At 45.6% G+C, this 250,685-nt stretch overlaps 5 protein-coding genes and 4 long non-coding RNA genes across 17 annotated transcripts; 7 read left to right on the top strand and 2 right to left on the bottom strand.

Annotated features, from left to right (window-relative positions):
- Nucleotides 1-25,067: 25,067 nt before the first annotated feature.
- On the top strand, nucleotides 25,068-29,350 carry LOC142929656 (uncharacterized). Its single transcript, XR_012945847.1, has 2 exons — nucleotides 25,068-25,851; nucleotides 28,744-29,350. It is a non-coding gene; the product is annotated as an uncharacterized LOC142929656 (long non-coding RNA).
- Nucleotides 29,351-34,968: 5,618 nt separating this feature from the next.
- On the bottom strand, nucleotides 34,969-52,286 carry LOC116948379 (uncharacterized). The gene is made up of 5 exons (XM_032964997.2): nucleotides 51,063-52,286; nucleotides 47,940-48,009; nucleotides 44,328-44,401; nucleotides 38,278-38,449; nucleotides 34,969-36,524 (listed from the first exon to the last, which is right to left on the bottom strand). Exons 1-5 carry the CDS (start codon nucleotides 51,157-51,159, stop codon nucleotides 35,807-35,809), a joined length of 1,131 nt encoding a protein of 376 aa, XP_032820888.2. The 5' UTR covers nucleotides 51,160-52,286; the 3' UTR covers nucleotides 34,969-35,806.
- Nucleotides 52,287-52,367: 81 nt separating this feature from the next.
- On the top strand, nucleotides 52,368-84,345 carry DIO3 (iodothyronine deiodinase 3). 3 transcript variants are annotated; one of them, XR_012945845.1, is made up of 3 exons: nucleotides 52,368-56,057; nucleotides 75,477-75,588; nucleotides 83,545-84,345. XR_012945845.1 is itself a non-coding variant. In XM_076071359.1 (3 exons), exon 3 carries the CDS (start codon nucleotides 76,740-76,742, stop codon nucleotides 77,586-77,588), a length of 849 nt encoding a protein of 282 aa, XP_075927474.1. In that variant the 5' UTR covers nucleotides 52,368-56,057; nucleotides 75,477-75,588; nucleotides 76,450-76,739; the 3' UTR covers nucleotides 77,589-81,859. The 3 variants fall into 3 exon arrangements, 2 of the variants coding, with proteins under 2 accessions (XP_075927474.1, XP_075927473.1); XM_076071359.1 differs by lacking the exon at nucleotides 83,545-84,345 and adding an exon at nucleotides 76,450-81,859; XM_076071358.1 differs by lacking the exon at nucleotides 83,545-84,345 and having other exon boundaries at nucleotides 75,477-81,859.
- Nucleotides 84,346-89,168: 4,823 nt separating this feature from the next.
- Nucleotides 89,169-105,558, top strand: LOC142929655 (uncharacterized). Its single transcript, XR_012945846.1, has 4 exons — nucleotides 89,169-96,136; nucleotides 98,765-98,847; nucleotides 98,961-99,115; nucleotides 100,719-105,558. It is a non-coding gene; the product is annotated as an uncharacterized LOC142929655 (long non-coding RNA).
- Nucleotides 105,559-115,092: 9,534 nt separating this feature from the next.
- LOC116948376 (serine/threonine-protein phosphatase 2A 56 kDa regulatory subunit gamma isoform) lies at nucleotides 115,093-149,178 on the top strand. 7 transcript variants are annotated; one of them, XM_032964991.2, is made up of 17 exons: nucleotides 115,094-115,308; nucleotides 116,170-116,223; nucleotides 118,358-118,423; nucleotides 122,261-122,465; nucleotides 132,579-132,778; nucleotides 133,670-133,780; nucleotides 136,343-136,435; nucleotides 137,283-137,413; nucleotides 138,149-138,208; nucleotides 138,324-138,432; nucleotides 138,544-138,597; nucleotides 139,575-139,745; nucleotides 140,257-140,384; nucleotides 142,254-142,355; nucleotides 142,940-143,012; nucleotides 145,877-145,972; nucleotides 146,425-149,178. In XM_032964991.2, exons 1-17 carry the CDS (start codon nucleotides 115,282-115,284, stop codon nucleotides 146,557-146,559), a joined length of 1,815 nt encoding a protein of 604 aa, XP_032820882.1. In that variant the 5' UTR covers nucleotides 115,094-115,281; the 3' UTR covers nucleotides 146,560-149,178. The 7 variants fall into 7 exon arrangements, with proteins under 7 accessions (XP_032820885.1, XP_032820882.1, XP_032820883.1 ...); XM_032964990.2 differs by having other exon boundaries at nucleotides 115,095-115,308; nucleotides 145,877-145,978; XM_032964994.2 differs by lacking the exon at nucleotides 116,170-116,223 and having other exon boundaries at nucleotides 115,093-115,308.
- Nucleotides 149,179-159,760: 10,582 nt separating this feature from the next.
- LOC142929689 (uncharacterized) lies at nucleotides 159,761-163,422 on the top strand. The gene is made up of 5 exons (XM_076071393.1): nucleotides 159,761-160,100; nucleotides 160,513-160,596; nucleotides 161,279-161,362; nucleotides 162,048-162,128; nucleotides 163,204-163,422. The coding sequence occupies exons 1-5, from the start codon at nucleotides 159,834-159,836 to the stop codon at nucleotides 163,420-163,422; spliced, it is 735 nt and encodes a 244-aa protein (XP_075927508.1). The 5' UTR covers nucleotides 159,761-159,833.
- A 29,719-nt stretch (nucleotides 163,423-193,141) lies between these two features.
- LOC142929657 (uncharacterized) lies at nucleotides 193,142-195,345 on the top strand. The gene is made up of 3 exons (XR_012945848.1): nucleotides 193,142-193,382; nucleotides 194,068-194,148; nucleotides 195,218-195,345. It is a non-coding gene; the product is annotated as an uncharacterized LOC142929657 (long non-coding RNA).
- A 33,111-nt stretch (nucleotides 195,346-228,456) lies between these two features.
- LOC116938450 (uncharacterized) lies at nucleotides 228,457-235,128 on the bottom strand. Its single transcript, XM_032945567.2, has 2 exons — nucleotides 233,677-235,128; nucleotides 228,457-229,997 (listed from the first exon to the last, which is right to left on the bottom strand). Exons 1-2 carry the CDS (start codon nucleotides 234,268-234,270, stop codon nucleotides 229,881-229,883), a joined length of 711 nt encoding a protein of 236 aa, XP_032801458.2. The 5' UTR covers nucleotides 234,271-235,128; the 3' UTR covers nucleotides 228,457-229,880.
- Nucleotides 235,129-236,066: 938 nt separating this feature from the next.
- LOC142929659 (uncharacterized) lies at nucleotides 236,067-237,037 on the top strand. The gene is made up of 2 exons (XR_012945850.1): nucleotides 236,067-236,406; nucleotides 236,820-237,037. It is a non-coding gene; the product is annotated as an uncharacterized LOC142929659 (long non-coding RNA).
- The last annotated feature ends 13,648 nt before the right edge of the window (nucleotides 237,038-250,685 follow it).

The following is a 250,685-nucleotide window of genomic DNA, read 5'->3' as shown; positions in this document are numbered from 1 at the left end:
AAATGCCTGTGAACATGAATGCCAACCCCATCATTGCCTCTTGTTGACATCTGTCTCATTCCATCACATCGCTGTTTCATTTGCATCTCCCTTCTGTCATCTTGCTACATCTCTTATTTCTTGTTCAAAGCCTACGTGTTAAATCTATCACTTATGCGTCTAGATAAATATCTTCTGTCATCTCTGCCCAGGACCCCCCCCCCCACCACCAAAGGGCCAGCACCACCAATGCAGGACTCAATGGACCTTAAGTATTTAAATCGTGGCACAAATGCTGTGCACGGGCGGGCGGGCAGCCTAGTGTATGGGGCGTTGAGAATGCCGCTTGATTCCATTCAGCAAATGACGAGAAAAAACATGGGTGGAGTTTGCGTGGAGGGGGCAAATAAGGGGGAAACCCCCCCCCCAAACTGGACACCTTTATTATTTTAGTTTCAGTAAATATGGCTGTCGCCTGATGATGCTAGTTGTAATTACTGATGAAACGTCGTACTCGAATTGTAAATGTGGATTTACCCTCCAAACACCGGTTAGTGCTGTACCAATAACCAATTGCCATGGTTTGTTTACGTGACAAACCTTACTAATTGGCTGTGTCGGGTAGTGGCGGGTTAACGACACATTTACGTGTACTAACCAAAAAAACCTATTAAGGTTAGTTTCAGTAGTTTACAATGGATATCAAAAAAATTGTATGCACCCGCATACCCCTGCCCCCTCCCCCCCCAAACTCAAACTCCGCCTATGGGGGAAAAAACAATCGCAGCAGAATAAAAATACAAACAGCATGGGCTGGAAAACCATGCATTTAAAATAACAAAAACAACAACAGATGGGTACACAAAGCACACAGCCTTTGTGCAAACATATAATAATCGTCAGCAGTTCCTGAAGAAGTACACGGTGGTCGTCCTGTCTCTTGATCGTGATCTGAGAAGAGCAAGCCCAGGACAAGGGGACCGCAGTGCACTCGTTCAAGAAATGCTGACGGTTTTCGCACGCGCACAATGGCTGTGTGCTTAATACGCGTGTTGGAGTTGCGTTTAAAACTTGATGTGTGATTCCCCATCCCCCCCCACTCTTTCCAGTCCTCCTTCCCTTTTATGTTAATTATCTTCCCCCTTACCTCCCCCCCCCCATATAATCTTTCACTTGTCTGCTGGAGACTACCCAAACCAAACCCTGCAATGCCAATCTCGGGGCTTTTGCTTGCGGGATTTATCCCCCCCCCCCCCCCCCACCGCATACTTCTTATTCCGTGATCGGTGCAATGTACCGGCCTTGCGTTGACTTGAAATGAAAACAATTGAAAACTTGCCATGTAGTGATTTTGACAATGCCATCAACTCATTAGCCAGCCGCAAGTCCCCAGGACAGGACAGCATCACACCTAAGATACCGAAATGTGCGAAACCCGCCATCCTCACAAAACTCCATAAACTTCTCTGCCAGTACTGGGAAGAAGGAGCAATGCCTCAAGACATGAGAGACTCCAACATCATCACCCTATATAAAAACAAGGGTGACCGTGGGGACTGCAATAAGTACCCTGGCATCTCCCTGCTGAGAATCGTGGGGAAAACCTTTGCCCGTGTGTCCCTCAGCAGGTTACAGATACTAGTTGAGAGGACGTATCCTGAGGCTCAGTGTGGCTTCAGAGCAGGAAGGTCTACAATTGACATGCTCTTCTCCTTGCGTCAGCTACAGGAGAAATGTCGAGAACAGAGAATGCCCCTGTACTTGGCATTTATTGATCTTACAAAGGCCTTTGACCTCATCAGTGCGGGCGGCCTCTTCAAACTCCTCAAAGTGATCGGCTGCCGACCGAATCTGCTGGCAGTCATCTCTTCTTTCCATGACAACATGAAAGGAACAATACAGCACAGCGGCACCACCTCAGAGGAATTTCCCATACTAAGCGGTGTAAAGCAGGGGTGCGTGCTTGCCCCAACACTGTTTGGCATCTTTTTCTCACTTATGCTCATATGCCTTTGGGACAGCAGAAGAGGGAGCCTTGCTCCATACAATATCTGATGGCAAATTCTTCAACCTTGGCTGTCTCAGATCCAAAACCAAAGTCCGCAAAGTCCTCATCAGAGAACTATTCGCTGATGATGCCGCGCTGACAGCTCACACAGAACAAGGTCTGCAGATACTCAATGCCTGCAACAACTTTGGCCTGACAATTAATTTGAAAAAGACCAATGTCATGGGCCAGGATGTCAGAGACACCCCTTCCATAAACATTGGCAGCTACACCCGGGAAGCCGTTCAGGACTTCACCTACTTGGGTTCCACCATGACCTGCAATTTGTCCCTTGTCACAGAGATTGACACGCGCACTGGGAAGGCGTCTACAGCTATGTTCAGGTTGACCAAAAGAGTGTGGGAGAACAAATCTCTAACGCTCAACACCAAAGTACAGGTGTACCGGGCCTGTGTCCTTAGTCCTGGACAACATACGCCCATCAAGAACATCGACTAAACACATTCCACCTCCGATGTCTCAGGCGCATCCTCGGTATCAGATGGCAAGATCGCATTCCCAACACCTCAGTCCTCAACTTGGCCAACATTCCCAGCATCTACTCTCTACTCAGTCATAGGCGCCTGAGATGGCTTGGACACGTGCGCCGCATGCAGGATGGCAGAATGCCAAAGGATGTATTGTACAGTGAGGTGGCATCAGGCACACGGGCCACTGGTCGCCCAGTCCTGCGCTTCAAAGATGTCTGTAAACGGGACATGAAGAGCTGCGACATCACCTAGGTGACTGGGAGAAAACTGCCAGAGACCGAGTCAGCTGGCAGCAGGCTGTGAAAACAAGCCTCAGGAGACGCGAGAAGAAAATACACACTGCTTGGCAGACCAAGAGGGAGCGATCTAAAGAAAAAACAATAAATACATCTGGAGCTGCCACCGCATTCAATTGCTGTGGCAAGGCTTTCCACTCAAGGATTGGCCTACTAAGTCGTTCTAGGCGCTGCAAAACCTACAGCTGACCTCGTAAGGCGCAAAAGAATTGCCTCTCAAGACACAGGCCTATTGATTGATTGAGTGATTTCACTCTGTGCCTGCGTTTCGTGTCGTGGTGGGGGTGGTTGGTGGCGGTTGGTGGTTTTCGGTTGTGGTTTTCGGTTGGTGGTTTTCGGTTGGTGGGTGGCGGTTGGTGGTGGCGGTTGGTGGTGGCGGTTGGCGGTAGGCGGTGGCGGTTGGCGGTGGCGGTAGGTGGTGGCGGTAGGCGGTGGCGTTGGCGGTAGGCGGTGGCGGTAGTCGGCGGTAGGCGGTGGCAGTAGGCGGTGGCGGTAAGACTGGAGTGGCCGGTTCAAGTCCCATTGCATGCCGCCTTTTCATTTTTTAATGCTCGCCGACGCAACTCGAAAGCGTCCGTTGTTTATATGGTAATTCATGTAAATTTTTATGATGTGTTTCCAGCGCCCGTGTGTGTTATTGGAGAGAAAAAAAGGAGATGGCCATTTTGCCGAGCAATGGCGTTTCGTCGAATTTCTTTGACCGTGTCAGCCAGCGGAATGGTAATTGCACCGAGTGTTTGTACACACACTCTCCATCAGTCCCTAAGGTAGACGTTTATCAATGCTGCCAGACAACGGGGAACTCGGTTCGCTTTAAGTAGCACGCCAGCATCATGATGTCCGATGAACATTGCTTCTCCGGTGGATAAGAAAGCGAAATAAATCAAACGAATCAAGGCTATGCATTTCTTGCAAACAGGTGACATTGTATCGGCTGAGAGTGTTTTTTTTTAACAGTGTGTGCTTCTGGGTCTGGAGATACGGTTGCATGAGATGCTGCAAATATTTAAATTGCTGTTGTGTGTGTGTACGTGTGCGTATGTACGTGTACGTGTGTGTGTGTTCATGTAGTGTAGCAGTTCGCGCACTGCCCTACGAACCCAACGACCCGACTTCGATTCCCACTCTTGGCCAACACCAGTGACGATTATTTGAACCGGTCCTGGGACTCCCCTAGGTCGACTCAGCCTCAAATGAGTACCTGGTGCAATGTGTAACCATCGCCACTGGAGAGACGAAGGCGACCGGGCGTGGTGGTGGCCACTTACCCCCTCGTGTACCGTGCCGGCCTTCATAGGTGCTCCCTCACGGCACATGGCCCCATCTATCTATGAATGGCTAACCGTGGCGGGAGGGGGGGGTCTTATCCCCTGTATGCTTCAGAGAACAAACCCGTGAGCGTGTGAAGCTTGTGCCTCACTTGTTATTTCCACACTGGTCATACCGCTGCTGCTCTGCTGCGTCCATGTGTTTTTTAAACTCTTGAATTTGTTTTTTCACTCCTAGGGCATAAATTGTTGTTATTAAATCCGTCCCCAGCATCGCCGCCACCTTCTCATCTCACCTCTCCCCCCCCCAAGTCATGTGATTAATATGCATGAGAGCGCAGTGAAAACATTCCCAAGGCTTTCTGGTGTACATGGCGCTACAGCGGTTTGTGCAACTCGCGCCGTTAATTCGAACCCGGCGCCCCCCCCCCCCCCCCCCAGATTCCAATTCCCGCTCACGAACAATAACATTGGCAATTATTTTGAAACTGTTCTGGGTCTCCCTTAGATTGACTCAGCTTTAACAAATTTGTGCGGTGTTGTTAACATCACCACCCGCGGAGGCAAAGGCGGCCGGGTGTGGTGATGTCCACCCACTTGTTTTCCGTGCCGGCCTTTATAGGTGCCCGATAACAGCTGTTTCCACAACAGTCAGATGAAGGCTACGCGGGGATCTTCATCTTTGTGGGCACGACGTGAGCACGTCAGCTCCCCCGGCTGCATCAATTGGCGAGTGAATTGTGTGCGGCGCAGGTGGGGAGGATGGAGCCGTGGCCAGCGCGCTGCGCTATGAGCCCAGCGGCCAGAGTTTGATTCCCGTTCACAGCGGACACCAGGGACGATTATCTGAACCGGTCCTGAGCCTCCCCGCATTGACCAGCAATGGTTGAAGTATGGCCAAGCAATCCACGTAACAGGGACGGCATCGGGAGGCCTTCATCCAGCAGTGGATTGACAAAGGGGCTGTGCATGGTAATGAGCTGGAGGCAGGAGAGACGGGAGGAGGTGGCGTGTACTCGTCATGACTTCATGGTGCCAACTGTAATTTAATTAAAGTGGCACACACTTAACAGATTCACATAATTAACAGCAATAGCCCTTCTTTATCGCAGGTAGATAAGAAGACGGGTCATGGCCTAAAACGTCGACAATGTTTTATTTATTTATATTGGTCTGATTTATGGCTACGGCGTTCCTGACGAGTGCGTCGAAGTTTTATTTATTTATTTTGCCAACGCTGATTTGACCGTACAAAACACGATGTGTTTAATCAACCTGAGTGGTTCTGACAGCAGCCATCGTGCAAACGGACAGCACAATCGGCTGAGCACACGTGGAGGGGAGCGGTGGTGGGGGGGGGGTGACACACACGGACGGAATCTCATCGGCGCTGCGAAATACATTTCAAAATTTCATAACGAAAACGCTTTATTAAACGCATTCCTTCAAAGGTTTCAAGGCACTTCGTTAAAACGCTCCGTGGGCGAGCGGGGGAAGCGTGATTGTTCGGATCCGACTCCCAATTTCTCAGCGATCATCGCAGGGAACATATTTTATTCCTTGTGTCGCCACGGTCACTGCCGTTAGGATTTGAACCGTGGAGCTCATGACCGCATGGTTCGAATCCTAACCTCGTCGTTAGGATTTGAACCGTGGAGCTCATGACCCCACGGTTGAGCTATCATTTGGCCACAAATGATAGCTCAACGAATTGGCTTATCACGTGGGAATTTATAGCAGCCAAATACTCTAAACGCATGTTGATTCTAAATGTGGAGGGGAAAAACCGAAGGGTCCGGAGACAAATCCACGTGACCACGGGAAGAATATGCACACTCCACATATACAGGCGTCAGGGTTGGGATCTAACCCAAAATCTCCTGTATACCAGGCGAGGTATTTAATATCTCGCCACCGTGGCGGAGGAAACCCATGCAGAACAGGGGGCTAGAGAGGACATACAAACTCCACACGGAAGGGGCCGGAGGAGGGAATCAAACCCGACAACTCCTTGCTGTGAGGCTCCAGTCTCACCACTGCGCCACCGTATTATTCAAGATACAGTACATTTCGTGACAACTGAAGCCATTCGCTGTGGGCTGCTGCTTCTGCTGCTGTTGTGAACACGGCCTATGCACAATCCGATAACCCCGAGCGCGGTGCCCTGTGCTCCTCGTTCCCAGCCGTAACTGAGATCCTGTGATGCGGGCGCGCACGTTCGCTCGGGTGCCCAATTCCGTGCTCACCCCCCCTGCCTGGGGGGACGGCAGGCTGTCCTCACCCCCACACTCAAGCAGCATCAGCAGCAGAAGCCACCAGGCCGTGGCTCATGTCAAAATGTTCACGCGTGTGTTCGTCGGTGTACAAGGATGTGACCTCTTTCAGATACACAAACTTGCGTGTGTAGGTGCTCGCTAGCAGCACATGTCTCAACAGTGTTGTTGTCTTTGTCTCAGCCCGTACGTGTAGCGGGAGCGTAGCAGTCAGCACGCAGCACTACGAACCCGGCGACCCGAGTTCGATTCCCGCTCACGGGTAACAGCGGTGACGATTATCAGAAACGGTCTTGGGCCTCCACGAGGTAGACTCAGTCTCAAATGAGTACCTGGTGCGGTGTGTGAACATCGCCACTGCGGAATCCAAATCGGTCGGGGGTGGTGCTGGCCATCCGCTTACTCGTGTGCTATGCCGGGCTTCATAGGTGCTCGCCAACAGCACTGTTCCCATAATTATATTGGCCACGTCACGTAAAATCTGGATTGAAAACTCATTTCTTTTTAACTGCTTTTTTGTGTTTGGTTTGTTGGCATTCCCCCGCTCAGCACTTATAAACCTACTCTTTGGTTCTTTCGGTAAAGTCACGTAGAAAGAAAATAAATAAAATAATAGAGTACGACGTTTCTGTGTGTCTATGTTGTGTGTCTCTATCTGTGTGTCTCTGTGTTGTCTCTCTCTGCTTGTGTGTCTGTCTGTGTATCTATGTTGTGTGTCTCTATCTGTGTGTCTTTGTGTTGTCTCTCTCTGCTTGTGTGTCTGTCTGTGTGTCTATGTTGTGTGTCTCTATCTGTGTGTCTCTGTGTTGTCTCTCTCTGCTTGTGTGTCTGTCTGTGTGTCTATGTTGTGTGTCTCTCTCTGTGTCTCTGTGTTGTCTCTCTCTGCTTATGTGTCTGTCTCTGTGTGTCTCCGTGTCTGTGTTTTGTCTCTCTCTCAAATTTAGTTCTACCGGATGACGGTTGCTTGTGTTGCAATCGAAACGTCGTGTCCTATTATTTAATTAATTTTATTTCTATGTGACTTTACCGAAAGAACCAAAGAGTAATTCCTGCAGTCACGAAAGCTTCAAATAAACTTATAAACCTGTTTAGAGGTATATAATACTAATACATGGTTATTGTAGATAGGTGAAACTTTATACTCTGGTGGTATTGCCTTCTGCCGATAATATAATCCTTACTACAAGCCAGCCTAAGGTCACATTTCGGAATATATCAAGTGAGGATTTAAGGCCTTGCTAGAGCCACATGAAATGTTGCCTCATGGCAGTTTGGCCCAGCGCCGTGTTGTTAATCGAATTAAAAGATCGGGGTTTTTTGTGTTGACAGCGTTGTGCGAGCACAATAAACAACATGACCAAAAACAACAACTCGTGTGCTCGCGTTTGTGTCAGCTGTGGCAGGGAATTGAACTCAGGGTAGTCTAGCCCAGCGGTCCCCAACCTTTTTGGCACCAGGGACCGATTTCGTGGAAGACAATTTTTTTCACGGACCGGGGGGGGGGTTCATCCTTGGGTCTTTCTCTCTTTTCAGAGAAGCTCTCCAGCGACGTTTGTTTTTTGACTCATTTTGGCTACTGGGGGTTAGAGCTTGTGGGTTTACCAAAACTGTGACTGAGACAAGTGCGCAGTGTGGGAAAGAGGCGCGGACGGAAGTGGTAAATAATAAAATAATGGGCGGGCCACGCGCGGACTCACCGCTTACCTCCTACTGCTGTGCGGCCCGGTTCCTAACAGGCCGCGGACCGGTACCAGGGGTTGCGGACCCCTGGTCGAGCCCCTGCGTCACCGCCCCGCCCACGAATGTGTAGGGCATCTATAAATATCCAAAACATTTTTGGGTTAGAGCGCATCAATATAAATGTGTCGTTAAACCCGCCACCACCCGACACAGCCAATGAGTAAGGTTTGTCACGTAAACAGAACGTGGCCAATTCGTCACTAGTACAGCAACACCGGTGTGTTGGAGAGCAAATCCACAACATTTACAATCTGAGTACGACGTTTCGCCAGTAATTACAACTGGCATCATCAGGCGACAGCCAGATTGGTGGAGGAGTCCACCTGTTTCGTTCCTTGAATAGAGGCGTAGATGTGATGACGTCACTTGTGAGCCCTATGTCGGTTGGGTTATTCACATGGTAGTCTACGCACATCATGCATGCACATTGTTCGTGTACCTCCTGTCTTTTGCGTGCAATAAAATATCAGTGCCTGTTATTGTTTGCGTATACGTCATCCCCATCGATGTATGATCTGTACAGGCATCCATTTAAACAAGCAGGACTAAGCCTATAGCTATCCGAATGGTTAAAGTCATTTTTATAATAATATGTACTGCTATTTATTTCGCACTAACGACACGAGGTACAACAACAATGTGCATGCATCATGCACGTAGGTTACCATATGAATAACCTAACCTGCAATGGTTACCCATTGTAATTTAAATGCTTTCACTAATCACCCCCCCTCCCCTTCGCACGTGAAGGGCTCACAAGTGACGTCATCACGTCTACGCCTCTATTCAAACAGGATAATTTCTATCTTGATTTGAAGCTTTCGTGACTGCAGGAATCCATACTCTTTGGGTTTTTTCGGTCAAGTCACGTAGGTAGAAATAAAATAAAATAAATCGCGACGTTTCTGGCGCAACACAAGCGTCCGTCATCAGGTGGGACAACCACAGCAAAAAGCAATTGTCACCTGATGATGCCAGTTGTAATTACTGGCGAAACGTCGTACTCAGATTATAAATGTTGTGGATTTGCTCACCAACACACCGGTGTGCTGTACTAGTAACGAATTGGCATGTTCTGTTTACGTGACAGCCCTTACTAGCTGGCTGTGTCGGGTGGTGGCAGGTTTAACGACACATTTATATTTATGCGATCTAACCCAAAAAACCTATGTTATGGATGATATTGCTCGTGAAAGTCTACGTGTTAAATCATCTATCAACATGCCTACGCGTTCAGACGTCATAGATTTTTGTTTTACCTATAGGGCAAATTACACAGCATAATTGGATTGCGACAATAACAAAAAAACTTCAATGGCTTATTTCAACGATGGCAATGATTTGTATTATTCCATCAGTTGGATCGTAATTGCCTGACCTTTGGTGATTTTTTTTCGCTATAAACCCTAACCTCGGTCACGAAAAATTGCAAGCAATTAATAGGGAAGCCACGGGGACAGTTGCATGGGGGAGGGGGATGCGGGGTATTTAAGATTGCGGCGTCCTAATTAGTGCGGCAGCTCCTCTGCAGATTATTGTCCGGCTGCTCCAGTGCGGTTAAGAGCGAGGGTAGCAGCGTTTCACTGACATCTGTTTAATTGCTCCGTTATATCGACTCGTCGCTTCCACATTTTTTTTACACCAAGAAATCGTACGGGGGTGGTCTACGTATCGGCACTGGTTTGTCTTTTTTTTTCTGTTTCGATGGGATTTGCACACCGATTTATACACGAGATAAATCCAGTGCTCGGGACAGGATATCTATCAAAACAGGATCAGTTTCATGGGGATAGGATTAATGGTGGACACGCACGATGAGTGTTCGCGATAGGGAGCAATGATCGAAATTGGATTTCGTGTTAGGGATAGGATTTGTTGTTAGAGATACAGCTCAGTGGATGAGATGCCGGGCCTGGGGAAATCCTCATCCAGCAGTGGAATTTCAAAGTGACGATGTACATCTTAGAGATATGCGCAGTGTTATGAACATTATTCGTTTCAGACAACTTTACAATTTATCCAATAGCCTAAACCATATGTGCTGCTAAGTCCACCGCTTTTTTTACGGATGGCAATACGTTCAGGAGCTGAATCTCATTATCTGTTTGTGTCTCGAATGAGGTATTCATTCTGGACATCCCTGTTGTTCCAATGTCCTCCAGCGTTCTTCTTCCACATCTTTGAAATCTCGCAAGAGCTGCAGCTCAGCTGCAGCTGCCGCTCTTGCGACTAAAACCTCGCCTCTCCGATGGATCGTGGCAGCTGATCTGAGAGACAGCCGCCCGGTTTACCTCGCGCTCACACGGCCGCAAAATGCGACGTAACAATCGGCCTTTGCGGGATGAAGGGGCTAAATCCCGAAACCACACGATCTCTCATTTAAATGTTAATAACGCAGCCCCCCCCAAATCCCCCCCCCCCCCGTCCCACTTTCGCAAAGTCCCAATATCCAGGTGTAATTGAAGCCAGAGAGACAACGCAGTTGTGGTGCCACAGCAGCGAGGCCGTCCGGCAGACTCCGTGGCCGCGACGCCGCCACCTCCGAGCGACGGGGCCCCCACATGAACACACACACATAGAGCCCCCACATGAACACACACACATAGAGCCCCCACATGAACACACACACACATATAGAGCCCCCACATGAACACACACACACATAGAGCCCCCACATGAACACACACACACACATAGAGCCCCCACATGAACACACACACACATAGAGCCCCCACATGAACACACACACATAGAGCCCCCACATGAACACACACACACATAGAGCCCCCACATGAACACACACACACACAGAGCCCACACATGAACACACACACATAGAGCCCCCACATGAACACACACACCCCCACATAGAGCCCCCACATGAACACACACACACACCCCCACATAGAGCCCCCACATGAACACACACACCCCCACATAGAGCCCCCACATGAACACACACACCCCCACATAGAGCCCTAACATGAACACACACACACCCCTACATAGAGCCCCCACATGAACACACACACACATAGAGCCCCCACATGAACCCACACACCCCTACAGAGAGCCCCGAGGGGCGGTCACCTGGCCGACAGGTTTTCACCCAGAAGCCCTCTCATGGGACCAAACTTCACGGTTTCCTGCGAACAGGGAATTGGGCGATCTCCCCCCAGGCTAACTCGCACCACGGCCCCCGTGACTTGGGGTGTACACGTGGTCACGACGGGGCTGCTGAGCCACCGCGGGTAGAAAACACCCACGACACGCACAACACTGGCTGGGAAATCCGAGCCACCTGATTGGCCGGGAAGGCCAGCGGATCAGCGCCGAATTATCTTTGATGTAGGGAACAATAAGAGGCGAGAGAAGGTAGGGATAGGGGAGTCACGTGTTCTTCTCGAGTCAGGGATCGGGGTAGTCACCTTGCCGGCCACTGGATCGTCCGTGAGACGGGTCACAGCGCAGCTCGGCACCGCTCCCAACGAGAACGTCCAGCAGCCTCGCCTCTCCACGGTTTCCCGCACATCCGAGCCGTGAGTACGCAGGGGAGAGCTGGGATTTAGGATAAGATCCTAGGGAGTTTAATTATAAGGGGACGAGGCAGATCGGGTTAGACCATCAGGAGATAGGTTAGACCTGCCCTGCTGACTCCGACTGATTTGGGTGAGTAACTCTGTTGACCGGGGTTCCTGCGTCGTTATACCAAACACAGGGTATACCGTTATATGTGTATTCACCCATGTGTTTGCGCTCGCCCCTGGGTGTTACTCGTGGTTAGCGAGCGGCGGCGGTCTCGTACAGAGGCTCGTGAGGTTACTCATGCGCCCTTGTGTTTAACGTGTGCGTGGGGTAGACGGGCGGCGTGCACGCGAGGTTATCCCCACACGGCCTTTGTTTAGCGTGTGCCCGCGGTGAGCGACGGTGGACTCGCCTGGGTACACGTGGGATTATTCATACAGCTCTTTAAATAATCTCCGAGACAACCCCCCAAGCGGCTACGCGTGTGCGAGTGACGTCCCTGCCCTCTGACCCCCAACCCCCCCAGTCCCGCGCGTGCGATTGGTGTGTCGCCCTACTCCGAATCCCCGCCCCGCAGCCCTTTAAACATTGCCCGCCCTCGTCATTGCCCTCTGACCCCTGACCCCCGGTTCAGCACGTGCGAGTGGTGCGCGGGGTTGTGTGAACGTCGCGTTTGGCTGAGGCAGCCGTGCCTGCGCCAGCCCCGGGCTATGCCCCCGAAACAGGACCCGCGAGGAGGGGAGCCAGGGAGCAGCAGCAGCCCTCCCCACACAGGCGTACGAGATCTACCCTGGTAACACAACAACACCACTAAGTGGCAGTGAACGTCACCACGGAGCTTTGTGCCATGCCAGGTGCATTTTGAGGCCGCGTGAAGTGAGTTGACAAAAATCCCCCCTTATAGCCTGAACTGCTCTGCTCTCAGCTGCTCTGTCAGTCAACTGCTGTGTCAACTGCAGTTAGCGAGCACCTATGAAGACCAGGACGGCACACGAGGGGGTTGTCTCCCTAGTAGGGATGTTTACACACAGCACCAGTTACTCATTTGAGGCTGAGTCGACCTAGGGGAGGCCCAAGACCGATTCAAATACACACATTCAATCCTTCTGTCATCATCCATCCACAATTGTTATCCTAAAGCATGAGCGGGAATCGAACCCGGGTCGCCGGGTTTATAGCGCAGTGCGCTAACCGCTACACTACCGCTCCCCAGGTGACAAGCGCCCACACACACATAACAAAGACACACACATGAAGAAGTGCTATGAAGAAGGGCCATTGCCCGAAACGTCGCTTTGCAAGTATTTATGTTAAGGGAATGTGTATTTTATTAAAGTTTTGCTTGTGCATCGCTGCCATCGCAACAGAATAACCAAATAATTTGTCATAAATACACACACGCACACGTGTTTTGCAAATATATATACACACACACCCACATGCCCACACGTTCACCTAGGACTCTCGTTTAACTGTCAGTTTTCTTGCCACAGCCGGATTCTCCAACACCGCGTTAAGGATCGCGACAGCTCCTGGGTTAATAATTCATGGCGTGAATTGGATGGAAGCAGCCAGTCGATTCAAGCGAGTGCTGAAACGTGCACTCGCCCACATACACACGCGTGTACACCCACATACACACGCGTGCACATACACACAGGCGTGCACACACCCACATACACAGGCGCGCACACCCACATACACAGGCGCGCACACCCACATACACACAGGCGTGTACACACGCACATACACAGGCGTGCACATACACACACATACACAGGCGTGCACACACCCACATACACAGGCGTGTACACACCCACATACACAGGCGTGCACACACCCACATACACAGGCGCGCACACCCACATACACAGGCGTGCACACACCCACATACACAGGCGTGTACACACCCACATACACAGGCGTGCACACATACACAGGCGTGTACACACCCACATACACAGGCGTGTACACACGCACTTACACAGGCGTGCACACACCCACATACACAGGCGTGTACACACCCACATACACAGGCGTGCACACCCACATACACAGGCGTGTACACACGCACATACACAGGCGTGCACACACACACATACACAGGCGTGTACACACATACACAGGCGTGCACACACCCACATACACAGGCGTGCACACCCACATACACAGGCGTGCACACACCCACATACACAGGCGTGCACACACACATACACAGGCGTGCACACCCACATACACAGGCGTGCACACACCCACATACACAGGCGCGCACACCCACATACACAGGCGTGCACACGCACATACACAGGCGTGCACACACCCACATACACAGGCGTACACACCCACATACACAGGCGTGTACACGCACATACACAGGCGTGCACACACCCACATACACAGGCGTGCACACCCACATACACAGGCGTGCACACACACACATACACAGGCGTGTACACACACATACACAGGCGTGCACACACCCATATACACAGGCGTGTACACACACATACACAGGCGTGCACACTCACGTACCAAAGGCAAAGAAGAGAGATGCTCCGAATAGCCATGGAGTGGGGAGGGCAAGTGGCTGTTAGCGAGCACCTATTAAAGCTGCCAAGGTGCACACGTGGGTGCGTTGTGTGGACAGCACCACGCACGGTCGCCTTTGAAATCACGGGACCGGTTCAGATATCACTCGCCACTGACGTGAGCCGTGGCCGGCAATCGGACCTGAAGTGGCTGGGTTCGTAGTAGCGCAGCGCGCAATCCACTGCGCCACCGCTCCCCCACAGCGCCGCGCATGCACACGCGCGCTCACCTGACAGGGGGAGAAAGATAACGATCCCCCAGTAGGGTTTAACACACGGCACACGATGGGGGTGATGTATTTATGTTGAACTTCTTTCACACCGTACGTAGCCAACCGTCCTAATCACATCGCTAGCACCACGCCGGACCGACTTTTTTCTCCCCCAGTGATGACGTTTGGGATCTCTGCACCTTGTACACATTAAAGGCTGAGTTATGGAGGCCAAGGAATGGTTCTGATATTCGTCACCGATGTTAGCCGTGAGCAGGAATCTAACTCGGGTTGCCAGCTTCGTAGCACAGCGCACTACCACTCCACATACATTTGCCCAAGCGACACACATGCAACTACCAACATATGCATGAGCCACTCCCAGGTAGCACTCATACAAACACAAAGATTCCCCCTATAGCCTCAACAGACCTTTGTGGCAAGTACTGTGAGCGAGCACTTATGAAGGCCGGCACGGCGCACGAGGGAGGTTGGTGACCATCACCACGCACAGCCGCCTTTGTCTCCTTCATCTCGATGTGTACACACCGGACCGGGTACTCATTTGAGGCTGAATTCGATCTAGGGGAGGCCCAGGACCGATTCAGATACACACACACACATACAGATACACCACCTGCTTCTACAGGCAGAATACAGACAGATGTCCACACAGACGACTTGCGCCGCTGAAGTGGAGCAATGGACAGCATCGAGAGGGGCAGTGCTCCTCATTGCAAGGCCCTTGGGCCATTGGCAGTCCCTGGTGGCCTTTAGTAAGGCCCCCCCCCCATGACGTTCAGCCCCCCGACAGTACACAAGTGGTGAAAACACTCCCCATCATCATCATCGTGCTGCTGTCAAACCCCCAATGGTTTTAAAAGCTCGGCGGCCGTCACACTGATGATGTCTTATCGGCGAAAGTGCCCCCCCCCCACTCTGAAAATGTAGCGAAGAACACTGCTGTCTACACGGTGTGCAGATGCCGGGTGAATTCGTGGATTGTTGAATTGCACGACTGTCAAAGGTGGTTGCGGCTTGGGGAGGCTTTCATCGAGCAGTGGATTAATCATGGCTGGTGATGACAGAAGTATCCACAGACACATACCTGTCAGAGCCTAATTAGAACGCACACACACAAGCATTATACGTATATTTACATACCGTGTACACACACACACTAACTTCTCAGACCCGTGCTCGCTCGAGGTCACTGCGGGTAATTATGCGATGAGATTTGCATTGGGGCGTTTGAAGATATCACGAAACCAACGGTTTGGAAGATGCGGAGAGGAGGAGGCGATGGCGGATGTGTGTGTGTGTGTGAGTTGCTGCAAGGATGGGTGGGTGAATGAATGAATGAGTGATGGGGTGGGGTGAGTGAGTGAGTGGGTGCGTGTGTGTTGGTGGGTGAGTTGCAGCCCCTCCAGCCACTCATTGATGTGCTCCCAAGGTTCAATTGCCCCCTGCGACCCCAGTACGACTCCACTCCGCACGGCGCCACTCACAGCCTTGACGTAGTGCGCGGCCAAGTGACTGCAGCTCCGAGCGAGTGAGCGTCACTGGCAGTGGTGGTGGTGCTGGCCAATTTGTGGGCCCTAAAGCAGGGACCTTCCCCCCACCCCCCTCTTAAATCCTAACATCCTAGTGAGATGATAGAAGAGATATAGACACGAGATTTTGTGAGATGAGAGACATGAACATAAACAAATATGGATGGATGTATCTTTTACTTTTTTTCGCACCGCGCATCGCCAACCGTGCTAATCGGAGGCGCTGCGAAGGGAACAACAACGGTATGTCGTTCGATGTGACGATAGAGATACAGACCAGACAAAGTTGAGATAGGTTAGTTGAGCACGTGTATATGTAGACATAAATAGAGATGTAGTGAGGTGAGAGATGAATAGGTGTTTTACGTTAATTATCTCAAGTTTATTAATCTAAGCTAATTTTACGTTTTTGTGGCGCCTTCGCTCAATGCGCTTGAAAGAGTAAGAAACGGTGCCAAAATAGAATTAATTAAATTGGCAGGGAGGTGAATTCTGAGCCGATATTTGATGAACCAATATTTTGTTCTCATGAGACCCCCCCCCCCTCCCCTTGTATCCTATGGGGTGCCCTCAGCTTGTGCCTCGCGCCGCAACTGAACACGGGAGCTGGCTACGTTGTTACATTGAAGTCCTTCATCTATTTCAATACATCGTTATAGTATTTCACTCATTGTTTAGACAGCCAGCCTCAGGCCCTGAGCACAACAGAATGTAAACAGAGTGCAGGTGGTGCAATACAACATTATTTTTGGAATTGTTTCCTATCGTCTCCGTTCCAAGATTCTCATTAGCCGTGGCTCAATCCGTAAACATGTTCCAACTCGTAACGATTACAACCATCAATCCTGAATATTGTTACTGGGCCCTTTTGGGTATACGCTCAACAACAACAACAAAAGCCCAACAAAGGCCTGCAACTTTAAATCACGCATTATGTGCCAGACCAGGAGCAACAGAAGCACAAATGGGTTAAGCTGCACTTGAGAAGTCTGTGTGTTTGCAAACACCCACCCAGAGGGGAAAAAACGAATAATAGGGAGTAAAAAAAACCCTCCCTGAGTGAAAGATTCAAATATCGGGCGACTGGTGTGCAAGAAAGCTGTGGCGATGTCTCGTGAAATGTGATGCTGGCCACCCGCGTCACGGAGTCTTGTACTCGGGGTCGCTTCCCGTCTCCCGAGGCTTCGTGTCGCTGTGGAGCACTGGACGTGACGGACTTTTTCAGAATCAGAATATTTATTTATACTGGAGGAATCCGATGAGCTGTAAAGCTCTTTTTTAACACAGATGTCCAGAAGGGGCACGGGGTCAGAGCGTTGCAACAACAAGGAAAGATAAACGAATCAATAAAAAATGTATACAAATAAAACTAAACCATTTGTTTTAATATTACCACGTAAGGCTCACTGAGCTATAAGATAATTTTTCGGAACCGACCTGGCCACAAATGATAGCTCAACGAAGTGACTTATCACGTGGACATTTAGAGCAGAAAAATACTCTCAGATAATTTGTCTGTCATTCCTCACCTCGCACATCCTTGGTGCAATGTGAATTGGCGTGGTTTGGCCGTCCACAAGATAGGCTCAGCCTAAAATGACGAGTCCAGCCCTGGTGTGCTGTAGTCAGTCGCCTGGGGTGACAAATGAGACCGTGTGTGTGTGTACTAGTATTGACCTCCACGAACTGAGTCCGATTCCAGCTCAAAGCCAACACCAGTGACGATTATTTGAACCGGTCCTGAGCCTTCCCTAGGTCGACTCAGCATCAAATGAGTACCTGGTGCGGTGTGTAAACATCGCCACTCGGGAGACAAAGGCGGCCGGGTGTGGTGCTCTCTCTCTCTCCACCCACCCCCCTCGTGTACCGTACCGGCCTTGATAGGTGCTCGCTAACAGCACTTTCCCCCAACAGTCTGTTAAGGTTACACACGGGGGATCTTTGACCTTGTTTTTGCATTCACCTAATAACCTTCTTGCGTACTCCCGTGCCGGTCTTAATAGGTGCTCGCTAATGGTGCTCACCCTGGGCTGCCTGTGAAGCAAAGCACGTAGCATGTGTCTGTGTGTGCTGTCAGCCGACCCGTCTCGTGTGACATCGCGAATGCACGGCACGCTTGTGATTATGGGTTGAGCGTTCAAGAGAGAGAGAGGTGGGGGAGGTGGGAGCGAGAGCGTGATCGTGACAAGGGGTGTAATTTCGCTGCCACCAGGGTCGCTCCTGTACAATCTTAAGTGTGAGAGAAAACTTGGGGAGCAATTATACTCATAGAATGGTTCAATTAAATTCAACTTCCTTCATTTTAAACCAGGTAAGGAGCGGGTGGGTGGCGTCGGTTTGAGCTCTGTGCTCAGGAGCACCCGGTAACCTGAGTTCGATTCCCAGCCATGGCTATAGCTGACATCAGTGGCGATTGGTGTTTTTATTCCAGCTGCAACAGTCCAGGAACAAAAGTTCCCAGGGAATTATTTTCAGAATCAGAATACTTATTCATGCTGGAGGAATCCGATGAGCTATAAAGCTGTCCAGATTTTGGCCACGTGCGCATCCATCGCAACCCATTTTGTCCTTGCGACACAACATGGGAAGACATTCATCGCGTATAAATATTCAATTATTGTCTGAAAACATTAAATAATAGAGTACGACGTTTCGATTGCAACACAAGCAACCGTTATCAGGTAGAACTAATTTTGAGAGAGAGACGAAATACAGACACGGAGACACACAGACAGACACACAAACAGAGAGAGAGACAACACAGACACACAGATAGAGACACACAACATAGACACACAGAGACCCAATGCCTCTGTGTCGAGGCCTTAAATAGAGAGGGGGGAGGGGGTTGAGTAATTCCTGCAGTCACGAAAGCTTAAAATCAAGTCTGAAAAAAATGTTAATGCATGTAGGACTGCAAAGCTTGGGCAATTGTTGGTAACGCCGACTCACCACCTGGCTGGCTGCCTTCCAGCTTTGTCTGCGGGTCCTCGGTGATTGTGAGATGCTATGTGCTATGTAAAAATAAACATTATTACTATCCAGCAGTGGAGTGACAAAGAACCGTCAATTGCAAAATTTCTGTGACTGATATCAAGCAGTTTGACACGTAGGCTTTAAAATGTGTCGTTAAACCCGCCACCACCCGACACAGCCAATTAGTTAGGGTAGTCACGTCGACAAAACATGGCAATTCGTTACTAGTACAGCAGACCGGTGTGTTGGAGAGTAACGAATTGCCATGTTTTGTTTACGTGAGAAACGTTATTAATTTTCAGGTGGTGGCGGGGTTAATGGCACATTTATATTTATGCGATCTAACCCAGAAACAAAAACCCTTTACGATGTCAAGCATCTGACAGAAAGTGTCACAAGGGGCAACATAATTGAGGCCGAGGCGTTTTCAAGCTCAGAATTCAACAGCAGACGCGTTCGAAAGCACGCCACAGCGAGGGACGAGGAAAGAGCTGAACAGAGTGAACGTGGATGGACGTGGGTAGTGGGGGGGGTCAGCTGCCACCCTCTATGCAGAATCAGAATATTTATTTATACTGGAGGAATCCGATGAGCTATGAAGCTCTCTTTTTTCACAGATGTCCAGTAATTAATTACCGTCGAAACGTCGTGCTCGAATTGTAAATGTTGTGGGTTTACTCTCCAACACACCGGCGTGCTGAACTAATAACGAATTGGCACGTTTTGTTTACGTGACAACCCGTACTAATTGGCTGTGTCGGGTGGTGGTGGATTTAACGACACATTTATATTTACGCAATCTAACACCTAAAAAAACCCTCTGTTTCGGATAATATAGGTCGCGAAAGCCTACTACGTGTTAAACAGATGTCCTGTAGTTCACTGCAGACACATTTCGCAACTGTGAAACAAACACGAACGGAGATAATTCCGGGGATGGGGGTGGAACAAATCGCGGTCGCACCATCTGTCACCAGACACCACACACCGCACACAACACACCGCACACCGTATACAGCACACCGCACACCACACACCGCACTCCACACGCTGCACACCGCACTCCGCACTCCACACACCACACTCCGCACACCACACACCACACACCACACTCCACACTCCACACTCCACACACCACACTCCACACTCCGCACTCCACACACCACACACCACACACCACACTCCACACACCGCACTCCGCACACCGCACACTGCGTCCTCTTCGAGCGTGCGGGGTATGCGGCCGCGGCGTAGCGGTGGTTTAGCGCACTGCACAACGAACCCCACCGCCCCAGGAGCTAAATTTCACGGCTAACATCAGTGGCGATTATTTGAACCAGTCCTGTGCCTTACCATAAATGAGGTCGACCCTGCCTTATATGACTCGACTCAGCACTGCTACGACTTATAGAGTGCTGTCTGTTGCTGTCTGTTTGACGTTTCGGGCCTGTGACTCAGCAACCGTACTATATATACTGTGTGTGAATACCTGGTGCGGTGTGTAAAACATCACCGCTTGGGGAGCAATATGGAGCCAGGCGTGGTGCTGACCACAGCACGTGGCAGCCGGCCTTCATAGGTGATCCCCTGATTTAAAGCTTTCGTGACTGCAGGGATTCATATTCTTGGTTATTTCGGTAAAGTCACCACGTAGAAGGGAAACAATAAAATAATACAAAATATATAAAACAATTGTTTTATATTTTTATTATTTTATTTAAAAAACAATTGCTTTATATTTTTATTATTTTATTGTTAAGATATAAAACAATTGTTTTATATTTTTTTATTATTTTATTGTTTCCCTTCTACGTGGTGACTTTACCGAAAGAACCAAGAATATAGGTGATCCCCTATAACAACACTTGTCCCGACGGTCTATGCGAGACTGCACGGGGGATCTTTGGCTGTTGCGTGTGTGTATAATGTAAAGCATGAATCCGACGTGATGCGCCGTGTAATTGCGAGGACACGAGCGCCGCTCTCTCAAGCTCTTCGGTAAAGTGGGGGGTGGGTGGGGGGCGGGTTGCGGAGGAGGGAGGGGGACCTCGATGTGATTAGAATTCAGGGCAAAAGCTCGAGTCTCGGGTACAAGGGCTGAGTTAGTGATGTTTGCCAATTAATCATCGAGCTCTGGGCTGTATAATCTGAGCAGCTGCTACTGTTGCTGCGATTGCCGCTGCTGTTGTTGCTGCTGCTGCTGCTCTTGTTGTTATTCTAATAAAGTTGCCTTTAGTTGGGACCATACATCATAGCGTTCGTTTGTGTACGGATGCGAGCCCAAAAGCAGAACATGGCATTAAGCGCTGTAGTGGCGGAGTATAATGCAATGCAATATCGGTTCCAATCTCTGGGCCGATGGGACGTGTAGATTACCCTTCGATCGAGACGCGGAGCAAGGCCAATTTGTTGCGTTATTGTATTACCCTGGTGCTTCACATGTGGCATGTGTGTGTGTTGTATTTACGTATGTATGTTGAACTTCTTTTGCACCGTACGTAGCCAACCGTACTAATAATGTGGTGTGACTGGCATGTGGCCTGACTCAAGCCTGCTGAGCTTCCGAGATCTCAAGCGACTCGGTTTGCATTGCGGGTGATTAGGTAACAGGCAAAACAATATAATTTCTAGATGAAGATTTAAACATTATTTGGTGATGCTGCTGGTACTGCTGCGTTGGCAGTGGTGCACACGCACAATGGACTACAACAACACTCAACTGATTCGTCCACAGCACTTGAGCCTTGAAAAGAAAACGTATATAATCGGTGACGTTTCGGAATGGCCCTTATTTACATCGCACAGAGATAGGTCAGAGAGGCAAAGGGAAGAGTAGAAAATGGGCTTTTGAAGCAGATGATTTAATCAGAGGTGATGGTGGTGCATACCTGTCAAGAGAAGCTTTGGAGGCAGAAAGGGGGTTGGTGGATCACGAAAGGGATTACCTTGCGTGTGCTGAGAGAGTTCCAAATCTACCGATGAGTTGTGCGGCCGGCGCCGCCAGGGAACGACAGCAGAGCGAGTGTGTTTTATGAGCCTGTCTGTGCGGACCGTTGACTTCGATGGTTTCATATTATAATAATTATTTTCTGAAAGAAAAAAAAACGGGGAAGATGAAAAGTGAAAATTGCGAGGGGGTCTGGAGGTGGGGCATTCTCGGGATGGCACTGAAAGGGAACTGGGGACACAGGGTCAGCGAGCAAATGCGAATTGAAGGAGGCAACATTCGAACATTGCGCCAAGAGGACAAGTTGGAACAGCGTTGATTCGAGAAGACACACAGCTTAGAGATGTCACAGTGACTGCTAAGAGGAGTAAGCGGGCCTCGGGGCGGGACGCGTCACTCGAAGGGATGATGACGACGATGACGATGGTCGAGACTAACGGCGGACAGGCAAGCTAAGTCGAGAACGCGTCCTGCCCCAGAGGACGTTCACCGCAGAGGGAAACGGAGCAGCGAGATCAACCCGTGCGCCGGCAGCTCGACAGATCCTTGCGGTAGGCCATCATCCAGCAGTGGATAGGTCATGGCCGATAATCATTATGAATTTAACAACAACAGTTGTTAAAATAGTCATAGTGAAACAAAGCGATGTTTCACGAGATGTGGCCTCTAAGGTGCTACGACATCGGTTACCACCCCTCTCCGACGTGAATCGTGGCCGGGTTCGTATCGCAGTGCCGCTAACCACTGTCCCACCGCTCCAAAAGCAAACATGCCCTCCCACCCACCGCCCTAGTGTGCCGTGCCGGCCTTCAAACGTGCTCGCGAACAACACTTGCCCTAACAGTCTATTGAGGCTATATGGGGGGAGCAGTGTCTTCGTGTGCATACTTGAAATGTGTGTGTTGTAAGCGCACGGGCAATACACAAAGACAGAGATCACCCGTATAGCCTTCAACAGAATCTTGGGGCGAGTGCTGTCAGCGTGCACCGATTTGAATGAAGCCCAACACGCCACACCACGCCCTGCGGCAAGATACCACACCAGCAACTCATTCGAGGCTGAGTCAACCTAGGGGATGGCCACGACCGCGTAAATCACCAGGAATCGATATCGTTAGCCTAAACACAGTTGGACACTCACGCTGTTAGAAAATCGAAGCTGTCTGGCTCTGCGTAATGGCCCGCGAATGATGCAAGTGGGACCTCGCCTCTCGTTACTGGGAGCTGTTGACTTCATTGCAGCTTATACAGACCGTTAGGCTAGGCTGTAAATAAATATATATATACAGTATGTGAGTGCGTGTGCTGTGGGGAGCGGTAGTGTAGCGGTTAGCGCGCTGCGCTACGAACCTGGCCACCCGAGTTCGATTCCTGTTCACGGCCAACATCAGTGACAATTATTTGAACTGGTCCTGAGCATCCCCTAGGTCGATTCAGCCTCAAATGTGCACCTGGTGTGGTGTGTAAACATCACCATTGGGGAGACAAAGACGGTCGGGCGTGGTGCTGGCCACCCACCCCCTCGTGTACCCTTCCGGTCTTCATAGGTGCTTGCTAACAGCACTTGCCCCCAATAGTCTGTTCAGGCTATATGGGGGATCTTTGTCTTTTTTTGTGCGCCTAATATTTATCTCAAGCCAAATCGGCAGATTTCCGAAAAATAGTCTTGGGACTCAGTGAGGCCATCCTTATTAAGCGAGCGTTATAATAATCATTATGATGTGAATACGTAACGTTGTGCTCATTTTGCCCGTCTCCCACCGCATTGCGTCGGTCCGATAAGTTCACGTTTTAGCATATCAAACGCATATTATTTACACGTCATTTGCATTAAAAACACACACACAGTCACGTGCCATCGTTTCATTGCACACATCTATCGTTTGGGCCAACCCTCTAGCATATATGTGTGTGACAGAGTGAGAGATTGTAACAGGAGGGTGTGGAGCTGTTTGGACTTGCCGATGACCGGTACCAGCGGTGTCAGGGTCGGCCTCTATGGAGGAGGCTCGTGAAGGACGCTGCCGCTGCTGCGGGGCAGTCGGAGGCAGTGGGCCCCATCCAACAACAACGGAGGGCAGAGGAGCGATACTCACAACAACGTGCAGAGCGCCGGGCGGGGAAATAGAGCAAGTTGGCACAGTATGGGGTACATCTGGTGTGCATCTACCAGTCGTCTCAGTCAGCCAGCCCATGGCACCCGAGTCTGTCCCGAGACCTCCTGTCGGCAGTGAGTCTTCGGCACTCCACGTGGCCTCAAAGTGCACCTGGCCTGGCACAGGCGCCGTGGTGACGTCACCGTCACTGAGTGGCGAATGGCCGGGTGTATTGGTATTGATTGTAACATGTGTGTACAATTGTATGCACTGTGAACCCGACGACTTGAGTTTGATTCCCGCTCACGGCCAACACCGGTGACGATTATCTGAATCAGTTCTTGGGTCTCCACTATTAGGTCGACGCAGCCTCTGATGAAGTACCTGGAGCGGTGTGTAAACGTCAGCACTGGGGAAACAAAGGCGGTCGGACGGGGTGCCGGTCACTAACCTACTCGTGTGCTGTGCCGGCCTTCATGAGCACTCGCGAACAGCACTTGCCTCAACAATTAAAGGCTATGGGGGGGTGATCTTTGTGTACGCGTGTGTAATTTAAACTATGCTGTGCGTGTTTGTGCCTGCGAGAGTATGTGTGTCAAGGCCGTAGCCATGGAGTCAACATTGGGAGGGACCAAATCTTCCAGGGGGTCTAGGGGTCCTCCCCCAGAAAAAAAATCTAAATTTGAAAACTCATCTCCTGCCTAAAATATAAAAAAAATTCACGAACACATGGGATGGACTTTTTTTTTTTACAATAATGTCTAAGAGTATTATATTACATTGCTCTGTTTTTTTTTCCTTTTTGACCTTTTCTTGCTTCATTGTATGTAATGGCATAGATTAGGGATTAATAAAGTACAACCATAACCACAACCATATAAACATAAATCTATCTTATAACAATATATCCCGCCCAATATTTGAATATTGGGGGGGGGATGTTTCGTAATTATAATATATTAATTATAATATATATTGGGGGGGGGGATGTGTCCCCCCCCCCAATATATATTATATATATTATATATTGGGGGGGGGGATGTGTCCCCCCCCCATATATATTATAATTACGGCCTTGATGTGTGTGTGTGTATGTTTCTGTCTATGTCCGTGTAAAGTGTTCAAGCTGGCCATTGTGCGTTCCGAATAGAAACACCCCGTTCTGCTTGGCCCGGTGAAAGAGTCAGGTCGACGAACGGTGAACTCTCTCGCACTCACGCACCCCACATCTCTCACCTTCGCACTCTCGCGCTGTCTCACTGGATCTCATTAGGAGCAGTTCGTGGTACAACGTCTGGAGAGAGAGAACATTGAGATTCACCAGCCCCACCGAATGTTCCAAGCAAAATTACTTTTTATATATATAAAAAAACACAAGTCATCCACGAGTCGGTGTATTTCGGCATGCGATGATTTGCAATACATTGATAATAATACTCTTTGGTTCTTTCGGTAAAGTCACGTAGGTATAAAATAAAATAAATCACGACGTTTCGGGCGCAACACAAGCGTCCATCATCAGGTGGGAAAGCATGATCTGCTGCTGAGACAGACTATTTTAAAAGGTTTGAAATGGGTGTAGCTCTCTACAAGAGCGAGCGATTCAGGTGCGGCAGCGGCAGCGCAATGTTACGAGTTGACATTATTATCAATGTCAACATTATTATCAATGTCAACATTATTATCAATGTCAACATTATTATCAATGTCAACATTATTATCAATGTCAACTCGTAACACTGCCGCTGCCGCTGCGCCACGGGAATCGCTCGCTCTCGTAGAGAGAGGACAACTCAGAGGCGCCACGAGGAGGACGTACATACGAGCTGGAAGGCAGCAAGCAGCAGCAGCAGCTACGCGGTGAGCTACCGACAACAATTGCCCACGCTCTGCGGTCCTCTATTTATAAAGGTGTTATCAGCAGGAGGAAACCCACACGTGCTGGGGGCCCACACTCTATCCCATACAGACTTTATCCAGCAGTGGATTGATCTAGGTGTATAAATTGTACTATTGTTGTTTCATAGTTATCATTATCACCAATAATTTCATTATTTGTTTTTATATAGATACTGTATGTAAATATGACACTAATCTTGAGTGAGGTAACTGTGTCTGAAACCATGCATCATATACAGTGAAGGAAAAAAGTATTTTATCCCCTGCTGATTTTGTACGTTTGCCCACTGACAAAGAATGATCAGTCTATAATTTTAAGGGTAGGTTTATTTGAACAGTGAGAGACAGAATAACAACAACAAAAATCCAGAAAAACGCATGTCAAAAATGTTATAAATTCATTTGCATTTTAATGAGGGAAATAAGTTTTTGACCCCCTCTCAATCAGAAAGATTTCTGGCTCCCAGGTGTATTTTATACAGGTAACGAGCTGAGATTAGAAGCACACTCTTAAAGGGAGTGCTCCTAATCTCAGCTTGTTACCTGTATAAAATACACCTGTCCACAGAAGCAATCAATCAATCAATCAGATTCCAAACTTTCCACCATGGCCAAGACCAAAGAACTCTCCAAGGATGTCAGGGACAAGATTGTAGACCTACACAAGGCTGGAATGGGCTACAAGACCATTGCCAAGCAGCTTGGTGAGAAGGTGACAACAGTTGGTGCGATTATTCGCAAATGCAAGAAACACAAAAGAACTGCCAATCTCCCTCGGCCTGGGGCTCTATGCAAGATCTCACCTCGTGGAATTGCAATGATCATGAGAACGGTGACGAATCAGCCCAGAACTACACGGGAGGATCTTGTCAATGATCTCAAGGCAGCTGGGACCATAGTCACGAAGAAAACAATTGGTAACACACTACGCCGTGAAGGACTGAAATCCTGCAGCGCCCGCAAGGTTCTCCTGCTCAAGAAAGCACATATACATGCACGTCTGAAGTTTGCCAATGAACATCTGAATGATTCAGAGGACAACTGGGTGAAAGTGTTATGGTCAGGTGAGACCAAAATGTAGCTCTTTGGCATCAACTCAACTCGCCGTGTTTGGAGGAGGAAGAATGCTGCCTATGACCCCAAGAACACCATCCCCACCGTCAAACATGGAGGTGGAAACATTATGCTTTGGGGGTGTTTTTCTGCTAAGGGACAGGACAACTTCATCGCATCAAAGGAACGATGGACGGGGCCATGTACCGTCAAATCTTGGGTGAGAACCTCCTTCCCTCAGCCAGTTAATTGAAAATGGGTCGTGGATGGGTATTCCAGCATGACAATGGCCCAAAACACACGGCCAAGGCAACAAAGGAGTGGGTCAAGAAGAAGCACATAAAGGTCCTGGAGTAGCCTAGCCAGTCTCCAGACCTTAATCCCATTGAAAATCTGTGGAGGGAGCTGAAGGTTCGAGTTGCCAAACGTCAGCCTCGAAACCTTAATGACTTGGAGAAGATCTGCAAAGAGGAGTGGGACAAAATCCCTCCTGAGATGTGTGCAAACCTGGTGGCCAACTACAAGAAACGTCTGACCTCTGTGATTGCCAACCAGGGGTTTGCCACCAAGTACTAAGTCACGTTTTGCAGAGGGGTCAAATACTTATTTCCCTCATTAAAATGCAAATCAATTTATAACATTTTTGACATGCGTTTTTCTGGATTTTGTTGTTGTTATTCTGTCTCTCACTGTTCAAATAAACCTACCATTAAAATTATAGACTGGTCATTTCTTTGTCAGTGGGCAAACGTACAAAATCAGCAGGGGATCAACTACTTTTTTTCCCTCACTGTTCTATTAATTTTCCCAACTCATGACGAGAATATACAGCACGCATTTTAACAAGCAGGCAAGCCAACTGCAAACCCGGGGAATTCTGATATTAGACAGAAACCCTGAGCTGTGAGACTGTGTGCAGGGGAAATTGATTTTGTCATAAACGTTGGCATTTTACGGAACAAAATGTTATTTACCAGCATCCTTCAATTATATTACACTGGCACGTTGAGTCGAATAATCCGCTCGTGGACGTCCTGATGATATTGCAGAGAAAGAAATCACGATTTATACGTACCGTGAGCGCCAGTGTATTAGTGTTAATATGCACATTTAGTCCTGGATGTGTGCAATCATTCTATTCTTGAGTGTGATGGCAATTTGCTCGGGATCTACAATGAATGCCAATGTCGAGCTCTGCTAGCCACGAGAGGGCTTCATTAGAGAGAGTTGGTGTCGTGTTGCTATTCCTCCGTTGAAGGAGCACAAACCGCAGTGGTTTAGTGGGATAATAACACCGGGCTGCAAAAAAGTTTAATTCCAAGCACGTTGCTGTATCCGCAGAGGCAAGTGATAATCACCATTTACCCATGATCAAATTCACTGCTGGATGGAGGCCTTCCCAAATACGTCGCTATCTCTCACGGTGTTTATTTTTGTTTGTTCGTATCGTGATGTAACGATCCGTCCAGCACCAAAGCGCGAGCCGATTTCATCGCTCCATCTCTCCCCGATTGAGCGTCCACTCGAACGCGTTCCGTTCCTTGGCTGCCAGGCCTCCTCTGGCCATGACGTGTCCCCGCCTGCAGGCCGCTCGACTTTGGTTCGCAGTTTTAACGATGTGTTCAACTCGCGTGCGCATTGAAAATTACGCACGTGCAGAGGTGTCTTCAACAGCAAACCAAATGGAATTTCCCAGCATTCCTGCGCGTGTCAATGTGACACCGACGTTCTGGCGCACGTGCTACCACACAGACACGTGACCGATCGCCTGCTTTATGTTTTTTTGCTTCCTTTAATCAGATTTATTGACGAAAGAAAAAACGGAACAAAAGATGAAAAGTGGGCAAAGAAGCGTGGAGAGGCGCGCCCTTGGGACTTGCACTTCGAGACAGGAAGAGGAGCACGTGGATTTTATGCATGCATGTTGAACAAAACAAAAACTCACAATGCATATTATCCTCGCATTTTATTGCAAAAAATAGCAGATTACTTCGAGTGCTCCGAGTACGGAGATGATTATGAGAAGTGCAGGAAAATGACAGCTCTCTTATTTTCAATTGCAGAGCAATAAGTCATCGGACTCGCGATGATGATTATTAGTGAACACTGTATTTATGTATGTTGAACTTCTTTCGCACCGTACGTATCCAACCGTGCTAATCGGATGACGTTCGCCCTGGAGACGGAGCGTCGAAATCAATCACTTCGTGTTCTACCGTCGTGGGGGAGGAAAAAAAATGAAACTTGCTTGCATGTTCGTGAGGTGCGAATCTAAAGCAGTGGGACGGCGAGGTAGGTTATTGACCTGCCTGTGGGAGGCTTTGAGTGCTGACTGTCCACGAGCGTTTTCCGTGGGTTTACCACCAGGCCCAAATAAATAAATTGAGAGCAACAACAACAAAAAAAATCGATATTTGCCGTGATATGTTGTGAGTGTGTGTCTGCGTGCGTGCGTGTTCGCGCGCTTGTCTTTGTGCGAGGGAATGCGCGGGTGTGTTTGCTAACAGCACTTGTCCCAATAGTCGGTGTGGGCTATACGGGGGATTTTTACGTCTTTGTGTGCGCAGCCGGTAGGGTTGCGGTTGGCGCGCTGCGCTTCGAAACCCGGCGACCCGAGTTCGAGTCCCCCTCACGGCCAATAGCAGTGGCGATTATCTGAACCGGTTCTGGGCCTCCCCTCGGTCGACTCAGCCTCAATTGAGTAGCTGGTGCGGGATGTAAACGTCCCCCCTCGTGTGCCGCGCCGGCCTTCATAGGTGCTCGCTAACAGCACTTGGCCCAACAGTCTGCTAAAGGCTATACGGGGGTTCTTTGTTTGTTGTTGTTGGTAGACGTTGCGTGAGCTTGTGAAGGAATGGGCGCATCCCGCGCCAAAGCAAAAAAAATGAAAACACTCCATTCTCCCACTAGTACCCTCGGGACCTCCGCTCGATCGATGTTTCCCCTCCAAAGAAGAAGATGAAGGAGATCGCACAGGTGCAGACCAGCGGATTAGCAACGGTTGGCTACGTACGGTGCGATAGACTTTCGACATACATAACATCCCCGCTTCCTTTCCTTTGAACTGCTTCTTGCGATTGTTTTTTTCGTCCTTCGCCCGCACCTCCCACACGTCCGATCGGCACGGTTGGTTACGTACGGTGCGAAAGAAGTTCAACAACATATGAACATTCACTTCGCGTGTGCGTGCATGGACGTGGGACCGATTTGGTTTTGCGTTCAGCGCTAGATACTTTGAAAAAAAAAACGCCCCACTCCTGCTCTTAATAACACCGCTTGCCACCAAATAATTAATCAGACAGTTTGCGTTGAGGGGGTAAAAAATTCCCCCCCTCTCTCTCCCCAACAACAGCAACAGTTTACATCGATAATGCGCCCATAACCTCACAGCGACAGGGGACGCGGCCGCCGAGGGTGGCGCGTTCGCCCCCTTGCTGCAGAGGTTCACGGTTCGGGTCGCGGTGGCCGCCCCGATTAATTCTGCGGGCGTTATAACCGCCTGCTTGCACATTGGGCGTTAAAGAACCCGTGGCGTCAATCGTTGTCACATTTCAAATATTACCCGCAAATGATTCGGCAGTGATTTAGGAGTATTGCTAACCACCGCACCCTCCATACTGCCAATAAACGCGCGAGACATTGTGAGACCCAAAGGAGGGAATGGAAGCTACCGAGCAAGGAATGTTCAAGTTTCACGTTCGTGTCCTTTTCACCACGCAGGCAAGACCTCCACGAGACTCGCATGATAGTCCCATTTGCAAGAGTCACTTGGACTACACAAACTGACAAAAGCGAAACAAAATGTTTAAATGACAACTGTGTCTATCACACGGGGACTACAAATGTTGCCAAAGCATGATTCCGCGTAGCAGCAAATCGACTCGCGCTACCATAACCGAGCAACAGAAACATTAAACGCGAAATAGATGTCTAGTGCGATAATAGGGTTATCCCCTTTTTTCTGGCAACAAAACAGGTGTTTAGATGTTAAAACACCAAACTGAAACCTTTTACAAGGAATCATGCCTGCATTAAGCACAATGCTTGTGGTCAAAATGCAAACAAAAAACACACTCTGATACTATATGCATTGTCTTTGAAACTGATTGGTCCACTCCAGAGACAGCTTTCTTTTGAGCCTCGTCTCAAACGGTGTTAGACCAGAGGATGCCAAAAGGCGAACAGCCCAAAGACAACGCACGATCAGAGTAATGAGAGCTGGGGGTGAGCAGCTCCATCATGGGACCTCCTTTGCCAGTACCAAAATATGATAATAGGGTTTTCCCCTTTTTTTCTGGCAACAAAACAGGTGTTAAAAAAAGGTTTCAATTTGGTGTTTTAACATCTTAACACCTGTTTAAGACGGATGTGATAAACCATTTCGGGTCTTAATTGATTGTTCACGCTTACGGTGGCTTTCAGACCGCATCCATTATTTTCGTCTCCCTTCTCTTTTCCGAACATAGATGGACTCGTCCATCTGAACAAACTGCCGAATCGCTCTCCGTGGTGCTAACGTTTAAAAAAAAACGCTACTTTTTCAAATGTTCTTGCTGTGGTTTTCACACCTGATGATGATTGCTTGTGTTGCAGTCGAAACGTCGTGAGAATTTTATTGTTTTATATATTTTTTATTTATTATGTTATTGTTTCCCTTCTACGTGGTGACTTTACCGAAAGAACCAAGAATATAGACGGGGGTCTGTGACCGATGCGAATGCGAGAAGGCAAGGTGCTAAAACAGGGTGCCCAAAGCATGGGGTTGAAAACAAAGGAAAGGAACGGAGTAGAGGCCTGAAATCAGAGGCAGATTTGACCACAGATGGATTTGCCTGGGGAGGGAATTCTTAAAATTCGTTTGACGTCAGACACAAGGATCTGGTTAGGGATCAGCAGGATAAGGTCACGAGAGATAAATCGCAGGAGAGAGAACATTTGTATCATCTTTCGAGGTATTTTGCTTGAGTAATCCATGGCTGTACATGACCAACATGACGATGAGCATGTCCAATCTCGGCAGAGAAGGATCTCGGAAGCCAGGCTGACTTGAACCTGGCTATCTGGATTGGTGAGCATCATGCATGGCAGGTTGGTATAGGAAGGATACTTGGTCGGCATCAGTGCAGTTTAACTCTACTTCTATGGCTCCCGTGTGTTGTATATGCTGGGTTTTGAAAATTCGATGAAAATAATAAAATATAAATTAAAATTTGAAAAAATACGTAATCATCCAAAATTATGTTAATTGCTGCAGTTGTGCATATAAATTATGCTAATTCGAGAGATAATCATATTAATTTCTGTGAGTGTATGCGATTATGCTAATGTTCACAGTTATTATAATTAGGCTAAACCTCGTTGTCGAGGGGAGTATTATCAATCGGAATAAGACAATTGTTTGTATGAAGTTATGCAGGTGTACTGTAAGTATGCCAGATTAAACTCAGCTTCGTTGTCTAGGTTTGTATTATCGATCCGTATAATATAATTATTCTCGCTTTAACATTTACTGATTATGTATTAGTGTTCATGTCAGGTCTCCAAATTCAAATCTCAACGCAGGATACAGTTCTTATAAGCAAGATTATTATGCATGAACTCAGGAAAGAAACACTCAACACAGTACTCCAGGAGATGTTCCCCTCATTGATTAATAAATTTAACCCTCAATGGTCGTTTGTTAACTGGGTAGCAGTACAATCGATTATTCCTCAGAGTACGCGAGCATACACGACGAGAGGAAAAGTCCATAAAAATGCATGCAACCATATTCATACGAAGGGCAATAAAGAAACATGTCCCGAAGGCAAGAGTAGTTATCAATTAATTCGTTTGTAAGATTATGCAATTGAAAAGAAAAAAACGAACGACTAAAATACTTCTAAATGACCGTATCTACATAACTCAATGGGCAGCAATGTTCTTCACGATCAGTTGATATTTAATGCACCACCTTGGAATGGCAACCCTTCTTGAAACACAAAGATACTTTTTTGGAACAATATTATTTGTCCCGGTATGCGTGTTGTGTGTCTTCTTTGCCACTTGTTCAATTATCGCCGGGCGATGCGTCGTGAGGGTGTGGGTGTGGGGGAGGGTCATACAAACGACTTAATTGCTTTTTCTTGTTCGGGGCGTCGGCTTAGCTGCCCGTCCGCTGGCAGATACAGGCTCTTTCCACTGCTGGAGTAGCTGCATCGGCACGTTGCTTGTCCTTGAAGATGCTCGATCGCGCTCGCCGCTGGTCCGCTGACACTCTTGCTCACGGGCGGCTGTTCAGGCTCTTTCCCCTGCTGGATGAGCCGAGTCGGCACAACGCTTGTCCGCTGGCAGCTGGCACCCTTGCTTGGTTGCGCTGGTTGCGCTGGTTGCGCGCTCTCTCCTGCTGCGTGCTCTCCCGCGGTGGACGATTGCTTTCGTCGCTCGTCACTCTTTCTCTCGGGCTGCGGCTGCTGCTGGGAGCTGGCACTCGATGTAGAATAAAACTCTTTAGCGATACTTCGTCTTTCAGCTCTGAACTCACACTCGGTGACACATCGCTACTCTGCAGGCCTCGCCATCCTCGGTTGATTGCGGGGCCCACCCCGGAGCCTGCCGCTTGCGGTACTCTTCTGTCGCTCGCCGAGCTGTCCCTTGTCGAGATGAATTGACGAGATGAATTGTCGAGCTGAATTGTCGAGCCGAATTGTGGATGTCGTGCAGCTGTTTATATCCGAAATATCTCCCCTCTGCGCGTCTCTTGCGAGAGGATAAAAAACAGATGCTCACTCCGTCATGTTCTTTCACAAAGGACCGGCACTTTCTTTGATCTCGCTCTGCGTTGTGGAGGGGGGTACGTGTGTCCGTGTGTGTGTCATTCATCAAGTCATCTTTTCATCCGTGGATGCACAGATGCCCCCTGCAATAAATAGTAATTTCCCTCGCTCTGGCATCATTCTTTGCTATCCCGTGCTGCGGGAAGACAAAGACGGCCGGGAGGCTCCTTTCCTATGGAACACAGTCTATCTTTGCTGTGTAAGCTCGACCCATTTCGCCTAATTTCCTCTGGGCAACCCTCGGTTTAATACGGCACAAATATTATTTGGTTTATGTTTCCTAAGATTTGTGATTCATTGTCATCACGACGCATTTCCTAGGGTTTATTAATTTTCGTCCCCCCCGTCTGTATCCGGGGATCGGTGCTGTTATGCTTGAGTTATTATTTACTTTAATTTTTTTGTCTTGAGTTTTAGAGCTAAGTTTCTTGACTGTTGGAATTCATGTTCCTTGGTTTTTGTAAGGTCATGTAACGGCAAGATGTAATATAATTTAAGGTGAATAACGTTAGCATTAATATTATGTGTGACCCGCTATGTGGATTGTAGTCTGGTTTTTTCGTTCTTCTGTTGATTAAAACTTGCCTGCCCGGTTTTCGTCTGATGTGTGTTTGTTCTATTGTTTGTGGTGATGAGATGTCTCGATTGGCCCCTTCCTTCGCGGGAGGGGGGGGAGGGTGTGTGTCTTTTTTAATTTGACTTTATGACTGACCCTTTACGTTGGTGGGAGGGGAGGGTGTCATTATCCTTGCGAGAGTGACAAGACAGCTGCTGGAAAAGGGGGGGGGGGGGTTCGTTTGTTTGTGCTCCCAGCGACCCCGCGAGTGATACAAAAAAAATCGGCAAAATCATTATTAATATCAAAAACAAAAATGGAAAAAGGCCTATATACAACACGTGGCTACACTTCCTCCCTTCACAAATCCGCACCGACCACGAACCGCCATCGTGCAGGGGAGACCGTCCAGCAGTGGATTAACAGGGCTGTCAACTATTAACTGATTTTAATTTAGGAGGCCTTCATTCAGCAGTGGATAGATGATGGCTACTGCTGCTGCTGATGATGATGATGATTAAAGTGGGGTAACACGACGCTAACAAGATGATAATACATCTCAGTGGGACACGTCCTGGCTGCGGGACAAAGTTCCGCGAGGCAACACGTGGCCCTGTGCACACACGGCGGCGGCATGGACAAGACACGTGCATCATGAGTTCCGCTGTTTATTTCCGTACACGAGTCATATATCAAACACAGTCTCTAGTGGGGCTGTGGAACTCACTCACGCACGTATACAATTGATGTCTATTTATACACCGCCGTGTAATAAATAGCGAATCGTACAACGTTCTCGCTATACCCAGATATGTGGTTCTCACGGAGTGCTTCCCCGGGTCGCTGGTAGACTGTGGCAGGCGCAGTCACGGCGATAGGTGGACTAGATGTGGTGTGCCGGGCGGACGACCTGCACGGACTCGATGGAAGTGAATCTCTGGTTGGACCACGGGTTCCAAAATATCAATTTACCACGCTTCGTTTTGTATCGAGTTTCCCCCCCCAGTTTGTCTACTTACAAATAGAAATGTAAGGCGTTACAGTGTTACACGCTAAACGCGCCTAATGATTGGTAAACACGTCACGCGTTACTCTGTGCGTTCTCTGTATCACGTTTGACATAAAGACAAAGATCCCCCGTATAGCCTTATCAAACTGTTGGGGAAAGTGTTGTCATCGAGCACCTATGATGGCCGACACCGCACACGAAGGGGTGGGTGGCCAACATCATGCCCGGCCGCCTCTGTCTCCCCAGTATCAATGTTCACACATCGCACCAGGTACTAATTTTAGTCAGAGTCGACGTAGGCGAGGCCCAGGAGCGTTTCAGATAATCGTCACTGGCGTTGGCCCTGAATCGAACTCGGGTCCACCGAGTTCATAGCACAGTGCGCTAACCACTGCGCCACCGCTCCCCGGCACGCGCACGCACGCACGCCGACACACCACGCAGAAACAACCCCCAACCTCGTCCCTCTCGCTCCATAGACGGTCACGCGCACGACCCCAGAAGCCGAGCGCTCTCCCCTTCGTCCGCACGCTTGCCTCCTCTCGGTGTCGCCGCCGCCTCCTCCTCCTCGATGTGCCACGTGGAGCCGTCCCTAGCGGCCCGGCCCCTGTGCCTCTCGATGAGGCGGCGGTGGCGAACGTTGGCCGCCCACGTCTCCCATCGCGGCTTGAACACCAGGGCGATGCTGCCGAGCAGCACGAGCGATGTGAACGACGCGAGGGCTCCCACACACGCCCAGCGGCGCTGCCAATCCGACATTGAGCCGGAGCCGGAGTCGAACTCAGCGCCGGCGGGAACGCGGGCGGTGGATCGGCGTTGAGCCATCGTCACCTCGCGGCGGCGGAGGAGCGCGGTCGGAGGTCCGAGAGATATGAGCGGCAGCGGTGGCGTGAGATGCTGCTGGGCTGCTCGATGTTCGACTCTCGGATGTTGGAGTTGCCGTTCGTTCTGTTGGCGCTGGTGCTGTTGTGAGTGTTGCGGATGAGGATGCGGTTGTGACTGCTGCTGCTGGTGTCGCTGCTGCTGTTGTAGCAGTAACAGTTGGTGCTGTTGTTGTGGTTGTTGTTGTTGTTTTGGCGGTGGTTGTTGCTGTTGTTTTTGTGGTGGTTGGTGGCTGGGTGTTTGAGATGTGAATGTTGTCAGCGGAGAGACGCGTGGTTGCTGGCAGCCACGCGTGGAAGTCGTGACCTCGCGCGGGGAACTGGGGTTAGAATGACACAAACAACGAATGCTCGTCATCACAAGGCCATCACAACACAATCGCAACACAAAATGCCATCATTGCGACATAGCAACGTGAAATGCCGTCAAGGTCAGTCTACTCCGGTTTACTCCCACATTCTGCTCTTTGTGATTAGTTTGCTGTCCTTCCCACGCACCTCAGATTCTGCACGGTTGGCTACGTACGGTGCAAAAGACGTTCAGCATACACACACACACTTACATTTAGCAAACGCTCATTAATGACATGGGACATGCAACCGAATGGAGTAGGACTCTCTTTTAAATAAAAAAAACAGCCGTAAGGCTTCGGGAAAGGGAATTATCACTGTTATTATTATGATGATGATGAAGAAAATTGATGGATTCGAGCGGGATAGATCCGCTGAACGAGATCATGACCAGCTTGACGAGACTCGTGGCGTAATGGTATAGCCAAAGGAGAGAGCGCATCTAAGGGGCCGTGGGAGATGGAGCGATGATCATGGTTGACGTGCAAGCAGCAGTGAGGTGGATGATTGAAGCAGCACTGGAGAACGAGCGGATGGCAACTGCGTCGGTGGGACTTCAGCCGGCAGTGAATAGACAATGACTGATGATTGTGATGATCTAATCAAATGTGAGACGGATTTAGAAGAAAAAAAAAACTCTGACCGGTTACAGATGATATATAATGGGTAAACAGTCAACGTGTCTCCTGCACATACAATCCATCTTTCAGCATACAAAAAAAACTAAAGCATTTCTCACATGACTCATCAGCCGCACGCCCTTTCTGGGAGTACATATCAGCAGCATTGATTCAGGATAAGCAATCAATGCTGCTGGATTTCTGTACTACCAGACGGCCGTTGTGTAAGAAATACTTTTTTTTATCGTTGTGTAAGAAGATACTTGTATTTGTTTACGCGGAGAGACCGATTATATGTGAATGAGACATTGAGCTAATATCTAAACTCCTTTCCGTCTCGTTTTCCCTGTCTTCCTCACGTCTGCCTCAATTAAAATCCTCTCGTTCGCCCATTTTGCGCTCCACTAAATTGGGTTAATTTATGTCACGCGTGCGCGCGGGCAGTGATTGTGAGGAATCATCCCAAAGCCATCATCATCGTCATCATCACTCGCTCGGTTAAACCGCGGCTCTGTCTCCAATTCTCTCGCTTGTTGCCGAATGGGGCGCGCGCCGTGTTCATTAATTTGGGGTGGAACGGGCGGGGACCCGGGGGGTGGCGAGGATGAGGATTGGGGAGGGGCTGGCAGGGGCTATAACAATGCGCAATATATCGTTGTGTCAAATGTGTTGGGATACGTGCAGTCAGTGTGATGTGTGTAATAAGAACAAATACAATCAACGCATTTTTCAATGACGATCAAGCCTTTTATATATATATAAACAATAGGCGACGTTTGGGGCAATGGCCGTTCTTTAGCGCACAGACAAAAAGGCCGGATGGGGGTGTTGGCCACCCACTGCCCTCGTGTGCCGAGCCGGCCTTCAAAGGCGCACGCGAACAGCACTTGCCATAAGAGTCTGTAAAGGGGCAGCAGTGTTTTTGTTTGCATAATTGAAATGTGCATGTTGTAAGCGCACGGCCATACACGAAGACAAAGATCCCCCGTATAGCCTGCGACAGCTCACTGGGGCAAGTGCTGTTCGCGAGCACTTATGAATGTCGGCATGGCATACGAGGTTGTGGGTGGCCAGCCACACACAAACCCACACACGTGCATACCCGGGCGTGGAGCAGGGATCTTCGCGGGGAGGACACCCCGACTCGCCGGGGCCCCCCACGACACACGGAGAGCCGTGTCCGGGGCAGAGAGGTTGATCCCCCGTGCTGGTGGTCGTAGTAGTGGTGGTGGTGGTGGTCGTGGTGGTGGTGTCCGTGTTACAGCGGTGGGCACCTGTACACACGCGTTTGTGGCAGGTAGAACACGCTGTGAGTGTCGGGACGGGCGAGTGGATGGACGAGCGAGTGGGTTCATGAGTGAGTAATTGGGTAGGCGAGTGAGCTCGTGGGCGGATGAGTGGGTGGGTAAGTGGGTAGGTGGGTCAGCGGGCGGATAGATGATGAATAAGTGTGCAAATGGGTGCGTGAGCGTGGGTAGGTTCGAAGTGGAGCGGTTAGCTCCAAAACCAGTGACAATTATCTGAACCGGTCCTCGGCCTCCCCTAGGTCGACTCAGCCTCAAATGAGTACCTGTTGCAGTGTGTAAATGTCGCCACTGGGGAGACAAAGGCGCCTGGGTGTGGTGCTAGCTAACAGCACTTGCCCCAACAGTCTGTGAAGGTAATATGGGAGGATCTTTGTCTTCGTAGGTTCGTCAGCTTGTGGGTGAATGAGCGGATAAGCGAATGCGTGAGTGTGTAGGTTAATGGGTGGGTGACTGAGTCGGTGATTGGATAGGTGGGTGAGTGAGTGAGAGAAAGAGTCGAGTAGTAAGAGCGTGAGTCGTTATCTCCGTCCAGTCAGTGGATGGGCTATTGAGGGAGGCAGTGAGCGAGTGATTGGGTGGAGGTGAGTGAGCGTGTGGGTGAGTCGGGTACGAGAACAGCGCGCGCGTGCGTGCGAGCAAGCGAGCGCGTATGAATTAGTGAATGGATGTACATATCGTGTGGATGGGTTCATGAATTGGTTACAATGCACAAGTCGGTGGGTGACTCAGAGAACGAGAGTTGAAGCATATATATTTTTGTAACCATCTCAATGAGATGGATATTCGTTCCAAATAGAAGTGAGGTTTTTGTTTGTTATGTTAATGTCAGTCGCTGTGCCGTACAGCGGAAAACAAAGCCTCGTCTTCGTGTTTCATCTGTTCACGTCCGGCTATACACCACACATGAATCAGCATCAGAGTATTTAATTATCCTGGAGGAATCCGATGAGCTATGAAGCTCTTTTTTTCACAGATGTCCAGTAGGGAGGAGCACGCGGTTAGAACGTTGTAACAACAATCAATACAAAAACACGATAGCGTGCAAAGTACGGGAAAGGTAAACATATCGCTTAACAAATAAACAAATAAAACGAAACATTTTTTTCATCTTACCAGGTAGAGCCCACTGAGCTTTTAGCTTCTATTTTCAGAAACGACCTGGCCATAAATTATATCTCAACTAAGTGGCATATCAAGTGGAAATTTATAGCACGGGAACTCGTCACCACAATCATTATCACAATCTTCATCACAATCAGCATCATCACAATCATCATCATCATCATAACCGTCATCACCATAAGCATCACAATCATTATCATCACAATCTTCATCACAATCATCATCATCACAATCATCACAATCATCATCATATGCATTATCACCACAATCATCCCAATCATCACATCCACGCGTGGGTGTTGCGCGACTGTTGGTGGATCACGTAATGGCCCTTTCTTCATACCACAACAAATCATGTATGTGCTATGAAGGGCCATTGCCCGAAACGTTGCTCAAAATATATTTCATATTATTTGTGCCTTTTCGGTAAAGTCACGTAGATAGGTTCAAAGAAAATAACAAAAAACTATGACGTTTCGATCGCAAGAAAAGCGTTCGTCATCTTTGAACCCCATCTACGTGACTTTACCGAAAAGACACAAATAACATTCATTAATGCAGTCACGAAAGCTGTAAGGCAAGATAAAAATATATTTATTTATTTACTTTAAAGCCCACACTGCTGTAAGCGAATATGCTGAGCGTTTCGTTTAAACATTCAGATTAGTCGCTTATCATGTTTCGTTGCTGCTGTTGTAAGGGCAGTGCTGCTAAGTGTGTTATTGTTATTGTTTCGTTGTCGTGTTATCTCTCTCCCGCGCTTTGTGGTTCACACCGTCGGTGGTGAGAGGCAAAGATAGTAACAAAGAGAGTAACAAAGAGAGTAACAGTGCCCAGCGCGTTATCGCGCGAAGCACGAATTCAATTAACACAGCCCCCCCCCCAACAGCCCCTCCCCCCAACAGCCCCCGCAGCCCCCGCAGCTCCCCCCCAAGTCCCCCCGCAGCCCCTCCCCCCAACAGCCCCCGCTGCCCCCCAACAGCCCCCGCTGCCCCTCCCCCCAACAGCCCCCACACCCCCACCCCCACGCGTGTATCAATTAAAGCAAAGCGAGAGTGGGGAGGGTGGGGAACCACGAGTGAGAGCACCGCGCAGAGGGCACCGCGCAGAGAGCACCGCGCAGAGGGCACCGCGCAGAGGGCAGAGGGCACCGCGCAGAGGGCACCGCGCAGAGGGCACCGCGCAGAGGGCACCGCGCAGAGGGCACCGCGCAGAGGGCACCGCGCAGAGGGCACCGCGCAGAGGGCACGCACGCCGGCGTCTCTGCACGTTGTCCGCGTGTGTGTGCTTGGGGGCAGCCTGGTGGGGAGCCCGTGGGGAGCGGTAGTGTAGCGGTTAGCGCGCCGCGCTACGGACCCGGCAGGCTCCCGAGTTCGATTTCCCGCCCAAGGCCAACAACACCCAGTGACGATTAATTTAACCGGTCCTGGGATTCTCGTAGGTCGACTCAGCCTCAAATGAGTACCTGACGGGGTGTGTAAAAACATCGCCACTGGGGAGACAAAGGCGGCCGGGCGTAGTGCTGGCCACCCACCCTCTCGTGTACCACAGTGCCGATCCTGGTCATTGCTACTCGCTTACAGCACTTGCCCCAACAGTTTGTAATGGCTCTATACGTGAATCCACGGTTCTCATTGTGAGAGATAGAGAGGATGACACACAGAGGTAGAGAGGGTGACAGAGGTTGTAGGAAAGAGAAACAGAAATAATTCATGAGTGGGAGAGGAGAGGCAGAGCGAGAGAGCGTGAGTCACTGAGAGAGACATTCAGCGAGAAAGAGATGGAGAGAGTTGGCGAGAGAATGGTGATAGAGAGAGACCGAGTGGATGAGATAGCGACAGTAAGAGAGAGTGTGACAGAGAGACAGAGTCGGCGAGAGAGACAGATATATATAGATAGTGGGCGAGAGAATGGTGATAGAGAGAGAGACCGAGTGGATGAGATAGCGACAGAAAGAGAGAGTGTGACAGAGAGACAGAGTCGGCGAGAGAGACAGAGATATATAGATAGTGGGCGAGAGAATGGTGATAGAGAGAGACCGAGTGTATGAGATAGCGACAGAGAGACAGAGTAGGCGAGGGAGACAGAGAGATATAGATAGTGGGCGAGAGAATGGTGATAGAGACCGAGTGGATGAGATAGCGACAGTAAGAGAGAGTGTGACAGAGAGACAGAGTAGGCGAGAGAAACAGAGAGATATAGATAGTGGGCGAGAGAATGGTGATAGAGAGAGAGACCGAGTGGATGAGATAGCGACAGAGAGACAGAGTAGGCGAGAGAGACAGAGAGATATAGATAGTGGGCGAGAGAATGGTGATAGAGAGAGAGACCGAGTGGATGAGATAGCGACAGAAAGACACAGTGTGAAAGAGAGACAGAGTAGGCGAGAGAGACAGAGAGATATAGATAGTGGGCGAGAGAATGGTGATATAGAGAGAGACCGAGTGGATGAGATAGCGACAGAGAGACAGAGTAGGCGAGAGAGACAGAGAGATATAGATAGTGGGCGAGAGAATGGTGATAGAGAGAGAGACCGAGTGGATGAGATAGCGACAGAAAGACAGAGTGTGAAAGAGAGACAGAGTAGGCGAGAGAGACAGAGATATATAGATAGTGGGCGAGAGAATGGTGATAGAGAGACCGAGTGGATGAGATAGCGACAGAAAGAGAGAGTGTGACAGAGAGACAGAGTAGGCGAGAGAGACAGAGAGATATAGATAGTGGGCGAGAGAATGGTGATAGAGAGAGAGACCGAGTGGATGAGATAGCGACAGAAAGACAGAGTGTGACAGAGAGACAGAGTAGGCGAGAGAGACAGAGAGATATAGATAGTGGGCGAGGGAATGGTGATAGAGAGAGAGACCGAGTGGATGAGATAGCGACAGAAAGACAGAGTGTGACAGAGAGACAGAGTAGGCGAGAGAGACAGAGAGATATAGATAGTGGGCGAGAGAATGGTGATAGAGAGAGAGACCGAGTGGATGAGATAGCGACAGAAAGACAGAGTGTGACAGAGAGACAGATTAGGCGAGAGAGACAGAGAGATATAGATAGTGGGCGAGAGAATGGTGATAGAGAGAGAGAGACCGAGTGGATGAGATAGCGACAGAGAGACAGAGTAGGCGAGAGAGACAGAGAGATATAGATAGTGGGCGAGAGAATGGTGATAGAGAGAGAGACCGAGTGGATGAGATAGCGACAGAAAGACAGAGTGTGACAGAGAGACAGAGTAGGCGAGAGAGACAGAGAGATATAGATAGTGGGCGAGGGAATGGTGATAGAGAGAGAGACCGAGTGGATGAGATAGCGACAGAAAGACAGAGTGTGACAGAGAGACAGAGTAGGCGAGAGAGACAGAGAGATATAGATAGTGGGCGAGAGAATGGTGATAGAGAGAGAGACCGAGTGGATGAGATAGCGACAGAAAGACAGAGTGTGACAGAGAGACAGATTAGGCGAGAGAGACAGAGAGATATAGATAGTGGGCGAGAGAATGGTGATAGAGAGAGAGAGACCGAGTGGATGAGATAGCGACAGAGAGACAGAGTAGGCGAGAGAGACAGAGAGATATAGATAGTGGGCGAGAGAATGGTGATAGAGAGAGACCGAGTGGATGAGATAGCGACAGAAAGACAGAGTGTGACAGAGAGACAGAGTAGGCGAGAGAGACAGAGAGATATAGATAGTGGGCGAGAGAATGGTGATAGAGAGAGAGAGACCGAGTGGATAAGATAGCGACAGAAAGACAGAGTGTTACAGAGAGACAGAGTAGGCGAGAGAGACAGAGAGATATAGATAGTGGGCGAGAGAATGGTGATAGAGAGAGAGAGACCGAGTGGATGAGATAGCGACAGAAAGAGAGAGTGTGACAGAGAGACAGAGTAGGCGAGAGAGACAGAGAGATATAGATAGTGGGCGAGAGAATGGTGATAGAGAACCACATGGTGGGTGCGTGAGACGCGTAGAGAGAGCGAGAAAGAGTGGGCGAGAGAGAGGGTGAAATACATCAGACGGAGAGAGAGAATGAGCGGGCGAGAGAGAGAGAGTGACATAGAGAGACATGGAGGGGTCAATTCTCGCTGCGCTGCCCCCTACCCACATCCCAAGACGCCCATCAATTACAGAAGCACAATCGAGTGTGACGTAGTCTGCGCTCGCGTAATTAACTCCCTCGATGGCGTCACGGTGCAGCGCGGGCAGGCGGAGTCGCCAGAATCGCCGCTCCATCCCTTCGCGTTCATCCCCGTCAGGGTTGCAACGAGGTTGGTTGGCATGGGCCTCGGTGCAGGGAATAAAAAAAAAATAAGCAGCAGGATGGGCAACCAAGACGGAAATTAAAAGTGTGTTACTCTTTGTTTTTTTCGGTAATTCCTGCAGTCACGAAAGCACCAAATCAAGTTAAAGGTGTGTTGTTATTTTTGTTGGTGTTGTTCGGGAAAATGGAAGGAAACGGAAAGACCTCGCAGAAAATGTCTTGACGACGATGACGACGACGTAAGAGAGTGGTGCCAGCAGGTCGTGGCACTAAATGAGCATATTGGCACAATACAGAGTAAAGTGGAAACAAATGACAAAATGTGCAGTGGACACCTACGGGCTATTTGCCCATGATGATGATGATGTTTATCAGGTGGTGCTCAGAGAACTCAAGGGAATGTCGCCCCATCAGAGGCGTGCCACCGCCAAACCAACACCAGCAGCCGCTCCTCATCCTGCTCCTCACCTGGAGTGGGACTCGAACTCAGAGGCCGTGGCCTCCGTGTGTCGCACAGCGCTCCCGTCCAGCCTGGCCGGCACCTGTGTACAAATAGAAACGAGCTCACGAGTCGCTCACAGCTCCGGTGTGGGGAGGCTACAATACTCCACTGCGGGGTTTCCACTCTCAGGTGCATGACGCGTGCAGGTGGATTCAACGATGTCTTGGATTGCGCTGGCAGTGGCTGCATCATCAGTGCTGCTTACTCACACAGAGACCATTACACTCACATCTAGGCGCATAGACTCACAAAGAGACCGAATATATCAAATTGAGACCCACAGACTCATAGCAACCCATCGACTCACGGAGAACGCCATAGATTCACACAGAGACCCAGAGGCTCATAGAGACTCATAGACTCACAAAGAGTCCCACAGCCTTACATAGAGGCCCATAAACTCACATCGAGGTCCTATAGACTTTCATGGGGATCCACAGACTCACACGGAGACCCATATTCTCACACGAAGAAGCACACACACAAAGACATACATACCTGAGTGCTTATTCTTTGGGTCTTTCGGTAAAGTCACGTAAATAAGTTCAAAGAAAAAATAACAAAAATAACAAAAAACTACGACGTTTCGATCACAACACGATCGCTTGTGTTGTGATCGAAACGTCGTAGCCTTTTGTTATTTTTGTAATGTTTTCTTTGATCCTATCTACGTGACTTTACCGAAAGACCCAAAGAATGTGAATTCCTGCTGTCACGAAAGCTTTAAGTCAAGACCTGAGTGCTTCTCAGACGGGAACTAGGAGATGAGTGTACAGCAAGTGGGTTCATGAACCCGTCTGTATGGACGTCTGAGTGTTAAACTCCTTTGCATGCTTTGGGTTCTCCGGGTACTCTGATCTCCTCGCACACAAAGCGAAACTCTCATTAATGGATTTGGCCAAATGTCCCAATGTATCAGCCTGCTGAAAATAAAACACACACACACACTCTTGAGATTCAGCAAGACTCCCAGAATAATAGAAAGTGTACAATTAAGCATTTTTTCTCTGTTGAAAAAAATAACTGTTCCATAAAAATAATAACCGTTTGAAGGGAAAGGGTTCGAAGTTTCCTCAATAATGGACAGAATGGAGGTACCTTGAGCCAAGGACTGGGCAGATGACTAATGAGGAATATCGCTCTTTGATCAATTAAGCATTGGGAAACCCTGTATATTTGTGTATGAATTTTATTCGAGGTGACTGGGTACAACTGAATTATTCACCCGGCGGCCCACCGAGTCAGTTACGCGGCATTCAATAGTAAAAACATTTTTTTTAGCAAAGTACATTGTCTGCTTTGTCCAGCACAGGCGTTAAACATCACGCGACGTCATCCTCGTGATGGGGCCATTGTGTGCCTCTGCAATGATCAGCCTGGATTTCCGGAAAAAAAAAACACCGATCGCGATTTTAAAAATAAAAATCATAGCGGGCCCATCGGTCCCTAAGCAACACGGGTCACGGAGTCGTGCGGGCAAAAAAAGGGGGACACTGGATTTTTCAAGGGTTGTCACCAAATCAACGGTGGTCTTTGAAGTCGAGAGAGGAGGGTGGTACCTGTTCACACAATTCCGGGCAGCGTGAGACTTAAAGAGAGTCACGAATCTAAGACCATGTTGCAGCGGTGAAGTGGTACAAAGGCGAAACAACCCCAAAACTAAATACTCAATACAATTATAACATTGTTCTTAAAGAGAGTGGGGGGGGGGGGGAGCGGGAGTGTATGTAATAAGTGACGTTTCGGGAAATGGCCCTTCTTCATATCGTACAAATAAGAGGCTCGCGTACGCTGCTACTGTTTCCGAAATCCTGCGCCGAAACTGTTGAGTTGGAATATTGGGTTAGAACGTTGGGTTTAGTTGGAGTTGGGTTAGAACTGGGTTGCAATGTTGGGTTTAGTTGGAGCTGGGTTGGAACTGGGTTGCAATGGATGAAAGGCTGGAGAAGAGGCTTCAGAAGGCGTCCTGTGATTACATTGTCTGCGCGACTCTTCTACTGAGTCAAGATGCTTACTCGCAGTGGGAGTTGAGAATTTGTGGAGCGATTTTAATTGGAGTGAACATGTAAAAAAAAGGAAATTGAGAGGATCATTGGCGCGAGAATGATTTGATCACCCTCCAATTACCTCTGTTGACAACGTATTCTGTCAGCAAATCTTGACTCTCTGTAGCTACACGGTCATGAAAGCCTTATGGGGGTCCTGGGGAGATGGGAGCTGATTGAAGCTCGGAGGGAGAGGAGAAGCACAGCTGGGAGAGAGAAGGGGGAGTTGGGGGAAATAGGAGAGAGAAGGAGGAAATGGAATGTAGGGGGAGAGGGGAGCTGGGAAAGAGGCAACAGCAGGAAAAGAGAGAGAGAGAGAGGGGAGAGGTGAGAGAGAGGGGAGGGAGCTGGGATAGAGAAGGGAGCGACGAGAGAGAGAGTGAAAAATATCCGGCAGGGTGCTTGATGTGGGAGCATTCGAATGGGCTGTCGAGGCGCTTCGTTATTGAAGGGGATTTAAGGGCTGGCTCCCTGCTAATGGACTTCGATTGAAGTCGGCAGTGAAAGAGACAGATCGAGTTCATGTGTTCGTACATCTCGACAGTGCGATGCATTTCAAGTGTACGGGAAAATGCACCTCCTGCATAAAAAAAAATACATTACCGATGTAGAGTCCCAGTGTCAAACAATCGCGCGATGAGGGCCTCCTTTCCACGCTGTGTTGACCATACTTCACCACGCTTTGTCGGTGCGGGCTTGTGGTTCATATGTTATGGGCCACCGACGTTAGCCGTCGCCGGGAATAGAGTTAAGGGTTTCAGAACGCGTTGCGCTAACTGCTGCATCACCGTCCCCCCCCCCAAACAAAATCCGTAATCTGTGTATGAGTACACAATACTATATAACATACATGGGACGCGGTAGTGCAGTTGTTATTGCACTGCGCTACGAACCCAGAGACCCGACTATTATTCCGAGTTTACGCTCAATCTAAACCGGTTCTGGTCCTCCCCTAGGTGCCTGGTGCGATGTGGTTATCATCACCACTGAGGGAACAAAAACTGCCGGGGGGTGGTGTTGGTCACCCACCCTTTCGTGTGCCGCTGAGGCCTTCACACGTGCTCGCTAACAGCACTTGGCCTAACAACCCGTTAAAGGCTATAAGAGGCGAGCTTTATCTTTGTATCTATATAACACGAGCACACTGTGTGCGCACCAAACTGCGCGTGTATAACTAGTTTAAATGCTCGTCTCACACAGACAATAGCCCTGCACGTGGCGAGCCATTGACCCACCACGCGCGTTCATCTCGTGACAGCCACGCTCTTTGCACTTTGTGCTGATAGATATCATCATCATCATCATCATCATGAGGCATGATCAATCCCCTGCTGCAGCAAAGAGCCCCCGTGTTGGCTTTAACAGGGCTGTTGGGGAAAGTGCTGTCATTGCAAATTAAAGCGTTCCAGACCTTGTGAGCAGCAGAAGATAGGGAGCGACTTCCTAAATCAAACAGGGCTTCTAGATCACCCAGAGCGTGAGGTCACTGATATTTTGAAAGTGAAATTTGCGTACGGATTCGGGGTCTCTTACCTGCAGCCTCCGCTGGGTCCACAGTAGCCGCCTAAGATATTACATCCTGGATGGCACGGGACGGAGGCAGCTGGCGAGGAGACACGGGGAGACACGGAGGGGGGGCAGAGGGAAAGGGGGCACATGGAAGACACGGAGAGACGCCGTGAGACACGGACAGAGGGAAGGAGACACAGGGGAGCCACGAAGAGACACAGTTAGACGCAGACGGTCAGAGGAAATGTTGTGGATTCACTCTTCAAACACACCGGTTGGCTGAAGAAGTAACTAATTGGCGTTTTGTTAACGTGACACATTTTTTTATTGATTAGCCGTGTCGGGTGGTGGAGGGTTGCGACACATCTATAACAACGCGATCTCATCCAAAACCCTTTATTATGAATGAGGAAAGGAGACATGGGGACATACGAAGAGGCACTGGAAGACGCAGGAGGACAGAGAGGAGACGTTGGGGGACGTGAGAAGGCACCGGGAGACACCGGGAGACACGTTGGGGAGAAACGTTGGGACGCACAGCCAAAGAGACACGAGGAGGCGAGTGGGCGAGATACGGGTAAGGAGACGCGTTCGGGGAAATGTTGAGAGGACATTAAGAGAACCGAGCCGCAGGAGAGGGAGACACTTGGAGCCGCGGAAAGATTGGGAAGTCACGTACAGATGACACGTGGCAGCGGGAGACGCGACATATCTGTAATGGTGAATTGAACCCCATCATTCACTCTGGGTCCACAATTAGCGAGCAAGGGAAATCTCCAGAGTCTCCCGAATTGCGCGGCTAAACACACAGGCACGTGCCCTACTTATCTCTGCATTCAAAATTGTACAGCGGAAGCTGGTATATAAGCACACCTGATATAATAAACAACCAACACAACTCAACACACCCGTCGATAACACTTCCCCAGAAGGAAGCAAATGTATAATCGGTGACGTTTCGAACAATGTGCTTTGAAGAAGGGGGGCATTTCCCGAAACGTCGCCCATGATATGTTTTGTCGTTTTAGGCCACTGCTGTTGACGTATGTGTTCCGTTTAAGACGCCTGACACTACTGATGAGACCCAGAATGTCAAAACCGGACCAGAGTTCACATACAGTTCTTACATCTTGCTTTATATTATCGGTCTGTAAAGCCAAAGGGCCGATTGATTAAAACACGTTTCTATTTATGTGTAGGTACAGAATGGAGTTTTGCTTACGTTTGATAATATAAGCACTGGTTGGTTATATAGAAAAAACACATCCCTACATTGTACTGGTGGGGGGGGATACAAAGGGAGCCCGTTTAATACGAGCACACTTCAGTTATACGCACACGTGGACATGCTCGCAATGGGTGTGCTTATGCCCAGCTTTTGATTAATAATATTGCAAGTGCTAAGGTCGTGCGTTTAATAATGCATTTACTCAGCGAAAATGTGGCATGCAACACTTTGCAGGTCCGTGTTTGTATATACAGTACAGTGTAATCGTGTGCGTGTGTATGTATGTGGAACTTCTTTCGGACCGTTCGGAGCCAACCGTGCTAATCGGAGGTGCTGAAACGCACATTCACGTGTCTGTGATTATCCCACTGCACTGCGGTCCCGGAGAGAGTTCGGTTCTACTCGCGGATATCATCAGCACTGAGCTTGCCTTGGACATATTCTAGGTTTACTCTGCCTCAAATTTGAGTGGACACGTACCCGTTGCGTTAACATCAACACGGCAGAGAGAGAGACAAAGGCGGCCGATTGTGGTGCTTTCATGCCACTCCTCCACCACTCCCCACCCCCCCCCCCCCCCCGTGTACGCCGTGGTGACCTTAATCGGTGCTCGCTAACACCACGTGCGCTCCAGTCTACAAGGCTATACAGATGCTCTTAATCATCTTTCGTCTGTGTATTGTCTTTGTGTCTCACGTGACGTAGTGGTTACCCACACTGCACTTGCGAACCCGGCGATCTGGATTCGATTTCCAGCCACGGCTAACATCAGTGGCGATTGATATGAGAACCGATCCTCTGGCCAAACCACCTCCTCGTGCGTCACGCGGGTCTTAATAGGCGCTCGCTTACCAGCACATGCCTCAACAGTTTCTTTAGAGGCTCTACAGAATATGGGTTGGTGATCTTCTATCATGCCTTCAAAACTTGCCCTTACGGTCTATAATCCAGCACGAGGGATATTTGTCTGTGCATGTAGCAGCTGCTTGTGCAGAATCCATTGAATTGCGGGGGTAGAGAAAACTCGCGCTACTCCGCGTGTGCAATGTGCATACAGCGTAAGCGCACAGCATCGAGTGCACGCACGCACGCACGCTGGAGCGTAGCGCTTCCTCTGTACACAGTCGCGCAGCATGTACGAAACTCATCCACTGACAACTATTCCTTGCATCATCAGCAGCAGCAGCAGCAGCGGCCATGCTCAATTCACTGCTGGATGAAGGCCTCGCCCGCCCCTCTCCCACAAGCTGTCGTCATCACGGTCATGCGTTGTTAATTAATTATCCACCTAGCAGCTGCACGCGAGCTGATTGCATCGCTCCATCTCCTCGGCGGGTGGGCGTCCTCTCTCGGACGCGTTCCGCTCCTTGTTTGCTGCCACTCTGTCATTATTCTTGACCATCGGCGATCATCATCACCGTCGTTATCATTATCATCATAATCATCATCCTCATTATCGTTGCCATTATCATCCCTTCTAGACGTAACGTGCCCTGCTAAAACATTCCCCAATTTACTTTTCTTTTCACGGCTTCGAACAATCGTTACGAGTCCGCCGCGCCCGTAATCTATGTGTTGAACTTAGTTCGCGCCGTACGTAGCCAACCGTGCTAATCGGAGGTGTGGGGGTGAAGCGTGCATCCACAATGCATCGCATCGCGGTGAAGCGACCGCATTAACTTAACGCACCCTTCCATATGAGCACAGCACAAGCGGAAGAACCTCGACGACAGAACATACCACAGCGCCTGCTCTCTCTCTCTCTCTTTGCTTTGCGTACAACCATGTCCACGCAATGTGTCACACCGCCAATAATACACATTCATCCCGAGCAATGCAGTACAATGCAGCGAAACAATGCACGCTCGAACTCCTAGCTAGGTGAACGCAACGACGGACGAAGCAGAGCCGGCGGGTACCTGATGATGTTGATGTTGTTGTTGTGAGCCCCACGCTCACGCAAATCGCCACGAGCCACAACGCACGGACACCCCGCCGGGTGCGCGACTCCAGCATTGCCAAGCCTTCCCGTGACTCGGCCGATGGACAGACGGGGAGAAGAGCCCTGACTCAGGGTGGGCTAAAGCTGGGCGAGAGCCTGCGACTTTAAGAGGGAGAGAGAGGAGTGGGTAGGGGACGAACTAGGAGATGAATCTGTGGTGGATACTATGATGACTCGAGGCTGAATTGACCCCTAGACCCAGAATCAAAATATTGATTTAGACTGGAGGAGAAATCCGATGAGCTGTGAAGCTCTTTTTCACAGATGTCCAGCACGGCGGCTGCTCAGTGCGACGGAGCGTGCGATAGAGGTTGCTAAATTAATGTCCCCTGCTCTAAGCGGCCGATTACATTTATATACGTATGGCTGTGAATATATGTACATGATTGGAGCGCCAAGTAATAATAATTCTAATAATGTAATTGTTATTGCGTATTATTGTTCAACTAATACCGTTGTGTTACGTAACATTGATTGCATTTGTGCAAATTGTACGTAGCCAAGACAGATGATATATATATAGGGTTGTAAGAAAAACAAATCACAGGGACAAATTTAACTCTAGCGTCGAGCTCGCAGGAGATAAGCGATTTGGATTAGCTGTTCCCCGTCCGCCGTTGTGCCCTAGCCCAGCCGAGAACTCCGCTGGCTCCACACACTCACTCGCGCTGCCGTGCAGTAGATATCACAAGACAGAGGTGAACGTAACTACAAGGTGGGGTTTAATTTGCAAATGCATTGCCCCTCCTGCCCTGCAGGAAAACTCGGTAGGTAACCGCCATGCACGCGATGACTATTGTGGCATCGTGGGCCCAGAGCTGTGACAAGAACACAGGGTCCACTAGTTTATATTGTTCATTATTAGTAGGATTTGTTCTTCCTCGATATTTAAATTCAAGCCAATATAAGGGAATCCTTTTTTAAACTTAACTAATAAAATAACCCCTACAGCGGAGTGGAGTCGAAGGGTTAATTACATCTTCACTCACTCATCATATGAGCTAGCGATCTCCCACTGGTCATGCCGATGATGCTGATGTTGCTACTGATGATGATGTTGACGATGATGCTGTTGATGATGATGATGCTGTGAAGGTAGCCAGCAAGCGTGTCCTCGGTTCGCCGCGTCTCGCTCTGTGCGAGCCGCGGCGGCGGTCGCTGTCCGTGGTGCTGGCGTGACGTCACGCACTCGCCCTCTCGCTCGTGCCGAGCACTGCCCCGCCTGAAACATTCTCCGTTATGTTCCCAGAGAGTTTAGCGTTCATACAGGGATCGATATCTTAAAGAGAGAGCCCTTGCCGATAACGTCTGGCAGTTCACCAGCATTGATTTAAACGCGAGCCTGAGTGCTGCTGATGAGACGCTGTATGTGGAGACCGGCCCAGCCTGAAAAAAAAATCTGCTGTGTGATTGTATGTTTCACTTCTTTCATAGCCAAGCGTGCTAATCGGAGGTCTCTGCTGACGAGACACTCGTGTGCGGAAACTGGTCCAGAGTGTTGCTTGTCTTGCATCAAAGCTGCTGAGATTATGCACGACCAAAAAAGCCGTGGGGCGGATAGGTTGTGTCCAGAATGTTTTTTTGTTGTATGTTGAGAAGATAAAAGATTTCGATTTAAAGCTTTCGTGACTGCAATGATTCATCTTCTTTGGTTCTTTCGGTAAAGTCACGTAGAATGAGAATAAAATAATAAATTGATAAAATAAAATAACACAATAATATTCTCACGACGTTTCGGCCACAACACAAGCGGCCTTCATCAGGTGAAGGGGGCGAGACTGTCTGGTAGAACCAAAGAAGAAGATCAAAGATGTGTAAAGGTGACACATTGTCAACTTATATATTTCCTTCTTATAATTATTTTTTTGAATAGCATGTCACGCTTAAATATCACTAAATGATAATGAATTACTATTTTAATTATTATGATCTGTCTAATTACTACTGCAGTATTAGTACTCCATCAACATTTGTCAAATATCTCTTAATTCATTAGTTAGGTGTCCATGTATACGTTTGTATGGGTGTGATGTTCGGTGTATACTGTATAAGCTATAGATTTAAAATGATTGTGCATGTGCCCTTACGTGTTTGGTTTGTGTGTGCGTGTGCACCCAGCGAGCCGAGTTCAATTTCCGCTTATGGCCAACACCACTGACGATTATATGAACCAGTCCTGAGCCGCCCCTAGTTTGACTCAGCCTCAAATCAGTACTTGGCGCTTCGGGATTCTAACAAAACGTGGGCACTTGCAGAGCGCATAAATATTATGGTACTGTATCGCTTGAACCTCACGATATATTGTGATCTCTGCGTGATCCACCAACCCCATGAGACAAGGGCGCGAAACACGCCGCTTAATTACAAATGTCCCCAAACGCAGCCATGCTGCCGTCTCACCGCATTCGTCCACGCGTCCGCACGTGGAATTTTGAACCGTTTGGCGTGGGGGAGACCTCGGTGAGTTCGCGACCCGAAGTGAAACCGCACAACACCCATCGCATTTACATCGCCCTCCTCTTCCTTCTCTTTCCACAGGAGACCCTCACTGGCATTCCCCAAACCCTTCCACGACCATACCCCCCCGCCGCCACCACAATCACCAAAACCTTCACGAAGACACCACTTTTACCACCGTAACCACCACACCCTCCCAGCCCGCCACTCGTCAGAATCATCATCACCATCATCATCCATACACTCGCCAAATACACCCACACACGCACACATCACCATCGCCACCACCGCACTCGCCAAAACCACTCCCCCACTCCATAGGGCCACTCACCCCACCGTGCCCTTCCGTCTCTTTGTCAACAGATGCTTAATTTGCATCAGAATCCCATTTCGCATCCTTGGATGTTTGTACTGGGTTTTTTTATCCTCCTAAACCATTGGCCGCATTGACAAACAGATTACGTGTGGCTGCTCTGGGTCACAAGAACAGATGCTGGACATTCCGTTCACAAGACATTGTATTTTTTGTTGAGTCAAATTTTATTAAATAATGGCCTTTTACTCTGTCATCTTGTCTTCATCATTTACCGATCTTTCATTAAGACTGAAAATGCCATGTGTTTATTAGCGGAAAAAGTAACAACAATCATAACTATAATTTACTAAACAGATACATGCGCATCATTATGATCACGCATGGCTAACAGAACACCGTTGCTACCCGTGTGACCTCTTGCGACAGCATTGACACGAACTGCTCTTGCTCCCATTGCAGTGTCGCGAGCAATGTGTCCGCTCCACGGGGGACGTTCCGTGCACCACGGGGAGCATAGAAGGGGGAGCAGAGTGGAGTACAACAATGGATTTCTGCTCAGCTGCCCTCTGCTGTTGCTGCTGCTGTTCCGTGGTTGCTTCGTCCCCGGGCTGTGGCACAGGAGCGCTGCTCTCCCCTCTCTCTCTCCCCCCTCTCTCCTCTCTCTCCCCTCTCTCTCTCCCCCCTCTCTCTCCAGTGTTTCCCTGCCATGGCTCACCTCCCTCCCCCTCCATGTCCCTTTGTACCCTAATTTGGGTCTTTTTTTGTTTAAAGCATCTGGAGATCACATTGGATTTCATTGAGATGCGTCAGAAATTATAATTATTCTTGTTGGAGGTGGTGGTATGTCGAGTTTGACATCTTGCAGCGGCGTGGGGCTAACACGTCACCATCATTATCGTCATAATCATCAGAAGCGAGTAGATCACGAAGGTGCACGTTGCATCAACACGAGTGGTGCCATGATGTCGACGGTCAAGATCCGACTCCTTTGCCTGGATGGATGCCGCCGAGTATGGTAACGGAGCGCAGCAACACACTTAGGGATGTGATCGCAGCCCAGGTTCCCCGCGCTTTGAGCGCGAGGCATCGACGTTGGGTTGACTTGATCCTCTCCCGGCGCCAGTGACCCCTTGAGTGGGGAAGTCAATCGAGGAGCGAAGATGTTGCCACACAAAGGGAGATGGAAGCATTTGGGTTACACTGATAAATTGGAGACCCTTAAATCATGTTGTCATCATCATCATCATGAGTTAGCCATCACTCATGAAATCTGGATAAAGGCCTCTCTCAATTCATCGTGTAGCTGCACATGAGCTAATTTTCATCGCTCCCTCTCCTACTTTCTCTGATACTCCGTTGCTCGTCTCGACCATCGATCACCGTCCCATCCAAGCCCCCCCCCCGCCACGTACTGTTCGTTACACGTGCATGCCTCCTAATCCATGGAACTTGCTGATATTGTCAAGGAGCACAAACCATTATGCGAACTCCGGTCATCCTCGCAGCAACGGCTGTTGGCTGGCCATCGAAAAAAAGCCGTCACCGAATCGCGCGCTTTCAGACGCATTTCCGATTTTAGGAAGCCACTGGAGCTCAATCTAGATTGGAAACTAGTTTCTTTAGAACTGTTTCTTGTGTTTATTTTGTGGTCCTTCTCCCGCACTTCCAATAAGCACGGTTGGCTACGTAGGGTGCGAAAGAAGTTCAACATACATATAGTACATACATGTACATGCAAATCACTACTGGCCCATGATTAAGTAAAATTGACATATGCAGAGTTACATTTAATATTTTCCATATCGCTGGGAACTGGAGTTGGACTTGTAGATTCATACTGAATGTAGTGTACCGGGTACGAATTTTTTCCGGGTCGCCGACCCGTAAACTTGTTAAACATTAAGCCCCTGGCTCTATGCATAGACATAATAATAAGTGTTTGACGCAGGGAATTTAAGTTACATGTAATCCACGAACTACATACAGTTTGCACACACTCCAACGTCTGAATGTTTGAGCAAGCACTGCCATTGGCTAAGCAATTGGCCCGCCACAGCCAATCAGATCGCAGTGGCTCCAAAATAGAAAGATGGCGGCTCTGAACGTGTGAAGCACGTGGTTCGGCCTTCGAAGACAAAGGTAAGGATCCCCCGTGCAGCCGGCACTACGCACGAGGAGTTGATGTGGGCCAACGCCATGCCTGGCCGTCTTTGTCTCCCCAGTGCTTAGTGTGTGCACCCCGGACCAGGCCCAGTACTTCAGGCCGAGTCAATGTAGGAGAGGCCCAGGGCCGTGATGATTGAGACTGTATAGTCTGCACGTGGTACAGTACGTGTGTATTTCTCCGCCACGGATAGATGGGCTAGAATGTTTAGAGCCGCTTAATAGATTGTTGGGGGAGGGGGGGGGTGAGAATTCTCAAAGTTGTAATGCATTGGACAGTTTGGTACTTACGACACTTTACTTGATCCACTGCTGGATGATGGCCTCCCCATACCGTGTCGTGCAAGGTCGGTTTATTTGTACGCACTGAAGTTGTAGGGGTTAGGAACGCTTGAGATGTCACTCGCCACTGATGTTCGCCGTGGCCGAGAATCAACACTCGGGCCCGCCCAGGGTTTGCAGTGCGGTGAGCCAACCACTGCGCCACCACTCCTCTTACCACTTGCACAAGAAGTGGTCAGCAACCCGCGGCTCCTGAACCCGCACGCGGCTCTATGGTTGCCCCCCCCCCCATCCATTGCGGGCAGCAGTTTAAAAACAAATCTTGAACGTAATTAAAGAAATAATTGATTAATTATGGTAGGGAATGGGTCACTATGGAATGTACTCTTGACAACAAAAAATCATAGGCGGAGTTTGCCGGGGGGGCAACGCCCCTACCAAGTTGGACACTTTTTATTTACCTTCTTTGGTTCTTTCGGTAAAGTCACGTAGAATGAGAATAAAATAATAAATTGATTAATAATAAATTGTAAAAAAACGTATTGTTGAATAATAACAAAGGGGGTGGGGGGGGATCAACTAAAGAGACGCAGTTTAATAATCCATCACCTATTTTATTTCAGTCTGAATGTGTGGCGTCATCTGCCGCATATCTGCTGCTGCTGCGTTTGTGTACAAGTAGCTCTGCGTGCGGTGTCGCTCTCGAACTATTACGGTCAAGGACAAAAAAAAACAACCAAAAACGGCCCTTCTTCTTTGTAAAGGTTGGACTTGCCCAACACTAATCACCCCGCTACGATTCGGACGCATTCCGCTGTGACCCCCCCCCCTCCGTATCTTGCGTGGTGATTTCCAATCGGCGCTTCCTTCTCCACTTCACACAAGCACACAAACAAAAACGTCGGGCTGTAATCGCGTATTTTTGTTCTCTCTCAAATGTCTCCAGCCACTCGGCACTTAATTAACTTACGTGGCCTTTACACGGGGATCAATGAGCAACCAAGGGAGAATGCGGCGCGTACTTAATGAACACAGTCGGGTTTATACTGGATACAGTTTTTTTATATATAAACTGAAGATATTTTAAATCGAGGCATAAGAGTCCACTGTGCGATCGGGACTCAAACACGGGTCACCAGGTTCATAATGGTAACACAGTAAAACCTTGGATTGCGAGTAACTTGGTCTGCGAGTGTTTTGCAAGACGAGCAAAATTTTGAAATAAATATTAATTTGATAAACGAGCGATGTCTTGCAATACGAGTAGTAGTACGTATACGCTTTGTACTGCCGAGCGTCACGTAATCACAACTGATATACGAGTGCTTTGGGTTACAAACACGTTTCCGGAACGAATTATGCTCGCAATCCAAGGTTTTACTGTAATCTTTTAGATATAGCGTCATTCATGCATTCGCATGCTTTCATAGAACAGCGTGCTAACCACTACGCCACCACACCGCTATATATATGAAATAATCATCAGTGACACATTTTGTTATTGTCACTACTGCCAGGAATTATTTGTTATCATTGGCAGTGTGTAATGGCGTACGGATTCACTGATTAATGTACATTCGTAATATCACGACAGTGCATACAAATGCATTTGTAAAACACAATCTGAAAACAATTTTATATATGTTGTATGTAATGGGTTCACGTCATCCCTGGCACCACTGTGGGCCGTTACAACCACTACGATTTACTTTTCGAATCAAATCGTGATGACGAATTCCCCTACAATTTGAGGGCCCTGTTAGGGGAGCGGAAGGAGGGGGTTGGGGGCAGTTTGCCCCAGGCCTAAGATCTTTGGGGGGAGGGGGGGTCCCACAAAAAATGGGCAGAATGCACCCTAGAAAGGGCAGTGGGGGGGGGGCTCTGAGGGGGCTCGATCTTGCATTTTGCCCCGGGCCTCCCAAAATCTTTCTGGGTGGCCCTGGGCCAATTCATGGAATCGCTTGGGTGGGAAGGGGAGGTGATAATAGTGGCTGAACTCTCTCACCCCTTGTTCAATATGCAAGTGTACCTACAGGGTGGGCCAGATGACGTGTGACCCCAAATTAAATGACCCCTAACACATTTTTTTCCTCCTGTGCATATTTTCTGTTTTAAATAAGCCTGACTTAATATTTTTTGGAAGTTTTAGATAATTATATGGAGGTCACAAGACATCTGGACCACCCTGTTGACAGGAACGTGTCCACCTTTATGAGTGCAGTCTTATTCAGGGACAAATACACAAATACACAGCTGTTAGGGCAGCTGTTGATTGCCACTTCACGTCTTTCAAATGAAACCACCACAAGCGCGTGGCAAAGCGAGCTAAATTCTGTATTCTCTTCCCACAAGTGTCAGCAATTTCTCTAAGAATGAATTTTAATATATTTCTTTACAGCCCTTTCGTCATTCCACTGCTGAACGAGGGCCTCCCTACGCCGTGCCGGTTATTGGCCGTACTTGACCGCGCCGGGCAGTGCAGGTTTGCGAAATGGGGACGGCCCAGCGATTGATTTGAATAGCGCTCCCCGCCGATGTTTTCCGTGGCTGGGTAACCAAACTCAGGTCGACAGCTTTGCAGCGCAGCAGTGCGTTAACCACTGCGCCTCCGCACCTCCTATTTTGCTGTTGTTGGAAATGATGATTGTTACGTAAAAACCCTGTTTTATCACGAACCAAAGCGGTTGTCCCACAATTTTGACGCCGGTTTTTTTCCCCTCAATTCTGTTTCTCCTCCTTGCTTGGAGGGGTTTTATTTTTGTTTTCCTCTTCTGCTCGCCTATGGCCAACGCTCAACAATCGCGAGTTATTTTCTGTGTTGAGAGCAACGATGTTTACTCCGGATTCTGTCAGCCCCCCCCCCCCCCCCCCGGTCGGGCGAGTGGGCGGGCATGGCAAACAGCTCGTTACGTCAACGGCTGTTGTCCCCGTCACAAGAAGAGGGACGCGTTGAGAAGAGATGGCCACTTAAGAAGCAAAAAAACAACTGGAGTTTTTATTTAGGCGGGACGCCGGATGGAGGACGGTGTCAAATTATCAATTTATTTTGGAAGCCGATGAGACAGCGGGATAAGAAGAGAAGATCTGGAGGAGCCCAAAGGATGGAAGCGGCTTTTATTTGTGCACATGATGGCAGCAGAAATACATTCAGGAGCCAAATGCCAATGTCGAGGCCTGCTGCGGGCCACGAGGGGAGGGCTTCAGGAGATAATTTGTGGAGTTTTGCTGTTCCTCCTCCTCCTCTGTTGAAGGAGCACAGACTACATTGGGTTTATTGTGCGGTCCGTAGCAGTTGGTGGTAAGAAATCACGAAGGCTGGGAGACATTGCCCAGCAGTGGGATGTGAATGGTGAAGAGAGAAGAGAATGTCTGGACCCACTGGGGCCTGTTACGGTGCGACCGCCTGGAGCACAGCATGCACAGCATAATTTGCATGTCAAGAGGACACATCAATTATCCTAGGTTTTAAACATTGCAGTGGATATGGTGGCCTCTAGTGCTTGCAGGGATCGCAGGAACCCATTGTCTGCGAGTCTAACACGGCGTCTCTTACACATGTAATTTGACATTTGCGTCGCGATCTTTAAAAACAAATCCATATATGCCCGTGAAGCGGTGTATCGTCATCAATAATGCCTCTCCCCCCCCCCCCGCCTAGGGAACTGCCCCACAGCTAGAGATGAGGCAGCTAACGGCTCAGGAAGTGGGTGCTCACTGGGAGCTGTTGCTCGCTGCCCGGGGTTGTCAAGCTCAAACACGCGGCCTGACCTTGTGGAGCCAGGGCAAGTTCCTGAGGCTCTTGTGCCACGTGGGGTTTTAGTTTTTACGTGACAGTTGAGTGGTTGAGACTCAACGGCGTTGCTTTAATTGGTTAACAAACCAATGAATAGCAAGCACGGCTAATTCACCATCATCTCGGTTATCGTGGAAACGAATGACGAAACGTGCAGCGGACACCTACGGCCTACCTGCCCACGGATTGTGACGATAGTGATGATGATAGTCACCGTCAGCCACGATCAATCAACCGCTGAACGAGGGCTCTCTGCCAAAAAGCCATCACCATCGAGCACAGTCCTGCCACGGGCTCGTTGTACGCGAGTCCTTGCCGAAGGCTGACTGGCTGAGCCAGAGTGGAGGGACTTGCCTTCCGCATCTTTCTCATGTATTTATTTATTTTCGCGGCGCTGCGACGTGTAATCTGCCTCGGGCCCGCCTTCAATAATTTCTCAGGGCGCTGCGAGCTCCTGTTCGTCTGGGCTCGGCACAGCGGGTGGGCGGGATCGCTCTCTGAACTATGGTCTGCCACGTGGAATGATATTCCGTTACTCTTTTTGCTTTCATCAGCTCTGCGGGGAAGAGCACTCGCTAAGAAGGTCGCGGTAAATGCGGGGAAGGCGACAGATGCATCATCCTCTTGATTGCATCGCCGCTCTGCCCCGCGTGCTGGCATTTTTGTTGCTGTTGCTGACGTCATTTGTTAATGCTAGCGGGGAGCGGTGGCGCAGCGATTGGTGCACTGTGCTACACACCCGACTCAGCCTCAAATGAGCACCTGGTGCAATATGTGGAAACTTCGCCACTCGGGAGACAAAGGCGGCCGGGCGTGGTGCTGGTTCCCCAACCCTGCTCGCAAACAGCACTTTCTCCAGCGGTCCGTTAAGGCGACACGGGGGATCTTTGTCTTTGATCCTGTTGAATGCTTTATAAAGGATGCAAGATTTCCTGAAGCCCCCCCCAACTTCCCTCCCCGCAACATGCGACTGATTGGCCGTCACGGCGTTTCTCTTAAATTGCTCTCAGTCGTTCACGCCCGCTCACCGGTGCACGCTCTGGCATCGTAAGCGAATTCACCGATCACGTCGCCGCACCTGTGCCGCCGGAGCGACGAGGAACCTCGACCTCCTTCGAAATTCCTCCGGTCGGCTGAATGTCGCGGCCAGTCGGCGTGTACGTGTCATCTTTCTGTGCATTTGTGGCTTTGGTAACCTGGGTGGGTGGGTGGGGGGGGGCGGGGGGGCGGGGTGGGGGGCAGGCAGTGGGTGGGGGGGGGGTCCCCGCTGGGGAGGTGGGGAGGCACGGGAGCCCAGTGGTCTTAAATGAGTTCGGGGCTGCCATTACCTAACGGATTGAGAACCGCTGCCTTAGCGCCTTGCGCACGGAGATGTCCCCGCGGGGGTGCCGTGAGCGGCGCTGTCAAGAGGCACGGTGTCGCTCCGTGTTGGTGAAGCGTTGCACCGGGTCCCTCGAGCGGAGAACGGTGGCCGGGAGAGAGGACGGTTATTTATTTATTTAGCTTATCGAGGCAGCTGCCTGACGATGGGAGCACAGCTACCTCACTCCAGCTCCATCCCTACCGACCGTCTGTGCACGACCCTCGGGACCACAGACACCTGTGCAGGCGGTGAAAGCTGTCCGGAGATGAGAGGCAATGGAACGCACCGTGCATGTGTGAGTGCGTGTGTGAGTGTGTGCGTGTATGTATGTTCATAGGTGCTTGCTAACAGCACTTGCCCCTACAAAGTGGGGAGCGGTAGTGTAGTGGTTAGAACACTGCAATACGAATCAGGCTACCTGAGTTAAATCCCCAGCCGTGGCCAACACCAGTGGTTCGTTCGTTTCTCAATCTGCTTGTCATGGTGAGGGTCGCGGCGGCAGCATGTTGAGTAGGGTGGTGCAGACATCCCTTTCCCTGACGGCAGACTCTAGCTCTTCCTGGGGAATTCCCAGGTGTTCCCGGGCCAGCTGAGCGACATCGTTCCACCAGCATGTCCTGGGCTGACCCCGTGGTGTTCGCCCAGTGGGATATGCCCGGTAGAGTTCCAGGGGCAGTCTATTGGGGGGTATCCTTACCAGGTGCCCGAACCACCTTAACTGGCTCCTCTCGATCTGGAGGATCAGCGGCTCGACTCTGAGGCTTACTCTCCCGATCACGGAGAGTGAGCTTGGCAACCCTGCGGAGAAACCTCATTGCGGCCCCTTGTACCCATGATCTCATCCTTACAGGCCATTACCCGATTCTCATGACCATCGGTGACGGTGGGAATGTAGATCGACCTGTAAACCGAGAGCTTTGTTTGAGAACTCAGCTCCCGCTTCACTACCATGGAACGGTGCAGCATCTGCAATACTGCGGACGCCGCACCGATCCGCCGGCCAATCTCCCGCTCCCACTTACCATCACTTGCGAAAGAGACCCCGAGGTACTTTAATTCCTCCACTAAGGGCAGCTGTTCCCCCCTCACCTGGACAGCACAATCCACCGTCTCCTGGGAGTGAACCATGACGTCAGATTTGGAGGTGCTGATCCTCATCCCAGATGCTTCGCACTCGGCATCAAACCGTTCAAGTGCATGCTGGAGATCACGGACTGACGAGGCGAAGAGGACAACGTCATCTCCAATAAAGCAGCGACGCCACCTCCATGCACCATTTTGGATACTCTCCATACCTCGGCTGCGCCTTGATATCCTGTCGATGAAAATCACAAACAGGAGTGCAGACAATAAGCACCCTTGGTGGAGTCCAACACCCACAGTGAACGACTTTAAGTTAACACCAAGAATACAGACACAGCTCACACTCCGGAGGTAGCTGTGGGCTCATCAGCTCGAACCACTGGAGGGACAAAAGCATGGTGCTTCTGACACCTCCCCCTTGATAGTATCGCGGTTAGCGCACTGCACTACGAACCCGGTAACCCAAGTTCCATTCCCGCTCACGGCCAACACCAGTGACGCTTATCTGAACCGGTCCTGGGCCTCCCCTAGGTCCACTCAGCCTCGAATGAGTACCTGGTGAGATGTGTAAACATCGCCACTGGGGAGACAAAGGCGGCCGGGCGTAGTGTTGGCCACCCACCCCCTTGTGTTCCGTGCCGGCCTTTATAGGTGCTCGCAAACAGCACTTGCCCCTACAGCCTGTTAAGGCTATACGGGGGATCTTTGTGTATGTATGTTCATAGGTGCTTGCTAACAGCACTTGCCCCTACAGTCTGTTAAGGCTGTACAGGGGATCTTTGTGTTTGTATGTATGTTGAACTTTCTTCGCACCGTACAGAGCCCAACGTGCTTATCGAGTTCGATTCCCGCTCATGGCCACCACCGGTGACAATTATCTGAACCAGTCCCGGGCCTTTCCTAGGTCGACTCAAGCTCAAATGAGTACCTGGTGCGGTGTGTAAACATCGGCACCAGGGAGACAAAGGCTGCCGGGCGTGGTGCTTGCCTCCCACCTTCACAGTACCCCCTCGTGTGCAGTGCCGGCCTTCATAGGTGCTCGCTGACAGAACTTTCCCCGCCAGTCTGTTAAGGCTATACAGGTGATCTTTGTCTTTGCGTGTGAGAGTGGCGATGTGAGATTGATGATGTTTAAACATAGGGAGGCAAAGGCGGCCCGGCGTGGTACTGGTCACCCACCGCCTCGGGTGGCGTGCCAGCTTTCCTAGGTGCTGCTTTATAACAGCACTTGCCCCAGCAGTCCATGAAGGCTATACAGGGGATCTTTATCTTTGTTGCGATGAGGAATTGTTTCCTAAACGATTGCAGAAGAGAACAAAATTGACAAGCATTGATGAACTGCTACCAAATAAGATTTAAAAATAGACTATGTCAATATAAATGTTTACCTTTAAAAAAATATTATTTAATTACAGTTCGTGAATGTGTTTACTGTTGGTATGTGCACTAATGATGCTGGCGGCATAAATGATTATCACCGCGTGACCGCTGTACATATTAATCATGCAGTGAAGGTGATACAATTGATCATCATGCTCTGCATCGTTCTGTATTCAAGGTGAAATATAAGGTTTAATTTCATGCGCGTATTCTGAATTCTTGTGACCTTTGAAAAAAATATGAGCATCGTATTACATTGTCTTCTTTTGCTCAAATCTCTGCAGGCAGGCAGGCGGGCAGCTTATGGAAAGAGGTGTCTGCGAAGGGGTTAAACCAGCTCTCCGATGTGTGTTCGTGTCGTTCTGAATGAATTCTGACGTTTCTAAACGACCCACGCACTGGGAGCTTCTTCAGGTCAACGTGCTGGCACCTTCACGACGTGGAGCCGTTGGAACTCGCGGCACTTGGTGCGAAACGTCGGGACGTCGTTCCCAACAACACGGCGCAACCCGTAAATACGTCGGCCCGATCTGCCACACGGCACAGCGGCAAAAAACCCACGCGGTGAAGAGTTAACCGTATCGCAGCTCCCTGCCGTCGCGCTGGAAGCCGCTCTTATTTTAATCTCGGTGGCCCGAAGCCAAAACACAAGTATCATGATGCATGGCCTGTGTGTGCGTGTGTGTTGAAGCTGCTTTACAGGGCCATTACATCCACAGAGTTAGAGACACCTCCAGAGCCGTTGTGAGAGCGTAGGAACACAACGAACCTAGTTTCGGGGAGTGGGAGTGAAATTGTTCCCCAGAAATTTTTAATGCCATTTCAAGTCCTCGTGGGGCATTAGTAATTTCACAAAGACAAGGATCCTCCGAATAGCCTTCAGACTGTTGGGGCAAGTGCTGTGAGCGAGCACCTATGAAGGCCAGTACGGTACACGAGGCGGTGGGTGGCCAGCACCACGCCCGACCGCCTTTGTTTCGCCAAGTGGCGATGTTTACACACCACACCAGGTACTCACTTTCGGCTGAGTTGACCTAGGGGAGGCCCAAGACCGGTTCAGATAATCGTCACTGGTGGTAGCCGTGAGTAGGAATCGAACTCGGTTCGCTGGGTTTTGTAGCGCAGCGCGCTAACCTCTGCACGTACACATATGTAGACACGTGTGTACACACACACACACGTGTGTGTGTGTGTGTGTACACAAAATGTCAATACGGGGCCACAAGCGATGGAAGGAACACGAGTTGTGGACGTGCCCATGGACAGAGAACTCGAGGCACCAAGATGAGTGTGTGCTAAGCATGTGATTCCTGTATTTTATTATTACTATGATGCCTGTTTATCTTTTTTTATATATTTTGTGCCTTAACTACGGCGCTGGACAAAGAATTAACTATTTGTCCAGCGCGATAGTGTGACGGGATGAGATGGGTTGACGAGAAGGATGGTAGTGCACGATGAATATGACGATGCGTGAAATAAACGATGAAAGTGACAGCGAGTGGTTGATGATGAGTTAATGCGATGGATGAGTCGGGAAATTGGGAAGAGTGATGGAGTTAGTGATGGAGGAGGGAGTGGGAAGGGGAGTTTGGGTAAGCGAGGGAATATCGGTGAGTATTAAGGAAAGAACGAAAAATGGACAGCGAAGTGGATTTTTTCTTTTGACGTATTTACCAAGGAAGGCCTCACTGCTGACAGTTTTCCAAGTTTTTACAGTAGGGGGCGATAATTGCTATGCTTTTTCCCCCAATTAAGTAATCTCCAAGCAATTTTTTTATATTTGAAAATAAAAATGATTGACCTGTCCCGAAATTATGGATTAACATGAAATATTTGAAAATCGGGGGTTCCAAGCCCAAAATTTTGGGTGATCTGAAATAAAAATAGGTTTTGCTTTGGAACTGTCTGAAATCTCAGGAAATCTGCTTTTATCCCCCCCCCACCAAAAGTGGTGTCGCGAGGCAATCGGGTGACATAACCCTTGCAACGAAGGTGCATAAAATAATGACACGATGTAAATTATCAAAAAAATATTAAAGATACGTGAAATAAAAGAAAATACAGCAGAGAATCCGAAAATCCTTCAAATGATAAAAAAAAATTCCGAGCGCGTACAGACACACGACAGGTTCCGGCTCATGATGTCCCACACCAAGACCCTCCGCTGCCTCGTTCGCTACCCGTCAATTTAACATAACGATTTATTTACGTGAAGCACGGGCAGTGGCATTTTGTTAGGAGAGGCCTCAACCTTTCGGGGAGAGCCGTTATTTCCCTGGGAGAGGTTGCACGGGAGGTGCAACGTCTGCGGATATCTCATTTAGGGGGGGGGGGGGGCCTTAGCCAAAGCCCGTTAAGACACCATCGGTATTGCAGCGAGCGTAACCTCGCACGCCGCTAGCGCAAAGTGGGGATTTGCACGCGAAAGGGTGCAACGTTAATTATTGTTTTTTAGCGGCAACACCAGTATCTAGATCTGTCTGCCGCGTGGTATGAAATGTCTCGATTTGCAGCGGCAAGTTACGTGAGATCTATTGGCAGTAAAATGAGTAACACTTTGTGTGAAGTGAGTGAGCAAGGGTCATCCGATTAATCGTAGGAATTGGGGATGTGTTCCAGATTTTCAAATTTGAAAAAAGTCACAGTGATATTTTGCTCAAGTGAGCATTGAGGTGGTGCTTCTCTTATATTTACAGCTCTGAACCAGTGGAGGAAACTCCACATTCCCATGGCAGGGGTGAGACAACCACTGTTGACTTCCCCACAAAGTGGTACTCATTGTATCAACCCCGGTGGGATTCTGAGCCGAGTGAACTCCAAACCAGGATGTGAACTTGCAACCTTTCAACTTCCGAGCCACTCGTTTTGCCTGGCAGGATGACTTCGGATTAATCCCAAACAAAAAAAATCTGAAAATATTTAGTGGGAAATCACGCCCTGGCTGTGCTCATTTATTTGTGTCACTGCCCTTTGATTGTGATCAGGAGGGCAGAGGTGAAGAGGGAGCAGCTGGGTTGAGTAAGACGGGGGTGAGCAAGGGAGTGCCTGATTCTTCCTGCTTGCACTGATAGAAGAATAACCGGGCCCTCTGTGTCTGCACTTGGCTCGCCACGACCACGCAGCTCACACGAGTCAAGAGTTTAAAAAACATTTCGAAACTGCGGCACTAACTGCTTTATGGGATTCCTTCGACGAAACGTTAACTTTTCCTCAATTGCATATCTTTTCGTGTAACGAGAGGGCCCTTTTGCGGCAGTGGCTGCATCAGCAGTTGTAGCTGCGATGGGACGTTGGCCTTGCCAGTGTGCCATTGTTCCCTAGATCGTACGAACATTATTTCGCAATCCCTCAAACTGTGGCCCCGGTCGCATGGGATGAATAGCCCCGGCACGAGCAGCGACCGCCCGCTAAAATCAATTGTTTTTGACAACCTCCTCCCACCACCCACCGGCAGGCTCAACCGCCACCCCCGAACCCACCGTGAACCCCATCCCCCCAATCCCGTGACCTTTGCCTCGCTCATCATGAGCGCACGCGCACACACGCGCGCGTGCCCGTGCGCATCCGCCGATAAAGATCCCGAAACACCAGGGCGCAACCTCTGCTCCCCCACGTTTGCGTGGAAGAAAAAAAAAATGTGTTGTTCGACAACCTTGAATTACCCATCAAAGAGAGTCCTGCAGGGATGGCTGTTTTTCGTTGTTGTTATTTTCGTCACGTGTGGTGCTTGTGTTTCTGTGCCGCGTGGCCGGCGCGCTTGGTTGGCCCCTGGCAAGGCTCGCCGCGCTTTGTTCGGAGCCGCATCCGTTGTGGGGGGGGGGGTGGGTGGGGGAGGGGTTTGCGCGGTCGAATCTCTGCCCGCTCGCCGCCCCGTCGCACGTACACGCGTGCGTGCGTGCGTTGGACCTCTTTCGTGCCGTACGTAGTACCAAACCGTGCTTAATCGGAGGTGCGCGCGTGACGTTTGAGAACACGCGTCGGCCGCTGCGAACGGGATCTCGAAACGCGACCGTGGCTTTTTGTCTTTTTTTGTTTACGTGAAATCGGCCAATTTTGTGACGATGTCTTGGCCAAAGTTTGCCCCGCTTGAAAATAAATAGATGCGTAAATAAACAGTGACGCTTAGATGAATTCTGGGAAACGCAGGGCTAGAAATGTCCACCTTTAAGGCCATAATTAAGTATGTTTGACATGCAAGGGGAAAACGGAGGGTGGAATAATTATGCATAGGTGGAGATTGGACTTGAGCGGCGGCGCAAGTAGTTAGTGCACTTCGCTGTGAACCTGGCAATCTAAGTTTGATTTGCGGCCGTGGCTGACAGCAGTGGTGAGCGATCTCTGAAGCGGCCCTTGGCTACCCGCCCCTCATCAACCCTCACAGGACCAGCGTAGGCGGGCAACAGTCAAACAGCCGTCGAAAACTGACTCGATGTGGTGAAGCCTTCATCCAGTAGCCGATTTACAAACAGATGCGCATCATTATTATACAGATGGCGTCTAAGTACCTCGAACGTCTGAAGGATACAATGCAGCACGAGTGTGAGATGTTAACTACCTCGCCTGGTGTACAGGAGGTCGTGGGTTCGATCCCAACCCTGATGCCTGTACGCTATATTTGGAGTTTGCATGTTTTCTCTCCCTCGCCGTGGTCGCGTGGATTTTCCTCCGCGTTCTGTTTTTCCCTCTACATTGAGAATCAACATGCTTTTAGAGTATTGGCTGCTTTCAATTTCCACGTGATAAGCCACTTCGTTGAGCTATCATTTGTGGCCAGGTCGCTTCAGTGGGCCTTACCTGGTAAAATAAAAAAAAGTTAATAGTAACACAGACATTCAGGTCAAAATCGATCAAATTAAAACAAAACGTTGGTGGAGCCGCTCGTGCGTTGACAGGGGAGACACAAGCCTCTGTCAACCACTGTGAATTGGTGGGGATCGTGTACTGTGATGGGTAATGAGAGAAGCTGCGACATCTCTTATTAATGCAGCCAGAGCGGGAACAAGGTGGGGATTAGGGTGGAGGTGGAAGGGTTAGGGAGAGTGGGCAGTATGCATGCATGTTGAACTTCTTTCGCACCGTACGTAGCCAACCGTGCCAATCAGATGGAGAGTGTGATTGAGATGTTGCTAGTCAACAGTGGAGGAGAGAAAGGCGGGGGTCTTTACATCTGAACCTTGAGGATGGCGAGCAAAATCCATACGTGTCGATCGGCAAACCCACTTGCTATACTGCTGTATGCAAGTCATGCTGTAGCCAATGCAGCTTATGTACGATCCACCAACCCCCCCCCCCCCCACCCCTTCTGCTGTGCCAGAGGCATCTGGTGAGAATCAATGTTTGTGGAGGCTGAAAGACGCCTTTGATATAAAAATATATAATAAGTGAAACGTGTATTTTTAAACGTTCCACAGCTCCGATGAGCACGGTTTGGCTACATACGGTGCGAAAGGCATTCAACGTGCGCACATATTTTTAGACGATGAAACATACGAGAATGAGACGAGAGAGAGAGAGGGAGCATGAAAAGGTCTCTCCGCTGCCGGAGCCGCGTGGTGGAACCTGCGGGGCCAAGGGCCGCCGGCCCTCTCCGACAGCGACGGGCCGGCCACGTGCGCTCTGCCAGCGGCGCGATCCTTGCAGCTGCAGCAATAGCAGCCCTCTCGGTTTGAACGTCGACAAATCAAGCAAAGCCGACTCCGCCGGTGAGACTCTTCGAGTGTCAAAACCGGTCCACAGTTGGGCTCGCGTTGGACCAAAGCTGCTGAAATTAACGCACTCCCGGAAGGCCCTCGACGTTGGCCGACGGCTCGTGTAGTGCAATGCAGGGACAGATGTAGGAAAGGGGGGGAGTACTGCCCGCCCGTTTGTTTATGTCACACGGACGGACTCGTCGATTGCGTCGGTTTACCGCATGCTCGACCTTGCAACAAAGCCTCGCACTCTTCCGCACGGTCCGGCTTTGCGAGCTGTCGCTGCGTTTGAACGAAAGCCGGAGGTCTCGGACAACGGTGTGCGAGGGCGGCTAAAGCCTCGTCGTCTTCGCGGCCAGCGCTAAATTATAGATTTGCGACGCCACCGCCACTACGTACAGGGCCAAGGGGGGGGGGGGGGCGGTGAGGGGGGGCCATGAGGAATGGTGCCACATAGAGATGGAGGGAAATGAAAATTGGATTCTAGCGGCTTGCAGGCGGCGGTTTAATTTCGAAAAGTTCAGTCTCAGTCGACATTTCCAGCCCGATTGCCATGCATAATACATGAATTACGCCCGGCTACGTACTGAATTGGGTTAGCGATTTTCTTTTCTTAGCCTTTTGTACGTGTAAATGTCGTTTGTTAATAGTCGGGCCACAATGGGTTTGGTGATCGCAACTTCTGCACACTTTAATTGAACGTGTAATTCTGCGAGAAATAGGAAGGCCATCTCGAGAAATGTCAGAATTTGTTTTACATTCCGGCCGTTGCAAGTTGGGAGTCGAGGCTTAATGATGTGGGAGCGGTCGCACAGCGGTTAGCGTGACAAGCTACGAACCACCCGATGATCCGAGTTTGATTCCTCTCCGCAGCTAACACGAGCGGCGAGTCATTTCCGAACCAGTTGTCGCACTCTTAACCAACCCGCACTGACCTGACCAGCGTGGTGAAGTATGGTCAAACAGCCCTTCAGAACTGGTAGTGCCGTCAGACGGGTCTTCATTCAGCAATGGATTCACGAGGCCCAAAATTGTTATCATTTTACTTTACAATATCATCCACGCCTCGGAGTTTCCTGGCTGGCTGCTGACTGGGCTCCTCTCCAACCCAACAATACATCTATCGTTAGTGGCTGCTGTGGGCCTTTGCTATCAACATCGCGGGAGAAGTTCGGAAGACTCTTTATAATATAAATAATAGACGGTGACGTCGAAGAGGTGGGAGTAACGAATACTCATCTAAACTATAAAAAAAACTTTTTTTATTTTATCAGGTAAGGCTCACTGAGCGTTATACCTATTTTTTAGAAGTGACCTGGCCATCACAAATGATAGCCAAAAGAAGTGGCTTATCATGTGGAAATTTCATAGCAGCCAACTACTTAAAACGCACGTGGATTCTTAATGTGGCGGGAAAAACAAGAGGACCTCAGAAAAAAATCCACTGGACCCCGGGGAGAGAGACACGCAAACCCCAAATATACAGCAGCAAGCGTCAGTGTCGGAATCGAACCCACGGCCTCCTGCATACCAGGCGAGGTAGTTAGCATCTTGCTACAGTTAGTTTAAAATCGCTCTAACTTTTAAATTTGTACTTCTATAGATGTCATCCTTTGCCAGATTATCCTTTAAATCCTGCAGAATATAGCAACAACAAGAAAACAACTCACAATACATATTATTGTTGCATATCATGAAAAATAATAGCAGATCACTTGGAGTGTTCCGAGTACAGGAGGATTATGAGAAGAGCAGGAAAATGACAGCTCTCTTATTTTTAATTGCAGAGCAATGAGTCATCTACTCGCGATGATGATACTTATTATTAATAAACACAATATGTTGAACTTCTTTCGCACCGCATGTAGCCAACCGTGCTAATTGGATGTACGGGGGGGGGGGGAAAGACAACAAACTGAACACAAAAAGTAAAAAAATGCGTTTTCAATTTAGAGTGGCTACCGATTATTACCGGTAAAGGTCTGTTCACGATGGGGCTCCTCTGCCAAACTAGGTAGCACTTGAACACGTGGGAGGAAACGGGAGGGAGGGGGGAGAGACGCAGTGCGCAGGCTCATCTTTGGACAAAAGCTCTTGACGAGGACTCGTTGAAAATTAAGAGAGGCATTGAAACTCGGTGATAAAGGGCATTTTAAAGCAATAATATTACAATTATGGAAAGCCGAGTGGCCTACATAAAGCTAATGCACACTGAAAGGCGACCACGTCAAATTCACTCGTGCATGTATCTCACGTGTAAAAAATAGCCGTAAGCTGTCGGACGACACAGGATGGCAATGGCGATTTACGAACACAAACTTTCGCACTCGAACAGCATGCACGGACAGCATGCACACGCAACATGCACACACAGCATACACACGCATCGTGCACAAACTGCATGCACACGCAACATACACACGCAGCATACACACGCATCGTGCACAAACTGCATGCACAGGCAGCATGCACACACAGCGTACACACAGCATACACACACATACACAATGTGCAAACACACTCACATTGTACACATGGACAGCGAACACGCACACACGCACGCACGTGCAGGAGACACATCGTCGCATCACCGCCGGCCTGCGCGCTGCTCGAGGAAGCAGCTCGAGGGGTCCGCGGGCGGTGCCGGCGTGACTCAGACGCGACTAAGAGGGGGTCAAGTCTCTCTCGTTGGGGATAATGGCGCGCCGCTGTGTTGCGTTAATGAGTTCGCGCGATCGAGCCGAGCGATGCGACGGTGCACGGGTTGCGCGACCGCCGCCATTCCGCGAGAGCGGAGGGCACAGAGAGCCCAGTTGAGATTCCGTCTCTCCCGCCGCTCCGATCGCCATCGGCACCGATGCTCAGCTGCCGCCCGGCAGCGTTAGAGCAACGTCTAGACGGGGCAGGTGGCCCGGTTGCTCGGCGGTCAGGGCGGTGGCGTGGTTGTTGAGTGAGCAGGCGGTGCAACTGCATCGGGGCCCCATAGGTCGGAGAGGGGGGGGGTGGAATTGGACAGGGGTGGGCCCAATTTCACTCCTTGCTCCAGGGCCCATCTGTTTGCTGGTTTGAGCATTCAGCTTTTACCACTGAGTGAGAGCATAGGTGCAGCTCCCGGTCAGGTGAGGTTCTCAAATCGAAGAAATAAAGTGTCTCTGCCTGGATGCCAGTGACCGCACGGAAAATCCCAATTGCTAAAAATGTGTTTTTTCATTTCATTTGGCTAAATTCCAGCTCCAAGTATTAATTAAAAAATTAAACCTCGTGGTGTGGGAGAAGTGCATCACTCCTGGGGTGGACTAAAGGTTCCAGGAAGAATGATCAGATGTGCTTCTGTGATATCACCTTCCACATTTCATTCCGTGGAACACAGGGCTACGTACAGCTCTATGAGAATTTGCGATCAGCATGTTGCCGGAGAAACATAAATAAATAACTACAAGTTCGCAAACAGCACTGATCGGCAGTGACAAATGAAGCTTGGACGAGAACCACAGTGGCGCATTGCCCTGGATTCAATTAACTGGCAGGATGTATTAATACATAAATCCCGGAAAGTACATCTTGTTCTTTCGCACAGTAGTTGTTTTCTCATCGTATGGGGAACATTCACGCTGAGAGTGACAGCTGACGCCTGCCATCATTGAACCGTTTCCTGGTTTAACAATTACTAGCTCTGGCTCGCTTGTCACCACGCGCTGATGTCCGTTCATTATCTCTTTTGGCTGGGCGATTTTTTTTATGGGGCCGAATGTTTTTTGCTTCTTTTCTCTGCACGCTATCCAGTGCCATCCTGGCCGATGGTTGAGACTAATGATGGGATGGCAGCCAAAGGAGGGAACGCGCCTAAGGATCTGACCACCGCCTCAATGGAGCAGGGAAATCAGCTCACGTGCCGTGGCACGAGATGGATTTTTAGTACATGCCAGGACCGTGAGAGATGGTATTTTATTATTTCGCACTGTACATAGCCAACCGTGCTAATTGGAGGTGCGGGGGAAGGACAACAAACTAAACACAACAACAAGCAGTCCTTAAGAATCAATATGGGGCATTGTGCTGAATCAATATGGGGCATTACGCTGAATCAATATGGGGCATTATGTTGAATCAATATGGGGCATTGCGCTGAATCAATATGGGGCATGGCGCTGAACCAATATGGGGCATTATGCTGAATCAATATGGGGCATTGCGCTGAATCAATATGGGGCATGGCGCAGAATGAATATGGGGCATGGTGCTGAATCAATATGGGGCATTGTGCTGAATCAATATGGGGCATTGCGCTGAATCAATATGGGGCATTGCGCTGAATTAATATGGGGCATTGCGCTGAATCAATATGGGGAATTACGCTGAATCAATATAGGGCATTACGTTGTATCAATATGGGGCATTGCGCTGGCGCGGACGTTAACTCCCTCGCCTAGTATGAAGGATGGTTGTGGGTTCGATACCGACCCCGGCACCTGTATATTTGGATTGTGCATGTTCTCCCCACAGTCGCGTGGATTTTTCTCAGGGGTCCTCCACATTAAGAAACATGCGTTTAGAGTATTTGGATGCTACAAATTTGCGCATGATAAGCCACTTCGTTGACTTTCATTTGGGGCCAGGTCGCTTCTGAAAAAGAGCTGTACAGTTCAGTGGGCCTTACCTGGTAAAATTAAAATAGACGCGAACAACCGCCCCGTTGTTGTACGCGTGAATGTCCTGGTGGGCTGGCGCTCTCTCGTTTCTGGGGGTGTATCGTCCAAAATGTGTTCCCTCAATATTCACCAGACTTGTGCAATGGCACCACCTGGTGGCCTGCGCTTTCAAGCCGTGCCCCTCCGCCACCCCGTGGCGGTACGCGAGCCTCTCCTTAAAACAAAACTTTATTTTTTACAGGTAAGGCTCACTGAGCCATGTAGCTCTTTTTCACGAGCGACTTGGCGAAAATTGATAGCTCAACGAAGTGGCTTGTCGCGTAGAAATTTATAGCAGACAAATACTCTGAACGCACATTGATTACAAGCATGGAGTGAACAATCTGAATGGACTTTATCCGTGTGAATCGAGCCAATTCAAATTAAGATGGAGGTCTCTTTGTGTGTACACGTCACGTGTGTGTACGCGTGTTCCACATGACACAGACAGCGTTAATTGCTTAGTGCGTCACGTGGGACGCATTTAACAATCATTGGGCATGTGCAGGGTGGAACGAGTCAATTTTCTATTAGAATGGGGAGGAGTAAATTGGTAACCGCAGAGATAATTAGCGTGGTGGTGACGGGTCGCAAGGACTGGAGTTTGGCAAACCCTGTCGTAGTTTACACCGCAGTGGTTTCGGTGACCCCCTCCCTCCTACTGAGCGAACATGAACCTCCTCCTCCTCTGCTGAGATTTACGAGCGCCCCTCTCTTGCGTTAGAACCGCGACACTCTCTGTCGGCGACGCGGGGTCACTGCAGCGATTTGAGCCGAGCTGACCTCTCGGTGGGCGGTTCGTCCCGTGCGCGAAAATGAACGTTGTGAGATTTACGGCCACTCTCCGCCGGCACTGGATGGAACATCCCCACCCCTGGGACACCGCCCGCTCAGGGATTCATTTCAGGCGGGTCTGTCTGTGCCTTGTGACCCGGGAAATATTTACACAGTCGGTACACCACGTCGGGTAATTTCTCTCACTACGGCCGCGGCCACCTCTCGTCGTGTGCCACTTAGGCCAGCCTACCAGCGACATGGGAAATATTGTCGGTGGTAAATCGCGCCCTGGGGTGCGCTCGTTCGTAAATTTCCGCCGTCTCTGATTGTGATCAGGAGGGCGGAGGTGGAGAGAGAGCGGCTGCGTTGAGTGAGACGGAGCTCGCGATGATGGAGTGCCCGGGCCCTCTTGTGACTTCACTCGGCTCAGCACAACCACGTAGCTCACGTAAGTCAGGGTTTCCAAACCATAATGAACTGGTGGCCACCTGTCAGAGGCATGAACTGGTATGGTAAGCCACCTAAAATATTATTTTCCTTTAATTGCGATGCTTTAGTGTAGATGCCCTTGTGTGATGCCACCAAGTGTCCCAGGAGCATCACGACCCATTCATTGAAAGTACGCGCGTCTCACGAGGCACCGCTGAATTGCGCATTTCTCAAGTTAATTGCACCGTATTCATTTCCTGGCCCAAGGAAACACAAGGTGGGTTAAAGTATTGTGCCCACAGAATTAGCACGGCAGTTTTACTTTGAAGAAGCCACGCCACAAAAATATCATAATATTAGTCGTGAAAGCCGACAAATACATTTTTATATGTCAACTAATGCACTGCCAGATAAAGGCCTCTGACACCATGTCAGTCGTGGGGGTTGTATGACCATACTTCACCACGCTGATTGGGGCCCTGGACCGGTTCATACATCACTCATCACTGATGTTAGCCGTGGCTGGGAATCTTAACACGGACTCCTGGGTTCATGAAGCAGTGCACGAACCTCCACGCCAACGCTCCCCCCCACCAAAGTGACCACGAAATAAAAATTATCTCCAATCCTGATCGCAACTGCAGACCCTCTAGTATTTAACCATACCCCCCCCCCTCCCCCGTGCATGGTATCTCATCACAGAAACAAGGCATTGGGAATTTGCACCGTGTGGAATTTGGGGAGAGTGTCATTTGCCCCTAGTCACAGGGTACATTTAAATTAGACCATACTCAAATAATTCTGTCTCCCTTTGCAGTAAATCCTCTCCACCCCCCTCAGTAAAAAATAAAAATATATTTTCTATTTCTCATTCTCACAGTTCAGGAATTCGCGGGCAAAGTCACGCCACCGCAGCGGCACGTTATGTAACGATCGTGCATCGGCATGCGCACCCCGCCAAAAATGAAATCAAAGAAACGACTCCCGATCACAACAAGGATGAGAATTTTTTTTTTGCGACCGTAGAGCGGGGGGCGGGGGGGGAGCGATTTCAGATGGGGATGCAGGAGTGGCTGGCCGGGTGCCAGAGCCGACTGCCACTGCCGTATAAAACCTGGGGCGCGATGGTGGGTGCGAGAAAGCGCGGCACACGCGCGTGGCACTGTCGCGATGGAACCTCCGCTGCTCAAGCGGCTGGCGCGCTGGCTCTTGGTGGTGCCGCGCTTCCTCGCGTCGGCCCTGGCGCTCTGCCTGCTCGACCTGCCGTGCGTGCGGCGGCGAGCGATGCGCTCGCTGGCCGACGAGGCGCGCCGTTCCGGCACGGCCGACACCGACCCGCCGTGGCGTATCTCCGACTCGGAACGCACGTTCACGCGGGCCTCGCTCGCCGCCGTGTGGCGCGGCCACGTCCTCGACGCGTTCAAGGAGGCGCGGGCAGGCGGGCTCGCGCCCAACACGCCCGTTGAGCGATTGGACGGCGGCGGCGGCCCGAGCGGCGGCGGCGGCGGCGGCGGCGGCGGCGACGCCAGCAGCACCAGCGCGCGCGTTCTGGACTTCGCGCACGGCTCCCGGCCGCTCGTGCTGAGCTTCGGCAGCGGCAGCTGACCGCCGTTCATGGCGCGGCTGGGCGCATTCGGGCGGCTGGCGCGGGAGTTCAGGCCCGCCGCCGACTTCCTGCTGGTGTACGTGGAGGAGGCCCACCCGCTCGACGGGTGGAGCACCGGCGACGCCCCGTTCCAGCTGCCGCGCCACCGCAGCCTGCCCGAGCGTCTGGAGGCCGCGCACCGCCTGGCGGGCCTGCTGGGCCCCGCGTGCCCCGTGGTGGCCGACACGATGCGTAACGAGACGACGGCGGCGTACGGCACCGCCTTCCTGCGCCTCTACATCCTGCAGGCCGGCGTCGTCGTTTACAAGGGCCCCAGCGGGCCCGAGGGGTACCGGCTGAGCGAGGTGCAAGCTTGGCTCAGAGACTTTACGGCGCGGCAGCAGCAGAAGCTGTGCTCGTTACTCAGCGTTTAAGAGTCGGAGTGCAGGCACCTGCCATGGGGGTCGGTGTCGAGGTCACAGTTTTTGTAAATCTTGCTCAGCGGTGAATATTTTTCTTCTTGTTTTTTTTACTAAGAGAATAAGTGCAGTAAATACTGTTGTTGCCTTAAGGGGATCTGTAACAGTTTACATCGACCACCACTGTTCTTGGAAAGAGGAAAAACGAAATCGGCAATTGGAATATCGGAGATAACGCATAGGCAATGGTACAAAGAGATGAGCCAGAATATCTGTATAGTGTTAAAGTTAGTTATTTTTACTATTAACACTGCCTTAGAACAGAATATACAAAATATGCAGCCACACGCTATACATTGTTTCTGTTATAAGACATTGTTAATGATAAGCTGGTCCGCACCTCCGATTAGCACGGTTGGCTACGCACGGTGCAAAATAAGTTCAACATACACATTATTATTGTTATTGTTTGCGCACAAATTAACGTTCCCAGTTAGTGGAACACGAGACAAATTATATCTCGCGTTTCCTCAGTTTTACCGTGATCAATTAGCGTAAATGATGGACTGGGAGATTTGCGAGCATACTTATATATTTACACAGTGGCGGGTAACCTAAGGAACACGTGGAATAATCCCCGTTCATTTACCTATTTTGTATCTCTGCACATTAACGGTGCCTTACTGCAGAAATTCACATCAAATGACTTAAACGCCTTCACTGTGATGGTTTTTTATGAAGACGCAAAGCCCCAGTTTACGTGCGATTAAAGTAAACACGATGTTTTCTCTCAACCGTGTAACATAAAAACAGTTGGGTAAAAAAAAATTGTATTTGTCTCCCAATGCATTCAGTTTATTTCTCAGAAACGATTATTTATTGGCAACAATTTATTTGCAGTGCAAATACGATAGTTTGTTTGTGCCAAACTTTTTTTTTACTTTTTGTTTTGCGCACATTCAACACTGCCTTATAAATGGAACACGACGAGGAATTTTCATGATTTAAAGCTTTCGTGACTGCAGGGATTCATATTCTTGGTTCTTTCGGTAAAGTCACGTAGAAGGGAAACAATAATATTGTTTTATATTTTTATTATATAAAAACAATATTATTGTTTTATATTTTTATTATATATTATATAAAACAATAATATTGTTTTATATTTTTATTATTTTATTGTTTCCCTTCTACGTGACTTTACCGAAAGAACCAAGAATATGAACGCTATCATTTTTATTTAGTCCTTGCTGTTTTATTTATTCTGCACACATTTTTTTAGATGACGCGCATTTACGATGGAGAGTCGAGGCAAAAACCTTTGCGCATAAAACAAAAACTGAAGACAATCGTCAGTAACATTGCCCTAAAGAGGAACAAAAATTGAACGTGATAATTCGTACAATGGGCCTACTTTCATACCCATCGCTACGTTTGGTATCCGCGTCATTCTTAGCGGGCAAGGTTGTCGTGAAGACGCCGTGTTTCACAGGCCATTGTGATGGAAGACGGGCCGTTGCCTGAAACGTCAACCTGTTAATCACGATTCAAATTTATACGGCGCCCTTGAACGATCGGATCTCGGAGTGCTGTGCGTGTAAAGGATGAAAATCGGTAACCAGGGAGAGAAAGACTGAAAATAGAGTGCGAGAGAGATAGGAGGCAGTTTTAAACAGGTTGGTGGGGGTCTTCGCCTGGAACTTTAAACATCTTCAGCGACTGGGCCCTGTACAGACAAATAGCCCGGCGGTCATCCCAGGTTCCAATCCCGGAGAGCGCGGTCATCACTCCGAGTCGGGGCACGATGTTAGCTTCCTTAGAGGGGCAGCAGTGTTGTTCACGAAGGTGTTGAGTTTACGTTTTTTGTGCTTGTGCACGACTCCCCGCGTAGTATGTACACGTGTATGCATGTACGTTGAACTTCTTTTCCGCGCCGTACGTTTGCCGACCGCGCTAATTGCGTCTCTTCGACAACATAACAATTGCGAGCTGCCACCATGTTCTGCGGCCACGGGGCTTTGCGCGTGTTGGGTATTTTTTCATGAGGAAGCGTCTGTAAAGGGACCCCGCTCCACAGAGACGCGTTCTGAACGCTGCGCACAAATACAGGCACAGCCCTTTCCCTCAGCGCCGGCAGAACGTGTGTGCCCCAGTAGGGCGAGCGAGCGAGCGTCGTTGACCCCGTGTGCGACTCTCGCTCCCAACGCTTCTTGTACAAGTAATTGTTTTCGTGTATGTCGGTGTGTGTGTGTGTGTGCAGGGGTTAGCGGTAGTGTAGCAGTTAGCGCACTGCGCTCCGAAGCCAACGACCCAAGTTCGATTCCCGCTCACGGCCAACACCAGTGACGGTTATCTGAACCGGTCTCGGGCCTGCCCTGAGGTCGACTCAGCCTCAAATGAGTACCTGTTGCTGTGTGTAGTAAACATCGCCACTGGAGAGACAAAGGCGGTCGGGCGTGGTGCTGGCCACCCACGCCCTTGTGTGCCGTGCCGGCCTTCATAGGTGCTCGCTAACAGCACTTGCCTCATCAGTCTGTTCAGGCTATACAGGATATCTTTGTCTTGTGCGCAATGTTAAATTCAGCTATGAAAGTCTAAAGCCTCCTGTGCAGAGCTTTACTCGTCAGAAATTGAACAATACATTGATAGCGTTTTAACTACAGGTTTCCCTCGCTCCGTGTGGGTTCGGCTCGTGTGATTTCACGCATACTCGCCTAACTTATTTCGACCCAAAATTCACGACGTTACGCGGTTTGAATTCACTCTACATGCAGCTCTGCGGTCGGACGTGGGACAACATTGTGTGTGTGTACTATGCTCGCTACTCGACAGGCGGCTGTCTCGCGCGGGGGCATTGTGAGTTGGGTGACTGTGGGCTCCATTCTGTGCGAATTTGTTTTGTGCGCCCGATTTTTGGAACGCACCTACTCACGCGTTAAGGGAGGGAAACCTGTAATGTGTTTGTAAGCTTGGCGTTGTTGGATGGTGCATGGGATAATGGCAAGAATTTTGGTATAAGCCTAGCGCATGGCCTAACCCAACAGCAAATATGGGTTGGTGTGTGTATGTGTATACAGGTAGTCCCCGACTTACGATGGAGATGCGTTACGACGACCCCATCGTAAGTCGAAAATATCGTAAGTCGACAATGGCCTAGCCTACCCAGGAGTCTTACAGAATGGTGATAATTTAGCAAAACAGAGCAATTTACAGTACCGTACTGTATAACTATATACTGTATGTATTTATTAATGACAATACTGTATTGCACAGTAAAATTGAAAGTAAAAAAAAACAAAGTAAATTCTTAGCCTACCAATATGTACTGCAATTTCACAGAAAGTTTTTTCAGGAAAAAATCCTATCCTGCCTATAAAAACTTTTAACATGCATTGAACGTATCGTAACGTATCATATTCTACTGTACTCACCAAGATTCTGTCCGTCGTCTGCATACTTGAACGATGTTAGGTTGTTGATGGCTACATTAACTTAGTTGTCGGAATAGGAGGATGGCGATGATAAAGTACGATATCGTACCTCGTACGCTGCTGCGTTTGCCTGCCGCGCGAAATTTAAAATATTTTACAATATTGTCATATCGCTATCGCCATCATAAGATCGAAATATCGTAAGTCGGGGACTACCTGTATATGTTTGTGTGTATGTGCGAACTGGAGAGGTAATGCAGCGGTTAGCGCACAGTGCTTCAAACCAGGCGACACCAGTTCGAATTCCAGCCACGGATGAAATCCGTGTTGAGTGATATCTGAAACATCCTGGACCTCCTCTAGGTTGACTCAGCCTTAAATGAGTACCTGCTGCTGTGTGTAAAGATCAACACTGGGGAGACAACGGCAGCTGAGCATGGTGCTGGCCACACCACCCCCTCGTCTGTTAAGGCCTGATGGGGGATCTTTGTCTTTGTATTATAGTTTGCTGGAATTCCTTTAGTTTAAGTGTAATCTATAATTATGCACGCATACTTGTGTTCACGCGATGTTTCCAAAATAATGTGTTTGTAACCTTGAACAAAAGCAATGAAATCCAAAAATAGTTTTCCTGCTTGAACGAAAAAGCCAAGAAATGGACGTTGTAGGAGGAGGGCCGATTTCAGGAAGGTCGCGTTTCACGGCGCGTCACTCGTCTAACAACGTCGGACTCCTTCCTTTTCCGTCCGGACGAAGACAAAAACAGGGTCTTAAAATTATTGATCGTCGTTATTTTTCTCATTGTAAGCACTTAAAATGCGACAATTTCAGTTTTCAATAAAATATTGTAAATTACCCTGACTTAAATGTTCACTCAATTGCACGGTGGCAGTCGGCGAGTGGTGCCGCATGCACGCACAGACGGACGGACGCACGCACGCATGACCCGGGTCACTCTCGTGAACGAGACTCTGTCCTGGTATCTCGAGTTCTCACCTGGTTAAACACCTGGTTAAACACCTGGTCAAACACTTGGTTAAAGACCTGGTTAAATAGCTGGTCAAACACCTGGCCAAACACTTGGTTAAATTCCTGGTCAAACACTTGGTTAAAGTCCTGGTCAAACACTTGGTTTAAGAGCTGGTCAAGCACCTGGTTAAACACTTGGTTAAAGACCTGGTCAAACACCTGGCCAAACACTTGGTTAAAGACCTGGTCAAACACTTGGTTAAAGTCCTGGTCAAACACTTGGTTTAAGACCTGGTCAAACACTTGGTTAAAGTCCTGGATAAACACTTGGTTAAAGACCTGGTTAAAGACCTGGTCAAACACCTGGTTAAAGTCCTGGTCAAACACTTGGTTAAAGTCCTGGTTAAACACTTGATTAAAGTCCTGGTTAAACACTTGGTTTAAGACCTGGTCAAACACCTGGTTAAACACCTGGTCTCAATTACACCCAGGCACGTTTTCAGAAATTTAAACAGTTATACCGGTTATACCGAAGCACAATTATATAAATTATACCTAAGCACAGTTAACACCAATTATACCAAAGCACAAGTATACCAGTTATACCAAAGCACAGTTATACCGAAACCACGGTTAGAATGGTTGGCAGGCTGGACTAGAATTAAGAGGTTCACCGGTTCAATCTCCCAGCGCCGAAGGCGGTAGGATGGACAAGTATCTTAAATCCTTCCCACTGTCCACCCAGCATAGTAACTGGGTACAGCCACAGTTATTCAATCGGGAGTTCCGTTTGCAGGGGGGTAAAGTGTGGACGCTTTCCCCTCTTCTAAGACTTCTGGTTAGCGTGGAAGAGTGAGTTAAATACCCTTCAATGGGGTCCTCTAGAGTTGCCTCTACCATCGGCCATCCCGCCTGCAGCGCGTCACTGGCGAAAGGGCGCCACGGAGGTGAGATGTTTTCTCCCTCGCCTGGTATGCATGGAGGTTGTGGGTTCGATCCTGACCCTGATGCCTGGGTCTCTCCCCGTGGTCGCATGCATTTTACTCCGGGTCCTCCGGTTTTTCCCTCCACATTTAGAAACATACGTTACCGAGTATTTTGCTGCTATCAATTTCCACGCGATAAGCCACTTTGTTAAGCTTTAGTTTCTGGCCAGGTCGCATGTGGAAAAAAAGTCAGTGACGTTTTGGGCAATGGCCCGTCTTCATATCTCGCAGAGATAGAGTGAATAATAATTGCAGACTAAACAACACCGTGGGGCCTGCTGAAACTTCTACTTAAAACAAAAAAAAATCAGATGACCAACAACGTAAAAGGTAATTTCAGCAAATCCCATCCACCAGATGGATGAACGCCTGTTGAGATTATTTGGCGGCTATAAAATGTCCACACGATAAGCCACTTTGTTGAGCAATCATTTGTGGCCAGGTCGCTTCTGAAAAAGAGCTGTATAGCTGAGTGGGCCTTACCTGGTAAAATAAAAATAGCTTTTAGTTTCAGTTTAGTGAGACGAGCAAGCGACTGCAGTGCTGCGCCTTTACATTTGTATCTTTGCGGTTACACCTCCGCAGAACGATGCCTGCGCATGAATGGAGGTGACGGCTTTTTGTACGGCGCGGATGGCGACCAGACACCAGGACGAGTTGTTCTGCTTGTGAGGTGTCAACGCGGCAGAGAAGAACTCCTGTGGAACGGCCCGCACGGGGAGCTTTGCGCCCAGTCATAAAAAAAACGGGCGAGCAGGGCCGCTGACGGGAGTCGGCTTCCATTGACCGCTCCGGTGCAATAGGTATGTCTCTCCACACGTCCTGCACCCTGAATTCGGCAATATTTTTCCTTTTTTTTACTTTACCCTGCAGCACCAGCGGCAGCAGCCAGCGGCACCGGCAGCAGTGGCCGCTGTGTTGGTCGTGAGGTTTTGTGTAAATCCATTCATGTATTCACGATGTTTATTTTCATGCTTTGGCGACTGTTTAATGGCAATTGAATTTTTCTCGGTTGATCTGTCTCAGCTCTGCACATGGGGGCCGTGATCCCCTCTTGGGTTGCTGTCGCCCTTGCAACAGACACTTGTCACGTTCTTAGCTGGTGAAATGAAGGGTATTGTTCTAAATGTATTGTAAGATGGTTCGTTAAATTGTAATCAAATTGAACGACAATTGGGCGAGAGTGCCCCTTGAGGCTACGAGCCTCTTTGGTCAACGGAGAATCAAGGCCACGAACAAAACTCAAATGTCATCTGGTCAGAGGCTACATTTCAACACCAAGCTACATCCCTAATAAAAACATTTTTTTTTATATAACTGCGTTGGCAGTGATTCACAAGCATGAATAATAAAAACTCAACACATTCGTCAACGACACCACACTAAAGGGGGAAAACTATATGTACTAGCCTTTTGCCTGTCCAAGGACGGGTGTATTGCCGTAAATATGAAATTTGCAAGCAAAAAGCAGAACACGACGTGATATTCACTGCATCAATGCGTGTGCAATTTGTAAGGGCGCGGTGACACAGACCTATTTCATTTTAAGGTTATAATCCCTTGTTCATCACGACGTCCTTTTTACTTTGATGTCTCAACAACAGCGTTACGAAGATCACGTGACGTGAGGGTTCTGCCTTTGTAGTGAGGGTTGTGAGTTGACGCCGAGGAGGGGGGAGGAGGCGCCTTGGCCCCCCATGTGGAGTGACGTCAGCCGCTAATTATTATTGTGGGGGGGGGGGGGGGTGTCCATTTGGAGGACGTCACCTGCTCATGAATATGAATGAGGGGGGCTTTTCGATGTGGAGTGACGTCACCTGCTCATGATTATTAATGGAGGGGGATGTCCATTTGGAGGACGTCACCTGCTCATGAATATTAATGAGGGGGGGGGGGCTGTTCGATGTGGAGTGACGTCACGAGCGTTAAGGACAGACATTCCTGGGTGATTATGGTAGGTATAATGGGGGACGATTCAGGACAATGGCGCATCATCTCTCATGATCGCCTGCGATAGCCTTGCGCTACAAGATGAGCACAGATGTCGAATGTGCCAAAGATTTGCCTTCCAGATTTGATCCGAAGAAACCCCCAGAAAACGTCGTCCTCTTACATTTGCGCTTCGATTGCGCGCCATCGACAAACGTCATGAGTCAGTTTAACACGTGGGAGGCTTTCGCGACCAATATTATTCATAATAAAGGTTTTTGGGTTAGATCGCGTTTATTTATAAATGTGTCATAACCCTCCACCACCCGACACGGCCAATCAGCAAAAAAAGTGTCACGTTGACAAAAGACAAATAATTCACTACTTCAGCCCACCGGTGTGTTGAAGAGTTAATCCACATTTACAGTTTGAGCACGACGTTTCGCTGGTAAATACATCCAGCATCATCAAGCAATTCGCCAGAATGGTAAAGCCCTCGCTTGCTCCCGGTTTTTATATAGAGCAGCAGGGTGACGTCATCACTTAACTCATATCAGGTGCAGTGATTAGAGGCGGAGGGGGGGGTATTGTAATTATATAATCGATTAGTAATCAGTCATTGGTTATGATTAGTAATGAGTTGTAGATTAGTAATTCTTTAAATGTAATGTGTATTATTTAATAATACGCTTCCAGGCCGCACTAAGCCGGTAGCTGTCAGAGCGATTAAAGTTATTCTTGTTCCTCTCAATTTCAATGGATTCTCTAATTAGTCTTTGCCAGTAATAATTAGTTTTACACACCACTGCAACATTGTCAAAATCAATTGAGTGTCCTTGTTGACAAGCATGTTCTGCCACTGCCGACAGTTGTGTTTGAGATAATTTAATATTTCTCTGAGTGTTTTGTTACATCTCTGTGCGATGACTTGGTAAAAGATGAGCATAGGAAAAAAGGGGGTGATGGGGCCGGGGGTGGGGGGGGGCGTGGTCAGGAGGAAGTGGGCGGCGGACCGCAGAGAACGACCAGAATTGGGAGGAATCACGGCCGCGAGAAAGAGGGCATTGCTAGGCCACGGCACAGACACTGGCAGACGAGCCTGGAAGTTCCTTCTGCTTTTCCCTTCTGTAAGTGCACGAGCGATGATAGGGCTGAATTAATGCCCACAAAGTGGAATGTGTAATTGTTCGTAAGCAAATTACTCGAAAGAGACTCTGGGACCGTTGGGGTTCCACAGCGCTTGAAAAATTTTTATGAAACGTCGGCTTAGGACCCCAAGCAAATCATGGGGTTCCAAAATAATGAAAAAAAAAACAGGGGTTGCACCAAATATCAGCCCAAATGGAAATCTTAATTCAGTAAACAAAAAGAGAATAATTAACCTGTCCCAAACTCTTATTTTGTCTGAATCTGTCTACTTTCAAGACCTATTTTCATCCACATTTCTCTCACCTCACTACATCTTCTGCTTCAGTCGATATTTGTCTCACCTCACGACAGCTCTACCTCTTTCCTCTGTCTCGTCGGCCATCAGGATGTTTGTAAATATTTTGGGGTCAGCCCCCAAAATGTTTTTTTCTGATTGGCACCCCCACCCCACGCCCCCCCCCCCCCCCCCCCCACCCACTCCCCATGAACCACCGGCATTGCCGCTGGGACGACGCTTGCTCGTACCCCCGCTCGCGGTCTCCCGGAGCGCTCGTGGAAGACGTCGGGCCGCTGTTTACCTGGTGCCGATGGCGCCGTGATGGATGTGCCGCGCTGGACCGCAGAGTTTCGTGGAATCGGCCGCGTTTACTTTGGCTGCGGCCCGCTAGAAAACTTCCCTTTCCGTACGCTGAGGGCATGCCACGTGCCGCCGTCGTGCCATCGAAAATCCATGCCGCCAATGTTCGGGCGGGCGGGCGGGCGGTGTGCGGGGGGTGGGGGTATTGGTGTTGCGACGCATCTGCCGTGGGCTTGAAATCGCCTGATGATTTTGTTTGGCGAGGAAGCGTCTCAAATGACGTTTCTTTAAATCTGCTGTTAGTGGTTACACACAATTTCATGGTGCGTGCTTTCACTTGTCGGTGGGAGCGGGCCCGTATGCGTTGCCTTTTGCTGCGTCCACTCGTGGCGACGTACGGCACGACGATGGCCGTTGACGCACGTCTCGGGGGGCGTCTGCGCGTTCCTGTGGCTCTCCACCTTGCGCTCATTTTTTGTGTCGAATTTTGTTTTTGCCTCCGTGTCAACCGCCGTGATTTGATTTCATTGTGATGGTTTATTCCTGGTATCTTAAAATCTTAAATTGTCTTGCTGTGCAATTACGTTTTATCCTTGCAGTTTGCTCTCATGTCCCAGGTCTCTCTGTGTGCAAGAGAGATTTGTAGTCTTAATGGGCTCCCACCTGGTTGTCAGGAAATAGTTACCAGTCAACCAACCAAAGCATATGTGTGGATTAAACATTAATGTTATCCTTATGTGAAGTGTAAGGCTTTTTAAATCTATAAAAATTATCTCACTTTAAGGTTGAACGCTCCACTCCCAATGTAGCAGGACCTCGCCCCCCCACCCCGAGCCCAATACAACTCGCCGAAAAGGTTCCAATGGGGGGGGGGGTTAACCGAAAATCCGCGACAATCTGTGCCGGCGCAAGGAGACCACACGGAAGGGGGGGGGGAGAAGGGGAATGGGGCCTGCTGCCTCCAACCAAGTGGGGACCTCGCGTGAGGGGGGAAGATGAAGATTTAAACTACTACAGTTGTTGTTGTTGTAGTATCCTTTATTTAGCCAGGCGATTAAATTAAATCCACGCAATGACCTGGAATTGCCTCCATCGGCAGGGGGGGAGACCTGGTGTGCTGGCTACTTGGCGCGGTGCTCCTCGCCCACGGGCGGCACGGAAACTCCCTCCTTCCGTCATCGCCTCTCGTGGAGCGGCTGTCACGTCGAATGACAGAAACACTCAAGGCAGAGAAATAATTAAGAGAATGAAAGACCGGAAATCAATTAATAAAACGATTGCGCTGGACAACAAAAATACTAAAGGAGCCGACGGCATCACTTGGAGTTCTCCGACCGCCGCGTGACGATTCCCGTGAGGTCACGGTGACACGGAACGCATGTGCGGCGCTCGAAGGTCACTACCGGGGCCTGGCAGCCGCTGGCGCGACGGCGTTTAGCTACATATGGTGCAAAGTAAGTTCAACAGACGTGCATATGCCAAAACACCGAGGGCTCCTCTCTCTTAGGTGTCTCAACTCCCGACGGTGAAGTTGGTGATGCCGGTGGACGATCGCCGTTGTCGCTCGATTATTTCCTCGCAGAATCTTTTTTTTTTCCGCTGGTAGGCTGAAATAGGCGGCTATGATGGACGTGGTGTGCTGGATGTGTAAATATTGTCAGGGTTGGCGGCACAGACAGATCCAGCTGAAATTCAGCCCAGTTCTTCATCATCTTTGTCATTTCATTAAGTTATTGATTCGTGACGGATCCGTCCGGATCATTTTGACACTCTGCCTTCCTGCCGCGTAGGATTAAGTGTTCCCATGAAGGAATAGGCGAAACATAACCAATATAGCAGAGCCCTCCTGAAAGAGGATTCTTAAGACTCGTTGAGGTAGTCCTGGGTAAACAAGCGTAACAATGATAACAATAACATTGCCATCAGTCGTTTTCAGGTTTGTCCGCGTGAGGGTAAGATTTCCGATGGATCGACTGCAATATGTTATGTTGCACTTCTTTTGCACCATACGTAGCCAACTGTGATAATCGCAGGTGGAGATGAAGCAGCCAGATGCAGGGGGAAAGTGTCTTTCAGTGGCGTAACGTGGCGTGGTTGGGATGAGCCATGGCGCAAGTCCTGAAACGGGGTCCCAATTCATATTTCCCCCCTCTTTATATTTTACGTTTTTTTTGCAGGTAAGGCCCACTGAGTGATGTAAGCTCTTTTTCAGAAGCGACCTGGCCATCACAAATGATTGCCCAATGAAGTGGCTTATTACGTGGAAATAAATAGCAGCCAAATACTTTAAGCGCATGTTTCTAAGTGTGGCGGGAAAAAAACTGGAGGACCCAGGGAAAAATCCCTGCAACCACGAGGAGAGAGACACGCAAACTCCAAATATACAGCAGGCGTCAGGGTGGGGATCGAACCTCCGACCTCCTGTGTACCAGGCGAGGTAGTTCACATCGAGCCACCGTGATGATGATGAGAGACACGCAAACTCCAAATATACAGCAGGCGTCAGGGTCGGAATCGAACTCACGACCTCCTGTGTACCAGGCGAGGTAGTTCACATCGAGCCACCGTGATGATGATGATGATGAGAGACACGCAAACTACAAATATACAGCAGGCGTCAGGGTCGGGATCGAACTCACGACCTCCTGTGTACCAGGCAAGGTAGTTAACATCTCGCCACTGTGGCACTCTTTTATAGCACGGTGCCTGGGCCCCTCCGGCCTGTGGACCTCAGCGTAGTTTAACCTACTGCACACCCAAGAACTACGCCGCTGGTGACTTTCCAATGTCACGCTGATAACTTTTGGCACGGCTTGGAAGAGCGATGTGGCAGGGGCGGCTGCCAGGTTTGCCAGACGTTTGTCCTCACTGGCTGGGTGAAGGTGCGAGAGATTGCAGCGCTGCGTTCTGGTCAGCAGCCAACGCCGAGTTGTTATCGCCCCGTGTTCACATCAGTGTTGTGGTCGTTGTAGGTACACAGAAATATGTGTAATAAGCAAGGTTTTTTTTCCTTCTGGGAACGGTCCTTCTTCATTCGGGGGAGAAAATCGTTTTCAACTGTTTAACGTTGGCAGGTGTCCTTCGTTTTGTCTTGTTTGTGTCTGTGCGTTTTTTGTCTTTGTGTACGCGTGCCAATTGTTTGAACCGTAAGTGTAAATACACTTCGTTTACATTTTTTTCGATAGACAGACACCAGGATATTAGCACGGCTGATATCCTGGTGTCTGTCAGGACACCAGTGGTGGCGCAGCGGTGAATGCATTGCGTTATGATCCCAGCGACCTGAGTTCGATTCTCGGCCATGGCTATCATCTGGAGGAAGTGGGGTAGTGAACCTGTCCTGCGCCACCCTTGGTGTGTAAACATCAGCACTGGGAGACAAAGGTGTCCAGGCTTAGTACATCTAATGGCCACAACAAATGCTTGTACGATGTACCAGCTATAATAGGTGCTCGCTAACAGCAGTAACTTCATACTCTTTGGTTTTTTAGGTAAAGTCAATAAAATTAAATGAATGAAAACAACTAAATTAAATCACGACGTTTCGGAGGCAACACAAGCTTCCGTCTTCAGGTGGAAACCGTCACAGCAAAATAGCTGTATCAAGTGAAGAGAGCTCTAAGAGACCCGAGATTATATACAGGTTAAGGGGGGGGGGAGCCAGGAAGGGCCGTGGGGGGGGGCTAAGTTAAGCCACCTTTTGTTATGCTGCAGGGGATTAGGGGGACGGAGAGGTCACCGTGCGCAGGCGATGGCACGTGGTTGAAGAAAGTTAGACACATGAACAGGATGCAGTATTTAAGCTGACAAACTGGTTGCCTTGCAGTATACTGCGGTAAACTATCATTGTTTCAACATAGCGGGTTGTGTTTAAATGAACAGGATATTTTTTTACAGAGGTATTCATCTCGACAGTCGAAGGGTGTTCATTTACTAATCATTAAAAAGTGGATACAAATGTTCAAATCTGAATTGGACAGTGGCGTACAGTTGCAAATGATGCCACATGCTCTGTAATGTAAGTTTCGCCTGAGATCGTGAATTAAGCAACAGTGATACCCAAGCGCTTAATGCCTCGCGAGTTGGCTCAGTAGCACGTGTGTCCAAAGCTGTGCCAATTGGCATCAACACAGCACAGGCCGACATTAACAGCATGTCATCAATGGTCATTTAATTTACTTAAACTTAGCCGGGCCAGCCGAGTATTGGAACCACAGCAAGGAGGGGCTGGGTCCGACTCCTCCCTTTGGATTTTTTTTATTTGTTTCTATCAGTACGTTCTCCCCTGTTCTGCATGAGTTTCCTCTGAGTGCTCTGATTTGCTGCCATAGCTAATAAAAAATACAATGTAACCGGTATTGCCCAAACATCCCAATGCTGACAAATGACCTGCAAATTACTCAGTTGGGATCAAAGACAAAGATCCTCCGTACAGCCTTAACAGACTGTTAGAGCAAGTTCTGTTAGCGAGCACCTATCAAGGCCAGCATGGCACACGAAGGGGTTGGGTGGCCAGTATATTTACACACTGTACCAGGTACTCATTTGATGCTGAATCGGCCTAGGGGAGGCCCAGGACCGGTTTAGATAATCGTCACTGGTGTTGGCCGTGAGCGGGAATCTAACTCGGGGCGTCGGGTTCATAGTGCAACACACTACCTGCTACACTACGGCTCCCCATAGTTGTGATCACACAGCACACAGCAACGTCGCCGCGTCTACTGCAAAACACTTTGTAGGACTCTCTTCAGAAAAAAAACGAGTCTTGAGACTCGCGGAGGCTCTCCTAGGTATCCAGACGTCGTAAGAAATAGAATCCAGTGCGCAGACAGAATATACATTTGCGTGGGGCTCTGTGGTCTGTGTCACTGCAAATGCACCTCTTGTCACCATTTCCTGCAACCGCCCCCATCCCGTTCCCCCAGAGCGACCGCAGCCGAAACGCCTGGACCTCTGCTGTAAGCGGACACGAGTTGCCGTTGCCCCACCCTCCGCGAGGAGTGACTCTTAGCGGCGGTCACCTCGGGTCAGGACTCTGGCTCGCTCGCGCGCTTGGGTGTGCGTGGACACGTTTTTTTTCTTTCCGAAAACGATTTTTCGCTCATACTCAAAACATCCGCTCGATCGGTGCTGTGGGGACACGGGGAGAAACAAATAAAAAAATATATATTCCACTGGGGGGGGGGGGGTCACACCCGCCGCTTTCATTGAATAGTGTCGTGGTTTCCAGAGAAAGGGGGACATTTTTCGGAATTGGTAATGCCAGGACACGCAGCGTTTCCGTCACGTGACGTCTGGCGTAGTAATAATAATCATATTGTGCGGCCCCTTTGGCAGTCCGCTGCTGGATGGATGAAGACCACCCCATGTGTTTCGTGCGTGCGCGTTGTTTGGCCATACTTCACCACGATGGCGGGGGGTTTGGGTTGGTGAAGGAAAAGAGCACAGGACCGGTTCACATATCGATCGCCACCGATGATTTCTCGGGTTGCCGTGTGAATGGCGCAGTGTGCTAACCGTTGTGCCACCGCTGCACCCCCAGGTGTACTAAAGTGTTTAGTTCGGCGGTGATAAATGTATTTACAGTATTGTGCAAATAATTGCTTAAATGCACGTATTTGCACATATCTATATAATACAGCCACTTAGATGTGCACAGAATGACTCAATGAATAAAAATTTGAATTATTTCCCCATGCTGGCAAATAATAATCAATGACTCATTATGTTGGTTGGTTGATCTTGAATCCCAAAGAAGGGCATTCTAACTCAAACGCCACGGTCAAGCCTCTCAAGAAAAGTCGATCCTGATTTACATTCTATTTAATCGGATTGTGTAGAGATGCTGAATCATCAGGCATTCATATATATGTGCGTACGTGCGTACGTGTATGTGTGTGTGCAAGTATTGGGAGCGTTGTGGCACAGTGATGAGTGCACTGCCATGGGAACCTGACCACCTGAGTTCGATTACCGGCCACGGCAACGGACATCGGTGGCTAAGAGTGATGTCTGCAGCGGTCCTGGGATTCTTCCCCCTTCACTGATCCGCACTGGCCAAAGTGGTGAAGTATCGTAAAACCCCCACATTCGATAAGCCTGGGAATGCCTTCACCCAGCATTGGATTGACAAAGGGGATAGCACTCAAAAATCCACACGGATGGATTTAGAGCTTATTTTGGTAACCGAATATTGTCTTGGTCACTGGTAGATTGGAGTTGTGAGCACGGGACTAGTCGGCACAGCCAAAGAGAGACATATACTGGATGTGGTTTACCAAGAAATATTTTCTGGTCACTGACCCAGAAATGAGGCTCCGAACATCACCGTTGTCGTTGTCATCATCGTCCTCATCATAATTCCACGACACGCTTGCTGGAGGATGTAGCCATCTGAATGCTTCTGTGGGGACCCTTGCTCTCCGTGGATACGAGTCCTTCACGAAGGAACTCGCCAAACATCGCAATGCTGCGGGCACCCTCGCCAATGCTTTCCTCACAGATTCTCCATCGGTGCTCGGTGCGGAAATATTTTTTTGGGTCGCTGACCTGGACAGACCCCCGGCTGATAAACTGCCCCTAGACAGGCCATCTAACCCCCGCCACCCCCCCCCAACCACTCCAACCCCACCCCAAAAATGGGTGAAATTCCAAATTAAGCAAAGCGCGTGTGAGAAATGCGATGAAGTCACGGCCAGTGTTGCCGACCCCAGCGATTTTGTCGCTCAAATTTTAGTGACGTTTTGGGTCTCGCTCGTGAAGAAAAATTAAGGCACGTTGGTACGTTGTCAAGTAAAAATTTTAATGAAAAAAACTAGTAAAATGTGCAGGCCTTTATCCGGCCACTGATCAGATCACAGTGTGCTAACTACTGCTCCACCCCGACATTTGAAATACAATGAAAAATATATCCCTTTTTTTTACTTGTTAGGTACGTTAGAAGATAAAAGTGTACAAATGAGACAAAAAAACTATGAAGATGGTTTGAGGATGCAGCAATATCTACTTCACTCAGATTCAGTTGTCCAAGGTCTCTTATTTAGCCACAGAAAAAGCATTTCTCATTGATAGTTTTTCACAAAAAGGAGTGATGGATCTTCATTATACTGTAGTTTTCTTTACATATCAGTTTGGAGTCATTGGTTCATGTGAACTTTTAACTGAGGCGCAAATGTGCAGGGATCCTGCTGTTATGATTGTTGTCACTAGATCCCAAACATACGAATTAATAGGTGGCTGGGTGGCCCAGGGATCAGAGTACTGAGCTGGCATAGCTGGAACCCAGACCTCATCCGGCTGCGATTCAACCGGTTCATTAAGAGTAGCGGTTTGTTGGTCTCGGCCTAGTTCTGAAGGATTGCGCAAAATAAATGATTGATGTAACAATTTGGTTATTCACTTAATTTCGCCAAATTGGTTGATATGCGATGAACAGTTTTTTTTCAGGGCATGTAAAAAGGGTGGCCTCAAATGTGGACAACTCGCCGGGACGGTGAGTTTCAAGGCAGCCGCTAACTCTTTTCTATTCCCGGAAATATGTCTGCGTGTCCATCTGTTTGTATCCGATTAAATTTCACATGTTTTCACGAGAAAACTGAAAATGCCCCTTAGCCGATAGCTACAAAGGTTACCGCAGAGCTCACCAATGGCAATGCCCATTTTTTTAAAAATAGTTTTTGGACATTGATACGATAACAAAAACACTTTCATAACAGCATTTTTATTTTAAACATCACATAATATGGTGTGGCGGTGCGATTAGGGTGCGAGCATTAAAGCACGGATGGGTGCACACGCACGACTAACGTATGTATTTCGAACTTCTTTCACACCGTACATAGCCAACCATGCTAATCGGAGGTGCGGGGGAAGGACAACAAAGTAAACACAAAAATATGTACATTCGGGTCTTCGTGTCTCTACGCGCACCCACCGCCTTCTGTGAAGTCAAATCCCTAAACACGATGAAGGCTCCCTTATTAATAGTTCTAGCTTGCCAGCTTGTGAATACGATATATATTTTTTAAGTGAGCGCGAAGGCACACGTGTGTATGCCGTCTCGATTGCTCGATTACTCACGACGCCGCTGCTACCTTGAATTAAATGTATGGGCGTGCGGTGGGCGACGATGAGAAACGTGAGAAACGCGTGACACAACGTTTCCCAAACCCGCACCTCTGATTAGCACGGTGGTTCTACGTACGGTATGAAAGAAATTCAGCATGCATACGTACGTACGTACAACCGAAGTTTCACTCGTAAAACGTTTGCGGAGCAGATAAATTAAGCGGAGGTCTGGCAGGCCAATTCGGCTCACCCAAGTTAACCCTGGCCAGCGGAACACACGCAGCAATGCCGCTATGGTGGCTCTTGTGCAACGTGGCCCCCCCATAAAGCTGCCCCGTGTCGACAGAAGATTGTAAAACCCCATTTCATATTTGATTGCATCGTGACAGAACTTGTGGTTCAGAGGAGATGGTCGTGGTCAATTATTAGCCATATATCGCAATCAAATTCCTGTTTGGAAGCTCTCCAAGAATGTTTTGTTACATTTTATGGCATCGATTCCTAGATTTACTGTGCCGTGATGATTCCAAGAACATTTGACACAAACTGCGGTGTGTTTATTCAAGGTAACGCGTAATAACTGACGAAATACGACTGATGATCAATACGTGCATGGGGCAATAATCATAAAAGTTACCTATTTTGAAATCCAATATCACAAGTCCATTGGCTAACACGTTCCCGGGCCCTTTGCTGGTGGCCCATGTGAACATGCACAACTGACACGGTGAATTAGCACGTCTCAAATACAATGCGGGTGTGTAATCGGTGCGTATGTAACACTCATGCAATGATTAATGGGTTTGTTAAAATGACAAAAACAGGGTGCTTTTTTAACTGTCGCTGTGTGATCATGTTGCCATCCACACTGACCAGGCCAGCACACCTCTCATCAACAACAACAACCGCTGTTCACCACTAAGTTGCGGTGACGTCACCACAGCACCTGTGCCATGCTCGGTGCACTTTGAGGCCAAGTGCAATGTTGAAGGCTTGCTGGCAGGAAGTCACGGAACAGACCCAGGTCTGTTCAGTCCATCTCTTCCCGCATCCCATGCCGCACCCGTTAAGCCCCATCCATCCAGCCGAACAAGAGCTGTTTGGGCATGCGGTGACTACATGACCCAGCCAGCACAGTTTTAGTTGCCAGAGGAGCCTCCCATTCACATTGAGACACACATACACATTTTAACACGCTAACTGTTCTCCCAAACCCACCGCGCATTTGCAAAGCCTGGTGCGTATGGTGCTGCGTTTTGGGTGTTTCGTATTGTTCCGCTTGGGTCACGTTTTGAAATTTTTGTGTTACGTCGTGATGAGATCGCCGCGACGGTTTCTTTTGTTGGCGTGTCCACTTTTCTGAAAGGGCAAAGATTGAATACTTGCCGTTACTCAAGCCAACGCAACGGCGCAGAGAGATCCAAAAGAAGAGGAAGAAAAATAAGTCATAAAAACGTAAGCGGCCCTCCCCCGCTCGTGCCGTCGCCCGTCTGTGACAAAGGCCAGGGGCAATGCTCTCCGGGTCGTGTGTTTAGATATGATGAGTTTCTTTGTGTAAAGGGTTCGATTGAGGCGCACACTCAACTTGGGGGCAACACTGTTTATTAACAACGTAACAAACAACTTGAACACTATATAAGGTGGTGACCACCGTTCCTAATTTAACTAACGCTAGGGGGAATACTAGATAACGTGACCAGGGCAGGTTAACAGGCCGCCTGGTCACGGACGAAGATCGGAGACTCGAGGACCGCTGATGGCATATTCTTTCCCGGGGTCGAACAGCCAAGCTCTCTCTTCACACCCCGCTTATAACTGCTGCGGCGGCGTGGCTGGCCCAGCCCTCGGCCACGCCCCCCTTCCCGATCCTTCGGGAAGGTCTGGGCCCCTTACCACGTGACCACCAAACTCCCCTCTGGGGCCCCTAGCCCCCCTTCGTCCGGTCACGTGTCCTCTCGGGTTCACCCAGAGTGTCACGGCCTGACGCGACCTCAGTGACACCCCGCCTACAGTACCCGTACAGGCCCAACACAGTAGTGACGTCATATGTCACTACATTTGAAGCAATTGGCGGGACCCCGGGGTCCCATCACTGCCCCGGGGTGGGAAAAACCGCGTAGCGACACGAGTCTTGCCTTACCGACAACAAAACTAGTGGTCAATCGATTGGCCTCGTCGAGAGCTACTCGGGGCACTAAGTTTCGTAAAAAGTTGAAACATTACATAAACACGTTAAATTCACTGCCTGGGGGGCGGCGGGCTCGCCTTGGCAAAGAAGCTGAGGATCGACGGCTGACCGGAGGGTGTTGTCGCCGCGCGCGACTGCGGCGGACGCCCCCCCGGGGCTTGCGTTTGGCCGGTGGGGTGGCGCCCATCGTGTCGATCGCCGCCTGTTGCTGCTGGCGCTTGTTGGCGCGAGTCTGGGCGGGCGGCGCGTTGCTGTCGTCGTCCAGTAATAATTATTGACCTGATTTTTGCGGGACCCCGGGGTCCCTCCAAATGATTCATTTGTAAAGCGCAGCTTCGTCTTTTGGCCTATCGTTTGCCCAGGATTTAGGAATATTTGCCCCCATCACCAGGACACCAGAACAGAGAGGACCCCCACGTACCACCCCACTGCACCTGGCTCCCCCCTGCTTCCACTTCCTCCCCCATCCTTTCTTTACATGTACATACAGACACACAAATACAGACAGACACACAAAAAATCCTCAACCCTCACTGCCAGGATGCACTCCAGTAATAATATAAATAACCCTTTATTTAATAAATGTTGTTGATTTTCCCGGGCCCCTCTGAAATGTATTGCCCAAGACTAAAGTTTTGGCCTGAATGGGTAAAGCCGCAGCCCTGCAAGTGCTTGCTCAGGCCACTGGTGGCAGATGGGCCTCTACTAAAGGGAGCTCTAGAGAGCTCCTCTAGAACGTATTCGGCCTATTCTTACATCTTGAAAGAGGTGAGGGTACCTACACTTTACCCCACCACACAACCTAGCAATCAACTGTTATGGGCCCTGGACAAATGTTTGATTTGCCTCCCCTTAACCTAGCCGTGCCGACTGTCTGTGGACTCCACAGACATTCGATCAGCTGATCGTTGGGGATCACAGAGTGCGGTTCACCTTCGTAATGGTAAAATTAGCCGTGGTTTGTGGCCTGAGTTGGATTCCTGGTCACGGTTCCCGACAATCGTGAGCGATACCTACATCTGTTCTTCCCCCCGCCCCCCACCAAACCACCACCCTTTCACCAATTAACCCACGCAGAGCAGCGTAGTGAAGTATGGCCAAACAACCCCCACCAAAATGCGCTCGGCGTGAGGGTCGAGGCCCTCATCCAACAGTGGATCGACAAAAGGGGACTGGCTGCACTTGTATATAACGGGGAGCGCGGATGGTCTAATCGACGAATTTTTTTTCAATACGCTGAGGTCATTTTTCAAGTACGCACAGAGGAGCAATCAGTTGTGGGAACAGTTGGTGGTTGGCAGTCGCTTATGGGGATGGTGGGGGGGCAGTACTTTTTTTCACTGCTAGAATAAAAGATGTTCATCGCAAGCTCGCTCTTTATTTAATTATCTTTTTTTTTACTTCATGAGATCTGACTTTGCCGCTTTGTCCTTATCCAACCTCAAAATGCAGCCGCAGCACTTTGCGCTTTTTACCATAGCGGTAAAGATTAAGATAGCAGCGGCCGCTCACTGCCACATTTCATAACCGCGCGCGACAGCCGCACGCGGTAACCTCCCAATCTCTTCACCCATTTAACGACCCTCATTCTGCGAAATTTTGAGTGTGCTTAAAAAACACACTTTATGACCGATAAAATGCACCTAGCGTGGCACATTCAGCATCTCTCTGATGTTTTTGTTGTGTTTTTTTTGTAACGATTCACTCTGCCTTTGCGATGGATTTTTTGCATCATTTACAGAAATGAATGATTTCACAATGCCTTATGCAAAGAGAAGGAGGGGAAGTAGCTATCCTCTTGGCGCTTGGAAAACTTACCGAACACCTGATCGTCTACTTCTTCTTTCGTACGGCTGATGTGGACGCAGAGCAACAACTACATTTTCACATTTCAGGCGGTCAAGCCAGACAAGTGCGTCAGGAGCAGCGGAGTGTACCGCTGTCATGTCTCCTTCGTATTTGTGACAAAAATGAACTGGTAAGTCGTACAATCACTCAACTTGTGTGCTTATGTTCCAAGATTAAAAACTCATTTCTTTAAAACTGATTTTTGTGTTTAGTTTGTTGTCCTTCCCCCACACCTCCGATTAGAACACGGTTGGCTGTGGCGCGAACGAAGTTCAACATACATCTGTTTGGCTTCTGGGATTTGTGAAGTGACACAGTCGGTGGATGAAAACAAAGGCACTTCCAACGTACGCCACCATCCGCATCCCTCACGGATGCACAGACGGGTCGAGTCCCAGGTAAGAAACTACTCGCGTTGTGTAGAAATACAAGCGCGACCTTTTTGAATGTCACGGTTGCTGAGCACATTACGCCCAAAGTCCCAAAACGCCAAGCGGCCAGCATAAAGCCACGACGTTAAAGTTACGGTAAATAAGAGTTGCATACATTTTCTTGAACGGAGCAAAGTTATAAGACTTGGGGAAAAGAGATGATGCTGATGGGAGAGGGAATTCCAAGTGGAGCAGTGCGAGTGATGAAGCAGGGATAGAAATGTTGTGACCTGCAGTGTGGTGAGTGAGTGGGTAAGCGAATGAGTGAGTTGGTTAGTGAGTGAGTGGGCAAGTTATTGAGTACGTGTGTTGTGACCTGCTGTGTGGTAGTGGTTGAACAGTATGGAACAGTAGATTCAGTCCTCAACATGGGAATCGGAATTGGTGAAGTTCAATGAAACGGTAACCATGATAGTAGTGATGAAAGAGTGACGGGGAGACGACTGATCACCATTGAGTGAATGGAGTGAAAAATTGAGTGATGGGTCATTGTTCAATCCAACGTGACTTTATCTTTGCATGAGAGCAAAACAGAGATAGAGACACACGGACAAGATCCAACATCCAACCATTTGCCTCCTGCACAGACTTAAATAGTGCGGTGTTTACTTTAAGGCCAACACAAATTTATAACAGTGGATACGGCACACCAGACACACTGGGGATTGCGCGCTTGATAAATACAGTAAAATGAGGGGATGGGCTGAAATGATTAATAATATGGGCCTGGCTATGAGCAGAGCTGTCGAGCGCTGTAGCCCAAATTGACCCTTGCTAGCTGCGTAGCGTGGGTAGCAGCTCTTTATGAATGGGCAAGCAGCCAAAATATTGGAACGATTGTCTAAATCCACGCAGCGTTGAGCTGGGCACAAAACACCACAAGGCACGAGGCCAGCACAATTATCCCCTCCCTAACACACACAAGGCAAGGACAAGGATCCCCCCCTGTAGCCTTAATATTCTTTTGGGACAAGTGCTGTGAGTAATCACCTCTGAAGGTCGGCGCGGCACCCCACAACAGGTACTCGGTTGAGGCTGAGTTGACCGAAGGGGAAGCCCAGGACCAGTTCAGATAATCGTCACTGGATCGTAGCACAGCCCATCAACCGCTGTACTATCATTCCCCACCACCACACACAAAGGCAAAGCACCTATGAAGGCCGGCATGGTACACGAGGGGGTGGATGGCCAGCACCACGCTCGACCGCCCTTGTCTCCCCAGTGGCGACGTTTACACACCACCCAAGGTACTCATTTGGGGCTGAGTCGACCTAGGGGAGGCCCAGGACCGGTTCAGATAAGCGTCACTGGTGTTGGCCGTGAGCGGGAATGGAACTTGGGTTACCGGGTTCGTAGTGCAGTGCGCTAACCGCGATACTATCAAGGGGGAGGTGTCACAAGCACCATGCTTTTGTCCCTCCAGTGGTTCGAGCTGATGAGCCCACAGCTACCTCCGGAGTGTGAGCTGTGTCTGCATTCTTGGTGTTAACTTAAAGTCGTTCACTGTGGGTGTTGGACTCCACCAAGGGCGCTTATTGTCTCCACTCCTGTTTGTGATTTTCATGGACAGGATATCAAGGCGCAGCAGAGGTATGGAGAGTATCCAAAATGGTGCATGGAGGTGGCGTCGCTGCTTTATTGGAGATGACGTTGTCCTCTTCGCCTCGTCAGTCCGTGATCTCCAGCATGCACTTGAACGGTTTGATGCCGAGTGCGAAGCATCTGGGATGAGGATCAGCACCTCCAAATCTGAGGTCATGGTTCACTCCCAGGAGACGGTGGATTGTGCTGTCCAGGTGAGGGGGGAACAGCTGCCCTTAGTGGAGGAATTAAAGTACCTCGGGGTCTCTTTCGCAAGTGATGGTAAGTGGGAGCGGGAGATTGGCCGGCGGATCGGTGAAGTGTCCACAGTATTGCAGACGCTGCACCGTTCCATGGTAGTGAAGCGGGAGCAGAGTTCTCAAACAAAGCTCTCGGTTTACAGGTCGATCTACATTCCCACCGTCACCAATGGTCATGAGCATTGGGTAATGACCGAAAGGATGAAATCATGGGTACAAGGGGCCGCAATGAGGTTTCTCCGCAGGGTTGCCAAGCTCACTCTCCGTGATCGGGAGAGTAAGCCTCAGAGTCGAGCCGCTGATCCTCCAGATCGAGAGGAGCCAGTTAAGGTGGTTCGGGCACCTGGTAAGGATGCCCCCCAATAGACTGCCCCTGGAACTCTACCGGGCATATCCCACTGGGCGAACACCACGGGGTCAGCCCAGGACATGCTGGTGGAACGATGTCGCTCAGCTGGCCCGGGAACGCCTGGGAATTCCCCAGGAAGAGCTAGAGTCTGCCGTCAGGGAAAGGGATGTCTGGACCACCCTACTCAACATGCTGCCGCCGCGACCCTCACCATGACAAGCAGATTGAGAAACGAACGAACCACTGGTGTTGGCCACGGCTGGGGATTTAACTCAGGTAGCCTGATTCGTATTGTAGTGTTCTAACCTACACTGCCTCTCCCTCTCTGGAAGCACAAACGGGGCACATACAAGAACACATGGCCACACACAAACAGAATTCAACTGCAATTCCCCAGTGCTTTCGTTTTGTAAATGTGTACCAGCAGCAGGCTCGTGGTGTCCTCGGCTCGAGTGAATGTGGCTATTTATTTATAATTGTACCTTTTTTCAGTCCCAGTTACTCATCGACTCGTATAAACATTCATGCCACCCCAGAATAAACAGCAAGACAAAAAAATACTGGGCCTCGAGCAAGGTAGATAAAATCCATACGGAACAACGCGTGCATTTTAAATACACCGCATACACTGTGTGTGTGTTCATTATTTTTTTCTTCACCCAGGAGAGGGCTCTGGTTGTTGCCCTATCTCCTGATCGGGTGGGATATTACTCCGCGAAAGCAGCAGCCGGAGCGAAGAGTAATGTGCGCACACGTTTAAGCATACGCGTGGACACACGCGCACGCGCGCAACGACAATGGGCAGAATTCCTGAAGCTGCGGCTCTGTTAGTTATTGGGGGAGCCACGTCTGGAAGGTCGCCAACTGTGAAACTTAAACGTGCGGTTTTCTAGGAAAAAGCCCGAGGCGTGTGTGTGTTTTTTTTTCCAGAGAAAGGGCTCATCAGCTGGGCTAAGCTGACCCAGTGGAGCTGTCCCCAATCCAACCCACGGACGGGCCGACCGCGATTGCGGGAGGGTAATTCCCGCAAGGACTAACCTGGCCTGTGTGTACACTCGCCGGTAAACAACAAGACTGTTGGACGGACAGCCAAATGAACCGACAGGCAGATGTATTGGTGGATGGACAATCGGACAAAACGGATGGACGAACGAATGGATGTCAAGATGGACGGATGGACAGACGAAATGATGGACGGACGGACTGACGGACGGATGAATAGGCTGACCGATGGAAAGAGAGGGAAAGGAGGTAAGCCCCCTCAAACGTCCAGAGGAGTGTGGATCAGACGGTGGCCCACGTACGCTGTGGATTTCACTCGGGTGAGGCAGCCTCTGAGAGGGGTCTTGAGGCCCCCAGCTGGAACCACTGATGCTCAGGCCGTTCTCTTCACATCAGCAAATCCTACATCAGCCACACGGGACCCGTGTGGCTATGGGAGGATTCCAAGTCTTGTGGAGGAGGCATGGGATAGCTTAGGGGCAATTTATTTACTAATATTTAATTTATGGGAGATGCTGAAGCAGCGAAATGTATGGCTATATACACAAACACAATGTCTGTATATGTATATATATTTATAAGCTGTGGTCAAAATGTTATAGAGAATGGGATATTTATGTTGGAAAAAAACTGAAATTTATGGCAAAACATTTTTTCATAACCATCCCTATAGATAAAGACTTGGCGGTCTAAATTGTGTGTATTGTCGTGTTGTCCACATACAAAACGACTCGCCAACATTCATCGTAAACACTGTGGCAGAACAGAGAAATATGTAATGGGAAAACATTTCAGGCAATGGCCTATTTTTGGAGTTGGATACCATTTCAGACAATGGTGAGTCAGATTTCACCAATAACTGAAACAGTCACCTTTCTACAAGGTTCGCTAAAGTTCCATCCAATGACCCTTGTTCAGAATTAACAAAACACTCGACACACTATTCGACACCAATGTAGGCTTAAACGAAATGTGTAGGGTACTTGTCAACATTTTGGGCTACGACTTTTCTTAATAGCACATGAACATAGTGGCCAGAGAGATGAGAGTTAACGGATGGTGAATGCACTTAACACCATGAGAATGGATGGGAATTAAATGATGGTATTGTTTTCAGATGAACAGTTTTAAAATGGGAATATGAATAGTTACCTAATGCTTTTTGTTTCTTTTGGTAAAGTCACATAGGTAGATTTTTTTTTAATATATCACGACGTTTTGATCGCAACACAAGCGGTCGTCCTCAGGCGAAAAAAATAATCCAACAGTGGAACTACTGAACCAGGAAGAACACAGTGAGAGGTTAAATATGTACACGTATAGGTTATATATGTACAAAAAAAAAACCTCTGGTTGTAACAGCTCTCTTGTTGTGTTCTTCCTGGTTCAGCAGTTCCACTGCTGGATTATTTTTTCTGCCTGAGGACGACCGCTTGTGTTGCGATCGAAACGTCGTGATATACAGTATATATATTTTTTCTACCTACGTGACTTTACCAAAATAACCAAAAAGTATGGATTCCTGCAGTCACGAAAGCTTCAAATCAAGTTACCTAATAGTTGCTATCGAGTACCAGACATTCTTCAATAATCAAAAGTATTACCAAATACATCTTCAGAGTTCGCTTGAAGCAATGTAGGACTCCGATTTCTATGTAGGTTGAACTTCTTTCCCACCGTACAGAGCCAACCGTGCTAATCGAAGGTCCGGGGGAAGGACAATAAACTAAACACAAACAGCAGTTCTAAAGCAATGAGTTTTCAATCAACATTGCATAGCTCCAGTGGTTTCCTAATGTCGAACAATATCGAACATTATATTATAGAGAACAGAGAATATAAGCAGTTCATAGGCATTATTTTGACAGGTGAGAAAAGTATGTAGGCTTGGGTAGGACGCATCACTAGAAGGGGATGATGGTCAGTGGGCCACAATAGCAACGGAGTGGCATCCAAGGGAGAGAATCGCGTCCGAGAGGGGCGCCCACTTCGAAAATGGAGCGATGAAATTATCTCGTGGATCGTTAGATTGCAGGACTCTTGAGAATTGCTGATGGAGTGGGGAGGCCTTCATCCGGTAGTCGATTAATTTGATCTTCATCACGCCTGATGTTTATGATAAGGGTCCATTGCGAGAAATATTCGCCAACAATGTATTGTATTTTTGTATTAGGCATCGTTAATAAAGAATGTTATGAACGATTACTTGTGCTGCATTGCCCATCCAGCCTCTGTATTTATTGTATTGTTCTTAATAGGTTCTGACTGCCCATCACATAGCAATTAAATGGCCAGGGACCCACTAGTAGTACTTTGGCCAATACAATTTTAAAAAATTAAACGTTAGTAATTTGTGTACAGCAATTGTTTACCAGAAAACGGAGCAGTGGCGGTGTAGTGGTTTGTGCACTGCACTGTGAACCTCGTCCAATTTCAGTTTGATTCCTAGCCACGGCTAACATCAGTGGCAAGTGATATCAGAACTGACTCTGACTCCCCCCCACCCCCCACTTCACCAACATGGTCTGACGAGCATGGTGAGGTATGGTCAAACAATCTCTATGACTAAAAGTAATCGGGAGGATTTAGTTTATAAATCACACAATTCTTTGCGAAAGTATATCATTGTAAAGTGTACATAATCAATACATTGCTGCAGAACAGCAGTATATAGGATACAATTATACATATGATTGATAATGAATAAGTTCAATACAATCTGCACAATATTATATTAGTGTGTCACGAGAAAATCTTATTTTTGGATCAAATTGGTCAACTTCATTGTGTACAGTGAGGGAAAAAAGTATTTGATCCCCTGCTGATTTTGTACGTTTGCCCACTGATAAAGAAATGATCAGTCTATAATTTTAATGGTAGGTTTATTTGAACAGTGAGAGACAGAATAACAAAAAATAAGTATTTGACCCCCTCAGAAAGATTTCTGGCTCCCAGGTGTCTTTTATACAGGTAACGAGCTGAGATTAGGAGCACACTCTTAAAGGTAGTGCTCCTAATCTCAGCTTGTTACCTGTATAAAAGACACCTGTCCACAGAAGCAATCAATCAATCAGATTCCAAACTCTCCACCATGGCCAAGACCAAAGAGCTCTCCAAGTATGTCAGGGACAAGATTGTAGACCTACACAAGGCTGGAATGGGCTACAAGACCATTGCCAAGCAGCTTGGTGAGAAGGTGACAACAGTTGGTGCGATTATTCGCAAATGGAAGAAACACAAAGAACTGTCAATCTCCCTCGGCCTGGGGCTCTATGCAAGATCTCACCTCGTGGAGTTGCAATGATAATGAGAACGGTGAGGAATCAGCCCAGAACTACACGGGAGGATCTTGTCAATGATCTCAAGGCAGTTGGGACCATAGTCACCAAGAAAACAATTGGTAACACTACGCCGTGAAGGACTGAAATCCTGCAGCGCCAGCAAGGTCTCCCTGCTCAAAAAAGCACATATACATGCCCGTCTGAAGTTTGCCAATGAACATCTGAATGATTCAGAGGACAACTGGGTGAAAGTGTTGTGGTCAGATGAGACCAAAATGGAGCTCTTTGGCATCAACTCAACTCGCCGTGTTTGGAGGAAGAGGAATGTTGCCTATGACCCCAAGAACACCATCTCCACCGTCAAACATGGAGGTGGAAACATTATGCTTTGGGGGTGTTTTTCTGCTAAGGGGACAGGACAACTTCACCGCATCAAAGGGACGATGGACGGGGCCATGTACGATCAAATCTTGGGTGAGAACCTCCTTCCCTCAGCCAGGGCATTGAAAATGGGTCGTGGATGGGTATTCCAGCTTGACATTGACCCAAAACACACGGCCAAGGCAACAAAGGAGTGGCTCAAGAAGAGGCACATTAAGGTCCTGGAGTGGCCTAGCCAGTCTCCAGACCTTAATCCCATAGAAGATCTGTGGAGGGAGCTGAAGGTTCGAATAGTTGCCAAACGTCAGCCTCGAAACCTTAATGACTTGGAGAAGATCAGCAAAGAGGAGTGGGACAAAATCCCTCCTGAGATGTGTGCAAACCTGGTGGCCAACTACAAGAAACGTCTGATCTCTGTGATTGCCAAGAAGGGTTTTGCTACCAAGTACTAAGTCATGTTTTGCAGAGGGGTCAAATACTTATTTCCCTCATTAAAATGCAAATCAATTTATAACATTTTTGACGTGCGTTTTTCTGGATTTTGTTGTTATTCTGTCTCTCACTGTTCAAATAAACCTACCATTAAAATTAAAGACTGATAATTTCTTTGTCAGTGGGCAAACGTACAAAATCAGCAGGGGATCAAATACTTTTTTTCCCTCACTGTATTAATCAGATGCCGCCCCATGACGCACCGGCTTGGTGAGGCTCCCATCCAGCAGTGGGTTGTCCTTCCCCCGCACCTCCGATTAGCATGGTTGGCTACATACGGTGCGAAAGAAGTTCAACATACGTGTACTAATCAGCGTCCAATCAAATACCGAGTATGCTGCGTGTGTGCTGTGTTGTTTGGGTTTAGCTTGAAGCACATTTGAGGGCACGGTGCTCTTCAGCACTATGGGACTTCACAAATGCAACAGCGCACCCACTGCGTGTTTGCGTGCGTGGCAATAACAATAACAATAGTTACACTCGAAACGCACCACCGCCACACAGTATTCCCTCACTCTGGAAGAAGGAGTGAGGAGGACCCGATGGCAAGCAGGAAGGCAGCAGCCAGGCGGTGAGCCCGTGCCAACAATTGCCCAAGCTCTGCGGTCTCTATATTAAGGAGTTATCGGCCAATTAACCAGTACTTACACGTAGGGAGGACACCGGAGCACCAAGATAAAATCTACGCGTGCGAGGGGGAAACACTCTATTCTAAGGTGGCAACGTGCGTGGTCAGCATTGTCAAGAGATGTGGCGGATGACTTTCTCCCGGCCTGTCCATCCTAGCACGCCAGCCCCGTGACTTTATACACACGTGCACAGGCTGTCCATATTCTTGATTACGTAACACTAGCGTGGCACATTGGTATCAAGAAAAAGCTTAGCTTTCAAAAAAATATATATATGGTGGAAGTTCAAAAGCGCACACACATTGCCACGGATATGAATGACTTGCAACACTGGGTGCACTCATCAGGCTGCTGAAGTTGTATCAATAACCGCTCCCCGCCTCCCATGCCCAGAACATTATGATTCACGACTTCCACATTTAATGCCAGATTAGTGCTTCTATGCTGCATTGGTTTTGTTTTTGCTGACATGTTGCTGCATTTTACATTCATGGGATGGGAAGTGATTGTACATTGCAACCTGATGCAAATTACAATTAAACAAATAACTGAATTCTCTGCTAAAGATGGCATGGGGGATTGGTCGGGAAGTGAGTGGTCCACGCACCGTGATTTCAAGTTGGGGTACAGGAGTTTGATTCCACAAGCCACGGCGAACATCAGTGGCGAGTGATATGGTCTTGCCCCACCTTATCTTGCTTCTATCATATGTTTATACCCTACTCTTTGGTTCTATTGTGTAAAGTCACGTAGGTGAAAATAAAATAACAAAAAATCACGACGTTTCGGCCACAACACAAGCGGCCTTCATCAGGTGAAGGGACGAGACTGTCTGGAGGACAGCGCTGGAGTGAGAGAAGCCACGCTTAGATCACGACCTTTAAGCTGTGTGAGAAGAAAAACACCAAGCGCCTTGACAAAGGAATTAGCATATAATTTAGCATTGAAATGGCTCATTGAAATAGCTAAGTTAAAGTATACACATCCGCAGAGGTACCCCTTGACAAAGGAATTAGCATAGAATTTAGCATTGAAATAGCTGAGTGATTAGCTTGTAACTGGTCACAGAAATAGCTATGTTAAAGTCAGAGCATATACATTCACCGAGGCACATCTAGAATTATTTATACCCTGTCTCATCCCCTCTCTGCCCGTCCTAGGAACTGCACAAGAGGTGATTTCATCACTCTATCTTCTCGGTGGCCATGCTCTCTCGGCCCTGTTTGTCTCATTTGCCTTCCACTTCGTCGTTAGCCTCGAATCAGGGGTCAGCAACCAAAGGTGAGTTCTGTCAGCTTGCACTTCCATGGTGAACTGGATGGATACGTTTGACGAGTTGAGATTATTTAGAAATGGGTTCAGTGTATCTCTGCCGTGTGGCCAGACCACCAATGTGTCATCCACATATCTAAACCAAGCAGATGGTTTTAGTGTGCTTGAAGCTATTGCTTTTGTTTCAAAATCTTCCATGTACAAATTCGCTATCACAGGAGACAAAGGAGAGACCATTGTTGCTCCTTTTGTTTTATATAAGTCACCTTTCCACAAGAAATAGGTGTTCTTTAGACAGTGTTCAGCTCGTCTTGGGATATCTTTGGCTAAACCTTTGTTCGTTACCAGAGTGTCGAGTAATTTAATTGACTCGTTGACCGGAACCTTTGTGAACAGAGAAGTAACATCAAAACTTACGAGAATATAATTCGGGTTAAGCTTAATATATTTAATTATAATTACGAGATGTTCAGAGTTTTTGATGAACGAAGCGGTCCTACCGATATAGGGCTGTATTTGGTTCGTTACGTATTGTGCTAATTTGTACGTGGCAGAGCCTATTGTACAAACTATGGGTCTTAATGGGACATCAGGTTTGTTAATTTTTGGTAGCCTATAAAGTCTTGGTGGTTTTGATGCCCTTGCTTTGATCAGGTATTGCTCTTCCTTGGGAATTGATGACTTGGCAATGATTGCCGTTGTTTTACGTTCCAAGGTGCTGGTTGGGTCTCGTTTTAATTTTATAGTAGGTACCTTCATCGAGTAAATCTTTGATTTTATTATCATAGTCCTCACGGGGCATCACAACAGTTGATTTGCCCTTATCAGCAGCAAGAATTTGGATATCTTTATATGCTCTCAATTATCTTAAGGCTTTTGCTTCACTGAAGTTAATATGTTTTTCGCAATTTGCTGTTCTCAATAATTTTGGCTTCCTCATGCCTAGCCATCTCATCCTTGATTATGGGGGAGATGTCTAACTGCTGATTCCACTTCAGCAATGATCTCATCGACAGGGATTGCACGTGGGCCAACAGCAAGGTTAAGACCTTTAGACAGGACTGAAACCATATCGCTGGATAATTCAACGCGACTTTACCGAAAGAACCAAAGAGTATGGATTCCTGCAGTCACGAAAGCTTCAAATCAAGGTTAGTCATGTTATTCATAATGTTGATTACCGTTTTGTTTCTAAAATGTTCATTTTAGTTGATAGTTGTTAGTCTAGCAAATTTGTTAATTTGGGTAGTGTTAGTTTTGTTAAATACATTATCAGCTGATTGCTGTGTAATTATGTCGATTATATTCCAGTGATCTGTAGAGACACTTACTCATTTTACGTGTTTTAACGACACTTTTATATTTACGAGATTAACCCAAAAAAACCTCTATTACGGATATTGGTGGCGAAAGCCTACGTGTTGTTAAACTGAGTTCACATTTCAGTATTTGCCAATACGGTAATGTACCGTGGCCTGTGTTTTTCCAAAGCGCTAAAAAATAGACTGTACAGGCACAATAATTCTCCTTTATTACAGTATTACCGTATTGCTCCGACTATAAGAGGCTCCCGGAAAGTAAGACGCACCAAAAAACGTGTGCCCGGTGTCAATCCAATTATGCAAATCTGGTCAGACACACACACCTGCCGGATTCTACCACGCACTCCCAGGGGATGCGTGCGTCTTACAATCCAGAGCACACGGCATCAACCAGCTCGCTGCTGCCCTCTGGTGGACGCGTGCGGCAATGCCACGTGTTTGTGTGTAGACCTTCCCACATTTTTCGATTTAAAGCTTTCGTGACTGCAATGATTCATCTTCTTTGGTTCTTTCGGTAAAGTCACGTAGAATGAGAATAAAATAATAAATTGATAAAATAAAATAACACAATTATATTATAATAAAATATATAATAATATAATTATAAAATATTATTGTGTTTTTTTTATTTTATCAATTTATTATTTTATTCTCATTCTACGTGACTTTACCGAAAGAACCAAAGAAGACCTTCCCACATGTTTGTTAGCCCCTTGTTGGTCGTTGAGCTTGGGTTGACCATACCGGTGAGTGCTAGTTAGTGACGTGGTTATGGCCTGGACCGGTTCGGATATCACTCGCCGCTGATGGAACCCGTGTCCCGGAATAGGAATTAAAAGACCCGCCAGTTCTACGGTCGAGCCTGCTTCTGTGTGGTTACTACGGCTCGTGGTCGCCCTCTCGTGGTAACAGCATGGATTTCTGAAGAAGACAACCTTGTTTCCTTCCCAATATCGGTCTCTCCACATCTAAAAATTAGATATAATTTTGTTTCGCATCCCAGCGGCCACACGGCCTTCTTTGGAGTCAAATTCCTAAGCAGCATTAGTTTAACACAAATGCTTTTTTTTTATTTGGAAATAAATACGCGAATTGGGCGTATTGTCTGCTTATTTATATTGTTACTATTCTTTGAATAGTCATTTCCAACTTGTAACGCGCCGCCGCACAGTGTGCGGCGAGAAACACTCAGAGGCGCCAGGAACCACAGCCACGCGATAATTGCCTCATGCTCTGTGGTCCTTTATTAAGGTGTCGTCGGCCAATTAATGAGTGAATACATGTGGGAGGAAACCGGAGCACCCGGAGAAAATCCACGCGTGCGAGGGGGAAACACTCTATCCCGTACAGACAGAACAGATGGAGTGCATATTTGCTGTTGCGCCTTCTGGTGGATTAGGATACGGCACCTCCTCGACGCCTACGGGAAGGTAGTTCTGTAACTTTCATCCAATCCACCAACCCTCGCTGCCTCAACAGTGCTGGATTACAGGCTCTGTGCATATCCACCACTGAAGAAGTAGACTGCCCGGTTAATCGCCACAACGACACTCGTATTTATGTTGCATTATGTGCATGTCTTTGCATCGATCTACAATGGAGGCGAGATGTTAACTTCCTCGCCTGGTACGCAGGAGGTCGTGAGTTCGATCCCGACCTTGACGCCTGTATAGCGAGAGTTTGCATGTTCTCCTCGTGGATGTGTGACTTTTTATCCGGGTCCTCCGGTTTTTCCTTACACATTTAGAAACATGCGTTTAAGAGTATTTGGCTATAAATTTCCACGTGATAAGCCACTTTATTGAGCTATCATTTGTGACCAGGTCGATTTTGAAAAAGAGATAAACTGTATAGCTCAGTGGACCCTACCTGGAAATGTTTAAATAAATAAAATGTTATGACCTCCATTTTATCCTCTAAAACTTTATATTTTTAAAGCAAGGTTTATTTAAAAATAAATTAATATGCAAAGAAACAAATGTTAGGGGTCAATTAATTTCGGGTCACATGCCATCTGGACCACCCTGTACATTACAGAACAGACAGGGTAATTGTAAATAGTGGAAACCAGGCGAGGGAGCTGAAACTTCAGTATAAATGGGTACACCGTGTCAGCCTTAGAATTAAACTCATGTGGCCAAGTTCACAGCACAGTGCACGAGCCAGAACCCCATTTATCAACCCTAACTACAGTTACGTAATCTGTATTTAATGACTCCAGCGATTGTTTTGGTCACCCTCCGTGCATCACTTATAACTTCAGGCGGTTAGTTTTAAGTACGCCCTCAATAAGGCGTAAGCCGAATGGAGCGGAGGTGCAGTGGTTAGTGCAATTCATCACCTCCGATTATCACGGTTGGCTACGTACGGTGCGAAAGAAGTTCAACACACGTACATGACCGCTATGACCGGAATTCATTTCTCCACCACGGATAACGTCAGCGGCAAGTGATATCTGAACCCCCGTCACCCAACACACCCTAAGACCAGTGTGGTGAAGTATGGTCAAAAACCCCCAGAATTACATTAACAAAGATCTGGACATTATTCTTATTATTTGAAGGCGTAAGAGTGCATACCAACAGTCACAGACCTTCGACAACCACGACAGCATGGATGGGAATTACAGACTATAAAAAAACATTGCATAAGAATTAGTCAGCGCTTAGAGGCTTAGGATTTAGAACAGTTGTATTTGGTTATTTAGGCACGGAGTATGCACCAATGCAAGCCATGCCTTTCATTTACACAACTGTTCTTAATTTTGAATGATTTCACTGGCTCCAGAGATCTTCAGTGCAGCATAGTCTTACTAATAGATGCATAATGGGTCACTTTAACAACCTGAACTGACCAGCGTGAAGTATGGTCAAATAACCCCCAAGACCCGCAGATTGAGATGTTAGTCGCCTAACGCCAGCTGACTGCTGCAGAGGCGAAGCAGCGTGGAGGAGTGATGCTCACAACAATGAGCAGAGCACCAGACAGCTAAAGTACAGCGAGGTGGCACAGTTGGGGGGACCACAGGTGGTGCACCTCACAGTCATCTGAGTCAACCCACAACGCCTTGGTCTGTCCCATGAACCTGCCAGCTAGCCTTCCACACTTCATGTTATGGGCTCAAGGTGCACCAAGCCTGGCACACCCGCCATGGTGATGTCACTGCTAATTAGTTACACCACTCCAGGGGTGGGTCTGGTCGTTACAGACGTAAATAGCAGCATTACTAAGGAGACATGTTCCCGTCATAGATTCGTTTCTCCACACAAATAAAACAAAATTTTGCACACAAACTCAGCGTTTGCTTGCCCTTAATCGATGCTGCTGAAATGATGCTCTCCGTGAAGGCCGTTGGGGCGAAGGGCTGTGTGAGCAATGCCTTTTGTTTTTGTGCGGAGAGGCAGATATATGAAGGAGACGTCTGCTTATCTATTTGGTCCTGGATCGTGACCTGGATTATGTGATAAGAGGAAGAGCCATTGCCCACGCTTCGCCTGTTATATTTATTCCCTGTTGAGGCCACAATGTATTCGACTAATGTGTTCAGTTTATTTGTGCTTGTGCACCACTGCCAAGGCAGCATCTCCCACAACATTTTGAAATTCTGAAGGTGGAAATATTACTTGGTGATGCTGAGCTGGCAGTGGTTCAAAAGCACAAATAACAAAAACATCGTTAATAACACTGTGTGGGCCTTAAAAGGCTACAAATAAGTAATATAAACAATTAAAACACGTTTTGATTTAAAGCTTTCGTGACTGCAGTAATTCATATTCTTAGTTCTTTCGGTAAAGTCACGTTGAAGGGAAACAACAAAATAATAGGTTTAGGGTTAGGGTTATATATTTTATTATTTTGTTGTTTCCCTTCAACGTGACTTTACCGAAAGAACTAAGAATATGAATTAAAACACGCTTTAATGAAATGTACCGTACTAGTAATGGAAGAACTCCACGACTCCAGTAAGTGGCCCCGAAGCTTGCCACAACGTAAGGGGACCGTGGTCATTTACAGCCAACGTCAGTTGAGCGTGGACAATTAGAGCCAAGCCGAAACATAACATATACAAATAATGTTTAAAAATATGTGTTTTTTTATGATAGAATATAGTATTGTCATCATTATGACGTAAGTATACCAAGTTTGTAGTCGATACCACATTGGGCAGTGGGTAAAAACTGAGTTACAAGATTTGAGGATACAACAACGACAACAACAACAGACAGAATGAGTTAATAAAAAGCGCGTAAAAAAATACAGCAGGCGACGTGGCGAGATGTTAGCTACCTCGCCTGGTATACAGGAAGTCTTGGATTCGATCCCGACCCTGATGCCCGTATATTTGGATTTTGCGGTGGCTCTCTCCCCGCGGCCGCGTGGATTTTTTCCTCCGGGTCCAGCGATTGTTGCCTTCCACATTTAGAGTCACTATCACGCGTTTGGAGTATTAGGCTGCTATAAATTTCCACATGACGATCATTCAAATTCGTTGAACTATCATTTGTGATATCTAAGTCGCTTCTGGAAAAAAAAACAGCTACATAGCTCAGTGGGCCATACCTGGTAAAAAATATATAGTACATAAATAGTCATCTAGAATTGAAGCTTTCGTGACTGCAGAAATTACAATACTCATTGGTTAGAAATAAAATGTAAAAATATTTATTTTATTTCTACATAAATAGTTGTTTCACTGAGCACTTGAGTTTTAAAAGCCAAGGTGGGCGTGGTCTGTATTGTAGGAGGCGGGGCAATGCCTGAAGAGGGGTGTGGACGAGGGTTGGATGATGAGGGGTGGGGGGGTGTGGAGAGGGGTGGGGGGGTGTGGAGAGGGGTGGGGGGGTGTGGAGAGGGGTGGGGGGTGCCGAGAGGGGGTGGAGGGGGGTGTGGAGAGGGGTGGGGGGTGTCGAGAGGGGGTGGGGGGGTGTGGAGAGGGGGTGGGGGGGTGTGGAGAGGGGGTGGGGGGTGTGGAGAGGGGTGGGGGGTGTGGAGAGGGGTGGGGGGGTGTGGAGAGGGGTGGGGGGTGTGGAGAGGGGTGGGGGGTGTGGAGAGGGGTGGGGGTGTGGAGAGGGGTGGGGGGTGTGGAGAGGGGTGGGGGGTGTGGAGAGGGGTGGGGGGTGTCGAGAGGGGTGGGGGTGTGGAGAGGGGGTGGGGGGATGTGGAGAGGGGGTGGGGGGTGTGGAGAGGGGGTGGGGGGATGTGGAGAGGGGGTGGGGGGTGTGGAGAGGGGGTGGGGGGGTGTGGAGAGGGGGTGGGGGGGTGCCGAGAGGAGGTGGGGGGGTGCCGAGAGGGGGTGGGGGGTGCCGAGAGGGGGTGGGGGGTGCCGAGAGGGGGTGGGGGGTGTGGCGGGTGGTGGGGGGTATGGTGAGGGGAGAGGGGGGGAGGAAAGAAGCGGACTCAGTCTCAGTTTCGCCTGCGCGACTTTCGTCTCCCGCGGTTATCGTCATCATCGGCAGCAGAGGCAGCAGCGGGCCACCCCCCCTGCCCCCCCCCAAGTCACACTCCGCCGTCATTTGACATCGTCTTTCTCATCGTCGTCGCACGTCGGAATCAAAGCGGCGGAGATGCCAAACAAGAACAAGAAAGACAAGGTGAGCCGCCTGGCGCCGTCATGGCCGACTCTCCCGTTTCTTTTGGCGCCTAAAACGCGCCCAGGCCTCGCCTGGGAGGCCTCAGCCCCGCCGCTAATTAAGCAGTAATTGCCCTAATTGTGCTGCCCCCCCCGTAATTGAGGATGGTCGTGTGTGTGTGTCAAGGTGGCTCGCTGGTCACCTGTGCTCTGCGACGGGCGGACGTTTCGGGTTTCGAGTGTCCATCCCAGGCAGCGTCGCTGCGTTTGTTGTTACAAGGAGACGTTCATAATGGACGTGTCGGCGGTGCTTAAGTTGTGTCGTGTTGCACGCAACTTTCGTTTTGCCGCATATTTGCCACTGCGTTCGATTAACCCGTTGTTTTAATTGGATACGTCACTTCAGCTGTTGCGTGGGTGGCGGGAGCGGTGGCGCAGTGGTTAGCGCGCTGTGCTATTTAATCCGGTGGCCGGAGTTCCGATTCTCAACCACGACCAACGATGTCAGTGGCGAGTTCATATCTAAACTGGTGTCTGGGCCTCCCCATCACTAATCCGAACTGACCAGAGTGGTGAAGTATGGTCAAACAAACCCCCCCCCCCGTTGGCCCAACCCGGCGCGGGAAAGCTATCCAGCAGCGGTTTAACAAGAGGGCTGTAAATGCAAACATGTAAGTGGGCTGTATGAGAGTTACACTGCTGTCAATCTGCACGTTCATAATGGGTCGTGTCGAGGGCACAGACTTCTATCCTGTTGCGTTTAACTTCTTAAGCCAATGGTGCGCTTCTGTTGTGCGTGCGCTTTGCAATGTAATTGACAAGTGTGCCCTTACTGTTTGCTGCATGTGGCCGCTGCGTTCGAACCTTTGGCACTGGGCGTGAGGCGGGGTTCGCAATCGGCCTTGTTCGGGACTCTTTGAGCCGTGTCCAGTGCAAGGTAAATTATTAGTCTCCTTAGACCCTAAAGCCGCTATAGATTACAAACTGAAAAAAGTGGTTAAAGTAATTCACGGGTATGTGTTGTTATTCGCCACCGGTTTCCAGGTCTGGAGTTGAACCTTTCTGTGTCGTATATCCGGGTGCTTTATAATGGCCGTGGTAAACAAGTTGCAGTTCTTATGTTGTTCCTGTTGCATGCGTCGCTTTGATATGCCATCCCTCTTGGTTAGCACTTGTTTTCAGGTTACAAAGTCTTGTTAGATTGTAAGTTGTGCATTTAATTGGCGATAGGGTGAGAGTCCTGTGGCCGGTTACGTAAAATTACTGAAAAGTGCTCTTGATTCACTCCGATTTCATTGCAAAACTTAAGCGAAAACGTCACTCAATGTAACCGACCACTGGAGCTGGTTGTTTAGGTGGGTTCAGGATGGCCATGTCGGAGACTGACCAATCCTGCCTAGGTCCTTTGTCCTGTTAGCATCAATTACATCTTTGGTGGTTATTCTTAATAGCCAGTAACCATTTTATAAGACAGTATAACTTTATTTTAGAGTATTTGCACGCAATTAGCCGCTGGAGTCGAGCCGTGGTGATATGTCACTGCTGTGTATTCTACAGCTCTTTGTCAATCCACTGCTGACTGAAAGCTTCCCCATGCTGTGCTGGTCATGAAGGTTGTTTGCGCATACGGTTACCACTCTGGTCTTAGCTCTTTCGGTAAAGTCACGTTGAAGGGAAACAATAAAATAATAAAATATATATAAAACAATAAAAATTCTCACGACGTTTCGACCATAACACAAACGGTCGTCATCAGGTGTGAAAAACGTTTGTGTTATGGTCGAAACGTCGTGAGAATTTTTATTGTTTTATATATTTATTATTTTATTGTTTCCCTTCAACGTGACTTTACCGAAAGAGCTAAGAATATGAATTACTGCAGTCACGAAAGCTTTAAATCAAATTTTATATTGTTTCCTTTAATTTGCACTGCTTTCATTGAAACTTAAGACACCTCATTTAAGGTGTTCTATGCAACTGGCCACTGATTGCTTTTACTCAGAAGGCCAAAATGGCCATGACATTATGCATTTGATTGTTGCAAACAGGAAGGGTGAAGTAATATCGCATTCATATATTAGTGTAAGGGAGGAGAGATGGTGTAGCGGTTTGCACATTGAACTTAGGGACATGTGTTTGATTACAGTATATGGCTAACGTTAATGGTGAAAGATAATTGGAATGGTCCTGGACACCCCCTCCCTGCACCATCTGCACTGACCAGTGTGAATATGAATGGTCAAACAATATTCATGACCGACAAGCAATATGCGATTTGATAAAGGACTGTACATTGTAATATTTTCATGTATAATGCTGTCATCCAGTTATTTACTTTTAAAGCTTTACTGTTGTAATTTTGGACATTTTACAGACGATATGCATTTTGGATTGCAGACACTCGAAACGTCCTTTGATATGGGAATCTTAAGGGAGAAAAAACAGCTGTGAATAGCCTGGCATGATGGCACTTGCCTGTAATCCAGCACTTTGGAGTCAAGGATTTTGGATCATGTAGTTTTGTGCAACTCCCAAACCTGTTTGGCTTTGAGGTGTACAGGGGATGGCAAAAAGGCAAGTTTATTTGTGAACATCTTTGTCTGACTTATGAGTGTTGCCCTCTCGTACACGTGGGTTTTCTTCAGACACTCTGTTTGCATCCTAAATGTAAAATGCTCATTAAAAGGATTTTGGTCAAAAATCACAATGCAGAACCCTCCTGAAAAAATCAATAGACTCGGTGAGGCTTTGATAGATAAATTACATGATTAACAATGTATGTTTTTGAGTACGCCCTTCCAGTGCCATGTTTTTCATGCGGGTTATTTCACTATATTGTACAACTTGGGGCAATGCAGGTTGGTGAAGGAGGTAGCGAGAGATCCCTTGAGATATCACTCGGCACTGATGCAGGCCATGTTTGGGAATCAAATTCAAGTTGTCGGGTTCATAGTGTGGTGCAGCAACCATTGCGCCACCGCTTAACCTCAAATGAATTGCATTATAATGCTGTAAATCAGTTTTTGGAAAACATTGCTTTTTGTATTTCCATGTTGAAATGCCTGTTGCAGGAACCTGCCAAAGCCGCAAAGAGCGCAAAAAACTCCCCAAAGGATGCTGCCGACACGGACGAAAGTGTGAGTGAAAGGGGTGGAAACAAGTCAGTCACTCAAAGTAGAACTCAACTCATCAAACCGCTCTAATCATGTAGGTACACGCCTCGTCGTTACGTCCCAGGCTGGCTTGACAGAAGTTTGAAGCGTCATTCACGAGAAAAAGGACTTAAAATCATGGCGCAGAAGTTAATTGTCTTGCTCTGGTGATGCCACTGCATTGGCATATTAAAATTAACGTTGCTGGTATCAAAGTGATTCTGTAAGAAAAGTGCTATAATGAATCACATAACCACAATTTGAAAGTCGTTTAAAAAAAAGTCTTATTTACAAAGGGTCACACTCATGTCAGAGCAAGGACGTGTTGTTGACAGGTTGGCAGTAACTTTCACCTTGGGTTTTCTGGCTGAGAAATAATTGCAGCCTCCCGGGGAGAACAGGTCTGGCACAGCCCGGCAGCACCAACTGGAGCATTAAGCATTAGCGTCATTTTACATATATATTTTTTATGAATTAGCTGCCTAATTCAAATGAAATTACAAATACCCAAGGTGGTGCTTGCTGTGTCCCTGAACTACAGCCACCACTATAATGTGTGTAGGACAGCCTGGGACATAGGCCAGGTTTTGTATCTTTTGGTTGTGTCTATAATTAATCACAGCTTATGTTTTGGAGTCTAATTATAAGAAAGATCCTCGTATATATTTTAAAATCGCATAGTTAAGTAGCAAAATTAGAGGAGCAGGATCCTCATCGATAGCCGTTGTCCATCAGTCTACTGCTGTATGAATGGCCTGCCCCCATTTTTGCCATCCCTCATGGTCTCACGATGCCTTAATCCATCTAGCTGCTGCACACGAACTAATCTCATTGTGCCATCTCTCGAGTGGTAGGTATCCTTTCAAACATAACATATTTTGGCTGCCATTCCTACACCAATCTCATCTATAACCCATCATCCCTTTCAAGTGAATAGTTCTGCCCAAGTTCACTTTTCCCATGTGCCTTTCCATGCTTTTTGTTCCCTTTTCAGTTATTTCATTTTCTTTATCAGTGTTAATGTAACCAAAAGGATGTTGAAATGGGGCTGAGTGAATCCTTGTTGGGATTCAAACTTACAGTACTTCGTTTGCAAAGACCTTCAGCTCTATCATTTAAGCCATATACTTTACATAATTTGGCAGAGGCTGTTACGCAATACACAACATCATAACCTTGAATTCCACATGCCATTGCATGTACCATTACATAATTATAGACTTTTTTCGTCGAAAAACAAAGTTAATATGTGAATATGCACATTCTGGTGCTGGTGATAAATATCTGTAGTTAGTGTCACTTGAGTTTTTCATTATATGTTTCTGGCAAAATAGGTCAAAGCGGTTTTAAAATTCTACTTGCTTCAGATCGGTGCCAAATGAAGGCTGAACTGGATTAGGGGTGGCCTGCGAGTTGTCATTGCTGGTGGAAATGTCTAGGGTTGTCTTTGGACCCTTGTTTACATGGAGATACGAATTCAATCTCCCCCTTAATCGACAGCCATGGTCGTAAGAAACCAGCTGGAGCTGCTTGCTTTGTTCCTGCCAAGCACACGGCCAATGCGCAATGTAAACGCTGGCACAGCGGAGCAGTGTCTATCTGCTGGGAGATGTGTGAACCTCCAGCCGCTGTGGACAACTTGTGCTACATTCTAGCACAAGCGTGCCAGCGTGTTTGTCACACATTGCTCTCAGGGAATTGCATAAACCGCGCTCCTGAAGAGTTGGTCTGTGCGCAACAAATTGTAACAGATGTCGTCACGTGAGGCTCCAATCGGCGTTTTACTCGATGAGAAGAGAGTTCCAAGACGTAAACCCGAAAGACAAATACCTGTTTTGTAGATACGTTACGTAGGTTGTGTGTTCTAGGTTGTTTGACATGAGTCGGAATGATGGTTACTGAGACACAATACAATTTAGATTTATGTAGTGTCTAAATGCAACTGCATCTCCAGACGCTGTACAGAACTGGGTACATTTTATTATATAGAGAATAGGCAGTCAGTCATAGGCAGCAAAATAAAGGAAGGTCTTGTGCCTGGCCTTAAATAGGGCAGGTAGTTAAATTCCCATTAAAGAACATGCTTTAGTAATTGCATTGCTATGACGTACTTATTAAAAAAAACACAAACAAAGTCACTAAAACAACTTTGAAATATATATTTTCTCTATAACACAGCTTCAAATTTGTCGCTGGACTGCACAGGAGACAGGAGGTAACTTATTGTTTAGGTTTTGTGGTAAATTATTAATTGTACAAGTTATTTTTTTGGGTCGCATATATTGTGAATCACTATGTTGGCGCATACCTTTAAAATAAGAGATTTGTCTGTGGTTCCCTTATTGCTTTAAGCTGCTTAATTTTGCCAGTAAAGTTGAGTATTCAAAATGGTTGTATACATGCAATGTTGACACCTTGCAAATGAGATGTTCTAGGTGGATATCTTTTCATAAATAAGTCAAATCAGGTGATGGTTACACCTGTAATACAACTTTGTGTTCGCTCTGACCTAACGACAATCCAGTGCAACCACAGTGAATTTCGCAGTTTGGTATTTGCACCTAGGAATCTGAGGGTGAATACCAAGCCCCCTACCCCTCACTTGAGGTAATTGTGTATATTTATTTTAAATCAATTAAATTAACTGTATTGCTCTCACCTTAGAAACTTAGCTTTGGAAGGGTTTTCTTTGAATGACTGATTTGTCTGTTGCAGTGTATAGTTTAGTTTATTCTAGAATTGCAGACGCATCCGAGTAATGTTTACATGCAATTTAACACGTATGCTTTCGCGACCAATGTCCATAAGAGTTTTTTTGGGTTAGATCGCGTAAACCCGCCACTACCCGACAGCTATTTTAGTAAGGTTTGTCACAATCAGAACACAGCGCACCGTGTTTTTGGAGAGCAAATCCACCACATTTACAATCTTGAGTTTAACGTTTCGCCACGAATTTCAACTAGCAGGCTCGTGATAATACATTGCCTTAGGCCAGGTGTCGGCAACCTCTAGTTCAGGAGCCGCATGCGACTCTTTAAGGACTGCTTCATGACGTTATTTATGAAGGACTGTCTCGTATTCACATGCAATTATGGCTCTTCAAAAGTTGATTTTTTTTTCCCGAATTCTAAAAAAATTGCTCTTATTTTGGTTGCCAACCCCTGCCTTTAGGCCCTCAAGGTGCATGCCATTTGACTGGAACTCAATGTGGAAAGAGGTCGAACCTATTTATAGACACATCAAAATACACGTCACCCTGCAGTCCTTAACAGCTGTTAGAAATTAATGCTGCCTTGCTGGCAAATGCACTCTTAACTAGAACCCGTTGGACATCATTGGAAAAATAATGCTCAAACTGAGAAAATGACTTTCTTTTCAATTTAGTTAGATATTTTTAAAAAGTTTAATACAATTAAATAAAATTGTGATTCATATAGTGTCTAAATGTGACCGCATCTCAACACACTGTACGGAAACAGTGGGCATATTTATTTTCTATAGAGAGGCGGTCAGTAGTAATCGGCAGAGGTAATAAAGGAAGGTATTACATTTGAACTTGGAACAGGGGCAGAGTAGACAGCACTCATGGCTCAGCATAGAGGAGTTCCTGACTACAGGGACAGCAGAGGAGAATGAACGACCTCACACTGGGGGAAGGTTGAATGGGAGCTTTGGTTGTTGGGAGTGGAGAGTGCATGGAGGGGAGTAGAGTGAGGTAAGAGGTAGGCAGGGCAAGTCCATGGAGGCTGCTTGTCGCAAATGACGTTCAGAAGCTAAGGGCGTCGTTCACAGATGTCGTGATTCTCCTCTGTGTGACCGCAGGCTGCCGCCAGCATGACCGCGGCCACCGGAGCCAAGAAGCAGAACAGCGCCGTGACGCCACCGCCTCCACCACCGCCGCAGACGCAGCTCAACAAGGTGAAATATGGATCTCCTGCCAACATCGTGAAGAAGGAGAAGAGGCAGAGCTCGTCACGCTTCAACGTTACCAAGAACCGCGAGCTCCAGAAACTACCCGCGCTGAAAGGTACTCAGTCGTGATCTATGTACGTTGAACTTATTTCGCTCCGTACATAGCCAACCATGCTAATCAGAAGGTGTGGGATGCTAGGTCCTTGAGGCACGTTGTCTGTGTACTCGTTTGCAACTCTGTTGAAGTTGCAATCCGAATAGCAAATAGCTTTTGTTGATGAGAGATAATACACACAACAGGTGTTATCTACATAAATGTGCAATTGTGATCATTGGATTGCATGTCACGTGATATCACCATACTGCATGTAAATTGTCACATTACAGTGAGGGAAAAAAGTGATCCCCTGCTGATTTTGTACGTTTGCCCACTGACAAAGAAATGATCAGTTTATAATTTTAATGGTAGGTTTATTTGAACAGTGAGAGACAATATCAACAACAAAATCCAGAAAAACGCATGTCAAAAATGTAATAAATTGATTTGCATTTTAATGAGGGAAATAAGTATTTGACCCCCTCTCAATCAGAAAGATTTCTGGCTCCCAGGTGTCTTTTATACAGGTAACGAGCTGAGATTAGGAGAACACTCATAAAGGGAGTGCTCCTAATCTCAGCTTGTTACCTGTATAAAAGACACCTGTCCACAGAATCAATCAGATTCCAAACTCTCCACCATGGCCAAGACCAAAGAGCTCTCCAAGGATGTCAGGGACAAGATTGTAGACCTACACAAGGCTGGAATGGGCTACAAGACCATTGCCAAGCAGCTTGGTGAGAAGGTGACAACAGTTGGTGCGATTATTCGCAAATGGAAGAAACACAAAGAACTGTCAATCTCCCTCGGCCTGGGGCTCCATGCAAGATCTCACCTCGTGGAGTTGCAATAATCATAAGAACGGTGAGGAATCAGCCCAGAACTACACGGGAGGATCTTGTCATTGATCTCAAGGCAGCTGGGACCATAGTCACCAAGAAAACAATTGGTAACATACTACGCCGTGAAGGACTGAAATCCTGCAGCGCCCGCAAGGTCCCCCTGCTCAAGAAAGCACATATACATGCACGTCTGAAGTTTGCCAATGAACATTTGAATGATTCAGAGGACAACTGGGTGAAAGTGTTGTGGTCAGATGAGACCAAAATGGAGCTCTTTGGCATCAACTCAACTCTCCGTATTTGGAGGAGGAGGAGGAATGCTGCCTATGACCCCAAGAACACCATCCCCACCGTCAAACATGGAGGTGGAAACATTATGCTTGGGGGGGTGTTTTTCTGCTAAGGGACAGGACAACTTCATCGCGTCAAAGGGACGATGGACGGGGCCATGTACCGTCAAATCTTGGGTGAGAACCTCCTTCCCTCAGCCACGGCATTGAAATTGGGTCGTGGATGGGTATTCCAGCATGACAGTGACCCAAAAGACATGGCCAAGGCAACAAAGGAGTGACTCAAGAAGAAGCACATTAAGGTCCTGGAGTGGCCTAGCCATTCTCCAGACCTTAATCCCATAGAACATCTGTGGAGGGAGCTGAAGGTTCGAGTTGCCAAACGTCAGCCTCGAAACCTTAATGACTTGGAGAAGATCTGCAAAGAGGAGTGGGACAGAATCCCTCCTGAGATGTGTGCAAACCTGGTGGCCAACTACAAGAAACGTCTGACCTCTGTGATTGCCAAGAAGTGTTTTTCCACCAAGTACTAAGTAATGTTTTGCAGAGGGGTCAAATACTTATTTCCCTCATTAAAATGCAAATCAATTTATAACATTTTTGACATGCGTTTTTCTGGATTTTTTGTTGTTATTCTGTCTCTCACTGTTCAAATAAACCTATCATTAAAATTATAGACTGGTAATTTCTTTGTCAGTGAGCAAACGTACAAAATCAGTAGGGGATCAAATACTTTTTTCCCTCACTGTACCAAGGCTCTTCAATTCAGAGCTGTTCATATGAGCTTGAAGCTTCTTTCATGAGAATTTTCCAGAGCACTCTCTAGGAACGTCATTGGTGTGCTTTCTATGTCACGTGTGCTTTCTATGTCACGAGAAATCCTAACTTTCAATTATTTTGTTTACTTTCAAAGGCATGATGGGCAGTATGGGTCACATGACCTATGTACGTATCAACAACTTTATTGTGGTTGAATTCGCCGTTATGATGTTTTATAAAATAATGGAAGTTGAATCTATATTGTTATAATTAATATATTTCCTTTAGCACCGAATGTGGCTTATGTGAGGTGAGCAGCTGTTGCAATTTTGAAGACAATAATACTTCCACACACTGAAGGTTTTTTTTACAATTTGTTTAAATAAAAAAGTATGAACCAAGAGTGTATTTTAGTAAATCAAGATCAGGCACATTTCCTTAACCACCCCAGCCCCCTAACAACCTCACTCCGGTTCACGCTGCTTATCACTGCAATCGGACTCTGCATTTCCTTATGAAACATTTTGGGAAGGAAAAACAACTGCCCCTTCCCCCAGGATGCAACATTTTTTGATGGTGAATGAAAATAGTACTTGGCACGGCTCCTGTCGTACACACGTCACCGGCTCTTCATGCTGATCTGTGCATGATGCCAACTTCGGCGGTTGTAGTAGGCGTGGGTGTAAAAGCGGTTAAAAAAAATTCAAGGTGGCAGCAAACACTCGTTAATCAGAAAATTATTATAACTTTTGTTTATTCGCCCAGTTTTGACATTTAAGATGCGACTCATCTTAAAGCTTCAGGCTTTATTTATCTAATTTTACTCCTGTCAGTCATGCTGCCGCCCACCAACCCAGTCTCGTCACGAGCATGAGGTTTTTTTGTAGATACCCTGCTGGCTCGGCCGCCCCGCCCCTCCCCGCACACCCCCCTGATCGCTGTTTTGAGCGCAAGCACCACTTCCTCATGCGTTTGTTGCCAGTGAGCCATTCCGGCCAAATTCATGAGACGGAGAAACGGCCATTCCACTTTGCAACTCGCATATTTAGAACTGGCAATGCATTGCCTTGTGAAGCCACAAGCAACATGATACCACCAGCAACCCCCTCCATGCCTCCTAACTCACTGCGCCATGCTGGCGAGATGTTATCTCCCTCGACTGGTATGCAGGAGGCCGTGGGTTTGATCCAAATAGTGACACCTGGTATATTTGGAGTTGGCATGAACTCTGACCGTGGTGGCGTGGATTCTTCTCCGGGTACTCCGGGTTTGCCCTCCAAAATGCTTTGAGCTTATTTGGCTGCTTATATTCCCACATGATAAGCTACTTTGATCTATCATGTGTGGCCAGGTCACCTCTGAAAAATAATTAATAGTTCAGCAGGCTTACTTGATAAATAAAACAGTTTCAACTGCTTTTATAAAGTATATATTCCAACCTGTTGACTATCCATTTAAGAAAACTTTATACATATTATTGGTTCTTTCGGTAAAGTCACGTAGAAGGTAAACAATAAAATAATAAAAATATAAAACAAAATTCTCACGACGTTTCGACTGCAACACAAGCAATCATCATCAGGTGTGAAAACCACAGTAAGAAGATTTGAAAAAAGTGGCGTTTTTTTAACGTTAGCACCACGGAGAGCGATTTGACAGTTTGTTCAGATTGACAAGTCCATCTATGTTCGAAAAAGAGGAGGGGGGAGACGAAAAATAATGGATGCGGTCCAAAAGCCACCTTAAGCGTGATCAATCAATTAAGACCTGAAATGGTTTATCAATTCCTTCCAATGTTTGCTAAGCCAGAATTCAAAAGAAAGCCCTCCCTTGGTGTGGACCAATCAGTTTCAAGGACAATGCATATATTATCATAGTATGTTTTTTGTTTGCATTTTGACTGCAAGTATTGTGGTTAATGCAGACATGAATCCTTGTAATAAGGTTTCAGTTTTGTTGCCAGAAAAAAAGGGGGAAAACCCTATTATATCCCTGAAGTTAATTTAGCCTCGTGAATCGTTCCTATAGTAATTGGCTTGCAGAAAGTGTGTATGTGCTTAACAATGGTGATTTCTTGGTAGATGCTGGTCATTTTTTTAAGATATACAGTGCTGGTACACTGACGCGAGACCTTAGAAGTGAACGCATGAAGTGCTTTCTATAATGCTGCAAATGTTCCCTGGATGTTGCAGCACCACAGGCCATCTGGCGCGCACCACAGCCAGGCAGCTGAGTGCCTCCCGGTGTCAGGTTTAATGTGAGTGGGTTGTTATTGTGTGCTTAATGATGAGTGCTCTTTAAAAAAAACCATGTTGCCTTTTGTAATGAATGCCTGTCCTCGTACACGTACACAGTAGGGTCACATGGAGCATTGATTACGTAGGTATTCCACAGCGATGGGAAAAGTGAATTTATATGTACCCATCGTATTTTAAATGCCCGTTGTTTTGCCCAGGCCTCTGGGTTCAAGCAGCTGCATTAGACACAGATGTCTTAAAGGAAAGTGCTGTATTGGTTACTGTAGCATTTAGGATATTCTTAATCAATATGCGGGGTCATCTTGTAGCCAAGTTTCAGCAACGTGATCCGGTGCGGGGAGCACAAGGCTTCGGCTTAGATTTTGTGACGCTTGTAATCATAATTTCTTTTTTCACTGACGTTTCTGCAAGCGTGAAGTATTGCCGAGTCCATCCTGTGGTGTTAAACAAAGTGCTTTATTGTCAATTTTCAATCCATATGCCGTGCATTTATGCCTGGAACAGTTTCATTCAAGTTGTGCTGTCATGATAAAAGTCGCTTTAATGGTTTTTTTGTTTAGCATGGTTTCTTGAAGCTTTGCTCGCTACTTGTCCTGGATTTGACCGGCACAGCATGTCTGGTAGGATATACATCTATAGCCCTTTTGTTAATCCGCAGCTGGATGAGGGCCTCCTCCTTGCCGCACGGATTGCAGAGGTTGTTTGACCATATAATCAATGCGCTGGTCAGCTTGGATTCATGAAGGTGGGAAGCATAGATGTAAGGGCATAGACATGTATATTACAACAATAGATGTTGCTGCATTGCCTTCTGCTGTCTTTGGACAATAGACATGAAAGTTAAAAAAATAAAGAACCCAACAAAAAACAAATCTCTTCTCCAGTAGCTACAACACCTAGATTGTGCATCCCGGGCTGTCCAACACGAGTTTGAATCTCCGTTAACGATGAAAGATGTTAATGATGAAACATGTACATGAGGCACATGTGTCTCGGGTGGTTAGAACGTGGCTGGAACTCCAGTCTTCCACCTTAGAAATATTGCCCGGTTGTGTTGATTCCTGTCACCTAGTGACTTGAAGAGACTGGTCCATGCTTTTGAGTTCTCCCGACTTTATTACTGCAACGCATTCTGCTTCGGGATTCTGAGTAAGGTGCTTGGTAGACTCCAGCTTGGTCAGAATGCAGCTGCTACGTGCACACAGTTTCGCGAGCACATTACACCTGTTGTCTTGTCTCTGCATTGGCTTTCAGTAAAGTATTGAGTGGATAATAAGATCCTGCTGCTGACCTACAAGGCTCTCAATAGCTTAGCTCCACAATATTTGCAGGAACTGATCCATTTTTATGTCCCTGAGATTTTCGGATCACCTTGTAAGTACTCCTCCGTGATCAAGGCTCTTCCTTGGGTGACGGGGCTTTTGCCAGTGCAGCTTCCAGACGACGAAACACTTCGTCATTTGTAATAAGGCAATCAGAGTCCTTCGAGCTATTTAAGTTTATTCTGAAAACTCACCTCTTTAAACTGGCCTTTACCCCTCTAGTTATTGCCATTTACACTGGTTGTTTTATTTCCTGCTTTCCATACACGGCGCATTGGGATCATCGGATGAAATGCACCTCACACATGTTTATAATTATGAAAGTACTCTTCAAGCTGTCATGCATTATAATACGTCACGACACTGCTGCACTTGTATTTTCTTAAAGTCTTGTTTTTTGTTTTATAAAGCTGCAGACTAGTGTAGGACAACCCAGAGCACATCTTTGTTGTGCGTCTCCAAGATGAGGAGCTGTTTTGTATGTTTAGTGTACGTCTCTAAGGTCCTTAACATTCCCGCATCTGGTATGTAAGCGTAACGTATCCCTGGAAAAATTTGATAAGAGGGGACTGAATTTATAAGGCACTAATTGTCATCTTCCACTTCAGATGGCCTTTAGTATTTTGGCAAAGTCTGCATGTCAGTTCCTCGTCAAGATGAGAGTCTTTTTGAGCCATGTCGCCTCTCGGTAGGTGTCAGCTCTTGTTCTTTCAATTGCCCTTGCAGTATTGTGTTGGCTAGACCTGCTGTTTCTAGCCACACCGTCAAACCATGTTGACTTCCGTCTCGTTTCCACTGATAAAAAGCGGCTCGTGGAATCCAATTTAAGCAGTGAGAGAGAGAGTCATCAGTCTTGTTCGCTAAATTCAACGGCTTTAATTCTCCATCCTGATGCTCCCCTTAAAACCTAGGTTTCACGTACAGATGGTGCGGTAGTTTTTACACTCTTGAAGTTCCTTGAGGGGTACTGGGATTACAGTCGACTGAGTTCATAACATTGGCTGGCATCCTGACTTCAAAATAATGTTACGCTTTTTGTGAAGGAGGTTTTTGATGCCGATGTTTTCGTTATTTTGTTCAGCAGTTCGGCATGCACAATGTAGATTAATGCTCATTTGCCAATTAAGACTCTAGACTGCTTCTGTTTCTCTCTCACGTACACTTGCCCCTCTGATAATATCTTGTGAACCAATGGCTTTCGCGATATCTTTTTAAACCACAGGAGCATTTTATTGCATTTCAGCGATTAAAAATGATGCATAAACTGCTCACAGGTAAGCAAGATTTTATCTTGCAAAAATTAGGTGTTTGTGAGATCATCTACTTTTATGTTTGTAATATTGCAAGAGGCCCACAATTAACTCTGTTGTCAAATGTCAGACAAAACGAAAAATATAGAAATGGTTTAACGTGAAAGCTGCACGACGTGTGGATGTTGTCATTGGTATTGGCAGAGCAAGTCCCGCACGGTTATCAATACTAATTAGTAACTTGTCGAAACGATTGTCATGTAATCAAGGAGCTTTTTCACACAATGGGGACATGTATTGACAGCCCTGCACCGTGTGTCACCCCGGCTGATGGATGGCTATGTGGATGACTGTCGCCTTGGCAGGCAGGGGATCATAAGTAGTAATCCCGCCACAAGTCCAAGGTGTCGCGGACAAGGGTGATGTAGTTTTCCCAATTGGACCAGGCCCCCATTGTCAACAATTACTTTTTCGATGCAGCAATAAATGTGTTTTTTTTTCCCTGTGGCGTGGGTTGTACGTCTATATTCATTTCAACATGGCATTCTAGTAGTTATCGAAGTAACCTTTTAAGTGACGACATATTTTACTTGCGATGTTTTTGCAATCTGCCATGGCTGAAAGTGCGCAAAGAGGTCGTCACACTCTACGGTCTCCATTTTGCTTTGAAAGCCTGTCGTCACAGTTTGGGTTTGTGTGTTTTGCCTGTAGACTGGATATTCTCCTCGGTCTACCTTGCACCACAGGTTTTCTGAATACCTTTGTAAAAAGGAATTTGTATGTTGATGCCTTGAACACTCATGTGTGGTCCAGGTTCTCAGTTGTTGGGACATGAGCAAGTCCAGTGAAACTTTCTGCTGGAGTTCGGCAGTAACGTGAGATCGAGAAGAAGTTTGGTAAAGCGATATATTTCCCATGAAAGTGTAGCACAAGGTAGCCAGAAGCTGGAAACACCTTGTTAATTAATCATGGCCATTTTATAGGTAGGTGTCTTTTCAGTTTTTTTTAAATACACATTAACAGGAACCCATTAGTGGCATTACTTGTAATGAACACATTGCCCCTGACAGTGGTAGTCCTAGCCTGGTAGTCCTACTAGAGACTTGTAATTAATATACATAGCTGTTGGCTTATGGGCCACGTGTAATAAACTTTGTACCTTTTGTGATTTGTAGGACAGAACAAAAATTTGAGTTAATTGATGCAAGAAGTCTGCTCATTTAAAAAAAATGTATTATGCATCATGCTCCATTTCTTACCAGTTGAGCCTCCCTGCGAAGCGGGCAAGTTCTTCAGGGTTGGTCGATTTCTCCACCGAGAGCGAATAGGCTCGCTCGCTTGGCATGTGGGAACCGCACTGCCGTCATGAAATATCCCATTGACACTGCGTTGGGGATCATGCGGCGGCTTCTGAATGAGCGACTGAAGGACACGAACGAGCCCCTTTGTAAATTCGCCCCTCGGCCTGTGTGTTAAACTGCATGCCTTTGTTTGCCCAGGGCCCTGTTTCCACAGAGAAGGGGGGGTGGAGAGATGAAAAAGGACATACAGTGCAACGCAACTATAGCAGAGCATTTGTTTTTTTTCTTCATCCATCCCATATTTCTGCAGCCGAATTGATTTTGCAAGGAGGCTAAATTTGGAGCGTGACGTCAGCAGCCGCTGCTGCGTAGCAACCAGAGCAGTTCAACGGCACATCACTGTTGCCACGGTGACCGGCCCGATGATTACCATCTCTCGCGGAAGGGGAGGGGGGGAAAAAACGCGAGGAAGCAGGAAAGAAGCGGAAAATATCCGGCTAAGCGACTGTGAACTTGGGATTTACGCTGTGGAGGTGGCTTGCTTATTGATTGCAAACAAAAGGCATTTCTTACGGAAACCGCGGCCTACCTCCTGATTCGTTATTGTTATGCCTTTTCTTATTTATTTTATTAGTCGTGGCAGCAGCGTTATTCCGTCGTCACGTTCGCCGCAAACTGCTCGTTTCCTCAGCGGCCACTGGGGCGAGGGGCGGCGCGCTCTTGCGCTGGTCCCGCCCCCGCTTCCCCCCCCCCCCACTACCCGCGTCAGAAAGGTCGATGTTCTCGGGTGACGTCATGATGTTTCTGCTTCGATCCCGCGGCGCGATAGCCTGTGCACAGTGCACGCTGGCGCTGCTCTAACGGTCCTCTGCCCCCGTGGAACCGTCCGTGGTGTTATTTCGCTGCAGGAGCGCGAGGGCCTCCTCTTTTTTTTTTGTGATTATTCGTGAACGGCCGCTGACGGCGACCGGCATTTCAGGATGGTGTTCGAATTGAGCAACAGCGGCAGCGATCCGTATCAACATTACGTTTGCCTGCAAATCAGAGGTAGGATGGTGACGGCAACTTGGGTTTGTTTCTGCGTGGACTCGTCGAGTGGTAGGGGGAGAGCATGGACGCGTTACGTGCTGCTGCTGTAGTTTGTGCTGTGTGCCTGTGTTTTGGCTTTTTCACAAGCGTTTTACATAAAGGCAGCTTTTTGTTTGTGCACAGGAAATTGCGGGAGATGTGTCCTGCGTAATCGAATACTGTGCGGCGGATGTTAACCGACAGTAAAATGTGCCCCTTTTTTCTTCAATGGAATTCGGTGTTGAAACACAACTGTGACGTATGTTACACAGGGCAGTGAATGGAAAATACAGTGCTTGAATACCTGCAAAAATAGACTTCACGCGGATTATTGTAACCCGGGCTATGTGTACATTTATAGGTATGTGTGTGCGTGTATACAGCCAGCAATGGATGGACAAGTGCTGATGAAAGTCATGCATTTACAGTCCACTCTACTCTTACACATGCGCACGTGTAGTGTTCTCAAGTGACAAAACCATATTTACGTGTTTAATGTATTGACATTGTTGAGTGCAAGTACAAGAGTAAGTTCATTTGTCCATGAACCTGGCAACCTACGGAGTTTTGATTCCCAGCTACAGCCATCATCAGTGATGAGTGTTATCCGAACCAGTTCAGGGCCACTACAGTTATCACCCCTTAATGGTCGGCATAGTGAAGTGTGGTCAAACAACCCACTTGACAGACAAGACGTTGGGAGGCCTTCAGTCAACAGTGAATTGACAAATGGCCGTATACTTCACGATTAAGTATAAAAATGTACTTCGTTATGACAATTGCACGTTGCTCATAAAAAGTAAACGGCAGAGGCACATTAAAGATACCGTAGTTCTGAAACATAACCTGCGTTGTGCCTTATCAGCGCCGCTTGGCGTAGGCATCGCTACAACATGGAGCCAAAGTTAAAAGGGTGCTCATGTGCGTGTGTGTTGACCAACTCGAGAAAGACGCGACTGCGGCTCGTGGTGGAGGGCCGTGCGGCGTAACCGATCACGCGCTGCCCCCCCCCCCACCTCCTCCCACCGTCTCGTGTTTCAGATGCGCCACCCGGCGAGCGAGAGGAGCTGTTTGTGCAGAAGCTGCGGCAGTGCTGCGTGCTGTTCGACTTTGTGTCGGACCCGCTCAGTGACCTCAAGTGGAAGGAGGTGAAGAGGGCGGCGCTGAACGAGATGGTGGAGTACATCACGCACAGCCGTGGTGTCATCACCGAGCCCATCTACCCGGAGGTGGTGCACGTGGTACGTGTGCCGTGCCATTGGCGGTGCCGGTTTGCGACACCACCGGTTATCAGTCGGCGACGGAATGACGGCGTTTGCAAATTAATCGGCAGGTGCGATTATTTGCAAACGCTTTGTGTCCTTGTGAAGCACTCACCTGGGATTGTCTTTTGTTGTTTGTGGTGGTTTGAATAGTCAGGTGGTCACTCAGTCTAACTAACATGCATATATACGTAAACTTGATTTACAACCAAGTGAGAGCCAATTGTCATTGACCAAATCACCCACAATGTGCTTGATTTCGTCCATTCTTTGAGCCTGGATTGTGTTTGAATAGGTGACCATGCACAAACTGGTTGTCATAACATCTGAACATTTTTTTTATTATAGTTGTGAAAAATTATTAATCTGTTTTTGCCAGCTTTGTTATCAATTAAATGTCTTCTTTGTAAATGTAACTCATTTGTAATTTCCTCAACTGGAAATATCTCAAACTTTATTGTTTTTGAATTCATGGGTTTTCAGAACATTTCTGCTTATGTATTAAAGTTTAGGTGGTGCGCTATGAACTCGGTGACCTGAATTTAAAGCCCGGCCATGGCTCGCACCATTGGCAAGTAACATCTGAACCAGTCCTAGGCGCACCCCCTCACCAATCTGCACTGACCAGTTTGCGGTGAAGTATGTCCAAAGAATTCCCACGATTGAAATGCATAGGCAGGCCTTCATCCAGCAGTAAGCTTTGCTGTACACAAAGGTATATATTTATTTGCACATCATGTGAATGTCCTATACGTAAACAAAAAGACTCCAATCGGACGCACAGGAAGACATGGTACATTTGTTAATTGTCTCAAATTATTGTGCAATCGTTTAAGAAAAAGACTGGTTTAATTTGTCATCTGTTTTCAGTTTGCAGTCAACATGTTTCGGACATTGCCTCCGTCTTCAAATCCGACGGGAGCGGAGTTTGACCCCGAGGAGGATGAACCCACTCTGGAGGCAGCCTGGCCACATTTGCAGGTACACAACTCACCGTCTTTTTTTTTTAACATCGCACTGCTATTAACACCCCACTTTAATTCACATCCCACTTTCGTTTACATCCCACTGTCGGTAACATCCCTGCCATTAACATCTGGCTGCAGGACAAAGGCCTCCCTACAAAGTCGGACACTCTTCACAATCTCTTGCAGCATTTGTTCTTTGTTCTTCAAATACTCTATTCTCATCCCACCATTATGTTTTCTGCATACCTCTCTTTCTCCTTCTCTCCATTGGCATTCATTCCATTTTTAAATGTGCCCATCTGTCACCTGATGTCTTAGCTGTTGTCCTGCCCAAATCCATTTCAGTGTTGTTCACTTTGTAAATTACACATCTGTTATCACAGTTTCTAATTTTCATCCGTTTTCTTTTACATGCAAAATTCTCCTTTGGCATACCGTAAACGTATATCTTTCTATGTAAATTATGTAAACTACTTGTTCCTTAGTTATGGACCGGCTTTGTACCCTGTGTATTGTGACTGATAAATACAACAATTGCTGTCATGGCTGTTTAAATGGAACATCGTTTTAATTGTTGGTCCCCCTCTTGCAACAGTCTTGAGATTCACCGATGCTTTCGTGGATAAAATGAGTGACAACATATCTCCATATATATAAAAGGCAAAGTTGTGAATATGTGTCTGTTCAAAATGTTTAGCGTACTTCCCGACATGCAACAAACTTGAAAGTTGCCATGTGGGTACTTTCCAGACTACACCATGCAAAAAGTATAAAAATAGACTTTTGTATTTTTTTTGGGGGGGGGGAGCTCAAGAATGCATTTTTATTTTGCACGGCAAGTGAGCTGTGACGACAAATCTGTCATGTGATCCGCGCATGTGGAAGCGTAACGCATTGTAGTGTAGTGGTTAGCGCGCCGCGCTACGAACCCGGCGAACCGAGTTCGATTCCCGCTCACGGCCACCACCGGTGACGATTATTTGAACCGGTCCTGGGCCTCCCCTAGGTCGACTCAGCCTCAAACGAGTAACTGGTGTGGTGTGTGAACATCGCCACTGGGGAGACAAAGGCGGCCGGGCGTGATGGATCCAAGTCCCGGGCGAAGCCGGGTAGTGAAGCTAGTCTTCTATGAATGCTCTGATACGTGCATTCTTTGTACTGAGACTAGGCCATCAAGAAGGCTCTCTCCGGTGTAGGCCAATCAGTTTGAAAGACAGTACATATATTATCACAGCATGTTTGCATTTTCACCACAAGTACGTGTGGCTAATGCAGACTTGATACCTTGCAAAAGGTACCTATTTGGTGTTTGAACATCTTAACACCTGTTTTATTTTCAGAAAAGGTAAAACCTATTCTTCATGGGACCTCCTTTGCCAGTACCAAATTATGAGAATAGATTTTCCCCTTTTCTTTTGCAACAAAACAGGTGTTAAGATGTTAGAACACCAAACTGAAACCTTTTACAAGGAATCATGTCTGCATTAACCACAAACAAAACACATGCTCTGATAATATATGCATTGTCTTTGAAACTGATTGGTCCACGCCAGAGACAGCTTTTTTTTTGCCTAGTCTCAAAACGGTGTGAGACCAGAGGACGCCAAAAGGCGTACACAGCACAAAGACAATGCCACTATCAGAGTAATGAGAGCTCGGGGGTGAGTAGCTACATCATGGGACCTCCTTTGCCAGTACCAAAATATGAGAATAGGTTGCCAGATAAAAGGGGAAAACCTTTTCTCATTTTGGTACTGGCAAAGGAGGTCCCATGATGTAGCTGCTCATCCCAAGCTCTCATTACTCTGATAGTGGCATTGTCTTTGTGCTGTACGCCTTTTGGCGTCCTCTCGTCTAACACCGTTTTGAGACGAGGCTCAAAAGAAAGCTGTCTCTGGTGTGGACCAATCAATTTCAAGGACAATGTATATATTATCGGAGTGTTTTTTGTTTGCATTCTGACCACAAGTATTGTGATTAATGCAGACATGATTCCTTGTAAAAGGTTTCAGTTTGGTGTTCTAACATCTTAACACCTATATTCTTGGTTCTTTCGGTAAAGTCACGTAGAAGGGAAACAATAAAACACCTATTTTGTTGCCAGAAAAAAGGGGAAAACCTATTTTTATTTTTCATATTTTCATACTGGCAAAAATTTCCCATGAAACATCATCTTCAGTCATATTCACTTATAATTAGTGCCAGTTTTCAAGTGATGTTCCAGTGTTTGAGTTTTCCAGTTGTTGGTACTTAGATGTTTTCTGTTTTCACTGTTTCACATTTTTCAGTTTCCATTACTGGCCTCGGTCGTTTTATATTAATAATTTCAGTTTGAGTTACAGGATGCTGTTGATATCCGCAGGGTCACGGTTAAATGTGTGCTCCCCACCCATTGCACAATGATCCTTGCGATCCTTGCTCTACAAGCGTGGTACAGATAATACAACCCATACTTATGAAATATGCGATACAGTGCTCATGCCTATTTTGACTGTTTGCGTGGAAAGCGTGACCAGCAAGCAGATATTGCAGTTAATATATACCAACTCTGATTGGGTTCCTTTCTTGTTTGCAGCTGGTGTATGAATTCTTCTTACGGTTTCTGGAGTCCCCTGACTTCCAGCCAAACGTCGCAAAAAAGTACATCGATCAGAAGTTTGTGTTGCAGGTGAGATCGTGAGGCTTTCTCTGCTTTGTTAGACAGTACGACTCCTGTAGGCCAGGTGAATCGAAGCCAAAATGATAATAACTTGAAGGTGATAGAATTGTGTACATACATTTTATACGTATATATACGCAGTGCTTATATCTCATCTACTTTTAGATAATATCAAGTCATTCGTCAATAATTTTGCTTTACAATGGAACATATATAAAATAGGCGATATTTTGGGCAATTGGCTTTATTGCATATCAAGTCGTGGCAGCCAAATGTTCTGGAATGCACCCGATCTTGTGAAATCTCAGAAGTTAACCTGGGTTGAGCTTGGATGGGGAATTGCCAGGTGTGGTAGGCTGCTGCAGGGCTATGCTGTCGGCAGAGGGCAGTTAAGAAAAATGTATCGTACTGAAACTAGAACTAAAAATGTATCGTACTGAAACTAGAATCGCAACATTTCATGCTGCTCGCCATCACAAACCCGCAGTTTAATGACTGCCGTGGTGAATTATGGTTAAATAAGCTCCATTACCTGGACAGCAGGGAGAGGCTCACATCTGACAGTGGATTGACAAAGGGGGGCTGTACATGTACAATATCTCATCTGCTGTTGGCAAAATAATTTCAAGTGACTAATAGTAACAAAAAACATGATGGTTTTCCGTTGGGCATTGTAAGAGAATGGATCTTTAAATTTCACAAACGCCGTGCGCGATTTTTCCATTTGCGCTGGATGGTCTGCGGGCACTTTTGATCCCCGAAGCCTGTACGACATTTTCCGGCCACTCACAACGGCGAAGGTTCACAGCAGGGCCCTTCGTGCTTCACACCCGACTTGCGCATTTTCTGCATGCAGCTGCTGGAGTTGTTTGACAGTGAAGACCCACGTGAGAGAGATTTTCTGAAAACCACGCTGCACCGCATCTACGGGAAGTTCCTGGGACTCCGAGCGTACATCCGAAAGCAGATCAACAACATATTCTACAGGTCAGCAGTGAGAACGATTTACATGGGATTCATTTTAAGGTTTACTTTCACGCTTTGTTTTGGATGCAGATGACATTTATGTTAACCTGGTCAGAGCCCATTGGAAGCCTATCACCAAATCACCCGGCAATGCACCCAAGTCATGTCAGATCTTGGAAGCTAAGCAGGTTTGAGGCTGGAGAGTGCTTGGATGCATGATCGTCGTGCATTAAACTGGTGTCGTAGGATGCTTTCGGGGCTACATTATAATGTCAGCAGTTGAAGGCGCACACAAAATGTCTTGTTTTACTTTGCTCCAATGTGTGTGCTCGCTGCTTTCACCAACCTGCGCTCACCAGCATGGTCAAACAACCCTCATGATGACCCACATGGCATGGGGGGAGGCCCTCATTCAAAAATTATTAGACAAAAAGTCTGTACATGTACATAAAATATCCCATAGAGACCAGTTCTCTGGTTTAAATAAGTGCACCTTAACGACATAAAAAACACTGAAAAGAATTACAACACAAATTAAGAATGATAAATAGCAAATCATTTATTGAAACTATTCAATATTAAGGAATATAATGTCCTGCATGCCAACATTGTTTTCTAAAAATTGCAAAAATTGTTGCTGTTTTTTATAAACCATTTATAAATAATTGTTCATTTATATTATATGTATATTTTTTTTACACATGAGTGGTTTGACGTTTGTGCTGTATTGGTGTTGTCTGCTTTTTGCCCTTACAGGTTTATTTATGAAACCGAGCATCACAACGGCATTGCAGAACTCCTCGAAATATTAGGAAGGTAAGGTCCCTCGATTCACTCTTGGCCGTCTGAAGCTTTTCCTTTGTGAAAGCTTGAAAGGGACTGCAGCCTTCCTGTAAAATCCCTAACGGAGGCTATCATTGTGTCTTTGCAGTATAATCAATGGCTTTGCACTGCCGCTTAAAGAGGAGCACAAGGTGTTTCTGCTGAAGGTGCTGCTGCCTCTGCATAAAGTCAAGTCCCTGAGTGTCTACCACCCACAGGTATGGACAGTGATAATTGTCTTGCACCACGACTTGACACTGCGTCTTTTGCAGAAAATACGAAAAGTTTAACAATTTTACCTGACGTTTGAAATGTGTTGTTGTTCCCAGCTTGCTTACTGTGTCGTCCAGTTTTTAGAGAAGGACAGCACGCTCACAGAACCGGTAAGTGTGCTCAGCAAAGTCAACAACAATACTGAACCGTTGCGTCTGGTGGTCTGGAAAATAAGTACCCAAACACAAGGAGCGGTGTTGTTTTTATAACATTTAAAAGGGTAGATAAAAACTTTCAAGACTGGCCGTTACCGCTCTTATTTTATGCATACCCATGCACGAACGGTGACTCAGTTGAATCTCATTGGGGGAGTTTATACAGAGGCCACGTTTACACCTCGAGAGTGGGGAATTTTACGGCAAATAATCCCTGAAAAATGTACCCACTACACCAACATATGCTGGACTCGCTGACTTGTCAGTGCTGGATGGGAACAACTGTGTGTACAGTGGAACCTCCATAGATTAACTGTGATATGAAAAGACACGGTTGCTCTAAACCAGGGGTGGCCAACTTGTAATAGACCAAGAGCCAAAATGTACCCATAAGTTCTGCAAAGACCCAAGTGTATGTATAATATATCATACAGTTTGTTCTCCTATAACGCGGTAGTTGCGTTCCTGAAGAACACCACGTTATGGAAAAATCGCGTTATAATCAACAATTTAGGGTAAAGCACAGTCTGCGATAACACGTGAAATGCGTATGCAGGCTGGGTAGCATCTGCAAGCATCCAGCAGCGTCCCGCCTTGTGTGATGCTACGCTGAGGCAGCCGTACAACCGCTTATTCTTACTCGCGCTACGTAGTTATGTTCACACAAACACGTTATATCCAGTTCGCATCCACTTTATACAAAAATGTGTTTCCCAATACTTTCATCGCATTATATCCAATTTGCTTCATGAAACACGCGGCGTTATAGGAGAACAGACTGTACAACTTTCATTCATTATTCTTTGCTACTGTGATAGTATGTTCTATGTTATGCACCTTTGATAGTCGCATGTGGTGGATTTAAGAGTTGCGTGCGGCTCGGGAGAGATGCCAATTGACCAACGCTGCTCTAAACCCTGTTCTCCTGGTAGGTTGTAATGGGCCTGCTGAAGTACTGGCCCAAGACCCACAGTCCCAAGGAGGTGATGTTTCTCAATGAGCTGGAGGAGATTTTGGATGTCATTGAGCCATCAGAGTTTGTAAAGGTCATGGAGCCTCTGTTCCGCCAGCTGGCCAAGTGCGTGTCCAGCCCACACTTCCAGGTGAGCCAGTGGATATTGGATGCAATGGGCATGAGGAGCATGTTCAAAGGTTACAATTTCTCTCTCTATTGCGAAATGGAACATTGAATGCAATTTAGCCATTGATATATTCGCATCGCGTTTACTTTGCGTTTAATGTGTCGTTGTTGAGTCTCGTGAGCATCATTTGTTGAGCCGAGCTTCTTTTGCAATTAAAAAAACGTAAGGGGTTCAACACGCTCCTGAGTGCATACAAACATGATGCGATGCTCAAATGAAGTATTGTTTGCACGCACATTGAAATTCAAGCGCAGATATGCATTAAAAAAAACTGGTGTCGGGCTAAAGGAAATGTTCTATTTTGATGGACTGATACCTTTTGCGCTTGTTAGACAGTTGATGTCTTGCGTTAATAACGGAGCGGCAAACGGGTTTCAACAAAAAGGAGAAGCGATTTGTGGAAGAAGTCATGCCTGTTCCCTCGAAAGAGACGCGCAAACTCTTCCGCACCACTTGTGCGTTTGATGTTGAGGTGGCGGAACGCGCCCTCTACTACTGGAACAACGAGTACATCATGAGCCTCGTGAGCGACAACGCCGCCAAGATCCTGCCCATCATGTTCCCCGCCCTCTACCGCAACTCAAAGTCCCATTGGAACAAGTAAGATCTGCCTTCACGGCCCGATGTCTTCGCAGTCGGCGACCGACTGCTCACGTTATCGTTGTACCAGTGTCATTTGGACTTTCGACCCAGAGGTGGCTGTTTCGACCTCCTCGCGTGGCATTTAAAATAATGGACCAACTTTCTTAAACTACCACCACTCTTTATAAATTGGTACTTCACATTCGATGAGTGGGTCACGTGTGGTGGGGTATAAAGTCTGGGTGCTCCTACCTCTCCCAAGATATTTCTAGTCACTGTGGAAGAGTTGACCAAATACCCTCTTGATGAGGGATGCTATCTCCAGCACAGGCCCTTCTGCCAGCAGTGCAATGAGCAATACATTGCAGGGCTGCACCTTTGCCCTATTGCTTTAACCAGTGTCACATTTATGACCGATGAAGATTGTCTCGGCTCTCGGTATAATTTCTGACCGCAAACTAAAAAAAGGTCATATCAGAACGGTGTGTCCCTGAAAGAAGGTGGTCCCATATACTGCAATGGGGTGTTTTTGTGCGACCCACAAAATTAATTTTAAATCGCACTCTCAAAAGTCAAAAATGTAACCTCGTGCAAAGCAATGCTGGCTTGTTGTTAGGCTTCGTCTCCATGCTGCACAGGAATGTCACGTGCCAGGCATTTCAAGTTTCGTACCCTACAGTCCAGTAACTACTGTACCATTGGGTTGTGTTTTGAAATGGGCTTGCTATTTTTCCTGTTTTAACTCTTGTTTTTCTAGCCTTTTTTACATATAATGTAAAAAGGCAACATACAGAACATTATAAGCTCTAAATGATGTAAATTTGGTCTTCATACAAATAGTTTTTTCAAAGAAATGTTATATACTGGAGTCAACAAATTGGCCATCATTTGTATGACTAACTAATTTTAAGAGACCGGCAAACCCCCAGAATTCATAAATTGCGCTCTCCATTTTATAGTTTGGGAAATCATACACACTTCTTGTGCTTGGAAGTGGCTCTTGAAACACTTTATACGCCTTTAAGGGTTCGCTGTTGTGCATACAACCAACCGTTCAAATAGTTGTAAGAATTTTTTAAAGCTTTTCTTTAACAACGCGTTTCGTAGCCAATGACTTACATTTGTATATTCACGTAATAAGTGCACAAGGTGAGCTCGTGAGGCTAAAGCAGTAATGAGCCGTTCACTCTCCGATTAACTTTTTTTACAGCCTTTTGGTTGCACAGTTTGGAAAAATGAATTTAAGCAAATGAGCCACTTTGCTGTGCCTTTGGGTGCCATGAAACCCCAAAATAGGGTAAGTTGAGAATATGGTCAATGTCCATGGGGGTCAGTGTTTAGTGCAGAGTGCACAGCGATGAGGTAGTGCAGGTATTTCAGTAAAATCCCCACTGGGTGTGGCCAGGGCCGTTAATTCAATCGCTGCCGATTGTTTGTGTAGTGGACATTGTCTCATAACCAGTTTATCTGGCTGGTATGATAGGTCACCACTGATGCCTGTTTAGGGAAGCGGCTTAATTTTGTTGTCTTTTTTTCCCCTGTGAAAATCGTGTTTTTATGTTATATTTTTTAGTAGGGTGCTTTGAGGGAATGTGGCATTTTAGGCACCTTAAGTCCTTATTCTTAAATTAAACCCTTGCATTTTTAGGCTTGGATCTCTTTCTTGCAGTTGGGCAAAGCAGACAACTCAATATTTACATTTTTCTTAGGGCATTGTAAACTTGTGTTCATTCATTCCTATTCATGCTGTTTCTATTGTACAAGATGCACATTATGTTTTACCTTCTAGTAGTTGAACAAACAATACTAAAATGTCAGGTTTCGTCAGTGGTGTTGCTCGGTTTGTTTGTTTTGACGAAGTGCTCTGTGCAATACACTGATTTTCAGGACCATCCACGGGTTGATTTATAATGCGCTGAAGCTTTTCATGGAGATGAACCAAAAGCTGTTTGATGACTGCACTCAGCAGTACAAAGCGGAAAGGCAAAAGTAAGTGTGCCGTGAGTGATTACTCGGAGTTTATTTACACTGCTATATGACACTACCCGCCCCTTGCAGAATTTTATCGGTTGGCACACACCACTATTGGCTTTTGGGAACAACTGATAACGCATCCAGTAAATATAACAACAGGTCACGGTGATATGTAGTCATGTTTTTTTTGCATCTCTGTGATGGGGTGATTTCAAAATATTTTTACGGTATTATGTTTGATTGTTAGTGTTGGCTCTTTCCAGGCTGCTATTGTGGGCAGCAGAGGGCAGTGCAGCAATATCAATTGTACTTTTCTCTGCACTCATCTATGCAACGCCACCTTGACTAGCGTGGTGAAGTATGGTCAATAACCTCACGGCCCGCAGTGTGGAGAGACCCTCATCCAGCAGTGGATTGACACGTGACTTTAAATACAGTACTACCTTATATTTTCGTAATAACCATTGTCTAAAACTATAAACTCGACAGGCCAAGCAGGACCATGCGTCTCTTGTAAAACATAAAAAATGTAAAGGCTTAGTAGCAAGGACTGTGCATTTTCCTGTTACTGTTAACACTTAACATTTGTGGTTTTGCAGAGAGAAAATGAAGTTTAAAGAGAGGGAAGAAGCCTGGTACAAGATAGAAATTCTCGCCAAATCGAATCCTCAGGTATAATTTGTTGCAAGAGTTAAAGTTTTGATTTAAAGCTTTCGTGACTGCAGTAATTCATATTCTTAGCTCTTTCGGTAAAGTCACGTTGAAGGGAAACAATAAAATATATATAAACCAATAAAATTATCGCGACGTTTCGACCATAACACAAACGGTCGTCATCAGGTATGTCGGTTTGCATTAATTTATTTTATTACGGTGTATTTATTTATTTATAAAAAGGTCAGCGCCACGCGCAGCGATTTGGAAGTTTATTTAGAAGGACTAGTCCATCTATGTTCTGAAAAGAGGAGGGGGGAGACGAAAAAATTAATGTATGCTGTCTGAAAGCCACTGTAAGCGTGAGCAATCAATTAAGACCTGAAATGGTTAATCAAATCTTTCCAATGACTGCTAAGCCAGAATCGATCTTCTCGGTTGAAATTGTCTCTGTGCTTGTATTTGTGGATAGCCTCATGAACGAATCACTCATGGTAGCCAATTGGCTTACAAAGAACCTCTGTCTTGGAAAAGTCAATGTCTTGTGAGCCTACTGAATTATAACAATGATCTGCCACGGCCGAGGTGTTGGTCCTACCGTGTTTAAGGTCTGCTTTGTGTTCACAAATGCGGTCCGAGACATGGCGTTTGGTTTCTCCAATGTAACTACTACCACAGAGGCAACTTAGTTTGTAGACACCAGGGTACTGTATGTCCGGAATCACATCTTTTACAGACGGAACCAGATCACTTTACCCTACATTGCGGGGATCACAAAAAAGATCTCCAAAATCTTGAATAAACACAAGATCCAGGTCCGTTGTGTTATGGTCGAAACGTCGTGAGAATTGTTATTGTTTTATATATATTTTATTGTTTCTCTTCAACGTGACTTTACCGAAAGCGCTAAGAATAAGAGTTAAAGTGTTTATTTATTTATACATTGAGTTTCATTTGGCTTTTTACTAGGCCTGATTACCGAAGGAAACCTCAAGGAGTCTCATGACTTGTTTTCAGGAGGGTCTAACCAACTTTTCCCCGCTAGGAAGTGAAGATTGCTACGTATAATCCCAGTGAGAAATATTTTGGTAAATGTAATAATTTGACCCCTTTGAATGCCGGCACACATTCTTGCGAATAATGTCAAGGATTCTTTTTACGTCCACTCTGAAGTCGATGGCACTTATTTTTATGGTTGATGCACACCGCAGTAATAACGAGGGCGGCCGACGGATTCGAACCGTGAACCTCTGTAACGAGTGGTGAATGTGCTTCCCGCTGTGTCATGTGTTACGATTTCTTGGTTTTATGATTCTGTCTCTGCGAAGCATTATGTTGCTATCTTGTTCAATCATCCACAGCCACGATCTATCCACTGCTGAATTAAGGCCTTTCCAAGCCATGGCTATATCTCATGGTCTTGCAAAGCAGCAAACCATGTTATAACTGTAGACACCATCAAAGAAGCGGGACCAGATATTGGAGCAAAATTATAAAACCCATGTATATGTTAGATTTTAAATTGAAAACTAATTAATATCATTTACCATTGTGCTTGGCCTTTGTAGACTGAAAGAAGTACTTGACGCAATGAAAATTGATAGTCATTTAAGTTCTCAAATCAAGGCCTGCATTAAATATAACAAATATTTGGAAATAAAAACAATGTACAAAATATTAACAACCTACACTGATATTTTCATGAAGGAAGTAACAAAATTCATAGTGGAAGGCGACTCAAACAAGGCTATTCACAAATCCACTCATATTTTCTGAAAATTGGATTTTATAAATTGTAGAAAAATTAGCCATCTCAGATTCCCTAATGACATCGTCATTATAACAACCAAAAGTAAAGTAATACAGGAAATTATTGAAGAAATACCAAAGAAGGCTGCAAAGTGGGGCGAAAGATAAATGAGCAAAACAAAAGCCATGAATAAAGTTCACTGAACAAGAGGAAATAATCATTGAATCAAAGTCGCTGTTTAAACTGGATCAATCTTTTATTTAAACTGGAGAAATATTAGAGGGAGATATCTGGGAAATGTAAGTGTGTATCCAGGGCAATTAATTGAAGGTGAAAAGGGATAAAAATAATTAACTAAAGATGAGTGTCTACAAAACAATTATAATCTGTGCATATTGCCTGGCATAACACTTGGATCACAAAGAACATGGAAAAGAATGTGCAAAATCCATGCACTTTTCTGAGAGATTGGTTTGTGTAGGATGACAGTGAAACTGCTTTTTTATTCTCAAAGCTGGAATTTAGCCAAATTAAGTGTTACATTAAATGTTATTTGGGTGCATTCAATGGGTGAATGAGCTGAGACCATCAACTCATTCCACTCCAAAACCCAGTTTAAATCTGGGTGGTTGCTTGGATTCAAATCCAGGATTTCGGCAGTTCTGGTTCCATGCTCTCACTTCTCAGCCACCTCACTCCCCTGAATTTAAATGTGTTATTGTTGGGTGTTTTTTTTCTGCAGTACACATTAATTTAAAAAAGTGTTAACCTGCATGAACGTTTCATAAAAATGCAAAAGGTGAAGTACAGGTGGCGTAAACTAGACTTTCATATTGTGTATGCGTGGCACAGTAAAGGCATAATCATCCTCTTGCACTGATATTACAGCCAACCCGAGCCCATTAAAGTCAAGCTATGAGTGTATTTGCTTTTGAACCAATGAACAAATTCCGAAAAATACGCCTTTACATTGCCCAACTCCCATGTCCGTAGGTGCCGAATGGTGTTTCTACGGCGTGGGCGAGCGAGTTAATAATTAATTATGCACTTTGGGCAAGCACGAGGGCAGGTGCGGGGGGGGGGGTCCTGCCGAACACAGATGTCAACCTTAGCCCGTTGTGATCCGGCGCAGGACCTGAACGGTGCGGTTGTGTCCATGGAGACTGGTACCCCGTCCTCAGAAGACATCATGCTGCTCAAGAAAAGCATGGAGACCGAGGCGGTGCAGGTGCAGGTGTGCAGCGTTCTGGCAAAAAGCCCTCTTATGGGCGCACTGTCCGGCACAGTCGGTCCTAAAGGGCCATGCATGACCAGCCCGCTTCCGCACGCTTTGTAGTCGCGTTTTGTGCTTCCGCAAGCGGTGCAGTGGTTAATGCGTCATTTTTGTACATCTGTGCCTTTGACTCGGGCAGAGAAATGAAAGCCAGCCCCCTCCCCCCTCCCTCCCTCCCATGTTTATAAACGATTAATTTAACAAATGCTTGTATGTGTGTATAAAATGTGAACCAAGTTGTATGCCCAATAAAATATTTTATTTTGCGAAATAACGTTTATGCCCAGTTGTCCTTCTCTAATCCATTTCACTCGTTAGGATATGACATCCTGATTAAAAGTTAAAAGGATTCCACTTTAATGACCGTATCTCCCTGCACTCACGTTGTGTGTGCTGGCGATGTGCAGAACTCGAAAGGCGAAGGGAAGAAGGTGCTTCTGCGGAGGAAGTCTGAGCTTCCCCAGGACATGTCAACCATGCGGGCATTGGAGGTGCACAGGCGTGCCGAGGAATACCTGTCCACCTCACCCGAGGCCATGTGATCTGCTCCCTTTCTCCCACTCCCAGCGCCTCTGGCTGCCAGCACTCCTCTTCCTCGCAGCCCTGAGGGGCCAAATTCTGACCAGCGATCGTTGGGGTTTCGTCTCCACGCTCAATGAAGAACTCTCCGAAAGTGTCATTTTATTTCCCCCCCCTCCCCACCACCTACCGCCCCACCCACACTCGCCTGCCCGCGGCCGGCTGCCCTGGAGAAAGGTGGTCACCCAGCGGTCCTAAGGGAGGTAACAGCACTTCGGTGTTCCAAATGGGGGACTTTTGCGGTGACATCTTTCTCCACACTGGAAGGCGTCATCTTGTTTATACCGAAACAGATTGCACTCGAATTTTGAAAACTGAAGCTCTTTTGGACGTGTGCCGAGGGGACCCAGGCGGTGCTAGAGGGAACGACAAAGAAGGGCCTACAAGAAAGACTTTTAAAAGCCCCCCCCACCCACGATCCTTGTAAGTGGCAGTGACACACTTTTGCCGAAAGAGGATAACGTCATCCGGCAAGCCCAAATTTAACACGACGGCATTGTAATGCGGTCATGCTGCTCCACAGCTGTATGAATTGCTTTTACTGTGAACTCCCCTCACTTTGCTGGTGGAGTTTTCCCCATATGTACAGTTTGTAGGTGATAATTTCTTTGCTCCCCCCCCCCCCCCCAATTTCAACCCCACCATCCCTCCCCCCACCACCCACCTTGAAAGCCGAGCCCTTGCAAGCTTCAATAATTCACCACTCGCAAAGTTGAACCCTGGCGTTGTGTCGCTACCACTGGCTTTTAGACCGCGTCTCGGTCATGAATCCTTTAATCAAAACCCTTTTAATTAATTAAAAAATTAACCCGTTGAAGTCTGGCTCTATTTTCAGTATTGATTATTGAAAAGCAGTACATGCGTGCAAAGGAAACTTGTTTTATCTTAACAGTAATAAAGGTTCCGTGCCGACCTAAACGGTTATTGCCAGGCAAGCGAGTTTGTTCAGGCGAGTGGTGACGTACATTTGCAAGAGGAGTTAGAGCGTGGCGACTCATTCGTGCCCTAATTTCAGTTGCAGAATCTTTGTGTGTAAATGTTATGTTTTTAATTTCTCGTTTTACACTTAGTTAACTTGCATTCTCTTGTTTACTGCGGCTGTAGGGCGAAATCACTTGTTAATATCCTATTTTCCTTACTACTATTTACCTTAACCCAACAGTAAACTTTTTTGTAGCTATGATTTTACGCATGGGGGCGCGGGGGGGCTGGAGTATTTCTAATCAGGGTCCTTTGGCAGCACAAACTCAAGTATGTACAGTCAGTCGTTTTCATACGCGAAGCTCTGTGACAGGAATACAGTGTCCACGATGCCTGAATACACAATTTACGGTGCTCAAACAAAAAAAGTGCATCGTTGCTGTGCACAGGTGTTCCGTTTTACATGGCACGCTCGCCTGTCCACAGTCCACGCTTTGTCCAGATGATGTGGCCCACGTATCTTGAGGCGACAATGGATCGTGTGCCAACACGCCTGCCCTCCACCCACCAGTGTCAATCATCATTTGGTGCCAAGGATATGGTCTCTCTGCTATGGAGAGCAGTGTCCATAACCAGTGTTGATTGCTCAGATTTGCGTCTCGGCTTCAGTGCTTAAGGACCTTTGCATGCCTCCGATGTCCAGCATACTTTGTGACACGTGCTTGCCAGTCAGCAGGTGTCAGTGGTTGTCGAATAGTATCTGATTAAGTAAACAAAAAAAATTATGCTGCAACATTGTGGGAAAACCCACAACTGCTCTACACATCAACTGGAGTCCCCGCAGTAGTGCGAATCCGTTTTTTGCCCAGAAATGTTGGAAATGTGGCCACCGTTATAATTCGTGGCAGAATAGCAGCATGAACAACTGCTTGCCACTTTCACCCTTGTTAAGGCTCATCGACAGACGCACAGCATAACGGACACGTTGCTTGACTGCCATGAAGCGGGTCAAGTGATACGAGCCGAGAGCCATCTTCACCAACTGGAGTCTCGATTGAGGAGGAAGTAGCACGACAAAGGCTTGAAATACAAGCAGGGCTTCATTTCTAGCTGGTACACCGAATTGGTATGCGACTTTCCAACCATAGAGATCTATCGGATGTGATGTGGTGGTTGGACAAATATTTAACGGGTCGCTGACCAGAGGACATCTGGCTGAAATTAAGGCCTGTTTAAATGCCACTGGAATCGACGGTCATTGCCTGCAAAAGACGTGGGTTTTGTATTAAGAGGTCAGCCATCCATTGAGTGAATGCATCTGATGGCCACAGCACAGTTCGCAGACTGATCCTCTGGTGAGAGTTGGTCATCGATGTCTGGAGTCCCATTTGACAACAGTTGGTCTGATATGTGCACGCTCGGGACTTAACTTTCTTTTGTTCCGACCATAAAACACCACCGCCACCAATAGAGTTTGTGATAAAAGGCAAGCGTTTATTAGGTCCTCGAAGATTCCTCTCGCGCTCGCCTAGCAACTTCAAAGTGCACCGGCGGATCCCTTTGCAGCATCGTGTTTGCCGCAGCGCGCTAGTTCGTCCTCTTGCTGCAGTTACCGCGAATCATCCGTGATGTGCCACGCAAATAAACGCTCTTGAAATAGTTATGCAAAGTGTTTATTCCTTTTAACAGAGTAACGAAAAGTAGGTTGGTTTGTTTTTCTTTCTGCTTCGTTGTACCTTGATTGAGTAATGTGTGTAAAGTGTCTAATGGGGTGGAGGATAATTCATCGTGCATACACAACTTCATTCGCTCGCTTGTCTGCTTCCACACATTTGCTTGGCCTGAGAAAAAGCAATTTCGCTGTGACATACGTATAAACAGTATATATTTTTTTGCACATGCTATCGCGATGTTGTGTTGTAATATACCGCTCACTTTACAAGGTCACACATTTCTGGTGGCAGTCATTCGGGCTTGTGTGTTCCATGTTATAAACTAACCAAGGATAAGAGTGGCCACTCATGTGTGAAACTGTCGTCAGCGCTGCCGTACTTAAACCAGATGCTGCAGATGCCGTTCACGAAAATAAAAAATATATAATACTAGTTTGAAACTTCATTCGATTGCAGGCCCCAAATCTGCAGTCCATCGTTGTACTGTACATATATTGTACCCTGGTGTGCTTTTAATTGAGCACATGAACGTACGTGACATTATAAGACGCTTTCCGATTTTGTACAGATCGTCATTACATTTACAGAATAAACTTACATAAAAAACTCGCGTATTATTGTATACCTACTATGGCCGTCTGCTCATGTGGCATTTATAAGGTCTACCTTGCAGTAATGTAATTAAATATCTACCATGTATATTAATGCCACCTGTGACAATCACTCGGAATGTACCCGATCTCAGAAGCCAAGCAGACTTGAGCTGGATAGTGATAAATAGGTGGTCATACCAGCTTGTTAAAGGCTTTGGGGCTACATGCAGGAAAATCCACTGTTCTAAAGCACTTTTATGATCGCCACGTTTGGTGCCTGCCTTCAAACCACACTGATTGGAATGGTGAAGTATGGTCAGATAATCATACCGGTGTGCAGAAGCCCTCGTAATCGATTATTGAATGCAACCGGTGAGGGTGCCGATGATTGCCTAGAGCAGTGTTCTTCATTGCAAGTCCCGCGGGCCACTGGTGGCCCCTGATGGCCTTTAGTGTGGCCCCTAACGGGCAGCCCCCGACAATACAAATTTGAAAAATGTTCATCGTGCTGGAAAATCACAATAATTTTAAATACGTGGCGACCATCACACTGATGTGTTATTGGCGAAAGTAGCCCCCCCCCCCCCCCCCCCACGTCTGGAAATTAGAGAAAAACACTGGCCTAGAGCATGAAGATTGGGTCTGGGACGTGACCTTCCTCCACCAGCTCGTGTTCCACGGCCGCCTCGATCTGCTCGCACACCCACTCGGTCCACGGATCATCCACGGGTGCTCCCTGCGGGAAGGTCATTCCACTTTGTAATTGCAGTAATAATATTTAAATTACCGATGATCGAGATCAATTAAGGAGTTACAGCCAAAGAAGAGGAACATGCCAAAAGAGAACTTCCATCGCGCAGATAGAGCGATTACATCGGCTCGTGCGCACGTGGCTCTATGCGTTGTTACATTGAACATCGCTCGCGGTCCTGCAACGGCTTGGGGAGGCCCTAATCAAGTCGTAAATTGATCATGGCTACTGGTGCTCCTGCGTGGATAGCATTCATCCAAAATGGTAGATAGGTTGATGGACTCAAGTGTGTGTTTTTGTTATTAGTATGGTCGAGAGACGCAAGATGGAATTTTGTCAGTAAGGTTCGCCTCCAATGGGCCGTGGCTCTTGACCATATTTGTGTCACATGGACCATGAGAAAAGCCACCCAAGCGGGAGGTAAAACACGCTACTCACAAAGCTCCGTGTACATGATTCAAATCCTTTTTCTGCACACTGCCCTCTGCTGCTAGCTCACCTGAAGTGACACAACTTGGACTTTAAAAACCTAAAAATACACCACATTTAATGGCCACGTGACGAATAATGCTAATTACGCAGGAAAGTCACATTCAGTCTCGAGATTACTTGTCAGGAGGGTTCTGGTGCGTTGGGACGTTTGGCTTGAAGTTTGGCTTCACGTGAAAGGAATACTGGGAGAAAACAACGCGTAACACGAGGATAACGTGTGGGGTTTTTTCTGTATCTGCACAGGCATCTCCTTGCATCCTCGGGAGTCGAGCCGATTTAGGACTGGAAAAAAAGGCGTGATCCACCAACCCCTTTCCCTAAAAAAAAATCAAACCGTATGATCGCGCGTGTGTGTGTGCCATGATGATAATCGGCGGCGATTCCGCGTCCGCTCCACGTTGCAGAGGATTTACGTTTCGATTCCTGCGGACGTCCCGATAATTATACACCTCTGGAGTATCAACTACAATAGATTAGAATGCATTTTTAAACACGCAGTCTGCTTCGCATCCAAGATCCCCGTGGCGTCATTCGCAAGCATGAAGCCATTGTGCGTGCCGACGTTTTTCTCCAAATTTGTGACGTAAAAAAAGTACCCGCGATTGGAATCATGGCAATCATCACCCCCACAGACTGCAAAAACGTGGTAGGACTGGCCTGAAGAAAATTGATTATTGGGTAAACAAGCATTATGGAAAAACATAATTTCGAGGATGAGTATGATGAACTGTTAGGGATGACCTATTGATGGCGAGGTTCAATCGTCAATGCAGCTGATGAAGAATACGAGTCCAATCCCATCAGATCAGGGAGCTAAGCAGGGTTCAATCTGGATAGGGCTTGTATGGGCGACCACTACTACGCACAAACAGGTGCTATAGGCTGCTGCGGGGCTACATAAACAATCGTTCTGTACTTCAATGCATCCACGTATATGCTGCCCACCTTTTACTGGTAGGAACGAAGTTGTAAACTGAGTGTACCAGCCTGCAATAGATTAATGCGTCCGTCCGTCCGTTCCCTTTCATAAGTGAAATCTCGTGCTGTTGGTTGTCACAATACTTCAACGAAGTCAAATCTCGTGCTGTTGGGTGTCAAATCAGCAAAAGACAGCGCAGAGACTTGATATGTCTTATTGCACCCAACATTTGGAAGTCACATTATCTCATTTGCGAACTTCGCTTTTGGGGCTGTGGCAAATTCACTGACGCCTTTCTCAGTCCCGAATTCCACAGTGCAAGCCCTTCCCACATTCATCCTGCCAGCAGCTTGCGGAACACCCGTCATCCGCGCTTACAGGGCGAAATATTCCTACAATCGTCCGTGAGAGCTTGAAGAGACCCGAGCTGTCATCTATTAAATGTGACGGGTTCATTATTTTGTATTGTGTGCACAAATGCAGATATTATTATCAAACAAAATAATATCAAACCCAAATGTTAAGGGGTATTAATTTCAAGGGCAAATTTGAGCCTCTTCATGCCATTGTATCTTAAAATTTATTTCAATTAAAATGTATTTCAATTTAAAAAAATTACGTCTATAGCAAACGCAATTCAATTGATGTCAAAAGTAAGCGCAATTCAATTCAGTGCATTTTAGTGAATAAAATAGGATAAAATGGACGACTCCTTTGTTCATTTCATTCCAAAAGGCATACGAAGTACATACACCAGAAATAGCTCACGATTTGGCTATTCTATTCTTATTGACTCAAATTTTGTTTATTTTCCTGGTGACAAATAAATCTACATGGAACCGAGCCAAATATTCTTCGAGTAAATAGACAGCTTTGGTACATTTTCAGCTAATAACATTGAATAAAATGGACGCCCCCTTGAACATTTAGTGAATAAAATTGGATAAAATGGACGACCACTTTGTGCATTTTATTGCAAAAGGCAGAGGAAATATCCCGTGTTGTATATTTTACAAATTGATTTTTTCTGTATACTTAGTTCCTTTCACAACAATGTGCTCACATTTTCTTAGTTTTTTCGGTAAAGTCACGTTGAAAAGAAACAACAAAATAATAAAATATATATAAAACAATAAAAAAATTCTCACGACGTTTCGACCATAACTCAAACGGTCGTCTTCAGGTGTGTTGGTTCGCCGTTTAAAAATAAATTTATGCGAACCAACACACCTGAAGACGACCGTTTGAGTTATGGTCGAAACGTCGTGAGAATCTTTTTATTGTTATATATATATTATTATTTTGTTGTTTCTCTTCAACGTGACTTTACCGAAAAAACTAAGAATATGAATTACTGCAGTCACGAAAGCTTTAAATCAAAATTTAATGTGCTCACACTTGTGGATTCGGCACTTTGAGTTTTTTTCGGTACAAGACATGAACACCATGAGCAACAACGACTTCGAAGACACCGACGGATTTTTGGATGCCACCGTTGAAAAGCTGCTTGCTGAAACAGAGGCCGCATTTGTTGCTGGAACCCTTTACAAAATCGGAGACAAAATCGCAGAGGCCATCGACCCAAAGCCAATCCCAGCAGGCGCCGCAACTGCGCCAACGCCATCCAACATGCAACCACCACCTCAATCGTAGTTTAGTGATCCAAGATAGTATTTCATAGTGGAATAATGAACTATCGAAGACTCTCGAAGCCTTGTCTCTCAGTTTTGTCATGACATATTCAACACAAATTTACAGGTATAAGGCCATAAGCCGGTCATGTTTCGATTTCGAGCAGAAATGCTAATAATCCGGAGTCTAAAGCCCCATACTACCGTATACCGGGAAACAAATCCTCATTTTTTTAAAATGCAATTGTTGTCATTTTTCGGCCCAGCCCTTAACAATTTTATGATACATTGCTCCAAAATGAGCAGATTTCAGTCAATAAGGATTTCACCATTCCATTCCTCTATAGAGGTTAATTTGTCCGAAGAACCCTCAACGATTGAGGGCAAAAAAGTGGGAAGACGCTCTCAATTTGCACAATTTTACGTAACAATGTCATAAAATTGCGCAAAATTCCAATGTTCCTACCAGCCCACCCTGCAAGGACCTGTTACCCCGCACTGACCAGTGCGGTGAAGTATGGTCAAACAACCCCCACACCCCGCGCGGCGCCGAGAGGCGCTCATCCAGTCGTGTGTGGCGTGTCTATCATAAGATTCGATTCATTTTCTCACCGCTCCTGCCGACTTCTTGCTCCGCCTCCTCGCCAAGCCTCGGGGTCTCTGCGGAGGAGAGCTCCAATAAACTGCTGCTCTCCCCCGGTTCCTCGCCGCCTGCCGGCCCGACCGACTCGGCGGCGCGAGCTCTTGGGTCACGGGCCCGCGGGCACGGCCTTTGAAATCCCCACGAGAGGCCCCTCTCCCGTGCCCGAGATCCGCCTTCGTCTCCTCCATCCCCGTTGGTCGTGTTGCGCTGCTGCGCGACGCGATGGTGGAGCCGTGCCCAGAGGTGCACTCGGCCTCGGGTGCTTTGGAGAAGGATCGAGCTGGCGCGTCGGCGGGTGGCGAGTTGCGCGTTTCGACGGAAGAGACGCTGAAGTCGTCGTTGAAAAAAATGTCAGGGTCATTGTTGACGTTGTCGCACTCGCCGGAATGAAGGCTATTGTCGCTGAGCTCGTCATCACCAACACCACCATCATCGTCGTCACGAACTTCACCACTGCGATTTCTTTCAAACTCTGCAACATTCATGATTTTGTCAGCAAAAATCAATGTCCTCACCACCACCGTCAGCATCATGACCACGAACATTGACACCATCTTCTTCATCACCACCGCCCACTTCTGCCATCATCATCATCACCGTCACCATCGCATATTCCTTGGAACTTGACCGGCCGCACGACACGTCTCCCGAATCCGTCTTCTTCCAAAGGGGCCCCCTTGGCTCGTTCCCCCGGCGGAGGAGACTGCAGCGAGCCGCCAAGAGCCAAACTGACACCTCCCTCCACCACGGGAGCCCCTTTCAAGGCGCCCCACTCTGTTGCGTGCCCGTGCACTCGAGTCGCAAAGCTGTGGTCCGCCGTCAAATCCCCTTGCTCCAGGCTCTCAACCACGGGCGACAGAGGCTTTGGAGAGTCCACCCAGAATCGAACCGCCCTGGGAAACGCGCCGTAGCGAGAGTTCTACAAACACCGGGCCATGGCGTTGTTCTTGTTGTTGCTTGCGGAAAGTAATTTAAAAGTTCGTGAATTAAATCACAAAAAAAGACAGGCCTCTTTTGCACGGACTTAAGTCAATGCTTGTGAATCCAAAATGTAATGTAATACGCATGGACGGTCGTAATTAAGCTATACTCCTGAAGTATGGGGCATATAATAGTCTGTGCTAATAACAAGTTTTGTTTTTTTATCTTGTTTTTGAATCCCGAAACATTTTTGATCGGAGATTGAATTGGGTTAGCTATGTTGTATATGCCCCCCTTTCCATCTTAATATTAACACGTAATTTTCCAATACATATAGATACATATTTCTATTGTTTCTTTTAATTTTAATAATGAATAAAAACACCAAACCAGGCCTCAGCATGGCATGTGGAGGTCATATTTACCTTGACCCACTAACACGATTTTGACGTTCAGAGCCCTCCCAGGGTCAGAGGGAGCAGATAGAGAGCAGAGCTCAGCGGATTGCAATGGGGCTGACGTAAACACAAAGCCAGGGTCACTGGGAGGTTGCGTTAGCCTAGATCTAGTTAAGTCAAAAAAGCTAATTGGTTCTGCATTACTATTAAAGTAACTTAAAGTCGGAATTTAACGACAGGGTAGGCTAAAGTTATTGATCTTCACACCCACTTCAATTGAACCCTGCCACAAGCTACGTCAATGTAACCATCACCCGTCTATTAATTTAATATGAAATGTATTTACATATTTTAATAATTTCTATACGACTTGACCCGAAGCCTATAACAATCAGGTTTTCCTAAGTCAACATAAATGCTCTAGCCTCCACCCATACGCAAATAATAAGCAGGGTTAAAGTAAGAGTAGAGAGGAAAATAAATGCAAGCGCACAGCAAAACTGCAACATAAGCAAAGGGCGATGTTAAACCCAGGGTCGGAGAGAAAGGGAAATCCCGGCCGTCTTTGTATCCCTGCAGCGCGGGGTAGGAGTGTGTATACACTTGGGGAAACACGAGTCAAACACCACAACGAGAAGCTGACTCAGACCTTGGATTAATACAGAATCATAACTATGGAACTCAGATGAAATGAAATGTTAATTTAAAACTTTTTAACCATTTCTTTGTGCGTCGGTGAAAGTCGGAGGGAATATCGCCCCTCCCTCCAGGTTGTGCACCCAGACAGAGAGGCGCCTTCGAGACAATTTATAACATTTGATTGTTTTACTTGTGGGTTTTATGGTAGGAGTATGACAACGGAATATACCGTGGGTGATGCACAAGGACACACACTGACACACGTACAGACACACACACGGACACAGATACATACGGACAAATCCTGACACAGCAAAAATCGAAAGAAACCCCGCCTTGTGGGCAGGATCCGAGTGAAGGGATTTTTGGGCATAAAAAGAGAATCCTGAGCATTGAAACCTCAGTTCGACTCGGAGGAGCAACTCACCAGAGTTCGACCGGGGGGGGGGGTCGACTCTCGGGAGACAGTTCGACTCGGAGGAGCAACTCGGAAGAGTTCGACCAGGGGGGTCGGAACTCGGGGAGTTCGACTCGGAGGAGGTCGGAACGCGGGGAGTTCGACCAGTGGGTCGGCTCAGGAGCAGTTCCAATCGGGAACGAGAGCAACAGGTCGCCAGCCGGCGAGCTGCAGAGCAGGGGGCGGCGAGCAGAAGCCAAAGTGGCCCCGTCGCTACCCACTGACGTTGGCAAGACTCGCAGGGTAGTGAGGCGTCACCTAGTGTGATTTCCAAGAGCTGAAAGACAGAGTATTGCTGATTCTACATTGAGTCCAGCTGCAGAGCGACCGACGCACCAAGCAAGAGCTTCTGCAAACCAGAGCAAGAGCACGTGCGACTTGAGTCATCCAGCAGTGGAGAAAAACCTGCTTTCAGCAAACCAGCAACGAGCACGTTCGAGTTCTCCACCCAGAGAGAGGGAGCGTGCCGATGCAGCTCATCCAACAGCGGAGAGAAACTGCTTCAGCAAACCAGCACGAGCGTGATCGCGCAGCTCATCCAACAGTGGAGAGAGGTGTCCACTGAGCGGAACTGAGAGCGATCAAGCAACTCTCCCCCGTGGACAGAGGCTGGCTGCTGCGTGGAGGAGGGCGGCGATTCGTATGATGCACTCCTACACACCTCACCGCTCTAAAGGGAGCGAGGCTACTTCTCCTACAAGCGATGCCAACTTCAGCGTATGGCAACGCAAAGAATTAATTCCAAACACTGACTATTCAAAACAATTCATATCACTCAAACATACACAGGTCCTTAACCAGAAGCGAACACTCAAGTCCGTGAACCATCTGGCTGTGGAAGCATCGTTCGTGTGATAACAGTCCGTCATTTATAAGTATATTCATAATTTCCCTCTTCAATATTTTGTTTTGGATTGTACTTCTAATCGCATAAGTTACCAACCGATCCATCAATACGAATTAGCCTTGGCACCTTCGCCACGGAGCTACGCTCCCGGGGAGGAATCGTGCTAAACCGATTTTCTGATCATACAATCTTATTCACGAATTAATTAATTAATCTCCCGTGAGATAACACGTTCCGCCGCATACCCTCACACTAAGCCATTTCGGTAATCTTATATTCTGTCCGGTGGATCTGTTGTTACATTTATGCCTTTGGAAATAATAACTGTTTGATTGTCTTTTTATATGAATATCGTTGCATGTTAATCAATCGCCTGTGATAATGTGCTGACCATTTCAAGCATAATGATCGTTCATATTATAATGTATAAGCTTTTGTGTAGCATAGCATTTGCATGTTCTGACTCTCTCTCTCACTAACAGCAATCGCTTTATGCGGGGTCCATGTGTTATCAAAGTGAAATCGTACAGTCGTTGATGATACTGTCTTGATACCGTGTGGATACCGTGTTGAAGTTCCGAGATTTTGAGTCACATACATATTATAGTTAAGGTTTAATTAGAAAATAAATTGATTAATACAGAAGTGGTCGTGTGATTCTTTTCTGAAGTTTTTGCATAAGATCTGTATCCTGCGACGAGATATGAACTCGGGAACCTAAACTATAAACACACCAATCCACACTCATTAAACTAAAGCGAACGATGTGAACATGGGACCTAAAATATGAACACTCGGGGAGTGTTAAAGCGAGAATCATTGTATTATGCTGATCAATAATACGAAGTTAGACAACGAGGCCGAATTGACACTAGGGTAACTGCACACGATTGATTGCGTTATCCTGATTGATAACCCCACCTCGTCAACGAGGCGGGGACCTGATTATCATAAAGGCTATCATTAACACAACCACACCCACTCGTATAAATTAATACGATCACCTCTCTAATTAGCATAGTTATACGCATAATTACACGAATTAACATAATTTTTGAGTAATTATGCAAATTTCGAATTTCATTTAATTTTAATTATTTGTCATCAATTTTCACACACCCACATATACAACAGCTACATTTCAGCAGGGTCAACCTGAAGCGCTGCATTAATTTAAACCCCGTGCTGAATACTTGAAAAAATTACATTGTGCGACTGAAGCCGACGTGAAGCAGGCTAAGCCCTCATATATGTAGATTTGATTAACATTCGTGATTGAGAATCTGAGACGGTACAAACCCCACCCATTGATCTTCTCCAGTCAAAATTGTACTTTATTGGTAACAGAGCACTTTAATTCACATTGATATCACTGCACATGAATCAAGTGTTGTGACTCGTATCTGCAACAATTGGACAAAAATCGAGACAGGTGAGCTCATTAAACCTCAATGAGTAATTAAATACGTTATTGAATATTAGAAAATACACTAATTAGAGCAAAGTTGACAAGCACTGATGCCCAACACACACCTGTTATCCCAGAGCTTGAGCAGGTGTGTTGCCAATCAGACAGCGTTAGTTGCTTAGCATGTCACAAGTGCAGAACAATTTGAATTGGGAGTAAATTAATAAAAGTGGAATTTTGGGAAACCTGTAATGTAACGCAAGGTGTCCTCCATGCCAGGATGGAATTCTTGCTAGAGTGGATTCTGGTGTTTAATGCTAAGTGAAACCTAACGCATACAGTGGGCTGTGTGTGATGTTACGCTTCTAATGCAGGCAAGCAATAGCTCTGTTAATTAGCACCAAGGAAAGCTATTTGAGCAACAAATGCAGTTAAATTTTGATTTAAAGCTTTCGTGACTATGCAGGGATTCATATTCTTGGTTCTTTCGGTAAAGTCACGTAGAAGGGAAACAATAAAATAATAAATATATATAAAACAATAAAATTCTCACGACGTTTCGACTGCAACACAAGCAATCATCATCAAATTTTCTTGTTGTGGTTTTCACACCTGATGATGATTGCTTGTGTTGCAGTGGAAACGTCGTGAGAATTTTATTGTTTTATGTTTTTATTATTTTATTGTTTCCCTTCTACGTGACTTTACCGAAAGAACTAAGATTAAAAATGCAGTTGTGTGGCGTCGGTGTAGTCGGGAGTCTGTGACGTCATGTGACACTTGTCATAAGGTGTCTTATTGAAACGTCACTGCAGTCCGGCGTGTGACGTCACATCCTACAGGCTCTTCGGATTTCTTGGGAAGCAGAGGTGTCTTCACTTGCCCTCTGGCGTTCTCGTGATAAAAAATTTTGGAAAGTTTCGGTGCTCTGGCACATTGGTGGCATGGCCACCATGAAGAAAGGTGTAAAGAAATTATTCAGAAAGTTTTTCAAAAAGCTATGCTGCTGTTGCCGAAGCAGTTCTGATGATGAGGACACCTATGCTGGGACCTCGCTGGGCAGTCCTGCTACGGTTCGCAAGGGCAGCCCTCTTTCGAGTCTGGTGAGCAGCCGTTCCAGTGAGAGCGTTTTTCAGAGCTGCAACACCAGTTTAACGTCAACGAGTCAGGAGGCATCAATCGTTGGACACAAGGAAAATGATCTGACTAAGGTAAGGGCAGTAAGATCTGCTGCAGAGAGGGAGATGACTCACAGCGGGTGACTGGGCACATCTAACAGAGTCTGTGCTAATAACTAGAAACATTCAATAATTAGTTTTTATTTGGAGAACGAAACATTGCAGTTAAGAGGTTCATTTGGTTTACCTATATATGGACAGGGTACGCCTGAAGCACTACAACAGAATGTGACGCTAAAGCCGACATAAAGCAGGCTCACGTTGTTGAAAGCCTCAACAACAGTTTGAGACTGAAAGTGAGGAGACATCATCATCATCTGATGGACAGAAGTCAGATTCGTTGAATCAGATTAAAAAAGATGCAGTCCTCTTTCGAGTCTTTTGAAAGCTGCAACACCAGTTTAAAGTCGTGATGCATGTTGAACATCTTTCGCACCGTACCTAGGCAAACGTGCTGATCGGAGATGCGGGGAAGGACGGTGAGGAGACATCATCATCTGATGAAAGCAATGCAGATCATCTGACTAAGGTAAGGGAGGCTGTAGGAGCAACAAAGAGGGAGGATAAATCACAGCGGGTGACTGGGTACATCTAACAGAGTCTGCTAATAACTAGAAACATTCAATAACAATTTCTTTGTTATTTGGAGAACGAAAAATATCAATTCAGAGGTTCATTTGGTTTACCTATATATATGGACAGGGTACGCCTGAAGCACTACATTAATTTAAAAGTCGTACTAACTACCTAAGAACTACGCTGAGCCAAGTGATAATCTTCCCACAGAGTATGACGCTAAAGCCGACATGAAGCAGGCTCACGGTCTTAGTTCTTTCGGTAAAGTCACGTTGAAGGGAAACAACAAAATAATAAAATATATAAAGCAATAAAAATTATCACGTTTCGACCATAACACAAACGGTCGTCTGCAGGTGTGTTGGTTTGCATGAATTTATTTAAAAACGGTGAATTTTATCCATTTATTTATTTATTTAAAACCCGTTGGCGCCACGCGCAACGATTTGGCAGTTTATCGTTACTGCAGTCACGATAGCTTTAAATCAAAATTTCAGGCTCACGTTGTTGAAAGCTTCAACAGTTTGAGTCAGAAAGTGAGGAAAAAAACGGCAGCCCCCTTTCGAGTCTTTTGAAAGCTGCAACACCAGTTTAAAGTCGTGATGCATGTTGAACTTCTTTTGCACCGTACCTAGGCAAACGTGTTGCTCGGAGGTGCGGGGAAGGACGGTGAGGAGACATCATCATCTGAAGAAAGCAATGCAGATCATCTGACTAAGGTAAGGGAGGCTGTAGGAGCAGCAAAGAGGGAGGATAAATCACAGCGGGTGACTGGGTACATCTAACAGAGTCTGCTAATAACTAGAAACATTCAATAACAATGTCTTTGTTATTTGGAGAACGAAAAATATCAGTTCAGACGTTGATTTGGTTTACCTATATATGGACAGGGTAAGCCTGAAGCACTACATTAATTATAAACTCGTACTAACTATACTCTTTGGTTCTATTGGGTAAAGTCACGTAGGTGAAAATAAAATAACAAAAAATCACGACGTTTCGGCCACAACACAAGCGGCCTTCATCAGGTGAAGGCCGCTTGTGTTCATCAGGTGAAGGCCGCTTGTGTTGTGGCCGAAACGTCGTGAATTTTTGTTATTTTATTTTCACCTACGTGACTTTACCCAATAGAACCAAAGAGTATGGATCCTAGCAGTCACGAAAGCTTTAAATCTAGAATCGTACTAACTACCAAAAAAACTACGTTGAGCCAAGTCATATAATCTTCCCACAGAGTGTGACGCTAAAGCCGACATAAAGCAGGCTCATGTTGTTGAAAGCTTCAGCAACAGTTTGAGTCAGAAAGTGAGGATAAAAAAGGCAGCCCTCTTTCGAGTCTTTTGAAAGCTGCAACACCAGTTTAAAGTCGTGATGCATGTTGAACTTCTTTCGCACCGTACCTAGGCAAACGTGCTGCTCGGAGGTGCGGGGAAGGACGATGAGGAGACATCATCTGATGAAAGCAATGCAGATCATCTGACTAAGGTAAGGGAGGCTGTAGGAGCAGCAAAGAGGGAGGATAAATCACAGTAGGTGATTAGGCAAAATTCAATTATCACGTATGCTTTCGTGACCAAAATCATCCATAATACCGTTTTGCCCTTTCTTTTTTTCTTTTGGGTTAGATTACCGGCGAAACGTCGTACTCGGATTGTAAATGTTGTGGCTTGGCTCTCCAACACACCGGTGTGCTGTACTCGTAACGAATTGGCACGATCTGTTTAAGTGGTAAACCTTACAAATTGGCTGTGTCGGATTGTGGCCGGTTTAACGAAACATTTATATATTTACACGATCTAACAAGAAGAAAACCTGTAGTATAGATCAGTATTGATAAAATTAAGGTAAAAAATTAAAGTTTACGTTGCAAAACTTGCAAAGAAGACCAGTCCACACGTAAAGGTGCAGCCTTGAAATTGTTTGATCATCCGATTGCTCGCGGTTGGGTTTGCACGAGAGGAAACTCACCTTCTACACCCACCAAACATCTTGGAAAATGTGGGAGCACCCACACCTGACCCCACAACACACATGGCTTGTCCATCGACTACCTGTGGTGTCCCTATTTATACTGCTGGGTGAATAAAGGTGGGAAGGATGTATTTCTACTGACATGCCAGGAAATTGTGGCACCAAATTCCGTACGATAACACCAGATTGCTAACCGTTGCATGAATAGCACATTAAGCCATTTGAGTATTTAAAATATGCATGATTTCCAATTTCACGCACTGCAAGAATGGGGAGGGCGTATGAAGGGATGTATACCCGTATGGGAATGTGTCCATATGGGTCTGTATTTGCGCTCAAGTGATATCACATGCATCTTTTTAACGTAACGTCTTCAGAATATCACTAAGGAGAATTTAGACAGAGTATGTTTTTGTCCAACTTCTTTGGAAACAAAGATAGATCCTGGTATCTAAAAGCAGAGTCTCCATTATTAGATTGGCTTGCCATGTTGTTCGAAATAAGAATCCGCACTTAGCAGTTTGAGCAATGCTGCAGTGTAGTGGCGATGCGTGTCTGTGACTTAAGGCTGCTTTTACTGCTGCCGTAGCAGGAGGCCAAGAGTATTCAACAGGCAGAAGCGGACACCATCTCCAGCATCGTCGTCAAGGATGAGGCATCCACATCACCCCCGGCGGTGTCAGCAGCAGATGACAAGGGGCTGGAGATCCAACACAGCACCGTTCCATCCGCCGTGTCTTTCGTGACCGAGTCCAGCACGACTGGGCTGCACAAACCTAATGCCGGAGGTAAGTGTTTGCTGGCGTGACCCCGTCCCTCCGATTAGTATGGATGGCGACGCACGGTGTGAAAGAAGTTCAACGTGCACACATACGTACACTTTGATATCTCGTCACGCTGCTGTGGTTGTCTAGCCATTGCTGTCGATGTAAAACTTACAGGCTGAAGATGCTCTTCAGGCAATTCTGATTACTAGTGCTGAACACTTCAAAAACATTTAATACATTTGCATCTCGCCAGCTGGTGAAGAGGATTGTGTCTACCTAACAGCACCACAAAAAATGCCAGCACGGGTACAGGCTAAGACACCCAATTTGTAAACCATTCCCTTCAGTAGTGCTGTGAGTTATAATAAAAGTGCTGTGAACGTTAATGATGTGTTTCCATCATGTCATGTGTGCAGATGAGGACAGCATTCCATCTTTAGAATTCACAACACCTGCGACAGACAACTTAGTTCTCAAGTGGCAGGAGGATCTACATGAGGGTGCTGGGCTCAACAACCTCGGGAATACGTGTTTCGTGAATGCCAGCCTGCAGGGCCTCACGTACACGGCGCCGCTGGCAAACTTTTTGCTTTACAGCGATCACTCATGGACCTGTGAGTTCTCCCAAGATATTTTGCATTCGAGACGAGCTACAATCGAGTGTTGTGTAGATTACCTGGCTGTGCGCGGCTGGGCAATTTGTGCGATTGGTTTGTATTTTCACTGTGTGTCACCCCTGCCCCTCTTCACAGGCAAACAGACTGAGTTTTGCATGATGTGTCTGTTGGAGAAACACGTCTTCAACACCTTCATGAATCGGGGCATGGCCATCGATCCCATCGACATAGTTCTCAATTTCAAAAGTAAGTTCCAGCACAATTCCCAAGTGTCTTTGACGTTGAAACATCGGTCATCTCAAGATCTCCTGAAAGGGCAGTTTGAATCAGTTTTTGTATACAATATCGAACAGAAAATTACTCGTTTTGGTCAGCACTGATTTTACAACTCCAATGCATCGGATGTTCTTCCGGTCCTGCATTACTCTCTTGATGCTCGTTCTAAACACTGCCAGCCATACCCAGTTCTGTGATTAACCCACAAATCTTCCAATTTAGTTGATGAGGGACTTCATAAGCTATATACTGTGCCAGCAACTGTGTGACCACATCATCTGTGACCTCTGTCCATTTCCACACAGACATCGGCGAGGACCTGTGTTTTGGCAGGCAGGAAGATGCGCATGTCTTTCTGAGTTACGTGATAGATACGCTGCACCAATCCTGCCTCTTCAACCAAAGCCAGTAAGTACTGCATGCCCCAGCAAACTCCATAAATAGTTGCACAATACCAGCACATGGATGCCTGGATTGTTCAGAAAAAAATATGTTCTCAGGATAACCAGGCTACAGTCTACATTATTGACTGCCAATACGCTCACCAAGCTTAAAAACCAGGCTACAGTCTACATTATAGACTGGCAGTACGCTCACTCCGATTAAGAACCAGTCTACATTAGTGGGTTTTTTGTTTTTTTAATTGTATATTTTATTATTCATATTTGTATTCACTTTATTTTAATTATTATTTAACAAATACACTAAATGCATGTTTCTAAATATGGAGGGAAAAATCGGTGGGCTCGTATAAAAAAAAAATACACGCAACCACAGGGAGAGAATGCAAACTGCAAATTTACAGGCGTCAGCATTGGGATCAAACCCATGACCTGTATAGCTGGCGAGGTAGTTAAGACATTGCCACTTCAGCGAGTTAATACTAGTAGGGAAAAACATGTAACTCTCCCGAGTGTTCATCTCGTAAAGACATTGCCTCTGGAGTAGCTGTCTGTGTGTTTCATTGCGTGTTTTTCCAGGCTGAATATTGACATGGAGACCCCAACATTGATCCACCAGATCTTCAGGGGGTACCTGAAATCGAGAGGTAGGTACCTGTGCTCCTTCTGGAAACATTCACCCTTTAAGTAGTGATTTCACCCAATTTCACAATCCATACTGGGCTATGCAAGCTCTCGCATGCAACCTTATATTCTCTGTAGATGTAAAAAAAAACACGTACACAAGGACATAAGCACACATGCACAAAATATGCATTCCCTTTCCCGTTTCTCTTTCATTGTTTACAAGTTATATCATTCACTCTACTCCCATTCCTGTGGAGTTCTCTAGGTTAAAAGGGGTTGCATCAACTATACGAACATCTTTTGATTTAAAGCTTTCGTGACTGCAGGGATTCATATTCTTGGTTCTTTCGGTGAAGTCACCACGTAGAAGGGAAACAATAAAATAATAAAAATATAATACAATATACGAACATCATTAACTGGATTGTGCTAATGCTTATTTCTTTGACCACGCTGCGACGAGGCTACCCAACATGCAATCTGCCAGCAACATTTTAAACTTTAACATTGAATACAAATTAGTTTATGTCATCATTCATGTGACAATTTTAGCAGACCATCCCGATCATCATTGACTACACAAGTGAGAAAAGATGCCGAATACGGAAATAGATTTCACATGCTTATTACGCAAGAGTTTATCAAAGGTTTCTGTACGCCAAATGTAATTTCTCATCAGGCCACGTGGTGTACAGTGCAGTATCCAACTCGTAGCCCACCCTATGTTTCTGGCTTCTGTGCTATGAATAAAGATCACTCCTGAAAATGTCACCAATTGCATATTTTTCCTTGTAAGGCAGTGCTATTGACGAATGTGTTGAGTACCTGTGATTTATGTTAGGGCACCACTGCCAACACAGTATCAACAATAAATGTATTTAGTAGCCATTGCAGCTTTCACCAAATATGTTTTTAAATAACAATTATAGTCGCATCTGGGTTGGTGGTATTTGAACATTTTCATGATATTAGGCAGTTAACGTGTGAATACTTTTGATTATGATTATGCAATGTGCAGCAGTAATATTGTATGTTTTCATATTATGTGTTTTCACAGTTGAGTGCACGCAGTGCTTCAGCATCTCAGACACGTTGGACTCTTGCCTTGACATCTCTATTAATATCAACGTAAGAATTGGGAAGGCTGCAGCCTGATGTCGATTTTTTTTGTCATTCATTATATTTATGTACCACAACCAGTTGACTGCAGAGAGCCACTTAGCTCATTATTTTCTGAATTTCTATTCAAAGTAATAATTTTCCATGATTGTGCTTTCTTGGCTTTTGACAGAAATCCCTGGATCTGGTGAAGGCTTTGTATGAATTCACAAAGACCGAGAATCTTTCAGAATACAGATGTGGAATGTGAGTATGCAATCTTCCATCGTGCACCTTTAAACGTTCGTGTATATCCCCATTTATACAGTGTGTGATCAAACACGCACCTCGTCCGTAAACTAACGTTGCTATTGTCTGGCGAACAGGTGCTCACGCGTGGGGAAATCAACAAAGAGAGTGAGCCTGCACGTGGTGCCCAATGTGCTTATCGTCACCATTAAGCGATACGATGAGTTTGGGCACAAAATCGACAGGGTGAATTTTACTTCCTGCACAGAATGCAAACTGATATTCAGATATATTTTGTATTCAACGTTTTTTGTCATTTGGACGTATTGGCGGTACACCGGTGCAGCATGACACACCGGTCCTCATAAAACAGTAGAACATCAAAATGTGAACCGACACTCATCTTCCGACTGCTTTGAGATCACGATAAATTATTTTGACGCAGCCCCACAAAATTTCCTGAAATGGGTTGGGAATCGCTGGAAAATATATCATCGTGAAAAATGTGATTTTAGTTTTTTATATATACGGTGCACCAGTGTACCGCCAATACGTTAATTTGCTCCCTTCTTCTGCCCCTGCTTAGCCAGCTCCCTATTTTCCTCTCTTTTAATGCTTGGCCCATCACTGTCTCCTCCCTCATCCCTTGTAGGAGTTCCTCTTCCCTGAAAAACTCGACATACGGCCGTTCATGTCCAGTCAGGTTGTGCAAGAGTCGCAACTTTATTCACTCTACTCGGTGATTGTGCACCACGGGACCACCACCAATAGCGGCCACTACTACTCGTACAACAAGGTGATGTTCTGCATGATAAACAAAAAAACAAATATCCCCCATATAGCCTTACCCGACTGTTGGGGCAAGTGCTGTTCATGAGCACCTGTCAAAGCCAGAATGACACACGCGGGGGTGGGTGGCCAGCACTACGCCCGGCAGCCTTTGTCCCCTGAGTGGTAATTTTTACATATTGCACCATGTGTTCATTTGAGGCTGAGTGGACCGAGGGAACGAGGCCCACGACCAGTTGAGATAATCGTCACTGGTGTTACGTCGTAAGCGGGAATTGACCTCTGGTTGCCGGGTTCGTAGTGCAATGTGCTAACCGCTACGCTACTGTTTCCCTCTATGATAATACATACACACACACGAAGCATATGAGTACACGTGTTAACTTCCATATAATATTCCACTTTCATGATCTCTCACTATGGCTGGCTTTTAAATGAGTCAGGTGCAATTGGGTAATGATCGTAATTAAGTGTACATGTATTTTTTCCTTCAGGTCAGCAATGGCAGCTGGTTCAGAATGGACGATGCTGACGTGGAGCCAGTCGCCAAGTCAGAAGTGCTTCAAGACCAGGCCTACATCCTCTTCTATATGCGGTAAGTTGTACTCATGATGTATTTTCACAAACCATAAAACCTCAAACTGGAGAATTTACCCCAAGTCAAACAGTGTTGTCTGACAGTGTTGTACGCATTCTTACTCGGCCCACAATTATATTTTGAAGGTGGTTACCACGTGAGTTATCAGCCATTTTCGGTGCAATTCATTTCTCTAGGTAGTTTCAATGACAGGCAGTTTTCTGTGGTGTCCTGTTGGCCAGTGGAATAATTGTGATGGTGATGATGTGTGCTATGTGTAGGTCACCAGAGTAGAATGCCATCCCAGTGGACATCGAGGACTCTGTCTTCAAACTGGGTGGCATCAAGAACACAAAGAGAGCTCCGAAGTGCTCGGACTACACAAAGGACACTCAAGGAAGAAAGAAGACGAGCCGGAGACACACTGCATACACACACACAAAGACAAAGATCCCCCATATAGCCTTAACAGACTGTAGGGGCAAGTGCTGTTAGCGAGCACCTATGAAGGCCGGAACGGTACACGAGGGGGTGGGTGGCCAGCACCACGCCCGACCGCCTTTGTCTCCCTAGTGGCAATGTTTACACACCGCACCAGGTACTCATTTGAGGCTGAGTCGACCTAGGGGAGGCCTGGGACCGGTTCAGATAATCGTCACTGGTGTTGGCCGTGAGCGGGAATCGAACCCGGGTCGCCAGGTTCATAGCGCAGCGCGCTAACCGCTACACTACCGCTCCCCACACACACGCGCACCTTAGCAGACACATTGGAGACTTAGAGATTTAGACTGATATCAGATGCTCCCTCCTTACAGGCAATCCCCGGGTTACGGAAGCGTTAGGTTCCCGAGGAAGATCCGCAACCTGAATTTTCCGTATGTCGGAAACTCACCAATTTCCCCCAAATCTAGATAAAATGCCATAGCCGGAAATAGTTGTGCCTCCCGTACCGTTTTCTTTCATTACTGTAGTTTCATCCCTATAATCCGGGGACTGCCTGTAGCTAGTTTTCAATCCTAACCCACCTAGTGAGCGATAATGGTCTAGGTTTCTCAAAAGGAAGGACATTAATAAACATCTGATATGATGGGATAACTTTCACAAACATTTGTTTAGATTATTGATTATTTTGCTGTAATAAATTTCTATAAGATAAACCAGTTTATTAAGCTATCATTTGTTGCCAGGTTGCTTCTGAATGAGAGGCTCATAGCTCAGTATGCTTTACCTGGTAGGATAAAACATAGTTTAGTATTATTTGTATATATTTGCTATACTTTTCACTGTCAAGTTTTTGTGTTGTGTTGTATTATTCTCACCTGCCCCGACTGCACATCTGTGAAAAAGAGGTTTATAGCTCATCGGATTCCTGCTGTATAAATAAATATTCTGATGAGCGTTAACGGAAAGGTTTTGTTTGTCCCAACATAGTCTACCATGTGGCTGTCATGAGTAACCATCTGTTTTTTGTTGCACCGAAATTATCTGAAGCTACATGTTGTGTAGACTCGGTGTTTGTGTAGATGTGATAGTTTTAAAGATGGTATGCTAGGATTTTAAGTCTTGCCGGTATGTTGTCTATGTATTGGTGCCATGTCATTGCGCTTGAGCGTTTCCAACAGCACTGCCTCCATCAAATCCAGGGGATCAAGTGCAAGTGTCCTCCATGCTGACACCACCAGCATTGAAGCAATACTTCTAAAAAAACAACTCTGATGGACTGGCCACTGCTTCCGCGTACCTGAGAACTGCCTTCCCCACCAGATCCTTTTCTCCCAGCTCTCTAATGGGCAGCGGACGAGGGGAGGACAAAGTAAGCAGTTCAAGGACACCCTAAAGTCCTCCCTGAAGTACAGAAACATCAGGCTTCGAGATTCGACGGAGTAGGCTGCCGCCCACCTTGGGTGGCGCTGCTGCATCCACCAGGCGACGGCCCACTGAGACCCAACGTCTTGATGCCGAATCGCTGCCAAATAACAACAGAAAAGGAAGCTAACCCAGCATTGTGGCTCCCACTTCTATCTGGGACCACGTGACCCCAAAGCTCAAAGATCTGCAGATCGTGAATTGGACTCCTCAGCCACCTCAAGATCTGATGGGTGTCATCCTCGAACCCCAAGGGGCTGCCGCCGATGAAGACGAAGTCCACACCATCTCCGCATGCACCCATTGTCCACCAAACATGCGGGCAGGCCATCTCTTATTTTACCTCTAACCAAATATTACAGATAACCAAATATTATAAGCAACATTGATGGAAATGTGCACAATTAGAACAGCTCACTTGATCAAAGTTCAACCAATGATCGTCTCGACAATATTTGCTTAATTTGCAACTTTGCTCATGGAATTAAAATGCAAGATAAATTACATCCATAATAGAGGTATTTTGGGTTAGTTCGCTTAAATATATAAATGTGTCGTTAAAACCCGCCACCACCCGACACAGCCAACTAGTAAGGGTTGTCACGTAAACAGAACATGTAAATTGGTCACGAGTACAGCACATCGGTGTGATGGAGAGCGAAGCCACAACATTGACAATCTGAGTACGATGTTTCGCCAGTAATTACAACCAGCTTCATCAGGCGACAACCAAATTTGTGAAGTCCACCTGTTTCCTTATAGAGGCGTAGATGTGGTAACCACACTTCTACGCTCTTGCGCAAAGTGGGGGTGTGGGGATTAATGAGGCAACGTACACTCTGCATGTGGATTATGAGAGCCCTTTGATCTTGTCCTTCCTGTCCATTGTGTGTATTAAAATAGCCCTACCAACGGTAATCACTATTGAAGTATGGTGGCCTGTATAGGCGTGGATTTAAACAATTTATTATTTGATGATTCACAGTAAATATAACAGGTCACAGTGATATGTAGTCATGTTTTTTTTCATCTCTGTGATGGGGTGATTTTAAAATATTTTTACAGTATTATGTTTGTTAGTGTTGGCTCTTTCCAGGCTGCTGTTGTGGGCAGCAGAGGGCAGTGCAGCAAAATCAATTGTACTTTCTTTGCACTCATCTATGCAACGCCACCTTGACTAGCGTGGTGAAGTATGGTCAATAACCTCACGGCCCGCAGTGTGGAGACCCTCATCCAGCAGTGGATTGACACGTGACTTTAAATACAGTACTACCTTATATATTTGTAGTGGGTTCGAATTAGGTGCACACACGACTCCTTGGGAGGCAACGCTGATTTATTAGAACGGTAAGTAATATAACACTGCACATAAGGTGGTGACCACCGACCTACTCTAGCTAACACATACTTCTCAAATACTCTAGCGTGACCCAGCCAGGTGGGCTACTGCCAGGTCCACTGACTGGATGCTTGACTCTTCTTGGCATCTTCACGATGCATCTTCGTTCTTGATACGGGCAGCCTCGAACCTCGTGAGGCGGCTGCTTATATGGGCCTCGGCGTGCCCGGGCCCCGCCCCGGCCACACCTCCCTTCGAGAACCCTCTCGAAGCCCCCCTGCTGTCCACGTGCCCTCCAAGGTGCCCCCTAGGCCCCCGGCCCCCACTGGGGTCCAGTCACGTGTCCAGCCGGGGTCACAGAGTGCCAAATCGAATCCTCAGGTATAATTTGTTGGAAGAGTTAAAGTGTTTATTTATTTATACATTGAGTTTCATTTGGCTTTTTACTAGGCCTGATTACCGAAGGAAACCTCATGGAGTCTCATGACTTGTTTTCAGGAGGGTCTAACCAACTTTTCCCCGCTAGGAAGTGAAGATTGCTACGTATAATCCCAGTGAGAAATCTTTTGGTAAATGTAATAATTTGACCCCTTTGAATGCCGGCACACATTCTTGCGAATAATGTCAAGGATTCTTTTTACGTCCACTCTGAAGTCGATGGCACTTATTTTTATGGTTGATGCACACCGCAGTAATAACGAGGGCGGCCGACGGATTCGAACCGTGAACCTCTGTAACGAGTGGCGAATGTGCTTCCCGCTGGGTCATGTGTTACGATTTCCTGGTTTTATGATTCTGTCTCTGCGAAGCATTGTTGCTACCTTGTTCAATCATCCACAGACACGATCTATCCACTGCTGAATTAAGGCCTTTCCAAGCCATGGCTATATCTCATGGTCTTGCAAAGCAGCAAACCATGGTATAACTGTAGACACCATCAAAGAAGCGGGACCAGATATTGGAGCAAAATTATAAAACCTATGTATATGTTAGATTTTAAATTGAAAATTAATGAATATCATTTACCATTGTGCTTGGCCTTTGTAGACTGAAAGAAGTACTTGACGCAATGAAAATTGATACTCATTTAAGTTCTCGAATCAAGGCCTACATTAAATATAAGAAATGTTTGGAAATAAAAACAATGTACAAAATATTAACAACCTACACTGATATTTTGATGAAGGAAGTAACAAAATTCATAGTGGAAGGTTAGTCAAACAAGGCTATTCACAAATCCACTCACACATTTTCTGAAAATTAGATTTGATAAATTGTAGAAAAAATAGCCATCTCAGATTCCCTAATGACATCGTCATTATAACAACCAAAAGTAAAGTAATACAGGAAATTATTGAAGAAATACCAAAGAAGGCTGCAAAGTGGGGCGAAAGATAAATGAGCAAAACAAAAGCCATGAAAAAAGTTCACTGAACAAGAGGAAATAATCATTGAATCAAAGTCGCTGTTTAAACTGGATCAATCTTTTATTTAAACTGGAGAAATATTAGAGGGAGACATCTGGGAAATCTAAGTGTGTATCAAGGGCAATTATTGAAGGTGAAAAGGGATCAAAATAATGAACTAGAGATGAGTGTCTACAAAACAATTATATTCTGTGCATATTGCCTGGCATAACACTTGGATCACAAAGAACATGGAAAAGAATGTGCAAAATCCGTGCACTTTTCTGCGAGATTGGTTTGTGTATGACAGTGAAACTGATTTTTTATTCTCAAAGCTGGAATTTAGCCAAATTAAGTGTTACATTAAATGTTATTTGGGTGCGTTCAATGGGTGACTGAGCTGAGACCATCAACTCATTCCACTCCAAAACCCAATTTAAATCTGGGTGGTTGCTTGGATTCAAATCCAGGATTTCGGCAGTTCTGGTTCCATGCTCTCACTTCTCAGCCACCTCGCTCCGCTGAATTTAAATGTGTTATTGTTGGGTGTTTTTTCTGCAATGGTGTTTCTACGGCGCGAGCGAGCGAGTTAATAATTAATTATGCACTTTGGGCAAGCACGAGGGCAGGTGCGGTGGGGGGGGTCCTGCCGAACACAGATGTCAACCTTAGCCCGTTGTGATCCGGCGCAGGACCTGAACGGTGCGGTTGTGTCCATGGAGACTGGTACCCCATCCTCGGAAGACATCATGCTGCTCAAGAAGAGACCGAGGCGGTGCAGGTGCAGGTGTGCAGCGTTCTGGCAAAAAGCCCCCTTATGGGCGCACTGTCCGGCACAGTCGGTCCTAAAGGGCCATGCATGACCAGCCCGCTTCCGCACGCTTTGTAGTCGCGTTTTGTGCTTCCGCAAGCAGTGCAGTGGTTAATGTGTCATTTTTGTACATCTGTGCCTTTGACTCGGGCAGGGAAATGAAAGCCAGCCCCCTCCCCGCTACCTCCCATGTTTATAAACGATTAATTTTAACAAATGCTTGTATGTGTGTGTAGTGCCTTGGATTCACTCGGACGACAACCGCCTTTCTTCCACCGTCACTTTTATTTCCATCGTTCCACACACACTATATATATCATTCCACAGACACACACTATATATATCATTCCACAGACACACACTATATATATCTCATTCCACAGACACACACACTATATATATCTCATTCCACACACACACACTATATATATATCTCATTCCACACACACACACTATATATATCATTACACACACACACTATATATATCATTACACACACACACTATATATATCATTACACACACACACACACACTATATATATATCATTACACACACACACACACTATATATATCATTACACACACACACACACTATATATATATCATTACACACACACTATATATATCATTACACACACACACTATATATATCATTACACACACACACTATATATCATTACACACACACACTATATATCATTACACACACACACTATATATCATTACACACACACACTATATATATAATTACACACACACACTATATATATCATTACACACACACACTATATATATCATTACACACACACACTATATATATCATTACACACACACACACTATATATATATCATTACACACACACACTATATATCATTACACACACACACTATATATATATCATTACACACACACACACTATATATATATCATTACACACACACACACTATATATATCATTACACACACACACACACTATATATATCATTACACACACACACTATATATATCATTACACACACACACACACTATATATATATATATCATTACACACACACACACTATATATATCATTACACACACACTATATATATATCATTACACACACACACTATATATCATTACACACACACACTATATATCATTTCACACACACACTATATATATATATTATTTCACACACACACACACACTATATATATCACTTCACACACACACACACACTATATATATCACTTCACACACACACACACTATGTATATCATTTCACACACACACTATATATATATCATTTCACACACACACTATATATATATCATTTCACACACACACACTATATATATATCATTTCACACACACACTATATATATATCATTTCACACACACACTATATATATCATTTCACACACACACTATATATATCATTACACACACACACACTATATATATCATTACACACACTATATATATCATTACACACACTATATATATCATTACACACACTATATATATCATTACACACACAATATATATCATCACACACACACACACTATATATATATATCATCACACACACACACTATATATATCATCACACACACACACTATATATATCATCACACACACACACTATATATATAATTTCACACACACACACTATATATATAATTTCACACACACACACACACTATATATATCATTACACACACACTATATATATCATTACACACACACACTATATATCATTACACACAACACACTATATATATCTCATTACACACACACACTATATATATCATTCCACACACACACACTATATATATATCTCATTCCACACACACACACTATATATATATCTCATTCCACACACACACACACACTATATATATCTCATTCCAGACACACACACTATATATATATCTCATTCCACACACACACACACTATATATATATCTCATTCCACACACACACACTATATATATATCTCATTCCACACACACACTATATATATATCTCATTCCACACACACACACTATATATATCTCATTCCACACACACACACTATATATATATCTCATTCCACACACACACACTATATATATCTCATTCCACACACACACACTATATATATCTCATTCCACACACACACACTATATATATATCTCATTCCACACACACACACTATATATATATATCTCATTCCACACACACACACACTATATATATCTCATTCCACACACACACACTATATATATATCTCATTCCACACACACACACTATATATATATCTCATTCCACACACACACACTATATATATCTCATTCCACACACACACACTATATATATCTCATTCCACACACACACACACTATATATATATATCTCATTCCACACACACACACTATATATATCATTACACACACACACACTATATATATCATTACACACACACACACACTATATATATCATTACACACACACACACTATATATATCATTTCACACACACACACACACTATATATATTATTTCACACACACACACACTATATATATCACTTCACACACACACTATATATATCACTTCACACACACACACACTATATATATATCATTTCACACACACACTATATATATCATTTCACACACACACTATATATATCATTTCACACACACACTATATATATATCATTTCACACACACACTATATATCATTTCACACACACACTATATATATCATTACACACACACACTATATATCATTACACACACACACTATATATCATTACACACACTATATATATATCATTACACACACTATATATATATCATTACACACACTATATATATCATTACACACACAATATATATCATCACACACACACTATATATATCATCACACACACACACTATATATATATCATCACACACACACACTATATATATCATCACACACACACACTATATATATATCATCACACACACACTATATATATATAATTTCACACACACACACTATATATATAATTTCACACACACACACTATATATATAATTTCACACACACACACACTATATATATCATTACACACACACTATATATATCATTACACACACACACTATATATATATATCATTACACACAACACACTATATATATCTCATTACACACACACACTATATATCTCATTACACACACACACTATATATCATTACACACACACACTATATATCACTACACACACACACTATATATCATTACACACACACACACTATATATATCATTACACACACACTATATATATCATTACACACGCACTATATATATCATTACACACACACTATATATATCATTACACACACACTATATATATATCATTACACACACTATATATATCATTACACACACAAACACACTATATATATCATTACACACACACTATATATATCATTCCACACACACACACTATATATATCATTCCACACACACACACACTATATATATATCATTCCACACACACACTATATATATATCATTCCACACACACACTATATATATATCATTCCACACACACACACACACTATATATATAATTCCACACACACACACTATATATATCATTCCACACACACACACTATATATATCATTCCACACACACACACTATATATATAATTCCACACACACACTATATATATCTCATTCCACACACACACACACTATATATATATCTCATTCCACACACACACACACACTATATATATATCTCATTCCACACACACACACACTATATATATATCTCATTCCACACACACACACACTATATATATCTCATTCCACACACACACACACTATATATATCTCATTCCACACACACACACACACACTATATATATCTCATTCCACACACACACACACACTATATATATCTCATTCCACACACACACACACACTATATATATCTCATTCCACACACACACACACACTATATATATCTCATTCCACACACACACACTATATATATCTCATTCCACACACACACACACTATATATATCTCATTCCACACACACACTATATATATCTCATTCCACACACACACTATATATATCTCATTCCACACACACACACTATATATATATCTCATTCCACACACACACACTATATATATATCTCATTCCACACACACACACACTATATATATCTCATTCCACACACACACACTATATATATATCTCATTCCACACACACACACTATATATATCTCATTCCACACACACACACTATATATATATCTCATTCCACACACACACACACACTATATATATCTCATTCCACACACACACACTATATATATATCTCATTCCACACACACACACACTATATATATATCTCATTCCACACACACACACACTATATATATATATCTCATTCCACACACACACACACACACTATATATATATATCTCATTCCACACACACACACTATATATATATCTCATTCCACACACACACACTATATATCTCATTCCACACACACTATATATATCATTACACACACACACTATATATATCATTACACACACACACACACTATATATCATTACACACACACTATATATATATCATTACACACACACACACACTATATATATCATTACACACACACACTATATATATCATTACACACACACACAATATATATCATTACACACACACACTTTATATCATTACACACACACACAATATATATATCATTACACACACACACACAATATATATCATTACACACACACACACACAATATATATATCATTACACACACACACACACAATATATATCATTACACACACACACAATATATATCATTACACACACACACAATATATATCATTACACACACACACACACTATATATATCATTACACACACACACACTATATATATCATTACACACACACACTATATATATCATTACACACACACACACTATATATATCATTACACACACACACACTATATATATCATTACACACACACACTATATATATCATTACACACACACAATATATATATCATTACACACACACACTATATATTACACACACACTATATATATCATTACACACACACAATATATATATCATTACACACACACACTATATATCATTACACACACACACACTATATATATCATTACACACACACACACTATATATATATCATTACACACACACACACTATATATATCATTACACACACACAATATATATATATATCATTACACACACACACACACAATATATATCATTACACACACACACAATATATATCATTACACACACACACAATATATATATCATTCCACACACACACAATATATATATCATTCCACACACACACAATATATATATCATTCCACACACACACAATATATATATATCATTCCACACACACACACTATATATATCATTCCACACACACACACTATATATATCATTCCACACACACTATATATATATCATTCCACACACACACTATATATATCATTCCACACACACACACTATATATATCATTCCACACACACACACTATATATCATTCCACACACACACTATATATATATCATTCCACACACACACACTATATATATCATTCCACACACACACACTATATATATCATTCCACACACACTATATATATCATTCCACACACACTATATATATATCATTCCACACACACTATATATATATCATATATATATCATTCCACACACACACTATATATATCATTCCACACACACTCTATATATATCATTCCACACACACTATATATATCATTCCACACACACTATATATATATCATTCCACACACACACACACACTATAATATCATTCCACACACACACACTATATATATCATTCCACACACACACTATATATATCATTCCACACACACACACTATATATATATCATTCCACACACACACACTATATATATCATTACACACACACACTATATATCATTCCACACACACACACTATATATCATTCCACACACACACACATATAATCATTCCACACACACACACATATATCATTCCACACACACACACACTATATATATCATTCCACACACACACACACTATATATATCATTCCACACACCACACACTATATATATCATTCCACACACACACACTATATATCATTACACACATACACTATATATATCATTCCACACACACACACACCTCTAATATATATCATTACACACACACTCACACATATATATATCATTACACACACACACACACTACACATATATATATATCATTACACACACACACTCACACTATATATATCATTACACACACACACTCACACTATATATATCATTACACACACACACACACTATATCATTACACACTCACACTATATATATCATTACACACACACACTATATATATCATTACACACACACACTATATATATCATTACACACACACACTATATATATCATTACACACACACACTATATATATATCATTACACACACACACTATATATATCATTACACACACACACTATATATATTTATATATACACACCACACTATTCACACACACACACTATATATATTTCATTACACACACACACACTATATATATTTCATTACACACACACACACTATATATATTTTCATTACACACACACACACTATATATATTTCATTACACACACACACTATATATATTTCATTACACACACACACACTATATATATTTCATTACACACACACACACTATATATATATTTCATTACACACACACATATATAATTTCATTACACACACACACTATATATATTTCATTACACACACACACACTATATATATTTCATTACACACACACACACTATATATATCATTACACACACACACTATATATATCATTACACACACACTATATATCATTACACACACACTATATATCATTACACACACACACTATATATAATTACACACACACACTATATATATAATTACACACACACCCACTATATATCATTACACACACACACACACTATATATAATTTCACACACACACTATATATAATTTCACACACACACACTATAATTTATCCTCTCCGCGCTCCGCCAACTCGAACACTCGAATTCCCCTCAGCACCGTCCGCTCATACTCCTTGTCTCCCCACACAGTCTCTTCTTCACTCCCCGCACACACAGTGGTTCTCTCTCTATCTCCCTCACACACATTGACTCGTCTATCTCTTCACACGCAGTGACTTATCTATCTCCGTGCGACGAGCCCAGCGCAGCTAGACACAACCCTCTCCGGAGACGACTCACAGTATCGCCTTTCTACAGCGTTCAGCGCAGCAGAGTGGAAGGAATCGTAAGTAGAGGAGAGGTAAGTTTGGGCTATTGAATAGAGGGTAGAAAACGGAGCTATATGCAGGATAAGCTGAATCTGGACTCCTCGAGGAATAGGTTTGGAGGGCCTGCTGACTCGCACAGACACTAGTAGTTAGCGGGATACTCGCGCGGAATAAAACCACCAATAGGATAAAGCTGTACTCTTTGGTTCTATTGGGTAAAGTCACGTAGGTAAAAAAATAAAATAACAAAAATCACGATGTTTCGGCCACAACACAAGTGGCCTTCATCAGGTGAAGGGGACCGTACTGTCACGAGGACAGCGTTGGAGCGAAGACAGTCCAGCCCAGGTCGCATCCTTTTAAGCTGTGTGGGAGGAAACCAAACGCTTTGACAAAGGAATTAGCATAAAATGACCGTAAAGCACAAGAGGACCGGCACGGAGGGGGGGAGGGGGTGTGAAGTGGAACGTAGAGGACCGGCACGGGGGGGGGGGGGGGGAGTTTACAAATGTAGGTGTGAAGTGAAATAAGCTTCTGTGAAAGTTTGGTATATCACTATTTGGATAAATACCATTGAAAATTAGTTTAATGTTTGGTATGATTTAGAACATCTTTCCAATGTTTCGATTTAAAGCTTTCGTGACTGCAATGATTCATCTTCTTTGGTTCTTTCGGTAAAGTCACGTAGAATGAGAATAAAATAATAAATTGATGAAATAAAATAACGCAATAATATTCTCACAAAGAGAGAGAATATTATTATATTATTGTGTTATTTTATTTTATCAATTTATTATTTTATTCTCATTCTACGTGACTTTACCGAAAGAACCAAAGAAGATCTTTCCAATGGTTGCTTAATTTGAAACCATCTTCTCGGTTGAAATTGTGTCTGTGTTTGTAAATCTGAATTGCCTCGTGGATAAATCTCTGAAAACCCGTGGGTTTACAAAGCACCTTGGTATCGGAGAAAACTATATCGTGATCACCAACAGCATTGTAACAGTGGTCAGCTACGGCAGAATCATTCGTTCTGCCGTGTTTCAAATCTGATTTGTGCTCGCGAATTCGGTCAGAGACATGTCGTGTCGTCTCCCCGATATAGCAATCATCACAAGTGCAGCTCAATTTGTAAACCCCGGGGTACTGTAAGTCAGGAATGACATCGTTCACGGATGGGATCAGATCACGAAATTTGCATACTGTATTGAACCGGACCAGGAACTTGTGTTTGTTTAGAATTTTGGAGATCTTTTTAGTAACGCCTGCTATATTCATTCGCTCGCTTGTCTGCTTCCACACATTTGCTTGGCCTGAGAAAAAGCAATTCCGCTGTGATATACGTATAAACAGTATGTATTTTTTTTGCACATGCTATCGCGATGTTGTGTTGTAATATACCGCTCACTTTACAAGGTCGCACATTTCTGGTGGCAGTCATTCGGGCTTGTGTGTTCCATGTTATAAACTAACCAAGGATAAGAGTGGCCACTCATGTGTGAAATTGTCGTCAGCGCTGCCGTACTTAAACCAGATGCTGCAGATGCCGTTCGCGAAAATAAAAAAAAATACTGGTTTGAAACTTCATTCGATTGCAGGCCCCAAATCTGCAGTCCATCGTTGTACTGTACATATATTGTACCCTGGTGTGCTTTTAATTTAGCACATCAACGTACATGACATTATAAGACGCTTTCTGATTTTGTACAGATCGTCATTACGTTTACAGAAAAAACTTACGTAAAAAACCTCGCGTATTATTGTATGTCTACTATGGCCGTCTGCTCATGTGGCATTTATAAGGTCTACCTTGCAGTAATGTAATTAAATATCTACCATGTATATTAATGCCACCTGTGACAATCACCCGGAATGTACCCGATCTCGGAAGCCAAGCAGACTTGAGCTGGATAGTGATAAATAGGTGGTCATACCAGCTTGTTAAAGGCTTTGGGGCTACATGCAGGAAAATCCACTGTTCTACTGCACTTTTATGATCGCCACGTTTGGTCCATGCCTGCAAACCACACTGATCGGAATGGTGAAGTATGGTCAAATAATCATACCGGTGTGCAGAAGCCCTCGTAATAATCGATTATTGAATGCAACCGGTGAGGGTGCCGATGATTGCCTAGAGCAGTGTTCTACATTGCAAGTCCCGCGGGCCACTGGTGGCCCCTGATGGCCTTTAGTGTGGCCCCTAACGGGCAGCCCCCGACAATACAAATTTGAAAAATGTTCATCGTGCTGTCAAATCACAATAATTTTAAATACGTGGCGACCATCACACTGATGTGTTATTGGCGAAAGTAGCCCCCCCCCCACCTCTGAAAATTAGAGAAAAACACTGGCCTAGAGCATGAAGATTGGGTCTGGGACGTGACCTCCTTCCTCCACCAGCTCGTGTTCCACGGCCACCTCGATCTGCACGCACACCCACTCGGTCCACGGATCATCCACGGGCGCTCCCTGCGGGAAGGTCATTCCACTTTGTAATTGCAGTAATAATATTTGAATTACCAATGGTCGAGATCAATTAAGGAGTTACAGCCAAAGAAGAGGAACATCTCAAAAGAGAACTTCAATCGCGCAGATGGAGCGATTACATCGGCTCGTGCGCACGTGGCTCTATGCGTTGTTACATTGAACATCGCTCGCGGACCTGTAATGGCTTGGGGAGGCCTTCATCAAGTCGTAAATTGATCATGGCTGCTGATGCTCCTGCGTGGATAGCATTCATCCAAAAAGGTAGATAGGTTGATGGACTCAAGTGTGCTTTTTTATTAGTATGGTCGAGAGACGCAAGATGGAATTTTGTCAGTAAGGTTCGCCTCCAATGGGCCGTGGCTCTTGACCATATTTGTGTCACATGGACCATGAGAAAAGCCACCCAAGCGGGAGGTAAACACGCTACTCACAAAGCTCCGTGTACATGATTCAAATCCTTTTTCTGCACACTGCCCTCTGCTGGTAGCTCACCTGAAGTGACACAACTTGGACTTTAAAAACGTAAAAATACACCACATTTAATGGCCACGTGACAAATAATGCTAATTACGCAGGAAAGTCACATTCAGTCTCGAGATTACTTGTCAGGAGGGTTCTGGTGCGTTGGGACGTTTTGCAAATCGCATGAAGTTTGGCTTCACGTGAAAGGAATACTGGGAGAAAACAACGCGTAACACGAGGATAACGTGTGGGTTTTTTCTGTATCTGCACAGGCATCTCCTTGCATCCTCGGGAGTCGAGCCGATTTAGGACTGGAAAAATCGGCGTGATCCACCAACCCCTTTCCCTAAAAAAAAATCAAAGCGTATGATCGCGTGTGTGTGTGTGCCATGATGATAATCGGCGGCGATTCCGCGTCCGCTCCACGTTGCAGAGGATTTACGTTTCGATTCCTGCGGACGTCCCGATAATTATACACCTCTGGAGTATCAACTACAATAGATTAGAATGCATTTTTAAACACGCAGTCTGCTTCGCATCCAAGATCCCCGTGGCGTCATTCGCAAGCATGAAGCCATTGTGCGTGCCGACGTTTTTCTCCAAATTTGTGACGTAAAAAAAGTACCCGCGATTGGAATCATGGCAATCATCACCCCCACAGACTGCAAAAACGTGGTAGGACTGGCCTGAAAAAAATTGATTATTGGGTAAACAAGCGTTATGGAAAAACATAATTTCGAGGATGAGTATGATGAACTGTTAGGGATGACCTATTGATGGCGAGGTTCAATCGTCAATGCAGCTGATGAAGAATACGAGTCCAATCCCATCAGATCAGGGAGCTAAGCAGGGTTCAATCTGGATAGGGCTTGTATGGGCGACCACTACTACGCACAAACAGGTGCTATAGGCTGCTGCGGGGCTACGTAAACAATCGTTCTGTACTTCAATGCATCCACGTATATGCTGCCCACCTTTTACTGGTAGGAACGAAGTTGTAACTGAGTGTACCAGCCTGCAATAGATTAATGCGTCCGTCCGTCCGTTCCCTTTCATAAGAAGTGAAATCTCGTGCTGTTGGGTGTCACAATACTTCAACGAAGTCAAATCTCGTGCTGTTGGGTGTCAAATCAGCAAAAGACAGCGCAGAGACTTGATATGTCTTATTGCACCCAACATTTGGAAGTCACATTATCTCACTTGCGAACTTCGCTTTTGGGCCTGTGGCAAATTCACTGACGCCTTTCTCAGTCCCGAATTCCACAGTGCAAGCCCTTCCCACATTCATCCTGCCAGCAGCTTGCGGAACACCCGTCATCCGCGCTGACAGGGCGAAATATTCCTACAAGAGTCCGTGAGAGCTTGAAGAGACCCGAGCTGTCATCTATTAAATGTGACGGGTTCATTATTTTGTATTGTGTGCACAAATCCAGATATTATTATCAAACAAAATAATATCAAACCCAAATGTTAAGGGGTATTAATTTCAAGGGCAAATTTGAGCCTCTTCATGCCATTGTATCTTAAAATTTATTTCAATTAAAATGTATTTCAATAAAAAAAAATTACGTCTATAGCAAACGCAATTCAATTGATGTCAAAAGTAAGCTCAATTCAATTCAGTGCATTTTAGTGAATAAAATAGGAGAAAATAGACGACTCCTTTGTTCATTCCATTCCAAAAGGCATACGAAGTACAGACTACCAGAAATAGCTCACGATTTGGCTATTCTATTCTTATTGACTCAAATTTTGTTTATTTTCCTGGTGACAAATAAATCTACATGGAACCGAGCCAAATATTCTTCGAGTAAATAGACAGCTTTGGTACATTTTCAGCTAATAACATTGAATAAAATGGACGCCCCCTTGAACATTTAGTGAATAAAATTGGATAAAATGGACGACCACTTTGTGCATTTTATTGCAAAAGGCAGAGGAAATATCCCGTGTTGTATATTTTACAAATGGATTTTTTCTGTATACTTAGTTCCTTTCACAACAATGTGCTCACACTTGTGGATTCGGCACTTTGAGTTTTTCTCGGTACAAGACATGAACACCATGAGCAACAACGACTTCGAAGACACCGACGGATTTTTGGATGCCACCGTTGAAAAGCTGCTTGCTGAAACAGAGGCCGCATTTGTTGCTGGAACCCTTTACAAAATCGGAGACAAAATCGCAGAGGCCATCGACCCAAAGCCAATCCCAGCAGGCGCCGCAACTGCGCCAACCCCATCCAACATGCAACCACCACCTCAATCGTAGTTTAGTGATCCAAGATAGTATTTCATAGTGGAATAATGAACTATCAAAGACTCTCGAAGCCTTGTCTCTCAGTTTTGTCATGACATATTCAACACAAATTTACAGGTATAAGGCCATAAGCCGGTCATGTTTCGATTTCGAGCAGAAATGCTAATAATCCGGAGTCTAAAGCCCCATACTACCGTATACCGGGAAACAAATCCTCATTTTTTTAAAATGCAATTGTTGTCATTTTTCGGCCCAGCCCTTAACAATTTTATGATACATTGCTCCAAAATGAGCAGATTTCAGTCAATAAGGATTTCACCATTCCATTCCTCTACAGAGGTTAATTTGTCCGAAGAACCCTCAACGATTTTGAGGGCAAAAAAGTGGGAAGACGCTCTCAATTTGCACAATTTTACGTAACAATGTCATAAAATTGCGCAAAATTCCAATGTTCCTACCAGCCCACCCTGCAAGGACCTGTTACCCCGCACTGACCAGTGCGGTGAAGTATGGTCAAACAACCCCCACGCCCCGCGCGGCGCCGAGAGGCGCTCATCCAGTCGTGTGTGGCGTGTCTATCAAAAGATTCGATTCATTTTCTCACCGCTCCTGCCGACTTCTTGCTCCGCCTCCTCGCCAAGCCTCGGGGTCTCTGCGGAGGAGAGCTCCAATAAACTGCTGCTCTCCCCCGGTTCCTCGCCGCCTGCCGGCCCGACCGACTCGGCGGCGCGAGCTCTTGGGTCACGGGCCCGCGGGCACGGCCTTTGAAATCCCCACGAGAGGCCCCTCTCCCGTGCCCGAGATCCGCCTTCGTCTCCTCCATCCCCGTTGGTCGTGTTGCGCTGCTGCGCGACGCGATGGTGGAGCCGTGCCCAGAGGTGCACTCGGCCTCGGGTGCTTTGGAGAAGGATCGAGCTGGCGCGTCGGCGGGTGGCGAGTTGCGCGTTTCGACGGAAGAGACGCTGAAGTCGTCGTTGAAAAAAATATCAGGGTCATTGTTGACGTCGCACTCGCCGGAATGAAGGCTATTGTCGCTGAGCTCGTCATCACCAACACCACCATCATCGTCGTCACGAACTTCACCACTGCGATTTCTTTCAAACTCTGCAACATTCATGATTTTGTCGGCAAAATCAATGTCCTCACCACCACCGTCAGCATCATGACCACGAACATTGACACCATCTTCTTAATCACTACCGCCCACTTCTGCCATCATCATCACCATCGCATATTCCTTGGAACATGACCGGCCGCACGACACGTCTCCCGAATCCGTCTTCTTCCAAAGGGGCCCCCTTGGCTCGTTCCCCCGGCGGAGGAGACTGCAGCGAGCCGCCAAGAGCCAAACTGACACCTCCCTCCACCACGGGAGCCCCTTTCAAGGCGCCCCACTCTGTTGCGTGCCCGTGCACTCGAGTCGCAAAGCTGTGGTCCGCCGTCAAATCCCCTTGCTCCAGGCTCTCAACCACGGGCGACAGAGGCTTTGGAGAGTCCACCCAGAATCGAACCGCCCTGGGAAACGCGCCGTAGCGAGAGTTCTACAAACACCGGGCCATGGCGTTGTTGTTGTTGTTGCTCGCGGAAAGTAATTTGAAAGTTCGTTAATTAAATCACAAAAAAGACTGGCCTCTTTTGCACGAACTTAAGTCAATGCTTGTGAATCCAAAATGTAATGTAATACGCATGAACGGTCGTGATTAAGCTATACTCCTGAAGTATGGGGCATATAATAGTCTGTGCTAATAACAAGTTTTGTTTTTTATCTTGTTTTTGAATCCCGAAACATTTTTGATCGGAGATTGAATTGGGTTAGCTATGTTGTATATGCCCCCCTTTCCATCTTAATATTAACACGTAATTTTCCAATACATATAGATACATATTTCTATTGTTTCTTTTAATTTTAATAATGAATAAAAACACCAAACCAGGCCTCAGCATGGCATGTGGAGGTCATATTTACCTTGACCCACTAACACGATTTTGACGTTCAGAGCCCTCCCAGGGTCAGAGGGAGCAGAGAGAGAGCAGAGCGCAGCGGATTGCAAAGGGGCTGACGTAAACACAAAGCCAGGGTCACTGGGAGGTTGCGTTAGCCTAGATCTAGTTAAGTCAAAAAAGCTAATTGGTTCTGCATTACTATTAAAGTAACTTAAAGTCGGAATTTAACGACAGGGTAGGCTAAAGTTATTGATCTTCACACCCACTTCAATTGAACCCTGCCACAAGCTACGTCAATGTAACCATCACCCGTCTATTAATTTAATATGAAATGTATTTACATATTTTAATAATTTCTATACGACTTGACCCGAAGCCTATAACAATCAGGTTTTCCTAAGTCAACATAAATGATCTAGCCTCCACCCATACGCAAATAATAAGCAGGGTTAAAGTAAGAGTAGAGAGGAAAAGAAATGCAAGCGCACAGCAAAACTGCAACGTAAGCAAAGGGCGATGTTAAACCCAGGGTCGGAGAGAAAGGGAATCCCGGGCGTCTTTGTATCCCTGCAGCGCGGGGTAGGAGTGTGTATACGCTTGGGGAAACACGAGTCAAACACCGCAACGAGAAGCTGACTCAGACCTTGGATTAATACAGAATCATAACTATGGAACTCAGATGAAATGAAATGTTAACTTAAAACTTTTTAACCATTTCTTTGTGCGTCGGTGAAAGTCGGAGGGAATATCGCCCCTCCCTCCAGGTTGTGCACCCAGACAGAGAGGCGCCTTCGAGACAATTTATAACATTTGATTGTTTTACTTGTGGATTTTATGGTAGGAGTATGACAACGGAATATACCGTGGGTGATGCACAAGGACACACACTGACACACGTACAGACACACACACGGACACAGATACAGTTCGACTCGGAGGAGCAACTCACCAGAGTTCGACCGGGGGGGGGGGGTCGACTCTCGGGAGACAGTTCGACTCGGAGGAGCAACTCGGAAGAGTTCGACCAGGGGGGTCGGAACTCGGGGAGTTCGACTTGGAGGAGGTCGGAACGCGGGGAGTTCGACCAGTGGGTTGGCTCAGGAGCAGTTCCAATCGGGAACGAGAGCAACAGGTCGCCAGCCGGCGAGCTGCAGAGCAGGGGCGGCGAGCAGAAGCCAAAGTGGCCCCGTCGCTACCCACTGACGTTGGCAAGACTCGCAGGGTAGTGAGGCGTCACCTAGTGTGATTTCCAAGAGCTGAAAGACAGAGTATTGCTGATTCTACATTGAGTCCAGCTGCAGAGCGACCGACGCACCAAGCAAGAGCTTCTGCAAACCAGAGCAAGAGCACGTGCGACTTGAGTCATCCAGCAGTGGAGAAAAACCTGCTTTCAGCAAACCAGCAACGAGCACGTTCGAGTTCTCCACCCAGAGAGAGGGAGCGTGCCGATGCAGCTCATCCAACAGCGGAGAGAAACTGCTTCAGCAAACCAGCACGAGCGTGATCGTGCAGCTCATCCAGCAGTGGAGAGAGGTGTCCACTGAGCGGAACTGAGAGCGATCAAGCAACTCTCCCCCGTGGACAGAGGCTGGCTGCTGCGTGGAGGAGGGCGCGATTCGTATGATGCACTCCTACACACCTCACCGCTCTAAAGGGAGCGAGGCTACTTCTCCTACAAGCGATGCCAACTTCAGCGTATGGCAACGCAAAGAATTAATTCCAAACACTGACTATTCAAAACAATTCATATCACTCAAACATACACAGGTCCTTAACCAGAAGCGAACACTCAAGTCCGTGAACCATCTGGCTGTGGAAGCATCGTTCGTGTGATAACAGTCCGTCATTTATAAGTATATTCATAATTTCCCTCTTCAATATTTTGTTTTGGACTGTACTTCTAATCGCATAAGTTACCAACCGATCCATCAATACGAATTAGCCTTGGCACCTTCGCCACGGAGCTACGCTCCCGGGGAGGAATCGTGCTAAACCGATTTTCTGATCATACAATCTTATTCACGAATTAATTAATTAATCTCCCGTGAGATAACACGTTCCGCCGCATACCCTCACACTAAGCCATTTCGGTAATCTTATATTCTGTCCGGTGGATCTGTTGTTACATTTATGCCTTTGGAAATAATAACTGTTTGATTGTCTTTTTATATGAATACCGTTGCATGTTAATCAATCGCCTGTGATAATGTGCTGACCATTTCAAGCATAATGATCGTTCATATTATAATGTATAAGCTTTTGTGTAGCATAGCATTTGCATGTTCTGACTCTCTCTCTCACTAACAGCAATCGCTTTATGCGGGGTCCATGTGTTATCAAAGTGAAATCGTACAGTCGTTGATGATACTGTCTTGATACCGTGTGGATACCGTGTTGAAGTTCCGAGATTGAGAGTCACATACATATTATAGTTAAGGTTTAATTAGAAAATAAATTGATTAATACAGAAGTGGTCGTGTGATTCTTTCCTGAAGTTTTTGCATAAGATCTGTATCCTGCGACGAGATATGAACTCGAGAACCTAAACTATAAACACACCAATCCACACTCATTAAACTAAAGCGAACGATGTGAACATGAGACCTAAAATATGAACACTCGGGGAGTGTTAAAGCGAGAATCATTGTATTATGCTGATCAATAATACGAAATTAGACAACGAGGCCGAATTGACACTAGGGTAACTGCACACGATTGATTGCGTTATCCTGATTGATAACCCCACCTCGTCAACGAGGCGGGGACCTGATTATCATAAAGGCTATCATTAACACAACCACACCCACTCGTATAAATTAATACGATCATCTCTCTAATTAGCATAGTTATACGCATAATTACACGAATTAACATAATTTTGGATTAATTATGCAAATTTCGAATTTCATTTAATTTTAATTATTTGTCATCAATTTTCACACACCCACATATACAACAGCTACATTTCAGCAGGGTCAACCTGAAGCGCTGCATTAATTTAAACCCCGTGCTGAATACTTGAAAAAATTACATTGTGCGACTGAAGCCGACGTGAAGCAGGCTAAGCCCTCATATATGTAGATTTGATTAACATTCGTGATTGAGAATCTGAGACGGTACAAACCCCACCCATTGATCTTCTCCAGTCAAAATTGTACTTTATTGGTAACAGAGCACTTTAATTCACATTGATATCACTGCACATGAATCAAGTGTTGTGACTCGTATCTGCAACAATTGGACAAAAATCGAGACAGGTGAGCTCATTAAACCTCAATGAGTAATTAAATACGTTATTGAATATTAGAAAATACACTAATTAGAGCAAAGTTGACAAGCACTGATGCCCAACACACACCTGTTATCCCAGAGCTTGAGCAGGTGTGTTGCCAATCAGACAGCGTTAGTTGCTTAGCATGTCACAAGTGCAGAACAATTTGAATTGGGAGTAAATTAATAAAAGTGGAATTTTGGGAAACCCGTAATGTAACGCAAGGTGTCCTCCATGCCAGGATGGAATTCTTGCTAGAGTGGATTCTGGTGTTTAATGCTAAGTGAAACCTAACGCATACAGTGGGCTGTGTGTGATGTTACGCTTCTAATTCAGGCAAGCAATAGCTCTGTTAATTAGCACCAAGGAAAGCTATTTGAGCAACAAATGCAGTTAAATTTTGATTGAAAGCTTTCGTGACTATGCAGGGATTCATATTCTTGGTTCTTTCGGTAAAGTCACGTAGAAGGGAAACAATAAAATAATAAAAATATATAGCAATAAAATTCTCACGACATTTCGACTGCAACACAAGTAATCAACATTAGGTGTGAAAAGCACAACAAGAAAATGCAGTTAAATTTTGATTTAAAGCTTTCGTGGCTGCAGGGATTAATATTCTTGGTTCTTTCGGTAAAGTCACGTAGAAGGGAAACAATAAAATAATAAATATATATAAAACAATAAAATTATCACGACGTTTCGACTGCAACACAAGCAATCATCATCAAATTTTCTTGTTGTGGTTTTCACACCTGATGATGATTGCTTGTGTTGCAGTGGAAACGTCGTGAGAATTGTATTGTTTTATGTTTTTATTATTTTATTGTTTCCCTTCTACGTGACTTTACCGAAAGAACTAAGATTAAAAATGCAGTTGTGTGGCGTCGGTGTAGTCGGGAGTCTGTGACGTCATGTGACACTCCTCATAAGGTGTCGTATTGTAACGTCACTGCAGTCCGGCGTGTGACGTCACATCCTACAGGCTCTTCGGATTTCTTGGGAAGCAGAGGTGTCTTCACTTGCCCTCTGGCGTTCTCGTGATAAAAATTTTTGGAAAGTTTCGGTGCTCTGGCACATTGGTGGCATGGCCACCATGAAGAAAGGTGTAAAGAAATTATTCAGAAAGTTTTTCAAAAAGCTATGCTGCTGTTGCCGAAGCAGTTCTGATGATGAGGACACCTATGCTGGGACCTCGCTGGGCAGTCCTGCTACGGTTCGCAAGGGCAGCCCTCTTTCGAGTCTGGTGAGCAGCCGTTCCAGTGAGAGCGTTTTTCAGAGCTGCAACACCAGTTTAACGTCAACGAGTCAGGAGGCATCAATCGTTGGACACAAGGAAAATGATCTGACTAAGGTAAGGGCAGTAAGATCTGCTGCAGAGAGGGAGATGACTCACAGCGGGTGACTGGGTACATCTAACAGAGTCTGCTAATAACTAGAAACATTCAATAACAATTTCTTTGTTATTTGGAGAACGAAAAATATCAATTCAGAGGTTCATTTGGTTTACCTATATATATGGACAGGGTACGACTGAAGCACTACATTAATTTAAAAGTCGTACTAACTACCTAAAAACTACGCTGAGCCAAGTGATAATCTTCCCACAGAGTATGACGCTAAAGCCGACATAAAGCAGGCTCACGGTCTTAGTTCTTTCGGTAAAGTCACGTTGAAGGGAAACAACAAAATAATAAAATATAAATAAAGCAATAAAAATTATCACGTTTCGACCATAACACAAACGGTCGTCTTCAGGTGTGTTGGTTTGCATGAATTTATTTAAAAACGGCGAATTTTGCCCATTTATTTATTTATTTAAAAACCCGTTGGCGCCACGCGCAACGATTTGGCAGTTTATCGTTACTGCAGTCACGATAGCTTTAAATCAAAATTTCAGGCTCACGTTGTTGAAAGCTTCAACAGTTTGAGTCAGAAAGTGAGGAAAAAAACGGCAGCCCCCTTTCGAGTCTTTTGAAAGCTGCAACACCAGTTTAAAGTCGTGATGCATGTTGAACTTCTTTTGCACCGTACCTAGGCAAACGTGTTGCTCGGAGGTGCGGGGAAGGACGGTGAGGAGACATCATCATCTGAAGAAAGCAATGCAGATCATCTGACTAAGGTAAGGGAGGCTGTAGGAGCAGCAAAGAGGGAGGATAAATCACAGCGGGTGACTGGGTACATCTAACAGAGTCTGCTAATAACTAGAAACATTCAATAACAATGTCTTTGTTATTTGGAGAACGAAAAATATCAGTTCAGACGTTGATTTGGTTTACCTATATATGGACAGGGTAAGCCTGAAGCACTACATTAATTATAAACTCGTACTAACTATACTCTTTGGTTCTATTGGGTAAAGTCACGTAGGTGAAAATAAAATAACAAAAAATCACGACGTTTCGGCCACAACACAAGCGGCCTTCATCAGGTGAAGGCCGCTTGTGTTCATCAGGTGAAGGCCGCTTGTGTTGTGGCCGAAACGTCGTGAATTTTTGTTATTTTATTTTCACCTACGTGACTTTACCCAATAGAACCAAAGAGTATGGATCCTAGCAGTCACGAAAGCTTTAAATCTAGAATCGTACTAACTACCAAAAAAACTACGTTGAGCCAAGTCATATAATCTTCCCACAGAGTGTGACGCTAAAGCCGACATAAAGCAGGCTCACGTTGTTGAAAGCTTCAACAACAGTTTGAGTCAGAAAGTGAGGATAAAAAAGGCAGCCCTCTTTCGAGTCTTTTGAAAGCTGCAACACCAGTTTAAACTCGTGATGCATGTTGAACTTCTTTCGCACCGTTCCTAGGCAAACGTGCTGCTCGGAGGTGCGGGGAAGGACGATGAGGAGACATCATCTGATGAAAGCAATGCAGATCATCTGACTAAGGTAAGGGAGGCTGTAGGAGCAGCAAAGAGGGAGGATAAATCACAGTAGGTGATTAGGCAAAATTCAATTATCACGTATGCTTTCGTGACCAAAATCATCCATAATACCGTTTTGTCCTTTCTTTTGGGTTAGATTACTGGCGAAACGTCGTACTCGGATTGTAAATGTTGTGGCTTGGCTCTCCAACACACCGGTGTGCTGTACTCGTAACGAATTGGCACGATCTGTTTAAGTGGTAAACCTTACAAATTGGCTGTGTCGGATTGTGGCCGGTTTAACGAAACATTTATATATTTACACGATCTAAAAAGAAGAAAACCTGTAGTATAGATCAGTATTGATAAAATTCAGGTAAAAAATTAAAGTTTACGTTGCAAAACTTGCAAAGAAGACCAGTCCACACGTAAAGGTGCAGCCTTGAAATTGTTTGATCATACGATTGCTCGCGGTTGGGTTTGCACGAGAGGAAACTCACCTTCTACACCCACCAAACATCTTGGAAAATGTGGGAGCACCCACACCTGACCCCACAACACACATGGCTTGTCCATCGACTACCTGTGGTGTCCCTATTTATACTGCAGGGTGAATAAAAGTGGGAAGGATGTATTTCTACCGACATGCCAGGAAATTGTGGCACCAAATTCCGTACGATAACACCAGATTGCTAACCGTTGCATGAATAGCACATTAAGCCATTTGAGTATTTAAAATATGCATGATTTCCAATTTCACGCACTGCAAGAATGGGGAGGGCGTATGAAGGGATGTAAACCCGTATGGGAATGTGTCCATATGGGTCTGTATTTGCGCTCAAGTGATATCACATGCATCTTTTTAACGTAACGTCTTCAGAATATCACTAAGGAGAATTTAGACATAGAGTATGTTTTTGTCCAACTTCTTTGGAAACAAAGATAGATCCTGGTATCTAAAAGCAGAGTCTCCATTATTAGATTGGCTTGCCATGTTGTTCGAAATAAGAATCCGCACTTAGCAGTTTGAGCAATGCTGCAGTGTAGTGGCGATGCGTGTCCGTGACTTAAGGCTGCTTTTACTGCTGCCGTAGGAGGAGGCCAAGAGTATTCAACGGGCAGAAGGGGACACCATCTCCAGCATCGTCGTCAAGGATGAGGCATCCACATCACCCCCGGCGGTGTCAGCAGCAGATGACAAGGGGCTGGAGATCCAACACAGCACCGTTCCATCTGCCGTGTCTTTCGTGACCGAGTCCAGCACGACTGGGCTGCACAAACCTAATGCCGGAGGTAAGTGTTTGCTGGCGTGACCCCGTCCCTCTGATTAGTATGGATGGCGACACACGGTGTGAAAGAAGTTCAACGTGCACACATACGTACACTTTGATATCTCGTCACGCTGCTGTGGTTGTCTAGCCATTGCTGTCGATGTAAAACTTACAGGCTGAAGATGCTCTTCAGGCAATTCTGATTACTAGTGCTGAACACTTCAAAAACATTTAATACATTTGCATCTCGCCAGCTGGTGAAGAGGATTGTGTCTACCTAACAGCACCACAAAAAAAATGCCAGCACGGGTACAGGCTAAGACACCCAATTTGTAAACCATTCCCTTCAGTAGTGCTGTGAGTTATAATAAAAGTGCTGTGAACGTTAATGATGTGTTTCCATCATGTCATGTGTGCAGATGAGGACAGCATTCCATCTTTAGAATTCACAACACCTGCGACAGACAACTTAGTTCTCAAGTGGCAGGAGGATCTACATGAGGGTGCTGGGCTCAACAACCTCGGGAATACGTGTTTCGTGAATGCCAGCCTGCAGGGCCTCACGTACACGGCGCCGCTGGCAAACTTTTTGCTTTACAGCGATCACTCATGGACCTGTGAGTTCTCCCAAGATATTTTGCATTCGAGACGAGCTACAATCGAGTGTTGTGTAGATTACCTGGCTGTGCGCGGCTGGGCAATTTGTGCGATTGGTTTGTATTTTCACTGTGTGTCACCCCTGCCCCGCTTCACAGGCAAACAGACTGAGTTTTGCATGATGTGTCTGTTGGAGAAACACGTCTTCAACACCTTCATGAATCGGGGCATGGCCATCGATCCCATCGACATAGTTCTCAATTTCAAAAGTAAGTTCCAGCACAATTCCCAAGTGTCTTTGACGTTGAAACATCAGTCATCTCAAGATCTCCTGAAAGGGCAGTTTGAATCAGTTTTTGTATACAATATCGAACAGAAAATTACTCGTTTTGGTCAGCACTGATTTTACAACTCCAATGCATCGGATGTTCTTCCGGTCCTGCATTACTCTCTTGATGCTCGTTCTAAACACTGCCAGCCACACCCAGTTCTGTGATTAACCCACAAATCTTCCGATTTAGTTGATGAGGGACTTCATAAGCTATATACTGTGCCACAACTGTGTGACCACATCATCTGTGACCTCTGTCCATTTCCACACAGACATCGGCGAGGACCTGTGTTTTGGCAGGCAGGAAGATGCGCATGTCTTTCTGAGTTACGTGATAGATACGCTGCACCAATCCTGCCTCTTCAACCAAAGCCAGTAAGTACTGCATGCCCCAGCAAACTCCATAAATAGTTGCACAATACCAGCACATGGATGCCTGGATTGTTCAGAAAAAAATATTTGTTCTCAGGATAACCAGGCTACAGTCTACATTATAGACTGCCAATATGCTCACCAAGCTTAAAAACCAGGCTACAGTCTACATTATAGACAGCCAGTACGCTCACCGAGGTTAAGAACTAGGCTACAGTCTACATTATAGACTGCCAGTACGCTCACTCCGATTAAGAACCAGTCTACATTAGTGGGATTTTTTGTGTTTTTTAATTGTATATTTTATTATTCGTATTTGTATTCACTTTATTTTAATTATTATTTAACAAACACTAAATGCATGTTTCTAAATATGGAGTGAAAAATGGGTGGGCTCGTATAAAAAAAAATACACGCAACCACAGGGAGAGAATGCAAACTGCAAATTTACAGGCGTCAGCATTGGGATCAAACCCATGACCTGTATAGCTGGCGAGGTAGTTAAGACATTGCCACTTCAGCGAGTTAATACTAGGAGGGAAAAACATGTAACTCTCCCGAGTGTTCATCTCGTAAAGACATTGCCTCTGGAGTTGCTGTCTGTGTGTTTCATTGCGTGTTTTTCCAGGCTGAATATTGACATGGAGACCCCAACATTGATCCACCAGATCTTCAGGGGGTACCTGAAATCGAGAGGTAGGTACCTGTGCTCCTTTTGGAAACATCCACCCTTTAAGTAGTGATTTCACCCAATTTCACAATCCATACTGGGCTATGCAAGCTCTCGAATGCAACCTTATATTCTCTGTAGATGTAAAAAAAAACACGTACACAAGGACATAAGCACACATGCACAAAATATGCATTCCCTTTCCCGTTTCTCTTTCATTGTTTACAAGTTATATCATTCACTCTACTCCCATTCCTGTGGAGTTCTCTAGGTTAAAAAGGGGTTGCATCAACTATACGAACATCTTTTGATTTAAAGCTTTCGTGACTGCAGGGATTCATATTCTTGGTTCTTTCGGTGAAGTCACCACGTAGAAGGGAAACAATAAAATAATACAAATATAATACAATATACGAACATCATTAACTGGATTGTGCTAATACTCATTTCTTTGACCACGCTGCGACGAGGCTACCCAACATGCAATCTGCCAGCAACATTTTAAACTTTAACATTGAATACAAATTAGTTTATGTCATCATTCATGTGACAATTTTAGCAGACCATCCCGATCATCATTGACTACACAAGTGAGAAAAGATGCCGAATACGGAAATAGATTTCACATGCTTATTACGCAAGAGTTTATCAAAGGTTTCTGTACGCCAAATGTAATTTCTCATCAGGCCACGTGGTGTACAGTGCAGTATCCAACTCGTAGCCCACCCTATGTTTCTGGCTTCTGTGCTATGAATAAAGATCACTCCTTAAAATGTCACCAATTGCATATTTTTCCTTGTAAGGGAGTGCTATTGACGGATGTGTTGAGTACCTGTGATTTATGTTAGGGCACCACTGCCAACACAGTATCAACAATAAATGTATTTAGTAGCCATTGCTGCTTTCACCAAATATGTTTTTAAATAACAATTATAGTCGCATCTGGGTTGGTGGTATTTGAACATTTTCATGATATTAGGCAGTTAACGTGTGAATACTTTTGATTATGATTATGCAATGTGCAGCAGTAATATTGTATGTTTTCATATTATGTGTTTTCACAGTTGAGTGCACGCAGTGCTTCAGCATCTCAGACACGTTGGACTCTTGCCTTGACATCTCTCTTAATATCAACGTAAGAATTGGGAAGGCTGCAGCCTGATGTCGATTTTTTTGTCATTCATTATATTTATGTACCACAACCAGTTGACTGCAGAGAGCCACTTAGCTCATTATTTTCTGAATTTCTATTCAAAGTAATAATTTTCCATGATTGTGCTTTCTTGGCTTTTGACAGAAATCCCTGGATCTGGTGAAGGCTTTGTATGAATTCACAAAGACCGAGAATCTTTCAGAATACAGATGTGGAATGTGAGTATGCAATCTTCCATCGTGCACCTTTAAACGTTCGTGTATATCCCCATTTATACAGTGTGTGATCAAACACGCACCTCGTCCGTAAACTAACGTTGCTATTGTCTGGCGAACAGGTGCTCACGCGTGGGGAAATCAACAAAGAGAGTGAGCCTGCACGTGGTGCCCAATGTGCTTATCGTCACCATTAAGCGATACGATGAGTTTGGGCACAAAATCGACAGGGTGAATTTTACTTCCTGCACAGAATGCAAACTGATATTCAGATATATTTTGTATTCAACGTTTTTTGTCATTTGGACGTATTGGCGGTACACCGGTGCAGCATGACACACCGGTCCTCATAAAACAGTAGAACATCAAAATGTGAACCGACACTCATCTTCCGACTGCTTTGAGATCACGATAAATTATTTTGACGCAGCCCCACAAAATTTCCTGAAATGGGTTGGGAATCGCTGGAAAATATATCATCGTGAAAAATGTGATTTTAGTTTTTTATATATACGGTGCACCAGTGTACCGCCAACACGTTAATTTGCTCCCTTCTTCTGCCCCTGCTTAGCCAGCTCCCTATTTTCCTCTCTTTTAATGCTTGGCCCATCACTGTCTCCTCCCTCATCCCTTGTAGGAGTTCCTCTTCCCTGAAAAACTCGACATACGGCCGTTCATGTCCAGTCAGGTTGTGCAAGAGTCGCAACTTTATTCACTCTACTCGGTGATTGTGCACCACGGGACCACCACCAATAGCGGCCACTACTACTCGTACAACAAGGTGATGTTCTGCATGATAAACAAAAAAACAAATATCCCCCATATAGCCTTACCCGACTGTTGGGGCAAGTGCTGTTCATGAGCACCTGTCAAAGCCAGAATGACACACGCGGGGGTGGGTGGCCAGCACTACGCCCGGCAGCCTTTGTCCCCTGAGTGGTAATTTTTACATATTGCACCATGTGTTCATTTGAGGCTGAGTGGACCGAGGGAACGAGGCCCACGACCAGTTGAGATAATCGTCACTGGTGTTACGTCGTAAGCGGGAATTGACCTCTGGTTGCCGGGTTCGTAGTGCAATGTGCTAACCGCTACGCTACTGTTTCCCTCTATGATAATACATACACACACACGAAGCATATGAGTACACGTGTTAACTTCCATATAATATTCCACTTTCATGATCTCTCACTATGGCTGGCTTTTAAATGAGTCAGGTGCAATTGGGTAATGATCGTAATTAAGTGTACATGTATTTTTTCCTTCAGGTCAGCAATGGCAGCTGGTTCAGAATGGACGATGCTGACGTGGAGCCAGTCGCCAAGTCAGAAGTGCTTCAAGACCAGGCCTACATCCTCTTCTATATGCGGTAAGTTGTACTCATGATGTATTTTCACAAACCATAAAACCTCAAACTGGAGAATTTACCCCAAGTCAAACAGTGTTGTCTGACAGTGTTGTACGCATTCTTACTCGGCCCACAATTATATTTTGAAGGTGGTTACCACGTGAGTTATCAGCCATTTTCGGTGCAATTCATTTCTCTAGGTAGTTTCAATGACAGGCAGTTTTCTGTGGTGTCCTGTTGGCCAGTGGAATAATTGTGATGGTGATGATGTGTGCTATGTGTAGGTCACCAGAGTAGAATGCCATCCCAGTGGACATCGAGGACTCTGTCTTCAAACTGGGTGGCATCAAGAACACAAAGAGAGCTCCGAAGTGCTCGGACTACACAAAGGACACTCAAGGAAGAAAGAAGACGAGCCGGAGACACACTGCATACACACACACAAAGACAAAGATCCCCCATATAGCCTTAACAGACTGTAGGGGCAAGTGCTGTTAGCGAGCACCTATGAAGGCCGGAACGGTACACGAGGGGGTGGGTGGCCAGCACCACGCCCGACCGCCTTTGTCTCCCTAGTGGCAATGTTTACACACCGCACCAGGTACTCATTTGAGGCTGAGTCGACCTAGGGGAGGCCTGGGACCGGTTCAGATAATCGTCACTGGTGTTGGCCGTGAGCGGGAATCGAACCCGGGTCGCCAGGTTCATAGCGCAGCGCGCTAACCGCTACACTACCGCTCCCCACACACACGCGCACCTTAGCAGACACATTGGAGACTTAGAGATTTAGACTGATATCAGATGCTCCCTCCTTACAGGCAATCCCCGGGTTACGGAAGCGTTAGGTTCCCGAGGAAGATCCGCAACCTGAATTTTCCGTATGTCGGAAACTCACCAATTTCCCCCAAATCTAGATAAAATCCCATAGCCGGAAATAGTTGTGCCTCCCGTACCGTTTTCTTTAATTACTGTAGTTTCATCCCTATAATCCGGGGACTGCCTGTAGCTAGTTTTCAATCCTAACCCACCTAGTGAGCGATAATGGTCTAGGTTTCTCAAAAGGAAGGACATTAATAAACATCTGATATGATGGGATAACTTTCACAAACATTTGTTTAGATTATTGATTATTTTGCTGTAATAAATTTCTATAAGATAAACCAGTTTATTAAGCTATCATTTGTTGCCAGGTTGCTTCTGAATGAGAGGCTCATAGCTCAGTATGCTTTACCTGGTAGGATAAAACATAGTTTAGTATTATTTGTATATATTTGCTATACTTTTCACTGTCAAGTTTTTGTGTTGTGTTGTATTATTCTCACCTGCCCCGACTGGACATCTGTGAAAAAGAGGTTTATAGCTCATCGGATTCCTGCTGTATAAATAAATATTCTGATGAGCGTTAACGGAAAGGTTTTGTTTGTCCCAACATAGTCTACCATGTGGCTGTCATGAGTAACCATCTGTTTTTTGTTGCACCGAAATTATCTGAAGCTACATGTTGTGTAGACTCGGTGTTTGTGTAGATGTGATAGTTTTAAAGATGGTATGCTAGGATTTTAAGTCTTGCCGGTATGTTGTCTATGTATTGGTGCCATGTCATTGCGCTTGAGCGTTTCCAACAGCACTGCCTCCATCAAATCCAGGGGATCAAGTGCAAGTGTCCTCCATGCTGACACCACCAGCATTGAAGCAATACTTCTAAAAAAACAACTCTGATGGACTGGCCACTGCTTCCGCGTACCTGAGAACTGCCTTCCCCACCAGATCCTTTTCTCCCAGCTCTCTAATGGGCAGCGGACGAGGGGAGGACAAAGTAAGCAGTTCAAGGACACCCTAAAGTCCTCCCTGAAGTACAGAAACATCAGGCTTCGAGATTCGACGGAGTAGGCTGCCGCCCACCTTGGGTGGCGCTGCTGCATCCACCAGGCGACGGCCCACTGAGACCCAACGTCTTGATGCCGAATCGCTGCCAAATAACAACAGAAAAGGAAGCTAACCCAGCATTGTGGCTCCCACTTCTATCTGGGACCACGTGACCCCAAAGCTCAAAGATCTGCAGATCGTGAATTGGACTCCTCAGCCACCTCAAGATCTGATGGGTGTCATCCTCGAACCCCAAGGGGCTGCCGCCGATGAAGACGAAGTCCACACCATCTCCGCATGCACCCATTGTCCACCAAACATGCGGGCAGGCCATCTCTTATATAACCTCTAACCAAATATTACAGATAACCAAATATTATAAGCAACATTGATGGAAATGTGCACAATTAGAACAGCTCACTTGATCAAAGTTCAACCAATGATCGTCTCGACAATATTTGCTTAATTTGCAACTTTGCTCATGGAATTAAAATGCAAGATAAATTACATCCATAATAGAGGTATTTTGGGTTAGTTCGCTTAAATATATAAATGTGTCGTTAAAACCCGCCACCACCCGACACAGCCAACTAGTAAGGGTTGTCACGTAAACAGAACATGTAAATTGGTCACGAGTACAGCACATCGGTGTGATGGAGAGCGAAGCCACAACATTGACAATCTGAGTACGATGTTTCGCCAGTAATTACAACCAGCTTCATCAGGCGACAACCAAATTTGTGAAGTCCACCTGTTTCCTTATAGAGGCGTAGATGTGGTAACCACACTTCTACGCTCTTGCGCAAAGTGGGGGTGTGGGGATTAATGAGGCAACGTACACTCTGCATGTGGATTATGAGAGCCCTTTGATCTTGTCCTTCCTGTCCATTGTGTGTATTAAAATAGCCCTACCAACGGTAATCACTATTGAAGTATGGTGGCCTGTATAGGCGTGGATTTAAACAATTTATTATTTGATGATTCACAGTAAATATAACAGGTCACAGTGATATGTAGTCATGTTTTTTTTCATCTCTGTGATGGGGTGATTTTAAAATATTTTTACAGTATTATGTTTGTTAGTGTTGGCTCTTTCCAGGCTGCTGTTGTGGGCAGCAGAGGGCAGTGCAGCAAAATCAATTGTACTTTCTTTGCACTCATCTATGCAACGCCACCTTGACTAGCGTGGTGAAGTATGGTCAATAACCTCACGGCCCGCAGTGTGGAGACCCTCATCCAGCAGTGGATTGACACGTGACTTTAAATACAGTACTACCTTATATATTTGTAGTGGGTTCGAATTAGGTGCACACACGACTCCTTGGGAGGCAACGCTGATTTATTAGAACGGTAAGTAATATAACACTGCACATAAGGTGGTGACCACCGACCTACTCTAGCTAACACATACTTCTCAAATACTCTAGCGTGACCCAGCCAGGTGGGCTACTGCCAGGTCCACTGACTGGATGCTTGACTCTTCTTGGCATCTTCACGATGCATCTTCGTTCTTGATACGGGCAGCCTCGAACCTCGTGAGGCGGCTGCTTATATGGGCCTCGGCGTGCCCGGGCCCCGCCCCGGCCACACCTCCCTTCGAGAACCCTCTCGAAGCCCCCCTGCTGTCCACGTGCCCTCCAAGGTGCCCCCTAGGCCCCCGGCCCCCACTGGGGTCCAGTCACGTGTCCAGCCGGGGTCACAGAGTGCCAAATCGAATCCTCAGGTATAATTTGTTGGAAGAGTTAAAGTGTTTATTTATTTATACATTGAGTTTCATTTGGCTTTTTACTAGGCCTGATTACCGAAGGAAACCTCATGGAGTCTCATGACTTGTTTTCAGGAGGGTCTAACCAACTTTTCCCCGCTAGGAAGTGAAGATTGCTACGTATAATCCCAGTGAGAAATCTTTTGGTAAATGTAATAATTTGACCCCTTTGAATGCCGGCACACATTCTTGCGAATAATGTCAAGGATTCTTTTTACGTCCACTCTGAAGTCGATGGCACTTATTTTTATGGTTGATGCACACCGCAGTAATAACGAGGGCGGCCGACGGATTCGAACCGTGAACCTCTGTAACGAGTGGCGAATGTGCTTCCCGCTGGGTCATGTGTTACGATTTCCTGGTTTTATGATTCTGTCTCTGCGAAGCATTGTTGCTACCTTGTTCAATCATCCACAGACACGATCTATCCACTGCTGAATTAAGGCCTTTCCAAGCCATGGCTATATCTCATGGTCTTGCAAAGCAGCAAACCATGGTATAACTGTAGACACCATCAAAGAAGCGGGACCAGATATTGGAGCAAAATTATAAAACCTATGTATATGTTAGATTTTAAATTGAAAATTAATGAATATCATTTACCATTGTGCTTGGCCTTTGTAGACTGAAAGAAGTACTTGACGCAATGAAAATTGATACTCATTTAAGTTCTCGAATCAAGGCCTACATTAAATATAAGAAATGTTTGGAAATAAAAACAATGTACAAAATATTAACAACCTACACTGATATTTTGATGAAGGAAGTAACAAAATTCATAGTGGAAGGTTAGTCAAACAAGGCTATTCACAAATCCACTCACACATTTTCTGAAAATTAGATTTGATAAATTGTAGAAAAAATAGCCATCTCAGATTCCCTAATGACATCGTCATTATAACAACCAAAAGTAAAGTAATACAGGAAATTATTGAAGAAATACCAAAGAAGGCTGCAAAGTGGGGCGAAAGATAAATGAGCAAAACAAAAGCCATGAAAAAAGTTCACTGAACAAGAGGAAATAATCATTGAATCAAAGTCGCTGTTTAAACTGGATCAATCTTTTATTTAAACTGGAGAAATATTAGAGGGAGACATCTGGGAAATCTAAGTGTGTATCAAGGGCAATTATTGAAGGTGAAAAGGGATCAAAATAATGAACTAGAGATGAGTGTCTACAAAACAATTATATTCTGTGCATATTGCCTGGCATAACACTTGGATCACAAAGAACATGGAAAAGAATGTGCAAAATCCGTGCACTTTTCTGCGAGATTGGTTTGTGTATGATGACAGTGAAACTGATTTTTTATTCTCAAAGCTGGAATTTAGCCAAATTAAGTGTTACATTAAATGTTATTTGGGTGCGTTCAATGGGTGACTGAGCTGAGACCATCAACTCATTCCACTCCAAAACCCAATTTAAATCTGGGTGGTTGCTTGGATTCAAATCCAGGATTTCGGCAGTTCTGGTTCCATGCTCTCACTTCTCAGCCACCTCGCTCCCCTGAATTGAAATGTGTTATTGTTGGGTGTTTTTTCTGCAATGGTGTTTCTACGGCGTGAGCGAGCGAGTTAATAATTAATTATGCACTTTGGGCAAGCACGAGGGCAGGCGCGGTGGGGGGGGTCCTGCCGAACACAGATGTCAACCTTAGCCCGTTGTGATCCGGCGCAGGACCTGAACGGTGCGGTTGTGTCCATGGAGACTGGTACCCCGTCCTCGGAAGACATCATGCTGCTCAAGAAGAGACCGAGGCGGTGCAGGTGTGCAGCGTTCTGGCAAAAAGCCCCCTTATGGGCGCACTGTCCGGCACCGTCGGTCCTAAAGGGCCATGCATGACCAGCCCGCTTCCGCACGCTTTGTAGTCGCGTTTTGTGCTTCCGCAAGCAGTGCAGTGGTTAATGTGTCATTTTTGTACATCTGTGCCTTTGACTCGGGCAGGGAAATGAAAGCCAGTCCCCTCCCCCCTACCTCCCATGTTTATAAACGATTAATTTAACAAATGCTTGTATGTGTGTGTAGTGCCTTGGATTCACTCGGACGACAACCGCCTTTCTTCCACCGTCACTTTTATTTCCATCGTTCCACACACACTATATATATCATTCCACAGACACACACTATATATATCATTCCACAGACACACACTATATATATCTCATTCCACAGACACACACACTATATATATATCTCATTCCACAGACACACACTATATATATATCTCATTCCACACACACACACTATATATATCTCATTCCACACACACACACACTATATATATATCTCATTCCACACACACACACACACTATATATATCTCATTCCACACACACACACACTATATATATCTCATTCCACACACACACACACTATATATATATCTCATTCCACACACACACACACTATATATATATCTCATTCCACACACACACACACTATATATATATCTCCACACACACACACACTATATATATATCATTCCACACACACACTATATATATCATTCCACACACACACTATATATATCATTACACACACACACTATATATATCATTACACACACACACTATATATCATTACACACACACACTATATATCATTACACACACACACTATATATCATTACACACACACTATATATATATCATTACACACACACACTATATATCATTACACACACACACTATATATATCATTACACACACACACTATATATATCATTACACACACACACTATATATATCATTACACACACACACTATATATATCATTACACACACACACACTATATATATATCATTACACACACACACACTATATATATATCATTACACACACACACACTCTATATATATCATTACACACACACACACTATATATATATCATTACACACACACACACTATATATATATCATTACACACACACACACTATATATATATCATTACACACACACTATATATATATCATTACACACACACACTATATATATCATTACACACACACACTATATATATATCATTACACACACACACTATATATATATCATTACACACACACACTATATATATATCATTACACACACACACACTATATATATATCATTACACACACACACACACTATATATATCATTACACACACACACACACTATATATATCATTACACACACACACACTATATATATATCATTACACACACACACTATATATATCATTACACACACACACTATATATCATTACACACACACTATATATATATCATTACACACACACTATATATATCATTACACACACACACTATATATATCATTACACACACACACTATATATATCATTACACACACACACTATATATATCATTACACACACACAATATATATCATTACACACACACACAATATATATCATTACACACACTCAATATATATTTCATTACACACACTCAATATATATATCATTACACACACACACTATATATATATCATTACACACACACACTATATATATATCATTACACACACACACTATATATATATATCATTACACACACACACAATATATATATCATTACACACACACACACTATATATATATCATTACACACACACACACTATATATATATCATTACACACACACACTATATATATATCATTACACACACACACTATATATATATCATTACACACACACACTATATATATCATTACACACACACACACACTATATATATATCATTACACACACACACACACTATATATATATCATTACACACAAACACACTATATATATATCATTACACACAAACACACTATATATATATATCATTACACACAAACACACTATATATATATCATTACACACAAACACACTATATATATATCATTACACACAAACACACTATATATATATATCATTACACACAAACACACTATATATATATCATTACACACAAACACACTATATATATATCATTACACACAAACACACTATATATATATCATTACACACAAACACACTATATATATATCATTACACACAAACACACTATATATATCATTACACACAAACACACTATATATATATCATTACAAACACACACACACACTATATATATCATTTCACACACACACACACACTATATATATCATTTCACACACACACACACACTATATATATCATTTCACACACACACACACTATATATATCATTTCACACACACACACACTATATATATCACTTCACACACACACACTATATATATCACTTCACACACACACACTATATATATATCACTTCACACACACACACTATATATATCATTTCACACACACACACACTATATATATCATTTCACACACACACACTATATATATCATTTCACACACACACACTATATATATCATTTCACACACACACACTATATATATCATTTCACACACACACACTATATATATCATTTCACACACACACTATATATATCATTTCACACACACACTATATATATATCATTTCACACACACACTATATATATATCATTTCACACACACACTATATATATATCATTTCACACACACTATATATATCATTACACACACACTATATATCATTACACACACACACACTATATATATCATTACACACACACACTATATATATCATTACACACACACACACACTATATATATCATTACACTTACACACACTATATATATATCATTACACACACACACTATATATATCATTACACACACACACTATATATATCATTACACACACACACTATATATATCATTACACACACACACTATATATATCATCACACACACACACTATATATATATCATCACACACACTATATATATATCATCACACACACACACTATATATCATCACACACACACACACTATATATCATCACACACACACACTATATATCATCACACACACACTATATATATCATCACACACACACACTATATATAATTTCACACACACACACTATATATATCATTACACACACACACTATATATATCTCATTACACACACACACTATATATATCTCATTACACACACACACTATATATATCTCATTACACACACACACTATATATATCTCATTACACACAACACACTATATATATCTCATTACACACAACACACTATATATATCTCATTACACACACACACTATATATCTCATTACACACACACACTATATATATCTCATTACACACAACACACTATATATATCTCATTACACACACACACTATATATCTCATTACACACACACACTATATATCTCATTACACACACACACTATATATCTCATTACACACACACACTATATATCACTACACACACACACTATATATCACTACACACACACACTATATATATCATTACACACACACTATATATATATCATTACACACACACTATATATATATCATTACACACACACTATATATATATCATTACACACACACTATATATATCATTACACACACACACACTATATATATCATTACACACACACACACTATATATATCATTACACACACACACACTATATATATCATTACACACACACACTATATATATCATTACACACACACACTATATATATCATTACACACACACACTATATATATCATTACACACACACTATATATATCATCACACACACACTATATATATCATCACACACACACTATATATATATCATCACACACACACACTATATATATATCATCACACACACACACTATATATATATCATCACACACACACACTATATATATCATCACACACACACACACTATATATATCATCACACACACACACACTATATATATCATCACACACACACACTATATATATAATTTCACACACACACACTATATATAATTTCACACACACACACACACTATATATATCATTACACACACACACTATATATATCATTACACACACACACTATATATCATTACACACAACACACTATATATATCTCATTACACACACACACTATATATATCTCATTACACACACACACTATATATATCTCATTACACACACACACTATATATATCTCATTACACACACACACTATATATATCTCATTACACACACACACTATATATATCTCATTACACACACACTATATATCACTACACACACACACTATATATCACTACACACACACACTATATATCATTACACACACACTATATATATATCATTACACACACTATATATATATCATTACACACACTATATATATATCATTACACACACACTATATATATATCATTACACACACACTATATATATATCATTACACACACAAACACACTATATATATATCATTACACACACAAACACACTATATATATATCATTACACACACAAACACACTATATATATATCATTACACACACAAACACACTATATATATCATTACACACACACACTATATATATCATTACACACACACACTATATATCATTACACACACACACTATATATCATTACACACACACACTATATATATAATTACACACACACACTATATATAATTACACACACACACTATATATAATTACACACACACACTATATATAATTACACACACACACTATATATAATTACACACACACACTATATATAATTACACACACACACTATATATAATTACACACACACACTATATAATTACACACACACACTATATATAATTACACACACACACACACAATATCATTACACACACACTATATATCATTACACACACACTATATATAATTACACACACACTATATATAATTACACACACACACTATATATAATTACACACACACACTATATATATAATTACACACACACCCACTATATATAATTACACACACACCCACTATATATCATTACACACACACACTATATATATCATTACACACACACACTATATATAATTTCACACACACACTATATATAATTTCACACACACACTATAATTTCTCCTCTCCGCGCTCCGCCAACTCAAACACTCGAATTCCCCTCAGCACCGTCCGCTCATACTCCTTGTCTCCCCACACAGTCTTTTCTTCACTCCCCGCACACACAGTGGTTCTCTCTCTATCTCCCTCACACACATTGACTCGTCTATCTCTTCACACGCAGTGACTTATCTATCTCCGTGCGACGAGCCCAGCGCAGCTAGACTCAACCCTCTCCGGAGACGACTCACAGTATCGCCTTTCTACAGCGTTCAGCGCAGCAGAGTGGAAGGAATCGTAAGTAGAGGAGAGGTAAGTTTGGGCTATTGAATAGAGGGTAGAAAACGGAGCTATATGCAGGATAAGCTGAATCTGGACTCCTCGAGGAATAGGTTTGGAGGGCCTGCTGACTCGCACAGACACTAGTAGTTAGCGGGATACTCGCGCGGAATAAAACCACTAATAGGATAAAGCTGTACTCTTTGGTTCTATTGGGTAAAGTCACGTAGGTAAAAAAATAAAATAACAAAAATCACGATGTTTCGGCCACAACACAAGTGGCCTTCATCAGGTGAAGGGGACCGTACTGTCACGAGGACAGCGTTGGAGCAAAGACAGTCCAGCCCAGGTCGCGTCCTTTTAAGCTGTGTGGGAGGAAACCAAACGCTTTGACAAAGGAATTAGCATAAAATGACCGTGAAGCACAAGAGGACCGGCACGGAGGGGGGGAGGGGGTGTGAAGTGGAACGTAGAGGACCGGCACGGGGGGGGGGGGGGGAGTTTACAAATGTAGGTGTGAAGTGAAATAAGCTTCTGTGAAAGTTTGGTATATCACTATTTGGATAAATACCATTGAAAATTAGTTTAATGTTTGGTATGATTTAGAACATCTTTCCAATGTTTCGATTTAAAGCTTTCGTGACTGCAATGATTCATCTTCTTTGGTTCTTTTGGTAAAGTTACGTAGAATGAGAATAAAATAATAAATTGATGAAATAAAATAACACAATAATATTCTCACAAAGAGAGAGAATATTATTATATTATTGTGTTATTTTATTTTATCAATTTATTATTTTATTCTCATTCTACGTGACTTTACCGAAAGAACCAAAGAAGATCTTTCCAATGGTTGCTTAATTTGAAACCATCTTCTCGGTTGAAATTGTGTCTGTGTTTGTAAATCTGAATTGCCTCGTGGATAAATCTCTGATGAAAACCCGTGGGTTTACAAAGGACCTTGGTATCGGAGAAAACTATATCGTGATCACCAACAGCATTGTAACAGTGGTCAGCTACGGCAGAATCATTCGTTCTGCCGTGTTTCAAATCTGATTTGTGCTCGCGAATTCGGTCAGAGACATGTCGTGTCGTCTCCCCGATATAGCAATCATCACAAGTGCAGCTCAATTTGTAAACCCCGGGGTACTGTAAGTCAGGAATGACATCGTTCACAGATGGGATCAGATCACGAAATTTGCGTACTGTATTGAACCGGACCAGGAACTTGTGTTTGTTTAGAATTTTGGAGATCTTTTTAGTAACGCCTGCTATATTCATTCGCTCGCTTGTCTGCTTCCACACATTTGCTTGGCCTGAGAAAAAGCAATTCCGCTGTGATATACGTATAAACAGTATGTATTTTTTTTGCACATGCTATCGCGATGTTGTGTTGTAATATACCGCTCACTTTACAAGGTCGCACATTTCTGGTGGCAGTCATTCGGGCTTGTGTGTTCCATGTTATAAACTAACCAAGGATAAGAGTGGCCACTCATGTGTGAAATTGTCGTCAGCGCTGCCGTACTTAAACCAGATGCTGCAGATGCCGTTCGCGAAAATAAAAAAAAATACTGGTTTGAAACTTCATTCGATTGCAGGCCCCAAATCTGCAGTCCATCGTTGTACTGTACATATATTGTACCCTGGTGTGCTTTTAATTGAGCACATCAACGTACATGACATTATAAGACGCTTTCCGATTTTGTACAGATCGTCATTACGTTTACAGAAAAAACTTACGTAAAAAACCTCGCGTATTATTGTATGCCTACTATGGCCGTCTGCTCATGTGGCATTTATAAGGTCTACCTTGCAGTAATGTAATTAAATATCTACCATGTATATTAATGCCACCTGTGACAATCACCCGGAATGTACCCGATCTCGGAAGCCAAGCAGACTTGAGCTGGATAGTGATAAATAGGTGGTCATACCAGCTTGTTAAAGGCTTTGGGGCTACATGCAGCATATCCACTGTTCTACTGCACTTTTATGATCGCCACGTTTGGTCCATGCCTGCAAACCACACTGATCGGAATGGTGAAGTATGGTCAAATAATCATACCGGTGTGCAGAAGCCCTCGTAATAATCGATTATTGAATGCAACCGGTGAGGGTGCCGATGATTGCCTAGAGCAGTGTTCTTCATTGCAAGTCCCGCGGGCCACTGGTGGCCCCTGATGGCCTTTAGTGTGGCCCCTAACGGGCAGCCCCCGACAATACAAATTTGAACAATGTTCATCGTGCTGTCAAATCACAATAATTTTAAATACGTGGCGACCATCACACTGATGTGTTATTGGCGAAAGTAGCCCCCCCCCCCACCTCTGAAAATTAGAGAAAAACACTGGCCTAGAGCATGAAGATTGGGTCTGGGACGTGACCTCCTTCCTCCACCAGCTCGTGTTCCACGGCCGACTCGATCTGCACGCACACCCACTCGATCCACGGATCATCCACGGGCGCTCCCTGCGGGAAGGTCATTCCACTTTGTAATTGCAGTAATAATATTTGAATTACCGATGGTCGAGATCAATTAAGGAGTTACAGCCAAAGAAGAGGAACATCTCAAAAGAGAACTTCAATCGCGCAGATGGAGCGATTATATCGGCTCGTGCACACGTGGCTCTATGCGTTGTTACATTGAACATCGCTCGCGGACCTGTAATGGCTTGGGGAGGCCTTCATCAAGTCGTAAATTGATCATGGCTGCTGATGCTCCTGCATGGATAGCATTCATCCAAAAAGGTAGATAGGTTGATGGACTCAAGTGTGTTTTTTTTATTAGTATGGTCGAGAGACGCAAGATGGAATTTTGTCAGTAAGGTTCGCCTCCAATGGGCCGTGGCTCTTGACCATATTTGTGTCACATGGACCATGAGAAAAGCCACCCAAGCGGGAGGTAAACACGCTACTCACAAAGCTCCGTGTACATCAGGGGTCGGGAACCTTTTTGACTAAGAGAGCCATGAAAGCAAAACATTTGGAAATTTATTTCAGTGAGAGCCATATAATATATTTTAAAAGTGAATTCAACTAAATGTCAGTATAATAAGCCTCTGAATTTATTCTTTTAAATAATGTTGTTATAACACTCACCATTAATGCGACTTCTGGTGCTGCATGGATTTGCTGATGTCTTTGTAGTCGGGTTGGTACTTGGTGAGGTTAAGCTTCATGCAAGCGTTGAGGCTTTCATCCGTTAAACGTGATCGTAGGTTGGACTTGATGTTTTTAAGATGTGAGAATGACTGCTCACATGCATACATAGATCCAAACATGGTCAATACAGCAATACTCACACGCTGCAGTGTGTGGTATGTGACAGGAAGCGCGTTCCAAGTTTTGAGAATCAGCTGGTCTTCGGGTTGGAGTTTTTTCATTTCTGTCCACATGTGCTTGCTCGCCAACTCCGCTTTCTGTCGTGTGAGTCTTTCCAAATCTTCATTCAGTGACTTGAACTTATTCACCCACATGTCTGAGGCCTTCAGGTCAGCCACGTCTGCTTCAAAATCTCTGACGGAGACACCAGGGATGTAATTCAGGTCGGCTGTGTTCAGTGAACACTCGTTTGGATGGGTGATGAACTTAAAAAGACGAGTGTGCTCACGAAATTCTCCAAAGCGTGCTTTGAAGGACTGTAGGAGACTGGATATGCAGCCAGCTAGCTGGTGGAGATCAAGGTTTTGAATGGGCTCACTTGCTGTGCATGCATCTTTAAATTGGCTCAGTTTTTCAAAATGTAGTAAACGACCTGTTTCAAGATCCGTGATGAAAAGCTCCAGCTTGTTTTCAAAAGCAAATACAGCTTGTTGAAGGGATAACACTGTATTTCCAATGCCTTGCATTTTCACGTTGAGCTGGTTCAGATGTTCAGTCAGATCTACGAGATAGTAAAACTTGAGGAGCCACTCGGTGTCGGCTAGCTCAGGATGCCCGACGCCTTTCATTTCAAGGAAAGTCCGGATTTCGTTCAGGCAAGCCGCAAAACGGCTAAGCACCTTCCCTCTTGACAACCAACGCACATTGCTGTGCAAAAGCAGACCAGGATAGTTATTTACAACTTCATCCAGCAGTGTTTTAAACTGGCGATCATTTAAGGCTCGGGCAACAATAAAGTTGATCACACGAATGACCAGCGACATCACTTCGCCAAACTGCCTGTCACACATCTGAGCACAAAGTGCCTTCTGGTGTATAATGCAATGGAAACTTAGGATGGGTCTATTTTCATGTTCACGGAGAAGCGCCACAAATCCTTTGTTTTTCCCCACCATACACGGAGCACCATCAGTACACACTGAGAGAAGTTTATCCATAGGTAGACTTTTTTCTTGAGCAAACTCCATGAAAGACTTGAATAAATCCTCACCTCTTGTGGACCCTTTTAATGGCAGAACAGCAAGACTTTCTTCGCGCAGTGTGTCACCAACAGCATATCTTGCAATCACGCTGAACTGCGACAAATGGCTCACGTCTGTTGACTCATCCAAAGCCAGAGAAAAGAACGGCGCTGCATTTATGTCCTTCACTTGCGTTTCCTCCACTTTGTTTGCCATCACGATGGTACGATCATGAACAGTTCTTGCCGACAGAGGCATGTCTTGTATCCGTTTGATTATCTTGTCTTTGTTCGGAAGATCATCAAAAAGTTCATTGGCTACATCCAGCATGAACGTTTTAGCATACTCGCCATCTGTGAATGGTTTTCCGTTCCTCACTATTGCTAAAGAACCAGCAAAGCTAGCCGAATTATAGTCACCTTGCCGGGTCCATACGCGGAGTTGCTGCTGGCTAGCTTGCACCCTGCTCAGCTCTTGGCACGCTTTCTTTCTGCTGTCTCCCGCAGGGTATTTTGATGCAAAGGTAGCGTGGCGCGTGTCGAAGTACCGCTTTACATTCGACCGTTTCAACGATGTAATTTTGTCATTGCAAATTAGACACACCGCAGAACCCGCTCTCTCCACAAAGGCAAATTCTTCGGTCCATTCGTCCTGAAATGTACGATACTCGTCGTCTTTTTTTCTTTTCGCCATCTTCTTCGTCGAAGGGTTAGCTTTGAGCTAATGACCGAGCAGACGCAGTCTCAGACTGATACAAAAGGGGGCGTTTACCTGTTTTACCCAGCAACGGCAAACATAGGCCAGTATCATCCAATTAAAATAATGGACAATTGCTCCTGCAGCCCTGAACAGGACATGCGCAGTGAAAAATCGATGGATGGATTAAAACAAGTGAGAATATTTTGTTTTATCTGCGAGCCATATGCAATCATCAAAAGAGCCACATCTGGCTCGCGAGCCATAGGTTCCCGACCCCTGGTGTACATGATTCAAATCCTTTTTCTGCACACTGCCCTCTGCTGGTAGCTCACCTGAAGTGACACAACTTGGACTTTAAAAACGTAAAATTACACATTTAATGGCCACGTGACAAAATAATGCTAATTACGCAGGAAAGTCACATTCAGTCTCGAGATTACTGTCAGGAGGGTTCTGGTGCGTTGGGACGTTTTGCAAATCACGTGAAGTTTGGCTTCACGTGAAAGGAATACTGGGAGAAAACAACGCGTAACACGAGGATAACGTGTGGGTTTTTTCTGTATCTGCACAGGCATCTCCTTGCATCCTCGGGAGTCGAGCCGATTTAGGACTGGAAAAATCGGCGTGATCCACCAACCCCTTTCTCTAAAAAAAAATCAAAGCGTATGATCGCGTGTGTGTGTGTGCCATGATGATAATCGGCGGTGATTCCGCGTCCGCTCCACGTTGCAGAGGATTTACGTTTCGATTCCTGCGGACGTCCCGATAATTATACACCTCTGGAGTATCAACTACAATAGATTAGAATGCATTTTTAAACACGCAGTCTGCTTCGCATCCAAGATCCCCGTGGCGTCATTCGCAAGCATGAAGCCATTGTGCGTGCCGACGTTTTTCTCCAAATTTGTGACGTAAAAAAAGTACCCGCGATTGGAATCATGGCAATCATCACCCCCACAGACTGCAAAAACGTGGTAGGACTGGGCTGAAAAAAATTGATTATTGGGTAAACAAGCGTTATGGAAAAACATAATTTCGAGGATGAGTATGATGAACTGTTAGGGATGACCTATTGATGGCGAGGTTCAATCGTCAATGCAGCTGATGAAGAATACGAGTCCAATCCCATCAGATCAGGGAGCTAAGCAGGGTTCAATCTGGATAGGGCTTGTATGGGCGACCACTACTACGCACAAACAGGTGCTATAGGCTGCTGCGGGGCTACGTAAACAATCGTTCTGTACTTCAATGCATCCACGTATATGCTGCCCACCTTTTACTGGTAGGAACGAAGTTGTAAACTGAGTGTACCAGCCTGCAATAGATTAATGCGTCCGTCCGTCCGTTCCCTTTCATAAGAAGTGAAATCTCGTGCTGTTGGGTGTCACAATACTTCAACGAAGTCAAATCTCGTGCTGTTGGGTGTCAAATCAGCAAAAGACAGCGCAGAGACTTGATATGTCTTATTGCACCCAACATTTGGAAGTCACATTATCTCATTTGCGAACTTCGCTTTTGGGGCTGTGGCAAATTCACTGACGCCTTTCTCAGTCCCGAATTCCACAGTGCAAGCCCTTCCCACATTCATCCTGCCAGCAGCTTGCGGAACACCCGTCATCCGCGCTTACAGGGCGAAATATTCCTACAATCGTCCGTGAGAGCTTGAAGAGACCCGAGCTGTCATCTATTAAATGTGACGGGTTCATTATTTTGTATTGTGCACAAATGCAGATATTATTATCAAACAAAATAATATCAAACGCAAATGTTAAGGGGTATTAATTTCAAGGGCAAATTTGAGCCTCTTCATGCCATTGTATCTTAAAATTTATTTCAATTAAAATGTATTTCAATTAAAAAAAATTACGTCTATAGCAAACGCAATTCAATTGATGTCAAAAGTAAGCGCAATTCAATTCAGTGCATTTTAGTGAATAAAATAGGATAAAATGGACGACACCTTTGTTCATTTCATTCCAAAAGGCATACGAAGTACATACCAGAAATAGCTCACGATTTGGCTATTCTATTCTTATTGACTCAAATTTTGTTTATTTTCCTGGTGACAAATAAATCTACATGGAACCGAGCCAAATATTCTTCGAGTAAATAGACAGCTTTGGTACATTTTCAGCTAATAACATTGAATAAAATGGACGCCCCCTTGAACATTTAGTGAATAAAATTGGATAAAATGGACGACCACTTTGTGCATTTTATTGCAAAAGGCAGAGGAAATATCCCGTGTTGTATATTTTACAACTGGATTTTTTCTGTATACTTAGTTCCTTTCACAACAATGTGCTCACACTTGTGGATTCGGCACTATGAGTTTTTCTCGGTACAAGACATGAACACCATGAGCAACAACGACTTCGAAGACACCGACGGATTTTTGGATGCCACCGTTGAAAAGCTGCTTGCTGAAACAGAGGTCGCATTTGTTGCTGGAACCCTTTACAAAATCGGAGACAAAATCGCAGATGCCATCGACCCAAAGCCAATCCCAGCAGGCGCCGCAACTGCGCCAACGCCATCCAACATGCAACCACCACCTCAATCGTAGTTTAGTGATCCAAGATAGTATTTCATAGTGGAATAATGAACTATCGAAGACTCTCGAAGCCTTGTCTCTCAGTTTTGTCATGACATATTCAACACAAATTTACAGGTATAAGACCATAAGCCGGTCATGTTTCGATTTCGAGCAGAAATGCTAATAATCCGGAGTCTAAAGACCCATACTACCGTATACCGGGAAAAAAAATCCTCATTTTTTTTTAAATGCAATTGTTGTAATTTTTCGGCCCAGCCCTTAACAATTTTATGATACATTGCTCCAAAATGAGCAGATTTCAGTCAATAAGGATTTCACCATTCCATTCCTCTACAGAGGTTAATTTGTCCGAAGAACCCTCAACGATTTTGAGGGCAAAAAAGTGGGAAGACGCTCTCAATTTGCACAATTTTACGTAACAATGTCATAAAATTGCGCAAAATTCCAATGTTCCTACCAGCCCACCCTGCAAGGACCTGTTACCCCGCACTGACCAGTGCGGTGAAGTATGGTCAAACAACCCCCACGCCCCGCGCGGCGCTGAGAGGCGCTCATCCAGTCGTGTGTGGCGTGTCTATCAAAATATTCGATTCATTTTCTTACCGCTCCCGGCGATTTCTTGCTCCGCCTCCTCGCAAAGCCTCGGGGTCTCTGCGGAGGAGAGCTCCAATAAACTGCTGCTCTCCCACCGGTTCCTCGCAGCCTGCCTGCCCGACCGACTCGGCGGCGCGAGCTCTTGGGTCACGGGCCCGCGGGCACGGCCTTTGAAATCCCCACGAGAGGCCCCTCTCCCGTGCCCGAGATCCGCCTTCGTCTCCTCCATCCCCGTTGGTCGTGTTGCGCTGCTGCGCGACGCGATGGTGGAGCCGTGCCCAGAGGTGCACTCGGCCTCGGGTGCTTTGGAGAAGGATCGAGCTGGCGCGTCGGCGGGTGGCGAGTTGCGCGTTTCGACGGAAGAGACGCTGAAGTCGTCGTTGAAAAAAATGTCAGGGTCATTGTTGACATTGTCGCACTCGCCGGAATGAAGGCTATTGTCGCTGAGCTCGTCATCACCAACACCACCATCATCGTCATCACGAACTTCACCACTGCGATTTCTTTCAAACTCTGCAACATTCATGATTTTGTCGGAAAAATCAATGTCCTCACCACCACCGTCAGCATCATGACCACGAACATTGACACCATCTTCTTAATCACTACCGCCCACTTCTGCCATCATCATCACCATCGCATATTCCTTGGAACATGACCGGCCGCACGACACGTCTCCCGAATCCGTCTTCTTCCAAAGGGGCCCCCTTGGCTCGTTCCCCCGGCGGAGGAGACTGCAGCGAGCCGCCAAGAGCCAAACTGACACCTCCCTCCACCACGGGAGCCCCTTTCAAGGCGCCCCACTCTGTTGCGTGCCCGTGCACTCGAGTCGCAAAGCTGTGGTCCGCCGTCAAATCCCCTTGCTCCAGGCTCTCAACCACGGGCGACAGAGGCTTTGGAGAGTCCACCCAGAATCGAACCGCCCTGGGAAACGCGCCGTAGCGAGAGTTCTACAAACACCGGGCCATGGCGTTGTTGTTGTTGTTGCTCGCGGAAAGTAATTTGAAAGTTCGTTAATTAAATCACAAAAAAGACTGGCCTCTTTTGCACGAACTTAAGTCAATGCTTGTGAATCCAAAATGTAATGTAATACGTATGAACGGTCGTGATTAAGCTATACTCCTGAAGTATGGGGCATATAATAGTCTGTGCTAATAACAAGTTTTGTTTTTTATCTTGTTTTTGAATCCCGAAACATTTTTGATCGGAGATTGAATTGGGTTAGCTATGTTGTATATGCCCCCCTTTCCATCTTAATATTAACACGTAATTTTTCAATACATATAGATACATATTTCTATTGTTTCTTTTAATTTTAATAATGAATAAAAACACCAAACCAGGCCTCAGCATGGCATGTGGAGGTCATATTTACCTTGACCCACTAACACGATTTTGACGTTCAGAGCCCTCCCAGGGTCAGAGGGAGCAGAGAGAGAGCAGAGCGCAGCGGATTGCAATGGGGCTGACGTAAACACAAAGCCAGGGTCACTGGGAGGTTGCGTTAGCCTAGATCTAGTTAAGTCAACAAAGCTAATTGGTTCTGCATTACTATTAAAGTAACTTAAAGTCGGAATTTAACGACAGGGTAGGCTAAAGTTATTGATCTTCACACCCACTTCAATTGAACCCTGCCACAAGCTACGTCAATGTAACCATCACCCGTCTATTAATTTAATATGAAATGTATTTACATATTTTAATAATTTCTATACGACTTGACCCGAAGCCTATAACAATCAGGTTTTCCTAAGTCAACATAAATGCTCTAGCCTCCACCCATATGCAAATAATAAGCAGGGTTAAAGTAAGAGTAGAGAGGAAAAGAAATGCAAGCGCACAGCAAAACTGCAACGTAAGCAAAGGGCGATGTTAAACCCAGGGTCGGAGAGAAAGGGAAATCCCGGGCGTCTTTGTATCCCTGCAACGCGGGGTAGGAGTGTGTATACGCTTGGGGAAACACGAGTCAAACACCACAACGAGAAGCTGACTCAGACCTTGGATTAATACAGAATCATAACTATGGAACTCAGATGAAATGTTAACTTAAAACTTTTTAACCATTTCTTTGTGCGTCGGTGAAAGTCGGAGGGAATATCGCCCCTCCCTCCAGGTTGTGCACCCAGACAGAGAGGCGCCTTCGAGACAATTTATAACATTTGATTGTTTTACTTGTGGGTTTTATGGTAGGAGTATGACAACGGAATATACCGTGGGTGATGCACAAGGACACACACTGACACACGTACAGACACACACACGGACACAGATACATACGGACAAATCCTGACACAGCAAAAATCGAAAGAAACCCCGCCTTGTGGGCAGGATCCGAGTGAAGGGATTTTTGGGCATAAAAAGAGAATCCTGAGCATTGAAACCTCAGTTCGACCCGGGGGGGGGGGGTCGGCTCACCAGAGTTCGACCAGTGGGTCGACTCTCGGGAGACAGTTCGACTCGGAGGAGCAACTCACCAGAGTTCGACCGGGGGGGGGGTCGACTCTCGGGAGACAGTTCGACTCGGAGGAGCAACTCGGAAGAGTTCGACCAGGGGGGTCGGAACTCGGGGAGTTCGACTCGGAGGAGGTCGGAACGCGGGGAGTTCGACCAGTGGGTCGGCTCAGGAGCAGTTCCAATCGGGAACGAGAGCAACAGGTCGCCAGCCGGCGAGCTGCAGAGCAGGGGGCGGCGAGCAGAAGCCAAAGTGGCCCCGTCGCTACCCACTGACGTTGGCAAGACTCGCAGGGTAGTGAGGCGTCACCTAGTGTGATTTCCAAGAGCTGAAAGACAGAGTATTGCTGATTCTACATTGAGTCCAGCTGCAGAGCGACCGACGCACCAAGCAAGAGCTTCTGCAAACCAGAGCAAGAGCACGTGCGACTTGAGTCATCCAGCAGTGGAGAAAAACCTGCTTTCAGCAAACCAGCAACGAGCACGTTCGAGTTCTCCACCCAGAGAGAGGGAGCGTGCCGATGCAGCTCATCCAACAGCGGAGAGAAACTGCTTCAGCGAACCAGCACGAGCGTGATCGCGCAGCTCATCCAGCAGTGGACAGAGGTGTCCACTGAGCGGAACTGAGAGCGATCAAGCAACTCTCCCCCGTGGACAGAGGCTGGCTGCTGCGTGGAGGAGGGCGGCGATTCGTATGATGCACTCCTACACACCTCACCGCTCTAAAGGGAGCGAGGCTACTTCTCCTACAAGCGATGCCAACTTCAGCGTATGGCAACGCAAAGAATTAATTCCAAACACTGACTATTCAAAACAATTCATATCACTCAAACATACACAGGTCCTTAACCAGAAGCGAACACTCAAGTCCGTGAACCATCTGGCTGTGGAAGCATCGTTCGTGTGATAACAGTCCGTCATTTATAAGTATATTCATAATTTCCCTCTTCAATATTTTGTTTTGGACTGTACTTCTAATCGCATAAGTTACCAACCGATCCATCAATACTAATTAGCTTTGGCACCTTCGCCACGGAGCTACGCTCCCGGGGAGGAATCGTGCTAAACCGATTTTCTGATCATACAATCTTATTCACGAATTAATTAATTAATCTCCCGTGAGATAACACGTTCTGCCGCATACCCTCACACTAAGCCATTTCGGTAATCTTATATTCTGTCCGGTGGATCTGTTGTTACATTTATGCCTTTGGAAATAATAACTGTTTGATTGTCTTTTTATATGAATACCGTTGCATGTTAATCAATCGCCTGTGATAATGTGCTGACCATTTCAAGCATAATGATCGTTCATATTATAATGTATAAGCTTTTGTGTAGCATAGCATTTGCATGTTCTGACTCTCTCTCTCTCACTAACAGCAATCGCTTTATGCGGGGTCCATGTGTTATCAAAGTGAAATCGTACAGTCGTTGATGATACTGTCTTGATACCGTGTGGATACCGTGTTGAAGTTCCGAGATTGAGAGTCACATACATATTATAGTTAAGGTTTAATTAGAAAATAAATTGATTAATACAGAAGTGGTCGTGTGATTCTTTCCTGAAGTTTTTGCATAAGATCTGTATCCTGCGACGAGATATGAACTCGGGAACCTAAACTATAAACACACCAATCCACACTCATTAAACTAAAGCGAACGATGTGAACATGGGACCTAAAATATGAACACTCGGGGAGTGTTAAAGCGAGAATCATTGTATTATGCTGATCAATAATACGAAGTTAGTCAACGAGGCCGAATTGACACTAGGGTAACTGCACACGATTGATTGCGTTATCCTGATTGATAACCCCACCTCGTCAACGAGGCGGGGACCTGATTATCATAAAGGCTATCATTAACACAACCACACCCACTCGTATAAATTAATACGATCACCTCTCTAATTAGCATAGTTATACGCATAATTACACGAATTAACATAATTTTGGATTAATTATGCAAATTTCGAATTTCATTTAATTTTAATTATTTGTCATCAATTTTCACACACCCACATATACAACAGCTACATTTCAGCAGGGTCAACCTGAAGCGCTGCATGAATTTAAACCCCGTGCTGAATACTTGAAAAAATTACATTGTGCGACTGAAGCCGACGTGAAGCAGGCTAAGCCCTCATATATGTAGATTTGATTAACATTCGTGATTGTACCGTCTCAGATTCCCAAACCCCACCCATTGATCTTCTCCAGTCAAAATTGTACTTTATTGGTAACAGAGCACTTTAATTCACATTGATATCACTGCACATGAATCAAGTGTTGTGACTCGTATCTGCAACAATTGGACAAAAAATCGAGACAGGTGAGCTCATTAAACCTCAATGAGTAATTAAATACGTTATTGAATATTAGAAAATACACTAATTAGAGCAAAGTTGACAAGCACTGATGCCCAACACACACCTGTTATCCCAGAGCTTGAGCAGGTGTGTTGCCAATCAGACAGCGTTAGTTGCTTAGCATGTCACAAGTGCAGAACAATTTGAATTGGGAGTAAATTAATAAAAGTGGAATTTTGGGAAACCTGTAATGTAACGCAAGGTGTCCTCCATGCCAGGATGGAATTCTTGCTATAGTGGATTCTGGTGTTTAATGCTAAGTGAAACCTAACGCATACAGTGGGCTGTGTGTGATGTTACGCTTCTAATGCAGGCAAGCAATAGCTCTGTTAATTAGCACCAAGGAAAGATATTTGAGCAACAAATGCAGTTAAATTTTGATTTAAAGCTTTCGTGACTATGCAGGGATTCATATTCTTGGTTCTTTCGTTAAAGTCACGTAGAAGGGAAACAATAAAATAATATAAATATAAAACAATAAAATTCTCACGACGTTTTGACTGCAACACAAGTAATCAACATCAGGTGTGAAAAGCACAACAAGAAAATGCAGTAAAATTTTGATTTAAAGCTTTCGTGACTGCAGGGATTCATATTCTTGGTTCTTTCGGTAAAGTCACGTAGAAGGGAAACAATAAAATAATAAAAATATACGTATAAAACAATAAAATTCTCACGACGTTTCGACTGCAACACAAGCAATCATCATCAAATTTTCTTGTTGTGGTTTTCACACCTGATGATGATTGCTTGTGTTCAGTCGAAACGTCGTGAGATTTTAATTGTTTTATATTTTTATTATTTTATTGTTTCCCTTCGACGTGACTTTACCGAAAGAACTAAAAATAAAAATGCATCTTCTTTGGTTCTTTCGGTAAAGTCACGTAGAATGAGAATAAAATAATAAATTGATAAAAGAAAATAACACAATAATATTCTCACGACGTTTCGGCCACAACACAAGCGGCCTTCATCAGGTGAAGGGGACGAGACTGTCTGATGAAGGCCGCTTGTGTTGTGCCGAAACGTCGTGAGAATATTATTGTGTTATTTTATTTTATCAATTAATTATTTTATTCTCATTCTACGTGACTTTACCGAAAGAACCAAAAAAGATGAATCATTGCAGTCACGAAAGTTTTAATCGAAATTCACCCGCTGTGATCTATCCTCCCTCTTTGCTGCTCCTACAGCCTCCCTTACCTTAGTCAGATGATCTGCATTGCTTTCATCAGATGATGATGTCTCCTCACCGTCCTTCCCCGCACCTCCGAGCAGCACGTTTGCCTAGGTGCGGTGCAAAAGAAGTTCAACATGCATCACGACCTTAAACTGGTGTTGCAGCTTTCAAAAGACTCGAAAGGGGGCTGCCTTTTTTATCCTCACTTTCTGACTCAAACTGTTGTTGAAGCTTTCAACAACGTGAGCCTGCTTTATGTCGGCTTTAGCGTCACACTCTGTGCGAAGATTATATAACTTGGCTCAACGTAGTTTTTTAGGTAGTTAGTACGACTTTTAAATTAATGTAGTGCTTCAGGCGTACCCTGTGCATAGATAGGTAAACCAAATCATCTACTGGTATGTGTTTTGGGGTGACAGCAAAATTTAGTCCCCTAGTCGTACTGTTTGCAGATTGTCCGAAATCGGGGTGCTACTCTGATTAATGACGATTTTATTAACATCTAGTTTTGTTATATGTGGAACTGGGTTCTTCTTTGATAGGTGGTTGAATTTAGAAATCAGGTTAGCTATAGATTTGACTGACAGTGTCTCAGCAGAAGAAGCAGTCATGTTGTCTACGTGATTCCAATCAGAAGGTGAAATCTTTTGTGTTAACATTAAATGAGCTTGTAGGAGAGTCCTGTCTAAAGTATCGAGTTCAAATCGGAGTAGCCTTATCCTCTCTGAGATTAAAGATAGGCTGGCCTTAAGCAGAATCTGTTTAGAATTCGGAGAAGATACAGCAGCAGAAGTGAGTGTGAAAGCGATGGGTATTACCTTGTGATCGCGGCATCTTTTGAGGAAGGTCAGCGTCTCGATGAGCTGTGACTTCTTGTCCCGTTGTCTGTTAAAAGCTCTAACAGATAGGTGAAAGCCCTCCCCATAGAGGTTAAATCTAGAAAGGTTGAAGCTGTGTCGTGGTCACTGTGAGTGCGAGGAGGGAGACGGAGTGTTTGGTGTTCGCATACCGGTACGAGTGTGTACAGTACTGTTTTGCGCTCGTGCGCATACGCGGCTGTTTGCGGCGGGTACGAGAGTGAAGAGTGCTTGGTGGTCGCGCGCACGCACGGTTGTTTACACCGGGGCGGAGCGCTTAGCGTGCGCGTGCCTACGCGGCTGTTGACGGGTGTGCTGTTCGTCGGGCGCGTGCCCAAGCGACTGTTTTCGGTGGTGTAGAGCGCTCGTGTGCCTGTGCGACGGTGTTGTGGGCGCGCGACTGTTCGAACGGGCTCTTTAACTCAGAGCCGGGCGACCCTCCTCAATCGGCGGCGCGCGCACGGCAAACGCCCCGCCCGCCCATCCCTCGACCCCAACCCCCTCGCGTGCGATTGGTGTACGGGGCTGGGCAGGGGGTAGAGGCGTGTTTGTTATTACCGGGGCACGTGGAGCGGGGGTGGGAGGGAGACACGCGCCGCGCAAGTCTGTTCACGGGCGGGAGAGAGTTTTTACGGGCGAACGCGCTCCTCGCGGTACACCGCCTCGCAGCGCACCGCGAGCGTAAAGCGACGCGCCCTACCCATCGGTTAAAACATGCAGACGGGGTCAGCAGCACAGGAAGGCGGGGTAGTGGAGGTCGCTAGCCCGAACCCCACAGAGCAGTCGGGGGGTAGTGGGATAAATGTGGCGGGGGAGTCGGGAGCCAACGGCCCCGACAATTCGGTGATGGCGGGGGACATTCGCCCCCACACATGCGTGCAAAGGAACTTATTTTTATCTTAACAGTAATAAAGGTTCCGTGCCGACCTAAACGGTTATTGCGAGGCAAGCGAGTTTGTTCAGGCGAGTGGTGACGTACATTTGCAAGAGGAGTTAGAGCGTGGCGACTCATTCGTGCCCTAATTTCAGTTGCAGAATCTTTGTGTGTAAATGTTATGTTTTTAATTTCCCGTTTTACACTTAGTTAACTTGCATTCTCTTGTTTACTGCGGCTGTAGGGTGAAATCACTTGTTAATATCCTATTTTCCTTACTACTATTTACCTTAACCCAACAGTAAACTTTTTTGTAGCTATGATTTTATGCATGGGGGCGCGGGGGGCTGGAGTATTTCTAATCAGGGTCCTTTGGCAGCACAAACTCAAGTATGTACAGTCAGTCGTTTTCATACGTGAAGCTCTGTGACAGGAATACAGTGTCCACGATGCCTGAATACACAATTTACGGTGCTCAAACAAAAAAAGTGCATCGTTGCTGTGCACAGGTGTTCCGTTTTACATGGCACGCTCGCCTGTCCACAGTCCACGCTTTGTCCAGATGATGTGGCCTACGTATCATGAGGCGACAATGGATCGTGTGCCAACACACCTGCCCTCCACCCACCAGTGTCAATCAGCATTTGGTGCCAAGGATATGGTCTCTCTGCTATGGAGAGCAGTGTCCATAACCAGTGTTGATTGCTCAGATTTGTGTCTCGGCTTCAGTGCTTAAGGACCTTTGCATGCCTCCGATGTCCAGCATACTTCGTGACACGTGCTTGCCAGTCAGCAGGTGTCGGTGGTTGTCGAATAGTATCTGATTAAGTAAACAAAAAAAATTATGCTGCAACATTGTGGGAAAACCCACAACTGCTCTACACATCAACTGGAGTCCTCGCAGTAGTGCGAATCCGTTTTTTGCCCAGAAATGTTGGAAATGTGGCCACCGTTATAATTCGTGGCAGAATAGCAGCATGAACAACTGCTTGCCACTTTCACCCTTGTTAAGGCTCATCGACAGACGCACAGCATAACGGACACGTTGCTTGACTGCCATGAAGCGGGTCAAGTGATACGAGCCGAGAGCCATCTTCACCAACTGGGGTCTCGATTGAGGAGGAAGTAGCACGACAAAGGCTTGAAATACAAGCAGGGCTTCATTTCTAGCTGGTACACCGAATTGGTATGCGACTTTCCAACCATAGAGATCTATCGGATGTGATGTGGTGGTTGGACAAATATTTAACGGGTCGCTGACCAGAGGACATCTGGCTGAAATTAAGGCCTGTTTAAATGCCACTGGAATCGACGGTCATTGCCTGCAAAAGACGTGGGTTTTGTATTAAGAGGTCAGCCATCCATTGAGTGAATGCATCTGATGGCCACAGCACAGTTCGCAGACTGATCCTCTGGTGAGAGTTGGTCATCGATGTCTGGAGCCCCATTTTACAACAGTTGGTCTGATATGTGCATGCTTGGGACTTAACTTTCTTTCATTCCGACCATCAAATACCACCGCCACCAATAGAGTTTGTGATAAAAGGCAAGCGTTTATTAGGTCCTCGAAGATTCCTCTCGCGCTCGCCTAGCAACTTCAAAGTGCACCGGCGGATCCCTTTGCAGCATCGTGTTTGCCGCAGCGCGCTAGTTCGTCCTCTGCCTGCAGTTACCGCGAATCATCCGTGATGTGCCACGCAAATAAACGCTCTTGAAATAGTTATGCAAAGTGTTTATTCCTTTTAACAGAGTAACGAAAAGTAGGTTGGTTTGTTTTTCTTTCTGCTTCGTTGTACCTTGATTGAGTAATGTGTGTAAAGTGTCTAATGGGGTGGAGGATAATTCATCGTGCATACACAACTTCATTCGCTCGCTTGTCTGCTTCCACACATTTGCTTGGCCTGAGAAAAAGCAATTTCGCTGTGATATACGTATAAACAGTATATATTTTTTTGCACATGCTATCGCGATGTTGTGTTGTAATATACCGCTCACTTTACAAGGTCACACATTTCTGGTGGCAGTCATTCGGGCTTGTGTGTTCCATGTTATAAACTAACCAAGGATAAGAGTGGCCACTCATGTGTGAAACTGTCGTCAGCGCTGCCGTACTTAAACCAGATGCTGCAGATGCCGTTCACGAAAATAAAAAAATATATATATAATACTAGTTTGAAACTTCATTCGATTGCAGGCCCCAAATCTGCAGTCCATCGTTGTACTGTGCATATATTGTACCCTGGTGTGCTTTTAATTGAGCACATGAACGTACGGGGCATTATAAGACGCTTTCCGATTTTGTACAGATCGTCATTACATTTACAGAATAAACTTACATAAAAAAACTCGCGTATTATTGTATACCTACTATGGCCGTCTGCTCATGTGGCATTTATAAGGTCTACCTTGCAGTAATGTAATTAAATATCTACCATGTATATTAATGCCACCTGTGACAATCACCCGGAATGTACCCGATCTCAGAAGCCAAGCAGACTTGAGCTGGATAGTGATAAATAGGTGGTCATACCAGCTTGTTAAAGGCTTTGGGGCTACATGCAGCAATAGCCACTGTTCTACTGCACTTTTATGATCGCCACGTTTGGTCCCTGCCTTCAAACCACACTGATTGGAATGGTGAAGTATGGTCAGATAATCATACCGGTGTGCAGAAGCCCTCGTAATAATCGATTATTGAATGCAACCGGTGAGGGTGCCGATGATTGCCTAGAGCAGTGTTCTACATTGCATCAGGGGCCACTGGTGGCCCCTGATGGCCCCTGATGGCCTTTAGTGTGGCCCCTAACGGGCAGCCCCCGACAATACAAATTTGAAAAATGTTCATCGTGCTGGAAAATCACAATAATTTTAAATACGTGGCGACCATCACATTGATGTGTTATTGGCGAAAGTAGCCCCCCCCCCCCCACCTCTGGAAATTAGAGAAAAACACTGGCCTAGAGCATGAAGATTGGGTCTGGGACGTGACCTCCTTCCTCCACCAGCTCGTGTTCCACGGCCGCCTCGATCTGCTCGCACACCCACTCAGTCCACGGATCATCCACGGGCGCTCCCTGCGGGAAGGTCATTCCACTTTGTAATTGCAGTAATAATATTTAAATTACCGATGATCGAGATCAATTAAGGAGTTACAGCCAAAGAAGAGGAACATGCCAAAAGAGAACTTCAATCGCGCAGATGGAGCGATTACATCGGCTCGTGCGCACGTGGCTCTATGCGTTGTTACATTGAACATCGCTCACGGTCCTGCAACGGCTTGGGGAGGCCCTAATCAAGTCGTAAATTGATCATGGCTACTGATGCTCCTGCGTGGATAGCATTCATCCAAAATGGTAGATAGGTTGATGGACTCAAGTGTGTGTTTTTTTATTAGTATGGTCGAGAGACACAAGATGGAATTTTGTCAGTAAGGTTCGCCTCCAATGGGCCGTGGCTCTAGACCATATTTGTGTCACATGGACCATGAGAAAAGCCACCCAAGCGGGAGGTAAAACACGCTACTCACAAAGCTCCGTGTACATGATTCAAATCCTTTTTCTGCACACTGCCCTCTGCTGGTAGCTCACCTGAAGTGACACAACTTGGACTTTAAAAACGTAAAAATACACCACATTTAATGGCCACGTGACGAATAATGCTAACTACGCAGGAAAGTCAAATTCAGTCTCGAGATTACTTGTCAGGAGGGTTCTGGTGCGTTGGGACGTTTTGCAAATCGCATGAAGTTTGGCTTCACGTGAAAGGAATACTGGGAGAAAACAACGCGTAACACGAGGATAACGTGTGGGTTTTTTCTGTATCTGCACAGGCATCTCCTTGCATCCTCGAGAGTCGAGCCGATTTAGGACTGGAAAAATCGGCGTGATCCACCAACCCCTTTCCCTAAAAAAAAATCAAACCGTATGATCGCGCGTGTGTGTGTGCCATGATGATAATCGGCGGCGATTCCGCGTCCGCTCCACGTTGCAGAGGATTTACGTTTCAATTCCTGCGGACGTTCCGATAATTATACACCTCTGGAGTATCAACTACAATAGATTAGAATGCATTTTTAAACACGCAGTCTGCTTCGCATCCAAGATCCCCGTGGCGTCAATCGCAAGCATGAAGCCATTGTGCGTGCCGACGTTTTTCTCCAAATTTGTGACGTAAAAAAAGTACCCGCGATTGGAATCATGGCAATCATCACCCCCACAGACTGCAAAAACGTGGTAGGACTGGCCTGAAGAAAATTGATTATTGGGTAAACAAGCATTATGGAAAAACATAATTTCGAGGATGAGTATGATGAACTGTTAGGGATGACCTATTGATGGCGAGGTTCAATCGTCAATGCAGCTGATGAAGAATACGAGTCCAATCCCATCAGATCAGGGAGCTAAGCAGGGTTCAATCTGGATAGGGCTTGTATGGGCGACCACTACTACGCACAAACAGGTGCTATAGGCTGCTGCGGGGCTACGTAAACAATCGTTCTGTACTTCAATGCATCCACGTATATGCTGCCCACCTTTGACTGGTAGGAACGAAGTTGTAAACTGAGTGTACCGGCCTGCAATAGATTAATGCGTCCGTCCGTCCGTTCCCTTTCATAAGAAGTGAAATCTCGTGCTGTTGGTTGTCACAATACTTCAACGAAGTCAAATCTCGTGCTGTTGGGTGTCAAATCAGCAAAAGACAGCGCAGAGACTTGATATGTCTTATTGCACCCAACATTTGGAAGTCACATTATCTCATTTGCGAACTTCGCTTTTGGGGCTGTGGCAAATTCACTGACGCCTTTCTCAGTCCCGAATTCCACAGTGCAAGCCCTTCCCACATTCATCCTGCCAGCAGCTTGCGGAACACCCGTCATCCGCGCTTACAGGGCGAAATATTCCTACAATCGTCCGTGAGAGCTTGAAGAGACCCGAGCTGTCATCTATTAAATGTGACGGGTTCATTATTTTGTATTGTGTGCACAAATGCAGATATTATTATCAAACAAAATAATATCAAACCCAAATGTTAAGGGGTATTAATTTCAAGGGCAAATTTGAGCCTCTTCATGCCATTGTATCTTAAAATTTATTTCAATTAAAATGTATTTCAATTTAAAAAAATTACGTCTATAGCAAACGCAAATCAATTGATGTCAAAAGTAAGCGCAATTCAATTCAGTGCATTTTAGTGAATAAAATAGGATAGAATGGACGACTCCTTTGTTCATTTCATTCCAAAAGGCATACGAAGTACATACTACCAGAAATAGCTCACGATTTGGCTATTCTATTCTTATTGACTCAAATTTTGTTTATTTTCCTGGTGACAAATAAATCTACATGGAACCGAGCCAAATATTCTTCGAGTAAATAGACAGCTTTGGTACATTTTCAGTTAATAACATTGAATAAAATGGACGCCCCCTTGAACATTTAGTGAATAAAATTGGATAAAATGGACGACCACTTTGTGCATTTTATTGCAAAAGGCAGAGGAAATATCCCGTGTTGTATATTTTACAAATGGATTTTTTCTGTATACTTAGTTCCTTTCACAACAATGTGCTCACATTTTCTTAGTTTTTTCGGTAAAGTCACGTTGAAGAGAAACAACAAAATAATAAAATATATATGAAACAATAAAAAAAATTCTCACGACGTTTCGACCATAACTCAAACGGTCGTCTTCAGGTGTGTTGGTTCGCCGTTTAAAAATAAATTTACGCGAACCAACACACCTGAAGACGACCGTTTGAGTTATGGTCGAAACGTTGTGAGAATTTTTTTATTGTTTTATATATATTTTATTATTTTGTTGTTTCTCTTCAACGTGACTTTACCGAAAAAACTAAGAATATGAATTACTGCAGTCACGAAAGCTTTAAATCAAAATTTAATGTGCTCACACTTGTGGATTCGGCACTGAGTTTTTTTCGGTACAAGACATGAACACCATGAGCAACAACGACTTCGAAGACACCGACGGATTTTTGGATGCCACCATTGAAAAGCTGCTTGCTGAAACAGAGGCCGCATTTGTTGCTGGAACCCTTTACAAAATCGGAGACAAAATCGCAGATGCCATCGACCCAAAGCCAATCCCAGCAGGCGCCGCAACTGCGCCAACGCCATCCAACATGCAACCACCACCTCAATCGTAGTTTAGTGATCCAAGATAGTATTTCATAGTGGAATAATGAACTATCGAAGACTCTCGAAGCCTTGTCTCTCAGTTTTGTCATGACATATTCAACACAAATTTACAGGTATAAGGCCATAAGCCGGTCATGTTTCGATTTCGAGCAGAAATGCTAATAATCCGGAGTCTAAAGCCCCATACTACCGTATACCGGGAAACAAATCCTCATTTTTTAAAAATGCAATTGTTGTCATTTTTCGGCCCAGCCCTTAACAATTTTATGATACATTGCTCCAAATTGAGCAGATTTCAGTCAATAAGGATTTCACCATTCCATTCCTCTATAGAGGTTAATTTGTCCGAAGAACCCTCAACGATTGAGGGCAAAAAAGTGGGAAGACGCTCTCAATTTGCACAATTTTACGTAACAATGTCATAAAATTGCGCAAAATTCCAATGTTCCTACCAGCCCACCCTGCAAGGACCTGTTACCCCGCACTGACCAGTGCGGTGAAGTATGGTCAAACAACCCCCACGCCCCGCGCGGCGCCGAGAGGCGCTCATCCAGTCGTGTGTGGCGTGTCTATCAAAAGATTCGATTCATTTTCTCACCGCTCCTGCCGACTTCTTGCTCCGCCTCCTCGCCAAGCCTCGGGGTCTCTGCGGAGGAGAGCTCCAATAAACTGCTGCTCTCCCCCGGTTCCTCACCGCCTGCCGGCCCGACCGACTCGGCGGCGCGAGCTCTTGGGTCACGGGCCCGCGGGCACGGCCTTTGAAATCCCCACGAGAGGCCCCTCTCCCGTGCCCGAGATCCGCCTTCGTCTCCTCCATCCCCGTTGGTCGTGTTGCGCTGCTGCGCGACGCGATGGTGGAGAAGGATCGAGCTGGCGCGTCGGCGGGTGGCGAGTTGCGCGTTTCGACGGAAGAGACGCTGAAGTCGTCTTTGAAAAAAATGTCAGGGTCATTGTTGACGTTGTCGCACTCGCCGGAATGAAGGCTATTGTCGCTGAGCTCGTCATCACCAACACCACCATCATCGTCGTCACGAACTTCACCACTGCGATTTCTTTCAAACTCTGCAACATTCATGATTTTGTCGGCAAAATCAATGTCCTCACCACCACCGTCAGCATCATGACCACGAACATTGACACCATCTTCTTCATCACCACCGCCCACTTCTGCCATCATCATCACCGTCACCATCGCATATTCCTTGGAACATGACCGGCCGCACAACACGTCTCCCGAATCCGTCTTCTTCCAAAGGGGCCCCCTTGGCTCGTTCCCCCGGCGGAGGAGACTGCAGCGAGCCGCCAAGAGCCAAACTGACACCTCCCTCCACCACGGGAGCCCCTTTCAAGGCGCCCCACTCTGTTGCGTGCCCGTGCACTCGAGTCGCAAAGCTGTGGTCCGCCGTCAAATCCCCTTGCTCCAGGCTCTCAACCACGGGCGACAGAGGCTTTGGAGAGTCCACCCAGAATCGAACCGCCCTGGGAAACGCGCCGTAGCGAGAGTTCTACAAACACCGGGTCATGGCGTTGTTGTTGTTGCTCGCGGAAAGTAATTTGAAAGTTCGTTAATTAAATCACAAAAAAGACTGGCCTCTTTTGCACGAACTTAAGTCAATGCTTGTGAATCCAAAATGTAATGTAATACGCATGAACGGTCGTGATTAAGCTATACTCCTGAAGTATGGGGCATATAATAGTCTGTGCTAATAACAAGTTTTGTTTTTTATCTTGTTTTTGAATCCCGAAACATTTTTGATCGGAGATTGAATTGGGTTAGCTACATTTCACCAGGGTCAACCTGAAGCGCTGCATTAATTTAAACCCCGTGCTGAATACTTGAAAAAAATACATTGTGCCACTGAAGCCGACGTGAAGCAGGCTAAGCCCTCATATATGTAGATTTGATTAACATTCGCGATTGTACCGTCTCAGATTCTCAAACCCCACCCATTGATCTTCTCCAGTCAAAATTGTACTTAATTTTTAACAGAGCACTTTAATTCACATTGATTCCACTGCACATGAATCAAGTGTTGTGACTCGTATCTGCAACAACTGGACAAAAATCGAGGCAGGTGAGCTCATTAAACCTCAATGAGTAATTAAATACGTTATTGAATATTAGAAAATACACTAATTAGAGCAACGTTGACAAGCACTGATGCCCAACACACACCTGTTATCCCAGAGCTTGAGCAGGTGTGTTGCCAATCAGACAGCGTTAGTTGCTTAGCATGTCACAAGTGCGGAACAATTTGAATTGGGAGTAAATTAATAAAAGTGGAATTTTGGGAAACCTGTAATGTAAGGCAAGGTGTCCTCCATGCCAGGATGGAATTCTTGCTAGAGTGGATTCTGGCGTTTAATGCTTAGTGAAACCTAACGCATACAGTGGGCTGTGTGTGATGTTACGCTTCTAATGCAGGCAAGCAATAGCTCTGTTAATTAGCACCAAGGAAAGCTATTTGAGCAACAAATGCAGTTAAATTTTGATTTAAAGCTTTCGTGACTATGCAGGGATTCATATTCTTGGTTCTTTCGGTAAAGTCAGGTAGAAGGGAAACAATAAAATAATAAAATAATAAATATATAAAACAATAAAATTCTCACGACGTTTCGACTGCAATACAAGCAATCATCATCAAATTTTCTTGTTGTGGTTTTCACACCTGATGATGATTGCTTGTGTTGCAGTGGAAACGTCGTGAGAATTTTATTGTTTTATATTTTTATTATTTTATTGTTTCCCTTCTACGTGACTTTACCGAAAGAAGCAAGAATAAAAATGCAGTTGTGTGGCGTCGGTGTAGTCGGGAGTCTGTGACGTCATGTGACACTCGTCATAAGGTGTCTTATTGCAACGTCACTGCAGTCCGGTGCGTGACGTCACGTGACACTCCTCATAAAGTGTCGTATTGTAAAGTCACTGCAGTCCGGCGTGTGACGTCACATCCTACTGGCTCTTCGGATTTCTTGGGAAGCAGAGGTGTCTTCACTTGCCCTCTGGCGTTCTCGTGATAAAAATTTTTGGAAAGTTTCGGTGCTCTGGCACATTGGTGGCATGGCCACCATGAAGAAAGGTGTAAAAAAATTATTCAGAAAGTTTTTCAAAAAGCTATGCTGCTGTTGCCGTAGCAGTTCTGATGATGAGGACACCTATGCTGGGACCTCGCTGGGCAGTCCTGCTACGGTTCGCAAGGGCAGCCCTCTTTCGAGTCTGGTGGGCAGCCGTTCCAGTGAGAGCGTTTTTCAGAGCTGCAACACCAGTTTAACGTCAACGAGTCAGGAGGCATCAATCGATGGACACAAGGAAAATGATCTGACTAAGGTAAGGGGCAGTAAGAGCTGCTGAAGAGAGGGAGATGACTCACAGCGGGTGACTGGGCACATCTAACCGAGTCTGTGCTAATAACTAGAAACATTCAATAATTCGTTTTTATTTGGAGAACGAAACATTACAGTAAAGAGGTTCATTTGGTTTATCTATATATGGACAGTTTACGCCTGAAGCACTACAACCGAGTGTGACGCTAAAGCCGACATAAAGCAGGCTCACGTTGTTGAAAGCTTCAACAACAGTTTGAGGCAGAAAGTGATGAGACATCATTATCATCTGATGGACAGAAGTCAGATTCGTTGAATCAGATCAAAAAAGATGCAGTCCTCTTTCGAGTCTTTTGAAAGCTGCAACACCAGTTTAAAGTCGTGATTCATGTTGAACTTCTTTCGCACCGCACCTAGGCAAACGTGCTGATCGGAGATGCGGGGAAGGACGGTGAGGAGACATCATCATCTGATGAAAGCAATGCAGATCATCTGACTAAGGTAAGGGAGGCTGTAGGAGCAGCAAAGAGGGAGGATAAATCACAGCGGGTGACTGGGTACATCTAACAGAGTCTGCTAATAACTAGAAACATTCAATAACAATTTATTTGTTATTTGGAGAACGACAAATATCAGTTCAGAGGTTGATTTGGTTTACCTATATATGGACAGGGTAAGCCTGAAGCACGCCATTAATTATTAACTCGTTCTAACTACCTAAAAAACTACGTTGAGCCAAGTGATAATCTTCCCACAGAGTGTGACGCTAAATGCAACATAAAGCAGGCTCACGTTATAGGAATAGGTTTTACCCTTTTAACTGGCACAAAAACTGACACCTTTATTCAAGGCATCATGTTTGCAATAAGAGACATCATCATCTGATGAAAGCAATGCAGATCATATGACTAAGGTAAGGGAGGCTGTAGGAGCAGCAAAGAGGGAGGATAAATCACAGCGGGTGACTGGGTACATCTACCGGAGTCTGTGCTAATAACTAGAAACATTCAATAACAATTTATTTTTTAGTTGGAGAACGAAAAATATCAGTTCAGAGGTTGATTTGGTTTACCTATATATGGACAGGGAAATCCTGAAGAACTACATTAATTTAAAACTCGTACTAACTACCTAAAAAACCTACGTTGAGCCAAGTTATATAATCTTCCCACCACAACACCGTCGCACAGGCACACGAGCGCTCTACACCACCGAAAACAGTCGCTTGGGCACGCGCCCGACGAACAGCACACCCGTCAACAGCCGCGTAGGCACGCGCACGCTAAGCGCTCCGCCCCGGTGTAAACAACCGTGCGTGCGCGCGACCACCAAGCACTCTTCACTCTCGTACCCGCCGCAAACAGCGGCGTATGCGCACGAGCGCAAAACAGTACTGTACACACTCGTACCGGTGTGCGAACACCAAACACTCCGTCTCCCTCCTCGCACTCACAGTGACCACGACACAGCTTCAACCTTTCTAGATTTAACCTCTATGGGGAGGGCTTTCACCTATCTGTTAGAGCTTTTAACAGACAACGGGACAAGAAGTCACAGCTCATCGAGACGCTGACCTTCAAACGATGCCGCGATCACAAGGTAATACCCATCGCTTTCACACTCACTTCTGCTGCTGTATCTTCTCCGAATTCTAAACAGATTCTGCTTAAGGCCAGCCTATCTTTAATCTCAGAGAGGCTAAGGCTACTCCGATTTGAACTCGATACTTTAGACAGGACTCTCCTACAAGCTCATTTAATGTTAACACAAAAAAATGTCACCTTCTGATTGGAATCACGTAGACAACATGACTGCTTCTTCTGCTGAGTCACTGTCAGTCAAATGTAAAGCTAACCTGATTTCTAAATTCAACCACCTATCAAAGAAGAACCCAGTTCCACATATAACAAAACTAGATGTTAACAAAATCGTCATTAATCAGAGTAGCACCCCGATTTCGGACAATCTGAAAACAGTACTGACTAGGGGACTAAATTTTGCTGTCACCCCAAAACACATACCAGTAGATGATTTGGTTTACCTATCTCTGGACAGGGTACGCCTGAAGCACTACATTAATTTAAAAGTCGTACTAACTACCTAAAAAACTACGTTGAGCCAAGTTATATAATCTTCCAACAGAGTGTGACGCTAAAGCCGACATAAAGCAGGCTCACGTTGTTGAAAGCTTCAACAACAGTTTGAGTCAGAAAGTGAGGATAAAAAAGGCAGCCCCCTTTCGAGTCTTTTGAAAGCTGCAACACCAGTTTAAAGTCGTGATGCATGTTGAACTTCTTTTGCACCGTACCTAGGCAAACGTGCTGCTCGGAGGTGCGGGGAAGGACGGTGAGGAGACATCATCATCTGATGAAAGCAATGCAGATCATCTGACTAAGGTAAGGGAGGCTGTAGGAGCAGCAAAGAGGGAGGATAGATCACAGTAGGTGATTAGGCAAAATTCAATTATCACGTATGCTTTCGCGACCAAAATCATCCATAATACCGTTTTGTCCTTTCTTTTTTTCTTTTGGGTTAGATTACTGGCGAAACGTCGTACTCAGATTGTAAATGTTGTGGCTTGGCTCTCCAACACACCGGTGTGCTGTACTCGTAACGAAATGGCACGATCTGTTTAAGTGATAAACCTTACTAATTGGCTGTGTCGGATGGTGGGCGGTTTAACGAAACATTTATATATTTACACGATCTAACAAGAAAAAAACCTGTAGTATAGATCAGTATTGATAAAATTAAGGTAAAAAATTATTTAAGTTTACGTTGCAAAACTTGCTAAGAAGACCAGTCCATACGTAAAGGTGCAGCCTTTAAATTGTTTGATCATACGATTGCTCGCGGTTGGGTTTGCACGAGAGGAAACTCACCTTCTACACCCACCAAACATCTTGGAAAATGTGGGAGCACCCACACCTGACCCCACAACACACATGGCTTGTCCATCGACTACCTGTGGTGTCCCTATTAATACTGCTGGGTGAATAAAGGTGGGAAGGATGTATTTCTACTGACATGCCAGGAAATTGAAGCACCAAATTCCGTACGACAACACCAGATTGCTAACCGTTGCATGAATAGCACATTAAGCCATTTGAGTTTTAAAATATGCATGATTTCCAATGTCACGCACTGCAAGAATGGGGAGGGCGTATGAAGGGATGTAAACCCGTTTGGGAATGTGTGTCCATATGGGTCTGTATTTGCGCTCAAGTGATATCACATGCATCTTTTTAACGTAACGTCTTCAGAATATCACTAAGGAGAATTTAGACATGGAGTATGTTTTTGTCCAACTTCTTTGGAAACAAGGATAGATCCTAGGTATCTAAAAGCAGTCTCCATTATTAGATTGCCTTGCCATGTTGTTCGAAATAAGAATCCGCACTTCGCAGTTTGAGCAATGCTGCAGTGTAGTGGCGATGCGTGTCTGTGACTTAAGGCTGCTTTTACTGCTGCCGTAGGAGGAGGAGGAGGCCAAGAGTATTCAACGGGCAGAAGGGGACACCATCTCCAGCATCGTCGTCAAGGATGAGGCATCCACATCACCCCCGGCGGTGTCAGCAGCAGATGACAAGGGGCTGGAGATCCAACACAGCACCGTTCCATCCGCCGTGTCTTTCGTGACCGAGTCCAGCACGACTGGGCTGCACAAACCTAATGCGGGAGGTAAGTGTTTGCTGGCGTGACCCTGTCCCTCCGATTAGTATGGATGGCGACGCACGGTGTGAAAGAAGTTCAACGTGCACACATACGTACACTTTGATATCTCGTCACGCTGCTGTGGTTGTCTAGCCATTGCTGTGGATGTAAAACTTTCAGGCTGAAGATGCTCTTCAGGCAATTCTGATTACTAGTGCTGAACACTTCAAAAACATTTAATACATTTGCATTTCGCCAGCTGTTGAAGAGGATTGTGTCTACCTAACAGCACCACAAAAAAAAATGCCAGCACGGGTATAGGCAAAGGCACCCAATTTTTCAACCATTCCCTTCAGCAGTGCTGAGTTATAATAAAAGTGCTGTGAGCGTTAATGATGTGTTTCCATCATGTCATGTGTGCAGATGAGGACAGCATTCCATCTTTAGAATTCATAACACCTGCGACAGACAACTTAGTTCTCAAGTGGCAGGAGGATCTACATGAGGGTGCTGGGCTCAACAACCTCGGGAATACGTGTTTCGTGAATGCCAGCCTGCAGGGCCTCACGTACACGGCGCCGCTGGCAAACTTTTTGCTTTACAGCGATCACTCATGGACCTGTGAGTTCTCCCAGATATTTTGCATTCGAGACGAGCTACAATCGAGTGTTGTGTAGATTACCTGGCTGTGCGCAGCTGGGCAATTTGTGTGATTGGTTTGTATTTTCACTGTGTCACCCCTGCCCCACTTCACAGGCAAACAGACTGAGTTTTGCATGATGTGTCTGTTGGAGAAACACGTCTTCAACACCTTCATGAATCGGGGCATGGCCATCGATCCCATCGACATAGTTCTCAATTTCAAAAGTAAGTTCCAGCACAATTCCCAAGTGTCTTTGACGTTGAAACATCGGTCATCTCAAGATCTCCTGAAAGGGCAGTTTGAATCAGTTTTGTATACAATATCGAACAGAAAATTACTCGTTTTGGTCAGCACTGATTTTACAACTCCAATGCATCGGATGTTCTTCCGGTCTTGCATTACTCTCTTGATGCTCGTTCTAAACACTGCCAGCCACACCCAGTTCTGTGATTAACCCACAAATCTTCCGATTTAGCTGATGAGGGACTTCATAAGCTATATACTAACTGTGCCAGCAACTGTGTGACCACATCATCTGTGACCTCTGTCCATTTCCACACAGACATCGGCGAGGACCTGTGTTTTGGCAGGCAGGAAGATGCGCATGTCTTTCTGAGTTACGTGATAGATACGCTGCACCAATCCTGCCTCTTCAACCAAAGCCAGTAAGTACTGCATGCCCCAGCAAACTCCATAAATAGTTGCACAATACCAGCACATGGATGCCTGGATTGTTCAGAAAAAAATATTTGTTCTCAGGATAACCAGGCTACAGTCTACATTATAGACTGCCAATACGCTCACCAAGCTTAAAAACCAGGCTACAGTCTACATTATAGACTGCCAGTACGCTCACTCCGATTAAGAACCAGTCTACATTAGTGTTTTTTTTGTTTTTTATTTTATTATTCATAATTGTATTCACTTTATTTTAATTATTATTTAACAAATACACTAAATGCATGTTTCTAAATGTGGAGGGAAAAATCGGTGGGCTCGTATAAAAAAAATACACGCAACCACAGGGAGTAAATGCAAACTGCAAATTTACAGGCGTCAGCATTGGGATCAAACCCATGACCTGTATAGCTGGCGAGGTAGTTAAGACATTGCCACTTCAGCGAGTTAATACTAGGAGGGAAAAACATGTAACTCTCCCGAGTGTTCATCTGGTAAAGACATTGCCTCTGGAGTTGCTGTCTGTGTTTCATTGCGTGTTTTTCCAGGCTGAATATTGACATGGAGACCCCAACATTGATCCACCAGATCTTCAGGGGGTACCTGAAATCGAGAGGTAGGTACCTGTGCTCCTTTTGGAAACATCCACCCTTTAAGTAGTGATTTCACCCAATGTCACAATCCATACTGGGCTATGCAAGCTCTCGCATGCGACCTTATATTCCCTGTAGATGTAAAAAAAACACGTACACAAGGACATAAGCACACATGCACAAAATATGCATTCCCTTTCCCGTTTCTCTTTCATTGTTTACAAGTTATATCATTCACTCTACTCCCATTCCCAAGGAGTTCTCTAGGTTAAAAGGGATTGCATCAACAATACGAATATCTTTTGATTTAAAGATTTCGTGACTGCAGGGATTCATATTCTTGGTTCTTTATGTAAAGTCACCACGTAGAAGGGAAACAATAAAATAATAAAAATATAAAACAATATGCGAACATCATTAACTGGATTGTGCTAATACTTATTTCTCTGACCACGCTGCGACGAGGCTACCCAACATGCAATCTGCCAGCAACATTTTAAACTTTAACATTGAATACAAATTAGTTTGTCATCATTCATGTGACAATTTAGACGAGGTCCTCAGGGTAAAAAGGGGCGGAGCCATCGTGCGCGTGGCAGTGAGCGGTGTTTTGTAGTTGCCGGTATTTCATCGTTAATAGAAAGTTGTATAATTATCAGACCATCCCGATCATCATTGACTACACAAGTGAGTAAAGATGCCGAATACGAAAATAGATTTCACATGTTTATTACGCAAGAGTTAATCAAAGCTTTCTGTACGCCAAATGTAATTTCTCATCAGGCCACGTGGTGTACAGTGCAGTATCCAACTCGTAGCCCACCCTATGTTTCTGGCTTCTGTGCTATGAATAAAGATCACTCCTGAAAATGTCACCAATTGCATATTTTTCCTTGTAAGGCAGTACTATTGACGAATGTTAGGGCACCACTGCCAACACAGTATCAACAATAAATGTATTTAGTAGCCATTGCAGCTTTCACCAAATATGTTTTAAAATAACAATTATAGTCGCATCTGGGTTGGTGGTATTTGAACATTTTCATGATATTAGGCAGTTAACGTGTGAATACTTTTGATTATGATTATGCAATGTGCAGCAGTAATATTGTATGTTTTCATATTATGTTTTCACAGTTGAGTGCACGCAGTGCTTCAGCATCTCAGACACGTTGGACTCTTGCCTTGACATCTCTCTTAATATCAACGTAAGAATTGGGAAGGCTGCAGCCTGATGTCGATTTTTTTTGTCATTCATTATATTTATGTACCACAACCAGTTGACTGCAGAGAGCCACTTAGCTCATTATTTTCTGAATTTCTATTCAAAGTAATAATTTTCCATGATTGTGCTTTCTTGGCTTTTGACAGAAATCCCTGGATCTGGTGAAGTCTTTTTATGAATTCACAAAGACCGAGAATCTTGCAGAGTACAGATGTGGAATGTGAGTATGCAATCTTCCATCGTGCACCTTTAAACGTTCATGTATATCCCCATTTATACAGTGTGTGATCAAACACGCACCTCGTCCGTAAACTAACGTTGCTATTGTCTGGCGAACAGGTGCTCACGCGTGGGGAAATCAACAAAGAGAGTGAGCCTGCACGTGGTGCCCAATGTGCTTATCGTCACCATTAAGCGATACGATGAGTTTGGGCACAAAATCGACAAGGTGAATTTTACTTCCTGCACAGAATGCAAACTGATATTCAGATATATTTTGTATTCAACGTTTTTTGTCATTTGGACGTATTGGCGGTACACCGGTGCAGCATGACACACCGGTCCTCATAAAACAGTAGAACATCAAAATGTGAACCGACACTCATCTTCCGACTGCTTTGAGATCACGATAAATTATTTTGACGCAGCCCCACAAAATTTCCTGAAATGGGTTGCGAATCGCTGGAAAATATTATCGTGAAAAATGTGATTTTAGTTTTTTATATATACGGTGCACCAGTGTACCGCCAATACGTTAATTTGCTCCCCTCTTCTGCCCCTGCTTAGCCAGCTCCCTATTTTCCTCTCTTTTAATGCTTGGCCCATCACTGTCTCCTCCCTCATCCCTTGTAGGAGTTCCTCTTCCCTGAAAAACTCGACATACGGCCGTTCATGTCCAGTCAGGTTGTGCAAGAGTCGCAACTTTATTCACTCTACTCGGTGATTGTGCACCACGGGACCACCACCAATAGCGGCCACTACTACTCGTACAACAAGGTGATGTTCTGCATGATAAACAAAAAAACAAATATCCCCCATATAGCCTTACCCGACTGTTGGGGCAAGTGCTGTTCATGAGCACCTGTCAAAGCCAGAATGACACACGCGGGGGTGGGTGGCCAGCACTACACCCGGCCGCCTTTGTCCCCTGAGTGGTAATTTTTACATATTGCACCATGTGTTTATTTGAGGCTGAGTGGACCGAGGGAACGAGGCTCATGACCAGTTGAGATAATCGTCACTGGTGTTACGTCGTAAGCGGGAATTGAGCTCTGGTTGCCGGGTTCGTAGTGCAATGTGCTAACCGCTACGCTACTGTTTCCCACTATGATAATACATACACACACACACGAAGCATATGAGTACACGTGTTAACTTCCATATAATATTCCACTTTCATGATCTGTCACTATGGCTGGCTTTTAAATGAGTCAGGTGCAATTGGGTAATGATCGTAATTAAGTGTAGATGTATTTTTTCCTTCAGGTCAGCAATGGCAGCTGGTTCAGAATGGACGATGCTGACGTGGAGCCAGTCGCCAAGTCAGAAGTGCTTCAAGACCAGGCCTACATCCTCTTCTATATGCGGTAAGTTGTACTCATGATGTATTTTCACAAACCATAAAACCTCAAACTGGAGAATTTACCCTAAGTCAAACAGTGTTGTCTGACAGTGTTGTACGCACTCTTACTCGGCCCACAATTATATTTTGAAGGTGGTTACCACGTGAGTTATCAGCCATTTTCGGTGCAATTCATTTCTCTAGGTAGTTTCAATGACAGGCAGTTTTCTGTGGTGTCCTGTTGGCCAGTGGAATAATTGTGATGGTGATGATGTGTGCTATGTGTAGGTCACCAGAGTAGAATGCCATCCCAGTGGACATCGAGGACTCTCAGTCTTCAAACTGGGTGGCATCAAGAACACACAGAGAGCTCCGAAGTGCTCGGACTACACAAAGGACACTCAAGGAAGAAAGAAGACGAGCCGGAGACACACTGCATACACACACACGCGCACCTTAGCAGACACATTGGAGACTTAGAGATTTAGACTGATATCAGATGCTCCCTCCTTACAGGCAATCCCCGGGTTACGGAAGCGTTAGGTTCCCGAGGAAGATCCGCAACCTGAATTTTCCGTATGTCGGAAACTCAACAATTTCCCCCAAATCTAGATAAAATCCCATAGCCGGAAATAGTTGTGCCTCCCGTACTGTTTTCTTTAATTACTGTAGTTTCATCCCTATAATCCGGGGACTGCCTGTAGTTAGTTTTCAATCCTATCCCACCTAGTGAGCGATAATGGTCTAGGTTTCTCAGAAGGAAGGACATTAATAAACATCTGATATGATGGGATAACTTTTACAAACATTTGTTTAGATTATTTAGATTATTTTGCTGTAATAAATTTCTATAAGATAAACCAGTTTATTAAGCTATCATTTGTTGCCAGGTTGCTTCTGAATGAGAGGCTCATAGCTCAGTAGGCTTTACCTGGTAGGATAAAAAATAGTTTAGTATTATTTGTATATATTTGCTATACTTTTCACTGTCAAGTTTTTTGTGTTACGTGTTGTATTATTCTCACCTGCCCCGACTGGACATCTGTGAAAAAGAGGTTTACAGCTCATCGGATTCCTGCTGTATAAATAAATATTCTGATAAGCGTTAACGGAAAGTTTTGTTTGTGCCAACATAGTCTACCATGTGGCTGTCATGAGTAACCATCTGTTTTTTCTTGCACCGAAATAAATTATCTGAAGCTACATGTTGTGTGTACTCGGTGTTTGTGTAGATGTGATAGTTTTAAAGATGGTATGCTAGGATTTTAAGTCTTGCCGGTAGGTTGTCTATGTATTGGTGCCATGTCATTGCGCTTGAGCGCTTCCAACAGCACTGCCTCCATCAAATCCAGGGGATCAAGTGCAAGTGTCCTCCATGCTGACACCACCAGCATTGAAGCAATACTTCTAAAAAAACAACTCTGATGGACTGGCCACTGCTTCCGCGTACCTGAGAACTGCCTTCCCCACCAGATCCTTTTCTCCCAGCTCTCTAATGGGCAGCGGACGAGGGGAGGACAAAGGAAGCAGTTCAAGGACACCCTCAAGTCCTCCCTGAAGTACAGAAACATCAGGCTTCGAGATTCGACGGAGTAGGCTGCCGCCCACCTTGGGTGGCGCTGCTGCATCCACCAGGCGACGGCCCACTGAGACCCAACGTCTTGATGCCGAATCGCTGCCAAATAACAAAGGAAAAGGAAGCTAACCCAGCATTGTGGATACATTTCAAAGCAAATTCTTAAATGTTGTTTGTATTATTGACGTACATATGAAGTCACAATTCAATGGCAATATCATATTATTAGAGTATGTTTTGTTTGCATTCTGACCACAAGCATTGTGGTTAATGCAGACATGATTCCTTGTAAAAGGTTTCAGTTTGGTGTTTTAACATCTTAACACCTGTTTTGTTGCCAGAAAAAAGGGGAAAAACCTATTGTCTTATCAATGGCAATACATACGTGTTCATTGTTGAAATGTGATAATCCGTGCGATGCAATCCATTACATGGCATAAAACTCCAATTTATTTATTGTAATATGCTTGTGACTTTGCGTAACTTAAGAACCCATGTGCACATGTTGGCTCCCCCACACTTGTTGCACTCCAGTCCACGGTGTTGTTGCCCACTCCAATATGATGCATAGAAATACGAGTGTATTTAGATGCCTCATAGATAAAACATTTAAAATGTTATGAAAAAGGCTGCATGGCAAAGTTAACAAAAAATGTTGATTCTTCAAGGTGTCCAACAAGGGGTTCATTCTAAAGATGTCCACCAAACAGGTGTTTACCTAGTCACACTTCAGTCCTACATCGCATCCACCCGAGCAGCAAATATCTGAACGTGGAGCAGAACGGCCTGGTCGATGGCAGTTTTCGTGGCTCCTGGGTTGTCCCGGATGAAATTCACGATGCCCTGCAGGCACTCAGCCTAGGGAGAGGAATACAAATGGGGTTACAGGGATGGGTTGAAGGGATGAGTACAAATGAGAGACAAGAGGAAGCGGAATGGACAAGATCAATCTGGTGTAAAGTTGCTGGGCTGCGATCATCCTATCAGGTAAGATAATAAGGCCATCAATCAGGAAGTATTTCAGAAATTACGATCAGTAATCTTAACTATTATGCACGCTTAAATTACAGGCATGCAAAGTGGACCACAAAGAAGTGTGCTCCGTAGGTGACTTCCCGGTATACATGGACAAGCACCTTGTATTTGTCGATCTCAGCCTTGCCCGTCACGCGGTTGTACAGCTCGTACGCGACCCTGCCGGCTGTGATTGCTTGGTATGCGTCACTTGTGGTCTCCTTGCCGGACAACCAGCTCAGCAACCCCATTTGCTCTCATGTGTTGGATAGTGGTGGTAAATTTGAAGGAGAGTCAAAAGTTATTGGAGATGTTGGGCAGCTCGCCGAGATTCTGGGTTAGATTTAACATAGCTTTGATTAAACTGGATTCTCAAGTGAAGCGGGTTTATGGTTTCAGCCCTGCTACCAATGATTGCACAAACAAGCATTACATTACATTTGGTTCTGCACTTAATTTGGTTTAATTCCAACTTCATCAAAAGGAATAAAAATGTTGGTTTAACCATCATAGGACAGGTTACTCTCAGGAGTGAGAAAATGCTGCCCCTGAATGTGTGGCCTAAAGGTCACTTGAAATAATTTCAGAGGTTGCTCTGTTATATCTGCTTCTGTGAGCCATTCTCTAAAACAAATGGTTGCAATGCTTTGAGATAACCATGTATTAATCTTATAACGTGACATCATTAGCACAACTGGGATAAAAATGGGGAAAAGACCAAAAATATGAATAAAAGTAATGTTACTTAAGGACAAAGTCAGTCCCTTTAAGTAAATAATGGCATGTAATAATGATTGATTCATTGACTTTAATAAATTAATGGGTGTGAGAATCGATTATATCTACGATTCATGAAAGTAATATGCCGTTACAAATTCCGTTACAAATTCTACATAAGTAGATTGAGGGCTGTAAATATACATTTTTACAATGAAATATGTACTGGACTATTGTGTTCCTGAAAGCCATCTTAAATATAGACATCATTGCTTATATGTGTAATGTTATTGTAAATGTGTGTATATACCAGGAGTGGGGAACCTATAGCCCGTGGGCCAAATCTCATCTACGACTTCACATCACACAATCCATGAACCCATGAGGCCTATCACGTCAAAGCGGCCCACAAATGTTATATATCCATTACTTCAAGTATCTGAGCTGCACTATTCTATTCTTGCGTATGGCAATGTTGAGGAGCTAAATGCCAACAGAGGTCTGCTACCCACGGGAGCACTTCAGGAGAGAGCTCGTGTAGTTTTGCTATCCCTCCTCCATTGAAGGAGCGAAAATGGCAGTGGTTTACTTTATGGCCCATAGTTTGTGTATCATGGCAATGACCGCACGCACTCATTCATGATAGAGATATGCTCATTGGCCAGTTGATACAGTATTCTGATGTGGTTGATGGTTACCCGAGTATCTTCGTGTCAAAGCTAGGTGTGCAAATGTATATTTATTCTGGTCGTCTGCAATGTTCCACACTGTTTACCGGCGTTCTTGGCATGCAAGGGCCTCTTGAAGTAACATATGTGACTGTTAATGTGCAGGTTGCTCTTGAAAGACTTCAAATTCCTATTCTGCCCTCATTAAGGAAAATATTCCATCCACACCGATGGTGTGCAGCAAGGCCGTAGCCATGGAGTCAACATTGGGGGGGACCAAATCTCCCAGGGTGTCTGGGGGTCCCAACCCAAAAAAATATCTAAATTTGAAAACTAATTTCCTGCCTAAAATATTAAAAAATTCACTGACACATGGGATGGACTTTTTTTATTTTTTACAATAATGTCTAATAGAGTATTGTATTACATTTCTGTTTTTTTACTTTTTTACCATTTCTTGTTTCATTGTATGTAATGACAGAGATTAGGGATTAATAAAGTACAACCACAACCATATAAACAGGAATCTAAGCATTGATTTATATGAATACAAGTCCAGATATTGTGGCCAAGGTTTAGCAAATTGTTGTTTTTATTTACATAGCATAGCAATTTTTTATAGCAATATATTGGGGGACATTTTGAGCATATTTGAATATTGGGGATGTGCCCCCCCCAATATATATTATAATTACGGCCTTGGTGTACAGAACCAACCCAATGGCAGTGCATCAGTACCTGCTGGAGGAGCTCAGCGTTGGACAGACCCCAGGAGGCATCGAAAACCTTGTCCATTCTTCCACAGTTCTACCAGGCCCACACAGTACGTACTTTGGTTGAATACAGATGCATCTTTTCATCGACTAATATCATACAAAGGCTCACAATACATGCAGCGAATCGAGTAAACATGAAAATGTTCAATGTATGTGAAATCTAAATAGGGCAACCATATCCAAACATTACTTAGGCTTATGGAGTAAGCAGGTGTACAAATGGAGACGTACCAAAAGCAAGCAACAATAGAAACGAGATGGTAAAAACGACAGAGACTTTTATGAATGAATTTTTCGGATCACCGTGGTGGTTAGGTAAATCATTACGCTCTCAGTACATAGTGCTGGTGACGACATTCGACTAAGTCAACTCCAAATGTTTTGCACAGTTTAGTCCACAGCCCAAGGTGTCATGCCACAGGTTAAGTTTGCACTCTACAGTAAAACGTTACATTGTACACAGCCGAGTTCACAGCTTTAAAGCAGCCATACACAAGCAATTCTAACAACGTATGATGACCCGCACGTATCTCCAATTGACAACGTACAAGTTCGAGACATTATTTAACTTAAGAAAAAACAGTGGGCATGGGGGTACAACACGTCGCGAGAAGGGTTGACGGCAGGTGGTGAGGACTAAGTGAGGAAACCTACTCAAGAAGGCATCCACCAGACTGATTGATAACATCGACGACGAAGCTGAAGCTAGACGGATATTTGCATCGAATGACTATGACAGATGTCGTTGTCATGGAAGCCTTCGTTCAGTAGTCATGTCCCAGGGTCCCGCATAATGTATTCCTCAGCTTCTAATTTCCCACGAGCCTTCAATTTCGAATTCCCTACACACTGATGGGTTCACGTCTCCAGGAGCTGCAGTTAAATCCACAGTCTCATGTTCTTTGGTATTGCACAAACGTAAGTTCCATACTCTTGATGGGTAACCTATGTCCATAGCCGTGGTCGTGTCTCTCAATCCCATGTGTCCACAGGCGTTCAAGTGCCACAGGTGAGTCAAACAGCCCTGATACGCTGAACCTCTTTTGCGCCGTACGTAGCCAACCGTGCTAAATCGGAGGTGTATAATGGCTATCGCTGCAGGCCTTAGCTTGCCGGACACAGTCCAAATACAAAAGAAGAGCTACACACAGCTACAGTAGCCTAGAAGCGCTTGACGA

Source organism: Petromyzon marinus, chromosome 33 (assembly GCF_048934315.1).
Source record: "Petromyzon marinus isolate PM22_M1 ecotype Great Lakes invasive population chromosome 33, UKy_Petmar_22M1.pri1.0, whole genome shotgun sequence".
Classification (NCBI taxonomy): domain Eukaryota; kingdom Metazoa; phylum Chordata; class Hyperoartia; order Petromyzontiformes; family Petromyzontidae; genus Petromyzon; species Petromyzon marinus.
This window is presented reverse-complemented; position numbering and strand designations above follow the sequence as displayed.

Excerpts from the sequence above, each read along its gene's own strand:
- LOC116948379 (XM_032964997.2), bottom strand. The coding sequence starts at position 51,159 with ATGCTGGAGTCGCGCACCCGGCGGGGTGTCCGTGCGTTGTGGCTCGTG. Across the intron at positions 48,010-51,062 it reads AACAACATCAACATCATCAG|CTGCCTCCGTCCCGTGCCAT; the intron begins GTACCCGCCGGC and ends TCTCCTCGCCAG. Across the intron at positions 44,402-47,939 it reads GGACCCAGCGGAGGCTGCAG|GTGCCGGCCAGGCTGGACGG; the intron begins GTAAGAGACCCC and ends ATTTGTACACAG.
- LOC116938450 (XM_032945567.2), bottom strand. The coding sequence starts at position 234,270 with ATGGTGACGGTGATGATGATGGCAGAAGTGGGCGGTGGTGATGAAGAA. Across the intron at positions 229,998-233,676 it reads GCAAGAAGTCGGCAGGAGCG|GGAGCGCCCGTGGATGATCC; the intron begins GTGAGAAAATGA and ends ACCTTCCCGCAG.
- LOC142929689 (XM_076071393.1), top strand. The coding sequence starts at position 159,834 with ATGGCCACCATGAAGAAAGGTGTAAAGAAATTATTCAGAAAGTTTTTC. Across the intron at positions 160,101-160,512 it reads AGGAAAATGATCTGACTAAG|GCAAACGTGCTGATCGGAGA; the intron begins GTAAGGGCAGTA and ends CACCGTACCTAG. Across the intron at positions 162,129-163,203 it reads ATGCAGATCATCTGACTAAG|CAGGAGGCCAAGAGTATTCA; the intron begins GTAAGGGAGGCT and ends CTGCTGCCGTAG.
- LOC116948376 (XM_032964990.2), top strand. The coding sequence starts at position 115,282 with ATGCCAAACAAGAACAAGAAAGACAAG. Across the intron at positions 115,309-116,169 it reads ACAAGAACAAGAAAGACAAG|GCGGGGTTCGCAATCGGCCT; the intron begins GTGAGCCGCCTG and ends ACTGGGCGTGAG. Across the intron at positions 140,385-142,253 it reads TCAAAGTCCCATTGGAACAA|GACCATCCACGGGTTGATTT; the intron begins GTAAGATCTGCC and ends ACTGATTTTCAG.